The sequence below is a fragment of the Lutjanus erythropterus genome, chromosome 18, assembly GCF_056507025.1.
Source record: "Lutjanus erythropterus isolate fLutEry1 chromosome 18, fLutEry1.hap2, whole genome shotgun sequence".
Taxonomy (NCBI): domain Eukaryota; kingdom Metazoa; phylum Chordata; class Actinopteri; order Lutjaniformes; family Lutjanidae; genus Lutjanus; species Lutjanus erythropterus.
Window position 1 is genome coordinate 22,375,535 of NC_139334.1, and position 229,465 is coordinate 22,604,999.

The window sequence follows — 229,465 nt, forward strand, 5'->3', positions numbered from 1 at the left end:
TTGTGACTGAAAATTTAATCTTTGAGGATTTAAATACATGTAATGAAATATATGAAATGTTTTGGTTTTCTTTAACTTTTTTGTTCTGTGTCAGAAATCACCCTTGTCCCAGACAAGAATTCACAACATCAACCAATAAAAAAAATGTATTAAAAGCCTTCAAAAATATAAATCTAACTATACCTACTGGTAACATAGGTATAAAAATGTGTTATTATAATCATCTTTATTAAAATAACTTTTTCTCATGAAAATTTTGGCCCCTTTAAAGTTGTGTCCCAGATTTCCATCCATCCCTGAACTTACCTACATAGCCTAAGGTGTGGGCATGTCTCACTTCCTGGTTTAATAAAGGTGGGAATATTGCTTAATTCATTAAATTATCTTGTTATCTTATGTTATCAACCATAACATTACAACACCGTAGTCCTTCTAAATCAAAGTCAAATAAGAAATATGGTTTCAAAATGTGTATTTTGATTAGCATCAGGAAGATTCTTAGCAACTTAAAAAAAACAAAATAGCTACTCACTATTTTTAATTTGATCTTTTAAAATATATTTTCCAGAATAATCGAAGCATGAAAATCAAAACCCCCTCAAAATACTGTTTTGTCCCAGTTCTGAGGAACAAGTGACACATTGCTCTGTACTAGACAGATATCAGTTTGTTAACTAGAACTATAAAAACACGTCCGTGTGAATGTGCTGAGCATAATTTGACACCTGCCAGGAGACGACATATCATCTGGCAAATAAACAGCTAGTTTCGCCTGTGAATGGAGGGCGTTTCCTCTGGAAGACTTTCACTCACAAAACAAAACAAAACAAACGAGAATTCTAATGAACCAGATTAATTGAAGGGTGTAATTTTAAAGTTGCATTAAGTATGTTGAGCCATAATCAACCCTTCCAAATTAGGGCAGAGAGCCTGGCTGTTCTCAGGACGGTGGTCCGTTGCAGGGTTTAATAGCCAAGATTTGGATCGTTTAAAATGTTTTTGACCAGAAAAAACTAATGGTTTAAGAGAGAAGTAAAAGAGGCCATTTTTGTTAACTGGGAACGACTAACTTGATGTAGTGATGCATTTAGCTAACATTAGTGCACTTAAAATTTGACTATATGTTGCTTTTACAGGTCCCAGCAACACAAACCCAGCACGTAGCGTATCTAAGTACAGGAAACAAGAGAGAAGAAAGTTTACCAAACTTGCTCAACTGTCATTGGAGCACAGAGGGAAAAGTTGCAAGACTTAGGAAGGGTCAATGTACGACACCGTCTGTCCTTACACTCTAAATTGAGGTGAGAAAAACTTCTTAAAAAAAATCAATAACTGAAATAATCAACATGATACATGAAAGCAAAAGTAAAACTTGAGATCATGGTTGGCTCCAACTTTTGGCTAAACAAGAGTTGTGACTTTGTAAACAGGTTAAACATTTCTGTTGTGCAACCAGCCGAGACAGAAGAGTAATTGTCTGGCTTGCATTTATCCTTCAAAGAGATTTTTCAGATGCGCAAGTTGTCATAAATGCAAAATCTCAAATATAGAAATTCAGTTTATGCATGGAATTTCCACAGGATAAAAAAAAAAAAATTCCAAAGATAATTTTATTTGTTAGCCATTTAAATTATGAGTTACATTTTGTCAAATGAACAGACAGAAATTAGAAATACTTTGCACGGTAAAAAGAGGATATTGTACATAAATCGAGTGGAAGCAAGAGCAGCTAAACTGAGGCCAAAGGGTACACAGATAGTTTACAGAAAAGACTGCTGCATGATGGTTAGGATAAAGAAACTGTTACAACCATCCATACAACCATGCCGTACATTTAAAAAATTAATGTCTCAAGAATGTTAAATGATTCATAATCCATAAATAATGCACTGACAAATACAGCAAGGGTAAACAATACACAGACAATATTGTCAAAATCAATAAAAACTGAAAAGCAAAAACGGTTTGAGTCTTTGTAGAGACAAAGAGCATAAACCTTCCAAACAATATCACTTCAGTTAACATTCGTGAATTCCCTGGTCCCATTAAAAAAAAAAAACAAAAAAAAAATATATATATATTTCATGATCAGATCCCTTATAATGCAGCTATTGTCTTCTTCCATTTAATAAATGCCAGTGATTCCTCATGTCAGGTGTGTGACGTAGAAACTTAAAGGAATTACGACTCCTTTCTTAAGAAACACGAGGATCTCTGCCAATGAAATCAATGCTGCTGGATCCTGAAAGAGTGGTTCGTTAACTTCACATTTAGAGGAGGTTGATGTTCAAACAAGACACTGTGGCATTATAATAAAATCTAAAACAAATCAAGAAACATAGAGTCCATACATTCACACATACAAATTACAAAAATGCCTTATAGGTCACATAAGAATCCGTATAAAAGCTTAATTTCTCCTTGGCAAACACAGGCTGTGTTACAAAAAAAAAAAAATGAAATACATTGAGAGAGAATTTTAATTTCATTCTGAGTAAAAAGCTCCATCAAGAAAACCTGGAACTGCCAGGAAACTGGAGACATAACAAGCAGTTTCAATCTACATCTTTGTATGAAGGTATAGACTGCATGCCATATGGAAAATATTTTTACTTTCATTGTTTACATTGTCCCAAATTCTGTATTTTACGCACTTAAAAGACAGTTGTCGCCATAAGAGTGAGACAAAAATGGCTGGGACAAGTGAAAGGCCCATCTTGGACTGCTAGACTGTACTCATGAAGAAGAAGCTAGGAGACCAGTGAAGGATTTGCAGATCGTCCACTGGTCGTCTACGGGGAGGACAAGGGGAGGTGAGGAGGGGTACAAGATGATATTCTTATCCTTGTTATGGTCTCGGACACACAGGTTTTCAAAGTCTGAGACGGCAGTCTGAGACCCTCAGATAAAGCTTGGAAAAGGGGGGATCCTTTTTTCCAAGCGTGGTTTTGGTCAATTCCTGGATGTCTACAAGATCATTATTGTGTTATTTGAGCAACAAAATAGCTTAATAGTGCTTTTTATGTAATTTCAGACTACACCAAATACATTTTGTCCAAGTTTCTGACTTTGGGAAAACTCCAATAACAGTTGAGCAAGGCTGGTATTCGATGCAACCTCATACAACTTTTTTGTCTCCTGTACTTAAATGTGCTACGTGCCAGACTCATCTATGTTGAAAAGAAAGCTAAAGTTTAAAGCAAATTCACATTTTAAGTTAGCCAATGTTAGCAAAACACTAGCTAGCAAGCTAATCTACATCAATCATTAGCTACCTAGGTACATCTGATGGCTAATGCCAGCAAAACTCCAGCTAGTTAGTTAGCTAACTAGCTATCAAATGTAACTACATAGCTCATGATTGATGTAGATTAGCTAGCTAGTTACATCTGATAGGTAAAGGAGGCAAAACCCTCACAAGCTAGCGAATCTACACCACTCATTAGCTAGCTTGTTAGCTTGCATTTGGTAACATTAGCTAACTTGAGAAAAACAGGACAAGAGTCTGCCAGGTACCAAGCTTATGAAGGGTCGATACTGAATCTCCAAACTATCTCTTTGACCCAGTCACGCACTTTTAATCAATTCTATGTGGTCTAATTTTGATAATTAATGTTGACGTCTCTCTAATCTCTCCCCTGAAACTGTTTAGAGCCCCCACCCCCCCGGGAAGTTCCACTCCCCACTTTGAAAACCTCTGGTCCAGTAAATGACGGCTGTTAAAGAGTTTACCTGGGTGCACCTGAGGTGACTGATTCTCTGAATATGAAAATAAAGTGCAACGAGTTGGCAATTCAGTCTGATATCAGGTTAGATAAGAGTGAAAACAAAAAAGTGGAAAATATTCCACTCTGCCAATGACAGGAAGAACTTTGGCGGCCACTAAATTTTCCTAAATGCAGTGAGAGACCAGATTTGAGTGTGGTCACCTGATGCATGTGAGTACATGCATTCATTCACATCATTTCTGTGTATTCAAAGGAATGCAGAAAACAGGTTGACTAATAAGAGTAATTACTGTCTGATGACTATTCCTTACTTAATCTTTCCAAAGAAGGAAAGAGGGAATCCCTCATGTGTGGGTTTCCACTGAATTCATCCTTTCACTTTCCAGTTCTCATACAACTCTTGGGTGATCCTTGTGTGTTTCCACAGAATTTCCCTTGCCGTGTAACTCATATCTCGGTTACATTTGTGCTGATTGCACACATAAAAGCATTAATAGTAAAACTGTCACGTTAATAACATACACCAGTCTTGTGATTCACAACACTGGGGGGGGAACAACAAAAACACACCTGCAGTAAGCTATAAGAGCTGTACACAAACTGATTTTTTTAAAGAAGCTAGCACCATCTGTTGAGCAAAAGAGGAAATGACTCCCTTGAATTAGTGGGCCGATTGTCTCATCCACTCTCTGATGCTGGCCTCCAGCAAAACCATTTTACACTGTAGACGCTGATCATACATATTCAGCCATAAGGATTTTATACTCATCCTTCTGAACGTAGTATGATGAACTCAATAAAAATATAAATGGAACACTTTTATGAGTTTTTCATGAGTTGAAAGAAAAAAAAATGTAAGGCTTCTTCTATGCACACAAATTTTGTTCACAGGGGAGCGCGTCTGTTTTGCCAAGATAATCCATCCACGTCTTTATAGAGATGCTGATTAAACAGCGCGATTATAGCTTGGTCACAATAAAATGCCACTCCAAAATGTGCAATTTTATCTTGAAAAAAGGCATTCATTAGGCACCCAACTGTAGCTATTTGACATAGCAAGGTTCAACATTAATGTATTTGCCCGAAGTCAATTTTTATTTGCCCCTGGATAAACTGGCTTATTTATTAACAGTTATCAGATAAAAACAAAGATGAAAGTTAATTGTCATGCTAAGGTCTAGGCTGCATTGTCTATAAAATGTCAGAAAATTGTGAAAAGTATCCATCCCAGTTTGACTGAAATGACTAACATGGAAAAAAGTATCTGTAACCTTGGAAATAAGGGTTCCAAAAGGTTATTTACTGAAGGGCAGAGAACCATTTGCTTCTGAAGACCGTTTTTGGAGAAAGGGTTCTGCATGGGTTCTTTGAAAGTCTGAGGGAATCCGTAGAGAACCCTTCTCATCCAAAGAACCCTTTTTAGAAGAAAGGGTTCTTCAGGGATTGTTGAAATCAACATCATCGGGGTTCAAGGGCTCTCAAGGGTGTTTTATACCATAATACAAAATGGTGGTGTGGGTTCTAGATAAAAACCCACCACAAGTTTAACGTTACGGTTCCGTTAAGGAGCACTGGAACCTTGGTGATGCCGAGTGAACCAGCCTCCGTCTCCACCAGTTTGAGTGGAACCACTGTAATCAAGGATGTCACCAACAGAGGGCGCTGCACAATGCAGACCGACCTGTAGAATATGTTTTTGGTCCTGGCTTAGAACCAAGAACCAGGTTATTTTTGATGGAAACGCTTAGAACAGTTCAAAAGTCTGTGCTTGAACCGTAACAGAGGTGGTTCCATTTTGGTGGAAACAACCTGTGTGTTCTAGATAGAACCCTTGGAATATAAAAAGGGTGTCAGTAGAAGTTCCTGGTTGGGTTCTTGTTGACACCCTTAGAAGGTGGAAAGATTCTTGATAGAATCTCCAGAGAGGGTTCTGTGTGGAACCACTACACCATAGAAGTGTTCTCTGTAAAAACCTCTGGATGGAACCTTTCACAGATGCTTCTAGGTACAACCTTTTATGTTGGGTTCTAGGTAGAACTTTCTGGGAGGGTTACAAGTTCATCTATGGCAACAAGCTGAAGAACACTTGATGGTTCTACTTAGAACCTGTGGCCTTCTGTTGTAGCCAGTCCAAGGCACAACTGTCTCATAATCCTGCTGTTTTATCTTGGCAAAAGAGAAGTTCTCAATACAGATTTTACAAATCTGTTAAAATTTGAGAGGAAAAAACCTTTTGTGTGCACAGCAGAAGTCTTTTGTTTTAACTTTAACTCTTTAAAAATGGGACTACAAATAAATGTCATGTTTATATTTGTGTATAATGAGTTGAATTAACTTTTGTACCCAGTTCAGCTCAACACTTTGATTTCAGCAGTAAAGTTTGGACTTCATGTCTCTTTCGACAGGGATTATGACGTCTCTGAGGGTTTTTCCAGACATGTGATTGGCACATGCATCATAGTAATCATGTTAACGAGGTTTGAGCACAGTTAGTAAATCATGCACTGCTGTTGAATCAGTAAAATTGTCTCTGTTCTGCACAGTAAAGAGCGTGCAAATGTTTTGGATTTGTTTTACATAAAACATCATCAAGATGCATCTGATATAACTAGCTTTTAAAGCAGCTCGACAACTCTTCTGTGAGCTCATAAACAGCATACGTAGCACTAATGCACTTTACATCACAAACTCAGTAAATCACATGCATCAGCATCTCTGTGTGTTTCGTGACACTTTGAACCAGGAGCCAAATGTTTGTTAGCGTCATTGTCAAAACCTTTACTACCGCCGCCTCGCCCTGGTCCCTTAGAAATCCTCATTGTCCTGTGAGCTTTTCCAACTGTCCGGAGCCGAGTTTGATTCCCAAAACCCAAAGTTCGTGTGCCTCCTTTTCATCTCCACAGCGTGAATACGGTCATAAATATTGTCCTCAATCTATTTTTGTTCTTCATACATCCCAAAACTTAGTGCTTACCCCAATAAGCTGTAACTACTGTTTAGTGTTTTTCAGTAGGAACAGATCTCAGAGATTTGTCAATGCCCAGCAGTCATATAGATCCAGAGGAGACTCGTGAAGCTGCCGCTCATCTCTGGATTAAAGGCAATCTCTTCAAAATCCAATATTACACATTTGATGACAGCCACAATCCAGATACTTCGCTCGAGACGTTCAAGAAACAGTTAAACAGCAGTGGCAGGTCCTTTATGTCCAGATTTCAGTGGGGACCATGGCCTCCTTCGTTCCAACAGAGGGCATGAGGTTCTGTTCGGACAGGAAGTCCAGAGGAAACTGGACCAGGAAGCCTCGGATTTTGCGCAGCTCCTCCTGAGCGCGGGCCAGGTCAGTCTGGGCCAAGCCTGGTTTGGACTGGTACTGCTCCAGCTCGGCCATGTTCCTCACCAGGGACGAAGGGAGGCAACGGAACACCTGCAGCAAAACATACAGTAAATTCTTTCCTATGAGGGGTCAAAAACTAATCTTGGTGAAGGACTGTGGACCAAACGTAAATGTTGATATTACATAACATTACATTACATAAAATAAATGATATTCTGTGAAAAAAATGTAAAATTTCTAACTAATCAAAACACTACTCATTCATTCATTCACATTCATTTGCAGAGATGATTGTCAAAAAATTTGCAAGCCAATTTTTCTGGCAGAAAGCAGAATAAAAGCACAAGCTGGTTAAATGCCATGGCAGGCCAATACAAAGGGAACCTGCGGGCCCTGAATTGGGCAATCTCGCCGACTGCAGCCAACCTGTGACAACTCCCCCCTTTCTCCTCCTCAAATACACTCTGTTGCAAGATCTAACTCATGTCTGTCAGCTCCTGTCTCTAGAGAGCAGAGAGAAAGGCATTTTAAAAATTGTCTTAGTACATTTGAAGCTTTTAACCAAATATCTGTGATTTGAGGTTTATTTCCTCTCCCTTGTCGCTGTTTGTACTTTCAGGTATCTGCTTGATTTTACAGTTTCATATTAATTTTCAGCTGTATGGGTGGTTAATTTACTGCTGATAAAAACCTAATATTTGCTGATTTTGCTCCTTCATAATAAAAGTATTTCAACATAAAAATAAATAATGGAAGACTTTTATTGTGAAGACTTTAAATGACATGTTTATCCATTGTTTTGCAGCTGCTTGACTCATGCTAAGCAAATCATCACCTTCAGGTGAGTAACCCTGATGAAATGAAGATGCAGATCACGGCTGTGTGGGTCTGACGCAACATAATTAATTTTATTATTTTGAGAAATTATGTATATCTTGTATCGCTTAAAAAAGGTCTAATGGTGCTCATTAGCAATGATGCTGCAAGTCAGTCCCAGTCAAGGGTATTTTTGAATGTTTTTTTGCATTAATATAAATGCCCCGGAAAACACAAGTTATATAATGACTTAATTATTTGAATTTTTTCCCCCTGGACCATCATGTCCACCCGTACTGTACCTTTTCATAAATGGTGGCGTTGCGGCCAGCTGTGGTCATCCACACCTCCTTATAGAAGCGATCGCTGATGGGATCAGACAGGTCGATACTGGCGTCAGTGTGGCCTCCAAGGATAGTCCTGTTCAGACAGGGAGAGAGAGAAGAGATATAAGGACTACCGTTCAGTAAAATGACACTTAAATGAAACTTTATTTGACTTTTTTTTTTTGTCTCATTCACACATACTTGAAGCATTCAAGTCGGAGCTGAAGAGCGTAGGGTCCAGCTTCGTACTCCCGTCCATCCATCACTGATGGGACCTTTTCCGAGTCCTCGATAATCACAGCCACCTCGCTGTCACGTTTACCCAGCAAGCTCCTGTCGTTGATGTTAGCAGAACCTGAAACAAAGACATAAACAAAGGATGGAAACTGATGAATCTCTGCATTCAGGCTCTCTAAGCTCTTTAAACACATTAAACAGGTTGGCATGGGAGACGATGGCACAAAAAATAAAAGTCTGTAAAATTACAAATGTAGAGAGAAAAGTTATGGTGATTCCTAATAACAAAATACAGCATTTAAGAACCATTTTCAGCCTTTTGTTTCATTCCTCACTTGTTGATTGTTGTTAAGTGAGAACATGTGCTGCACTTTGTTAGCCAGCAGAGGGTGCAGCAGAGCTATGTTGCAGCAGTCACCTCACATTTCAACAGTATTTGGATGCACATTTGTTAACTGCACACATGGTGACAGATAGAGAAATAAAGCCAGATTTTTAGATTCATCACATTTTGATGGTGTCAAGTCAGAGAGTCTTTTCGCCTCCAATAGTAGTTTGTGCAAACAGCCTGAGAAAAAAAAAAAAAGAGACAGAAGGTGATGGAAGCAGATGAGAGACGGACCGATGATGACTGTGTTGTCGTCGGCGATGAGCATCTTGCTGTGGACGTAGATGAGCTCTGTGACCAGACGTCCCTCCAGCTCAGCGTGAGTCCGAAGACCGGCGAAGGAGATGTAGTTCATCCACTGGTCGTCCACTGAGGAGAGGAGAGGAGAGGAGAGGAGAGGAGAGGAGAGGAGAGGAGAAACTTGAGGTTACGTATGGAAACCCATTTCTGCCAATAAAAAAAAACCCCAATAGAGTCATAATTGATAAAATGTCAGAATTTATATCTCATAATTTATACATTTATGTCATAATTATGACTTTCTATCTCATCTTTCAGATTTATGTTATAATTTTGACTTTTTATCTCATAATTCTGACTTCTTATCCAATAACTTTCACTGTTTTATTTATCAGTTTACTTTTAATCTCATAATTTCAACTTTTTATCTCATATTTATGACTTTAACTCACAATTTCTACTTTTTAAACCATAGTTTAGACTCTTTAGCTCATTATTTAAACTTTTTTCTCATAATATTTTATTAATTTATTTAATAATTAGATGTTTAAACTAATAATTATGACTTTTTATATCACATTTCTAGATTTTTATGTCATGATTTCAACTTTTTATCTCATAATTTTGACGTTTAATGTCATAATTGTGCTTTTTAAACTCATTATTTTGACTTTTTTCCTCACAATTATGACTTTCTATCTCCATAGTTAACAATCTGGGTTCCAAAAAAATTACAATAGATTTGCATGTTAACTAAAATCTCAATTTATACAAAAGTCTGTATACAAAACTGTTTAAAAAGATACATTTCTTTGTCCTCAATTAAAAATTGTATGCTGCTTGGTAGCTGGGTTTTTAAAAGAAAAAATGTTATGCTTATACTAGACTAAATATTAAGGTAAGAATAGAAACAGTTTAACTGATGTTTATTTTGGATGTTTAGCTTTGGAATAAATCCACTGTTTCTTCTGGTGTGTGTGTGTGTGTGTGTGTGTGTGTGTGTGTGTGTGTGTGTGTGTGTGTGTGTGTGTGTGTGTGTGTGTGTTTGTGTGTTTGTGCGTGTAGGCTGGGGAGGCTCAGTAGGGAAAAGGGATGGGAACTGTTGTATCATCTCATAATTATGACTTTGTAACTCATAATTTCAACTTTTTAACTTAGAACTTCTTTTAATCTCACAATTACAGTTTACCACGGGGATATTTATACTGGTAACTCTAATCTAAAAATAGGCATTAAAATATTTAATAATGTTCTAGTTAATTCTTGTACTTACTTTCTTTTTTCAGCTGGGAGATGATGGAGTATTCTCCTCTGATCATAGTTCTGAGGAAGCAGGAGATTAAAACTCATCAAAAACTACATGAATATTGCATCAGAACATCTTAGACTTGAATCTTATTGAGAGAAATGAAATACAATTGAATCCTAATGACACTTTCACATGTGCTTTCTCATTTCCCTTCACTATTCCTCTTTCAGTATTATGGTGTCATGTGTTTCACCTGTAGTTGAAGTGCATGACAGCCTGGAGGGCGTTCCCTCCTCCTGTGGTGATGTCTCCTTCAAAGCCCGGAAGCAGAGGGGTTACTACGTACACGCGGTACTTCTTACCCTCCCTGTGAGCAAACACACATCAGTTACATAAAGACAGACAGACAGACAGACACAGACAGACCGCAAGTGCCAAGCTGTGAAAAGCAGAAGCAAGAGAAGAGCAAAGAAATGCAGCAGAGCTTCCTACAATCAAAAACAAATGTTTACTTGTGTGCTCTGATGATCCTTTCAATGATGGCGTCTCCGATCTTGTTGTAGACCGTCCTGTTGTCAGCGCAGCTGATGAAGAACTGGTTCTGATAGGAGACGAGAGGAAGGAAGGAAGGAAAGAAGGACATAAACCAGAAGAGAGATGATTAAAATGATTATGGCGTTCAGTTTCAACTTAATGTTTCAAAGTGGAGAAACATTTAAGTCTATGATGAGATAGTATGTTGGTAAAGTTACTGACGCCAGTGATTCTCAGTGGAGTTGTTTAATTACAGACGTTATAAACTGACCTCTGAAGAATTCAGCTGAGCTCTAAAAACAATTTCATATCATAGAATTTGTCTTTTATTTTCATATCCTCACTGCTGGTTTACCTCGATGTAGATGTAGTGTTTGCTCTTCACGATGACCTGGATGTAGGCATTATGGATGGACTCCTCGTGGTACTTGATGCCTGCCGACCAGTCTGCTGCCGACCGCAACACCTTGTACACACAGACAAAGGAGTATTGAAGCGGTATACTAAAAAAAAGGGCTGCTTTTTCCACTTATAGCATGATATGGTAGTCGTAAATAAGAGCTAAACATAGATGAAAAGCCAATGTGTGTGTGTTATGGGATTATCAGTATAGTGGGAATGTGCCTTTAAGGCTGATTAAAAACAGAACAGTTAGGAAAAAGAGACTGCCTGACAGCAACTAGCAGACTTTTTATCTTCTATTATTTGGACATATTGCTGCACTACTTTGGCCATTTTTTTCCAAAGAAAGAGGAAATTAGAGCTTCTGTGCTGAGACATCATGAGTAAGCTAACTAGGCTGACTAACCTTTTAGATAGCTAGTAAACAATGTAATATTTTCTAATAATAATAATAATAATAATAATAATAATAACAATAATATTTGTTAACTTTAACGTTAGTTAACTTTTAGCTAGCTTGTAAACAATGTATTATTTTCTTTTGCCAAGTAGCTAGCCAATAATTCACATTTTGTTAACTTTTTAGCTAATGTTAGCTGGCAAGCAATGTTAAGTTTTGTTTACTTTTTAACTAGCTAGTTAACGCAATGTTTTGTTAATGACAGAGCCAAAAGCTAATAAATCTGCATTCATTCATTAATTTTCATTTGTGATTTACCTCTATCTAATTTTGGTTTACATCAATTAACTTAGATTTACTAGACACAGATTACTTTTAAACAGTTTGACAGACCTCTGCTTAATTTTAAATCTGGATTTATTCATTTTAAACCTTGTTTTGCTAAACTCCAATTACTAGTCTTAGATTAAATTCATCTTTGTTGGTGTAATCCTGTCTTAATGTACCATAAAGACTACTGGTGTAATAGCCAGTGATCATTATAAGGCAATGCCAAACACCAGTTGAAATGTGGGGGGTTTTTTTCTTTTTTTTTTTTCCACTTTACTTCTGTTTAATACTATTTGTAACAATAAATAACTAGTGGTCAATAATTCCTGTGTAGACATTAACTTCCCTGCAAATAAAAAAGGCTGTGTAATTTCAAAAAGCCAAAGAAAATACAGCAAAAAATGACATTTTCAAAATTGGTGTGTGTTATTAGTGATAGTAGACAGAAATGGAGAAGCTGTACATCATGTTCACAGACCGTCAAAGATTTATTAAACGACACAAAGAACAAACCAAAAGAACACTTAGTCTCAAAAGAAAACGAGACTGAGTCGTGACGGGATCCTCACGCACTTCTTATTTTAGTCAAGCATTTCAGTCAAAGGTCCGTTCCTTTCGGCTAAAAACCCTTCAGTGTCAACCGCAAGTGCAAACCTGTGCAGTTATGTAACTTTTCGGTCCTTAGAGATTTTTTTTTTCCTCTTTTATCTTTTTCCAGCAGTGCTTGCAGACCGGGATGTGGAAAATAGCGCAGGCAAAGTAAGAGTTTACTGTTCTTGTGTGTTCTCTGTAATTTTCAACCAGTGGTTCTTTTAAGGGTTGTTTAACAGATGGTTCTAATTTTGTGTAATTATTAAGAAAGAGAAAACAACATTTCCCACAATATATGTTATTTTATGAGTGCAGTTCAGTAAAAATTGATTCTTTTCTTACCTGCACTTTGGCATTGACACAGTCGGGGACTTGGTACTTGAGCTCGTTGGCAGTGGAGTGGGACTTGGGCAGCAGGAATGGATAAGATAGAGAGCGATACTTTGGCTTCATGATCTGTGGGGAGACAGAGGGTAAATATAGAGTCAGAGGAGGAATGGAAAGGAGTGAAAACAGGAGAACGAGAGGGAAAAGCAAAAGCCATGGAAAACATGAGTGTGTTTTTTTCCAGTGTTCCATCCAGACATTTCACCAGGTTAGTGTTTATTGTCCTGTTTTTTTTAAAGTGGAAAAAAAATCATGATTTTTCCACTTTTTAAAATAAATATACACTTATTCAGGTAACAGGTGACAGCATCATGATTGGGTATGAAAGGCGTATCCTTGGAAGGCTCATTCATTCAGAAGCAACGTCTTCCTCAGCGACGTCCCTGCATATTTCAGCCAAGACACAATCTGCAGGTGTTACAGCGCGGCTTCGTAATAAAAGAGTTCAGGTACCAGACTGAGCTGCCTGCAGTCCAGACCCGTCTCCCACTGAGATGTGTGGTGCGTTATGAAGCACAAAATACGACAGCAGAGACCCTGGACTGTTATTATGAAACCCAGACTGTCGAGCACCTGAAGTCGTATATCAAGCAAGAATGGGAAAGAATTTCACTTTTAACACTGCAACTCTTACTGTGTGTTGTTAAAAGAAAAGGTGATGTATCACAGTGGTAAACATACTCCTTTCCCAACTTTTTGGAACGTGTTGCAGGCATCAAATTCAGGATGAGTGTATATTTACAAAAAACAAAGATAATCAGTTTGAACATTAAATGTCTTTGTATTCAGTTGGATTTACTCTAAAAGGATTTGCAAATCATAGCGTTCTGCTTTTATTTCTATTTTAACTTTTTGGACTTTGGGTTGTAATATGCTTTCAGTCTAAAAAGGTAGTTCAGTTCTGCTAACAAATAAACTCTGATCCTCCTGGTTAAACGAGTTTAGCTTTAAGTTTTTAATCCTGCTCTACATCCCTGTGTGTGTTTGTTAATGTACACAGCGTGTGTGTTTGTACTGCACCTTCGTGAAGTTCCAGCGCTGAATGAAGTGTCGGGCCACATCCCGGGCAGCTCTGCCATGGACCACAGAGGCGATGTCGTGCCAAGGCATTCTGGGAGTTGTGTACCTGTCAATGAAGTCTGTTGCAGAGGAGACAGAGAGACAGAAGGAGAAAAGCAAAGGGACAGAGGGAAGGAGAAAAGACGGGGGAAAGGAGCAGAGCAGAAAACAAATAAACATTTATTGGCACTTGGTTCCACTCTGTATTAGTTTTCCAGATGACTGTTTGTTTCCATCACATTGGTGCAACAGGAAAAATCATGACACTAAAATTAATATTAAGTATATTAAGTAGGGCGTTGTATACTAAAAAAAAATATGTATATATATATGTGTGTGTGCGTGAACCAGACCATCAAAAGGTTTCTCCAGCTGGATCCAGTCCTTGTAGACAAAGTTGCAGTAGTCTTTTCCATGCCAGAACCGTGTGTTGCCCTGTAACTCTCCAACACCTGTCTTTAGGCTTCGCACTGAACCACTCCCTACACACACAGACACACACACACACAGACACACACATACAGAGTGAAAATATTTTGGTAAACTGACATCATTTACAGCACACTTTTATAGAACGCACACGTTATTTACAAAGACGTTTACGTGCACAAGATTTTCCAGTTTTTGCCCTTATTACAGAAAAAGACAATATCTCACTAAGGTGTTCACATGGCTAAAAAAATAATAATATTTCTGTTTAAACACAGCTGTGCATGCATCTCTACCCCAGCCTTGCAAACAGTTGGTTAGCTGGTTTGTTTACAATGAACAGAGTAGAAGCATAAAGTATAAACACAAACTGACTGCCTCAGAGAAACATCCAGAATAAGGCCCAATTATGAAAATCTCAAAGTAGCATTTGTAATTTTGTGATATTTGGAATAATGGTGGAAAATTGGTGTGCATGTAAGCATGGTCAATGCGCCTTTCATTCACACAATTAATATTCCGACATTCTCGCGTATCCTTCCTTTTTCTTCTCATACAAACACACCTGCGCTGTCCACGCTGCTGACGCTGTCCGCGTGCTGCAGCGTGTGCTTGTGCAGGTGTCTGTACAGACTGAAGCGAGCCCTCCTGTTGCGTCCGATCCCCTTCAGCTTGGGCAGGTCCACCGGCTCAGCGGGCGGCGTCCCTCGTCCATTGCTGTTGGAGACGCCGTCGACAGAGGACACAACCTTACTGGACGGCGTGTTGGTGGTACCAGCTTGGGACTGCGAAAAAAACAACAGGGGATGTACGCTCAGTTGCTGGTTCATTAGCTCCATCTTATAAAAAAATCTCAGCTTCATGAAGGTGGATTCATAGGAACTGATAAACAATATATCAAACTGTGTCAGACTGTGCAACAGTGTTTGTCCTCTTTGGAGTGTGCTCAACAAATTCATTGCAATCTGTGAAATATCTTGTAAGCTGGATATTGCTTGGAGAACAGGTAAGAACCCTGTTTAATCTGTGTTTGGTGCAAAAGAAAAGGTGACAAAGACCCAAAACTCTGTGATTCATCATCTGGGAACTACGAGTATTCACAGGCTGTTTCAAGGGAACTCGGTTACTATTTTTGAGAGATTCATCCTTTGTATAATAATCTGTGAATGCAGTGAAGTCAGACTGTCTGAGGGGTCGGGGCGAAAAGAATAAAAAGAGCATCAGCGCACCGAAGGTTGTGATGCATTTATAGTAAAACGGTTCCGATCCCTGGTTTAGATTAAATTTGTTCTATCATGTGGCTTGAAGTACAATAACTACAACACCTCTGCAATGAAAACACACGGGGAACTATTGAGTATAAAACCATTTAGAGGAGCGTAACAGCAGATTAATTTTCCAGCATGCAGGGCAGCCTATCTTTTGTTCACTAGAAGAGGGTACTTTATCACATTTTGTCCACTGGTAGGGCGCCCCGGAGGACTCTTCATCATGTTGTCTGGGACCTTTGGCCACCCTAATGTTTTATCTACCACAGGGGCATCCAAGAAGGCACTTCTGCAGCGTCCAGGTAAGAATTCTGCCTCAACAGCCACTAGAGGAAAGCTCATGCCCTCACCTATCATAAAAATGAATTCTGGAGGGACGTGAATGTCTGCTGCTGACATCATGTCACAGACCAAAGATCAGTCAGGTGATCAGCAAAACCATCTTCAGTGTGGGACGCCGACACTACTTTCTAAAGCTGAATGGCAGCATGTGAAGACATTGTTGAGACATCTTGCTAAGGAACAAAGAAATAGTTGGACAGACGGACAAAGGAATCACTGACTGACTGAATAACACACAAAACTTCACATGCTTAGGTCTTGAACAGGGAAAAATCTGACTCACTACTAAGTAAATAAATTTATTGACTGTAAGGTCAATAGTGTAGATGTGTAGGTGTGTGTGTGTGTGTGCTTGTACTGTCTATTTGACAGTAAGTCTATTTGATAGATGTGAAAGTGTTTGCTCTTTATATTGGGTACTCTTGCACAAACCCAAACACCACAGTGTGAGCTTGAATGAAACAGTTTGCTCCACTTCTTTTCCTCGTAGGTGAACCATTCGTCAGCCACACTTATTGCCAATAACTCCAAGCTGTGGACACTTTAATTAGTTGTGTTTGTGTGTGCGCGCATGTTTGTGTGTCTGACCTGCTCCAGGGCAACAGAGCGTGTGACGCTGCCGACATCCGTCAGCCGGTGCTCCCTGTCGTCCCAGCGGCCATACGCCAGGTCGATCCCGCCCACGAAGGCCACCGATTGGTCAATGACGACAATCTTCTCGTGGTGCGCCCACAGATAGACGGAGGAGGAGACGTGGTCTGGATGACGCATCACCTGAACCACAAATAGGAAATACAACAAATATGGATTCACATATACAGAACACAGGCCGAATAAGTTGTGGGGGGAAAAATATTTGCTTGCACAGATACGGCATCTGCTTTCACTACCCACGATCCTTCAGTTACCTTGATGTTGGGGTGCAGGTGCATGAGGGTCCTCTTGCTGTAGCCCGAGTTGATGCCTAAAGCGAGCTCCACCTCCTTATACAACATAATAAAGATCTTCACTCCCTGTTGCTGTAGAGACAGAAAGGAGAAACAATATTAAGAACATTCAACACATTTGACTGTTCATATATTTCTTTAGTTTCAATACAGTTTGAAAGGAGAAACCCCAAGAAACCTATATATATTTAATTTAAAATACAACAAATGTAAAAATGATTTTAATCAAAAGATTGATCCATAAAGGAGGGGGTCAGACAGCGATGTGTGATGAGAAAAACTGGTCAAAGTAGTAAATACTTTCTGTATTTCCCACCTAAAAGAAACTATTAAACAACTCAAATGGTGAACATTTCCAGAGAGCTGTGAGCAGTTCTTAAACTAAATCACATGGAAATAGTGGCAAAACTCTCAAAATCAAACTCGCAAACTCTTCTTTCTGTTCGATTGAAATTGAAAAAGAAATGCAAGATTGTGTGAGTTGCATTAAGTGAGAGAAAGGAAACATTTCTGTCTGTTATTATTTAGAGGATTTTTTTTATGAGTGTAAATTGTGCAGTACTCAATACTTTCCATTATCACAAATGCCTACTTACTGCTTTGCGTTTGAGGGTACAGTCTAGCCTCCACCTGTTGCCCTCAACAACAGGTCTCTTTAAGAAAATCTCTGGACTCAGCCTGGCGGAAAAGAGAGACAGAAACAGACACCAAACGGCACAGATGAGAAAATGACGGCTTTCTTTAAGGCATTCAGGTGTCAAGAGAATCAGAAATCAATGGAAAGCATCATCATTACTTAAAAAATATATATGGAGAAGATAAATGTTTACATTCACCCTTTAGAGCTTTTTATACGGTCCACATATGACAGACATTACATAATGATGTAGTCTCATGAGACACGCACACTGGCATCCTGAGATTACATATCTGCAATGCCATTGGCTCACATTACGCAAGCTGACACCTCACTGGTTAAGAGCATAAGCCCAGTGATTACTGGTTTGGAAGTCTGGGATTTCAGCCACGTCAAACAGTCACACACTTGGCTCTGAGGGACCATAAACCATAAACTATTATATTTGAAATTACATTGTCAAGAATATCATTACTGTGTCTAGAGGCAAATACAGTTTATTTCCCATTAGAAAACTCCACACTAAACACTATTAAACATCTGAAAGGGAGAATTGTGATAAAGTGAACTTGAGGATAAATACAAGACAAAGTCAAAGCTGAGCCTTTAATTGATATTTAGGTTTTATTTGCACTGTTGCAACACCATTTACAGTTTACTGTACCCTCAGAGTATAATAAAGTGTAAAAAAAAGTTTTTACATGAGACTGGTTACGTTTTTCTTTGTTTTGAACACATTTCCGACCCTAAACTTAATTATATACCTGGATTAAATGCCTGAAAATGACACACATGACAACCCCAACTCCAACAAAAGTTGGGATGTTGTGTAAAACGTAAATAAAACAAAAACACAGTGATTTGCAAATTATTTTCTCATCTCAGATGGACTGATGCAAAGTGGAAAAGTGGTCTGAAGACACATTCCAGATACGTCTCTGCTTATTTCAGCAAGATGATGTCAAGACACGTTCTGCACGTGTGACAACAGCGTGGCTTCATAATAAAAGAGTTCTGGTACTAGACTGGCCTGCCTGCAGTCCAGACCTGTCTCCCGCTGAAAATTTGTGGTGCATTATGAAGCGCAAAATACGACAACAGTGACCCTGGACTGTTGAGCACTTGAAGCCATATATCAAGCGAGAATGGGAAAGAATTTCATTTTCAAAATGTCAACAATTGTTGAAAAATGTTCTCATTTCCCAAATGCTTACTGTGTGTTGTTAAAAGAAAAGGTGATGCATCACAGCGGTAAAAATGACCCTGACTCAACTTTTTTGGAGCACGTTGCAGGCATCAAATTCAGAATGAGTGTATGTTTACAAAAAACAATTAAGTTAATCAGTTTGAATAGTAAATATCTTATCTTTGTACTGTATTTAACTGAATATAGGTTGAAAGGTATTTGCAAATCATTGCCTTCTGGTTTTATTTACATTTTACACAACATCCCAACTTTTGTGGAATTGGGGTTGAAGAAACACAAGCAGACACGCAAGCACACATACAACGTGCTGGGTGACCCAGCTATACTTTCAGGTCATCTGACGGGTCACACAATCAGTTACGATGCGAGGAACACGATCCCTGATTAGTAAAAAAGAAAGGCAGTGAATTAAGGAGAAACGCGGAGAGACAAAGAGGGTGTAGCAGAAGCGTAGACAGGCACTATATGAAGACTTTCTGACAGTGTGATTCTATTCTGGGTGTGAAGCTGTAATTAGAGCCAGCACTATTGTGTTGCCTGTCAGAGAGCCAGGACTTGTCGGTAATACATAATGTAATGTGCAACAGCGTGCACTAGACTAACTGGGTATCACAGTGTCAAGTTGTCAGCTCAGTTTTTGGCAGGAGCCTGTGTGTACAGCTATTAACGATTCTATATTATGTTCAGCTGGTGAATGATGCTATTTTCACAGCATTATCTAAGGACTATAATTAAATATTGCTGCATAATTATTCTATGTTTGTGTTAAAACAGGCTATTATGGGTGCAAAGTGCATGGATTAATGCATGATGGTGGATTCTGACACAGTGAAGAACTGATATGTGCATTCACACGTGGCTCTGCAATATGACATATCTTGTAGCCATGATGACGACCTTACCCTGCTCTTTTCAAATTCGTTTTTTGGGACTTTTCTTTTTTTGCTTCAATTCAAAAATCATCAGCAGATAAATTGGAAACAAGAGGTTAACTGCAAATGATGTGATTACATGGTATGTGCCTGTGACCACTAGGACACTGGGACACAGCGGCAGCTTCACCATAATCTTTCCCAAAATAATGGACCAAAAAACATTCCTACATCTTATCCAGCCATTGTATTGTTTGCACTTAAACTTGCTACTAAGTAGTATGTTGGTACAGATCCCTGCTGGAGCCTGCATCCCGAAGCTAGATTAGTGGGTTCGCCATCTATCTTTATGCTTAAATGTATCCTGTGAATTTTTCTTTTTACCCTAGTTGAGCTGTGAAGAAGTGTTTTTTGCTTTTGTTTTTATGAGTGGGTTCCTGTTTTGTCTTGTGCATGTGATCAAACACTTATTTTGTTGCTGTTGCTATGTTGTTTTCTGTCTGTAAAGTTTAACCATCACCTGATTGGTTATAAAACATCCCCCTGCAGTTAAATACTGCAGTTAACAATTAGCCAGCTGGCTAACACTGGGACACTTTCACTAATGTGGCAGTGTCCTTCTAACTTAACATTTCAATTAAAATCCATGAACATGAACATTTTAGGGTGGTAAAACATCCAGAGCAAAGCAAAATAATGAGGAAAATATGGAAATACCTGCAGAGGGCAGGGTCTCTGCAGATATAGACACCACCACACACGTCCAGTGGGTCCAGTGAGGGATTATCTTTACATGAGTCTATACATTGTTTTTGAAGTAATTTTATTTCATCTCCTTTATTTGATTGATCGATTTGGATGCAACATTTCGGCAGTTTCTGGCCCTTATTAAACAATTAAACAATTTCTTTTCTACAGCCTCTTTTTGGATGGACTGTCTGTACTTTTCTTCTCTGCTTTGGCAGAAGAAACTTCCTTTATTTGCTTTATGAAATAAAATAAATGCATGAATGATCCATTTACTGTAAGACCCACATTCATTCTTGACTACTGAACATGTTGAAAATGCCAACTGTATTTAAGGACATCACACACTTTTACACACACAAAAAAAAACCCGCACTGAAACTCACCACCAGTCTGTGATAAAGATTTCTTCTTTAGCCTCCTCCAAAGCATCAGCCACGTCCTCCATGTAAGTCTTTCCATTCACATACCTGCAAAAACAAAACAGTTGCTCACTGTCATGTTCTTGTGTTGACACATACTCACATGCACAAAGGTAAATAAGCAGTGTCTCACGTTGTACTGTACAGTAAATGAATTACTACTTCTGCCTTCTTAGAGTCGTCTGTAAGGACACAGCTCGCCTCAAAACTGCCACAAAGCCACAATTAGGTCAACAGCAGCATTAAAAAAAATAGAGTGACTCTATTCACTTCCCCAACTTTCTTGACCTTACAAGCACCAGGCTGCACACCCATAGTTGTGTCACGACATGACATAATACTCTCTTTTTCCATTAGCTCACAGGACTGGAGCACGATTTTCCTGCAGGCGCTGTGCTGACTACAAAGACAACCTAATGACATTATCACACAGATGATTCAGCATCACAGAATCTGCCAGTTGAGGGGGAGAGAATGCAAAAAAGGCCTGAAAGATGGCAGAGAGAGAACTGACTGCTCAGTCATCTCATATATTTCCATAGTTACCAGTAAAAGGCTAACAGAGGAAGGAAGAGAAAAAAAATAAGCTGAAAAGGTGTGTATTTTTAGTTTTATTCATTTTATTCTCCACTGTAGCTTTCTTGTAGTGAACATGAACATTTGTTTTTCTTTTATAGAGCCCCAATATAAAACGGCAGCACAGACAATGACAAAAAAATAACCCTTCCTAAGTCCCGCTCAGTTGAGTGAGCTTAATAACCAGCAGAACCTTGGTCAGGTTTCTTCTTTGTTTCCTATATTTAGTTATGCTATATGACATGCTATGTCTACGTTGGAAAGAAAACTGAATTTTGATTGGCTCAAAGATGCTGGAAAAAGTGACATTTGTTACATCTTAAGTTAGCTAATACTAGCTAAATGCAAGCCAACTAACTAGCTAATGATTGCTGTAGACAGCTAGTTAGCTAGCGTTTTGCTGTAACTAACTAACTAACAAGTGATCTAGATTAGCTAGCTAGTTAGCTAGTGTTTTGCTAACACTAGCTAATTTTAGATGTGACTGTACGTCTCTTTAACAGGTCCCCCAGCAACAACTTTCAACAATTTTCTAAATTTTCTTTTCAACGTAGACGAGCCTAGCACATACATTAACTGCAGGACAGAGGAGAGGAGAACAAAAAGGATAGGTTAAATTAGCAAAACACTAGCTAACTAGCTAATTTTACATCAGTCGGTAGCCAGTTAACCTGCACCAAGCATTAGCTAGCTAGTTGGCTTGCATTTTCTAACATTAAGACATGACATGTCACTTTTACACATCTCCCGACAACAACTCTGAGTCATCTTCAAAATCTGGTTTCATTTCAGCACAGACGAGTCTGGCACATCGCACATCTAAGTACAGGAAACAGGAAAGGAGGACGTTGACCGAGGTTTCATGAGTACCAAGCTTGCGCAACTGTTATTGAAGCAGAGAGCAGAAAGGGACAAGACTTAGAAGGGTCAACTGTAAATGTAGACACAAGTGTGGTTTGAAAATAATGCAAAACCTACATTTTTATTGCCCTGTGTCTACTATTATGGCTTTATTTGCATTGGATCTATCGTCTGAAACATCAGTTCTGCTCTCTCCCAGTGCAGTTACCATTTGGCAGGGATGTTTTCCTGCTCCTGTGCAAATGATCCGAAGCGGTGATCTCGGAGGAAAGCCTTCCCATGACTCCTCACGAAGCTCTCGATGCTCTGACCCCACCAGCGTGCATGTCTGTAGCTGCTGCACTTGAACACCAGGGTCCTGTCAGGAGACAGATACAATGAAATAAACACACACACACCCAGATACACGTAATCACTCTATTGGCCAAGACCTGACCCACATTAGTGCCAAAAAATTAGGCAATTCTGTGATCATTAGTTTCATTTTGCCCTGATAAAAGCAGGCAAACAAAGCCTGGTAATCATTGCTAAAACAAAATAAGCCCTGGATTAAGAGTGTTGGAATGAAAAGGAGCTAAAGAAAACAATCCACCTTGTAAAACACCCTGTAATTAGCAATGAAGCTGTGATTTTTGAGACTACTGGTGATCTTTTATTAATTTTATTGGATCAACAATCGAGTTTTTCAGTGCAAGTTGGACAGCAAAACTGCTTTTAGCCTTCTAAAATGATCTATCAATGGTAAACATGATTTTTAGCATACAACCCCAATTCCAAAAAAGTAGGGACATTGTGTAAAACAAATAAAAACAGAATACAACCTGATATATTCAGCTGAATAGTACAAAGACATTTTGTAAATGCACACTCATTCTGGGTTTGATGCCTGCAACGTGTTATAGAAAAGTTTGGACGGTGGCAAAGGATTTGCAAAACACTGAACTCTGTTTTTATTGAAATTTTACACTGTGTCCCAAAGTCTTTGTAAATCGGGAGTTGTAGTAGAATCAGCAAACTTGAATGAAATACAATACATTTTAGTGGAAGTTTTTCTCCATGCCTACTCTCCTTTTAGCGCTCTCAGCCTACACATAAAACTCACAAATGGATGCAACAGGTGGGCTGCAGGAAGTCTCTTCGAATTCAATTTCTTTTTACGCAGGAAATCGTTGTTTGAGGAACTGAATGAGACAAGTTGTCCCGCTCATCACAAAAGAAGCCTTTTGAAGACACTTCTAAGATTATACACTTATTTCATCAAACAGTATTAGAGACTCGAAAGGAGGATTTCTTTTTAACAGGTGTTGAAGTTACCTGTGCTTCAGAATACATCATGAGGATTTTGTCAAAACAGATCTGACCTGCTACAAAATTCACACACTCACACACACACACACACACACACACACAGAAATATAACCTCGAGAGGCTGTCAATCCGGACTCCGTGTTTGGTCTCTGTGTCTTTGGAGTCCATCTTGATGCTGAACTCTTTGTCCAACAGCAGGACGAAGGAGATGGCCCCTGAATCCGGCTTCATGTACAGCAGGCATGAGTCCTTCACCACCAGCCAGCTGTAAAACAAACAAACACACACATACACACACACACACACAGAGTTCTCATCATCAGGATTTATGATGTGTGTATCTGTATAAAGATCTGTGTGGATCATTTCTTGTATTTCTTGTTTTAAAGAAAAGGATGTAGGAAGAAAGTCAACATGGGGATGTAGGTGGATGGGCCGAGCGTTTCAAACGTGTGGGATTTTTTTTTGTGTGTGTGTGTGTTGTCTTTAGAAAATAATAATAAAAACTGCTCACATAATCATTTGGCTGGGACAAAAGAGAAAGGGAAACAAACAGACAAACAGATGAAGAGAGAGGCGAGCGTGTGCCAATGCAGCTGGTTTGAAGATGCTACGAAGCTTTTGATAGCCAAAACGACCACATATTAAGATGTTACCATTGTTATGTTTTTTTAAATATGCAATGAGTGGTCACTGTGTTTAATCACCCACATTCAGCTTCCTGCCAGAAATTTGTACGTAGCATCCATCACACCTACATTTTAGACAAGTTTGGCAGTAAAAAGAACAAAAGACGTGAATCCTACTTCTTATCCATCTTTTTTTTTTTTTTTTTAACATAAAGCAATCAGGAGTTCCTCTCATAAACTGCAGCAGTAAACACAGGAGGACAGAGGACTGATACTGAGCTGAACAATATGATGTCACTGTGACGCTGACCTTTGACCTGTTGGATGGCATCACTATTTATTCTTTTAGGTATTTGTGTGTAATATTGTCAGAATTTACCAAATGAATTCCAAAAACATGTTTTGTGATGTCACAGTGACCTTTGACCACCAAAATCAAATCAATTCGTCCTTAAGTCCAAAAAGACGTTTGCACCAAGTTAAAAGAAATTTCCTACAGGTGTTCTTCAGATGTCTTGTTCACGAGAATGGGACGGTCAAGAGATCAAAGTGACCGTGAATTTTGAGCTTTGATCACCAAATTCTCATCAGTTCAGCCTCGAGTCCGAGTGCACATTCCTGCCAAATTTGGAGATAATCCCTCAAGGCATTCTTGAGACATCAGGTTCACAAGAAAGGACGGACGGACATATGCACCTTCACGCAAATTGATGGATGACATAATGGCTCCAGCCAAGGCTGCCTTTTTGTTTAACTACCCTCAAGTTACAGGAAAACTCATTTAAACCGCTTGCCTAAATTTCCATTCGACTCAAAAATAATTGTTTGAGCTTGACTTAGACGGCTACTTTCAAATTAATCTGCTGAAAATTTCAATTTTGTCTAAATCTCCTAAAAAAAAAGAAAAAAAAAGTGTAAACTATATTTAGGGAACTGTCACTGCTTGACCTCGCCATCAGAGAGCAATTTCTGATGGGAAACCGCTGTTAATTAAGCTAAATTTCACTTTCTCCAAACTAACCAGATTCCTTTGGCAAAAAAAGTTATTTTAGTTAACAGAATACAGGAGTTAAAATGACAGTTTTTGCCAATGGAGTCTGGCTGAGAAAGAGTGATATTTGTCTCATATAATGGCAGTTTCCCATCAGGCTTTCCAACAGCAAGGTGAAATGGAGAAATATAGCACACACTTGAACGAAATGATTTATTTATCTATTTATTTATTTTAAAGTGAACAGACTCCACATGGGGACTTCTGCTGCCTCTCCAAATTTGGAGTGTGGGGAGCTCCATCTGTTTTGGGTAATACACTGAATGTCGATAAGTGCCTTATATAACCCCACTTCAAATTTTCCTATCTACCCCTTTATTACATGTCTCGTGGGGATCTTTAATTACTAGAAGAAGAAAACTGTCAAAAATGGCAATATAAATATTGTGAACATGGCGGAAGGGAGACTAAAAGAGACACAAGCTGAAAAAAGACTAAAAGACTGGGACAAAGGTGAAGAGAGGCAGAGAAAGAAGGCAACACACAAGGCGAGAAGTAATCACACACCGTTTGGACCAGCGGTAGCAGGCCTGGCTGTGGCCACAGCAGTTCATGCCAGGGATACGATGTCCGCCTGAGCGCTTATAGATCATCCCTTCCCTGGAAGAGACAGAAAATATATATATATATATGTATATCTACTTGGTACTAAGAGAACAAAAAAGGAGATTTGTATGTTTGTAAATAAGCAGACTTCACATGGGAACTGTTTAGTGCTTCATTGACTGACCACAAAACTAACAGGACTGTTTTTACAGATGGGAAGAAGAAAAACAGACTGAAAGAAGAGAAAATCCTTACAGTCCTTTGGGCCCCAAGTCATGAATGAATGACATCTGGCTGACGTCAATGAACTCCATCTGAGGATAGACAGGAAGAGAAAACACAGTAACTCGTGTATAGATGGAAAAACTTGATACATATTGTACTGGACACACATGACTGTGAGCCGGCAGCTAATACATCCACACATACCATCTACTTGGAAGCAATGTGACTCATCTGAAATTATCTCAACATGTGTTGTCACCTCAGATGTTCACTTTGAATGCGTCACTATGATGCATGTCAGTACATAACAGTCAGCCACAATGCTATGGCTAAATATAGTATTGGTCTGTTTCAAAGCTCATTCTGCCATTATGGTAAAGTGAGTAAGGGTAAAGGTAGTACAAGTTTAGTATACTTCAACTGGGTTGCACCAGCAAATATTATTTTAATCTAGGATTAGTCCTAATCAGAGTTTAGCAAAACAATGTTTATAATATGGGTAAATTAAGATTTAAGATTTAGCAGAGCTATGTTCCACAATTAAAATCTAATCTAATTGTTAAATCAAAATTAAATAGAGTTTAATTATGATTAACTTTCACCTGCTCTGTATTCCTCAACAAAACATTAGTTTTGGTTAACAAAATGTTACATTATCTGGATAAACAGTTAACAATACGTTACACTGTTTGCTAGCTAGCTAAAAAGCTATCAAACTGTGTTTTCCAGCTAGATGTAAAGTTAACAAAACTTAACCTTGTTTGCTAGCTAACTAAAAAGTGTTTAAAAGTTACCTGGTTTGTTTGCTAGCTAAAAAGTTAACAAAATGTTTCATTGTTTTTTAGTTAGCTAAAAGGTTAGTAAAATTTTGCATTGTTTGCTAGCTAACTAGCTAAAAAATTTACAAAGCATTGCATTGTTTGCTAACTAGTTAAAAGCTAGTTAGTTAGCCTGATTAGCCTGCTAATGATGACTTGCCAAAGAAAGTCTAAACTCCAATTTCTCCTCCTTCAAAAAAAAACCTGTTGACCAAATCAATGGAGCAAAATGTTGCACCAACTGGAGTTTTGGTTCAACAGAATTAGTCTAAATTTACTCTGGTTTTAGAGTAAAAAATTTTGTTAAAGTAGAGTACCATGGTACTGTCAAAAAGCACCAGGGTACTTGTATCATGGTTGGGGTACTGTGGTACTACCAACATAATTTAAATTTAGACCATGATTTAATCAGGATTAAAAAGTCATCTTTGTCTCCCAACCCGCCCTAAAAAGTAAATATGTTATTGGCCCAAATATAAGATAACTCTATAAATGTATCGTCAAAGTATATGAGCACAGTTTTTTAAATGCATTTTCCAAAAAAGAGACACTTATGTTTCTCATGAGAGCTGCTTAAATGAGCAGCTATAATGTGCTTAAATTCCTTGAGTGTGTCAACATACAGCAGACACAGTGCTATGGGTAAACACATTAAAGATCTGTGTCAACACTCAATGTTCCACCATAAGGGTAGAGTGCAGTCGAACGCTGAAAAACACTGCTAATTATATTTACTTTTGAAGTGCATCTAAGGTATGGACACATTTGGCTCATATCTAGAGAAATGTCTGGAAAACACAAAATTAGCATTATAAATAGCAGTAGATAATAGATGACTTTGGTGTTTTAAAAGGTTAGTTCAGATATTCCAACTGATTGACACAGGAATTGATCAGCAACTCAGCCATTTCTGCAAAGTAGAATTACTGTTTTTGCCAAAGGAGTAAGGTTGAGCAAGTGAGAATGAAATTTAGTTTATAGAATGGTGGTTTACCATCTGAAAAGTCTATCTAAAGGCTAGGCAAAGCAGTGGAAATATACTACATATCAAATTATCTCATATAACCTCACTTCACATAATGCTAACTATCCCTGTGCCACAGCTTGCAGTGCTTAGTATGATTACTCACAGTATGGTGATATTTGCGGTACATGGCCATCCTCAGCAGCTTGTTCAAATAGTCTTCTAATTGTCTCTGTAAAAACACACACACTACGTTTTGGCCACTGTGAGTATTTTAATGACAAAATCCGTGCAAATAAACACTAACATGCAAACACAAACACGCACAAACTGTCAGAGGGGCTTTGAGAGGATACATGTGCTGGCAAGGAGGTAAATGCCATGGCAACAAACGAGTGCCGGGAGAGCTCCTTGCCATAAAGTTAAGAAATGACAAGAGTGAATCTTCCAATTAGAAAAACAAGCAGAAAGGCTGCGACGTACCCTCCTGCTGGAGACCTGCTCGTCTCGCACCAGCTCGTCTCCACCTCCCCTCGGCAGGGAGGGCATCTCCCTCACCTCACTCTTCCTCACTGTCCTTCTCCTCACCGTGTGGCTGAGATGGAGAAGGAGGAAATTAACAGTTATGTTAAAAAAACATATTTTGTGAGGTCACAGTGACCTAAACCTCTTGACCTTGACCACAAGTTCATCCTCGAGTCCAAATGGACGTTGTACCAAGGTTTGAAGAAATTCGCTCAGGGCGTGTTTTAGGTATTGCATTTATAAGAACCGAATGGTCTTGAGGTCACATTGACCTTGAAATTTGACCACCAAAATCTAATCAGTTCATCTTTGAGTCCAAGTGGACATTTGCGCCAAGTTTGCAGAAATACCCTGGAGGCATTTTTGAGGTACCACATTCACGAGAATGGGACAGTCACGAGGTGACAGTGACCTTGAACACTGGCCTTTGACATTTGACCTCCAAAATCTAACCAGTTCTGTTTGAGTCCAAGTGGGCATTTGTGCCGAATTTGAAGAGTCTCTCCAGGTGTTCCTGAGAATTAACCCCCTCACGAGAATGAGACAGACACAAGGTCATAGTGATCTTGACCTTTGACATTTGTCCTCCAAAATCTAAGTTCATCTTTGAGTCCAAGTGGACATTCGTGCCAGATTTGAAGAAATTCCTTCAAGGTGTTCCTGAGATATAATCCATTAGAATGTCATGGACTAGAGATCACTGTGACCTTGAACTTTGAACACTAACACCAAACTCTAATAAATTCAAAGTCCAAATTGATTTGATATTTGATTTGAAATTCCCTCAAAGCATTCCTGAGATATCACCTCCACAAGAATGAGACAGGCAGACAAGCGGACTTGTGCTGCTTTCAAATGTAACTCGTGAACTTGTAATTACGACACCAAAGTTGTGCACACAACACCACGATCTCTGAGCTGTAAGAAAACTTACAGTTCAAGATACTGTGAATACATGAGGAGGGCGTTCATGTAGATTCAAATCAACATGGTTTCTGGCATGTCTGTTGTCGGCAGAGGTATAAAAAAGCCCAGTTACAGCCACTTCTCTGAAAATAAAACACATAATTTCCTGTGTGCTTTCCTGCCAGCGGGTGTTTAAACAGGCAAATTTAAAAGCCTGAATAAATTGACAGGTTGCAGGTTGACTCACTAATGTGTTACATCAACCAGACATGCAGAGCGGCGAAATGGACTGTTTTTAGAGGCAAAAGAACTCAGACAGGCAGAGAGAGAAAAGAGGGAGTAGGGCAAAAGTAAATCTTATTAAAATCCTTTGTTTCAAATGTGCACATCACCAGAGAGAAAAAAAACAGAGACAGGAAGAGTGAGGAAAATCCACTGTACTTAGGGGGAAAATATGCAATGTTGACAAGTAACAGATTAATATTCTGGGAGGTATAGTTTGACATTTTGGGACCACTTTTTTTTTTTTTTAAATCCATCCATCACCACCTCTAAATTTTACAAATTAATTCTAGTACATGTTGTGTCATGTTTGTTTAATCCATACACAAAGAGAAATGTAAAAACGACAAGTGGCGGTTCTTGGGAGAATGAAGTGCTGGAACCACGTCTGTGCACAGTGACTTCCTGGAGTTATCCTGGTTGCCTGGCTGTGCTTTCACACAAGTCTGGCAGAATGGAAACAGAAAAACGCACTTATTCCAAGATGGTCACTCCTGTTGCTCGTCTTGCAGTCATCATTCAAATAGGATGAATTAGCTACTTTTGTTTTTGTTTTTTATGTTTTTGGAGCAGTTTGTTAACAAATGTAACCAGATACAAACAAACTGCGCTCATAATTACACTCCATTACCATTTGGCATTTGCCTCTCAGCAGCTCACCAAGAAATAATTAGAAAACAAAGCTTACAGTTTTGTTTGTGTGTGGGTTTGATAAAAGAGATTTAACTTGTTAATTTAATTGAAATTTTTTTGCAGACTTTGCACAGAACCAAATTCGGCGTTTACCCTCTGTAATATATGAGTTTTAGCAGTAACTATTGGATCAGAATAGCTCACCCCACCTTTAAAACATGTCGAATGACATCAAGTTTTGGGATTTGGTACCACTGCTTGTGATTCATCCTGAATTTTTCAGGATGTCTACTCACGCTGAGTGTAAAGCATTACTCTATGCAGACAGCAATATTGTAAAGAAGCTTCATTTTTTTCTAACTTTACTTCTCGTCTTTTATGCCTTTATTGAAAGGACAGCTGAAGATAATGACAGGAAATGGGGGACAGAGTGAGGGGACAACATGCAGTAAAGGGCTCCAGGCTGGAATCAAACACCTATGGCCACTGCTGAGGACTCCAGCTTCTGTACATGGTGCACTTGGCCCACCGACTGAGCTACCGGGGCACCCTGTAACTTCATGGTGATGCACAATATTTGACTTCTTGAAAATAACTTTACAAGTGGGGACAAAAGTCTCTTCTCTGTAAGGTAACTCATTAAAATATGGGGTTAAATCTCCAGGAAAAGAATGCAAGTCAATGCAATGTGAGAAAAAAGCAAGTGTGCATGAGCGCTTGTGTACATGTGCACATCGGTGTGGGAGTGTCGGCACCGACCTGCGTGACGGCAGCGGTATCCTCATGAAGGTCTTGTACGTCCTCAGCTCTCTGTGAAGCTCCATGAAGTGCTTCTCCTTCCTCTTAACCACCCAGGTAAACTCACCGTGCTTCAGCTCGATCTTAAACACTGCTGGCAAAGACTACACAGGCACACACACGTACACACACAACACATTGGGGGGAAGGCAGCAGTGAGTGTTTGAGTGAGAGATAGTGAGCTTGATAAGGCAATAATCGGGGTTAGAGTCATTTTAGTTGCTTTAGAAATGGTTGTTTTAGACGGAGGTATTAGCATCTTTATATTAAAAAAAAACAACCTAAGGTGAAGAGTGTAACGACAGTAATCATGTCTGAATATTTTCCAAAATATTGCCCTAACACTGTGTGTGTTCAGTACCTTGTTGACACTCCTGTGGTGCGACAGGTTGAAGCGGTCCTGTGCGCTGGTGAATCTCTCCACCTCCAGGATGCGGGCGGTTATGGGCACAGTGGGGAGGTAGACCTTAGCGTTGGCCTCCTTAAAGCCCACCGTGGCGTACACCGCTGAAAACGGGATACGAGTGTCCCCTGGGAGAGGGAGAGAGGCGGGCGGTTACAGTGTGGTGTTTCTGCTTGTGCATGTAGGAGTTGTTCAGGCTGCTCGGGAGCGAGTAGGCTGTTGCATCACTGAAAAAAGTCGGCCTTTGTTCAAGATTTTTATGTTCTCCTAGTTTTCAGTGTTAGGTCAGATGTTTCTGTTTGGGAAAGTTTGTGAGATCTAAATTATGTAAAGGAATAATCCACCCTCATACTTCTGCACTGTTAGATACCAGACTGAAGGCTCACCAGCTGAAATACTTCTTTATGTTTGTTTGTTTTTTTTAAGCTGGTCTTCTACCCCTCGATTTTTCCAACATTAACCAGAGATTGGGTTGCGCCAACAGGGATACATTTTTAAACCTGAATAAATTATGTCTTACATTTAAATTATGTTGCACCAAACTTTAAAACTGAAGGAAGATTAAATTTAAACCTCTCTTTAAACTTCTTTTTAGTTTTTACTCTTAATTGAGATTGAATTAAATTCCGTTGCACCAAAACTTTAAACTCAAATTTAAAATGTGAAATGTGATTAACTTTAAACTTACACTTGAGGAGGTTTAACTTGGCCAACTAACTTTTTAGCTAGGTAGCAAATAGTGTAACGTTTTGATAACTTCCTCGATAGCTAGCAAACAATTTTGTTAACTTTTTTAGTTTGCAAACAAGGTAATGGTATGTTAGCTTTTAAAACTAGCTGGCAAAAAATTTAACTGTTTGTTAACATTTTTGGTAACTAGCAAACACAGCAACATTTTGTTAACATTTTAGCTAGCTAACAAACAATGTAACAATTTGTTAACTTCTTAGTTAGCAACTTCTTAAAGTGGTCACACCTACAGCATGTGTGTTTGTGTTACTCTGGGTCATTTGTTTTGTTTTCATGCTGTTCTTGGGAGAAATGATGGCGAAATCACACCTATGCAGTTTCCATCGTAGTCGATCTCCTCTCCCTCTCCTATGTCCAGCTCTCTGGTATCCAGGCTCTCCACAAGGTCGGCCATCTTGATACCGTCGTGTGCGTCCGGGTCCACCGTGGCGTCAGCTGATTCAGAGTTCACCAGGTTGAGGCGACTGGTCGTGGGTGGGGCCTTACCCAGCATCGCTCAGCAGTTAGCCCTCAGAGCAGGCCGAGCCTACAGGAGACAAGTGGAGAAAGGATGCTGAGTAAATGGAAGCATTGTGGGTGCAAGTCTTTGTCCACGTTTAAGCAATATGACTGTAGAGACTCCCACAGAGACAGACTGTCATTTGACTTTTAACCTTCCGGTGATCAAATACAGATCATGACTGGTTACACAAGACGCTGATGTTTTATTCTATTATAAGAAGCACTTAAGGACCACAAGTACACAGTGTCTTCAGCAAACACACTCAAAAGGACAGACACACATCCTGCAGACAGTAGACAGTAGGTTTAATGGACACTAAACACAGCAGCACTGTCAAACTTCATAAACATCATTCTTCTCAAATACATTCCCTCATTTGGAGTTTTGCACCAAACCATGTTACTGAAACAACTACTGTTACTGAAAAACCACCAATCATGTTTTTAATGTTTTTTTTCCACTATTACTTTATAATTAGCAAAAGATTTGGAATAGTGTCACTTTCTTTGTCTCTTTTGTCCCCCAACAGGGCCACCCCACTAAAACCTTCCTGCCTGGAGTCAGTTTAGTAGTTCTCACTGACAGTGGTGCTGCAAACATATGATGATCTTATCGAATACGATGCATCGCTATAAATTAAACTACCCAACAGTTTATGAAGATATTCAAATGAGCTCAGCTTTGAAAATCTACAGCAGCAAAATGCAACATACAGATCAATGCAGCAGTGATATTAATCCAAAAACATCGGATATAATAGTAAAACAGTGACAGGGATTAATGTTTTTTTTTTGTTTGTTTTTTTACTTTTTACTTTTACTGGCAGTTATTAAATAACGACAGAGATCAGAATTAATTTCCTTATTTAATGTTGTAGTTTTTCTAAGGTGTTGTCTTTGAATGTCTCATTTTGTCCGTCCAAAGGAAATCATGATATTTGAGAGGTTGACAACAGCATTTTTGCTACTTTGCATGAAAAATGACTTTAACGATTCATTTATTGTCAAAATACTTTCCTTCTTCTTTTGTTACCACCTCACCCAGTCGGAGTTGCCAGATTTACTTCCCCGACGTGGCATTTTATTTGCCCCAGGCAAGCAGGCCGTCCTGATTGTTAAGCCCTGTAATTATTTCCAAAGCTATTAACAGGAAAACAGTCCTGATGAAATGCTGTGTCATGCATGTTTTGCTCTCTCAAATACCACACCGGGCCTGGGTGCAGAACTTCAAATATTGTTGTTGTTGTTGTTTTTAAGCTGTTTCTCTTCATGAGACAGAAGTGGACGTCCACTTCAGTGATTCAGTGAATGACTTTGTGCTGAAGTCATGCACACACACACTCGCTCCGACCGCACCCCGCCCTTCCCCTGCAGCAGCACCCTAACGCGTTGATAAATTTCTGAAAAAAAAACATGTCACTCACCACTTCTGTTACTTCAGAGACATCCCTACAGTGACAGATAACCTAATGACATCATGCAATCAGCTGATAGTCTCCTCCCTATCTAAATCATATCTGTTATCATGAGTTTAATGACTGTACTGTACTCGCACACTGCAGATCAACATTGTTCTATTTCCCCATAGAAGATACTCAGTTCCTTTTCGCAGCTCAATATGATGAACTTAAACACAAACAGCCACAATGTTCTGATTTTAGTCCGTTACACACTGGTCTAGTCCAACAATACCAATACAAAACAACCTTTTTATCTTAATATAAACAGCCAATAAGTGGTCAGTGGTCACTCTCACATTAAAACAAGAACAAAACACGTAGTTCAAGTAGTGCGGGATCATGGGAGTTGTCATTTCGACATCGTTTTCCCTTTTGACAGGCTTTGTGCAACTGACATAAACGCTAAAAAAAAAAAAAAGAATAAATGTCACCTCTTATTTGTCTCATCATGGCTTCTTTGGTCAGTGTTTGTGCAATAAAATTTGAAATACCAGCCCGTGCCTATAAGACTCCATTTTTAATTTCATCTGATAACTTTTTTTTTTTTAATTTAATGTTTGTGTTTTATAATGTGTTTGTTATTTATTTCTTATACCATGTTACAATCTGAATTTGTTTTTTGTCAAAAGGGAAGAAGAGAAAGAGAAGAAATATGTCATCTACATCATGTTACAGTATCAAAGGTAGAATTATTCCAAATAAAGGAGATGTTTAACTGTAAACTACAGTATAACTACATCTTTTTTAAGACATTGAAGTTGACGTAAGAGAGCTTGTCATTATTAGCAGTGGCCCACATGTCTCGCACCTTATGAGGAGCGAGAAGTTCAACAGTCAGTGCAATACAGAGAGTGCAAAACGAAACACAAGATTTCCTGAACAATAACAAGCTCTCACCCAGCTCAGGTCATGAGACAAGTAAAGGGAAGAGAGAGAGAAAGAATGAAAGTAAGAAGAATAAAGAAGCGAAAGAACAAAAGACAAAGGTCAGAAAAAGGATAAATGAGTTAAGAGGGATTTTTATCTTCTTCTGTGTTTGGAGAGAGTAAGTCAATAGATTACAAAAAAAAAGGTTTTAGTTCCTTGAATTGTTTTTGTCTAGTCCATGAGAATCTAAGTTTCTCAAGTTTAATTTTCAATTGAACCTCCTTAATCCTTGATCGTGCGCAGAGGAAGAAGAGCGCTTCCATTGCAGTAGAATCAAACATCTGGCCAGTAAAGTTGTAAAAGCTCAACACGAGACAACAGGGAGGCCTGTATCAGGTGGAGCCGGCCCAATGATTAGTGTCAAATACGTTTGAGGAAATTCACTTGGGACACGACCAGAGCATGTGAATGTGATTAGCAGGGGATTATGGAGGAGGATCAGAGGGCGGTTCCACTCTTCATCAAGCCAGAAGTCATCTTCCACTCGCGGTCTCGCACATTTTGATCAGTGAAGCCTCTGCTCTCCTCAAACCTTCAGTCTCATTTCCTTCTTTGACCGAGGTCTGAAAAAGTCTTGATTGTGACACCACCACTGAATATTACTTCATGTGTTTGTCTTTGACTTGACCGACTGCACCCATTGGAGGATTAGTCACTGATGAAAAAATGTGGTGATGTAATCTGCTGTGTAAGACACCATGTTGGGCATCTCACACACACACACACACACACACACACACACACACACACACACACACACACACACACACACACACGCATACAGTCAGCCATACATCCCAAAATGAATTTTAAAAATGAAAAGCAACCACATCTCTGCAATCATGTTAATAATTGATTAAAACAGATTGTGCAGCAGCGGGGAGTCGAGGTTAGGAACTTTCTGCTTCTGAAGTTGTGCATGCGAGAAAAAGGTTTGAGAGCCAAAAAACACAGTTTGAACACAGTGTACTGCACCGTCAAAATACAGCATTTCTATACCTTACACGCAAATATTTGTACACCAGTATACAAGATGTTTACTTTGAGCAAAGGACTGTTGAGAGATTGCTCAGCTCTCTGTTTAAGTTTCACCATTGCTCACAAATACAAACTACTCACAACACGGGTTCGATTTTGTGTAATAAACACTTCTGAGACGCCAAAAACCTGTTTAACCTGTTAAAAACGATGTTATCATGTGTTTGCAGCACTGCATTCATTTTTTGCACCCAGAGCAGTCATCTGAAAAATCCTGCATTACTAAGACGGGATAGAGGCAGGGTGTGGAGGATAACTGTGCCCCAGCTACGGTGGCCACAACAGAAAAAAATAAATAAAAAAAACACTCACAAAGAAAGAGCCATACACACAAAACACCACCAAGAACAGTTCTTAGTCATCCGAGACTAGTCCATACACATGTGGTCCACTGGGACACCTCCCGTCCCTCTGAGTGTATAAAGAAGAATAAGGCTCAGGCGGAGAGAAGTAACAAAGAGAAGGAGAAAAAGAGAGCAGTTGACTCAGCAGATTTCATTGAAGAAGTTTTTTTTTATTATTCAATGCCCTCACCAACTGTGGTGGATCATCTTTCTGTACCCTGTCCTGTTGAAACACACATTTCCCTTATTGTTTTGAAAAAAAGGTGCCCGCTATATTTTGAAATTAGTAGTAAAACACAAATAAATGATAGTTTCTTATACTTTTTTTTGAAAATTGGCTTGACTGGGATGTGATTAATTGCTCCAGAGGATAATAATAACATTTTTTTGTTTAAGATTATTTATTCTGGCGAGGAAATGTGTAGATCCAAACTCAAACTGATCCAAAATGTAGATTTTAATGTGAAAATATGAGCACAACTTAATTAAAATTGTTAATATCTGACAGCTTTCTGATATAAAAAGACCTTTTTTTTTTAATAAAATAACCTTTTTTTGGACAAGAAACATGAGGGTTTGCCGTCTCAGATAATGTGTTTACGCAGCAGTGACAGAGCAATCAAAAGTACTGTGATGTGTGCAGCAGTGATATACTGATGTACAAAAAGTTACCAGTGGAAACGTTTCTTCTTAGTTTAAGTTAAACTGGGAGCAGCAGAACCACAGGATGACGTTTTGGTGATTCATCAGATTTCCAGTATGTTTTTCTCTGAGGCAAGTCGGGGCAGAACAACACACAAACACAGACACACACACTGAGAAAAAGAAAGTCAATTGTTTTCTTACAGTCAGTGAAGGCAAGATAAATCACTCTCTCTGAGACCTACAGAGGTGTACTTTAAGGGACTCTCCGTTGACTACTGTAATTAATTAATAAGGTGCCTGTAACAGTTAAATTACATGCCTGAACCTGTAAAACACACACACCTTGCTCAATGGAGAAACAGGTAGCTCTTCACTCCCTGTGAAATGCTAAATTCTTCTGTTCGGAGCTAAAAATGTCTGCGACAAATGGATAACACATGAGCACGTACACCAGGAGATAACAGCCTGACAGTAAACATTCCCGTTCCTCTGAACAAGATCCAACACGCTCACGCAGCCACAAGAGTCACCAGCAGCCACCAGCTGACTGCAGTTGCTGTCCCTGTGAAATCAATCAGTCATTTTCTCTTTCTGGTTTATTCCTGAGTAAGAATACTAACAATAAAACTTCATATTTGCATACTTCCTATTTCTATTTTCTCACAATTCCTCCATTCTTACACATATATCTCTATTTTCAAATGGGAACGGCTGTAACGTGACCCAATTTCTGTTTTTCGACCATCTTCGCCACACAATATAGTTTCAATATAGTTAAGCATGAATACTGTTAATTTGCCAACATCCTGTAAGAAAAAAAACAGTTCTTTAAGATTAAAAACAGATCCTTAAGACTATTTATAAAACCAGTTTTGACATTCCTAAGCAGAGCATGTTTGTCCATTGCTGAGTCAGCCTTGACTCTAAATAACTCCCTTTGCTTGGTCACTTTTTTTTCTTCAGAGGGACAACAGTGTGGCAAAGAATATTCAACACAACTAAAGAACGGAGTAACATCTAAATTATTCCATCTATTAAGACACATACTCAGATAGACAATTTAATCCAGACTGACAAAATTTCTGTGCAACCTGATCCAGACTGCTCGGGACCGACACACTATCACATCACTGACAGTTTAAGGCTAGTCGCCACATTTAGCAAGCTTCCTGTCAGAGGCAGGAGGCCCCGCAGGTTGAAAAAAAATGTGAAATGGCATCCAGCCATGCAAAGAAAAGAGTGATGGCAGGAGCAGACTGAGAAATACTTGTTCACTGTGGCTGAAGCACGAGACCAGTCTGCATAATTTTCAATGAAACATCTGGCCTGTGGGAAGAGTAGTAAAATGCCACAACACCAAACAAGCCCATTTTGAACCAAGCTGTCCTCAGAGTACAATAAATGTTATAACTGTCAGGTTAATTGGACAACAAGACAGTGTGCTTGAAAAAGTCAAGCGCAGCAAACTCACCAACGGACACTACAGCTGGTTAACACACTGATCATGATGGTCCAACAAACAACTGAATGCTATAATGGAAGTTATATACAGTCATTTTATCAATATCTAATTGCTAGAAATACAAGCTTGTATTGTACTTAATCTTCAAGGGAAAAAAGTGTGTAGCATTTAGAATTCAGCTGATTAAAAATGCATTAACTAATTATGTACGATTTGTGTACCATTTCTCCAAAGTTCACAGGTTTTCTCATGATTTGGTTTGGTCAGCCTTGTTAATCTGAAAATTGAAATTGAAATTTTAAAAGTTTTTTTTTGTTTTTTTTTTGTTTTTTTTGCCATTTGTTGAATAAGAACAGGCAGAAAAGGACAGTTATTTCAAGCAAAACCCTTATTTGTTTATTATTCTGTTTGTCTAACTTGTTTGTGCTTCATAAATTTAAATACCTAATGTACTGCTAGAACTGAATACATGTATATATGGAAATGTACTGTGCAAATAAAACTTAAAGTGAAAAAAAAATGGTTTGCATCTTATCAATTATTAAAGAATATTTGATTGATTGTTAATTTGTTCAACAAAAGTGCACAAAATTTGCACCCCTAATACCTATAAATAAAACTGATGAAGAAAAAGCAACAAAAATTAAAAGTGTCCTAGACAGTTAATCTGTCGTTTAAATCGCTTAAACTTAATGCGAATTCGTTCCAGGTTAGTGTTTCCTCAAACGGGCTGTTCAGAGGTGGTGGGGGGCACTAGAAGGTTATTTTTGAAAAGGGGGCGTTGGAGGGCGTAAGGACCAAAGATTCATGAGACGAGTTGGAACCTGCAAATACTTGCAATGTGCCTGTTGGCAGAATTCTAAACATCTGCCGGTTTATACCGAGGCAACTAGACAAGACGGTGTATGATCTCTCTGTACTTCCGCTCCAACTGCCAGCTGTTTTGGCTTGCGCTTGTGCAGGGACCCACCAGGTCCTCCACATTCAGCCCAAGTACAACAATTGCATGGACTCGGCTGCCAACCTCACAGCCAGGGACGATGGAAGAAAACTATCCTCATGGCTAATTCTGGAAATGTTCTTAATATGCACAGTCCCTGAGAAATAGATGATGAATAATGTGGTTAATGGACAGGAGGTGCTGGCCCCCCCCCAAAAAAAAGTTGAGAACCTTTGGTCTCGGTGGACACACAGGAAGCATCAGTGTCATTGGCTGAACTTTTGTGTTGGAGTGTGTGCAATCTTAGATCCCAGAAGACATATTTACGACAGTGCGGTTATCACCCTGCTCCAAGAATACCCAGGACCCCCAGCAGGCTTGAGGTCAGAGGTCAACTGCAGTGTGACCTGGAATTCTGCATTCTGTATGCGAGGACTCAGATGTCAAACATGTACACACACATACATGTCCAAAAGCCCTCGTCATGTCTACAGCATGCAACCTGATGGGTAAACAGCGGGATGATGAGAATGCAATGGAACAAGGAGTCTGCAGGCGTTATCTCTCCACTCCAGTCCAATGAAACGCTGCCTATTTCCTGCTTCCTGTCCTGTTGTCATGGCGATAGTTTTAACAGCCAGCGAGCTGCTTGTATATAAATATCAACAGAAGCAGCTAAGAGCATCCGCCTCTCCTTTCATGCGCTAGCATCCCTCTTAAATGTCAATTAGTTTGGACTCGACGCGTTGTGAAATCATAGATGAAGAAATGAAAGAATGCTGAGTGGGAGAAGAACCGTGGGGGTTCGGTGGAGTGTGGCAGAGAGAGAGAGAGCGAGGAAAAAATGAGACATCATAAAAGGAAAGTGGGCACTCGTCAATCTTTTCAACATGTGACACATGGGAAATTTAGTCTCTCTCACCCTGCCCCAGAGAGCCATCAGAAACATATTGCTGCACTTTTTATGCAGGGACCAACCGTCATAAATTCTAATGAAAGCAAATCCATTACTGGGGGATGTAAGATTTAACTCTAATTTAGTGTTGTGGATTAGAAGTATGTCTACCTGGGGAACTTTGGTAACTTTTGTGCCACTTTAAGGTACCCTTTATAAATGTTTATTTGATGTCTACAAAAAAAATGATAATAAAAAGTTTACTTATACTTTACAGATCAGTTATTAGCCAATAATGGGAGCTAATTTTGGGTTGCCAGGTTGTGAGAAATCTCTCTGATTGATGTTTATTCTCTTCCAGCAGAACACTTGCTTTGTCTTCAGCTCTGATAAACTGCTCCGGCGGACCGTCTGACAGGCTCACGTCAGCCATGTTTAAAGCTTTGCAAATACTGTTAGATGGGAACACTGATACCACTTTTATATTTGTAGGCTAAAAATGATGGTATACCCAGAATGCAGTTAGCTTAGTTTAGCATAAAGGCTAAAAAAAAAAAAAAGGCCTTGAAAATACTGAAAATGGGCTTAATTTCTTTGTTGCCAGGACATAGATGAGAAGATCAGTACCACTTTTATGTCTGTGCGCTTATCATGAAGCTAGGCTCAGGAGGCAGTTAGCTTAGCATAGCGTAAATGCTAAAAGAAAGCTTTGGATGTACTGGAAAAATGTTTATTTCCCTTGTTGTAGAGAGTTACATGAGAAGATCAACACCACTTTTATGTCTGTCTGCTAAACATGAAGCTAGACTCAGGAGGCCATTAGCTTAGCTTAGCATAAAGACTGGAAACAGAGGGAAACTAATAGCTTTGATCTGTCCAACAGTAATAAAAATCTGCCAACCAGCACCTCTACAACCCACTGATTCATATAGTTTGCTTAATCATTACAAAGACTGAAGGGTAAGTGTGTCATTCGCTCTTTTACAGAGGGTTATGTACCAGACTGTTTCTTGGTCGTGAGCAGTTTCCTGGCAACCAGCTGAGACTTCAGGAAGTCACTACTCCCAGCCAAGAAACAGTCCAATTTATAATCCTCTGCAAAATGGCAAACTGTCATTTTTACACTTTTGGTTTTTGTACAGAGACAGAGCCAGGCTAGCTTTTCCCTTTTCTTTCTTGTCATCATGCTAAGCTACGTTAACAGCTGCTGACGGCTGTAGCTTCGTATTTAACAGACAGACCTCTGACCCTTATTAGCGATGACTTCTAAACAGTTTTGACTGCAAAGTTTATTAGAAAGATTTTGACTATTAAAGGTATTGGAAGTGAATCTGGAGAACGATAGTTGAGGCTCATTTCCAGGTTGTCAGATACTGATGTTTTTGGGAATGAGACTCAACAATCAACTCTCTTACTGACCTGTGATTGGCCAAAGGGAGAGGAGGAGAAGCAGAAGTCTGGTTTTCTCTCAGACAACTCGAATTACTTCATGCTGAAAAGTTATTATGAAACTTTTGCCCAGTGACACCAAAAATCAACTCCCAGCTTTTATGACTCACCGACCATATCTATAAAACATCAGTTAATGTTTTTATTAATGAAGTAATTAGTTACCACTTCTGAATGGGGGCTTGTTAGAACGTGGGACCAACAGTTTAATAATTACAGAAGGTTCCACCAGGTTAATCCACAATCAATACTGTATTCATTCAACTCTCACGCCCATTTGTACCCGTTCATGCCGCAATTTTGTTGTGTATGCACACACATGAGCAGCAATATTGTTTTCACAGTCTCACCTGCCATTTTTTATTGTAACATAAACCTTTTTTCCTCTGAGGCTTTAAGATAAAACAAGATAACACAGTATCTAGTTTATGTTCTTGTAGCAGAGTCTTCCAGTACCCGTGCAGGGACACATGGGAAAGAAGACAAGGTCATCTTGGCCTAATCTTCTGGCAGACCAAAAAAAAAAATCTACATCCCTTATCACTCGTTCGGCTGTTGTTTTTGTTGTCCAAACTGAAGCTGAGTCAGGAAGTCGTGTGTCTTACAGCCAAAAATCTGATTCACTGCCAAACTTTTGTGATCCATGTGGGAAGCCGCTGCCATTGTTCCGCGTGCGAAACGATCATACATCCTGCTGTCTCTTCCTTTCTGCAGCTAAATCGATTGAAATATTTCCTTTACCTCTAGATTAACAGGTGATTTGGGGGATTTAGATGATGGCTTTTTCAGTGGAACCTCAGCTTTTTTTTTCCCGGGTTTGCACTGTAAAAAAAATGATCTCTTGCACAAAAGAAGGCAGTCATGCTGTGGCTACTGCTGGAGTTGAGTTACACTCACTGCACGACACTTAAACCAGCTCCTAAATCCCCTGAACATGGAAACAGTTGGACTATCCTCACCCAGAGCTGGGTGGAGAATGTTTATATTTGCAATACGCAAAAGAAAATGATTTTCCTCTCCTGTTTTAGGGCATCCTGGTGGTAGAGAGGTCTAAGGTGGACAAAACATATAGATTATTTTCTCATTTAAGGGGAATTCAGATGCCACACCTACATTCCACTCTTATTCTTATCACGTATTTCTCTCAGTTACGGTTATGAGCAAGATTTTTTGGGACAATAATAGTATAATTTGCTTTTACACTTATGAAACTGGTTGCTTGTGTTTTTGACTAAATTATAAATTGTCAGTATGTGGTTTGTTTTTCTCATTCAGTTCCAAACAATAAAGTGAATTCCCACAGACATTCATCACCGCTGTATTGATTGATCATGTCTGAATCGTGATCGTGACTGAAATGTTTTTAACAAATAAAGAGGTGATAAGAATGCGCAGGAATTGACTTGTTTTTTTCTTTGGAGATGGCTTTTTGGGGAATTGGAGTCCCTGCACAACAAATGAGACAGAAAGTGGTGTGTGTGTGTGTGTGTGTGTGTGTGTGTGTGTGTGTGTGTGTGTGTGTGTGTGTGTGTGTGTGTGTTGCCGTCTAATGAGCCAACAGACTGAATGTTTTGCAGGCTGGGCAATTACTGCTTTTTTAATTTCAGTAAATTAATTTTGTTTCATTCTGCAAACTCCTGTTGTTCAAATGAACAATTCTGAGCAAAATTATTATTTTTAAAAAGAGTTTAACGTAATTACAGAGCAGTGCAACAGAATTTATTGTTTTGAACATCAGTTTGATTATTTTATGTGTGAATTTGCATAAATACATGCCATACTTCCTTATAAATACTGGAATATATCTGTATATACTGTTTAAATAATTTGGACTATATCAAACAGCCCTAAATACATGTTGTACTTTTTAAAAAAAGGGGCTTCCTGGAAAATGTGGGAAATAACTGACTTAACTGGAATTAGACATGACGTGTTGGGAAATGGCGAGGACAACACAGATAAGTTACAGCATTTCACTGCAAACTCACTGAATATCCCTGTATTTTTGTCAGCATGCCACAGCAGAATGCTCCTTTTTTGATTTTGACAAAAATTATCACCACTTATTTTAAGTTACACTACTATTTGTTCCAACTTAAAAGGATTAAGCAAACTGAATTTAAAGACAAGTTGAAGTAATTTTGTATTGATTTCATGCAAATTAACATTTCTAGTTAAGTAAACTTGATATTAATTCAGCTGTACTTAATAAAATATGATCAATAAGCTTAAGATAACAAACTGAATTCAATAGATGACTCTCCTTCATCATTGTTCACAGTATTTTCATTATTGTGATTTGTCCTTAAGTGCATTAGAGACACTCAGCGAGTTCCCATCATGCGTTCCTCAAACTATTAAAAAGAAGGGTCTCTGGAGAGTTTGCACTCTCCAGCGCTGCATGCTGGGAAATCTGTTAATATGCTCATCATATTTCTTTAGAAACTTAATTTAATGAGTTGATTTAAAAGACTTCAAGTTAGAACTCTTAGATGTTTGGATGTGTTAGGGTAATGAACACCAGAAACTTTAAGTTCAGTTAACCTGAATAAATAAAACTTCTACATTTATAGATGTAACCCTCTTTTCTTGATTGTTGGTGTTCCCCAGTTCTTCAGGGCTGTGGATAATAAGCCGGCTACAACACTTGTTTCTTTCTCTTCGTTTAATTCTCACCAACACAGCAAGACAGAACAAAACGCATCCCGGCTTAGAGATACAGCAACGTCTCTTCACCGTTAAGCACGAGGCGCTCCCTTGTGTATCACTCATACCTGTGATACACAAGAAGCCCTACAAAAACAAGGGCAGGTAGGAAGCAATTAGCTCATAACCAAGGGAATACAACTTAAACAGTGCAAATAAACATACAAATTAAAGTACTATAAGGAAATAACAATTTACAAGGAGCTAAATAACTCAAAAATATAATGTGTACAGTAATTACAGTTACATTGTTGCTTCCACTTAATCCTGTATGATGTTTTTACAGTGGTGTCATCACCTCTGAACGAGACGTCTTTATCAGTGGGTACAATCAGCAGGATTTGTCCGAGCCGTTCGTAAACGCACCAGTAAGATACCAGGAATGTCAAATACAGATGTTTTGGTTTGATGAAGCATCCTGAGCACAGCAAAATAATGAGGAAAAATAAGACAAGACGCCACCTCGCACTTCCAGCTGGACATAAGTGATGATGATGACGAGTCTATATGTTGTTTTTTTTTTCAAAAAAAGTTGCATATTATACCTTTAACTCTTATATCTGTATCTATCAAATTTGTCATGGCTGTTACCTTTACCCTAACTGTGTATTTACAATTATCTGAACTCTGCATATTTTCAATGGCAGCTGATGCTCCTACTTTTGTCCCTCTACACCAGGTTTGCTCGCAATACGTGTTTGAAAAATGTCAGATTATCGAAAAGAACACTGGAGGCGGACTGAACATTATGTCAGTATCAGCAGAGGTGCTGTCACTGATTACCGAGTGTTAGGAAAAATAAATAACTTGTAAGATGCATCATCTATTCCTGGATGTGTGATAACAGGCTTGACATTTACAAAGTGCTGCGAAACACGATGAATGATTTAAGCCACTCTAAAGGCACAATACATGCATGTAAACATCATCTTTGCGTAACAGACTACCACTCACGCACACACTGTCACACATACATACAATAAAGATAAAATAAACCTAGCTTGGCATTTACAGATCGTGCGGTGCCAAGCTCCTCATGGCGCAGATGGTACAAAGAGAGAAAGAGAAGATGGAGGGAGGAACGGATAGAGAAGCAACAAGAGAGGTCTGTGACACCTCTTTTTCTCTGCCCACACTAAAGCTGCCTATTATCTAATCCTTCACACCATGGATAGGGGGGACAGGGATGGTCAGAGAGGCAGAGAAAGCAAGACATACAGTAGAGGCCAGAGAGGGAGACGGAGCAATCGTCATCATCGCCAGAGTGGCGTTCTGCTGGCGGTAACACAAGGCATCATTGTACTGAAGGAGTGATGGAACTGCTCTCTCTTTCTCTGTTGCAGCCAAGCCTGACTCAGCCCGACCGAGGCATCCAAGTTAGAGCCTGGAAACTACCAAACTATAACTTCACTGACCACTGAAGTCACTCCGGCTCGCCATGGTTACAGTAACGGGATGGAAAGTACAGAGAACATAACTGCTCTTGCAGCCAAATCACCGTCTCCGGAGGTAACCAGCCATGAAAATACAACACCAATTCCAAAAAAGGTGGTAAAACTTTAATAAAAACAGAATGCAATGCTTTGCAAAAAAAACCTTTCAACCTATATTAAACTGAATGCAGCACAATGTTCAAACTGAATATGTTCTAACTTTATTATTTTTTGTAAATATAAACCTGCAACATGTTACAAAATAGGTGGGTGAGGAACATGTTTACCTCTGTGATACATCACCTTTTCTTTTAACAGCACTCAGTAAGCGTTTTGGGAACTGAGGACACGAATTGCTGAGGTTTTGAAAGTGTTGTTCTTTCTCATTCTGGCTTGATATACGACTTCAGGTGTTCAACAGTCTGGGGTTCATAATGCACCATGCATTTTCAAAAGGAGACAGATCTGGACTGCAGACAGACCAGACCAGTACCTGAACTCACTAAGAAGTCACGCTGTTGTAACACTTCACAGATGTGCACGTTGTGATGCCACGGGTACTGAGACGCACCCACACCGTCACAGATAACTGCCTTTTGAGGTTGGCGCTGGGAGGAATCTGGATGATCCTTTTCTTCTTTAGCCTGGAGGACACGATGTCCATGATTTCTGAAAACAAAACCTGAAACGTGGACTCTTCTGGCCACAGCACACTTTTCTAATTTCCGTCCGTCCATCTCAGATAAGCTCTGGCCCCAGAGACGTCTGCAGCATTTCTGGATGTTGTTGAAGTCTGGCCTTTCAAGGATGCCCCTTTAATACTCAAACGTGGTACTGTCACCTGTTTACCTGCTGAATGTTCCTGACAGGTGTTTTTTTTTAACCATTTCACAGCTGTCTTTTGTTGCTTCTGTCCCAACTTTTTAGGAACAAGTTGCAGGCATCAAATTCGGAATGTGTATATTTACAAAAAACAACAAAGTTGTAGTTTTGGTTTCATTTGACCAGGTGCTGAGATACCTGTCCCTTGGATTTCTGCTGCCACCCAAATATAATGGAGCAGAATGGAATTTCGTCTGTGATGCCAACAGCGTTTTAAAAAATTCAACAGGTGAACGTCTCTCCAGCGGCGATGTACAAGATAATCAACATACCAGGCTGCGGGGAGGCTTCACTGGAACCACATTTTCACTTTAGAAATAATCCGTATGAAAAGTGTTGACAGTGTGTTCTGTTTACCAGATTGTTTCATGGAATTCACAGACACCACAAACAAAATTCCATTTACCTCTACTGATTTGGGGTGCAGGCAGAAAAATCTTTAACAACTACACTGTAAAATAGACCAATCTTTTCTCATTAACTTAACATAAATATTTGTTCAAGTTAATTAAATTTAAACTTTCTGGTGCAGAACAGTTCATAACTTACAAACATAAGTTGTTGTCTTTTGACTTGAAATGCTGAGTTGAATGAATGTGCTGTAGTTCAATGAACTCATTAAATTAAGTTTATAAAGAAACATGATCAGCATATTAGCAGATTTCCCAGCATGCATTGTTAAAACTGTCCTGAAACACATCCTTTTTATAGCATAAAAAACATATATGATTAAAAAAAAACTTGCTGCATGTGTCTACAGTCTATAGTTGTCTCCATAATAATGAAAACATTGTGAACCATGCTGAAGGTTAGTATTGACTTCAGTTCCTTTGCCCTTGCAAATGAAATGTAATAAATTTTCCGGGAGCAGTTTCACACATCGTTTTTGTGCCAATTCTGGAACAAAGTAGCTCCAGCAGGAGCAGCTGCAGCTGTAAGTTCTGTAAGCGAGAAACGAAGAACTGATTTTTTTTAAACTGAGAAATTTTAAAAGAAAATCAAATTTGTTTGTCATGTTTGTCAGTGTGACTTCAGCTTAATATCTGAACATGTTTTCTCAAGTACAACTGAAGTCATATCAAGTTCATTTGAAGAGAAAAGATCATTTATTTTAAATCATTACAAAAATACAAGCAAAAGACCACCAAGAAACCACTAATAACTAGAAGTAAAATATGATTTTTGGGAATCAGATGAACCAAACCCTTTAAAGTTTGCAAGAAAATACTTTCACCTGCTTGTCATGGACCTTTATATCTGAGAATTCACACAGAATTAACACAGGACAAGAATCAGGCTTGGATACAGGCCAAACATAGCTGCTCCGATTCAAAAATAGCAACCGTTTAGATACACCAGCAAACCAAAGGTGCTAATGATGGTCTGAGCGCCAAATGGCACAGTGACATTTCTTGCTGTGTAAATAAATCACTTCTATTTTTGCATCTCAGGACCTCTTTCATCGCTGACAATCTGTGTTCCTGAGAAGGCATAGATAAAGTCTGTTATTGTTGAAGTTTTGATGAACCACAAACCCTTGTGTTGTTATGTTAATGTTAACGATGAGGAGTCTTCTGAAGAGGACTGATAATAAAAGCTGCAGAAACAACGTCTGCTGTTGTACAATCGTAAAAATAATGTTTAAATTCTCTACAAATGATCGAGTCTGAGGCTGCGGATGGAAACTTTTGGCTTGGATACGACATATGGTGGGAGCATATAAAACTGTAGTCAACATCTGGAGCAAATTTACAGCCGTAATCTGCCTGCTTCGCTGAAAATATCTGAAATCCTTCCAACCTTTCCTGAGAAAAAAGAACACTGCAATGAAGTTACATAACTGTAGGTTTTTTAACTAAAGAACAGGAGGTTGTGGTCTCAAACTTCCCTCACTGTCCGGATTAATGATTGATGTATATCAATGCAGCACATGGAGCGGGTCGATACAGTCAAACACACACGCACACACTTAAAGGGACAGTTCAACCCAAAATCAGTATTTTTTCACTGGTCTGTTAATGTTCACACATAGACCGTATTTCAGTGGGGTTTGCCACAGTGACAGTTTTCATCCTCTACAGCAGTATGGGACGTGACAGCAGAATTTATCTGGATCCCCACATAAATGAAAAACTATGGAGGAAATTCTGAATTTACTGATGAGAGGGAAAAACAAGAGCCTGTTAATTCTGTCTAAATCCACTTATTCTGCCTCAATTATGAAGCAGGCTAAAATTTCCTGTGTTGTCTTCCTGAGAGGAGGAAATAAAAACAGTGAAACTGCCTAAATTAATTTATTTCTCATTTAGAAAGTCTTAAAATGCGTATATGTTTTCATTAAAGCGTCAAGATCATGTTGGCTGATGCAAATATTGCAGTAAAAAGGCTTATTGTAACTTGAGTTGCAGCAGCTTGTCATTTCAACAAATTGGATCTCCAGGAAGAAAGTTTGGGAACTGATGCTCTACAATGTGCAAATAAAAGCATATCATCACTTTGGAGCCTAATTAAGAAACTCAATTTCTCAGCTAAAAGCCAGAAAACAATATTTGCTACAAATCGGTCTCAGACTCAGATACACAGGGGGTCTGTCCTGTGCTCAAACCACTCAGCCATCCATCTTTCATTTCAATGCTGCATCTTTGTCACTCTTTATACTATGTTCTCGTGCGTCTATCATCTGAATGGTTAAAAACAGGCTACAGCAAGAACAGCAGTTTCTTTATTTTACATGGAGAACTTCTTGCTGAAGCTTCTTGTTGGCAGCATACGGCCTATATAGTTTGAAAGAAGTGTGTGGTGGTACCAGTATTTCCTTATTTTTATCATTATTTTGCTGTTCTTCTGACGCTTCACCAACCCAAGACATCAGTGTTTGATGCTTTTACCAGCAGCTCAAACAAATCCTACTGATTCTACCTTTAAATGCATTGAAATTACGACCAGATTTCACCTATCTAAGATGTTCAGATCGAATACCAACCAGTTTGCCACTAAAAATCAATGTTGAAATGTTGAGTTAGTGCACCCTGAGAAGGCAGGCATCTCCACGACTGATATCTCTAAAACCAGGCAACTCAAAACAAAACAATCCAGATGAAAACAGAATTACAGGTCAGAGGAAACACGTGTATTTTTCAATCCTCGGCCAGGAACACAAGTAATAAAGTCTACTGTACTCGTGCGCTGTCACCACACCAGAGAAGTATTGAGGTCATGCTTCAGCCTGTGCAAAAAGAAGACTACTGAATGCCAGAGGTCAGTATCATGTGTATCACTTACAAAGACAACAGACGGCGAGCGGAGAGGGGTGGGGAAGAGAGGAGCTGGCAAAATATTTCCAGCCTTCTCATGACATTCCAGCTGAAGCACCAAACTTTCACGGCGGGGTGTGATGAAGAGGGCAGCAGGTCAGCACACACACACACACACACACACACACACACACACACACACCTGAGCAGCCTCGCACACCACTTGCTGCAGGATTCCATTAATAAAAAGCAAAACCTCTCAGCCAATGGACCCAGAAACTCACCACGGCAATGATCTTCAGACACACACCTCATCTTTCCACACCTTGCCACTTTAAATACACATCTGCTCTGTAAGAAAACAAGAGCAGCCCTCTCTTTGCTTCTACCTAAAGGAGCAGTAAGTATAATAGCAGACCCCAAACATGCTTTACATTCTTCTTCATGACCTCATCGACAACCCAAAACCAAGGAGGAGTGTCACAGAGACACATATCTCCCCCGGCCCGTGGACACAAATAGAACAGAGCAGACAAACAGAGAGGGGACAGAGAGGGGAGACATTACCAACCTGCTCTTTTTGTGGACGTGCAGCCCACATGTTGGTGAGTGATCAATCCACTTGGCTTCACTGGCTGGACGACACACACTCTCCACAAAGAAGAAGAAGAAGAAGAAGAAGAAGCAGTGGACAGGCAGCAGCACACAGCTTAGTCCTGCGCTCCTTCTGTTCTCTCTAACTCAGTAAGTGTGGCTGAGTAAAAACTAACAGAGAACTCTCTCCCAACTCCTCAGGAAGGGAGGGGTCTGTGAAACTCCGGACCAATCGCAGACAGCTGGGTCCTCCCACGGGCTCCTCTCATTGGACAAAAACAAGTTGTGGAGAAAATACTGACACTGGTCCTGCCTATTATCTCATCATTTCACACCCTCAGTCTCCCTGTTTTTCTCTTGTCCTCACCAAACTGTATATGAATGTTTGTTTCTCTGTGTTTGTCTTTGCATTTATGCCTGACTGCCTGTGGCTTTGAATATATGTCTATTGAGGTTAGAGAGAATTTTTACTTTTTTTTAAACATAATTCAGATTGTTTTTATTTGTTATCTTTATAGGCAGGACTCTGCCTATATTTGATCCTTTTTCTTAATTCAGGTGTGATATATACATATATTTTGCTCCATATTATGTTTTTCTTTTCATATTTTTTAAAATATATTTCTTAAAAATTACACTGAAATTTTACCGTATCAGCGCCCTGATTTTGGATGATAATGTTTATCATTAAACTGTAAAATATACTGCCTGTGTTACATATCTTTGTCACAAGTGTGAGCCTCTTTTGAGGGTTTCGAAAAATGTGTGTGTTGAAAAATGTGTGTTTAGGTGCAGCTTTTACTCCCTAATTTTGATATCGAAATATCCCTGAAAAACAAAACATCATGTCTGCAGCACTACAGCACCAAAATGATAAAGTTCCCATTATGCGATTTCAGTATTTCGATTAACTGTGCAGCCCTAACTGTGTTTAAACCCCTGACCACTAGATATATTCATTGTATACTATGACAGTTCCCCTAAATTTAATTAATTTCATATACATATGCATACATATGTACATATTGTCAATACTGGAAATTTTTCACTCCCTAATGTTGTTATCATGAGCCCCAAAAATCTTGGGGCTCAAATCTTCTTGTGTCTTTATTGATTTGCCAGAAACAAAAGTGTTATGCCAGTAAGGTTTAAAAACCCATATGAAAAAGAAAAAGAACAATAGCGGCTAGAATTTACAATATGCAGCATTTCCCTACAAAAACAACATAAGGATTCATATAAACGTAGTCCCTGCCATCTGCCTGTAGTTCATCATTATTTGTCCTCAGGATGCTTTGCCAACCCAAAATGTTTGTCTGTGACGTCCTGGGAATGACACTCAGCAACCAACTATCTTTGTGGTGCATTTACAGATAAACTAAAGTCTACTGATGACACCTTTAAACCTGCGTACACACGTCCTGCGTGTGTGTTCCAACTGAAATAGCTCTCTGACGAAATGTGTCCTCGTATCACACCTGTAGCACAAACCCACGCTTACACATCCACAGGTTCAAGTACGAAATCAAAAGAGATCTCTTCCTCCATCTTGTGGATGAACGGATGAAGTGCGCCCCTCATGGACAGAACATACACTCACATACAATATTGCCAGTTGCAAGGGTGTGTATCCTTATGACAGGACTTTACCCTGCACTCTACTACCACACCCTGAAGACACAGGTCAGACAAAATAACACCCAAAACAACTCAATACATGTTTACCAGACAACACTGCAGAACAACATACACATGAACCATAGAGAAACAGGAGCTAAAAGATAGAGAAGTTAATTATTGCATACACAGAAAACACAGCAGTAAAATCATAAAAAGATCAAACTGCAGGAAAAAGGAGACTTCTGCTTCATGTGTGTAACACACAGTTCACAGCCATAAAAAAGACAAAAACAGAAAAATCTCTGCTGACACTAAAATACAACCACATTTCACTGCAGATAGACAATGCCGCTGTTATTAGCACCTGTTGTCCCAGAAACAGACCAATTTTGACGTTTTTGTCTGTAAATAACAGTCATTTTAGCGTGTAGTGCCGCTATTATCGTCATTACCGCAGCTGTGCTGAGCACAAACCCACTGAAAAGCAGTTAGATTACATAATACACACGTTACAAGTTCGTAGGTTAAGGTTTTTCATTAAATTCAAACATTCCTATCACCTAAACACATACTCACACGCACAAGTACACACATACAATGAACACACACACGTCATATGACCACAGACAGATACACAGGCCTACCAGATGTGATGAAAAGGTCTCAAAAAGGCTGTGAAAGACACTGACGGGCGTCCTGCTCGGATTCTGTCCACCATTAGGATCTCTTTCGCTCTATCTCTCACGCTCACATCATGATTCAGTGGCCATAAACATAATGGTATCTGCTGGTAAACACAGCGCAAAGGGCACAGAGATAACAATATTTGAAACATGAGGATCACATCAGTGCTGTAAAAAAAAAAACCAGAGGCATATTGCAGCTCTAATTGTGCTGAGATTCACACTTTGATTGATATTTGCTTCACCCGTGAGGCCTCCAGCGAGCTGCCATCAAACCAGTAAGAAGATAAACTCAACATTATAATTCTGTTTAAGCTGACTTTATGGACGCAGCAGGATTTCAGCCCATGATAATAACGCCCTTCAAAGCCAAAACACAGTCCACCCACTATCATTATGCCATAGAAGTGCGCTGGGTAGACTGGGGGTGGTTGCAACAGGGGACAGCTGCAACAAGTCTTATTCCTTCAATCAGAATTTAGTGTCTAAGCACAGCAGAGTGTTTGACGTAGTTTTCCTTGTGACTTATTGCAAACCCTACAGACGTTGCATCCGGTGTGCCCTAAATTCGGAAAAAATATGAACAGTACTCAATGGCGAGAGACAAATTATCTTTTGATTCTCTTTGAACTGTGCTAAAAATTACACACATGATGTTTAACAATTTAAAACATAATTTTCCGCGTCAAGAAAATCTCAGTTTGTCGTAGGTTTGTTGTAGTTTAGTGTGAAACTGCTTCTCTCGTCTCACACAGTGTCGCCCATCAACACCTGTCTCGCTGCCCCTTGTAACGTTTATCTTACTTGAAGTGTTTTATCGGCGACTCCTGATGCTTTCATCAGTCGGAAAGAGAAAGACTGAGTAAGACCTGCGTTAGTCTTCCTAGGGAAAAATCTTACTTTCTCACTTTCATGACTTGTGGATGTGTAGTTTTTCTAATAACATATCTTCACAGTCTGATACTTGGAACAGTTTTATGACAAACTGCAACTGTCTTGACTTGAAAAATTATCTTTTAAATTGACAAACATCATAAGTGTGATTCGTGACACGATTCAAACTGGATCAAAAAATAATTTCGCTCTTGCCAAAGGCTACAATTCATATTTCTTCTGAAGACAGGTCACATGGTGGTCCACCAGAAGGAGCGTCTAAGTAAACTAAACTAGTTAAGTTGTACAAAAGTGGAGGACACTAACAAGCAAAGCCGTCTGGAACACAGTCACAATAACAAAGCCTCTGAAAAGCAGTATGTGGAAGTACTTTTGGTTTTACACCACAGAAAGTAACTAACAAAGCTGTTAAATGACTTTGTACAAGGCAACTATCTTACTCTACAACAACAACTAATCTGCAGAGTCACCTGCCTGCTTGACACCCAAGTAAAGTTGGAGGGTGTAAATGTAAAGTTAACAAAAAAAGGAAAATAATGTTGTCAACCACATTCAAATTCATTTGAACAAATTGTGTGTCATTTCAAAATCATTCAAACTTGATTTTTGGAAAAAGTGACAGCTCTATGACGCACATGCTCAGTTAGTTTCATACCTCTCCTTGTTTTAGAGGCATAAAACTATTTTTTTTTTCATGAGCTGCTTTTATGTCAAACTGTCCTGACCTTTTTATGTATTAATCAAAACTGACTCAGTTTCAAACTTTGTTTTGTTGACTTCTAAGCGACATGGGTCACTGTATCCAGCTGGCACACGATGTTCTGTCATGGCTGATAGGTCGGGGACAGTTCCAACACATTGTTCCCATACAAAGCAGCCATATCAAATCAGACCACACAACGGTATTTTTCAAGATACACAAGTTGTTTTGGTTTTTGGTTGGGCACATACGCAAAAGTTTAGTCCACTCAGATACAAATGCACATTTGCTAAAAGTTTGTTGCATTTCAAATCGTTCCATTTTTCCTGCCTCACATTGAAATATGAAGACTGAACAGCATTTGACTCACCTGCACATTGATTCAAGGTAGAGCTATGTTCTATGAATGAACAAAGACAACTCAATAATTGTTCATTAGTAAAATGTATGTATTTTTAACATGTTGCAACTGTCCCCAGGGTTGAGGTCAGCTGCAACATGGCTTGTTGTATGTGATCATCCTTAAATAGTATGCAGACAGATGTGAGTTCAATATATAAAGATTTAGGTGGTGCAGTCCAAATAGAGAAATCCAAAAAGTCCTGCAACGGCCCAAGTCTCCACTAATTTTGGGAGTAAAAAATTAAAAAGCATGTAAAAACCAAACTAAAGTGACTGCAAACATGATTAAATGTGGTCAAGCTACCTTTAAATCACATATATAAATGTATTCACTTGAAGATTAACAGCAACATAAAAAATATTTGCACCATGTCGACACAGAATACCCATAACACACACAAACATACATCATGAAAGCATTTCACTGTCAGTGCATACACGAAATCAAACGTGGATTCTGAATATTTTAAATAATATCCAATAATATATATATATGAATTATGAACAATAGAAAATATAATACAGGCTGAATACAAAACACAAAACAACCTCAACAGGCTTAACCTGAGACTTGAATATGAGAGGGAGCAAGTTTGAGCTATGAGGCTTTTGTAAAAATAAATGAATAAGCATATTTTTTTTATTTATCATGATAATTTAATTTGATTAACCTAAAAACTCTTTATGGACCACTGAGGATCCCCAGACCCCTATTTGAGAAACACTGGTCTAAGCTAATCTAAATATTGTCTTTTTGGGGGCTCATATAAAGTCACTGATGGAATTGCCTGAAAAGGAGCAAAGAGCAAAAATGTTAAGTTTCACAGGTAATTGTTATTTTACAGAGTTCAGCTAAAAGTCTTCAAACTCCAAAACCTTCACATTTTCTGTACACTGCCGTTGGCAGATCAGCCAATCATCTTTCCAGTTATTAGTGAGTAATATATTACTGTTTTAATCTGGCTGAAACATGACTATCCTCCACGGAGCGTACATCTGCATACAATATGTGTCTAAACATGCAATAAATGTTCGGAAACACTCTTTGAAGCAGGAGTGGTGTACACTTGTAACTGCCACATCATGGTCCCTGTTCTCAGTCTGCAGAGGGCAAATTACGGCCTCATATTAAATCTGGCCTTCGAACTGACAATTATGTAATTTGATTCTTTGTGGAATTATATAAGTCTATCACAAGTTATGTCCCACGAGGCAAAATTGTACTTTCTAAATCTTAACCCGAATGGCTCTTTATGACAGCCTGTGTGGACAGTTATATAAGGAGCAATAGCCAGATAGGATCTTAGAATTTTATGTTGATGACTAAATTGATCCTTGTGGGAAAAATATCTTTTTTACTCACCCTCCTGATGAAAGCCGCAGAGTCACACTTCTGGAGCAGGTGGTTATTTAGAGCCTTGCTCAAGGACAAAAGTGCTGCCTTGGAAGAGTTTCTGCAAGGTCACTCTTCTTTCCCTACACCCTGCTCTCTGTCCTGTAGATTATCTGAGACTGGTGGGCATGAACCCAGAGTCATCACTGCCCTATCAGCACCTGTAGGTGGCGCTGCATCACTGGACTCGCTGTGGACCCCCACACCACCCTCCCTTGAGCAGCACCACTGCTCACTTCACCTGTATATGATGTTTTGCGCACCGGGAGTCAGGATCCACACATGCACCATAACTAGAGGAGCAGAGCTGAAGGAGCCGGACTGCTTTTCTCTCTCACTCTCAACTACTTTTAATTCCGCCTCAGTCCTTTAAAATCACATTTGCATGATTATGTTGACAATGCGTCGTTGCTTCGTGGTGTTTGTGACTTTTATAAAACTGTCACCGTTTCGTCACACGGTGTTGGTTTTCACTGTGGTTGTTGTTTATCCGTTTGTGTTCGGCTGAGTTTGCCTTCCCAGGACAGGACAGGACAGATGTTCACTGCTGCTGCTGCTGCTGCTGCTGCAGCCGCATCATTACGACCCTGCCTCTGACTCACCATCACATGCAGCCCGGTGCGACTCGTCTACAGCTTTGGCAGGTTTGTTTTTGTCTGGAGCGCCGGTGCTGATGGGAACTCTTTTGGCGCATAAAGGATTCTCATGTTTGTTTTTCCTTTAAACACTCAGCCGCTGACAAACATAAAGGATGCGGGAGATAACTTGTCTTTAAGTTAGATTTTCTCCCAAAAAAAACAACAACAGATGTTTGTGTCGTTTTTTTGATCGGAATACACCTCCGCATGAATTCCGGCTATATCAAACATTCAGTATGTAATTTGTTTTGTAACTAACACGCCTACTCTTCTTTTGAACAAGTGCTCTCAGTCCCTTAACACTGCTGGACCACTTTAAAGTCCGTGTTGCAGATGAAGTGGATAATTTGACTCGATCTATGATAGCTTCTGGAGAGGACTATTTGCTCCCTGGAGGATATCAGACGCTCTTTGCGCGCTCAGAATAGTGACTTCTTTCAAGGATCTTGGTTTTACGCACGGCTGCCAGCCCTCGCCATCAACTCCACAACTCAAACTCTGATGATGGGAGGAAAGGGCAGCGCCAGGGGGCTTGATGAGTCCCAGACCCGGGGTGCCTTCAACAGTCAGGGCCAAGCACGGCCCCGTGAATAACCGTGCGGCGACAGTATGCCCTCTTGGCCCAATTTCTCGGAGTGCCTCTCCCATAACTGCAGCTGGGAGGAGACCTACAACGCCACCAGAAACGCTGACCTGCCTCCTCTGAACTACTACTCCATCCCTCTGCTCACCGCCATCACCATTGCCTGCACGCTGCTGTTTCTGGTCGGGGTGGCCGGGAATGTCATGACCATCCTGGTGGTCAGTAAGTACCGGGACATGCGCACTACCACCAACCTGTACCTGTGCAGCATGGCCGTGTCTGACCTGCTCATCTTCCTCTGCATGCCTCTGGACCTGTACCGCATGTGGAGGTACAGGCCCTGGAGGTTCGGGGACGCGCTCTGTAAGCTCTTTCAGTTCGTGTCAGAGTCGTGCACCTACTCCACCATCCTGAGCATCACCGCGCTGTCAGTGGAGCGCTACCTGGCCATCTGCTTCCCGCTGCGCGCCAAAGCTCTAGTGACCAAAAGGCGGGTGCGCGCCCTTATTCTTCTGCTGTGGACAGTGTCTCTGCTGAGCGCAGGACCCGTGTTTGTCATGGTGGGAGTGGAGCGGGACAGCATGTGGCCCATAAATCTCAGTTCTGGGATGAATGAGACTGGCTTCCTCCTGGAGGCCGGGGACACCCGGGAGTGTAAGATGACGCACTACGCGGTGGAGTCGGGCCTGATGGGGGCCATGGTGTGGTTGAGCTCTGTCTTCTTCTTCATGCCGGTGTTCTGCCTCACAGTTCTCTACAGCCTCATAGGCCGCCGGCTGTGGCAGAGACACAGAGAGACAAACATCAACTCTCGCGTGGCTCACCGCGAGAAAAGCAACAGACAGACCATCAAGATGCTGGGTGAGTTTGGAAAGCACGCAAATTACGCACAGCCATTACTGACTCCACGTTTGACAACATGCTAGAGCCCGACCGATACTGGAGTTTTGGTGCCAGCAACGATATTAGGGAGTAAAAAAGAATCTGATATCGACTGATCCCTCAAATGTGATTATCTTGTTATGAAGGCAGGATATTTACAGTTTCATATTAAACCTTATTGTCTAAAATGACAACAGGGCACTGAAAAAGTAAAGTTTCACTGTTTTTCACTGTTCACTATTTCACTATTTTTAATCATTCTAAATAAATATAGATAAAACACAAACACACTTAAACGAACACACACACACAAATAGGACAACATGTAAATTAAACTTGAATTTAAAAAAGGGATTGCATTTACATAAAATGCTGGCTTCAAACCTAAAAAATGCTCTGTATATGTATATGTATATATGTATGTATGTGTGTGTGTGTGTATATATATATATATACATATATATGTATGTACACATCTGACAACATATATGCCAATACTGATATAGACCAATATGACTGCAATAGGCCAATATTGGCCAACCAATATATCACAAGGGTGGACATCGATCAATGGGTAGGGGAGACCGGGGATGGTAGTAACACTTTTGTTTGTTTTAGCATCAGTAACTCAGTGGTTGTTCGTGCTAGATCTCAAAAACTTTGATACATGGTACCCGTATTTATACACTACTAATATAACTCAGCTAGGGGTCTGAATTTTGAATGGGGGCACGCCAGAAAAGGTTTGGGAACTAGATATCGATATCGATACAAATACTAGGAGCAAAATAAATTCCAATGTCAGTATATTGGCTGATATACAGAATATATCAATTAGCAAGCACAGGATAATAATAAGCTTTATTGTCGACATCAAGGCAAACAGAAAATGTTGCAATGATTATAAATAACTATACATTAAAAAAACACAAAGAACAGAAAAGGTAGATATATTCAACTCAGATTAATAAAAAATTAAAATTTACATAAAATGCTGCCTTTGAAACAAAAGATCTGCATTATGCTCTGTAAAAAAGTTTTCAAAAGTTTTCATACCAGCAAATATTAGACAGCATATACACTGATACTGATATACATCACTACAGCTGTGATAGGCCAAATCAACTGACTCATAGATCCATCAGGTGCTATAGATGACATCACCTCAGCTCTTTTCTTATTGGTTAAAGGGACAGGGTTACAACTTACCCGGTGTTACAATACTCCCCGGTTTCCCTTCAACTAACGTCTGGTTCTGTTTAAAGGAGAAATCTCCATCATTAATAATAATTAATCATCTTGTTGAAGGTGTGGAGCTTTATTACTGTTAAATTGAACAAAATATTAATGGAGTTTGGCAGGCATGGAGACAGGAAGCCACTTAACTCAAATTACAGTGTGTGTTATTTCAGAGCAGTGGGTTTTTGTTTACAGGATAATGTGCTTAACTTTGCAATGAAAGACAATTTAAAGTTATGAACAGCTGATCAACTTACAGTGGAGGGCTTGTTTTTGCTTGTTATTGTCAGTCTATGAGGTTGCACACATCCTGCGGGGTTCCTGCAGCCTGCCTGTCTCTGTTGCATCTGGAGAGGAGGGGGCGAGGAGAAACAACTTGCCTCAACTATAGACTGTATATTAAACAGGAGTGAAACCCATTTAATTTTACAGTCCGTGGGTCCAAGTCACTATTTGGACTGCAGTGCTCATTTTCTCAGGTGCTCTGCATCCACTCATTTCTGTACTCCTGTCCTCTATTTTTACTCCTCCTCCTCACCCTTCTCACCTCTTAATCCTCCTCCACCTCTTCCTCCTCCAGTGGTGGTAGTTCTGGCCTTTGTCCTGTGCTGGCTGCCCTTCCACGTGGGTCGCTACCTGCAGTTCCGCTCTCTGGACGCTCCGTCCCCGCTGCTGTCTCTGTTGTCCGAGTACTGCAGTCTGGTGTCTGTGGTCCTCTTCTACCTGAGCGCCGCCATCAACCCCATCCTCTACAACACCATGTCCTGGAAGTACCGGGGCGCGGCGGCGCGTCTCTTCGGCCTGACCGACAGCCACCCGCCACGAGGCCGCACAGCCAGCACCATGAAGGGAGACGGCTCCAACGGCTGGACGGAATCCACAGTCAGCTTCTAGACTGTCAAAATGTCTGGACGTAAGCTGCTAACACTGACCTAAAAGCCATTATTTCTGTCAGGCGAAAGGGAAAAACTTTTCTTAAGCCTTATTTGACAAGACTACAAGAACCAGAAAGAAAAGCCTCCATTCACTTTGTTGAAATGCATCAGTAGAACTTCGATTTTTCTCAGTTTCACTTTCTTGTTGGATAATTTCAGCAAGTGCTCTCCACTGTTCAGTCAGCAGCATCTGAAAGGCACGACTGGTGGAGTGTAAAATATACACCGGCCTGAAGTACTTGTATTGATCCAAATGTGAACAAAACATAGAGCTCGTACACACGCACACACTCACATATAAATATCTTAGACATCTACAATTTGCCTTATATTGTATTCATATTCTGGATGACAAAGAAAGCACTGTAGAACTTGTGGCACGTCTCTGTACTCCTTCAGAGAGGGGCAGAGGTGCAGTGTGTTTGTGTGTGTGTGTGTGTGTGTGTGTGTGTGTGTGTGTGTGTGTGTGTGTGTGTGTGTGAGAGAGAGAGAGAGAGAGAGAGAGAGTGAGTGAGGGAGTGTTTGCATGCGTGCATTGTGTGTCTGCCTGTGATTTATGTCATTTGTTTGAGAGAGTGTGAAGATGTAAAAGTGTTACTGTAATTTCTCACATGCTGAATGCCCTGTATCTTGGAAATTCAAGTCCATGCTGTGTTGATGCTGCCAAGAAGGACCAACTGGGGTTGGGATTCGGTCCCTGAAATCTAAATCCTGCTCCTTTTGGAACCGAGCTTTCTCCTTTCCTGTGTCCTGTACTTAGATGCTATGTGCTCAGCTCTCTATGTTGAAAAGAAAACCAGAAGATGGTTCAAAGATGTTGCTGGGGATCTGTTAAAGCAAAATAGTCACATATGAAGCTAGCTAACTAGCTAGCTAATCTATCAATTGTTTGCTAACTAGTGACTTTCTCATAGACATATAATAGAACCGAGACACAGTTGCACAAAAAGTAAGCCTCCATTACAAAAGAGCCATCTGTAAAACTTTTGACGGGACACCTTGAACTGCAAATAAGCTCAATCATGACTCTTTCTCTTCTGAAGTGATGTCATCACAATGTAAAGTCTTCAGGCCGTGCAGCAACACTACTACACATATTTACTGGCCCGTATATCCAGGAAGTAAAGCCGGAAGGCAGGAAACTTTTTTGGAGTTTGCACCAGGTGAGCAGCTCTCACTGGACTGAATGGGGGCCATCTTTGCATACTGTGTCTAGTTCATTTAATAAATCTATGTTTTTTTGCTCTGCAGCAAATTGCTAGCTGACTAGCATCAGTGTTTAGGGTTTTGGCAATATAAGCTAACTTAAGATGTGACAACATGTTGCCTTAACAAGTATCCCAGCAACATCTTTTAACCATCTTCAAATTCAGTTTGGTTTGCTTTTCAACATAGACGAGTCCAGCAAACGGCATGTACAGGAAACCAGAAAGGCGGAAGCAGACCGAGGTTCCGCTGGGTACAAAGCTTACTCAACCATCATTGGAGCACAGAGCAAAAAGGGGCGAATTTAAAGACTGCAAATGTTTCCAAGATATGTATCGTTATGTCTTTAACTTTTGTAATTATACTTCTTTCTTGTTAAATGATCATTATTCAAGCTGTCGGCTCTTGCTACTTTAAGGAACTCATCTGAAAAAAAAAGTACATGAGGAGGTTCTGAGAACATTTCACTAAGCACAGTGCATTAAAACAGTATCAGTTTGATGCATTAGACAAAGACAGCTGATTGGTGTAACTGTAAAAAACAACATGTCAGTGGCCGTAAACACCTCAGCTTTCTGAGTCTCGTGAACCGTGCACCATTGAAACATCGTTGATTTTTTTAGCCATCTCAGGTCTACTGATGTCAGCTGCCTTCATACAATACAGCACCGGACCTTCTCGGACTATTACACGACGTGTTTGTCTGTGGTTTCAATCATACGAAACGCTTTCACCATTCGCACCTTCATAAAAGTTCATGAACAGCGAGCGAGAGAATTGTTGGACCAATTGATGGAAAAATTACTTCAGTTGGGAACACGTATGAATTCAGTTTGTTGTAATCAGGTGTACTAATCTAATCTAATAATTTTTCAAGTTGGTGGAACAGTTCTCTTCGATGAGCTGCCCTGTGGATTCACACTCATCTCTAACATTAATTGTTCCCCACTCCCTAAACAGTTCAGTGAGAACATGCAGAGTGACTTCTTCTATGGTTAAATCAAACACGCACAAAAAAGTTATACTATGTATATGTTTCACTTATCCTATTTCTTGATTTGTTAGAAGTTTGATTTCAAATGAAGGACAGGGTGAGGTGCCCAGTGGAAACTACTTTCATGGGTACCTCTGCAGTGCATGATGGTACGTGAACTGAAATATTCTAATGTGCCAAAGGTGCCAAAATGTACCAACATTATTCTACAAGGGAGTTTTTAAACTGGCCTTTACTTTATATATGTGTAAGATAATGCAACTAACGGAAAAACAAAAGCGATTTAATTTTGTAACATGTATCATGCACTCTTTTGGACAAAGAAGATCAGTGAACTGTCTACAAGTGATGATGTTCTGCTTTGCTTTAACTTGTAAATAGATGCTTTGTAATGCTTTACACTCAGCGCTGTTCACTCAGATGGTTTCAGTAGTCCAAATCACCGCAGCAGCCTCCACTTCTCTGCACTGGATTTCAAGACATGGCCTCCTGTTGCCTCTGAAGAATGTATCTCTGTTAATGAATGTTTCTGACTGTACATACTGATGTCATTGCATATTTATTAATCTACGGGATGTACACTAATTAAAAGAGTAAAAATGTATTCATTTTTTTGAAGATGTCTGTGAATATCTCCAGCTGGGTAATGTATCTGTTGATGATAAAGTCTTGTTGAAGTAAAAAAAAAAAAAAAAAAGGAAAAATTCAGTTCTTCTTTGCTTCTCTTTTATAACCAATATTTGTATTTTGCATGCAAGCTGGAACACACCAGACAGTTTGGTAGCTTTTTGTCTCCAACAGGTATGAGACGCTCACAGAGGTGGGAAGTAACTAAGTACAACTACTTTGTTACGAGGGATGCACTGATACCGATACCAGCATCGGGTATCAGTCCGATACTGTCCTCACGTACTCGTACTCATAAAGCTACTCCGATACCACGTCACGAAGAGTAGCTGCTCGATACAGTAAACATTTGAAGAACCGCCATGATGCAGAGTTCAAGGTGTTTGCTGATGCTTACCCTATTTTTTGGATGCGTCGTCATCATCATCAGAGACTCATTGTCCTCAACATCATCCATTAATGACCGCAGAGACTTTAGAAACTGTCCGTAAAATTCCATGATGTAAGTCCATGTAAAACTGAAATAAACGCACAGACATACATTACATAATGTTTGTCTCAGCAGGGTGTAACACCAGTTACTAGATCGCAATCTTACCACAGCTGTGTGATCCCTGTCATCTCAGCTGGCATTGCATGTTTGTGGCCACAAGCCACAGCACCGCCCAGTCACCTAAGACAGCTTCAAAGACAGCAGGATCTGCTATGAGACGCTACACAGGGTTCATAGCACCCTCAGTCACCTCTGAGGTAACCAGAGGTACCTGATCAAACCAATTAGAGTGTCTGCAAAACCCTCTGAGAACAAAATGTTCAGCTGAGGACAGCTGAAAAATAGAAAAGTATGTGCGAGTGTGACAACGGATTATAAAATCCGAAGTGAATTAATTAAATAGAAGCTGGGTTGGCATCTCATAGAAGATGGTTAGTGGGTGGATGATAGGTGAGGAGCAGAAGAGGTTTAAAATAACCTAGACATTAGGTCCCTATTCAAAAAAAAAATTGCGCAATTAAAATAGACAAAAAACAAAAGGTGAAAGAGGAGAGGTTTTTTCAGTGACTCAGACATCATGATAGTTTATTTAGATGTGGGCTGTGCAAGTAGAGCGAGAATAAATTAACTTTAGACAAAGAGGAGGAGGGTGGAATTGAAGAAGAGTTCGCATCTGTCCCCATGTTTATCACTGTCTGCCTGTACATGCAGTAATTTCTTTATCTGGTGTATTAGTCATGACTATCAGTTGCTAACTCACCGAAAGGTGTGCAAACAAAGGGAGGCATGAACGTACATGCTCGTGCACCCTCGCAGAAGCTTAAATTTATTTGGAGGACGGATTTAGCAAACTTCTGGACATGTTCCACAGGAGTCTTGGTCCTTGGTCCGTGCAGACTTGGCACAAACACACACTTATTGGAGAGTCTGCAGTGGTGGTGCAGAATCCCAGAGGGGCTCAACTGGGTTCAGATCAGGACCCTGTGTAGACACAGTTACATTTCTGAAGCCGCCGTCTCACAATGGCACAAAACCCTGCATCCATTTAAAGGTCCAGTGCGTAAGATATAGGAGGATCCAGTGGCAGAGTATTGCTTGGGTCCAGATCAGAGAATCTGTCCCCTCCATTGAGTGGGCGGATTGTCTGGCCTGGCATCGTCAGATAGAACAGTGGTTTCTAGAGTAAAAGATAAACAACTAATGAGCGCCACAGGGGGACTAATGATTAGCCAATCAGAGCCACATGGCAACATTAAAGTCATAAAGTGTTGTCAGGGTTGTTAAGCTCTGCACTGGTACCAAGGAGGAGTAATAACAATAATGACCGCTATAGATGCTGCTATCAAGGCTGTTTAAAGTTGTCTAAAGAACAGAAGTGTGTATAGATCAGTTCAGGCTGCAGTACAATAATTACTGAGTTGTCTTCACTGCCCACAGGAAAGAAATGAAAAGCCCCTGTTTTTGTAACGGGTTTATGCAGCAGCTACGAGGGTTGGGCCACAGCAGTCACAGACCAAGAACAGACCAAGTATTCCAGATGCCTGTCTCCCCAACAACGCTTTCCAGCTCCTCCTGGGGATCCCAAGGAATTCCCAGGCCAGATGAGACATGTAATTCCTCCATCAAGTTCTGTATCCACGCCAGTGTCTCCTCGCAGTGGGAAGTACCTGGAAAACCTCTAAAGGAAGTCGTCTAGGGGGCATCTTGATCAGATGCCCGAACCACCTTAGCTGGCTCCACTTGACGCCAAGGAACAGCAACTCTACTCCTTCAAAGTTCCTTCAAACTCTACTCAGAGTTCGAAAGAGAGTTCAAACTCATTTTGACTGCTTGCATCTGCGACCTCATTCTTTTGGTCACTACCCAAATTGTAACGTACATTGCATGCGACATCCAAAACTTTCCCTTCCACCCCAGCTCTCTTTTTACCACAACAGTCTGGTGCAGCTGACATTGCACTAATCAACTTGTCAATCTCACATGAACCAATAAAGAGACTTAGATATACTTAACGCCTTTGCTTGGGGCAGCAACTCACTCCCCACCTAGAGGGAGAAATCCATCATTTTCTGGCAAAGAATCATGGCCTCAGACATGGAGGTACTGTCTCTCATCTCTGGCTGCTACACACACTCACTGCTGCAAACTGCCTTGGTGTGCGCTGAAGGTGACAGTCTGAGGAACCCAACAAAACCACGTCATCTGTAAAAAGCAATGATGCAATCCTCATCGTCGTTGTGCTCTGAGATCCCATCCATGGAAAACACAAATAGGACTGGAGAACAGGGGCAACCTTGACCATTCATGGCAATCCATCCATGAGATATTTGATGCCATTAGAATAAAAGTGGTGAGAGGGATATTTATTGATACCGTGGTGTTCTGATGATTCTTCACAGTTTCTGCAGGGAAAAATGTAGATTCCCTCACGAGTAAACCAGCAGCCTGGACTGTTGACACTTGAGGTGCATCCATGGGCACTTTTTTTTTGCTGTATCACAAAGAACCACATCAAGAAGGTTTTTTTTTCAAGTTTGATAATTTTATTGCCTCATCTTTTTGTCCTTTGCCAAAAGAAGAGGAACACAGCCTGGTTTTGTTTTGCTGTGACCCATCTGTTGAAAGGTTTGACAGGGTTTACGCTCTTCAGTCTCCTGCATGTCTTCAAGTTATTAACTCGTAGACCTGTGCCTCAACTGTAGATTGCACAGCCAGAAAAGTATAATACATCACCTCTGGATTTTGCAGCAAAGGCAGCAGCTGATTGGATTTTTTTTGTTTCTTGGTGAACTTTAGATAACGTTGTTGGTGAAAATCACACGAAGTCGGCTGCTTAAAAACTGCCAATTGTGCTTCTTGTCCGGTGATTCACGCGCTACTAAACCCACTTTAATGCTTTCCGAGTGCTTTATCCTTCAGCTTTATTCATGCTGCATTTCACTGTCTGGAAGAGCAAGTTATCGCGTGGCAACTGCTTACAATGCACTTCCCTAAAACAGGAGTATGTTATACTGATATAATTAAAAACAGATAAGGTGAGAGTAAGAGTATCGCTTTGCTCTCACCTACTTAATCGTTCAGTTTCCACACCACTTAAAACAAACCTATGTACAAGCACCACTAAAGGTCAAAAGACTAATATTCCCCTGTTGTCCTTGTGTCGCTGCACGGCGAGGGGAATGAAGCGTGCAGAGGAGCAGTCTCTGTCTGGTTGCCCTCAGGGACAGCAGGGGGTAATAGTGTGTGTGATATACTCTCAGCTATCTGGCTAAACATTATCAAGGCCAGTGGTGAGTAAATCTTGCACTGACACACCTTCACACAGACATACTGATAGTCCAGCCTAAACTGACACACACACACAGGTGAATTTCCATCCCTTCTGAGGACATACAGTACACTGACTAACATTCACCCTGCACTTACCTGCTACTTTCCATAACCCTTACCTTAAACTTAAACTCCCCCCTAACCTTACTCTAACCTTAAACCAAGTCTTCACCCTGAAATTTAATGAGTTACACTGTGGGGACTTATTTTGGTCCCCATAAGGCAGGCGAGTCCCCACAATGTGAGCGTGTTAACAGATTCATGTCCCCACAACATCAGTAATACACGTCTAATCACTCTACATCCCTGAAACACCGTGTGACAAAAGACAGAAATGTCTACAATTACATAAACTGTGATATTTAAAATATCACCACCTTGTAGAATAACAACAGTTTTTAAACATAATTTATCATAATTTCAACGCTAATAGTGGAAATATTGAGCATTGCTCAGCTGTTTACAACACTACTCTAAGGTGTACCTGATGCGAGCAGAAGATAAAAATCAATACTGCCACACAAAAGCACAGTAAATAACAGCACTGACATTTGCAAAAGGCTGTACCACTTGTTTGCACACCAAATATCTGTCCATTCAGTGACAGCATGACTTATATCTGTTTTACAAGGTGCACATCTGTTTACTTTCTGTCAACCTTTGTCTACACTGTGATTTTTCTTTTTTAAATTAGTTATGTCACTTTTAACTGTTTGGCTTTTTCTTTTTCTTAGATTACCTTTAGCATTGTTAGGTAGCTAGCTAGCATCGTCATCTTCATTCAAACTCGACAGAAACAGAATCAAACTCACCCAAAAGATTATAGTTTACCTTTCCACTGCTTCAACAATCATAAATCCCTGGTTTAATCAAAATAAACCCTTAATTCACTGATGTAGATGAGAAAATATTCTGGCTGTGCACGCCATTTCCCTCCGCTGCTTCTCTGGCGTCTGACCTCCCTCTCGCTCCTCTCCTGATATTTTCACATCTAGCTCTACAAATTAAAGGTTTATTTCCTAGCTAACATTGCTAAACTGTGAAAAGTGGCCAAGGTAACATTACTAAAGCGTAGACAGGAAGTAAACAGCTCGTGTAGCTCGTAAAACAGTACATTGTGCAAGTAGAGACATATGATCCCTGCAAAACTGTATGTAAAAGTGCAGATGAATAATGACACACACAATAAAACATACAGGTGAATCAAAGTCAGAAAAAAAATCAAAACATTTATTGGGCATAAATATATTATATATACGCTACCGATACAGTTACGTCTTACATACATAGGGTAGTATTTGCAAAAATCTATACATTAAAATTGATATGGCAGTTTCTTTTATATAATGCATATGAAATTGTCTAACATTTACAATACAAGAAGAAATGCATGAATTTCTTTTCTTTTTTTCAATTCGTAGACCATGACAACATTGGAATGTTTGTTTTTAAATCGTGAGGTAAAAATATGTTTCTTTTTTTGTCTCGCTTAAAAAATAGTTAAATACCTGTGAGTCTCTGTATGTTTGTCAAATCGCCAAATTCTCAGTCAAAATCTCTACTTACTGTAAAACGTACAAAACATAACAAAAAAAAAAAAATTAAAAGAAGAAAATAAACTGATCAGAAGGCACAGACGTGGGGTTGCTGGGCAAACAAATTGTCTCTCGTTCTCGACATAAACCCGCCAAAATGTGCAGGACCTGCAGGGTGGGAGGGCGGTTGGGTAGGTGGGAGGGGCGGGGTGTCCGTAAAATCACCAGCATTTTGAAATTAACAAAACAAAAACAACAAAGCACATAAAGGGAGTACCCTGCCCACAAACGCACAGCCTTTGAGTTAACCGCGTTAACCTCGGACTATACAACACTAACACGACTGGCCTGAGCTCGGCCAAACCTCTGCTCTCCCGCTGGGGCATTAAGGCTTGAAAAAAGGGAGGGGGGATGGGGGATAAGGGGGGCTGTGGGTGGGCAACATAACATCTGTGGGTTTAAGGACAGGACACCTCACACATCACCTGTCAACTACAATGCAACAGGCTAGGTAGACACCATGAGCACATCTGAGAGAGGAACCGTACTCCCTGTGAACTTCCTTTGTCGCCGTAGTTTGCATTCTGCAGGGAGCAGGCCGCCGCTTTGAGAACACAGAACCGCGCTCCAGTAATGCCAATGTCACAGTGACGCCAACGACAGAATAATGCCAATGAATGTAACAGACGGCGTTGGCAGTAGTGTTTGGAACAGAGCAAAGGACCTTGTGTCTCCCCTCGCTCGTATTAACCTCATCAAGACTAATGCTCGGCATAAAAAAAGTGCTTCAACTCTGTTAGTCATAATGTATTACCATCTCATTCTATAGCTCTATAGATATCTCTGTATATCATCTCTTAGGAAAATACTGGATACAAAATACTCACTACTGCTATACCAGCACTAGCCTGAACAAGGAATCGTCAATATTATTATTGTCATCATCTGCCTGAAATCATCGTATGATTGTTTTTGCCTTTTATTTTATTTTTTTAACCTTTCTGTGTGAATTCAGGTTGTGTTACTCTCCTCCGAAAGGGGCTACACATCTCAAAATGGCACATTTTGCTTTACAAAACAAAATAATAAAAGATAATATGAAAAGAAGCATAATCACAGATCAAGTTAATGTTTTTTTTTCCTTTTGAGAGAATAATAATAACAATAATAATAATCGTAATGCTGTGTCGTTACAGAAGAACATCACAGAACCCTTTAGACGACTGCGAACGCGACATCTAGTGGACACAAGAAGCCTGCGCTTTGGCAATAAAACAGTAAAAAGATATCAGAAGCTTCATTATAACACTAATCAGAAAATAAAAAATAAGCCAAAGGCAGCGACGTTTATCCCAAATACAGATGACTTGACCCTAAAAGGCCCGGCTTTGCTACATGTCTCTCTAAGCATTACAAGAAACTGCTCGGCTGTGCACGGCCGAAACAGGAGATGAAAAAAAACCCAAAACAAAACAGAAAAACAACAAAGGCATTTGGTTACATGTTTGAAACGGCAATGATAACTGCAATGCATGGACTGATGAGCTACAGGTTCCCAACAGCTGTAAGAGAAATACTTAAAGGGTTACTCAGATAAGGAATGCTGGCCTTAATCATACAATCTAACGTACATCCATTAAAAAAAATTAAAAAGAAAAAAAAAACATGCTACAAGGAAAAAAATTAGTATATAACTACACTTGTCTCTTAATCTTTAAACAATAAATAAATGAAGATTGCACTGTAATTGGCATGTAAAGTACTGTATGCAAATATATAGTATAAATAAAACCTAGAAAAGAACTCTACCTTAACTTTCCCCTCAACTTTGGCAAAGGTATTTTGAGCTAGTAAACCACTTTGCTTACTGACATACAGGAGCAAGGCACAGCATAGACAAGAAGACAAGATACAGCATCAAAAAAAAATGAAAGAAAAAAGGTAAAAGAGGTGGGGAGGAAGACAGAGAGAAACAGAGGAAGAGAAGGCTATTGTGATGACGATGATGACAGCGATGGGGATGACAGGATTAGATCTCCCCTCTGTAAGGCCTTATCCCTGAGGTACGTTACAGGCTGCCAATCAGAGCTGAGCGGCGGGGCTAAACTACCGCCCCGCCCCTCTTCTATACCCCCCCCCCTCGGTGTCCCACCCAATCCTTCTCCCCACCCCCCAACACCCAAAAAGTAGACATGTCACACATTAATCAAGCAGGTTAGGGTGACTTCTTTGGATTATCAGGGTATGTATTGGGCTGTACCTTGGCTTTGTTTTTCGGGTCGGGATTTAAAGGGGGGTTTGAAGTCAGGCGGGATGTCGGGGGGCGGGGGAGGGGTTGTGTGTTACATGTGTCAGAATGCCCTGTTCTGTTGAGTTGTGTTCTGTCGAAGGCTTGTTTGGTTAGTGAACATTAGTTCAAGTCCCCAGAGAACATGTCCGTCTGAGGAGAGACCACAGACTTGCTACTGCTCTGATTACATGTCAATACAGCACCTTTTAATAGAGATAGAGAAAGAAAAGAAGGAGGGAGGGAGAGTAGTGCATGGGCAGGAGGGATGGGATGGATCGAAAGCAAAGAGAGGAGCGGCCAGAGCGAAAGGCAATTACAGATAATTATGGGCAGGAGAGGAGAAAAGAGGAGAAGGGTCTTCAAAATGTATCGATTCACAGAAACTACAGCTTCAGCACTGCTCTGGCTGGCAGCTAGCTAAACATCAGGGAGGGAGGATTGGGGGGGTAAAGCTCAAGCTAACTCCTAATGGCTTTCCTGGTTAACACACACAGCTCTGAGAAGGGCGGCTAGCTGGCAGGCTGTTAGCACCTCTGGGTCTGTGACGCTACGGGCTACTAAAGCTACAGATAAATAGGCTGGAGCAATGGTACTTGAGATGGTAGGATAATGGAAGGACTGACCGAGTGGAATTCAAAAAAAAAAAAAGCTCAGCCCAGCCCTTTCCTGGTAAGTCGCAGCCAATCACGATCCCAGCCCGGCTTCCTAAAAACCAGTTTATGCCCGACATTCGGATACCTACAAGGGTTCATACTCTGATCAAAGAGCAGTGTGCAAGGGCTCCTTCAACCGTTTGTGAGCACCTAGAGTCGACTCCTCCCCTTTCACACTGTAGTTCAGACCTTACATTGCCATCACTTTATATTACATCACTTCTATAGCATCATAGATATTTGTTATAATATATATTTATATATATATATATCGTGTGTATATATATTAGATTACTGGTTTTCCATTCTTTCTTAGATATAATAAAATCACAGGATAGCAGCATCTTACACCACACATGAATTGCATCACTTTGGTAGCTGAATGAGTGAGTGATTGAATGTTAAAAGCTGAGCAGATATGTGATTGGAGGAAATGTGTGTTTCTCACTGTCATTGCATGAGTGTAAATTGTAGGTGTGTGCATGTGTGTGTATGTAACGTGTGTGTGTGTGTGTGTGTGTGTGTGTGTGTGAGCAGGTGCAGATTGCATGACTTGACCGACAGCCTGTAGAGTAGTAACAAACTGAATAATAATAAGGTATGAACGGCTAAAGCTTTGAAGGCCTACATTGGAATATGGCTGAAATGAATAAAGACTGCAGCAAAAAAAAAAAAAATTACACATTGAAAACAACAAAAAAAAAAAAAAGTAAGGCAATGACCGTCAAGAAATATACACGTTCTCTAATCGAATATGTTTTTTTTTAAAAAAAAAGATACAAAATAAAAACATGCAAGTCAGTCTGAGGAGCAACTGCTTTGCTCACAGCTATTTTTAAGGCTTGATTATCAGTTTTCTTTCCCAACCGAGGTACAGCTAAGACAAGGCTTCCCTCGACAGAAATCCTTAACAAATGAGACAGACAGTGATACAAAGACAACAGAGACATAGAGAGAAATGAGACCAAACTGAGTGAAGGCAGAAGACAACAGGAACGAGGTGAAGAAAGCCAGAATTGATACTTTGACTAAAAAAAAAAGAAAAAAAAAAAAAGAAAAAACATACATAGCCTTTAGAAGTATATCTCAAGTGTTTGTTTTGATTTCATTCGGTTCTTTCATAGACTCTGTGATTTTTGCTTTCTCTTTCTATCCTATAGTTTAAATTTCCCTCACTTCATGAAGAAGTACTGTAGCAAGCAGGCGATTAGGATGGAGAAGCCCGCGAACACGCACACGATGAGCGCGGCGAAGCGCTCGTCGCTGGAGATCAGGCCCGACCCTTTGCCCGTCTCCACGGCGCACAGCTCCCCCGACGATGCCGTCTCCTGGCGACGCAGCGTGAACAAGGAGGAGGGGCTCAGTGGTCCGCACAGTTCCTGGCACGTGTCCTGGCAACGGCGACAGGCGCCCACGCGGAAACGATAGTCTGTGTTGCCCTGGAGACCAGTGATCTGGAATGAGCCCTCCTCTCCCTTAAAAACCTGTAAGGGGACATAAAGATGGACAAAACAAACATTAACAGCTTGGCACAGTCTGTTTAGTCTATCAGAATAAACAGTTTAAAAACTGTCAGATAAATCCCAGTGTGTGCAGACAGAAGGTTTCACTTCTAGCTCCTTTAATGCATCCAAAGGAGGACCCCAGGGATCAGTCCTAGGACCACTACCATTCAATGAAAACTTCCACTATTTTTTGACTATGCTACTTAGATATGCTATGTGCTGGGCTTGTCTATGTTGAAAAGAAAACCAAATTTTGATGATGGTTAAAAGATGTTGCTGTTCCTGCGAAAACTCAACAGTGCAGGACTGTCAGAACAAACCGTTTGTCCGTTTGTCAAGTGGATCTCGGTGCACGCAGGCGTAAGGTTTCACCTCTAGCTCCTTGAGTGTATGCAAAGGCACAACCCAGGGATCAGTCCTGGAGCCTCTGCTACTTCATTATACATAAACTGTCTTGCTCAGAATGTTTCGAACACGTATTTCCACTTTTGCGCTGTTGATACTGTGATAAACTGCTCTCCGTCTACAGCAAACAAAGCTTTCCATGCTGTACAGTGCACACAGTGTGATTTGGTTTTGAATGCTGACAAAACTAAACTCGTAACGTTTTCAGATACAAAGTCAAAGCCCCCAAATCTTTCATCTATCACCACCTTACAGGAGGTCTGTGTCTGAATACAGTAAGTATCTTGGAATTAAAACTGATGATTCTTCCATATTTAAGCCTCGGGCTCAGTAACTGGTAAAAAGCTGAGACAGAAATTGAGTTTTTACTTCAGAAACAAGACCTGTTTTTCCTTCAAGGCCAAAAAGAGACTTGTTGCTGTCTGTTTTATGTCTGTGTAGGACTATAAGGTGTTATAAATAGGTGAAATAAATTAAATATATTCACCGGAACTCAAAGCCGGTTGATTTTACTGAAGCTGTGCTTGTGAATGAATTAATGTTTTGTTGGAATAGAGACCTGCATACTTGCTTCAGTCACACTGGCACATGATTGCTTGTTTGTGTGAGCATGGTGAAGCTCCCAGCAGGTGACCAATTACATCTGGGAACCGGTTCAAGTCAAATTATGAAAATACACATCTGGCAGTGCATCGTGGCCATAACACAGCAAGAAGACCAGGACCCCCCATCACAGAGCATGTTTTGCAACACCTTGCTCACCGCGTCCCTCTTCCAATGAAATTTAAGCAGATAATTCTGGCTCCATTTAGTACGTCTGGTTGTGTATTTATCTTTATTTCTTTGTTGGTCCTTACTGGACTTGTTTCAACTGAGTTTTACACAAGACTTGGAGGGAGAAAGGTTTTTTTGTATTGTAAGTTCTGTGAGAGGGTTTACATTGTTTGTATGGACCTTGATGTTGTGCAACAAAAAGAGAATAAAAAAAAACTGTTTCCTTGCTTATCGAATTATTTTACCGGAACTAAATTATTATCCATACTTTTACCCTCGTAGCAAAGAGGCAAATGTTTCTCTGTGTGTGGAGGAACAAACAGAAGGAAACCAAGATCACCCCTGAACCAGAACACATATAGGCGCGTTTCCCCCAAAAGTACTTGAAACTTTAAGTGCCAGGAACTACTTTTCAAAGAACTAAAAGGTTTCTTCAGCCCACTGTTGTCTGCAGTTCCACTGCAGTCTAAAGAAAACATGACAGCTGTTTTACACGTCATTTTCGAGCATGACTTTAATGATGATGTCATATAAAAATGGTGATAAAATAAAATGCAAGCACTTGACGAATCAGAAATGTTCTGCACTGCAGACCACACCCCTAAAGTTCTTGTACTTATGGAAGGTACTACCTCCTGATCAGGGACTTTTTTGGGGTAAAATAATGTCCTTCACACACAATTTAGACCCTGATCCCTGCAGTGGAAACACAGTAAGTTCCTCAAAAAGTTCCCGCAGTGGAAACGCAGCTTATGATATTTGCTCAAGCACATTTATCTAAAACGCTCTGCACCTTTCATTCTGCTACCCCACAACATTATCTCATCTTCCAGGTTACCCCACTTTTCCACTGTCATTGCACAAATTATGTTAGAGGAGACATGCCTTCTAACTTCAGTATAGGCAAATAAACTTCACCTGATAATTACTTCCCTTTGAAAAACTGATGAAAGGTCCCAGATAGAAATTTTAGTTGAAAGTAAACTGTCAGGAGCAGCCAGTGTATCCTCTTAAAATGTCCTTAGGTAAGACAACAAACCACATTTTCATTTCATTTCTACTATGTAACTCCTGAGACTGTCTCATAAAACAACAATCACATTACACTGCAATAACAGCTCAAGGACGCGGCATCAATTTTAATCTCTTGACAGGTCACAGACTTTTTGTCTTGTAACTGAAGAAGCACTAAACGCAACTATTACTGTTGTGGTTTACACGTGTGCAGGTTGTTCTTGTTCATGTCATGTTGTGTGTCTGTTTCCTTTCTTCTATCTGTGTGAATGCTGTGCTTGAGCTTTTCCTCTTGTGTGTCTCTGTCCTCCTTCCAGGTCTCTGCTGGGTTACGATCTGTCTATAATTTTGGCATCCTGATTGTCCGTACTGTAAGTTTATTATGTTGGTCTGTTCTGTACACGCAGCATCAATTTCCCTGATTTTTCCAGGAGACTCACGTTTTATCCATTTCTCTCTCCACATTTCCTCCCAGGTTCACAGTTCTCCTGTATTTCTACTGATTACAAATTTTCACCTCTTTTTTCTTTCTTTTCATTATCACAACTTGTTTGTGATGCTGTACAATATGTATAAGCCCTGCACAACTCTTCCATCTGGACAACAATAAAGCTACACCAAACCAGACTTTCTCAGAAGAATTCATGGAAGTTTCAAAGGAAAGGGGCATGCATTTTTTTAAAATCTGCACACCAATTTTCTTTTAGAGGAAGGGCAAAACCTATATGAATGAAAGAAAACTTATTAATAGTATTTTATGCCAGAGATTTACGCAAGTTTACACTAGAAGGACAAATTATTCTATATTGTCACCTGTGAATCAAAAGACGGACAATTTCTGTTGCAGTATATTTATTATTTTATTTTCAGTCTTTAAAAGACACCAAAATGGAGGGAAACAATCTTTGAAACTCAAATTTTTTTGGTTTCAAAAGCCTCCTTATTTTTGAGGTTTCAAGCATAGTAAGTATGTCCATCTGTCCACCCTCCTCTGTTGCTCTTTCTTAAGGTTTCTTCCCTTTTTTCCCTTCCTCACCCTCAAGGGTTTATTTTGAGGAGAGTTTCTCCTTATCTGAATCGACTGTTTGAGGATAGAGGATGTTGTATGCTGTACAGATTGTGAAGCTTTTGCAACATTGGACAGTAAAATTAGATAAGTTTACTTATGAACTGTTTTTTGTTGCACGCGAGAGCAGCAAACACATCACCTTTCATCCTATCTTAAGGCAGCAGCTGGACCATCAGTCATGCATGTTTTTCACAAAGTTGTATTAATTTTTAGCCTTCAGAATTTCCTGCCTCTCTTGTTCATGAATGACGTCAGCAAATTAAACAGTTGTAGTCCAAATTCTGAGATTAGGAAGCACGCAGAGAGGGTAGAACGCAAACATCTGACAAGCAGCATGGCAGATTTGTATTGACAGCTAATGTGTGTTCACTTAATGCAATGAGCAAATATACATCACAAATCCCCCACATGCACACAGCTGCGGTTTTGTCCGCTGGTGAGTACCGGCAGCGCTTCTCTCCAGTGATTCAGTAATTCAATAACTGAGAGTTATATGGTCCTGAAGACAAATGTCTTTTTGTCTGCAGTCTATCGTCCGCTCATCGTTCCCACTTCCAGCCAGCCAATCCCGCATTTACAAGTGCAGCCAAAATCTTTTTCTCCAACTTGTTTCTGTGTTGTGATTCTCATTAAAATCCTTCAATACCGTTCAATAAATTCTGCTGGCGCTGCAGATTACCTTCAGTTTCACAGTGCTGTATCTCTCAGTGTGGGGGAGACAGCGAGTGTGTGAGAGAGGCAGTGTTTGTGTGTTTCATTCTTATATGTGCAAATTTGTGTTTGGCTGTGTGGGCGGAGGGTTGAGCGCTCTGTAATACCCTCCCCATCAACGCAAACTCAATTTTTCTTCTCCTCAGGGAGATTAAAAATTATCCTCCCAGTCCACAAAAACATGAATGAACCAAATAAATGAAGAGCAGCTCTGCACTCCAGAGACGCCGCAGCTCTCAAGGCTATCCTCATATGACCTGTGTGTGAGTGTGTGTGTGAGTGTGAGTGTGAGTGTGTGTGTGTGTGTGTGTGAGAGACGAACCTGTTTGTATTCCGACTCGCGTCCCACCAGCACCTGCAGCACATAGCTCACAGGATCTCCCCTCATTGGTGGGATTGTCTCCCATGTGATCTCACACATGTTCCCCTCCAGCTGGTGCACTCTGGGAGCTGAAAAAAAAAACACGATTTTAATCACATGACACAGATTTATACACAGATTGAAATAATTGTGCCATGCACAAATAATGTGCCCAGGAAAAACAGGCTTACAAGACATCATTATTTATAAAAACAGACCAGAAACCTCAGAAGCAACATAAACTACAAGTAACAGTAAATAAATAAACCACCCTGACGTTTTCTCCAAGCTTGAGAAACAAAGGTATCCAACTTACAAGCATAAAAATTAAACAACCTTTTCACTCGTCATCGTCACTGCACCAGAACTTTTCTGCATTTTGAACAGCCTTTTTGTTTAACACAGGTATTCTTAACTCATCTGCCAAACAAAATCTCTTAAGTTTGCTGTAACAAAAGATTCAGAGCCAAAATTGAGCTGGATTTGAATATATGTTTGCAATTTTGGTTTTAACAAAATATAATTTGACCACAGAAAAGTTATACAATATAAAGTAAATATTTTGACTTTCTAGATTTGGATCTATAGAACTAGATGTGTATTCTTCAGTGACTGGTGACTTGAGTCTTTTGACCTGAAAAAAATTGACACCTTCCTCAAAGCCCAAATATTAAAAAGTATGCTATTTACAAAGTGTGCCACAGAAAGTTGCTTTCCCTTCATGTGTCGGATCAACTAAGGTTGAGTCGACACTTAATTCTCCAGATCCACGCTGGTTGAACCAATCCAGCAGCATCCAATCAACCACGAAGAACAAACGTTTTGTTACTGAGCTCCAGTTGGAAAAAAATATACCAAAGATAATTTTGTTTGCGCACATCAATAAGACTTTATGACTTGTTTAGGACATGAAACTCAAAGTTTAGGACTCGGGACTTGAGTTTTGTCTTGACTTGAGTGCAAAGAGTTACAAAACAATGACTCAACTCACAGTTGCTTCACAGTTATTTACCAGTATTTTTAATTGCAAATAGAAACATCCTTCTCCCCATCCCCATCTGCAAGAATCTAATGTTTCATATCAGCAGTAACAGCTGCAGTCACGTAAATGACTGTTTAGACTAACTGATAATTGTTTTGCAAAGCAACAATATCCTTGGGGGATGTAATATTATACCGGAAATAACAACAGACGCAATTCTGACTGGATTAATTGCTGAGCTAAATATGGCATTCATTTTACTGAACTTTAACAAGGGACAGATTCATTGACTCGTCTCAGCTCCTCCTGCTCTTTATTGTTGTGAATGAAAGCTGATTTGCAGGGAACCTTTTGGACGGCGCACATGCTCTGCTAACAGTTTTACAGAAGCTGTTCGGGTCCTTCAGGCTGTTATTTTCCTGTTTATTGATATGTCAATGCTGTGCTGGACATCCACAGCTTCACAGTCGAAACCCATAACACTTTCCAGTTATATCACCTGAGAGGAAACTCTTTACTGTGATTGTTGTAGCTATAATAAGCCACTGGAGGCAATAATCAAGCAAAGCTACAGTAAACATGTCATATCTAACAGCCAAACAGAAACGAATCTATTGTATTTCCTTTCACCTCTTTCAGGTCATCCTAAACTGCTAGAGCCAGCTGCAAACAGCTCTTCAAAACTTCAAACTAACATAACAAGACTGAAATTTATGCATCACTAAATTAAAAATAACTGCAGGATGCCAACTTGTTCTTATGTAGAGATGAGCTTTTACAGAACATTTACATCGATAAACTGCCAGAGGTAACTGTTGTGTAACTAACTGTACCAACTGACAGTAGTTCAGTATTCAGTAGCTGGTAAAATAAAATTTGAACATTCAATAGCCATTTGGTTGGTGGGTAAAATGTTAATATTGCATCCTGATCCAGTAAGAACAAAGAAAGACTTTTATGCAGAAACTTAGAGATGGATTTTACAAACAGCTGGTGCAACAAAATTCACTTTTCACTGACAAAAGCACACTTTGCCAGGGTCGGTTTACCTTTGAGGGCTGGGGGTACAGACTTGGTGGTGCAGAAGGTGTGTGTGTCAGAGAAAGGACCCTCCCCAGCGTCACTGATGGCCTGTATTCTGAAGCTGTAGCTGCTGGATTCGGTCAACCGCTGGACCTTGTAGGTGTGACTGGGGCCGCGGTAGATCGTCACAAACCTGGACAGAGAGCGTGATGGAAAGGAGGAGGAGAGGAGAGGGACAATGAATCACACACATCTAGAGAGAAATCTGTAAACGAGAATGAGTCAAAGATAAAGGAGAAGGTGAAGAGTGAGGCGAAGGTCAGAGAAAGGAGTGATGGAGCTTTGAAAAGATCAGAGGAAGGGAGAGATGCTGTTAAAAAAAAACCTGGATAACAAGAGCAGTGAGGGAAGAGGCGTCAATAGTTGATGTGTCCTAATCACTAAACCAGTGATGGAGACTGAAAATGCATCAATCCAATTCAGGACTGGATTGATGCGTTTTTCTTTGAATGACTCATCACAGCAAGTATTACCAGTTAACTATGTTTATTATCAGTCTTATGAGTGTGTAACATTGCTTCCCAAACCATATAGAAATAAATCAGTTTTTATCCTAACAAACTGGCTGGGCTGCACCAACAAGGGCTCCTTTTTAAGTAATGTTAAGTATTAAGTAATGGTTAATTTTAAATACTGTTGTACCAAATGTCTAAACTATCTTAAAGACTCTGAACATCAGTTTAGTTTTTTTTTACTGTGTTGTTGTCCATTTTTTTAATCTTATTATTTTACCATAGAGCTCAATTAATTCAATTTTTCTCCAAGAAGAAATTAGAGTTAGACTAACTAGCTTTTTAGCTGGTTAGCAAACAATGCTACGTTTAGCATTGCTTAGCTAGCAAATAATGTCATTTTTGGGTACCTTTTTAGATAGATAGAAAACAATTTAATGTTTTGTTAACTTTTTGTGTAGCTAGCAAATAATGTAACATTTTGTTAACTTTTTAGTTAGCAAGAAAACAATGTAATATTTTGTTAACTTTTTTAGCTATCTAGAAAATAATGTAACATTTTGTTATTTTTAGGTAGCTAGCAAATAGTTCCAAGCTTTGTTAACTTGAGCTAGCCAGAAAACTTTTGTCTGTCAACTTTTTAGCTAGTTAGAAAACAGTATCACGTTTTGTTCACTATTTAACTAGCTAGCAAAAATGTGAAATTTCTTAAGGAATACAGATCAGCCAAAAGTATATTGCTTACATATTGCTTGCATATTGATTAAAATCAATAATAATCAATCAAACTTGGATTTACTAAACACAGTTTAGTTTTTAATTGTGCAACAGAGCTCTACTTAAAATTAAATAATAAATAATAAAATCCAGATTTACTCATTTTAAACCTACTTTTGCTAAACACTGATTAGAACTAACCTTAGATCAAATGAATCTCTGTTGATCCAACCCAGTTTAAGATGTTTATTCACCTCTTATTGGTGTAACTCTTGAAAAAAAATGCTACATTAGCATGGTGTTAGCATGTGGTGCCTTCTTTAAGTGGAATTGTTTTGGGAAACAAGTAGTTATGACCTTGAAACGAAACCAGAATGTTGACGAGAAGAGAGGACAGCGCATCTTAACAAAGATAGTGATGATTTATAAACACACAGGACAAATTCTGACGGGCCATAGTCACAAATCTGATGAAAACGAGCACCGAAAAAAGTTTTTGGCTGGCAAGATGGACAGATTGATGGACTAAAGTGAAGATGATGAATGAGTGAATGAGTGAGTCAGGGAGAAATGGGGATTTGAGCTGAAAAGGGGGTTATTTATCTCCGCTATCAGCATTTCAGCACAATAAGGTAAAAGTCTGAGCGAGGAAAGGAAGTTATGGGAAAGAGAAAGACAAAGGCGATAAGGGGCAAGTGAGAGGCAGTGATGGAAGAAGAAAGCCAGAGGAGGGTATGAAGGAGAGGAGGAAAAGAGAGGTGACTGGTAATTATAAGAGCGGGGACAATGATGGAGAATTTGCTGTAAGAGGAAAGAGAAGAGAGGAAGAAGAGATGAGGGAGGTCATGGTTTAGTAGAAGGCTATAACTCCAGATGAGCTCTTTATGTAGCTGCACTACAGAGAAGTGATGTGTTTCTCTGGCTGATATATGGTGTTGTTAATCCTTTGCCGCACTGCCTGGCCCTACAGTTAAAACACACACACACACACACACACACACACACACACACACACACACACACACACACACACACACACACACACACACACACACACACACACACACACACACACACACACACACAGTGCTGGTAGAATTAGTTCAGTGGCTGCAATGTAAATGCCATGAGTATCCGAGTCTCGCCTTGTTTGCTCTCTTTTGGCTCTCGGCTAACAACCAGATGCCCAAGATATTAGTAGTTTGTTGTCCATTTTAGCAGTCTATGATTTGACCATATCAATCCATTAATTCAGCCAAGGTTTTCCTCAAAGGAGGAGAAATTCTCAAAGGAGAAATTTGACTTTCTCTACCGGGCCATCATGAGTAGGCTAGCTAGGCTAACTAACTTTTTTGATAGCTAGCAAACAGAGTAACATTCTGATGAACGTTTAGCTAGCTGGCAACGATGAAATGTTGTTAACTTTTTAGCTAGCTAGAAAACAATATAATGTTTTGTTAACATTTTTGCAAGCTAGCTAGTTCTGTTAACTTTTTAACTGGCTAGAAAACAGTATGATGTTTTATTAACTTTATAGCTAGCTAGCAAACAATGTAATGTTTTGATAAACCTTTTAGCATATATATGTATATGTGGTAAATATATGATATTATACGTTTCCATCATTAGGATGACAGAGAAAAGAGAACTTAGATGTAGACAAGCGAGGATATGTTAGTGTCCTTGTTGTTGCTACACAATTTTTGCACCTAATCTTAGAAATGTCAATATTGGAATTTCTTTTGTTGACGTGAAATAGAATTTTAGTTATTTAATTTGCTTGTCAAGTCCGTCTGTTGTGCTGTAAGCTGCAGGCATCTTAAAAATTCTGCTTTCATTGCACCAGTCCTTCATTTTTCAACACAGGACTCTGCCTGAACAGTGATGAACATCATTCATCACACACAGAAAAGCAAACATCTTTGTTCTTGGAACCTTGAAAGTTTTGTCGTAAGATCAAGATGGCCTGACTGTTATATAACATGTTTTTAGTGAATATTAAAAGGAGAAATTAACAGAAAGTTAATCGGATAGTTCTGATTTTTTGAAGTGGTGTTTGAGGTAATACTTATCCATAGTCAGAGTATGAGCTACAGAAGATGGTGGTCAGCATGCTCCCAGTGTGGAGAAGCAGACAGGAGCACCAGCCTGGAAGCTAAGCAATTTAATGCTGTGGACAGAGTCAGCCACTTAAAAAAAAATAAACTGTTTAAGTGTACATCATATTACAGCATTTTCAGACAGGAAACAGAAGTTCTATTAGTTGTTATATAGCTGTCTCACAGCAACCAGACTCCATTCACAAAAACAGCAATTTTAACTCGCGGAACACTGAAGATGTTGGTCGACCGCTGCCATGGCTGGTTAGTTTGTCTGTGTTACTGCGTGACTTCAGTGTTTTGAAGAATTAGTTAAGATTCAGAAAAGTCGCACAATAACAGTGGTAGACCAGTAACTAAGACCAGTAACTACTGTGTTCTGCCAGATAAAATTATTGCTTTTGTCAAAGGAGTCTTGTGGTGGCGAGATAGTGACGTAACAGGTGATATAACCTCAGTTTCCCATTGGAAAGGGCTGACTGGCAGCAAGGTAAAGCAATGAAAATATACTTAATATGGTGTACACTTCTTCTGCTTCTGGTGTGTCGACCGCCATCTACTGTAGCTATTACACTGACTATAGAAAAAGTACCTCACACAACTCCGCTTTAAAAAACCGGAGCTACCAATTTAACATATAGACATAACATACTACGACCAAAATAAAATGTGTGCTAATGTTAGGCTAACATTAGCTAATTTTTAGCTAACTGTGATCATACATTACATAGTACACGTGGGTGTTAAGAAGAATACTATTTGCGGTTCCATTCCATTTAGTGTTGCATAACTGGCGACACCTGTGTTTAAACTACTATTTCATGTCAAAATGCCTGCTGTGGAAAAGGTCTCCTGCTTGCTGACTGGCTGTGTTGAAAAATAAATGCTTGTGCATAAAGAAAAAATGTCAGAATAAAAGGATGAAGGATAGAGAAATGAGGAATGACAGATGGGCAGATATTATGGATGGAGAGATAAAGAAACCATGTTGGATAGATGAAAAGAAGGAGGAACTGAATTTAAGAAAGGTGGACAGAAAGTGGGATGGAAGACAGATGAAAAGGTGGACAAACATAGTGATGGACATATGAATGGACGATTGTTATGAATGAAAGTGGCTGCAGCAGAGCTTTGCCCCTGGCGTCTGTTCCTCCACCTGCATTCATCTCAAAAATCCATTGTGTCGGAAGGTTGAAACCTTCTTCGCACGGCACTTTTCGTGTTGCCATGGTGCCCTTACACTCCCAATACCCCACTGCCAGAAGGTATTCTGGGTAATAGGGATGAGGAGAAAGTGAAATGAGAAAAATCAAACAAACTCATCCGACTTAAAGGGCAACAGCAGAGTGAGGGAAAACAAGTGAAAATAAGCGAGGGGAGGACAGAGAACGAGCAACAGGTCTGCGTACATGGAGATAAGAACGGAAGAAATAAGCTGTGGGTGAAAGAGAAGGGAGGGAGGGAAAGGAAGGGGATTCAATATTGAGAACTCGAGAAAACAGCTTTCTTTATCATCACAAAGACGTGGCGGGGTGGCTGGGAGAAAAACAAAGAGGGTAAAAGATGGAGTGGGAGGGAGTAAAGTTATGAAAGGTCCTCCAGGGGTGAAGTCACCTTTCTAACAATGGAATAAAATGAATAAATATGAACTAAATCGGCCAGAGACAAAAAAAAGAGATGGTCAGAGACAGGACCGGGGACAGCCAAAGTCAAAAACATGAGTATACACTGATTTAATTTATTGCCACAGCTTGAAATTATATTTGCAGAAACTGCAGCCGGTCATTCAATATGTTTGTTTACAAGGCAAAATATTTGAGATTCAATACTTTCTTTTTTCTTTTTTTTTTCAAAATGTCCTTTCAGTCTCTGTTGACACATTATGGTTAGCAATGACGCAACACTCTTAGAAATAAGGGTTCCAAAAGGGTTCTTCCTGATCAACTACTCAGAACCCTTTTTTTGAGGGTTTGCCAAGACTAAAGCTTCTTTTTTGGAAAAAGTTCTTCAAGGATCGTTGAGGAACTCCTTTGTGCCATAATATAAAGGTAATATAAAGGATTTCTGGGTAGAACCCTCTGGCTTGGTCTGAGATAAAACCCTTGGAATACAAAAGGGTTCTTGGGAAAACCTCCTGTGCGGATTCTGGATGGAACCCTTGGAATATAAAAGGGTTCTCAGTAGAACCTCCTGGTTTGATCCTAAATAAAACCCTTCGAATATAAAAAGTTCTTGGTTGAACCCCCAAGGTGGGTTCTAGATAAAACCTTTGGGTTATAAAAAGGTTCTCAGTAAAATCCCCTACCTTGGTCCTAGATAAAAACCCCTGGACGGGTTCTTGTTAGCACCCTCAGAAGGTGGAAAGGTTCTGGATAGAAACCCCAGGGGCGTTCTGGGTAAAAGCTTTCACGATTCTAAGTAGAAAGGTTCCTAATGGAACCTTTATAAACCCCAAACCAAAAAGGTGGTTCTCCTATGGGGACAAGCTTGGGAACCCTTTCTTCTAGAGTGTGGTCGCCATGGCGATTTCATCAATGATAAATCCCTGTTAATTCACTCTAATAGAGTGTGATGAGAGAGCAAATAAGGGAAGAGGAGTCGTCCTGTGAAAACACACACACGAGGATTTGTGTTATTAAATTTTCACAAATGGCGATGCACCGCTAATACTGCCACTAATACACCTGAGCGTTGTGTCATAACCACCGATAGCTGCGAGTAATGACTCCTCAGCACGAGGCAATTAGGTTGAAACGGTCAGGAATCAAACATGGCCATTATGGAGCTATTCTAGTCAATTACAGTGTGTGAAGGAAATGATGGAGAGAGTGAAATAATAGGTTTTTTTATGTGTATTACTTACACCAACCAAATTATCTGCATTTCTATATAAATGAATCCTGTAACAAAGTGCTAAAAATATGGTAACAAACTTGTATCTGTATTAGAAAAAAAAAAAAAAGAACAGCATATGTTACATAACCATGAACAAAAGATTTTACACATACAACTCTACATTTCTACTATCCTCAACCTTAGACTCTTCAGTGAATCCTTCACTGTGGCCTGATCTTAATGTATGTTAGAATATAAAATCTAATCAATTTATTCTAAAAAGTATTTCCTTAATATAATTACCTAACTATCTCCAGCCCCATGAAAATGAAATAGTATAGACTGGGACTGCAGAATTTCAACATTTTATTACATTTTTAAGAACTTTTACATCTTTTTGATATCCTGGTGTAGATAAAAAAAGAAGAAAAATCAAACATCTCCCGGATAGGAAAAGATTTTATTGGCCTGGTATTGGCTTATGACAGTTATATCGATCTATATTGGTATTGGCGTATGTGTTGTCCAATATGTGCAGATTTATTTTATTTATTTTATTTTATTAAGGTAGCATTTTCTGTATATTTGATCCTTTTTCTTAATTCAAGTTTAATATAAATATATATTTGTTTCTATTTGTGGTTTTTTTTGTACTTATAGTTATTTGTAATCATTAAAAAACACCAGTGAAAGTTTACTGTTTCAGTGACCTGACATCATTTTGGATGTTGTTGTTGAATCTGTTATCTTCTGATATCAACTGATATATTGATATTGGAATTTTTTTTACTCCCTGATGTCATGATTGGCACCAGATTCTTCCATCTAGTTTTGGTCGGGCTCTGCTATGGAGGAACTGGATTGTGAGACCCTTCTCAAAAATATTTAATTTTGTGAGCCGCGCACCTAAAATGTGCAAAATGATGATGATGATGATGTGCAAAAACATCATCCCTGGTGAGAGGACAACAAGCCTCAGTTCAGAGCCTCTTGAATCAGCCACTCCTAAATTAAAAAAAAAAAAAAAAAACAGGTCTGACTAATGCTAAATTTGTGACCAATTTCAGGTTATTTTTGGACCAAACAAAAGCTACTATGGGACACAAACAAACCCTCTCTCCTCTACAGTCAATGGCAAAAACCACTCAAATGGTTTTTAGCACTACAAAAAACATTTAAAAGTGCAGAAAAATTAAATAACAACGAGCTAAAAACAGTAGCACACAGGTAAATAGTTTATAAAAAGGATGGATAACATGTTATCATTATTTGACCACATGTATGTGTAGAATTGGATTTATCAAACATAACATTTGCTATAAAATGCATATAATTAGGAAATCCATTAAGCAAATGTTTTTCCTCTAATGCACAACAAATTACATGCTAACGTAGCTCTTGCACACATACGCAGATTAAAACAAATGCTGGGGTGATTCTCTAAATACCATCTGATCCAAATACATTGCCTGCAGACATATGTGCGTATACAGAAGTGCATCCAAGCATCACAGACTCACAAACACACACACACACACAGGCTAGCATGCTGCCAATTGGAGAAGGGTAAATAAAACTCTCTAAACTGTGAAAGCTGTTTTAATTTGGCTAGCCGGGAGTGTGTCTGTGCCTCTGTGTGTCTCTCTGAGAGGTTAACAGATCACAGCCTGCCAGATAGGACCCCATCTGTTGCCTGCTGCACTCTGCACCATCCAGGAGAGCCAACTTGACGGCAGCCAAGCCTTAATTCAAACACTGATAGTCGGCCAACCAGAATGGTCGAGGGCAGGATGGAGCGGCACAATCTGACAGGTGGGCAGATAAAAGTGTCTCTCTACTGCTTTTAGGTTTAGTCCACTTTTTTTATTCTCTATGATCTTCTATGATTGAAGAGGTTGTTTCGCCCTGCCACCTCCTCCCCAGACTTAAGGGAAGCTCAGGCAGGAGTGCAAGACGAGCGCAACATAGTAAAGCCCTACCTTGTAAGTTGATCAGCTGTTTATAACTGCCCACGTCTCTGAAAACACACGCTCTAGAGTTTGAGTTAAGTGACTTCCTGCCAGACTCCATTAACTTTTTGCCCAATTTGAAATGTTCTAAACATCCACTCCTTCTAAAAGATTGTTAATGATTTCTTACGACTCATAAAAAGACACTTACTCATTCGGCATTAATTTGAACTCTAATTAACATGAAACACGCAAACTGGCCAGGAATAGAAATTTCAAAGGAGGGAACCATGGCGGTTTCCTTAATCTCTGATAACACATCCTGGTCATTTTATGATAAAGTAGAGTAAATATATAACGGGTTTCTCCTTTAAAGACTCTTTCTCTAACATTACTAAAAAAAAAGTCCTCCTTTAACCGTCTTTAACTCCCTGTGAGCTGTGATGTTCTGCCACTTCTCTTCCTCCTCCTCCTCCTCCTCCTCAGTCTGCTAATTCTCTGACTCCGTTTCCCTCTTTGTCACTCCTGTCTGACCCGTCAGTTAAATGGAGGGTTGATTGTCGGGAGCTGTATCCCAGCTGGCTCCAGAGGCCTTCAACGTGACTACTCACTGGTACATCTGGTTACTGAACGTACAGAAAAAAACTCAGTGTGTGTGTCTGTGGTTTGTGTGTAGTATTGACCTTCTGGGTCCTAATTTGTATTGACTAGCTGGGGGTTATGGAGTCTGAGAAATGTGGTGCGCAGGATGGCTGAGAGGTGCAGAGAGCACATCCTGAGGGAAACATAACACTTTTAATGGTCGGTCATCATAGCGGAGGCTCCAGATATGAAAGACTCACTCCTGTTGTCTTGTCTCTGCAGACGTGTGTGTCGATGAGCGCCTTTGAAAAACATTTACAAAGCAGTCACTGGCTCTTTCTCTTACATGCACAGCTCATTAAAACATATCAGGGTTAGCTGTTGCTACTTCTGTAAAGAGTAAACAACATAAGCTGGGGCTGGAAGTTAATTCAATAAGGAATTAAGTGGCGTTGTTTCACGAGAATATGAATACACTGAGTTAGCATTTTGCCAAATGCTGTTGTGCATAATTAATTATGAAAACTGCATAAAAAAAATCACTGAGGGAGTTATTTAAGTTTTTCGTTTTGGACACGAGGAGTTTTATCTAATGCATTATCTAAGTCCCAACTTTTTCAGCTCGTGACCCAAAAAAGAAATCTGTCGTGTCCTCGGGACAGAAACTTACAAAAACACATCATGAATTGCCAAAAACGTTACATTTATGAAGTGAAAACAACAAACCTTTAATATAAAGTGTATATGAAATGTATTCAAATTTATTCTCTACAATAATCAAATATGCTGAGTGTAATGATAAGTTTCTCACCACCTCAAAACAAACTTGCAAAGTTCACTGAAACGCTAGAGGGATTTTAATTTGAAACAGATACAGAAAGTGCTGAGTTTGTATTAACAGTATAATGCATCAACTTAAACAGGGCAAATATGTGGAGTGGATCAAAACGAGACTTCATACTAAAATATTGTTGTGATGGCTGGACTGTGTAGTGTGTTAACTGATGTTTGTCTGATGTTATTTTCAGCCCAATATTGGTCGAGTACAACTGTGTTGGTCTTTGGCTCATGGCTTTGTTAAATACTCGATTCTGATTGGTCAATCACGGCATTCTAAGATCTGTTGTTTCCAAATAGCAGGCTGTGCAATACGTGGGATAATGTACAGTGAGCTGGTCATTACGGTAAAATAAACCCCTTCAGGGTGATTCATGACCCCTGTGCTTTTTTGATTTTAATATGCAGCCTTTTCAGGTCGACTGTTATCATAATCTCAGTGTATAATACAAGGTAATGCAGAGGGTGTATGATGTGCATGACAGCAGATATGATGAGGTGAACAAAAATCAGGGTTCTTGTCTTTTTGAAATGTATAAATGTTGATTTGTGTGCTGTTATTTTGACCTATGTGTGTAAATAGGTGTGTTTTGGATGTTTGACACACACATCTGGATTACAGAGTAAGCTGGACCCCTTCTCAGTCTGTAACATGAGGTAAACAATTATGTATGAGCCGTGTGTGTGTGTGTGTGTGTGTGTGTGTGTGTGTGTGTGCGCGCTCCACCTGTGGTTCTTATCCTCCATCTGTAGTGTGTAGACCATGTCGTCGGTGAGCAGGGCGCGAGTGTGCGTGTTGCTGGCGTTTTCGCCCCACTTCAGCTTCAGGCTCTGAGGGCCAGCCGCTGAGCATTCCAGAGGGGGCGGGGCCGGAGGGAGGGGGCGTGTCCTCGCCAGCAGGGGTGGACTCAGGGGACTGGAGCCGATGGCATTCACCGCCTGGATCTGTACGCTGCAAGAGACAAGAGAGACAGTTCGTTTGTTACAGAAAGTTACACTGAAAATATGATAAAATGTACGGACGTCTTTAGAATTGGTGTAACTGCAACATATGTGCCAACATTTGAATTATAGCGAGACCGTGTGCAGGGGTTAAGTTCACAAGCCGAGAGAGCATGTCCATAAATGGAGGGTATATATTATATATTATGTAACCTTTTGCGTTTGCAAACATATTTGTCTAATGGTGGAGTAATTTTCAGTGAAGAGGCTGATCTGGTGTATTAGCTCTGACCCTCTGTGATCCCTTCACCCATTTCCATTCATTCTCCCATTACAATTCAATGTTCACTCCAGGATGAGACCTGAATATGTCAGACTTGTTGACCCACTTTTTTTCCCTGCAAACAAAGTGCAGCAAAATTCAAGAATAAAGAGATAACTGCTGCAGTGTTTTAGCAGTTTCTTTCATTTCCCTTCAGCTTCATTAAGATTTAAGAGTAGATTCCAACCTAAAATCAAAAGTACATATTTTTTTTCTTTTCTCTATAGTGCTACTTATCTGTTTAGATAATTTTGATAGTTTGAGAGCTGTCTGTCTTGTCTTGACCATAGATGGCACTCAGCTTGTGGTGCCTGTAGGGAACAGTTTCATGAATGAACTACTTTCGTTGCACCGAACTACACCCACCAACCGCATCAGGGTGAAGGAAGCTGACTCGAGGAGAACAGGATTAATATTAACATCCTGTGCTGTCACAGACACGGGCTTCTCACCCATCAGTAGATGCACGCTCTGTCAAAGCAGACATAATCAGGAGCTGTGGCGGAAACAAAAGTCATCCCTTTCATTTTGCATGCTGGTCGTGTGTTAAGGCTGCAGTTGATGCTGAAAAAAAACCGGCAACTGTTCTAACAAGTGAACATCCCCGGTGCTGGATCAGTAAAGTTTATCTCATCATATGTTATCAGACTCTCATCACAGTTAGCCTGACATCTCACTGGAAATGGGTGCAATCAAGGTGGAGTTCATGATGATATTCTGCAGTTGTGTCTTTGCTCGGTTAATTTCATGTAACCAGCTTCGATGTCTGGGTCTGGCTGCACTTTCCGCTGCAACGTCCTTGCTTTGTGCATATTTATATTGTTTGAGAGAGAGCGCGCAGCTGTGGACAAATAAGGTACAGCCTGAAGGAGGCGAGGGAGCTCTGGTAACGAAACGAAACATTATTTTCTTTTTTTTTTTTTTGTGATCAACTTTTTTATTGACATTTCATGTCTGTACATGGGGTAATACAAAATGAAAACAAAAGACCTGTGGCGAAACATTATTTTCTGATTGTTTCACAGCGGTTATATTCCCAGCACAAATAGTCACCCCCCGCAAGCTAAGAGGTAAATATGCATTTTTGATTTTTGGGGTGAACTGTCCCATTAAAAAGCATGCATTTTGTACTGTTCACCCACATCATAAAAAAAACACTAACACACTCACAGGAGGACACACAGATCTACTATTAATTAAAAAGAACTTGCAGAAATGGATTTTTGTTTTTCAGTCTCTCTGCTGACACTCCCTCTCTCGCGTCCACACTGTTTTTCTGTCGATGTCTGATCGGATGATTAGCATCCGTATCAGAAGCTCTCCGTTAGAGAGCATCCACCGTCTGACATTTAATTGCGGATTCTCCATAACTCTAACCTTTCATTATAATTCATGCGGCTGAGTGAAGACAGAAGAGAAAGGTCAACGTTCATCCATCCGCCGGGTAATTAAGCATATAGATAAAAGATGATGAGCGACAGAGAAGGAGGGAGAGAATGAAGGATAAGGAAGCTTAGCTTTTGATGGTGATGGATTACATCTAGTTATGTAGGGATTTACATATCAAAGTTCAGAACAGATACAGTATTTTTGTTTCCCAGCATGTTGTTTCACCATGAAATGAAGAAAAATAAGGGGAAAGATACATTTTCAGAGGCCGCTGCACCTTTTAGTGACGGTAGATAATCCAGTTAATGTAAAGTCTCCTTTAATTACCTGCTGTGTTCATGACATTTTGTCTTTTTTTTTGTCAGTTTTAAAGTGTTCTCTCTTAGCACTGCACCTTTAGTGAATCTGTATTCAGTGAGGTGTGAGCGTGGCAATTATCCTCTTAATGTTTCTCTATAGACTTAAAATACCTTTCAGCGTTACTAATGGACTGTAACAGTGTTAAACGAAGATGTAAAAGGATGGCTTCGAGACAATGCATTTAAAAAAGAAAAGAATCTCGGATGCCTTTTTTTGCATACTGAACATGTTTTGCGCATGTTTGTAATTACAAAATACATTAAAAAGTGTAAGGCATTATTTAAGCAGTTTAAGTGTACCATTAAGACTTTTTTAACACACAAAATGTGACAAAGAAAGTTCACCCCAGCATGGACAGAGGAGAGGAACAACCACTCAATCCAAACATTATCATGATTTATTCAAGCGTCTATGCCTCTAAAACCTTTATGTCTCCTGAAATAGTAAAAATTAATATATGATGGCAAAGTTGAGTAACTGTGCTCAAGAATAAATTAAAATCGTCAAATTAAGATGCACAATTTCAATGACCAGTTATGTTTGAATCATGACACATCATCAGATAGAGACAAACGTGTTTTGCCACGGCAAGATAGCTAAAGTTCCCTTGGATGCAGTGACACATTTTTTAAATAAAAAAGTGATGTGGAATACATTACCTTTTTTTTGTCAGGTTTTTTTCCCTCATTTATTTGGAAAGGCCGTCCCCGGAAATGTTTTAACAAACACAAGTAGGCCTTAAGTTACAAAAGACTGCGTAGGCGTCACATTTTCATTGACATCTACTTCAGGAAAAAAAATCAATGCTAGTTTAATTTTACGTGACATTTAGAAACGTTCTTAGGAGTTGCTGGTCTACCACTGCTTCGATTGGTGAGTTTGTTTGCATTGTCGTGTAGCTTTGCTCTTTTTTTGATGTCTTATTTTGGATCCGAGTAAACGTCTATATCAGCATCAGTTCCTTGTTGTTGTGTTGGCTCAGACTCAGGCGGATCAAGTGAGACCAGAGAGCTTTCATTGCACCCTTTTGGTGGAAAAAGTGACTTGGACTTTTTATGATTGGTTTGCAGAATTAATTGTATGATTTTCTTAATAAATGTCCAAGCATAAACACACCCGAGTAAAACCCAACATCAGGAAAATGTACAAAAACGAAATGACAATAGGCTTTTTTGAAGTTGGATTAAAACTAGTTTCTAATACTTTTTAGATGCTTACTATAAAGTACACAAGACCCTAAATTGCATAGTTAGAAGGCTATTGTGGATTTGGGTTTCCAGTGGCTTTAACAATAACCTCAGAATGAAGACATTCTAAACCTGCAATACTGTGGTCCTTCACAAGCCATCTCTGAAAATAAAATCAGGATAATATTATTTAAAGTACCCCACTGTTGTAAATAACAACCAGAATTACCGTAATTGTCACACAAAAACTCTCACAGGTCGCCTCTTTCTCTCTCTCTCTCACACACACACACACACACACACACACACACACACACACACACACACACACACACACACACACACACACACACACACACACACACACACACACACACACACACACATTCCCGCATACACATAAACATACACAGTGTTCTGCCTCAGTGGCAGCCATTATGCAAGAGAGCAGAGTGACACGGGGACAAAAACAACCTCAGACTGAAAACAATGGTGTGATGATCACCCTGCCTCTTCACACGTCCCCCTACCTCGGTCACCCTCTGCTTTTTTTTTCTCCCTCAATTCAGAGAACTCACTACACAATCACTTGCATGCACGCACGCACACACACATGCACACACACTCTCGTAATCACAGCATTGCTTACAGAGGGATAACAAAAACAGTAGCTGGTGATTCAGATTACTGAGTAGTTGTTTACTGCTGCTCCAGTGTAACAGGGTCTGACATCACTGCTGATGCAACCATCATATAGGCTACTACAAACTACTACTTCAAGACAGGATAAGAGGAGAAATGGTGCACTAATGCATCATTTTATCATTATTCATTTATTTCTCATACTTTATCATTAGCTCATTACTGTAGTCTGTTGTTCTTTTTGTATTTTGTGCAATTGGATTACTTTATATTTAACCTAAAACAAAACTGGTGACTTTGTAACAAAAAATAAATCACACCATGAGCGTAAACACTCTCCTCTACGCCTGCGATCGTCCTGTTTTTTAAAGTCTCGGCTTCAAATCTGAGAATCTGGCCATGTAATTTGAAAGACTTGGGCATATTGGATTCATGAGTCAGTCTCGACACGCTTCACTTGATTCAGACTGAGGACAATCTCCCAGAATTCATTGCTAAAACTGGTGAAAAAAAATCAGAGAGTGAAGTCTTTAGGGCAGGCCTTTATATTGGGGCAGCGTCATTGTGTTCATGTTTGGAAGGTAAATAAGAAGAAAACATTATGCAAGATTTGATTGGCTGGGTAGATGTCAAATCAATGCAAAACTAGTGGGCGTCACCATATAACCAAAAAATTAATCAAATATAAATTTCTCCTTTTGGGTTTCTGATATTTTTCCTCAAACAAGAACACAAGACAAGTGATTTACAGACCAGATATGTGCGCCGCTGCAGACAAAACAGCTGTTTATTTTTGGTTTCAGAGCAGTTTGGCATCTTTCAAATCATTGTTTTGGTTCTACAGCCCAAACCTCACCGTTATTGTTCACTTTCAGAGTCATTTTTTGTTGCAGCAGGCAGCTTTTTTCACCAAAAAGCTCTAGAAACTGATGGTGCACAACCTGCCCAGCACCGAACTTTACATCCATCAGGCTGCCAGACACATGACTCGGAATGAATATCAATTTTGCTCTGTATCTACTGGATGTGTAAATAGGGGTGTGTGTGCAAACATGTTGGTGGCCCCAATCTGTTAATGCAGGTTTATTATTCCAGGAATGTTTCAGATGTTCTGACAGCTGGTGTTAATCTGCCCACCAGTTAATCTCTGTGGTTGTCTTTGTTTTTTATTTCCTGCTCATGCACCAAACTCATGATTTAGTGATCATCATCCACATAAATCACCGTCCTGTACCTGTATTCGCTGTCCGGCTGCAGGTCTGTGACCAGGTGACTCGTCCCCGACTCCACAGTGATGGTTTGCTCGTCCAGGGTGATGACGTAGGCGCTGATTTCCGCCCCGTTGCTGTTGGGCTCGTCCCACTTCAGGTGGAGGCAGGTCGACGGGGAGTGACCCGACTCCGAGGAGGTCGGGAGGTCCAGGAGGGTGAGGGAGGAGACCTGGTCGGGATTCGTCGCCGGGGTGCGGAAGCTCACCTGCTCGCTGTACGGGCCGGCGCCTGCCTGATTCACCGCCTGAGTCAGACACAGAAAACACAGAGGGGCAGATGAGGGCAGGGAAGGAGGGATTTGAGGACATAGAGTTGACGATGAGTGGGAAAGACAAAGCCGATGACAGCTAGAGAAAGGTTAACAGTGAAGAGGGAAGTAGAAAGGTGAAATGAGTTTGGCAGGAGGAAGAAAAACAGACAAAAAGCAGGAGAAAGTAAAGTAAAGGAGAGAAAAGGACCTGATGAATGGAAGAAGACAAGAAAACCACCAGAGGGAGGTGAATTGAAATTGGTTGTGAAAGAGCATTAGTCTATTAGTCTGCTCTGTGACACATTTATATTCACCTCAAGTATCCTCTATTTAAAAAAAAAACACTTCACTGTCTCACAGAAAACTCAGCAAGGAGGAAAAAGGGGCAAAAAATGACAAATTTTTAAGAATATATTTGCTAGATTTTAAAAGCTTGAACAAAAATAACAAAATTAACAAAGTGTTCTCTGCATTTCTTTTAATCCACAAGCAAAAACCTACACCTTGAAGCTCTTAAATGTAACAAGCAAGACAAAACAAGCTGGTTGAGGGGAGTTATTGTAATTGGGCAAAAATATATATCACTTCCAGGAACATAAGAGGCGCTTATTTTCTAGTTTAAAAATGTACTTTCCAAGAACAGCCGGGCATCATTAATGGGAGTGACCATGGAGGAGCAGAAGCCGTAATTTGCAGTCTGCAGAAAACTTACAACTTTATCTTGGCAGTAAACTATCTACATACTTCGAGGAAAGGAAAATTATGTTTCTGTAGTATTTCTGATTTAGCCTCAGCTGTCAAAAGATGTTTTTGCGAGGCTTGAAGAACATAAAGAAATGTAAGGAATCTTGAGTGTCTGGATATTTAAAATGTTCTCATAAAACATGTTCATGTCGAGCTAATCCAGATTTGCTTCAGTAGGTGAAGCCGCCCTGCTTTCTACAGGTAAACAACGCTCACAGGGAGTTCATCTGTCCTGCTATTACATGTATGAACACACTGAAGATGCACACACACACACACAAAGACAAATCACGTATAAACGCACACACAAAATCATTGATTAGGACATTGGGATGACCTTGTCCTGTCCTCTAAACTATAAATGAGCCCATAAACTAAGTGAACCATAAAACATGCTGTTATTGGAGTCATAGCTCCAGAGGGTACGACAGGGAGAAGGCAAGAGAGTGTGTGTGTGTGTGTGTGTGTGTGTGTGTGTGTGTGTGTGTGTGTGTGTGTGTGTGTGTGTGTGTGTGTGTGTGTGTGTGTGTGTGTGTGTGTGTGTGTGTTACACAGAGAAAAAGAAAGAGTGGACTTATTTATGCACCGGATTAAGAGTCAGAACACAAATAGAATCAATTATCATTAACCTTTCAATGGTCTCTGTCCGCTTGTGTGTTTTTCTTGTTTTTGAAGCTCTCTTGGCTGACATTTCTTTGTAAGTACATTTGTCCAAGTCTTTTTTCCCCGACTGAGTCCCGGGAACTGTGCTCATGTGTATGTTTTTGCACGTCTGTGTTCATATACTATATAGTCTGTGTTCTTTATTATTTCTTGTAAAGCCAACATCACCGTGTGCCTGTGCATGAACACAGGATCTGTAAGTTCATTGACATTCATAGCTGCATCTATTGATCGTTTCTTCGTATTTATCATTTTGTGAAATTCGTCTCAGGGTTGCACAGTTTCCAGTAAACTAGTCAGAATAGTCGCTTTAAAAGTACAGCATGCTCCTTTTGCAAGAGCCCGAACGCTGAGGGAGTGGCGATCTGTGCCTCCGTCTGCACTAAGGCCACGGTTTTCGTAGATTTGCTCATGCGCGGTCAGCTCTCACACTGTGTTGAATGATCAACTTTGAGGCACCTGCTGCGAGTTGCCGTGAGCGAGCTGACCGATTAGTTTCTTATATGTCATGTAGCAATGGCTTTGGCAACACCTCAAGTAGGCTTAATTGTTGATTTATAGCCTAAATAATGACTATTTTATGTCTATCCACACATGCTGCATTAACTGAATTTAGACATATGCCACATTGATACGTGACTGCCTACCCAGGCCAGGATTTTGCTGCACGTTACTGGTTTGAGAGTATGTCTGCGTGTTGTTACCTGTAGCCTGCAGCAGTAATCTGTGGCAGGCGTCAGGTCTGACAGTTCACACTGTGTGGCTGATCCGCAGTAGATGAGCTCCATGGGTTCGTCTTCCCTCGCCCACTCCAAACGATACTCAGAGATGTCTGTCCCCGAGCCCTCGGGACTCTGCAACGCACGGAAACACACACTCGGCTCAGGGAAACACAACTGAACGTGGGAATTTTAAAACGCTGACATAAATCTGGAAATAAAGCAGGCCAAAGGGAAAACACAACACTTGAGACCTTCTTTCTCCTGAGTCTACTTGTCCACAACAGTCCAGGCAGACAAATTTAAAGCAGCAGGTTTTTTAGGTCAGTAGAAACAGAAAAAGGGAGGCTGGGCGTCTTTGGACAGGTTGAAGAAATGTGGCCCCTTTCTTTCTGTCTGCCTGTCTGGTTCCTTTGATAAACACGGGAGCGTATCTGTGTTTTTCTCACCTCCCAGTTGAGCGTTACGCAGGTGTTACTGGTCAGAGTGATGAGTGGTGCCCCGCACTGGCCGGGAGGACCCGCGGCAGTCGTCACCTCTGTCGGCTCAGAGTACGCTCCAAACTACAAAAAAAAAAAAGAGAGAGAAAAATAGAGAGGAGACGTGTTTATGCCTGTGAGGATGTGTTTTTTTGGGCGCCCTCTGCATGTGTGCGCCGTTTGTCCTACTTTTAAGTGTGTGTGCTGTGTTTGTACCTGCATTTGATCAGCCAGTCTGAGTGCTTCACCCCTGAGTGTGTGGATGATCATACCAATCAGACGTTAGCTTCAGACTGTGGAACACACATGTCTGGGACACGCTGACCTAATAGATACTCACACTCGTCTATGCGTGTGTGTGGCTTCAATAAAAAACATTTTAAGTTGCATCAAGAGTTTTATTTTAATATCTGGATCACATGAAGAGGTTCCACGGTTCATGTTCTCAGTAGATTTCATGGCCACAAGAGCCATTAAACACCGAATTTCATGCTGGTCAAGTGGAAAATTAGAATTACTTTTATCCAGTTTGAAGGCTGACGTGCTGACATGCATGGTTCTGACTTCAAAATGTTTCATCAGGGAAGTGATTTTTTGTGGTCTTGCCTGGTGAATTACTAGTTGATGGGTTTTCCGCTTCTTTCTTTCTTATTATTCATCATATTCCTGCCGTGCGTGCGTGCAAATTTCTCACCCCAGCCTCATTGGCAGCCCGCAGTCTGAAGCTGTACGTGGCACCAGGTAGCAGACTACCCACGGTGCACTGCAGCTCTGACCCATGGTAGACCTCCGCTGGCTTGGTGTCCCCCTCGCTCATCTCCAGACTGAACACACACTCCTCACACACTCCCTCAGACACAGGGGGGTCTAAGGGGACAAAGGGAGAGAGACAGACCAATTTCAACCAAGTGTGATGAATTCAAAGACTTCTGACTGTTAACACAGAACAGTAAATACAATTTCTACCAACAGCTTTGTATAGAAATACTTCTCTCTGCTCTCTGTAAACAAGGGATCAAATTAGCCAGAGGTTTAACAAGTGGTCTGTTGCAACATTTTGGAATTGTGGAGAAAATTCCAGGTGAAATCCCACCAAAACTTGCAAGAATACTGAAATAAAAGGCAGCATGTGATGGATTTACATTGAACAGAACGGCAAAATGTGACCTAAGCTAAGCGAGTGAGAGCTTTTTAGAGAGTTTTGCTTTTTAACTTTGAGTGATCTCTGACTTTTTTAGGTTTAATATATCTAACACTGCAGCATGTATGTTGTAAAGCCCTCTGCTGGAGTTGCACCAGTCGCCTTTAAAGGCAGAATAAACAGTGCGCTTAAATAAAAATAACTTTGAGAGGCCAAAATCTCCCGAACAATCCATCCGAAATGTCACACTGAGTGAGTGATGGCACACAGGCACACAGGTCAAACTTTGAATTTCATCCTCACAGCTGTCGAGACGTTCAACCTGCATGTGCAGTTTAGATTAGGTTCATCTGAATGTCGATTAACATAAATTATGTTCTTCTGCCACAATAATTATTAACACCACCACAGCGTTCAGGTTGGGAACCCATATTTCTCCTTGCTGCATGTAGTGTTGCCTGAAATATGACCAGCGTGTTTTGACTGTAGCTAAAGTTACACCTTAAAAACAAGTCTACCTCACAGGATTCCCACGACAGTGTGCTTCTGTTCCTGGATAGAAAATGTCTCCTTTTTGGGAAAAATATTAATCCCTATACGCAATCTTATGTTTAGTTTTCGATGCGTGTGTTTACAGATCAGTTCACCAGGTGCATTTCTCGGTCGCTTCCAAGGGATTCTTTCTTCCCCCAGCAGCTTCACTTCGGCCGCGTCGAGGTTTAAGTCATAAATGAAGGAGACAGTGGGGAAAACCCTCCGATACATTATGTCTGACCTTCAGCTCGAGCCAGTAATTGCAGCAGCGGTGCTTCAATGTGAACTGATTAGGTCTGTGGCCAGCTGCATTAAACTGGTTAAAACAAGAACTTCCCTGGCGTTTCAGGCTGGGAGACTTTTGCCTGCCAACAGATAACTCAACTAATCTGCAATAATGGGGCGGCATTAGGAGAGTCAAGTCAGATATGAGGCTAGGTTAGGCATTTAATGGGCTAAATTAGGGCTCAATTAGGCTGAAAAATGGTTGACTAAGGTTACATTAGAGCTGGCCGGGGACACATATTAAGCAGCCAGAGGGTGATTTAGCTGCACTACACAGAAAAATTCAAACACATTCTGCTAAATAAAACTAAACACAGTGTACGTGTATATCTGCACTCACCCCATTCTAACTGCACCTCCTTGTGTTTGGCTTTACCCACAATCCTCGGTGGCTGGCAGGGCCCTGGTGGGACGCTTAATGTGCGGACCGGAACACTAACAGTGCACTTCGGGGGCAGAGATAAACACAGGAAATCAAAACATAAACAGAGGGAACTGCAATTACAGATCAGTTTGATTAATAACTGGCAGAGATGTTAATTATGCTTTGTTGATTATGAGTGCAGATTGTAGATTTCCCCATTTTTTTTTTCTATGAACCCATTTCCAAAACAAACAAAAACAGAATGCAAAGAGTTGCTAAAACTTTTCAACTTATATTCAATTGAATATTGTACAAAGACAAGATGTTGAAAGATGATGAAACTGATTCAACTCATCGATTTTTCAGTACGAATCTGATGCCTACAGCACGTTCAAAAAACGCTGGGACAGGGGCTTGTTTACCACCGTGATACGTCACCTTTTCTTTTGACTTTTAATTATCTGCAAATCATTGCATTCTGTTTTTATTTATGTTTTACACAACATCCCAGCTTTTTTGGAAAGTTATACAAGAGCAACACTAATGCATTAATGTTGCCTCTCTCCTAACTCAAGAACTGAAAATTTAACGTTGTTTTTGTGCGTCTTACCGGGCTGTGTCCTCCGGTGGTGATGCTACACACACGTAGGCGGTAGAAGGTTCCAGGTGTCAGGCGCTCACACACACACTCTGTTGCCGGACCGCTGTACGCTACCTCCCACTGGCTCGCTGCGCAGACACAATCAATTACACAATCAATTACACATGAAGACAAGCGCATTCGCAGAATCTCCTCCTGTTTCATGTGTACGCCCAAGTCGACCTACTTCTTGTCTAAAAAAAACAGAATCTCATTGGCCTCATTATTACCTGAGCACCTGTTTATGCAACCGTTTTTGTTCTGTTGATGCATTGTGTAGGCAAGTGAACTGTATCATCACGTCTGTAAAGCAGCACTTATGTTATGCAAACATAGGTCCTGTTTACACCACAGCATGGAGAGCAATTGTGCACAAGAGGTGAATGGTATATTCTGATTATGTAATTAATTCATACATCTATTATTTACATACTCAAACTCTACTTTATAGTCAAAGTACACTTTCAAGTGCTGCACCTAAAAAAAACTTTGCTACGTAGAAAACACATAATGAGCAATCAGCTTGGTGAGAGGTGAGAAAGTGAAGTAAGAGTTTGGACAATAGACATATCAGAGAGCAGAGGAAATGTATTTTAATGGCCGGCTTATTATCATGACTAAAGGGATCTGACATGAATGCACAAATTTCTGCCACTAATAAAAAAGTTTTGGTGAGATATTTCTGTATTTTTTTGGTTTCGTCTGTGCTGTGTGTTATGACCCTGTGGTCATAGGCTACATTGATATCAGCAGACAGTATATGTTGTCCAAACAAAACTTTTTTTTTTAAGATCATACAGACTGATTTTATTTATTTGCTTTTTTTTTAAATATACATTTGATCTCTTTTTCGTAATTCAGGTTTAATATATACATATATTTTTCTGTATTTGTGTTACTGTTTCAGTGCCCTGATATAATTCTGGAAAATAAAGTTTATTATCCATTGGGATCTGCTTATCCAAAATCGGGTCGTGGAGGTAACGGTTCCAGCAGGGAACCCCAGACATCCCTTTCCCCGGCTACATTAACCAGCTCTGGGAGCTCAGGATCCCGAGGCGTTCCCGAGGTATAATCCCTCCACCTAGTCCTCGGTTTGCCCCGTGGCGTCCTCCCAGCTGGACGTGAAGTGTTTGATGATCATAATTAAGGGATCATTGCAAATATCGGCCCTGGCATCTGCCCCAAAAATCCAGTATGGGCTTGGTTTTCAAGTGGTAGTTTAAAGTGGGGAAAAAGCTGTGAAAAGTTTATGTCATGTACTTCTTTGCACCAATGAGGAACATTGCAATCAGACTCCTCAATCTCATCTAATCAGTTTTTGGACACTAAACTCTTGGTTGTTTTTCTGAATTTTAACTTCAGTTGTTGTTTATTTAGTCACTGATATTAAATGTTACAGAAAAATACTAAATTTGAAGCCAGGATTTAAAAATAACATAATTAACCAATTACATCAATTTAGCCTAATTAGGTAATTGTAGTTAAAGGTCTTGTTGTTGACAGAAATCCTCTCATTGTCACTGAAAGTAGAAGAAGAAGCATCTTTGGTTATTTGCCATTCATTACTAGTCTGCAATAAACAACTAACTCCTCTTTCTTTGATGTAACAGATTGAAAACAGGCTGCAGAAATGATGCTCCTCTTCTCTAACTGCTAAAGAGACCAAAAGAAGTAAGAGAACATTTGGCTTCCTGGAGTACAGATCTGAGGAAATCTGCACGACGCTGTGCTTTAAATTGGCGCTAACAAAGAGGGAATTATGCCCGCTGTTCTTCTTTAGAGAGTAAGTGAGAGAAATTGATGTATAGAGAAAAAAGGCACAGGAGGGAGAGGACGGACGGAACATTTTGAGCTTTGTGATAAGATGATGGACTTAAACAGGCTCTCATTAGCTGAATATGTGGCGTGGATGGACGGACGGACACACAGACGTACCTTCAGAGCATCCCTCTGAGATCTCTAGCAGGTACGTAAGAGCCTCTGAGCCCCCGTTGTCCTGGGGAGGATCTGTTGGAGGAAAAGACGGACTCAGTTCAGTTCAACATCAAAGTAAACAAGGAATATGTGGAAAACATTTCAAATGTCAAACATGGCTTCAAGAAAAGGTGTCAAAATGACTAAAAACTGCCCATTATCAGCACAAAAGCTTTACAAAAACGATAAAACACAGACTCATAAGTCATCACTTGAGACTTTCCATGACATTTAGCATCCTCATCAAACCTTGAAGACATTATTAATCACAAACTGTCAGGGGCTGCGGTGGCAGATTGTTTGTCTTTCAGCCAAACAAAAATGATAATTCCCACAGAGGGCAGTTACCAAACTGCTGCCAAGTGTCTGAGTGGCAACAGAGCTGCTAGAAATTGCTTTGGTTTCTATTTATTCTGTGTTAATATGAGTTCGAAGAAACTTTGAGAGAGACACCGTGAGGGTAACTATAAAATAATTAACAACTGGGGGTGATTTAGGAGGTTAGTGGTAAATCAGCACTGCTGGAAACAAGCTACTTGGCTGTGCAATACTTATTGTATCAGCACTTTTGCCATACAGTTAAAGGGACAGTTCGCCACAAATCTGGCCTGTAGTGCTATTTATCCATCTAGACTGTTTTGCTGTTTCTCTTGACTATAATGGAACTAGATAACACTCTGCTTGTGGTGCTCAAAGCACAAAAATAAGTTTGAAAAACTCAGCAGCAATGTCTCTTTCCACAAACCATGACCCATGTGTTGTGAGCAGTTTCATGCAGGAACTTCTTTCTTTCTTCTGCGGGAAGAATCTACCGGAACTACTTTCTTTCAGCTGGAGAGAAAGTAGTTCCCCATCATATGTCACTAACATTTTAGCCAACATGTCCCAATATTCTTCACAATTACAATGTCATTGCTCCTGTATTATGATGCTATTATCATTATATTAGTGGTATAAAATGAACTTAAAAATGACATATATCGCAATGCTTTCTGGGACAATATATCATGTGTGGGTGTGCATCTTTACCCCATGTGACGGTGAATCCGTAGGGTGTCGCTGTGGTGACACAGGGTGTAGATGGAGGGCCTGGTTTGTCTGGATTGGTGGTGCACACCAACACTTCACTGGGACTGCTCTTTCCCTCCGTGTTCGATGCTATGAGCTGCAGGGAGGGACGTGGACAGAACGGAGGGTTAAAGAAGCGCGTCAAACGAAAGAACACGGAAAGAGAGAAGGCGGGGGGGGTGACGGAAGGACAGGACATGGAGGAAGGATGGTATGGAAGGAAAGAAGATGGAGCGCAAGACAAAAAAAAAAAAGAGGCACAGCGAGCGGCAGTTTGATGAGAGAGGGGAACATACAGAGAAATTTATCAAGAAGTAAAGGAACTGTCCTGATTAATAGGAGCCATTACTCTCTGCCTTCATTTCTCTTCAGTTTACTCCCTCCATTACCCCATCCTGTGGACAATCAATTTGCTTTGTTCCCACATGTTCACACCGGCTGAACATCACAAAGAACACAGACGTGTCTCTTTGCGTGACAGCATGTGTGTGTTTGTGTCTTAAAACATCTTCTGCCGCCTCATCTGACCGCGTGAGTGAGGACATGCACATGCGTGTACGACGATGCATGTAAGATGTTGTTTGAGATGATTGCACCATAATACACTGCTGATGGTAAGACAAAAACACACCTGGGTGAATGCACTTAGACAGATCTACCGTCGGTACATTTTGGTTCACAATGTCCTCGCATTAAGAATAGCTATAACAGCTCTGAGTGGAGCCGGACCGCGTTCTCTACTTTCTAAATGGCAGCTGATGGCAGCCTTGTTTCACTGCTGGTTAAATTGCAGCCAGATACTCAGGTCATGAAATGCTGTATTCTATCCTAGATTGATGGATGTTGTATCGCCAGTGAAAGACATATGGATGGGTTAGTATCCTTGGAAACATTGTTCACAATTAACAGAAAGAGAACATCTCAAACTGGAAATTAATCAAGTAAATAGAGGAAGAACAAAAGGCAGACGATATATAAAACTCTTTAAAGGACCAGTGTGTAGAATTTAGTGGCACTGTCCCACATCTAGCAGTGAGCTTACAGGTTGAAAATGTCCTCATTCACCCTCCGAGAGTAAAGGAGAGCCTATAACGACTGCAAAACTTGCACAAAACGTGAAAAGGCCTTAACAAGAGCCAGAGTTTGGTTTGTCCACTCTGGGCTCCTGTAGAAACTGAACTCTGAAGTCTTATTTTCAGGTGATTATACACTGGTGAAACATATGTTTATTATAGTTAATTCCTGCCATGTAGTGCCCATAGATCCCTGTAAATCTGTGTGACAAATCCTATTTGTCTAATGCACCAAAGCAGCTAATGCTAATCATGCTAATCACTGTCCATTTCTGTCATAATTACACACATGTACACACCAAAGAAACAAACATGTGCTCTCTTAAGAGTTAGATGAGAAGATTGGCACCATTCTCATAGCTGTACAGTGCATTAAAGTTACAGTCTGCAGACTGTTAGCTTAGCTTAGCTTAACACAAAGACTGGGGAGAGGGAGAAACCGCTAGTTTAGTTCTCTCCAAAGGTTAAAGAAAAAAATCTGCCTACCTCTAGAACCATTTCTTTGGATTTAGATGAGGAGATCGAAGACACTCATGCTGGTACAGTAAATAAGACGCTACAGCCAGCAGATGGTTAGCTTAGCTTAGCACAAAGACTGGAAAGAGGGTAAACTGCTAGCTCTTTCCAAAGGTTTAAAAAATCTGCCTACCACTTGAACTATTTCTCAGCAAGGCCAATAACTTCTTGGTTTCCCACGCTGGTTGAAAACAAGCAAGCTAAGTTAAGCTAAGCTAAGCTAACTGCCTGCTTGTGCTAATATGAATATTTATATATTTTTACATGCTTGTTACACCATCCATTTTTTAAATTCATATTCAGGGGTGGGGTGGTGTAGATTTTGTGTATTTCCCAAAATGTCAAACTATTCCTTTAAAACACTTCTGTGACGTAGAGGTAAGGGCGAAATTAGAAACAAAAGAAGGACAAAATGAGGAACATATGGTGTCATTATCATCATTTTCTACTTCTGATTTTATAGTCCACATACACACACACAGGCGACACTCATGCAGAAAACAAACACACCAGCATTCACATCACGTCGTAACTTACCCTGAATTTATACTGTGTACTTCTCTTCAGGCCTTGTACAGTACAGGTCAAGTTTTCTCCAGTGTACTTTGGATGAAAGTCTGTTCCCTGTGGGTGAAACACTGTCTGTCAGTAATCTGCATGTGCGTATGTGTTTCTTTAAGCATCTTTTGGCGCATTTTTGAGCATATGGATGCAATAATTATGCTAACTTTTAAATTATATATGTGTGTGAGGGAGTGAAACTATGTGTGGGAGAAATTCCTCTCTCATATTTACGTGCTGAATCGCATGTATGTGGTGTATGTTTTTGTACTTATGATTGCATATTACAGGATTTGCTGCTCAATGCGTCTGCTATACATTTCCCCGATCTATTCTGCAATGCATTATGCATGTCATTTTTATTTTTTTATTTTCTTATAATCAGATTTTAGAAGTACGCAGTTTCAGTTTGAGGTTTTGTGCTCTACTCTCTCTTCCTGTGGGATTGAAGTTACTGACAGCACAGGGCTCAATCAAATAACAAAAAAAAAGTTACAAAACTTTGTTTACTATGATGGATTATGCAGCTCCTGCAACATTCAAATCTATGTGGGCTGCAGAACCTCTGCCAGTGACATAAACTTGATAAATATTTGGTCCCGCTTTATTTTGCAGTAAAATAATAAGAAGTAACACGTCATACTTTGTATCAAATTAGACACAAACTAGAAATACCAAAATATGTTACTTATTAGGCTGTATTAGACCCTTATTAGACTTTTTTATGAGGTAATTAGAGACATTAAAACAGAACTTTACTGTAAACTTAGGTATATTATTTCCCACTGTCAGCCCCTTTTAGACTTCATTAGAGGGTAATAAGGGACATATTACAACAGAACTGAATTGTAAACACTCAGCAGGTGATTGGATTAACTATCTGTTATGTCTAACACAGGCTAACTTCATCCAATCGGATCAACTCTCCAAACCAAAGCTGAAGCTGACCGGAAGCAAAGCAAAAACAACAATCCTTCTCTCAATGAAGAAATGCTCTCCAGTTCTGATATATCTGATGCTATCGCTGAGACAAGTTGCTTCCATGGACGCTTTTCGCTGTTGGTGCACCTAAAACCATGCCTGTAGCTGCCAGTAGTTCTACTGAGGATGCCGATTGGCTCACGCCACCTCTGGTGCAGACACAAAAATGGATAACTTGGGGGCTGGCGAGACGGATTCTTGCGTGGTTCACAAGTCCAGCTTCTTCACAAGGTAACTAATACTGTATAATAACATATTAATCATAGTTTTTTGTCTAATTTGTTACAAAGTACAGCTTGTTTCGTCTTATTAGTCTAACATAAAATAAAGTGTGACCAAATGTTTTCACACAATATAGGTGCTTATAATTGTGTGGTACTCACGCTGTTGTCCTCCTGGATCTCAAGTGTGTATTTGAGCTGCTCCTCGCTCGGGCTGCCCTCAGGACGCCCCCACTCCAGGGTCACCCAGGACACCCCTGCCCTGACGAGCCGCGGTGCCAGAGGCAGAGCAGGCAGGGTGCCCATGGTGTAAAACACCACCTCTGTGCTGAAGCCACTGCGGAAAAAAAACACAAACACATTTCCATTTTATTCACATTTTTGCTTTTATTTAAAATGCTGCAGCAAATTATTGGCTTGTTGGATCGTTAATTTTTGAGGGAAAAGGGACAGAAGTGCAAGGGGGGAAGGGGAGCCTCATGAATTACAAATTCAGCAGGGACAGGGAAGAGCGCAAGGCGAGGAAAACGTGACATCGGTGCTCATTTGACAGGAGCGCAGGGGTTGCAGGTGAGGAAGAGGTTGACGGGAGCTCCCAGTCGAGATAGCAATAAGAAGCGGAGTCGTGACGGGATAAAATAGGATATATACATGCCAGAAGCCAGACGGAAAAGACAGACGAGGCTAATTTGAGAGCTGCGGGGAGGAAAGAATTTAAATGTTTTACCAGCAGCAAAGGCCTGTGAGGTCGTCAAACCTTTTTTTAAAAGTAAGAAATATGAAAATCTTGCGTGCGCAGAGCATGTTTGTGTGTGTGTGTGTGTGTGTGTGTGTGTGTCCAAGGCTTCAAAGGGAAATCAAGCTGAAGGATGCATTAAGGCCTCTTTGAGTTCAGCGAGAGAGAGCTAATATCTCCTCCCTCGCTCGTTCTCGCTGCCCTCTATCACCCCCTCCCCTTCTTCTTGTCACCCGAATGACTGCAGGCGAGATGCTCCCCGCCATAATGACAAAGAGGAGATGAGAGGAGAGGGGAAATGGAGTGAAAATGAGAAAGAGGGAGATGACTCATGTCACATGCAGAATAAAAGCCACAGATCGACTGATGCATGTTTGTGTGTCTCTGCCCATCGTTATGGCAACGTATCGATTTATTTAGATTTTATCATGAAAACGTACATGTTGTGGCTGACACTGATGCAATTTGCTTCCATGAGTGTAAGTGTCCTGGTTTGAGACACTGTATCATATTAAAGGGATAGTTTGGATTATTTAGAGTGTACTACAGTAGATGCTGTGGTTAAAATACCTTTTGTTCCCGACCTTCTGTGTTGTTGCCCCATCTCTCCTTCTCCAAACTGGGGGCCTGCCCACCAGTGTCTTCTGTAGCTAATGCACTGACTATCAAGTACCTCATACAACCCCACATCAAAAATGTTTATGTCTTTACTTTGCCGTCAGAGAGCCTTTCCTGATGAAACATGGCCTTATATAGGCCGAATGTTGCTCTCTCCAAACCAACCAAACCCCATAGACGAAATCAGTAATTTTATTTCTCATAACACGGGAGTTGCTGGTCTACCGCTGCCTCGATGTGTTAGCTTGTTTGTGATATTGTGCGACTTCTGCGTAATAAAAGGATAGTTCGGATTCACCAAAGTCACACAAGAACGCAAACAAACTAACAGCTTGAGGCAGCGTTTGACCAGCAACTCCTGTGTTATGAGAGGTAAAATTACTGATTTCGTCTATGGAGTTTGGTTGGTTTGGAGAGAAGCATATTTGTCTTCTATAACAGCTGTTTCCCGTCAGAATAGGCTGCCTGATGACAAAGTAAAGCTGTACAAATGAGTGAATATAGCCTACACTGAAACTGATATAAATTTTTTTTAGGCAGACCTTTTTTTGACTAAAATACCTTTTGTTGCTGACCCTGGCTGTAGCAGTACACTGCTTGGCTTCTGTGCTGGTGTCCGTCTCTGCTTCTCCTAACTGGGGGCATACTGACTGGCATCTACTGTCAATAATACTATAGATAAGTACCTCATACAGTCAGGTCATCATGTGAAATGCCGTAATGCATTTTAATAAATCTGTCCACCCACAGTATATGAACAAGGAGCAGGTCGAGTTCTGTGCTATATAGTGATGTGTGCATGAACATATTTTTCACTTGAGTGTATTCAGTGTGTGTGTATTCAGTAATGGGCGACAGTACCTTGTGCCAATGTCGTTGTGCGCAGCCACTCTGAACGTGTAGCCACAGGCAGGGTACAGTCGTGTCAGCTTACAGTGTCTCTGGTTCCCAAAGTAACAGTCTCTGAAAACACTGTTCTTCTTTCCCTGCAGCAGAGAGGAGAGGAGAGGGATGACAGACAATGAAAATAAAGTTAGATAAGATGAGGACGATTAATTACAATAGGAGATTTAAGAAAAGAATAAGACAGACGAGGAACAAAAAGCATGACAGAGTGAAGACGTCCAAAAAGGAGAAGGAAAGGCATAATTTACAGACTTATTACATCTTGTCTGAGGAGGCGAATGTTAACATCCGTTTTTTGACATCTGTGATGGGTACAAGTGCTTTTTTAAAAAAAAAAAAAAAAAAGAAAGAGACAGACTTACCTCATCCCACTCGAGCAGGTAGTTTGTGATTTTGGATCCGTTGTCGCCTGGGGGCTGTGGACAGGCAAGAGACAGATGGAGAGATTAACCAAGGACAAAAGAATCTGACACAGAAGACAGACAAAATACCTGCCGAGTTTGTATGATTGGCTTCACATCCTGTCTGGGTGACTGATGTCACTCTTTATCAGAGACAGTCAGAGTGGATAAAAATTACTTGTGCGGCAAAGGTCAGAGAGGACGGAGGGATGTGACCTGACAGCACTGAGCAACAACGCAAGAATGTTTCTTTAGGTGCTTTAGGGCCGATAAAGTCCAGCCAGAAGATAAACCAGGTGAAGCAAAACATATGTTTTATTTTCCTTTAAGAAAAGAGGATTTTCTGCCAAGTGTATCACTACAAAAATAAAGTGCAGTAGACACATGAAGATTGGACAAAGCACCCAGATAGTAATATTAATTTATAATAGTACTGACCATTCCTAAGTCCTGCCCCTTTTTGCTCTCTTTGACCATCTTGCTCATACACTCACAAAGGATTGTGGGTCAGAATAGCCAGAAAAGCATGCTGGCTTGCACACTGCAAAATGCGACCGGATGCAGCGGGACATTATGGTATTTTTGGCTCGATGCATCTGGGTTTCCAAAAAGGTGCAACTGAGGGAAGGGTCAGTCACAATTGTGGCATCAAAACTAACAGCAACATCATCATGTTAAGTCATGTTCACTGGTGTGACATGTTTCACTGTATGAGTTGTCTATGAGACACAAACATCCGAGCGTAAAGATGTCCGTGTCCATACCTTCCACTGTAGGGATAGGGTGCTCTTGGTGCGGTGGGAAAGTTTCGGGGATAATGGGATGTCGGGGACGCTGCAGTGTGTGGTGAATGATCCGGCCTCTGAACACGAGCCTCGAACCGAGTTGTACATCGCAGACACCCTGAAGTAAACACACATGACATAGAATGTTTAAAAACATGGCATGGAGGAACATAGTCACCTTACAAAAACACCGAAAAGTTCTCCTTTTGACTAAGATCCCCTTTTAGTGTCTTTTGGTTTAGTTTCTGTAGCTCTTAACATCCAAAAAGAACGAGTCAAAAACGGCAAAGTCCTTACCGTACGTGGTAGTCTGTCGCTGGCCTTAAGTCTTTCAGATGGTACTCCAATTCTTCGCCACTGAAACACAAATAAACACAGCACAAAACTCACACCGGTGTACATGTGTATTTGTAGTGGATGCCGTTTACTTTATCTTGGAGTGCGTTTCCCACCTGTATATAAGGCGATACTTTCCGTCTCGTCCCTTATCTGAGAGAGACACCTCGAAGGAGCAGGACACAGGCATCCCGTTACTATGCCTGTTCACCAGCCCTGCCGGGGGGGCCCAGGAGAGCCGTGCAGCCCGCGCCTGCACATTGGACACCTGAAAGACACAGATAGACATATATACACAATGAAGCCAAGTACGGTTACTCATGCACACAAAGTTTCCACGTATGTAGTACAGTATTTTGTTAGCAGACAGGACAATTCATTTGGTAACACTTTATATTAAGGTGCTGGCAATAAGTGTTACTTAATAGGTAATAAAGATTCTTATTAACAATGTGAATAAGACAATAGTATCATAATGAATAAACATGTATTTTTAGATTATAAGCACTTCTAAGAATTTTGTTAACAATGCTTATTAATGTTAATTAATCCTTTATTATGTGCTTATTAACTGTTAATTGTGCATTTTGGGGTACCAGAGCTACAGCAAAGCCATGAGCAATGCTTATTATGGTTAAGTAATCCTTTATTATGCACCTATTAAAAGTTAACATGGGTTTTATTATTATTATCATTATTTTATTATGCTTTTTGCCTTTATTGGACAGTGATGCTTAACAATAATCATGGTCATACTGCTATTATCAACACTTATATAATCTTATTAAGACACATTTATGTTAATAAGCAGCTTATAAGGCCTTATTACCTATTAACTAACACAAGCACCTCAATATAAAGTGTTACTACACATTTAATTCATTTCTTTGCATGCGTTCCTTTCTATCTTAATCTAAACAGCAGTAATTCTACACTTGTGATAATGTAAGATAAAATTTTTCTATAAAGGTGTGTTGCTGCTATAAATTTAAGTGTGCATCTACACTTTAGTCTGTCTGTGTGCTTCATAATTTGTAACTGAAACCATGACTCCAGATTCAGCTGCTCTTTTTTCAGCTCAGGCACGTCCACACCGGGAACACACCAGAACATTAACATGAACAAACACGACAAAGACGGCTGCATGTTTGTGTGTTTTAACTCTGTTGCCTTGTTTGCGCGCCTGCATGTGCGTGCATGTTTATGGGAGATTTAGCTGTGGCACACGGTGGGTGAGCCAATTTAGCGTGATTTAGCACAGTCTGCTGCTATTCCAGACGCCACATCCACTGAATAGGCGATGAATGAGCCTTGAGGGCACCGCAAACCACAACCATGCCTAGACAGTCTGTGAGGAAGACAGACAGACAGACCAGAAAAGAGCGGAAAGACAGACGTGATTGTGGTTTTATTGTGCGTTTTGATCATTATGATTAGGTTTTATGAGATCACATGACCGTGTCCACAGGCCTGAGAACATCCTTGAGGGCAGTTTATTCACAAGTTAGTAGACTTGTTCGCGCGTTTTTTTTATCCATCACTTTGCTACGTGTGCACTGTGGATACATGCATATAATCCCAAGGTTTGTAAGTAATCAGCAGATGATAAACGCAACAACAAAACAGAGAGAAACATGGAGTGATAGAAAACTGAAAGAAAAGGGAGCAAAGGAGCCCTCTGACCCCGAGAGACAGCCTGTTCGTACAACTGATTTGCCAGACAAAATCGGTTTTGCACTAAATGTGAGGTGGTGAGAATCTACTGTGTGTACATCATCAGTCCTCGTCTTCTATTCACTGTTTGAAAGAAAATTAATAACTGTCTGATTTAACCTTTCACATTTTCTCTGTCAATACAATGGCTGTATTTATGCACAGCCTTGGTCTAATCACAATGTGTTTTCAACATAATAGGGGTAAAGGAATAGTGTAATATTCAACCTTTATTCTCATAATAGAAGAGCTTTTAAACCACTTAAACCCCTTAATGCAACTATGATGTTCAATGAGCGTTAGTCACATTTTGTGACGTGCTCACAATAATCAATCTGCTTAATAACGTCTACCAAAGAAAAGACACTTTTTTCCTACTCTTTTGTCGTTTACAAATGTTTTTTTAGAATACAAACTTGAACAAAAAAATCTCTGCGCTCGTTCTATTATGCTGAAAAGAAAGACTGTTAATACGGGACTGTATTTCTGCAGAAATGGCAGGTGTAAAGGTGAATGCTGGAGGCATTCCAGGACTAAAGCTAAAGCTAAAGCTGCGTTTCCAACCAAAATACCTGGGAACTTTTAGTCCCAGGAACTACTTTTTTAAGGAACAATGTCTGTTGCTGTCTGTGTTTCCAGCAGAGTCTAAAGACCCGTGAAGCGTGTGCTTTCGCTCCACGTTGACGTGTCAAAACACAACGAACAAAAAAATGGTTTGCAGCTGCAGATTGTTTTTTCAAAAAAAGTGTGACAGAAATAAAATGCTGCCAGTACTCAACCAATCAGAAACGTTCAGCGCTGCAACCCCTCAAAGTTCTAACTCAATTTCATAGAGTCACACAGAATGAAAGATGTTAACTGCCCACATTGTTCTTATTATAACAACAAGCCATAAGCTACTAATCTAGGATATCCACAGTGATTTGTTTCTCATGTTTTTGTGGAGAAACCATGAAAATGACACATTGTTTTACACTTTTAAATTCCTAACTGTACAGGTCAGAAATAGGAAATGTAAACATCTGGCCCCTTGTTACTTTACTTTTTTCAAATCTGGCCCTTCTGATTGGATTTTTCCTTCTCATAGCAGAGTGAGCAGAGTGTGTCTCACACTTCACTTGTCATTTCATACACTCCGCCTTAAGCCAAGTGCTGTTAATAAGATTTATACAAAGTGATGCTGCAGTGAAAGGCTGCTGGGATCAGTTTTAGCACAATTTATGGTAGTGTAATTAATCAGTTTATGCACCATAGCAAGGTAATATAAATATTAACTCTATAAGGTCTACTGCATCAATAAGCAACCTGGATAAACATTTTAATCGGTGTAATGCCTTACTATTGCCCATAATCAAAACGTCATGTGCACGTAAATGCAGCCTGTGCTGTTACGAGCTCCCAGGCCTTTGAGGTGAAAAGTGCTGCTGCTACATCTTTCTTCAGGCACAAAGACTAAAATAGGACAGGAAAACTCAAGAGAATTATTCCTTTCCCCCCCGATGGTTTTTTATATTTCAATTTAGCTGAAGAAAATGTGGTTTATTTCTTTGAAAGCAAACAATACAAGAATACAAGCAGAGCAACAAAGTAATACTGTGAACATGAAATGAAGAAGAGCGTGTCACACAGCTGAATCGATCAACTGGCACCTTTGTTGTTGCAGGGAGAACTTTAAATCTCATCATCTGTTCCCATGTAGGTGTGTATATATATATATATATATATATGTGTGTGTATATATACATATATATATATATACACACACTGCTACTGTTTCCCACAGACATGCATTGAAGGGACAGTCCACAACAAAATCAAAAACACGTATTTTTCCTCGTACTTGTGGCGCTATTTATACATCTGGATTGTTTCAGTGTGAGTTGCTGAGTTTTGGAGATATCTGCCATGTCTGCCTTCTCTCCAGTATAATGAGACTAACTGACACTCAACAAACAGCAATGTCTCTTTCTGAATATCAGTTTCATGTAGGAACTACTTTCTTTCTGCAGTAGAACCTACCGGAAAGAAAATAGTTCCAACATGAAACTGCTCACAACAAAGTTTGCAGATTATCTAGAGTAAGTGAGTCACGATTTCTGGAAAGAGACGTCGCTGTTGAGTTTTTCAGCTGCATTTTTTTTTTGTTCCTTTGCGCACCACAATATTTCGATATCAAAAACACTACAACTCATACCAAAAACTTGTGAGATTGCAAAGAATATAGTTTGTGCAATATATATGCAAAAGTATGGTGTCCATAAACTACATCTCCCACAATGCATCCCATTTTTTTATTCCTACACTGGATGTGTCTGGAGGCAATTTTCATTTTAAAGCAAACATTCATTTTGGATTTGAAACCTTGCTTGCAGGCTAAGGAACTGAAACAACCACAAATTGTATAATAGTTGTAAACATGAATTTCTGCTTGCCTTTATGTTTCCTAGATTTCTGCTTTCTGAAGTGGTTATTATCAAGTTATTACTAAAACCAGTAATCGAATGCAGAGGCAATTACATAATATGATAAGAAGTAGAGACATCTATGCAATGGCAAACATAAAGAGACTGAATTTGACATCCCTGATCTAGACGGATAAACGGGCCTATAAGTAAGAGGAAAAAGATGTATTGTTGATTTTGGTGTGAACTGTCCCTTTAACATAAAGGTGAAAAGTGATGGACAATTGCATCTGCAGTTAATGACAAAAAATAACTATCAGTGGCAAAAGAGGATCTCAAAATTGTCTGTTTCTTCTCAGTATCGACTACAATAAACTCGCGGCATCAGTGAAGAGGCAATTTGAGGTTATGAGAGCAAATAAATCGCGACTGTCTGTGCATCAGCTTCAAATCCTCCTGAAGAGCTCAAAACATCCTCTTTTTGCACTCCATTTTCTGCGTCTTTCATCCCTCCATTCTCTCGTCATGAACACACAGATATCAAATGATCCAATTGCACAGCCTGCTGACCAAAACTGCTTTAACTGGGAGTGAGCAATTCCTCTCTACCAAACCATGTCTGCACGGATCCGGCTCATTCGTTCACATTCCCCTCAGGGACAGGAGGGGGGGAAAAAAAGCTGTTGGTGTTTACAGAGGTATTTCAGCTGATAAAAGGCAGCATGAATGAGCAGATGCTGCCCTCATGTGGCCAAGGTGAGCAGAGCTTAAACCTCCACTGCGACCGTAATTAAATCCCTGGAAATGACTTCAAAATGAGACACACACAAGTCACAGTTCATATTGTCAATCTGAGCATCTGACTTTCATGTTAATCACAGAGAAAGGATGAAAATATGGAAAAGACATCAACGCTCATGCCAGCTATGACTGCATCAGAAGAGATGATTGATGAAAGTGGTTGTAAGGAAGCGAACGTCGGGTTTGTGTGTCTGTGTGTGCGCGGCGGGAGGAGGTACGCATACCAACCTGTGGTTTGTCGATTGTAGACAGCATGTCTTGAACACGCTTCCCCTCTGAATCATGATCTGAGGAGACAGACAGAGAAAAAAAAACAAGAGTAATTATCAAAAATCAACGACAAGAGGGTTTTGGTACCACTTCACAATAAGACTACCTTTATAAATGATTTATATAAAAAACAAGGTTATTAATTAGGTTGAAAACACTGTAGAAAGTTAGTGTATGAACCTGGTCATTTGATATGTTAACTGATGCGCCTAAAGAAACTTTCTGACCACCCTGTAATTTGGTTTTTACTTTAAAAAGTTCCTGTTCGGGCTGCATTAAAATTTTAAGTTGTTGAACCAACAACTCGTCAATCACACCGACAGTATTACAAGCAAATCTGATTTCCTTTTACATTTTCTCAGTTTGAAAAGTCAGTTCACACGAGAAAACTTTGTTAGGACTGTGAGCTGCTTCGCTGCTGCATCGGCACAAAGAAAATACGTGACACAGCTCCGAGTGAATTTATTACATTTTAAATGTAAAGGGGTCAGGGAGCAAATTCAGTTCTATCCATAGTTGTTTACAATTGTGACTTATCTGAAAGTATATTAGAGACTCAAGTTTCCATTGTACGTTCTCTTAGGAGAGTTTTACCTCAGAAGCAGTGCATGCTGGGAAGTCTGCTAATACAATGATCATGTTTCTTTATTATTAAATAACTTGAACAAAAAAAATGTGTATTTATGTTGAGCTAATGAGAAAAAATAACTTAATTCCATTAAATTCCTGTGTATTTTTTTTTTACAGTATATTAGGATAGTGACAGTGGTTAAATGTTTGTAACTTATTAACAAATATGCGATGAGATAAGATTATCTTATCATAACATCAGTTTTTTTGATACCATAGGAGAAAATCTTCACATTATCTTGAGTGGAAAATGCTGAAACATTCATTTAAAGAGCTGAAACAAACAATTTACATCCAACCATGAGCTGAAAAATAAAACTAAAGATCTGTATTATAACCTATATAATTTTCATTTTACTAATATGGATTTAATGAAAATTGGTATCAAACTCAGGGAATGATACCCACCTTTAAAACTAATTATAAACCATTTATAAGGGTAGTCTCATAGTAAAGTGGTTCAGGGTGTTTTAAAATGTAATATTTAGCAAAAAAAGAGAGACTGGCACTGCTGGTGTGACACAAGGAGAGAGATCATGGGGGCATTTGTGCCACATGTCCGGTCATAATTGCAATCTGTGCAAATCCTACAACTCTGAATTTGATTCTAACTCCTTTTATATTAAAATGAAAAAAAAGAAAGAAAAAGAAAAGTTACATTCCACAATCCCAAGTTTCAAAACAGATGCACATTAGCAATTTTGGCAGTCCTGCAGAAAACTGAGCCGCTGATTGACAGGAGGAGGGGTTTTCAATTCCCACAAGCCATGTTATTGTGATATCTAGAAATCTATGGCTCATTGTTGTCCGAGGTCAGCCAAAGTTTGCCTCTAGATTGAGAAATTGCGGGGTCAAAAAGCCAGATGAAAAGCGCTGCGACTCTCTAATCATCCCTGATATTGTGTGTGAAAATATTCCAAATAGGAAGTCGGTCATCTGTGGAAAGAAACGCAGAAATAAATAGCCCAAAATAGAGTAAAAACAGACCTAAAGAGAATTGAGAGAGTTGTCTAATCGTATGTGATGCAACACTTGTTTTCTCCGGCAAACGCCTATTTCGTCTCATCGAGTCATGATGAACACTTGGAAAAAACACACTAAATTATCCAGAGTTCCGCAGAAAGGCATTAGTCATGAATTCCTGACCTAGAGCGAATAAAATGGGGATCACCGAAAAAAAAAAAAAAGATATGAGTCATATTCCACTGCGAGTACTCCTCTCCGAACATCGAAACCGCTGCTGATTATCTTTACAGGCATTAGTTCATAGAAATCATTATCCTAATCATGATTATGTATCATTTTAAATCAATTGTCCCTACACCTGTGAATATTTATCCACTGAACGGTCTGACGTCAGCGGTGTTGTTGCAGCTCTGCAGTGCAGCTTATTACACATGACATTATACTGAATACAGTGCCACGTGTGTGTAATGTCTGCGCTGCTATATGACGTTCCTGCTGGAGCTTTTAACTCCACAAGCCTTAGACGCGCTTTTAAGTATTTTTTCCTGTTCGCTTATTTTGTTATTTCTCTTAATTGCTTGATACAGGAGCCACACAGTATACTAGGCCAGATATAGATGCTCTTTCATATGTGTTGTCCCCGGGAAGAGGCTCCACGTGACTTAATGTGCAGCAGAAAAACACAGAACCTTATGGAAAATATCAGTCAGACATCAGGCGTTTAGAGGAGTGACTGCCAACCCTTTCATACTGTATTTTGTGACGGAGTAGCAAAGGACTTTTAACTTACACGGGATATATTGCGATTATTTGACAGATATTACGATTGCTATATGATTCACAATTAGTGGTAGCGATCATTTATATTAATTTATCATCATTTTCATTTTAACTGAAAAAAATTCCAATGATTTGACACTTGTTGGGGTGAGCACCAAACAAACGCGTTTTCTCACATCTAGAGAACAAGATTCAATTAAGTTAAGAAATTAGGAAGTCAATCATCAAGCAAGAAGTCAAACATTTAGGTTTTTTCTGTTTGTCTCATTACTGTAAATTGAATATCTTTGTGTTTTTTGTCTAATAAGCAGTCTAAACATATCACACTGTGCTCTGGGAGATCAGGAGAAGAGGGCAGGGGGGAAAGAACTCGCTTTAACCACAGACGGTACATTAAATAGGATTTCAACCTATTTTATTACCGTCTGCGACTTCAGTTTGCTATTTGGACTGCTGTTCTCTTTTTTGGATGCATGATTGTTACATAATGCTCCTTTAAGGATTTTGTCTCCAAGAATTTTATTTATTTATTTTTTGGTCATGGCGTCATAAAACATGATGACAGGCATGCAAAGCTTCAGTGCAGCCCTACATCTGTCGATAACGAAAATAAGCATTAGCTGCAGTCCTAAAGGTCATAAAGGTCACTGCTTAGGCACAATACTTCTACTCAAGCAGCTGAGAGTTTTATGGGGGACGGGACAGCCTCTTCTTAAGGACACGCACACACACACATACATATGGAGCATACATATACACACATAAACACACAGGTCTGGTCCAGTGATGCGACGTGTCTGAAGGTGATTTATTAGACACTCGGGGCTGTCAGGAGGGCGAGTGCGAGTCACTGAGTGTGTGTACACACATGTGTGTGTAATGGAAGTCTTTCCCCCCCGTGTGATCCCCACAGCTGAGGTTTTTTCCGACCAGAGGAGGCCTGCTTTCTCCATCTGACTCTGACCACTGTAAATCACACAGGATGTGTACGCGTCTGGGTCAGCAACACAACTCCAGTGTGTTTGCATCAAACAGGCACATACACACATTCATGGTTTACCTGTGTGTGCAAGGTAGTTTGTTTTTGGAACATCACTGTCTACTTGGAGCAAGTGATGAATGAGAGATTGTGTGTGTGTGTGTGCGTGCACTGTGAATGTGTGTGCGTGTGCGTGTGAGCGGCTAAGTCCCTCTGACAGGTTCTGCGGAGGAGAGGGCCTTACTGTGCCTGGGGGTACACTTATGAGTCATGGCAACAGTGATGTCATGGAAGCACAACCTCAACTTGACCTCCCAATGTGTGTATGTGAGTGTGTGCGTGTATGTGTGTTAGAATAAAAAAGCAAGTGTGTGTGTCCCAGTATCAGGTTACAGGAGATTGGTGATGGGTGCGAGTAGGAGGGGGGAGTTAAGCTACTGTGTGTGTGCATGTGTGTGTGTGTGTAGAGTTCAACAGGTGAAGTACACATTCTGCATCACTGCTGGACACACTGGCTCATTAGTGCACTTTTTGTTCTTTCATACACACACACATTCATCCCCTTTCATCCACTTGGACTGAGCTGAACTTTTCTCTTTTAAGGAATAAAACACACACACATGCACGCACAGCTCCAGACATGAACGGCTCTGTCAGCTCGCAGGCCGACCGACCCGGCTTGTTCCTCCCATTCATCACAGCTGAGCGAAAAAGGGAGAATACGGCCTGTTTCAACGCTGCCGTCCTGTAGCTACTCGTCCGCTGCAGCGAACGCGGCGAGGACAAGAAAAGAGGTGGAATTCCATTACGGCATCACTTCAGCTGTCCCGTTCTGCAAACAACAGATGTTAATAATCAAACAATATGCACGGCTGATGAACGGCTCCTCTGGAGGGTTCACAGTTTTCTTGGCGACGGGAAGAAATTAATTTTGTTTTTCTTTCAGTCTCTTTTGCTCTCAAAAATGTGATCTTACCAAGGAGAAAATAAATCATATTTGACTGTTTTCTTCTTTTGTCAGAGACGTGCTGGTGCTGAAGTTTTGGCACGGACTTTTGAGGATGTCTTTAACAAGAAATGTTGAGTGGATTAGCTTAGAAAAAACGAAGATTTAAAAATAGAGATTTAAAGGTGTAGTAAGCGATTGTGGAGAAGGATAGTTGATTGTTGAGTCTGTTGTTGTTTTTATCCGATCGATAATTTTTGTTTGTATCATTTTTTCTTTTCATACCACCTATCTGTGTTAGAACTACGCTATAAAATAATAAGTTTTGGTTCTGAATCTTAAATATTCGTCCCTTTTTAAAACAAAAATCTCCCCTGACCAAACATCCCCCCTTCATCCACTGATGAAGATCTTTATATGCATCTGAAAGCTCCAGAAAAAAAAAAGCTGGACCATTAGGTTCTGAAAATCACTGACACCTCTCATATAGGTAAGGATGGATATCGTTAGGATTTTATCGATACTGATGCTGCTCCTCGATATGATAATCTTATTGATACTACTCGCCATAATTTGGTGCAAAAAATGAAGACATGTTCCAGAAGTAACACGAGACCACACATGTTTAAATACTTGTCAGCTGTTTCAATAAATACCAGTAGTAGTCTGGTTTAACCAGGAGCTCAGTGATCTTTTGGTACTGACCAGTCAGGAACCGGTATGGGTTCAATACTGGTTCTTCACATGCATCATATGAACAGTTTCCCTCCACTTGAAAGCAATTTGTCTCCTCGCCAGTGGTGAGTGAATTTTGGTCTGCTGTCAGGCTGAATTTGATGCGATCGGACGGGGCGAGCCCAGCCTTTGTGCCGAGTTAATCTGCTACAGCCTTGTGTTCAATGGACAGATACAAGACTGAGCAAACACACATTCAGAAGACGTCTTTTGAATGTCTTGAGTGCACTCTCTCTATCCAATTACAACAATAAGTATGTTAAAAAAAAGTACACAATACATTTACACTAAGATTTCATCGTGTCAATTTCCCACATCTGTCTCACACATCAACAGATCTTTAAGTCAGATGTCCAGATACTGAACCTGATTTACAGGCACACGGATAAAGTCCTGGACTGACGGACGCAATACAGACATATGATCTGCATATCTGTCTCATGTTTGTTGGGTGGTGTCCCTTTAAAGTATGAGCTTTTATTTTGTATGCATGTTTTTCTGTAGTTTCTGTAGCTCGCTACCACTCAACAGTGGACTCAAAATAAATAGCAAATAAAATGTGAACTTGAATAACCCCAACTTTAGTGGTTAAATTACGTAGCTGCACTTACAGACCAAACAATTCCACACCGAACGAGACGGGCTAAAATTTTAGCGCTGTGAAAAAACAGTTGGCTCACCCACAAAGTCAGCTTATGACACGAGTAAAAGATTTGTTTAATATTTCAGGAGGACCGTAATAAAGTTTGAAAAACACGACTGCTTTACCTCACCGCTGCGTGTTATGACTCGCTGTGGTTGTCGAGTCCAGCTGCTTAAGTGTTTAATATAGAGAACAACCACAAAGAACTGATGCTGACGGCTGAAACAGAAACTGAATCTCTTCCCAGTGTAACACACACACACACACACACACACACACACACAGCTCTGTCCTCACTGTCCCTTGTCTCCTCTCCCTTCTGTTTATGTGCTACCCACGCACCCTCACTTCCTCTCCTTGTCTGACCTCACATCCTGTCTGTGTCTGACCGCCTGTGTTTGATTACTGAGGACAGCCAGACGGAGCGAGGGAGCGCAACGGACAGCAGGAAAAGAAGAGGAATGAGGAATTGAGGAGGGGGGGGCCGCAGCGGCCCGAGCCAAGAGCAGGCGAGAGGGGGATTTAGGGGAAGAAAGAGAGACACTGAAGGACAGACCGCTGAGAGGGAGCGGGAGAGGACAGGCGAGAGGAGTCTGGGTAAGAGATTATGTACGAAAACACAAGGAAATTGAGAGACAAAGAGCGAGCCAGGGATCAACAGAGAGGAGGAGAAAGCGAGGGATGAAAGCAGAGAGGGGAGGAGAGGGCTTAGGAGGATGTGAGGCCGGGATTACACAAACTTTTGTGACATCATCAGAAGGCGCAGAGCAGATGCGCACCTCTGATGTCAACGTAGGAGTAGTTATAGTACTAGTCACTGCCTTTTTTTTTTGGTTGTAGCTGTAATAGAGCTGTGAAATGGGAGGAGGATAATTCCCGCACTGTAAATTTCCATTTCACTGTTGACAGTGTCCTCGATGTTCCCAGAAATCAGACGCAGGCTCAAGTCACTTGACTTGGACTCAAGTCAGACAAAGACTTTGTCTTGGACTTGAGCCTTTTGACTTGCAAATACGTCGTTCCCTGAGCCCAAAGGTGAAAAAGTATTTAAAAAGTGCCACAAATCTATTAATTTCCCGAAATTCCTGAATCAACTAACATGAACACAATGTATTATCAGCTAGGTGACACTTAAAGGAGAAATCTGTAATATATTTATTGTAAAATATCATAAATCAACCGTGATGTGTCATCAGAGATTAAGGAAACATGCTGAACAACTCCACAGCTGTGGTGTCCCCCTTTGAAATTTCTACTCCAGGCCAGAATAACTTTATTGTTTGCCTGTTTCACATTAGAGTTCAAATTAATGCAAAATGTCCACCGAATGAGTTAGTGTCTGTTTATGAGCTGTAAGAAATTATTAATAATCTTTTAGAGTGGGAAAACGTTTATAACTGTTAAATTAAGCAAAACATTAATTGAGTCTGGCAGGCAGTCACTGACCTGAACTGAACTCCTGAAGATTGTATATTAACAAGGGTTTCGTCCCGTTTAATATACAGTCTGTTGCTACATAATGGTCCGTTAATTATCCAGATCATTTTTTTCTTTTAATCAGTCCAACAGTATTTAGTCCAGTTGCAGGAGAGAACCATGAACAACTAAAATGACCATCATCCAACTTTGTTCTACATTTGAAGTTGCATAAAGAACAGTTAAGGCTAATATTTTAACACAGTTTGCAAACTAATGCTCAGCTATCGTTAGCTTAATAGCTACGTACCTTTGAAACAGTGAGGCTGTAAACGCAGTTTGAAATTATGACTTGTCTGGAGCTCAAAACCTAAAGTTTAGGAGTTCAGACTTGATTCGGGACTATACCAGGCCATCAATTTGAATCATTTCAACTTTGTTTCTTAGAAATCATGTGGCTTTTTTTGTCACTTTGAAGTGACAGATGGCTCTAACTACTACTTAGCTTAGCTTAGCATAAAGACTGGAACCAGGGAAAACAGCTAACATGCCTCTATCCAATTGCTGAAAAAAAAAAAATATCTGCATTTAGCCACTTGCTGGAACTATTTAGCCTTTTTAGTGAGGCCATTAACTTCCTGGAGTCTGGCAACTTTAAAATGACAAGACTTCAGCTGTGTCTCTATTTCTAGTATTGATGCTGAGCTGGCTGCCTGCTTGCTCTAATACAGGTTCAAATTAAGCGTTCAGGCATCTAACTCTCAGGGAAAAAGCAAATATTTGTACTTTCAAAAATGTCAAACTACTCAGTTAACTGCTGCGTTTTATCAGGTTTCCACAAACCAGAATTTTTAGCTTTTGTTCACAGTTAGCTGCACGGACACGCAACACTATTTTAAGCTCTGTAATTGGATGTTTCACACCAAAATTCTCCCCGGGAGTCGTGGTTGACATCATTCTTAACATTTTTTTCCCATGCTTCAGTTCGGAATTTTAATCAAAGAATTGGACATTTCTTAAAATAGATGCTCATCTTTTGCTCCGAAGACTCAACCAGGACAGTTTCATGCCTATTCCAGCCAAAGTGCACCAAATTCTAGTCATCTGGAATTGCCTTAACAGAAAATGAGTTTCACTTCCAACAACACCTGAAGTAACTCCTCCACACTGCAACTCTATTCCACGGAACAAGTCACTGGATTATTTGGAAGCACATATTCACATAAATACTTAATGCGACCTTCATTCCGTCTCGATCCGTCTCTCTAACATTTTCCCCTTGCTCCCACAGTCCTCCTCAAATGTTTACAAGTCTTTTTTAATGTCGCACACCTACACACTTCAAAATGAGTGGTGTCACTTACAAATGGAGCTACAGTAAAACTAAGTCACTGACAGTGAGGAGGCTGCATTCCTCCTGCATGACGGCCTGCGGTTCTTAGACACAGTCTGTCTGCGCTGGGACAGAAAAAGACCTTTAAGGCCTGGAGAAAAAAATGTGAAAAATGCGGCGATGGCCATTCACTCAGCCCCCACTCCACACACACATGCCGAGCCACAGGGTGCGCGCGTGCATGTGTGTGTGTGTGTGCGTGTGTGTGTCGCCCTAAAGGAACAAAGTGAGATATGATACCCATCTTTAGAAGCCTCTAATCAGGGAGAACAAAGCAAAGTAGCGGACACTCAGCTGGAAGGAAACTGATGCGGAGATGAGAGGGAGGACAGACAGTAGAGGACAGAGACGAGGGACAGAGTTGAAGAGGAGGAGGAGGAGGAGGGAGGGGAAGAGGAAAGAGGAAAATGGAGGTAGAGAAGGGCACAGACCTCAGATTCCACACTATTATCATCTGCTGCATAGTGAGCATTCCATCTGTTCAACAGCTGGGCTACACACACACACACACACACACACACACACACACACACACACACACACACAGACACACACACACACACACACACACAGACAGACACACACACAGAAACACACACACACACACACACGGCAGAGAAGTCGTCTGGACATGCCTGAAATTGTGGTTGTCATGGTGAAGGTTTGGTTCTCATGGTCAGAGCTCTGGTCGTTTATAAAGGGGATTAGAGAGGCAGAGGCAGACCGGGAGACTGGCACAGAGAAATGGACAAGCAGCGCAAGAAAGAGACGGCAGATAAGGGCGGAGAATCGAAAATTCAAATTCAAACATCAAGCCGCAAATAAGAACCATGGTTGTTATTGTCTTTCTGCAGTAACCTGATTTATTGGACTTCATGCAAATGAGACACCCAGTTTTCTTAATCAGGGCGAGGGGGTCGAAGAATCAGCTCAATTTATGCAGGAGAAACCTGATTTTTATCCTTGTTTAATGGCCTCTAAAAGTGTGCATGTGCATGACAACGACTAGAGAAAGTATTTCTATGGCAGCAACAGGCTTGAGGAGTATTAGATGCAACAAGATTATATGACAAGGATTCAAAACTAGTAACTGTATTTCATCACAGTTACTGAAAAAAAGATGTACTCATTAAAAAAATGGCCTTATTGGGTGAAAATGTCGCCATTTTTCGGTGTGAACTTCAGAAAACGAGAACATCACAGTACAGTGACAGTTCTGCCCTCAGCTGACATCATACAAGGACTCAACGTCTAGTTTAAAGAAACATTTTCAGAAAATATCACCTGCAAACGTCAGCTACACAAACTAACTGATAATATTTGCTACACAGAAACCAGCTAATGTTAGCTACACAGAACAACCGCTAACATTAGCTTTACAGAAAACCAGGTAGCAGTTACAGTCTCACAACATTTTGGGACTGTAGGTGGTGATGCTGGTGTTGGTGAAGTTTATTGCTCTTTAATTTAAGTTTGGCTGTGACATGTGAATAGCATACTTAACAAATATTTAAATAAAATGTATAATAATAAACCGACAATGAGCATAAAACATATTAGGCTAAACAATTTCACCATATTTGGTACTGAGGTAACCAAAAAGTAAGAGAAAGTAATCAAGTTACATTACTTTCTTATTGTGATACTTGGGTTTAGACTTTAGACTACATTTTTGACAGGTAATTAGTTACTGTATCAGAATACATTTTTAAAGTAATCCTCACAATGCACAAGACACATCATTTTCCGTCGCTGTGTCCAAAATAATGAAATCTATAGTCCAACTTAAGCTGAAACTAAAACAAATATGTCTCAGTATAAACTATAATCTCTGCGTCCCTGAACCTTATCCTGATTTCTCTCAATAACCAGGTTTCATGTGTGCATGTAAACGTAGACAGAAGAGAGACAGAGAGACCTTGTCCACTGCAGCCCTCTCACTGAGGAGAGAGATGAGCGTCTCAACTGCCAAGCGACACAAAAAATCTCTCTCCACTTTTCCAAGAACTCCATGAACGTGTGCGCACGTATGCACACGTGTTTATGTAAGTGTGTACGTGCAGCGGACAGCGCAGGCGACCTGGCCAGGCACTGAGGGATTATGGGGGGGATGAGATTCTCAGAACCCTGACCCCATCCGACCCTGCTCAGCCCAAAAAGTCTTGAGAGAGTGACTGCAGACTGGCAGACGGAGTGGAAGACAAATTCACAGCGAGACAGACAGCAGGGGCAGAAACAGAGAGTGACAGTGGAAGAGAAACCGAGGAAGGCTGACAAAGAGGCAAACGGAGATAAAAAAGACACAAGAGGAGGCAGATGGAATGACGAGAATGACAAAACACAAAAGTCGGTGCGCACATAATTGCAAATAAAACGTTAAGCATATCTATTTTGGTGCGGTCTACCTCACATCCAGAACAAGCTGTCCTTTTTGGCAACAAAAACTGAGCTTTCTTTGCTCACTTAATTGCTTAAATTCAAAAACATCTACTTTGAATTATAATGTGGACAAAATTGTCACATAATCTGTTGGCTGAAGAGGCCTGCGCATACAAAACATCAATAATTTGCACATTTTTTTAAGTTGAGATGAAATAAAAAGGTTTGTTCACCAATTTTAAAAGACATGCGTGATCATATTGTCACTCTACTTAACAATATAAACATAAAAATGACCCCAAACAAGTGCCATTCAGACAAATTATGTCACATGCAAGCTTTACAAAAAGTGCTTCCATGCTTGCATTGTTGCCAAGACAGAGCAGCGTCACTGCTGGTAACCAGTGATGAGTTCACACCAAGAACAATAACTACAATGATTCCACGACGATGTGAGCATCCACACTGACGAACAATAACAGTGTGTGAACAGCGATGCCAAGCACGCTTCAGCTGTATTGGCCCCAGCTGTGACCTGTTACTGCCACACGTTGCACAGAGAAACAAAAAGAAAACCAGAAGGATGTGGGTTCACAAAATTCTTCAAAGACCAGAGGAATCCAGCGCCTCTGAAGGCAAGTTTCGATTCAGACTCAGACGAGAGTCGACACCAATTTGACGGCGCCCTGGTGATCGTCAAAGGGGACATCAGTAAGGACCAAAACAAACTTCAGAGAGCCCATCAGCACCATGAACATTTGGCAGTAGGTCTCAGATAAAAGGATGGTTTGGATGGAGGTTTTTTTTAACGTTTGGCTGAATGTTATCCCCACCATATCCTTCACCGCTGTAGTAGTCATTACGGTTGTACTGTGGATCCATTTGAGTTAGAATGTTTTTTTAACGTTATATATTTATGGTTATAGTTGTGGTTATCATTCTAGGTGTGGACGGTCTTTTCAGGGAAAAGTCAAATGTACATATTTTTCCTCTTACCTTTAGTGCTTTCTATCCATCTTTATAGTTTTGGTGTGAGTTGCCGAGTTTTGGAGTTTTCTGACAAAATGAGATTCTCTACTTCTTATTAGAAGTAGAGAAGGCCCACATGAAACTGCTCAGAGACACTGTTTATCCAAATGCATTTTTGGGCGATTTGTAGTCCCTTTATATTAGAGAGAAGGCAGACACATCTCTGAGGCTCATATGTCCAAAACTCTGCAACTCACACCACAACAATCTCGATAAATAAATACATAAATAAATAGCACTTGGGGGGTGAACTGTCCCTTTAGGTCAAAGTATTCAGTCTTGCTTGTTTGTAAAATGTGGAAATCTTTCATGGATCTCTCACTGCTTCAAGCATCTGCCTTCACAACAAACTCCAAAAACTTTTGCTGTGTGAGGAAGGGCACCTCCTAAAACAACACTAAGCCCAGCTCAGTGACACACAAAGTGAAAAATTAATGGGTGGTAGCGACTCCTCTGTATCGCCCTCTTCTTTGTTTACGGCGGCCACATTGACGTCTCAAAATAAGCCCAAAATTGGCCCAATATTGGTCTTAAAACACTACATGCAAGACCTTTAAATCTGCTTGCAATCTGCTAAGTGTAAGAGCAGTAAGTCCCAGATGTCTGGGGTTTGTGCATTTCATCTATTCAATTACTTAATTCGTTTAAGTCAAACTCAGTTTTGTCCTGTCGAGGCACTTTGAAAGGACTTTAAATATTATGTAACCCAGTTCTGGTGCGGTCGGGTGCTGTAGTTTGATAGTGTGGCCAGTTTATCGCTTGTATCACAAGGTTCATTCAGCTGGACGGGGAAATGTCTGGTGTTCTCATTGTGATTGGCGAGAACAACCTCCCCTTCTAATCCCACTAGTCCTGTTACATGATATCAGCGGGAAAGACATTCCTCTGCTGCTAAAGCCATCCCTTGTTCTCCCTCTGTTTTCCGCCTTTTTTTACTCTTTCATTCCCCGATTTCTGTCCATCTTTCTTATTCCCCCGTCTTATCTCTTCTTCTGTCTTCCCTCGACGGTCCCTCTTCCCTCTTACACCCTGCCGCCCTCCACCTTGCCCTACAAACATGGCCGTATTTGGGTTTGTGGGAAGGGGTCGGGGTTTGTGGTGGGTTGGGGTGGGCGGCTGAGATTATCGCCATAGCGATCCACATCAAAACAGTCCGGGGAGGGAGGGGAGGGAGGGGAGGGAGCACGTTCACACATTTCCAGTCATATTACTACAGTTACAGCACGAAGAGCTGGAACAGCAGTTTGATGTTAATATAAAGAGCTGAGTCATGACTCGGTCAAAGGCCACCAGAGCTAATGAGGATGACATCACCGAAACATGACAGGACATTGTGGTTTTATAAGCCTCCTTTTATCATCACTATTGTGCTAAAACTGTCTTCACTGGTGCTGTAACTTAATTATAGGAAACTCTGTCTGGGTTAAAAATAGCAGAAAACAGCACAGTAGTACGGCAACACCCACATCACTGACGCAAGAGACAATGAATCTACTGGTGTTGTCTGCATAAAACGGTTATGGATCTGCCTTCCTAGAGGTTCTAGTTAGCTCTATTGTCAATATTTGCACAGCAGTGATGCTGTCAGGACTGAGACGCGTGTCCCGAGGTCACTTCAGTGCTAATAATAATGACAAAGCTCAACTTCAAGTGTATTATTGCGATTATATAACAGGTTACTGACAAAATAAATGATATATTCTAAATGTATTCATGTTTTTGCTTGTGTTATCTCTGTTTCCCTGGAAACACATAGGGTCAGACTAATAACTTGAAAACAATCAGTCACATCATCAGGACTCCCATGTAATGAAACCTAGTTTACTACTCCAGCAAGTAGACCGACCCTTAGTAACGACCAGCAACGGAGATGATTTCTGGGCCCTGTTGACTCAGCAGCCAACTTGAACTGAACGTTAATGCTCTCTAGAGATCGGGGATTTTCCAAACTGAATAAATACCACAAATATAAACAATAAACTAAAATAACTGCAGAAAAAAAAAAATCCATAGACAGATGAAGCAAGTACGTCCGCAAACTTCACATGTATTTTTATGCACCATTAATAATATTCATTAAAGAAAGCACATTCTTCAAATACAAATTTAACACATCTGTCCTTTGGTTTATAAATGATGACATGCATTCTTGTTCAGTTTAATACACAATAAATGAGTTTTGCTGCTACAAGCTAACTTGAAAGTAGCTTATGGTGACTCATGACCAATTTAAATGGATATTGCTTCTCTCACTTAATGGCTCCTGTTACACTAGATATGTTTTAGCATTTACAATTATACTATAATGTAATACTTTAATTGTAAGGGTGCTGCAAAAAAGATCTTAAGGTTGGCTTAACTAAAATATTGGGTAACTTCTCACAGTCTGTCAGACAGAAAAGCTTCAGTGGTAAAATTGTGTTCAGGTCAATCAAATTTTTATTCTCGTTCATTCGTTTATAACATGTTAATTCAAACAGTCTGATAAAAAAAATCTTTTGGATTAAGAAAAATTATCTTAGATAAATATGATATGAAAGTTTCATCAAGTCTGAAGCAAAGAATGTGCCAAGAACTGACACGGGATCAAGTTCCAGCAGGGTTTTCCTTGTTTCAAAACACAACATCCATCTTGGCACATCATCATTATGTTTGGCAATGAAGAAAAATCTTTAGCAATTTCTCTGGTTTAGAGTCACTATGTCAACACAGAGGATACGTGAAATGTTTTCCCTCATTTTTTATTGCTAAGTGGATTGTGCAACTGAAAATAAACTTTAAGGAGTTCCTGCAAGACTCAAAGTGCACTTGAGGAAAAAGACGGGAAAGTTAGTCACACATAAATTTTAATTTTGGTTACATTTTCCCCCTTTACATAACAGCCACAACAGCAGACCACTGTAATATCTATGACCCTTCATATCCCATTTAACAGAGCCAACATGGTGGACACAGCAGCCGCTGTGCACATCTGGTTTCTCCTCAATCCGCCGCACTTTGGCAGTGACGTAGAAGCAAAGATGGAGGCGCTGAGGGTGCTGGCCCATCTGTTTCTGCTGAAATCCCAGTTTCTCTGAGTGAGAGACAGGATCTGCGGTGGTGATGATGCAGAGCCAAGATGGAGGAACAGAGGGGACGGGGCCCACATCTGTTTCTGCTCAGCAAGCAGCTCAGTTCTGAGGAAAAGGGCCTGTAGAGCTGGCTTTACTGGGGAATGGACACTGTGCTCGCCAAGTCAGCCTGCTGCCTCACTGGCACCCGGGCAATAGCCACACACACACACACACACACAGAGCAAGGGCATCAAGGGCAAAGCGTAGGCGGCTGTGTGTGTGTGTGTGTGTGTGTGTGTGTGTGTGTGTGTGTGTGTGTGTGTGTGTGGTATTCTGGGTTGGACCATACTTGGATGCACCGGGCCAAGCAGCAACTTTGTCGGAATGTTTGTACTCTGCTCTTTAACCCTTAAATGGTTTCTGTATCTGGGGGGGTTACAGTCATTTGACAGGCTGTGGGAGTGGGGGGGGGCATTAAGTGTGTAAACTTTTTTATCACGAGACACACTGAAGGGGAGATGGGTCAAGCACTCAGGTCATGTGACTTCAAGCCATCTTTTAAAAACATGCTCATAATTTGTGTCAAAACTCCAAAACGGCAGCATGCATGAGCAAAGACACTACAATAAACTGTTGTTATTTTTTCATGTTCTGTAAATTTTGGTGGGATTTTGTTTCAGAAAATATTTTTTTAAAGATCATTTCATATGTTACTGTTGAAAGTTAATGAATCATATTTTAACAACTTCAATAGTCAGGGACTGAAAGTCTTTATATGTGGGCCATGTGTCCTCCAGGATAATGTTCTTACACCAAAATTAGCACACATACAGGCTTTTTTTAAACACAGACAAACTCTAAAGACAGGCTTGACCCTCTTCCCATTGTCACTAGACCCGCTAGCCTTTTCCATTTTTACGAATGTGCGCTGGAAAGCCAAGACTTAACTAATGTTCAGCAGAGAGAAAGAGGTTTTTAAAAGTGTCTGTGTGTTCAGCGCTCAGTACTTATGTAGCTTTAACGGAATCTATGTGGTCAAAAGTTTAGTTTCTCTCCCATGTGGCTGGTTGTACTTTCAGGTACAACAGTCAGGTGCTTTTAACGTTTTGTGTTCGCTGTGAGCTGTAAAGGACCTGACATTTCTTAATTTTGCTGCTTCATGATAAAAGCTTTTAGATACAGGGAGCTGTTATTGTGAAGAATTTATTGGAGGTTATTGGAATGTTGATCCACTGTTCAGTTGCTTGACTAAAGACGAGCCCTTTATCACTAAATACAAATCTTCAGGTGGGTGCAAACTCTGCTGTGCAAAGAGTCAATCCATGGATGAAAAATAGGCAAAAGAGGCGATGACAAAACAGCGTGCCCAGCCGGGTGTCATGTTTACATCTCTGCCCATGGGAGCTAGAGATGATAAATGCTCGTGTCTACTGCTGAGTCATTTGACTGAATGCCAATTGTACTCTTTCCCATTGAAGAAAAAGGCCAGATGTTAGCAGCTGTTAGTGTGTTTTTGTGCAGTGTAAAAAGGGCCATAGGGGTATAAAACATGAGACAGTCACTCACAGATATACTCATGTTTTGAGGCCTATAATCAATAAACAATAAATGCGTGAAATATTAATTACTCTTTATTTTACTCTTAAATCTTTTTATTCTATTTTCACTTGATTTTTTATTCATTTATTTTATCACCTGCCCCCTTTTCTCCCTGTACTTTCTGAGCTGCTGTGACATGTGAATTTCCCCCACATGGGATCAATAAAGTTCATCTTATCTTTTCATCTCTTACCAACAGGAATAAGATGATTTGTTGATGACTCACTTATTCAATTATTATTTTTTCCAGCTTTCAAAACGTGTAACTATTGTTCTTTTTCACTTTTTAACTTTTTACGCAAAACATTAAAGAAAATAGCTAATTAACTGTTTAAAAAAAGGTTTAGAAGTTGACCCACTGCCCAACTATTAAAAAAAGAAAAGTAAAATGATTATAAAAGATTTAGAGCCTACAAGGATAAAATGGAAACTAACAGTCACATTTTGAAAAAGATCCTGAACTTTTTAATTTTTTTTATACAAGTTACATTAAGAAATAGCAATTCATTTTCCTAAATATTTATGTGCACTTGCCCATTTGAGAGTTAACTCCGTCTCGCCGTCTTTCCATCTCTCCGTCCCTGTGATGTAGAAGTTCTGCTTCATTTTTTTCTGTTTTTACAAACCTTCCATCCATCTCCCTCCTCTCTCATCTGTCCTTCAAATCCTGCATTCCTCTCCTCTCCTCCCTCTGTTTGCCCCCCCCACCTCCCGCCAATTCTCTGGACCCTCATGCTCTGATTGTTTTACAGGAAGCCCAGTCACGGGGTGTTTGTGCATGTGAGTGTGTGTGGTACATCTAGCTGACTCAGCCTGATCTCCAGCCCAGTACTGAGACCCTGGCAGACCAGAACAGACACCCGACGACATGCTGACATGCTCCTGTCCGTCATGCGTGTGACTGTTGTTTGAGTGCTGCAGTACGTACTCTTAAGCTGGGCTGTTGACCCTGCTTTCCTTTTCCTGCTTTGGCACTCATCTTCTCTGTTATGTGTTCTCTGTCGGCCTGGGGTGTGTGTGTGTGTGCATGCGTGTGTGTGTGTACTCTAAGAAGCTGTGCAGTCTTGCCCACTGCAGTGCAGTCAAACATGGCCTCTTCTGTGTGTATTTTGCATTTGCAGATGTCCAGACTTGCACATGCACTGACTGAGTTTACAGTATGTGTGCAGGTTGAAATGCATTAGAGTGTCTGAACAATGATAGTTCTTGACATACGACATATTTACACTTAGTCATGTTGATTTTTTTTCATTTGCACTTTATTAGACGTCCCTCTCAGAATCTGTGGCCATTGAATTTTGCAGCAACAGCATGTCTTTTGAAAGTCAACATCCAGTGAACAGTAGGGCTGCAACTACTCATCATTCATTATTAATTAATCTGTCACTCCAAACACTAAGATAGTCAGTTTGGAGAAGCACAGAGGAACACCAGCACAGAAGCTAAGCAATGTACTGGAGTGGACAGGATCAGAAGCAAAACATATTTTTGCTACTAAAAAAGGTCAACCTGAAAATATATAAGCCAAATATCGCTCTTTACTTCACAGAACACAGGATTTACTTGTCTTCCACTGTCTTAATCTGGGTATGTGTATCTGGTTGGTCCAAACTAACCTGTTAAAACACCAAAGTCACACAATAACAAAGACAAACTAACAGATCGAAGCACTGGTAGCCCATGTTCTGTGATGTAAAATTACTGGTTTCACCCATAGAGAGTTTGGTTGGTTTGGAGAGAGTGACATTTAGTTTATATAAGGGCACTTTCCCATCAGAAAAGGCTGTCTGACAGCAAAGTAAAGTAGTGAAAATATTCAAAATTTAGCATAAACTTAAACTGGTATTGATGTTTTTGGAGTAGATCTTTTTTAAGTGGCTAAAATAGCTGCTGCTGATCCTGTCTACAGCAGTGCATTGCTTAGCTTCCAAAGAATCTACTGAAGACAATACACTGACTGTGGATAAGTACCTCATACAACCCCATATTAAATAATCTGAACTGTCCCTTTAAATATTTTAGAAGCTGTGACCACAGTATGTTTGGTATTATTGTCTTCAAATGACTTAGATTAATTATCTAATGATGTTGTCAGTTAATTTTCTTTTGAGACACTAATTGATTAATCAACTGTAAGTTAACAACGCTGTGAGCAGCCACAACAAAAGTAACATTACATAACTAAATTATTATGGAAACCTTTCAGACTTTTCCTTTTATCTGGGACATGGGATCGGTTGATTTACGCTCAGATTTTACAGCAGTCCATTGGATTGTGGGAAACACATATTCCCACACCTGACCCAGATGTAATATTCCTCTGATCTGACAGCACGCTGTGAGCGACTAGACCGAAGTTTTATGGGGAGGTTTAAATTTAAAGAAGAGTTTGACAGTTACATTGAGGGCGTGGATGGATTTTATGCATCTCTTCGTGTTTTTCTGTCATCACCTCTGCAGACAGACAGCCCTGTGTGTGTGTGTGTGTGTGTGTGTGTGTGTGTGTGTGTGTGTGTGTGTGTGTGTGTGTGTGTGTGTGTGTGTGTAAATGAGATCCTCTGCTCTTTTTTAATAACTCAGACGTACATCTGACCTGTCAAAAGACATGTCATTAAAGAGGAACAGTACCACAACTAAGTATGTGTCCTCATGACTTTGCCCATATGCTCTTCTTTGTGTGTGTGTGTGTGTGTGTGTGTGTGTGTGTGTGTGTGTGTGTGTGTGTGATAAGGCTGAGCTGTTGGTGTCTAAATCTCAGAGCTCAAAGGTTTCCTTCATCTCCAGCAGGACTCTACAGGTATGTGACCCCCCCCCTCCTCCCCCTCATGTCTCCCCTCTCACCCACCCACCCCCCCTGTGGCTCAGCCTTCACCAACAAGGCCGGTATTGTAGCGAGGGTAAAACGATAGCGCTCAGGGACGGGTTCAGCTATGTGGTTACCCAGACAACCTCTCTTACCACCTTCCCACCTCAATCGTTCCAACCCCCCCCCCCCCCCCCCCTCCACCTCCAGGATCCCTTCACCTCAGTGAGGCTGCATGCATCCATTCATTTTTTTGGGTGACTTTCGGTGAGAAAAAAAAAAAGAAAGAAAGAAAGAAAGAGAGGAACGAAAGGTGTGTTTTATCTGGCCCACTTGAACGCAGAGGGGACGGAGGGTTGGTGAGGACAAAGCCGTCACATAAAGATGGAGGCAGAGAGGTCAGCGAGGACAGAAGTCATTCTTCCTGGAAGAGATATGAGCTGTTGCATGTTGAGATATGCAACAAAGGTCCTACAGTGATGTTTTCTGGCTAGCAGCCATGTAAACTTAGTTCGTCTCCTTGCTGTTGCACTTGGGCTGAAATTAAATGTAAACACACAGTCACCGTGGTCCCCATTTGTCCCTGTGTGAGCGTCCGCTGTGTGAGTTTATGTCTAATTGTGAGTCTGCACTCAGTGTGAAACTGACTGAAGGTGTTATTCAATGCTTAAAAGCAAAAAAACAACCAAATCAATGTCTTTCTTTTCAGGAAAAGAAAACATCCAAACCTGCTGTGTTGTTGATCAGCAGTGTGTGCCAGTCTCTCTTATTGCTCCATGTGCGTGCGTGCGTGCGCGTGTGTGTTTGTGTCCCCCTACCTTGTGTGTGTGTCTCCGGTTCACTGTTTCGTGGACTGCTGCGGAGGCGTCTCTCTGGCTTCTTCCCTCCTGGACTGCTGACTCCGCCCCCCGACCCCACTGACCCGAGCGACGGGGCGTGTGATTTGTTGCTGCATCACGAACAAAATTGCAACAGCATTTAATGTTAAAATGTGATCATGCAACCCAAAACACTGACATAACAATCCATATTTGAGACTAGGAACAGTTTTAAGAGCAATGAATGACTGCTTGAGCTGCAAAAACAAGGTAAACTGGAACATTTAATTAGCTTTCACAAACTAGTTTAAGTTGGGCTAAGCTAGTCAGAGAGTATGGAGCACTGAAGTACAGTAAGTATCAAATGATGCTTGCAAATTTGGCCCACAATGAGGCAATACTAAGTAGAAGAGAAACCTGCCTCTTTGAATAATTAATTTAAGCTTCAAGTTAGTCCTAAATTAGTCCTGAAAAAAAGGGACAAATAGTCAAATCAGCCAAATCTGATTTGACAGCACAATAAAGGATGATATAGTTTTCCACAAGACTGTGGTTTCCCCTTTGTATTTTGCCTCTTCTAGCAGCAACAACTCAAGCGCACATGCAGCTCTAATGAGTACTAATCTTCTTACTTTTGACTGTATTCTCATTACTTAATGGTCTGATCATGGCCAGTCCCTGAAAAATATTGGATTCTTTCGCAAACAACAGTTCATCACTTAACCAGTGAAAAACACAATCGATAATCTCGTCCCAGAGGGCAGCAGAGGGAGGATGGTCACCTGTATCCGTTGTGTGCTGGCCCCAGGCTGCCCTTATAGAGAGTGGAGGGAGGGGAGTTGAGTCGGTTCTGTCGCTCTAGTTGTCTCTGTTCCTTTATCTTTTTGGGCTGTGGCTTACTGTACGTTTCCTCTCTGCCTATGTAGTTAGACATCCCATAAACTGGGATGATTTCTGAAAGAGGAGATGAAAGAAGAGAATTTATGTCAGACTGAAAATCTGTGCAAAGCACATTTTTTAATTGGATTAATAATTGGATTTTTAATTCCACATAAAACCCCTGATTCTTTGGCAGCAGTATAAAGTCCAGTCAGCATGTCAGTACCTGGATCGCCGTACATGGGGGGAAGGTGGTGCTGGTAGTACTGGTGGGGGGGCAGCTCCCCGGGACTGACAGGGGGGTAGAAAGAGTGAGAGTTGGGGATAAAGTGAGGGTGAGCCAGGTACGGGGGCAGGTGGTGTGTCGGGGAGAGGGCCGGAGAGTAGGAGGGAGGGTAGCACTCCGGAGACTGTGGGGTCACCACCACCCGGCGGACGCCTGTGGTATCCTCCAGCACCTGAGGGAGACACGGAGAAGCCAAAAGGGAGGCGAGTGTGAGGCGCAATAAAAAAAACATGTTTCTGGATTTAGTGCCCACAAATCATGTGAGGTCAGTAAACCGCACTCAGCCTGTGATGGTTTTATACATCGCTGAGTGGAGGCTTCCCTGGAGAGCGCTCGCTCAAAGTGCTTCAGAAATCAGTTTGTAGGTTTCAATTCAGCTTTTGGAACATGATGACATCGAACATTTAATCTGAGTCAAGAGAATAATGTACTGATTTAGTAGTAGTAGTGACAGTAGAACAATTTAATTACACGGGCCTCAAAGTTGTACATCAACGCTTCTTTGATGATTCTTTCACACATGATATACTGTCCGTAACACTTGATTTGAAGGGGTGTTAATTAGACTGTGATTACACTTTCATAACCATGTCATGACACCTGTCAGGAACATGAATTATGTATATGACTCAATTATGTCATTTTTATTGCAAAGTTGACATTGTTTGGGATGTCGTTGATATGACAACTTGACATTAATCAAGACCACAAAATCTGTCAACTTATTTGTTATGACAACTTATCCAAGTTTTAATATTAAGCTGTCATAACAAAGTCATTATGTCTTGGCTAATGTCAAGTTGTCATAACAAAGTAATTTTATTTTGGTTAATGTCAAGTTGTCATAACAAAGACATTGACAGGTTATGTTGTCCCAGTTTGTGTCTAGTTGTCATAACAAAGGCACTGACAGGTTATGTGGTTTGAGTTAATGTCAAGTTGTCATAACAAAGAGATTGACAGGTTATGTTGTCCCAGTTAATGTCTAGTTGTCATAACAAAGAGATTGACAGGTTATGTTGTCCCAGTTAATGTCTAGTTGTCATATCAAAGGCACTGACAGGTTATGTGGTTTGGGTTAATGTCAAGATGTCACAACAAAGACAACTCAAACAATGTCAACTTTGGAATACAAATGGCATAATTTACCAAATGACACTTAATGACAACAGTCGTAAACATTCATGTAGACTCCTTCATGTTCATGACAGACAGACAGTTTTGCCAATGTAATGAAAGTCTTATCCACATCCGCAGCGGAGACTGACAGTCGAAGTTGTCACTCTGACAGTAAATGTACAGTTTAGGTTACAGAGAATAAAGGCTGCAGCTTCTCAAGGACGAAGTAAAGCCCCAGAGTGTTGTTGCCCAACTGTTGGAATAGCATTCATGGTGATCAGCTCAGCCTCCAATGAGGGGGTACAATCTGCAGCGGAAAACAAAGTACCTGGTACCAAAAGCGAGTAGATTCGAGCTGAGCTGTACCATGCAGTGGAAATGCGGCTTATGGTATAAGCTAAGCTACCTGTCTGTTTTACTGAACATGCACACCAGTGGTATCAACCTTCTCACAAATGGTAGAACTAGTCCTTTAATATTCTATTTTTTATACATACACATATATATATATATATATGTATATTTAAAACTGTCTGTACAAAGGTCCACCAGGACCTGCTCTTACAAAATGACACGGTCAATCATTTTGTGGGAGCAGGTGTCCTCTCTGCTGAATGGTGGATGTTTAATAAAGGAATAAGCCGCATAATTTATTTAACAACCGAGACATTGTGTTAACAGGATGCTTTGGCCCTTTAAGTGATGAAAACAAGCGCTGCCAAGTTGTCATCAGATGGTCTGCAGATTTCAATAACAACAAGTTTCAAACAACTGCCTCAAATTAACATAAGATTCCATACATGTATTCACTTTCACATTCATGGACACACACACACACACACACACACACACACACACACACACACACACACAGACACAGACACACACATTCCAACTATTCAGACACTTTCACAGGCCTGCATTCCAAGCAGAGAGCAAACACACACTCCCTGCAGAGAGGGGAAGTCATCTGCTGGTCCCTGACAACAACAACACACACACACACACACACACACACACACTAAATAACACTACCCCAAAACCCCCACAAACACACTGAGAGGCAACGCACTCGGAGCCAGAATACGACAGACAGAGAGAAAGAAAGAGGAGTGGGTATTAAAGGGGGTCAGGAGGGGAGGAAGAGGGTTACAGAACTAATCCGAGGGAGAAAAACACAGAAGAGGGGGAGAGAGAGGAGGAGGAGGAAGAGGAGGCCCCCTATCTGCCCCTCGTTCCCCTCCTCTGCTGCAGAGGAGAAAAACAGAATGTTGACAGGAAAACAGGGGCAAAGTCCCGAGACCCTGCATGAGTACATGTGGATCTGACCTACATGCCCACGCAACATTTACTGGCAACACACACACACACACACATTCCAAATAATACAAACTGGAATGGACCCGCAAATATGCAGGCACATGTGCAACACACCCACCCACCATCACAATGCAACCATTAGCACAAACCACCGAGGACACACACATACACACATGTGCAAAACCCATCTGTCAATACGCTGAATTTCCACCACCGCCACGGTGCTCTTTCTCCATCCATCCATCTATCCGTCCATCCATCCATCCATCCCTTCTTCTTCCTCCACCCCTCACCCCACAAAACCCTACCCACACAATGCCTGTCTCCGCTATCAGGCGTGTTTATGTAAGAGTGACAGTGTTTCCCGCTCTCACTTGGCCCGGTCCCTGCTAACACACACACCCACACACACACACGCACGCAAACACAAACACACACCCACCGTGAGCCAATGACCTGACTTCCATTGGCACACGGAGCACAATCCCACCACCACGCGCAGACCACAGATGAAACTGTAAAACTATACTTGCGAGGACGGACCACTGACTCATGTCGAATCGCTAACCGTTGACCCCTGAGCACGACTACCATGGAAAACAGGAATTTTACCCAATTCATAATGTCAAAGTTGAACTATTTTTAAAAGCCCTCAGATAAAATCCTAATTTCTCTGTTCTTGTGAGGACATCTTGTACACACACTTGTGAGAGAGTCAGAAAAACAAATGGCCCCTGACACCCAAAATTCAGCACATTCCTGCTCTGTGCTCTGTTGGTCGGGGAGGCTGCCTTGGTTTCTACTCTTTCTACAACTAAAACAAAAAAGCCAGAAAGGGTGCAATACCTGTTGCATGATGTGCACAACACCATCATATCAAAGGGATGCATTGATTTTTAGATGCATCACAATTATCTCTTGAAACATTATGAATTGATGCAGAAAATTTAAAACCCAATTCTCAACAATATGATTGCTTGCAACAATTTTGTAAGACTGGGCTGGACGTTCCTTTTGACTGAACCGACTGGATGGTGCAATGTAACAGATGCATACATGTGCATGATGTTTACTGCTATTAAATAAGCCAAATATCCCTCTCTTCAAAGCCACCAGACTTCATTGGCTAAATCTTTAATTTTACCTCACAGAACACAGGAGACGCTGCCTCGATCTCTGTTTTTTTGTGTTATTGTGTGACGCCGTTTTTATAAGGACTGTTCGGATTCACCAATGTCTCATAATAACAACTAACAGATCGATGCAGCAAAAGACCAGCAACTCCCGTGTTCTGCAAGGTAAAATTGCTGATTTCTTCAGTGGAGTTTGGTCTGTTTGGAGAGAACAATATTTTGTCTTATACAACAGAAATTTCCCATCAGAAAATGCTGTCTGACAACAAAGTAAAGGCGTGAAAATATTCTAAATATAGCACTAAAACTTCTAATGATTTTTATAGCTGGGCCTTTTTTAAGTTGCTAAAATTTCTGTTGTTGCTGAGCCTGTTCACAGCGGTACATTGCTTTGCTTCTGTGCTGGTACTCCTCTCTGCTTCTCCAAAACGGGGGTGTGTCTGCTGGCACTCTCTACACTGACGTTTGATAAGTACCTCATGCAATCCTGCTTCAAATAACCCGAACTACTCCTTGATAATGCTCGCCATTCCTTAATGATGACCACTTCACCCGCGAACGCGAACTGTTTATCAAAGATAAACACTGTATGTGGTCCGTCCTCTATAAAAATGTGACTTTCAAATGTTGTATTCCATGTTTGCTTCAAATCTCTCGTGTTTCACAACCGCAATTGCAATGCCACCATTTTTGTTAGTAAATAAATCATTTTTATTTAATTTTTACAGCTGCATTTCAGAAATTTTCCAATAACAAGCATTAGTATGTTGAAACAAACCAGAGGACAGGCTGCTCAAATGGCCCCAGTGAACTGACACCTAATTAGAGAAATACTGAAAATATTTGCCTTGGAAACATTTTAAATTATGGCAAGTTTTTATACTCATAACTTACTTGTTAGTTAGAAAAATATGAGTCTGAGTCAATATTAGAGCGCATGACTGCATAAAAATCCATTTTCTTCCCCAAAAACAAAACCGCTGGCTAATTAAATGCAGTTGCACTCTGTGTTGGTCTCCCTCTGTTATTTTGACTGAAACTCTCCCACACAAACAGACAATGAACATGTCAGACTGAGGAAAAACCAAACCCAAACTAACCTGTGAGATGTATCCTGGGGGCACGTGGATGGGGGGGATTGACCCATTTGGGGACATCATGGGAACCTCAGCAGGACCTGTGAGGGGGGAGAAGAATTATTTATTTAACCAGGCGGCTCATGCTAAAGCAAATTCTCCTGTTTACATCCCTCAATCAACAGTACACATGCAGGGACACAAACAAACACAACCACACACACACACACACACACACACACACACACACACACACACACACACACACACACACACACACTGAGGGGAAGGCCAGTGTAAAATGCCCCAATTCCACTGAATTAGCCTGTATGTTTACATCAGAGGATCAAGTCAACGGTTAACCCCCTATTCAAGCCCTTTTAAAGAAACCACACCTTTGACATTTAAGGTTCTAGAAAAAAAAAGGTCTGCAAACAGCTTCTGGAAGTGGTTAAAGAAAATGATAGATTTGGCAAACAGGTCTACTAGCAATGAGAAAAGTTTCTACTGCTTATTTTTAGCAGTTTTAGCCAGTTCAGTTTAAAAATCTGCATTTTTTTAATGCATACTCACACTTATTTTGATGTGAACATGGCATTAGATTTGCCTGGTGCATTTGATATAATTTAGCATGCTATTCTACACAGCTGATCGGCTAGAAAGATGTGTTGAAATATCTTGTGTTGCACTAATCTAGTTTTTCCCCTATTCATCCAAGCATCCAAGGTTTCTTGTATCCGCTAATGACAGGGTGTGCACCTGTTCTCTTTTGACTTGTGGGGTGCCTCAGGGGTCTTTTTATTTTCAGTATATATGCTCCCCTTTGGACACCCGATCCATCAATTTTGTTGAGCGTCTTGTGAGGGACTACTTTCTTGGAAATAAAATAGTTCCTACATGAAACTGCTCACAAACTGCTCGAGTAACCCAGTCGTGGTTTATTGAAAGAGGCATTGTTTATGAGTTTTGCATATATATCTATATTAAAACTCAGCAACTTACACCAAAACAATGTCGATGGATAAAAAGCACTTAAGGCCTTAGGACTAGCACTTACCTTAAAAGTTTTCTAAACTTTTTTTTTACAGCATATAAATAAAACTTTACTCATTAAATAAACAAAATCAACCAATTATTTGAAGTGGAGGACTTTGCTCCCTTCATATCTGCATATTGATGTACATATTGACCCCAAAAAGTACACAAACATCAGTGTAAGCTGGTCATGATGGATGGATGTACAACATTAGGGCACATGACTGCCACTCGCTGAAAAAGAAAACCACACCACTGCTCTGAAGGAGAAGCAAGAAAACTTAATAGAATTAACAGATTGAAAATGATGTTGACTTTTCCACTATCCATACACCCACTCCACCCCCCCCCAACCCTCCCCTCAAACGTCTCCATCCCTCTCTCTCTTCCTCCGTCTCTCTGTGATGGAGGTCTGCGGCTGGTAAAGTCATTGAGACCCCGTTGGGACAGCTGGAGGCAGACCTGGCCTCAGAATAAATCACACTGCACAGACACACACACACACACACACACACACACAGCCCCTAACTACCTACAAACATAAGTATGATACTGATAGTTTATGTCCATGTTAACACCTGTCAGATGTCAGTTGAATATTCTGAAATCCGGTCTCTTTAAAGGGTCATTTCACCCAAACATATTTTTTTAAAAGGTCCACCTCAGATAAAATTAATATCAGTTTAAGTCTACATTTAGAATTTCAGCACTTTACTTTGCCGTTTATTTACATCATTTCCATCATTTTCCATCAGGAAACCATTGTTTTATAAGCCAAATATTACTCTCCTCAAACCCACCAAACTCTGCAGATGAAATCAGTCATTTTAATTTACAGGACAGGAGAGTTGTCTGTGCTTTGATTAGTTAGTCTTTTTGTGTTATTGCGTGACTTCAGTAAACCTGAACTATACTTTTAAAATACCAAAGTCACACAATAACACAAAAAAACGAATCAATCAAGGCACCAATAGACCAGCAGCTCCTGTGTCATGCGCGCTAAAATTACTGATTTTGTGTATAGAGTTTGGTTGGTGTGGACAGCCCTATATCTGGTTTATATAACAGTAGTTTCCCATCAGTAAAGGCCACCTGACAGAAAACTAAAACAGTGAAATATCTATCTTAACTGTCGATAATACATCATACAACCCCACTTCAAATAATTGGAACTCTCCCTTGAGTCCTTTTAACAACTTCTCTCCATCCCTCTCTCTGTCTTCTGCTCTTACTCACTTGATCCTCCCCCTTTCCATATTTTTCACCTCTTCCTCCATCCTTCAATCCCAATTTTCAGGAATTCCTCCTACATGATCATCCTGCTTTCCCTCCCTTTCACCTCTTACTCACATCCTTCCCTCCCGCCTTTGCTTTTAAATATTACTCACTCCGTCCTTTCCCTCCCCGTCTTATTTCGCTCAGTCATTCTCCCCCTTTCTCTAAATCATCCCCTCTTTCCTTCCAATCCCTCCATCTCTCACCCGCTTTCCTGACCTCTCATTGGCCAAACAAACAGGTAACAGTACAGTAAACACACACCTACGCACACACGAACCTGAGCAAAGTCTGCAGTGTGGGCTAGCGCGTGTGTGTGTGCGCAGTGAGTAGGTCACACAGGTATGAAGAGACAGACCTCTTTCAGTCCTGTCTGCTCCCCTACCAGAGAGACTAGGGGTGGATATGAAAGTCCTCATTGATTGTAGAAGGTCATAGCATGGGGAGAATACACACACACACACACTCACACTCACACTCCTCTAAACCGCTTTCCATCACTGCTCATAACACACTTTCCCTCTTGCTCACACACTGTCCCAAATACACACTCGGTCTCAGTCTCAGTTGCCCTCACACACACACACACACTCTTGACAAACAGACGTGTGTTTGGACAGTCTCTGCTGCTTCTGTGCTCTTCACTCAGCAAACAGCAGCATTCCTCTGCTCACACACACACACACACACACACACACACACACACACACACACACACACACACACACACACACACACACACACACACACACACAGTGAGCATTCCCATCCCCGGCCCCCAGGACTGGACCCAACAGGCCCAACTACCCCCCCCCATTCAACCCTCCCCACCTCAAAATACAAGACACTCTTTGTCCTGCTACTCTTCTCACACACACACACACACACACACACACACACACACACACTGCTGTAAGTCATATAGTATCAGACTGTTTGCCATTTGGAAAAGCTCAGGATAATCAAGCAGTTTAACATGTGTACTCCAGGCTGTTATTGTGTCGTGCACGTGCACATGACAGTGAGTGTGGTCCGTCATGATCCACACACTGCGGTTAACGTCACTCTCCGGTCTGGTCGACTTGCCTCCAGCTTTGCCCTTTAAGCACCACAAATAGAGTCACGACTTCCTCTGCCTAATCCTGCTGGAATCCCAGACAACGCAGCTAACAGACCCCATCTCCCCCTTTTTGCTCTCCCGCCTTCTCATCTTCCATCTGTTGTTTCTTCCACTTCCGACTGCCCCGAGAGTTCGGGTCAGGGGTCGGTTATGAGGTCATATCCTGCATGTGGGATGACTGTATAACCTGAGTAACTGAGGGGCATTAGCATGACTGTGGCCCTCTGAGAGGCATCAGTGACAAATGCTTGATGTTCACTGCACTCCTATTCAGAGGTGATAGCTTGGTGTACTTGTCACATAAAGAACTTAGTGAGAACTTAGTGAGAACACCAGAAATTTAAAAACATAAGGCTTGGGAGGGGTGTCAATTAAATATTAGCATTATGTGGTTCCAATGAATCTGCGCCTGCAGAATCCTGCAGAAACCTCTGCAGATTTTAAACAAAGAGAAATGCTACTTGTTCAACTTAAAGTGTTATTAAAGGGATAGTTCTGATGATTGATTTGTGGTGTGTAAGATACTTATTGATAGTGTCTTACTTACAGTAGATGCCAGTCAATACACCCCTCACCACGAAAGCTAAGCAACAAAAGGCATACAATATCAAAAACAAACTAACTGATCCAGGCAGCACTAGACCAGCAACCCCTGTGTGCTACGAGGCTTTTAATTTCCATCATTATTGTAACAATCTGAAGCAAAATCATACTCCATCTGTCTTTGTCTTTGCGCTGATGTGTGTTCATGTCATGACCGTTTGAACCATTCAGTCATTTCCTGAGGTAAAGCTTTCCATTTGCTGAGCTGTCATTCTCACATTTAACTGTGACTGGCACAGCTGTTCCAGAGCTATGAGACCGGTGATGAGCCCGGCTGAGGGAGTGTTTAATAATCACGACACCCGCTGATCTATATTCAGCTTCACCCTGCCTTTCTGCATGTTACAGGAACCAAAATAGAAGGTCTGCGTGGAGATGCACAGTCTGTGCATCCTGAATATACTCCCAGACGGACGCATACACGGAAAAAAATTCAATTGCCGGTGCAAAACACTTACTTGTATCATACTGAGGCTGCAAGGCATGCTTTTGCACCCTTATCAAACCGGGCATGTTAATTATATCATGAGTCGACATTAATTTCCACCATAACACCATGCTCTAAGGGCTAGCAGTGAATACATAATAAGTTATGAATGATTATCTTTAACTCTAGCTCAGTGCAAGAAGAACAAGGGTCCTGCAGGTTTTATCTATCATTTATCAATATATATAATTTATGCTTATTTACAGTGTTAATGGTGTGATAGATTACCAGTGATAAAATGCATAAACATATGTCACGTTAAAGTCATTATAAAGTAGCATCCAAGATGATTTCAATCACAGGTTTTACTCTCAAAACCACATCTATGACTCAGCATTCCCAGTGCCAGGGTCACTGAAGTAGCTGTGAGGTTTGTGGTCAGATGCATTCATCTGAGGGTCAGTGACGACTGCACATAGTTGTCCGAGAGCCTCTTTCTAAAACAACCAGCGCGACCACAAGAATGATGACAAACTTCTGCAACAAATAAAGACGTGGCACAACAATGACACGCACAGAAGGAGGCGCACAAAAGAGAAGAAGACAGACCAGTGACGGGAGAGATGGGGAAACAGTGAGGCTAACATTAGCAGTGTTAGCTCTGCTCTGCTCACAGGTAAATGTCTGCACCTGTGCTGAATGTGGTTATGCATTGCTCCACTCGAGTTTTTTTTTCTGTGCCAGTTTATTCTGACACAACCTACATTCAAACTTATTTGCATTTTCTAAATCAAAACACTGACAAACCACGCTGTTTACGAGCTGTCCCACTTTGGTGATTACATCTGGGCCAACGGGGTGCAACATTCACGCTTGGCGAGATGAGCTACAGCTACGGCTTAGAGGCAACAGTTAACTGGCATGGTACATGAACAACATATAGATAAATAGTTAAACAGACTTGTATTTCTGGTGCGGTATTTAATCGTAATCATCCCTAATGCATCTGGCAGTGTGTTCTTTATACTGTGGAATTTTTTCTAAAACTAGATTAAAAAATAGAAATATATCACATCGGAATATTTTGCAGTATATTGGATAATAACCCCTGTATCATGAGACATGTGGTATTTCCAGAAACTTGCCCACAGCCAGCAGCCCTATCTAACGTACACACTTGTACACACATACACAATATTTGAGTCTCACCTCAAAAAGTTTAACTTTTGTCGCTAAAGATTTACACAAGATGTATACACACGTGTTCATGGTAAACATCCTGTTCTACACCTGACCACATAAACACACACACACACTCAAACAAGCAGTCTCATATCAACTCTTCTAAACTGACTCATTTAAAAAAAAAAAAAAAGATAAACACAGACTTGTGATTTTGCCCTGCTGTCAGTACATACATCTACATACATACACAGAAAGAGGACATGATGCAACATTTCATCAGATGTTTCCCGTGATACAGCTGTCAGAGACAGCTGCGACCAGGCCCCCAAAGCACAATACACACACGCTCAAACACACACAGAGTCAGGATCTCAAAAGCGCACATTACTTAGATTCTTAATAATAACTCACACACACCGCATAAACACACCAGTCCTGACAGAGAGTGCGATTACTGAACACAGACTGTGTGTGTACACGTTTGTGTTCTGTCCATCAAACTGAGGCAGCCTCTGGAAAGAAGTGAAACACTTTCCCTCTTTCCCTTCATCTCAGCTCTGCACATGTGGTCACCACATTGAAAGGAAATGCAGACCCTCTTGGGAAAAGTATGTGTGTATGTGTGCGCGTGTGCGTGAGTGTGTGGTGTTGGTATCAGACCAAAGGAGCCTGTTTGTGAGCTGACCTACATACAAAACAACTAGACTCAGATGGATTTCCCGAAAACACACAGAAAAAAAAAAAAAAAAAACAGCGTAAAGACCGACATTATAAAAAACATGTTCACTTTATCTTTAAAGTGCAACACACACACCGAGGCAAACACAATCTTTGCACACCCCATCGGAGCCCCATGGAGGCAGCTGTCCGATCAAGATGGGTATTTGTATTCCTGTGTGTGTGTGTGTGTGTGTGTGTGTGTGTGTGTGTGTGTGTGTGTGTGTGAGTGTGAGTGTGAGTGTGTCTGGGTCAGTTGTGACGTGGCGTTGCCTGGAAGTTATGTAAGCATCAGCGGGGTAATGTTATCTGTCCTCGGAGCTCCAAGAGCAAGACACTCCCACGACAGCTTCCTCTGCTGCCTGGCCAACACACACACACACACATACACAGATACACACACACACACACACACACACACACACACACACACACACACACACAGATACACACAACCCCACACACAGACTGTAGAGCATGGCCTATTGTCATATCTAAGATATAAATATGAAACAATTCCCAATGGATCTTTTAGTCGACTGATATAGCTACTAGAAGCTCTGGGAGAGAAAAGGAGACAGAGACAGAAACAGAATGTGAAGCATGATGGGAAGTGTAGTGAAAGAGAGGGGGATAAAAAACCGGGAGATAGACCGGGGGAGAGACAGATCCCGCTGTTGCAGGAAATGTGGGAGACAACTTTAAAATAGCACAGCGTACTGTAAATACACATCCCAGACGAAGACGAAGCATGTGATGCTACATGCACGCTGAAACACACATACGCACACAGAAAAACACACACTAGAGGGGCCTTCGGTCCACCTCCGGTGAGTCAAAAGTCCGGCGGACATCTTTGCCGTGGGCAGGGTGAGGCTCAGTGATGGAGGAGGAAGTCAGGACTTCCTGCGCTGCCCTGCCCTCAGTAACGACACCAACACTCTGCAGCCTGACACGGAAAACTAGCACATGCATGCACACATGTAGGGTAGACTGGGGACAGCTGCAACAAGGGATGGCTGCAACAAGTCTTGTTCCCACAATCTGAGTATCATCACTAGCATGTTTCAAACTGCGTATGCTCAGTTAAACCTCATCCCACACCAGGAAGACAGAAGACATATTCAACTGCTGCATTTATTGATTTAAAAAAAAAATTAGTTGGAAGTTTTAAAGAAATTATTTTCATTAGCTGTGTTTTTGTCACAGTATCCTCACCTTTTGCATAAATTAATCAAAACTGGCTTTATGTTTGAGTCATTGTTTTGCTGACTGCTAAGTGACACGGTTAGCAAAGCAGCTAGCTCCCAGCCCAGATTTTAGCTAGCACATGATGTTTTGTCACGTCTCATTGGGTGGGGAGATGGTTATTGCTAAGCAACTATATCAAAACACCACACAACAGTACTTTGCAACTTACAAAAGTCATCGTGGGGTATATGAAGTTGAGTATGAGTATAGGTCACACGTTGGAGTGTAGGGCTGAATGACTAAACTATCTATCTAAAATATCTAATTCCTATCATCATAACTGATACTGCAATTGCAATAATTTAAAATAATTCTCATTTTCATTGACAAACATATTAAAATGATTACGACCAGATTTTTTGTGGGATCTTCGACACCAAACAAAGATCTTTTTTCTTTGTAGGCCAGGACACATCTGCAGCATGAATATTACTAAATATTATTGTAAAACAATGCAGATTCTGAGAAAATTATACATAATGAGACAAAAAGCAAATAAAATTTAATGTATTTTAAACATGTTGCAACCATCCTCAGGGTTGGGGTCAGTTGCAACATCTGACTTCTTCCATTCAAATAAATTTCGTGAACGATATAATCATCTTTAAATGGTGTGGGTAATGAGCAGGCAGATGTAAGTTTAATACATAAAGATTCGGTTGGTGCAGTCTAAATTGTCTCTGTGCAACTGAGAGAATTGCAAACAGTGTTGCAACTGTCCCCAGTCCACACAGACGTGCACAAATGCGCACGCAGCTGACATGCTGGATCTGCATTTAACACACGTGTATAAAGAAACACACACCCACGCTTGTGATCCCGGCTGTGTGTGCTGTGCGACAGGCTGTAATTTGAGCGGGCTGCAGATCTGCTGTGGAATGTAAATCATAAGCTGGAAAAGTTGCTACGTTTGAACACCGAGCCTTACTGTACGTACATAATGCATGTATGTAGGTATGTGTGAGCACATTCCTCAGGACGAGCGAGCCCCTCGACTTTTAGCCTCCGAGCTCAAAGTTGCATAATGGTGTCATGAGAGAACAAAGTAGGAGCGTTCTCAGCTATGCCAGCTGATGAAACTATCGGTGCCATGACGACTTCATCAACATCTGACATCAGTGTATTAACGAGCTGAAGAAGAAACAATCGCTCGGAGGCTTGTAAAAACCAGTGTTGTAGTTTAGCAGCCCACTGGCTCTAGCTTAATATTTTGAATTAAGCGTGCTCTCCTCCTTACAGATTATGAGAGAAAACCTTTTGAAACAACAGCGGAGACGACTTTCCGTCCTTGCTTGGGCCAAATCGTCCCACCAAGCCTCATGTTGTATGGGTGTCTGACGGTAGAGAGGTTTCCTGCCAGGCAGAACTGCCAGACTTGTGCACTAAAGTCTTCAGTTCCATCCCTGGTCGTCTGCCCAGAGGTAGTAGCAGGAGTTGTGATCCTCGTCCCTGGCTAGTGAGAGGATTAAATTCCATTGTGCCCCTCTTTAGCCTCTCTACTATCTCTATCGAAAAAAAAAAAACGACTACAGACGTCATCAGTCCAGCTTAAATTATTTTATTTTTAAGATGGATTCCTTATCTGCTTCAGGGACGTATCAGGTCATATCTGTGAAGCCCCCATTAATGCTGAAAGCTACATGCAGGTTCTGGAGCAACATATGCTGCCATCCACACAACGTCTTTTTCCAGGGACGTCCCTGCTTTTTTCATCAAGACAATCCAAAGACTCATTCTGCACGTGTTACAACACAGTTTGGGTACTAAACTGACCTTCATCTCCTATTGAAAATGTGTGGTGCATTATGAAATGCAAAATAAGATGACAGAGACCCCGGACTGTGGCTCAAGTTGTACATGAAGCAAGAATGACAAAGAATTTAACTTTCAAAATCTCAATAATTAGTTTCATTGGTTTCATTGGTTTCCAAACGCTGACTGGGTGAAAAGGGGATGTGTCACAGCGGCAGACGTGCCCCTGTCCCAACTTTTTTGGAACGTGACATAAAACAATAAAGATTATCAATTTGAACATAAAATATCTCGTCTTTGTACTGCATTCAAATGAATATAGGTCGAAACATTTTTGTAAATCATTGCCTTCTGTTTTTATTTGTTTTTGTTGTCAGGTCTCTCCGAATGTGATCGGAATGTAATTGTTATCGTCTCTTATCAACTGTGATACAATATACAGTTTATAAATGAATTAACTAGAACTATCAATTAACCATTTATTAATGATGGTTATCATAAACTGTTAACCATTCGGTTTATGACACTTAAAGTGCCGCAAAAAAAAAATCGGAAAAACTCAACAGCAATATCTTTTTCCAGAAGTCCTGGCCCGGTTACTCGAGATAATCCACAGACCATGTTGTTTCATGTAGGAACTACTTTCTTTCTACCTTAGAAGTAGTCCCTCACAAAACACAGAACGAAACTGATCAGGTGTCGAAAGGGGAACATATATTTTGAAAATAAATCGGGTCCACGAATTGACCCCTGAGGCTTCCCACAAGTCAAAGGAGCACAGGCGGATACCTACCAGATAGAAAGAAAACCTCTGCTTAGATAAATAAGAGGATAAATTAGTGCTACACCAGATATTGCAACCCATTTTTCTAGCCAAGAGGACTACTTTCTTTCTATAGTTCCTGCATTAAACTACTCATAACAAGTGTGGCATGTAGTCCTGAAAAGTCAGACATCTCAAAGGCGGATATCTCCACAACTATTCAACTCACACCACAACTATCTAGATGGATAAACAGCACTACAGGCTAAAGGGAAAATAGGCTGAACTGTTAATGTCTTAACACTTAATGCAAGTAAAATACTAGAATAATTTTTTCTTTAAACATAACTTTCTTGGTATACCGTCAATAAAAGTGACACTTTGTCAGCTGAAGAGTTATGTCTCCAGTAACATGATTATATATCTGTGCTATCAATCATTTCAAAACAGCAGGTGTATTTTTATTATGTTGGACAGAAACACTTCATAAATCTAAATAGATGACTTGGTTTCCAAATATTTTGAGTATTTGCGTGGTGCTTGATTTATATTCCAAGTCAAAAAATGTTTCCTCTAACATGGTTTCTCCAGGTGTTCCTTACGACATTTTCAGGCATTTTTTTAAACTTTATTTACAACTTTAAGGTTATTCTATGTAACTCTATGTAACTTCTTTATCTAGGTTAGTCCCTATGAGCTAAAATGTGTTTTCCCCTTACAAGAGAAAACTGGCCAAGACAGCAGCAGGGCTTTAAGTGTTTAACACTCAATAGCCCCAGAGCTGTGAAAAACATGTGCAAGTTATTATGAATCAAACACTCATCTTTCTTTTTTTTGTTGAATTTTTCAAAATGATTTAATTCTAAATGGAGAGCTATGTTCCCAAATGAGATACACCCATTTTATTGAAGAAAGTTAACACATTAGTATCATCATTAGCGAGACACATGACACCCGGGTTGTTGAAAAATTCTTCAGCGAAGATCCCAAGTGACCGACTGTCTTTTTTTTTCCTTTTAACGACAACTTCCCCTGAATTTTGACGTCTCATTTAGGAAATAAGAAAAAAACTTATTAACTTATTTCAAAGGGGTTAAATTTCTTCGAATACAATGTTAACATCCACATCTTATCCTGCCCTGATCGCTGTGTAAACGTTCCTGGAGCTTACAAGCCTCGATCTGTTTAGTGTTCAGCATGTAGCCTGGGTGCCAGCCCATACCTCCACCCAGCCCAGATCTTTCTTCCCCCACCCAAAGGAGGGGTGCCGTCGGCCGACCTACTTCTGCTGCTGGGTCTGCTCCAGAGGAGAGCAACGTAATGTCTGGAGGGACACTGAGCCCAGCCGTGCTTTGTTCTTGAGATCTTAACACACACACACACACACACACGGACACAGATGTACGTGGTTCAAACCAAGACAAACAATTTTCAAAACCGCAGACAAATGCCTGGATTAACACCTGCGCATATGTGTATAAAGTCCTGAAGATGTCACGCTGACATGGACACACACACACAGTTGTTCAGGCACACCTGGCTTGTGGAACACACTGACATTTAAATAGTTTACACTGGCAGAAATCACGGTCACCGCAGGACAAACAGCGTGCAACAAAATGGGACACACACATGCATGCACACACTAACTCTTTTCCAGCAGTATCCCATGAGGCTATTCTTGGACTTGCAGATATAATTGTTTTGGGATCGGTTACCATGAAACACACACAATGCATGCACCGACGTACTCCACTTATCACTCTTGCCATCCGTGCACGCATGCATGCACGCACGTGGACGCGCGCAGTCTCTTGACATACATGCGCAAGCACACACGTGCACACGCAAATATACACAATCCAGACACTGATGACTCATAGTATCCATTTGCTAATCAGCTCTACATGTCTAGAAGGAGAAAGAGTGTGAGAGCAAAGAAGTGCAACAGCTGTTGGTGTGTAAACAGACCCAGAGTGTAATAATCATCCCTTCTTTCTCTCACTCCCATCCAATCCTCAAGACGCAACAAATTCACAAACCTTGACCCACTAAAGGAGCAGCAGCGCTTTTAGTCATTTTTACTCATTTTTTCCTCTCTGTGTGCACGACCCTGCTGCGTTTGTAGCCAGCTGTACCCATCCTCCCCTCGCTTTCCTCCTTCTATCTCTCCACATGTTAATGTGGGGCATTCCTCGCATATGAGTCACAGTCTGAACAGCACCGAGTTTGTGTCCGCCACAAAGAGCGAGAGAAAGTGTGTGTAGGGAGAAAGAGAGGAAGGGAGGAGAAGAAGAGGAGAGGAGAAGTCGTGTGAATGTCAGTGGAAAGAAAGGCAAAGGCAAGACTGGAAGTCCTAGATTAGCAGGGACTTTCCCCCGACTCCCCAACTCTGAATTCCACTGTTCGTGTGTGTGTGTGTGTGTGTGTGTGTGTGTGTGTGTGTGTGTGTTTATATGACTGTGCGTGCACGAGTGTGTGTGCCTGTGGGTGATCAGACAAGCAAGGAAGTGCAGATATGGTAGAAGATTGTGTGCAGAAACCAGGAGAAGTATCTGGGTCAAACTAACTTCTCTTTCAGACCAAAATCAAACTTTCTCAACCAGTTCCTCCGATCTCTCCTCGACCTCCGTGTTTGGCCCCTCCCACTGACCGACACACACTTCCCCTTATCCAATCAGACAAGAGCGAAAGAGGAAAAAAAAAAAAAGAGGGGCTTCCCTGTGAAATCCTAACACACATGATGTAAACAAGCACATGTGTACTCTATGCAGCTGTGCAGAGGGCCTTAGGAACCAAGGCACAGTTACTTTATTCTTTTTTAAGGGGATAATTTGGATTATTTGAAGGAGAGTTTTAGTAAGTATTTATTGATAGTCAGTGTATTACCTACAGTAGATGCTGGTTGGCACAGTCTGGAGAGGCAGAGAGGAGTACTAGCATGGAAGCTAAGTAATGCTCTGCTATGCACAGGGTCAGCAGCAAAATTTATTTTAGCCACCTTAAAAAATATGCATATCATCTTAAGTGTACGCTATATTCAGAATCTTTTCAATGCTTTACCTTGCCATGAGAGAGCTTTTTCTGATGGGAAACAGCCGATACATAATCCAAATATCGCTCTTTCCAAACCAACCAAACTCCATAGGGGAAACCGGTAATTTTACCACACAGAACATGTGAGTTGTCGTTCTATTGCTGCCTTGATCTGTTAGTTTGTTTGTGTTCTTGTGCGACTTCGGTGAATCTGAACTAAACTTTTAAAACACCAAAATCGCACAAACAGCACAAACAAATTAATCAAATCAGGCAGCTGTAGACCAGCAACTCCTGTGTTCTGCAAGCTAAAATTGCTGATTTCCCCTACGGAGTTTGGTTGGTTTGGACAGAGCAATATTTGGCTTATAACGGCGGTTTCCTGTCAGAAAAGGATGTCTGAGTGCAAAGCAAAGTGGTGAAAATATTCCAAACGTAGCGTACACTTAAAATGATATTGATTTTTTTAAGGTGGACTGAGTTAAATACATTTTGTTGCTGACCCTGTCTACAGCAGAGCAGCATCTTAGCTTCCATGCTGGTTCCCCTCTCTGCTTCTCCAAACTGGGGTGATGCCAACAAGCTTCTACTGCAGGTAATGCACTAAACTATCATTAAGTATCTCATACAACCCCACATTAAATAATCTGCACTATTCCTTTAAATATTACTCGTGTTTTAAGTATCCAATCACCACTTCCAGCCTCATAAGACCCCTGTGATTAATAAAGATTCGTCCAATCTAACTGAAACTAATCTGAAAAGCAGCATGAGCAACATGTGGAGAGGATTCAACATTTTTAAAGGGCCCATGAGTGTTATGATGAAGTTTAATTTCATCTTGAAAAAAAAAAAGCATGCAATTCACCAAAACTTACAAGGGGAAAAAAAAATACTACAAGACAGAAACTCAGCAGAGAAGGAGAGACAGGGAAGCAAGGGAGGAAGTGAAGGAGGTCGGAAAGAGAGGGGAAAGGAGGAGGAGGAGGAGGGAATGAGGGCGGAGGAAGGGAGAAGTGCTCCAGCTGTACCCTGAGCTTCAAGGGAGCCAAGAATTTCATCCCTGGAAAAGCTCTCTTTTCTTTCTCTCTCTGGAAAATTCTGCGAGCTCTCTCCTCTTCACAGCTGCTGTTCACACACACATCCACTTTCACACAGTCTTACATACGAAGACAGACGGACGCTGTATTCTGCAGCGAGTTTTTTGCCCCGCTACCCGCCCACCCCCGCCGAGAAAACCCCTCCCAACCCCCGTGTTGCCCTAAGTGGGCCAGTCCCAGCAGCAAAATACAGCCTTCCCTGGAGCTGGCAGACCAGACCAAGTCAGCAGCGCAGGGGTGGCTGGGGTCATCGCATAGAGGAAGTGGCCTCGCCCGGAATGCATGGCAGCAGACACGACCAGACATGTAGCGTCTGATTCTCCCACTCTCACTCCATTCCTCCTCTTTTTTTGTTCAGTCTCTCCCCGTTTTTTATTAACCTTCCTTCACTCTATCGTTTTATTTCCACTCCGTTTCTTCCTCCCTCCCTTCCTCCTTCTGCCTCCTCGTGCCCTACTGTGTGAGGGCATTGAGTTTATAAGTGAGCACAGGGCAGGGCATACAACAACAATCAACTCTCTCTCTGCCTCATGCACACACATGCGTGCTAAAGTCAAGCTCTTAAAGGAGAAATCTGTAATATATTTACTGTAATTAATCATGAAATGAGTACTGCCATCAGAGATTAAGAAAACATGCCAAGTTGAAATACTCGCCTCTAGGGCTGCAAATAATGATTATTTCTATTGAAGATTAATCTGTCAGTTATCTTCTTGATTAATTAATTAGATGTTTGGTCCATAAAATGTCAGAAAATGACTTTTCCCAAAGCCCAAGATGACATCCTCAAATCCAACCAGGAACTATTAATATTTAAGAGGCTGAAATCAAAGAATTTTGAAAGAATCAAAATAGTTGGTGATTAATTTAATAATTCAGTTGATTAATTGTTGTAGCTGTACGCGCTTCTCTGACAGCAACAGTTCAGCCATGGTGTCCCTTGAAATTTCACATTAATTAGAGTTCAAATTAATACAGAATGTTTGCCAAACGAGCAAGTGTCCGATTACAAGACGTAAAATAATCATTAATACTCTTTTAGAAGGAGCAGATGTTTATTATGGTTAAATTGAGCAATTTGTTAATGGAGTTTGGTAGGCAGCGTGTACTCCAGAGTGTGCATTTTCAGAGCAGTGGGCTTTTGTTTTCAAGATAACCGGCTTAGCTCTGCATTGACAGACAAATGACAGTTATAAACAGCTGATCAACTTACAGTGAAGGACTCATCGTCACTTGTTATCATCAGTTTACAGTGCTGAGCTTGTTTTGTGCTCCTGCAAAGTTCCTGCAAGGAGTTAGAGTTCAGTGTCTGCCTGTCTCACTGCCTGCCAGACTCCATTAAGAAATTGGTCAATTTAACTGTTAGAAACATCTACTCCTTCTAAAAGATTATAAACAATTTTCTACAGCTCATATACAGACACTCTAATGTGAAACAAGCATGTGAAGAGTTTATCTCTGATGACATATCATGGTTAGAAATATATTGCGGATTTCTCCTTTAACTAGTCCGCGCCAAATGAACCAAACCAATCCTCTCTGTCCTTTTGTTTCTTGCAAAGTACATTTGAGTGGAAAATGCTGGAAAAAGAAAAAGACAGGTATGCCACACGCACACACAAGCGCACACACACGCAGAAACTGTGCCCAGAGGGACCGCATTCCATTACACACCACCTGGAGTGAGAGTCCGTTCCCATGGTGACCAGTTTCCCAAATCCAAATGGGACATAACACAAAATTAAGACACACACACACTCGCACTAAACACACCTCCAGAATTGGTTTTACAGTTGGCCCGAGGGCATAAAAACTTGTAGGAAAATCCTCTGGCTGGCTGTCAGTACATTACATTCAGATGCATGCATGCACCCAAACACACACACACACACACACACACACACACACATAGGATTTCTCTATTATATGATCCACCTCCACCCAACCCATTACCTATTTTTCCAGAAAAGCGTATTCCATAAATACAGACTCAGCAGTCGTCAACTTCTTCAGACGATTTTAAACAGAGAGGAGAGAAAATAAAACCCACAGCGGTGTTCGCTCTTCAAAACACAAGACGGAGACTTCAATGTCTGAGCACGCTATGGCAAAAACCTTTGGTTTGGTTTCCTGTTCTGACAGACAGACAACATGAGGGCACTGGGAGATTTAAATGTGATGGTTGGCGTGTTAGAGGCAGGTACTGGGAATGAGGATTACGACAGTATATTGTCCAGTGAAGAGCATGTATCTCCAAATATGGTTAAATTGGCTATGTATTGCTTTACGGGTTGGTCCCAATATCCCATGCAATTTCTCATGCCAGATTTGGATAAAGTTTTTTTTTATATTCAAAGTTTTTAATTCATTTAGAACAACTCAGGCAACCAGGCAGCTTTACCACAATATAATAGATATAATATTAAATAAATAATATTTTTGGAGAAACTCACAAAAGCTGAAATTCTGAATAAGTTACATTTTATGCAGCTTATTCATAGGTTGGAGTCCGCGTGTCCCAGAGGAAGCTGTGGCTCTTCAGAGGGTTAATGTTTTCACACAGAGCTGATTACATCGCCTCAAGTAAGTGAATTTCTCACATTTGCATCAACCCAAATTTTATAAAAATCGGTTCAGAATTAAGCAAGTTACAGGACTTTTTTTTTTAGTCTGTATCCCTCATTTGTTTGTCTTGTACTTCTCAAATATGGCAGCCACACAGATGCATAGCAGAGATGACAGCAAAACTAACAAAATGGGAATTCATTCATCTTGTGTCGTGCATAACTTTAGTGGATTACAATAAATCAGGTGTGGAATTAATCGGCAGATGCTCCTGTTTAAGATGAAACAAAACTTTTCTATGGTTGTGAGTTTTTGAGCCACTATGGCCTGCAACAGACCAGATAAATTTTGTTTTTAACCTAGCAGTTGTTGATGACTTGCAGCCCCCACCGGCCACTTAAGGGAGTGAAGAGTCAGCAGTCTGTATGAAACAGAGCAGTCAATAAAATAGGTTTTTCAATTTCTGAAAACCTTTTCAAGTTTTTTTTTTTCTGAAAACCTTCTCAAGGTTTCCTTGAGCATACAGCCATAGATGTGCACAAAAACATGCCCACTCCTGAAAGTTCTAGTAGATTCTAAAATTAGGTGTTGACAGTCGCTCCAGCTTTAATCGTCATGCAGACACGACCTATTCCATGATAATAAAATGGAAAAATCCATCGGGTATAAACTGAAAAATGCATCGTCACAAAGCTGAAAACAGGCCACTGTTTCTCAGTTTCTCATGAAAAGCTGTTTTGGACATGACAGCATCGAGATAATCCAATTTGAATATAACATTAGCCATATAAAGGTGAACTTAATCATGCCTGGAAAGGCCACTTAGTCATAAACACTGGCCATTTAAAGCACTGCATAAATATGCAACACACATTAAATCGGTTACGGGATTCATTACGCCTGCGGCTAAAAGTAAGTGCCATAACAATAACAATACACTTATTCATTTGTCTCGTCACACCCTTTCACACACACTCACAAAGATACACAAACAGAATGACACATTCAGAACACAAGGACACACATTGTGCACGCACTTTTGGGGATGAAGGATTTAATACTTCCTTTTAATTTTAAAAAATAAGAGATCATAAAGCTAAACCCAAAAATATGTTCATTTCAGTGCTGTAAATCCTTTCAGCTGACACTTTCACAGTAATGTTCATTCCTGCTTTGTTTGATTATCAGTAGTGCTGCAACAATTATTTAATTAAACCAACCAATAAATTAATTGGCAACTATTTATGAGTCTCTTTTTTTAAAGGGAAAATCTCCAGATTATCTGATTTAAGCTTCTCAACTGTTAATATTTTCTGGTTTCTTTACGCTGCTATGACAGTAAACTGAATATCTTTGTGCTGTGAAAGAGTGATCAATGTTTTTCACAATTTCCTGACTTTTATAGACCAAACAACTAATTGATTAATGAAGAAAATGGTTGACAGATTAATAAATAATGAAAATAATTGTTAGTTGCAGCCCTAAATGTCACTCTGGCCCATTGAAATGGGTTTAAAAAGTTCCCAAAACAGCCACACAGCAGGACCAGTACCGTCTAAAACTGAACCCCAAATTAGACCCTTCTGAGAAAAGTGTATTTGTGTCTTCTCCCCCCAGCTTGTTTAGAGCCATCTGGCTCGGTGTAAACACAGGCCGCGAGACTTTCCGCCATATTTCTCTCAACCAGCTATTTCCATTTACATCAAAGGGCTCCGAGTGCAGTGGTGCACACTCTGGCGAGAGGGCTATAGACAAAGAGAAGCTCGGCGTGCTCGCATGGCGAACATCAGCATCATTCAGGCGACTGAGACGAGCGCCGAGGCAGGGAGAACCTGAGACAAACGAGAAGTAAAAAGGGACTGACGGGAGAGATGGACAGAAATTCTTCAGAGGGAAGAAAGACATCCTTCATCACCTCTTTATTTCCCTCACTCTTTTAGTTCTTCTCTGAAAAGAAACGAGGAAGGAAGATCGCAATGAGGTGGCAATCATCTGAACTGACGTCAGTTACTGATCAGACACTGAATGTGCATGATTTGCATCTGCATTCATCAATTTGTTTTCACTTATAAATCCATTATTTAATAATCCCATATTATGATGATGTCTCGTGTGTGCAAAGATTTCAGTTGCCATTATGCAGAAAAAGACACTAGATCGCACTGAAACTAAAGTCACCTCTGGCTGATAAACTGAGGTTCTACCCAGAACAACTGCTTTTGAAGAACCCTTTACTGAAGAGAGAGTTCGTCAGGGGTTCTTTGTAAGACTACAGGTTCCCTTTTCATCTTAAGAACCCTTTATGGAAGAATGGTTGAAGAACTGTGATACAATCAAGTTCTGTAAAGACTTTTTTTCAGTCCACACATGTCCAACTTTAGCTATTTGGTGAATAAGCAAACAAAACAATCTAAAATAAAAGGGATAATATTCAATCTGAGCTGATGTTTATCTACCCACATCAGTAATTTGACAAAACTGCAGTGTTGTGGTGATGTTCTTTCAATGCAGCCTCCAATTATGACACATTTTCATCGGGGAGTATCCGTCAGATAGAAAAGACTTCTGCATCTCGCGTCTCCTCCGTCTGAGACAACTCTGAGCAGGAGTAAGGTAAGTGGAACGTCCTTAATGACAGAGGCTCTGATCGATCTCAGGAGCGTGGAGATACGAAATAACAGAATTAGGATGCGCCCACAGAGAGAGCAACAATGAGGGAGACACAAAGGAGGGGAGCAAACAAACAACACACACACGCACATCTGCTGCTAAAACACAAAACAGACCTGGACATGATTCACACTCTGCTGTGTCCAGATGACACACATGCAAAGAAACATGTGCACACAGCTGGTGCACAGACCACAACACCGAGGTCAGTCACACTGGCAGTGTCCACCACGAAACAGACTGGGATAACTGGACTGCAGCAGAGCGCAGGACTACATTTCCCATTATGCCACTGCAGTAATGCAGCAGAGAGAATGAGCTTTATTGTGCATGCATGCTGCATTCATGGCATGTGCAGGAATACAGAAGTTCAACCACCGCTAGTGCGATGAATTTAGTTTAATACCCTGCATTTTCTGTTCTAATACGGTCAATTAAGAAGAAAATAAGAAAATAGCCTGTCGGAACTATTTTGTTTTCATTTTAACTAGATAAGACAATTGATCATTATTACTCATTTTGTAACCATTTCATTTTCTTTTTTTTCCAATTGAAAACTGAGGATAAAACTCTCTTTCTCAGGTGAATGCTCTAATTAAATTTTAAGGAAAAGGGAAAACATACAGGCTGATTGTAGCAAAGTCTCACATATCTACAGGTACACTCACACAAAACAGGTGCTGCAACAATAATTTTAACTATTTTGATAATAGATTGTTTGTTTTGAGTCTTTTTTCTTTTTAAGAAAATCCAAATTTCAGCTTCTTAAATGTGAATATTTCCCTGTTTCTTTACTCCTCTGTGACAACAAACTGAATATCTTTGTGTTGTGGACAAAACATCTGAGGATGAAATCTTGGGCTTCAGAAAATACTGATCAACATTTTTCACCACTTTCTGACATTTTATAGACCAAACAACAAATTGGTTGATGGAGAAAATAATCAACAGATTCATTCAATAATGAAATTAATCGTTTGTTGCAGCCCTAAAAAAAAAAAAACAACTTAAGCTCCGGATCTGAGGTCAGTGTGTTTGGGCAGGAATATGCCCTGAACATGCGTCTCTCCCGGTGCAGGAGAAAACTGGAACACTTAGAGGAAACTCCAGGTAAACAAGAGGAAAATGCGCTAACTCTACATAAAAGTAGTTTCAAGGGTTTCAGGTTAAACCGATGCATTCCTGCGGAGTGGAAACAGTTTTCCTACTCGGCTCCTATTCCACAAACATGTCATGAGACAGCGGTAATGTCAAAGAAAAGTGGACATTTTTCCTCTTATCCTAGGTGCTTCATTAGCCTCTTATATTGGAAACGTTCCACTCTAGTGGATACAAACTTTGTTGTGCAAACGAGATGTGTTTATCATAAAGACACACAGTAGCTGGTTACCTGCTGACCTGTTCCACATGCAAAATAAATATTTTTAGTGACAAAATGATCAGTTTCAAGTAAGGCTGGGTATCTTGTTTTGCAAGCGTTCTTCACATTAATGCTTGCTACTGCAGCAACTACAACCCAGTCAATTTGACGGACTTAGCAGTTCAATACCTGATGCCTTGGCCTACAAATCTGGTTTTTCAGATGTAATAAATCTTTTTTTTTTTTGCATAGACACCAACAAATGTTAAATTAGCAAGATTTTAATAGTTTTATTCAGTGAAAATGAAAATTGAGACGCAAAAATGATCCATCAAGAACCATATCGCAATATCTGTCAGAACAGCCCTTGTAAAATGAAACCCATCAACTGTTGACTTGCTCTACAGGAGACCTGTGACTCATGATGTCACATCCTCCCTGGCAGGACACAGCTTCCTGCTCCTCACCCCCTGGCCTCATCATCCATCCCTCATAAAAGTCCCAACAAAGAGCAAACAACACAGTAAACCAACACAGCCTTGTAAAACACACATAGACACACACATGCACACACACACACACACACACGTTAACACACTCGCATTCCATAGCAGGGTGCTCTAACACACCCTCTAGAGTCTTGTCCTTTGATGTGAGTGTGGGAAAGCTCAGGGGAATGGTCTTAGTGGGGGAGGGGGAGAGGGAAAGGGAGAGGAGGGGGGAGGGTGCTTACATGAGAGCAACACGGTGAGATAGTGAGAGATAGACTGGGGGGAGCAGTGGGTGGGTGGGGGTCAGTCGAAGCTGACCCACGGAGCAGCGAGGGGTCAGTCTCTTTAAACAGGGGATGGAAACATGCAGCCTCACACACGGCGCATGCTAATTAACAGACTGATACTGGAAAAGATTTCGGATTCAGATACACTGATTCGCTGCTGCAAAAGCGGCACAAACAAAGTCGCAGACGCAAAATAACAAAGTGACAGACTCAGGAAAAAAGCAGCAAATAAGAGAGAGCAGATGAAGCCGACAGAACTACGGAGCAGACGTGAATTATTTGAATGCGTATTGTGCCGCTCTAACAGGATTTTAATGTGCCCTGAGGTTATGGAATTTGTTGAGCATACTAAAACACTGTCAACTTTCAGTCCAAACAAAAGAGCACAGAGCGAGTAGCGTGCGGCTAATGAGCAACACTTAACTTCAATATAGCAAATGCAGTATTTGCTGCTCCAGGTTTGCTTTAAAGGGACAGTTCTGGTTTTTTGAAGTGGGGTTGTATGAGGTACTTACCGATGCTCAGTGTGTTACCGACAGTAGATGCTGCTTACTGGTGATCGGACGATGTTTGACATCCTCCTGGACTTACAAACTACGTCTTCAAATGCTCTATAGTGCTCCATAGCGGAAATCAGCAATTTTACCTTGTAGAACGTAAGTGTTGCCGCCTTGATCAGTGAGTTTGTTTGTGTTATTGTGTGACTCTGGGATTTTAAAAGTTTAACACAGATTCACCAAAGTCACACAATAACACAAACAAACTCACTCATCAAGGCAGCAGTGGACCAGCAGCTCATGTGTTCTGCAAGGTAAAAGTACTGATTTAGACAATGGAGTTTGGTTGATTTGGAGAGAGCAATATCTGATTTATGTAGTGGTTGTTTCCCATTGAAGTGGTGGTAAAAATATTCTAAATTTCAATTGTTCCAGGTGGCTAAAATACATTTTGCTGCTGACCCCATCCACAGCGGTAAACTTCTTAGCTCCTTATACCACTCCTCCCGCTGCTTCTCCAAACTGGGGATGTGTTGAGCACCATCTAGTACAGGTAATACACTGTCTATCGATAAAGACCTCACACAACCCCACTGCAAATAATCCAAACTATCCCTTTAAAGTAGAGACAAATGAAGAGGAGTGGAAAAGAAGGAAAGAGGTGGGAGGAAAAGTAGTCAAGAGGAGTAAAAGAGGGAGGGAGGGAGACGAGAAGGAGGGCTGAAGGTTCGTATGAAAGAATCTCTTTTGGCTGCTGTGTCGACGTCTCCAGGCTGGTTCTGCCTTGGCAGAGCATCTGTATGTGTGTGTGTGTGTGTGTGTGTGTGTGTGTGTGTGTGTGTGCATGTTTGCATGCATGCACCGCAGTGCAGCAGCTAAACAGAGGTTACTTTATATAAAAGCTGGTTCCTGGTTGTGCCCTGAGGTCTCTGTAATCTCGCTCTCTGTCACACACACTTGCACATAAGCACGCCGAAGCGCAAACACACACACACAAATACACATGCACGCAAAACCCGGAGCTCTGAGGTCTCAGTAATCACACCAAGTCTCTTGTCTAAAGAGCGACTCAGCTCGAAACACACTGCCACACTCCACCTCTCATTAAACTCAGTGACCTCGTCTGCAGAAAGACAGAGTGCAAGAGTGTGTGTGTGTGTGTGTGTGTGTGTGTGTGTGTGTGTGTGGCCCTTCACATTAATAATACGTGCATTCAAACATGACCCCGAGCCCTAAGCCACCCGCCCAATTAACTGTCGTCAACTGTTGTAAAAAGCACCAAAAAAAGCACGCACAGATCCACGCTGTGCCTGCGATGCTAAATTTTGCATGCAAGTGCACAAATGTAGCCGCACAAATAACCAGACAACCGCTAGACCCCAACTACGTCAATACTATGAGTGTCTGGTGTCCTGTTCATGTATTCACTGACTGTATGCAGCAAACCATTCTTTCATGCATCTTTTATTCATCTTTCCACGAGTCAGTGATCCATATCTATACACGTCTTTGTCAGCTGTATCTGCGCAGATCGGAGACAGAGCATCATAGGTTGGACGGATGCAATCTGGCATTATCTGTGCCTCTAAGGTCTGCCTGGGTCGATCCCTCTGATTTCAGGGAAAAATTGAATTACACGGCGGGCAGAGAAAAGGAGGCGGGCTGTAATTAGTTACAACATAGAGTATGGGGTGGCGGTGGTGGGGTTTTTCAGTCAGTGCCTGAGCCAAATCTGCTCTCGCTCAAAGAAAACCTTCACACACAGAGGGCAAAGAAAAGACTGGGAGACGCGGCGAGAGACGGACGAAAACAAAGGCGTCCTTTCACAGTTTCGGAGCAACAGCTTACTCTGCTGACATCATCAAAGTGAGACGCGAGTTTGGGGGAATTCCCGTGTCACTGCCACCTCCTTCCGTCTTTAAGAGCCCCTAAGTGGCTTACATTTCCAGTCTTTTCATGTACTGATATCAGATGCAGCCGGAGAGTGAGACCACGGCGGCCCACTCCGTCACTGACGGCGCTTTCGACGGGCGTTTTTTAATTTGAAGATAACACGCTCAGATGCAAGCATTTCCCCACTCACTTCCTTTTCCTCACCCTCACTGCTGCATTATTGACTGCACTCCTAAAAGACCACAGTTAAGGAGTGATCTGAAGGTTTTTGTGTGTTTTACACCAGAGTTAAGCACAAACTCTTATTTGAAGTTTCGATGTATACTACATTTTGAACATTTTCACTGCTATACCTACTCACCAGACAGCCTTTTCAACAGGAAACTACCATTATGTAAACTGAATATTGCTCTCTCCAAACCAACCAGACTCCATAGGCAAAAACAGTCATTTTACCTTGAAGAACACAGGAGTTGTTCATCTATCTCTACTTCAATGTGTTCGCTTGTTTGTGTTATTGTGTGACTTTGCTAAACTTTTAAAACACCAAAGTCACACAATAACAGAAACAAACTAACAGATCAAGTCAGTGGTAGACCGGCAGCTCCTGTGTTCTGCGAGGTAAAATTACCGATTTCGCCGATGGAGTTTGGTTTGTTTGGAGAGAACAATATTTGGCTATTAATGCAGCAGCTTCCCATCGAAAAGGGCTGTCTGACAGCAAGGTGAAAATATTTTAAATACCCTAAAATAAGTTCTGCTGCTGACCCTGTCCACAACAGTACATTGTTTAGCTTCCTACACCAGTTCTTCTGCTGCTTCTCCACACTGGGGGAGTAATTAACTGACTACTGACTATTATTTCAAATAACTGAAATAATAACTAATAATTGACAATTATTCGATTTATTTACTATTATTTAATAATGACCATTAGCAACTACTATTTTATTCATTTACTACTATTTAATTGTTAAATAATAACTAATAATAGACTGTCAACCAATCAATCCATCAATCAAAAAGGGAACTACATCAAAATCTCATACAACCTTGTTGTAAATGATAAATAAATCGCCTTATGTCCTTGTATTGAAGTACCTCATCCAATCCCACTATCCCTTTAACATTACTACTGATCAAGTATTATTTTGTGAAAATGTTGAAAGGCAAACATTAGTGTAGAGCCTTAAAACTTGCTTGTGATAAGCCACATTACTGCTGTATGGTAACACAGTTCAAAGAATGGATACGATGCGTTCAAGTGCTGGAAGAAAGTTGCAACATCCTATGCTTGAGAGCCACATCCTTAAACTTTGCTGAGTAATGGTGATGGATGACTTTGGAAAAATTATTCACTATTTGGAGGCAAGCCAGACAAATTTTCAATCTCTACAATAACACATGAATGCATCATTGTGCTCATTTTCAGGAATCAATGCTCTCATTTGTATCACCACACAATAAAACTAGCAGAATGTTCCTTCTGTGGGTTCCCTAGGTTGGGCTTTATTTTACAATGGAAGCTGTTCAAGTACATGGTGAATTAAAGGAGAAATCTATGATCTATTTACTGTAATAAAGCATAAAATGACCATGGTATATCATCAGAGATTAAGGAAACATGTTAATTTGAAATACTCGCTTCTCCAACAACAATATTACATTCATGATGTTTTTGAAATTTTTATTCTGGGCCGGAATAAATTATTTTCATGTTAATTAGAGTTCAAATTAATGCCAAACGTTTGCTGAATGAATGAGAGTCTGTTTATGAGTCATAAGAAATCCTTAATAATCTTTTAGAAGGAGTAGATGTTTATAACCGTTAAATTGAGCAAAATGTTAATGCAGTCTGGCAGGCAGTGAGACAGGCAGTCACTGAACTCAAACTCCAGAGTTTGTATTTTCAGAGCAGTGGGATTTTGTGTTCAGGATAACAAACTTAGCTTTACATCGACAGACAACTGACAGTTACATACAGCTGATCAACATACAGTAAACCAATAAACCATCTATGGCTCCAACATGAGATTTGGACTGCAGTGCTCATTTATGGACAACCAATTGCCACATATTGCACCTTTAAGTTCTTGTGAAATCGTTAAATTTTATTTTCAGCCCCACAAACATGGCGTCAGGATGTGCAGCCAGCATTCAATTAAAGCGGTGGGAATAAGTTGACCTGACCACACATTAACATGATGATAAAATAATATACGACGGGACTGACCCTGGATGCATTGCAGTGAGCCGTCCTCTGCCCGGATGGTAAACGTCTCCCCCGGGTTCACCTGCACCAGGATCACCTGTACAAACACACACACACACACACACACACACACACAGAAAAACACAAGCACAGTTAGAAAGCGCAGAACTGATTAACTGAGGAAAATCAGATGGCAAAAACACTTTCACATACACACGATGCCATAAACACACATCCATCCTCAACCATCGCAGAACAGGACAGACTCTGCTGGGCAGCCAATGGGCTTGCAGAGGTGACATAACACACAATAACCATCGGCTCCCGGAGTAGGGCGGACACAGAGAGTTCACACACATCTGAATGAGGTGTTAGATAAGCTAATGGTGAGACAATACTGCTGTCTCACACACCCTGACTCGAGACAAGCCTTTCTCTTTTAACCACACCGACTGGCAGAAAACCACTACACCCAGTATACACAAACACTACACATACACACAGTGATGCATATGTCATAATAAAACACACAGGCAGGTAACACACACACAAATAAAGCTAAAATATGTGACACAGTTTGGATTCTGGTTTCTGCTGAATATGCCGGAAGGGAGTATGCATGCACCTTACCGTCATATTCTCCGCATACAGATTATTGAGGGTGTACACATGGCTGTAGACATGAAACAGGTGACCCTCCATTACACACACACGTATTCACACACACATGCATCCACACACAAGCACAGCCCCGTCTACGCTCTACAGGTGTGCCGTCGTAAAATCCTCATATCCTTCGGTCCTCCTGTAGTGTCTGCATGCTCTCCCATCTCAGCGCTAACCTGCTCCTCTCCCTCAGACACACACACGCTCGCTCGCTCACTCACTCACTCACACACACACACTTCCTGCTCTGTCTGCTGCAGCGGCTGCTGTTGCCATGGGAACGCCAGCATCGTACAGGGCGACCCATGTTTCCCAAGGACTAAGAAAACCCCCGTATCAGACCATGTGGGTGGGTGCGTATATGTACAGTATGTGTTAGATATAAACTTATACAAGCCCAGATTAGTGTGTGAAATAGTCATGTGGCAGATTTGTTGTGTTTTGATGGAATGATCACTGAAGCTGTAACGATCCAATCAGGTAATGGTTTGATATCACAAAATGTTTAGAGTTCGGTTCATGTCATTTTTCAACTTACAACTCGAAAACACGTCACTAAATAAAAAAAAAAAATAATGGATTTGCACTGACAGGAGACCGCCTTAACTTATTATGTCTAATATCAAGTCAAGAATAAAAACAAACTGTGACAGTACAACATAAAAAATGGAAGATCTCAATATTTTGGTGCAAACTGCATAAAAGGCAGAAAGCAGATCTTTGTGTACACCAAACAATAAATACAACAGACGCCTACATGAGAAAATCCTTCTTCTTTTGTATAAAGAGGGAAAACCTGACTTTGCCTTGGCTGATATTCTCCAAACACTTTCTTTGGCTACAAACATTTATTTAAGCATCTTCAGAGAAACAGACTTTTTCTAGTCGAGGATCATTTTTATTTAGTCAACAGTTTGCGGCAGAAGTTGAAAGCTGTTACAGTTGACAGAGAGCCAAACTGAAAGCTGAAACATGCAAGTTCTGTCCCAGAAATAAAAACTTCCAATTCAAAATCAGTAATTTAGTGTTATGCTTTGTTTTGTTTTCATTTTGATTTAATTATTTGCAAAGTTCACAAAGGGATTGTAAATCCAGTGATGCACCAATTGTGAAATTCTGGGCTGATACTGAAAATAGCTGTTTGGCCAGTAGTGATACTAAACCTTTTTTTATGGTTCTTTATTTTGTTTTTGTTGTTATTTATTCCCCCTTTGGCCAGGGAAATAAAGAAATCTTCATTAAAACACAGCACTGTTTCCCTCTTATGTCACACCAGGCACGTGTCCAGCCTGCGTCTTCCTCTCCGAAACAGCTGCTGGGTATGCTAGCCTCAACCGAAAATAACCCATATTTACATTTAGTGAGCGCAAAATCGATGCGAAACAAAAGATAAATATCTGCCACTGCCATCTGTCAATGTCCAATCTTACTTGCGAATAGACTGATTGCAGCAACACTGGCCAATATGTCAGAGCATCCCTACATAAATGTTTAAAAAGCATAACTATCATTCCTTATTTTAACATTTCAGCTTAAGCTGCATTAAACGAACACTTTCCCAGAGGGTCAATCTGCCAAAAGTTAAACATCACCAACCTGGCAGACTGAGGCCAATCGGTTGGCTAAACACAGGAATGGACAGAATATTGAAGAGTATTTGAAAGATAAATAGATTAAAAAATTTAATTAGATGACAGTGTGGGTGTGATATCATGAGTAAAGAAATAACATTTTAAGAAAAAAGCAACTCGCTTAACTCAATTATCTGAAGATGGAGCAAAAATCATGAGAATAACAGCACACCGACTAAACGAAACAGTCAGAAAACCAAGGACGCGTGAGCCACACAACAAAACGAAGTGCAAACACTGTAGCCAACACAAGGTTCTAAATGGAACCTCCTGCTGGCTACACTGTTGCACTTCATCATGTAGCCAGAGCAAGGCTACATGTTTCCCAGACAGAAGAGAATACAGTGCTGCTCACTGGCAACATTGTTGCACTTAAACACAGCATCAAGGACAAACTGGTGAAATACTGACAAATCTTTTTTTTTCAGATTTAGGGTATTTATGGTTATGTTAGTACAGACAGAATCACTGTGATGTCACGCAGGCACTTTCAGGTAGATTACAGGTATTTGATTTGAATTGCGGACAACTTTATTTATGTCTGTTATCAATTTCTAACTGTAACTTTTAAGGTTATATAGCTACATAGTGGTCTGACCTTTCTGCTAGCTTCTGTTATATGCACTGTTGTTTGCTGGCATTTTTGATCAATCAGCTCCTACAAACAGTAAAGTAGTAAGCATACAGCATGAATTTCAGATGAATGAGATGTGGGCACTCTGAAAAGAAAACATTCAACACGTAGCTGCCATTAAATTATATGTATGTGATACAGGGGTTTTCTAGTGGAATTTATTGTAAACAGACATTGTGACTGGTGTTATATGGAAAATAAACCTCAGTTTCATTTTTTCAGAAAGGAAAATGAAAGAAACCCTCAGAGAGAAATTACATTATATTACAGCTACAGCTAGCTTAGATGTGATGGTGGCACTTAAGCTCTTTACACTTTCTCCATAATGCACATCATACCTATCATACAACAATATACTGTTGCGTCCTGACAGTGTACAACATCTGATGTCTTTTGCTTTGCACCAAAGGAACACACAGCAACACAAAGATAAACACACACACATAAACAGGTGTAGGCAGGTAAACACAGATAGACAGGCCGGAAAGCTGATAGACAAGCAAGCAGACAAAAACACAAACTGAAGTATGCAGTCAGACTCAACACAGACACTTGTGTGCCCACACAGACACCGAAAGGGTAAAAGAGATACACACACACGCACGCACACACACACGGTGTAAGACAGACCCAGAAACAAACAAATACACACAAACACGGACACACGCATGCAAAGTCAAAATCTATATAATCATCGGTCTAGGGCCCTGATTCCACACTGGGAACCAAGTTTAAACTGCAGGGTGTTACAATAAAAAGAGCTCCCTAACTGCTGTGTGTTACAGCCAAAACCCTCCCTAACTGTTATGTGTCGCAGCCAAAACCCTCCCACCGTGCTTCCTCTGGGCTATGAGGGAACAGGCATGGGGAAGATACATAAACATCATCATCATCATCATCATCTCTCATCTTCCAAAAGCACACGGTGTAAACTGCTATGCTGCTATGCTGCTCCTGTGACAACAGGATTAGACCCAGGTCAATTAACTGTGATGCTTTTTAATTACGCTTCCTCCCGTCTGTGCAGAGCTCGGGTGGGGCTTTGCGCTTTGAAGGTGATCCAGTTGGCTCTGCGGCTTCTGATAAGATCAGTCAGTCTCAGAGAAGCAGTGGAATCCTTCTCCAAAGTAATTCAAGCTAAGGCCTGGGATCCATCAATGGAGCCAGTTATAGGCTGCCTAACAGAGGTGGTAAAAGTACACACATAACATACTTTTGTAACATTTCAGGGGCTGTACTTTTTCGCTTTTATGTGAGTAAATAATTTGAATCAGTGCTTCAACTTTTCCCAAAGTATAAAAGTAAAAAAGTCGCCCTCTGAAGGACATTTGTACCAGCTGCTAATGTGCAAAACTAACTTCGGCTTTCCTCCACAGTCGAGCCTCCCTCACTGTTTCATCTCGTTACATCTTTTTATGTCTTGTTACATCTTATTTGTCTCGTTGCCTCTTTTTCGTCTTGGTGCATCGAGTTCGTCTTGTTGAACTGTTTTCATCTTGTCACGTCTTATTTGTCTCGTTGCATTGGTTTTGTCCTGTTGCTTTGTTTTCATCTTGTTACTTCTTTTCTGTCATGTGGTATTGTTTTTATCTTGTTACATCTTACATTACGTGTCACATCGTTTTCATCCTGTTGCATTGTTTTCGTCTTGTTAGGTCTTTTTTTGTTGTCTTGTAGCATTGTTTTGGTCTTGTTATGTCTTTTTTGTTGTGTAGCATTGATTTCATCTTGTTACATCTGATTACACTGGACTTTTTTTGTCTTGTTATGTCGTTCTTGTCTTGTTGCGTCATATTCAACTCGTTACTTCTGTCAGGTGTGTTGGGAAGGTTGTGCACAACGATCCAAAATAAAAAATTATCCATGATTCCACTTAAATGCATTAAAACTAAAGTAACAAGCCTGCTTTGAAAATGTGAGGGGTAGAAAGTACAGATGTCTGTGTTAAATTGTACAGTAAAAGTAGGGAGTAGAAGTATTTGTACTTAGTTACTTCCAACATCTGGAGTCAGTTATAGGCTGCTAAAGAGTCTGAATGATGCAAGTGGATGTGCCTGTGTTCTTCCTCGTAAATGACAAATGCTTTACTTTAACAGCCATTCATTACCTGTGACGACACGACAACAAAGAGAAGAGCCTGCATGACTGTTTGATGTGTGTTCTTGCATGTATTTGCATGATGAGTGTGTGTGTGAGTGTGTGTGTGTGTGGCAATACAGGAACGTTGAAAGAAGCACTTGCGAGGATAACTGAACATAAACGACAGATTGAGCGAGTGTTTACCTGCTGCGCTGCGTCGCCGTTAACCATGTGAGGCATGAGAGGGACCTCCCCGTTCAGGAGGGGGGGCGGAGCCAAGTCCAGTGGAATCTGGTCTGTCATCATCATTGTGACGTACATTCATGGAGAAATTCACTGAACTGCCCCTACCTGGGAAAGTACAGAGAGGCAGAAAGAGAATGAGGAACAGGGACGTCAGCAGTGTTCGGTTATTCACACGCATGCAGTGACTAAATGACATTTCCTTTGTCTCATCACATGATGTAAGCAAAAAAAAAAAAAACAGATTAGGTGTTTTTTTCTGATTTTAGTTTAAAGACAACAGATGAGGTGTTTTTTTCTGATTTTATTTTAAAGACAACAGATCAGTGACAAAAAAGGGGAAGAGTGAACTGTTGGTGGTTTTTACTGTCTGCTATTGTTGGTCTCAAAGATGCAGAATCAACAAAGAACACAACATTGCCGAAAGTCCAACCCTCTGTTTGAAATTCTGAGGAACATACATTTTTGCTTTCTTGCCAAGAGGAGAAAATATGTCTACTCTGTAAATATGAAGCTGGAGCCAACAGTCAGTTAGTTTAACTTAGCATAATGGTGGCTCTCTTTAGAGGTAAAAATATCCACCTATCAGTTCCTTTAAAGCTCACTAAATAACACACTGTATCTCATTAAAAAAAATGTTTCCCCTGTTTCCAGTTGTCATGCAAGGCTAAGCTAACCGACTGTAGCTTCCTCTATCTAACTCTCAGCAAGGAAATACGCTTATTGGCTTTCTTGCCAAGAGTTTGACAAGAAGACTGATACTATTCACATATCTGTACTCTAAATATGAAGCTGGACCCAGCAGTGAGTTTGCGTATCTTAGCATAACGGTGAAAAGAGCTAGCCTGGCTCTGTTTGCGGATAACAAAATCTGCCCATTACACATTAAACAACACACTGTGTGTCGTTTGTTTAGTCTGTACGAAAACTGAGAGGTAAAAAAGGTAACTATTTCCCCTTGTTTCCAGTTTTTATGCTAGGCTAAACTAAATGACTGCAGCTTCCTGTATCTAACTCTCAAGCAAATACGGATTTTTCCCAAGATGTCAAGCTATTCCTTCGAAGTACGCTTATTGACTTTCTTGCCAAGAGTTTGACAAAAAGATAAGAAGCTGGAGCCAACAACTAGTTAGTTTAGTTTAGCGTAAAGTCTGGAAGAAGGTGGAAACTCTGTATCTCATTAATCTGCACAAAAACGTAGACATAAAAGGCCAGCCATTCCCCCCTGCTTCCATCTACTGTGCTAAGCTAAGCTAACTGGCTGTAGCCTTATATTGAATGGACAGATATGAGACCAGTACGAATCTTTTTATCTAACTCTCACCAAACAAACAAACTTGTTTTCCACAATGTCAAACTATTCCTTTGTTAAAAAAAAAAAAAAAAAAAAACTAGCAGTGTATTTCCATCAGTGCTAATTGTGCAATTTCCTCATCAACAAAACAATTTCCCACTTCATATGAGCGTAAAAACCTTTTTTGCAACGTTGAGGAGCTTTTATTAAATTAGGCTGTTTCCATTGGGTTTACTCTAATTGTGCAGTTTCCATCCCAGTTTCGATAAGCACTTGGATCAAAACCGAGATACATCTGCAGTAACAGAGGCGCACACGAAACATGACAGATAACCATACGTCCACTGGAATAACACATACTAGAATGGGCTTGAGAGAGAGGATTTATTCGAACAAAAGGTGCACACAAGCAGAACAATGAGCGATGGAAAGATAGCGATAATTGGCCAAGTCAAATAAGGTTAGAAAAGACAGACTTGTGCACAAGAGAAGAGAAAAGAGACACATGAAAAGAGGACACTACATTATTCCAGTGTTCCTAACAGATTAACATTAGAGCTTTCCTAATATGTTTTCTTTTCCTCTCATACAGGCTTTGTGCAGAGAAATTAGCTTTGGTAAAAAAAAGAAAAAAATACAACAAGTCACATCATGTCAATATAAAAGAAAAAAAGATGAAAGAAGCAGAGCAAAACAGAGATGAGAGTGAGAGACTAATTCAAAGCACTTCATCGTCAACAATAGTCCTGTGAAATACAGGAGGGATTATAGTGAATATCCTGTTTGGAGGATTAATAAAAAAGAAAAAGAAATATTGGATGAATAAGGTCTTAGTTTGGTAGGTGAATAGAGATAACTGCACCTGCTGTTAGCTTTGCAAATACAGCAGATTAGTACTGAATATGAACATGCAAACATATCAGAAGAATAGGGACCAATATGGAAAAGAAACAGAAAAAACTTAAAAGACTAAAAGTAAATGTTTGTTGTTTAAGATTTACACAGCCATAAATCCTTCCAGGATGCTGTGATGTTGGCACCACAACTATTAATGTGAATTCAACCAAGCCCTATGAATTCTGTGCAGCCTTGCAATTTTGTCCAATCACAGCAACTTTCATCATCGCAGCTTCCTGAGAGTTCCCCCAATCACTGCAGTCTCTCTCACACACGTCATATATGTACGTCTCAGTGAACCAACTCAGTGTTTTACAATTTGCTGGTCACTGGTACTGAAAAAAACAAAAGGTTTGTCATCGTCATTGTGCACTTTCATATTTTAAAATTTTGCTTCTTGGTGGAACACCTGCTGTGTATTTCTCCTCTTACAAAGAAAGCATTTTTTTTCTGAGAATTTTTGTGATGCTGAGCCCTTTTTGGTAAAGTTACTCACTCAGAGCAGAGTGTGGTTTTGTTCTCCCCGGAACAAGTTGCCTTAGGGTTTTTTTTTTTTTTTTTAAGATGAATCCCCCCCACACACACACCTCCAAACAAAATGCAACACCTAAAAAAAACACTGCAACCTAAATCACAATTTACAGAAAAGCTGTCATGAAATCAGACATGTTAGGCCACAACAACCCTTTTAAAAAAGTCTAAGAAATTCTGGAGGGACTGGACAATTTTTTTTTTTTTACGTGTATCGTTTCATATATGTGACATTTTACATTTATCTTGTGGGGCTAAGTTTAATTTCACATTACACTAATTTACTGAGGGTCTTTTATCTACTTTGACTGTCATATACAGTACATTACTTACAAGTTTCAGTGAGGGATATAATGATATAAACATTTAGTAAAATGTATCTAGATCTTTTCCATATGGGAAGTCTTCTAAGGGCTTCTGGGGTCAATTGTGTCGGCGCTCTGTGGAGACTAACCCAAAGAGCTAAATCTGGAGATGGTTTCTGCGCTTGCATAATAATAGCAGTAAAACCGAAGAGCATAACTATGAAAAAAAAATAAAAACAACAACCCAGGCCATTCATCTTAAGTGGAAAATAACACGGCTTCACTTAATTGGCTATAGGGCAAGAACAAACAAAAAAGAAAACCCTCGGCGATGTGTGTCAGCGGTGCACGTGGTCCTCATCAGGGTTTTAACCGAGCTGCTAACCCGAACTTTAGCAGTCAAAATGTATGTACAGCAGTAAAAGACACAACCCGTACAGTGAAGTGAGCAGTGATACATATGCTGTCTCCTGAAGGAACACACACACACACACACACACACACAGCCAGCTAAAGTGTTATGCAAATGCTAACCCAGCCTGAACACACACAGACATACAGACATACATACGCACACATATACAAACACACACAGATTCCTCGCCAGGGATAGATTACTGAATGACGTAGGTGTTTCTATTCAACGCTGGTGAGTGAAATCACTGCTTAAAGAGCTACTGATGAATGGCTATAAGCTGCTATTAGCACACACACACACACACACACATATACAGTATACATCAGAGGGATAACAGCAAGAAATAGAAGTATTTGAGGGGGTTCTGATTTTAACTCTTCAATTATGATGGTAGAATACACTTTAAAAGAGTTTTTTTTTTATGTTGCCTCTTAATGCTAATCAAAATACACATTTTAAACCATAAATGTTATTCAGCTTTGATTTAGAAGGTCTACAGAGTCGACTTGTTATGGTCGAGACACTGAATTTGTCGAAAAATATAAAGTTTACCAGTCCTTGAGAGGTATTCCCACCTTTTTTTTTAAACCAGGAAGTGAGACCGGGGTGCTTAGGGTATAGCAAAACTTTTTTTAATGCCTGATTAAATCATGTTGACAGAAATCTGGGACACAACTTCGGAGAAAGACGATTCTGACAGCACATTTTTACACCAGTGTTATCAGTAGGTGTTGTTAGTGTTGGATTTTGAAGGCTTTTAAACAGATTTTAAAATTGTTTGAAGTTGTGAATTCTTGACTGGGACACGGGTGTTTTCTGGCACAGAGCAACTTCAGAAACTTAAACTTCTTAAAATCCTTAAAGAATATATTTTCACCAAAAAAGGAAAAAAAAATAGAATGTTGGTTTCAGAGAAGCAAAGATTAATTGACTACTAAATTAACTGTCAACTATTTTTATACTTGATTAATCATTTTGAGTCATTTAAGAAAAAATGTTCGAATTCTCTTATTTCAGCTTCTCAAATGTGAATAGAAATATGGTTTGTGGATAAAACAAGACATCTGTGGATGTTGCTTTGGGAAATAGTCGTCAAATTTTTCACCATTTTCTGACATTTTTAGACCAAACAACTAATTGATTAATCGAGAAAATAAGCGACTCATTAACTGTTCATGAAAATAAGATATATATAAGTTATTAGTTGCAGCACTATTTTGTTGTTGTTGTTGTTTGTTTTTTGTTTGTTTTTTGTTTTTTTTGTAGGACATGATTTGTCCCAATTCTGAAGAATGGGTAAATACACACAAATGTGCGCATGCATGCATGCACGCACGCACGCACGCTCACACACACACACACACACACACACACAGACACCCACAGACAGACACACACGGCGTTCCTCTGAAAACAGCTGTGTGTCATTGTGTGTCTTTTCTTTCAGCTGGTCGTCTTCTAGCACTGACAAGGTCTTTGAAAGGGTTAGTAGATCACACAGCTGTGGCTCATACTGTTGCAACATAAACACACACACACGCTCACACACACATCACCCTCTGTGTGCTTTTTTGCCTTTGACTCTATCTCTTCCTTTAATTCTTGATTTTTTTTTTTTTGCTCTTCCTCTGGTCTCCCTCTTTCTCCATCTGAGCCCCGTTCCCAGCTCAGCCTGGCCATCCTGCCTTCAACACACACACACACACACACACACACGCAGAGTTGCGTCCAGGACACATCACAGACAGATGGTAACACCACTCTCTGCTCTGCCAGGAAAAAGAGAAGAGCGAGACAGAGAAGAAAAGGGGGGAGGAAGAGAGAGGGAATGAGTAAATGAAGGATCGGCTTATATGATAAATAGGGAGCGAATGAAGACGAGGACGGGCCAAGACATCTCTTCCAATAACCCTGTGTTCTTAAAATAACCCCTCATTTTCTAGAGAAATTCATTGTACTTATGCAATCTTTTTTTAAAGTCATAAGTACACATCAGCCTGAATCACAAGCAGAAATGCGTGTTTGAGGGCCTCTGTTCTGCATACAGGAAGTGAGGAATTTCAACTGGAAAATTACAGGTGGGAAGTAAAAAAGGTAGAAGGTAGAAATACTTAGTGCTTCAGCAGAATTTTCAGGTATCTGCATTTTACTTGAGTATTTATGTTTCTGACAACTTATAAACACAATTATCTGGACTTTATATCCCTCACATTTTCAAAACAGACTCGGTACTTAGGTTTTGATGCATTTGTGGGGAATTATTGATCAATTTATTTTTGCATGATTGTGCGCCGCTTTCCAAACATCGAGAACGATTTCATCCTAAATAGATGAGACAAGAACACAAAGACAGTTCCCCGGTGTATCCATCAGCTCATATCACACACAACAGACAGGATGAAATACATAAAACATAAACAGGACAAAAAAAAGTTGTAAGCAGACGAAAACTACGTAAAAAAAACGTGTCAAAATGGCGCAAAAGACGTAACAAGATGAAAGTGGCATAAGACGAAAACAATGCAACAAGATGAAAATGCAAAAAAAAAAATAAAGAAATAAAAGGCAATATAATAAAACATTTGTTGGCGTGTCTGAAAGGAAAACTGTCTCCTTGTCAAAAAAGAAGAAAAATTACAAATTGTTTGTGGTATCAAGCAGATAGTTTTCCATAGTTTGCACGCGTTGAAACATTTCATTCAAAAAAAATTCAACATCCTCCAGAATCCGTGTCCTGGTTCTGTGGATAATCCACAGTGGAACTGATGAAACAGTCCCCATGAAGGAAAAATCTCAGAAGACACTAGCATGAAGCTAAAACCAGGGGATGACTAGCTTAGCTTAACATAAAGACTGTTATCCAAGCTCGTTCACCATTTAACACATCTGGGTTATGTACAAAAGTGTAAAAACATTACTTTTAGGGGGGTAAAGTCTTGAACAAAATCCATCTGTATCTTTCAAGAACAGGCCAGCCGTTTAACCCTGATTTCAGTCTTCATGCTAAGATAACCGTCTCCCGGCTGTGGCTTAATTCATATTTAAAGGTGAAGTACACCACACAGGGAGACAAGCCATCCTACTTTAGGAGCAGAGGGCAGCCGCTGTGCAACACCCAGGAACCCAGACCGAGCCAGTGCCTCGGCCAGGGGCGCCGACTGGAGAACTGATTTAGCATACATGTTTCTGACGGCGGGGGAAACTGGAGGAGAACATGCAAACTCCACACAGAGAGACGCCGCCTTCAAACTCATCTTGCTGTGAGGCAGATTGCTGCACCGTTGTCCCACTGGACAGACATGAGTGGTATCCAGCTTAGAATAAGCATAATTCCCAAAATGTCAAACTATTCCTTTGAAGCAACGATAGACCAGTCTAGTAGATAAAAACAAATGTGTTGTGTTCAGCCTACTGATGTCTTGTTATATAATTCCTTGGCTTTGGCATCCTCTAAATTTAAGCACTTAACCTTTCACTGCAATTTGGAGCAACTGATGTGTGAAATTGCACAGTGCAGGAGCAACTTTAAGAAGACAAAAAAAAATGATTATCCATTCGTCTTCAGCCATCTGATTCTGTGAGAACTTGCCTCATAAGGCTTAGTCATGGTGGAAGTTAAAGGAGAAATCTGTAATATATTTACGGTAATAAATCATGGAATGACCGTGATGTGTCATCACAGATCAAGAAAACAGGCCAAGTTGATGTACTCGATATTCTGACATCAACGCTGCAGCTGCGGTGCCCCCTTACAAATTTCTATTCCAGGCTGGAACGACCGTTGTTGTTTGCCTGTTTCACATTAATTTAGTGCTTAGATTAATGCCAAATGTTCACGAAATGAGTAAGTGTCTGTTAATGAGTCATAAGAAATCATTAGTAATCTTGTAGAAGAAGCAGATGTTTATAACGGTTAAATTGAGCAATAGTTTAATGGACTCTGGTAGGCAGAAAGGAGGCAGTCACTGAATTTCAACTCCAGAGTGTTTATTTTCAGAGCAGTGGGCTTTTTGTTTTCACAATAACAGATTTAACTTTATTTTGACAGACAATTGACAGCTGATAAGCTTACAGTGGAGGTCTTGTTGTCGCTTGTTATTGCGAAATTCCGATGTTGCGTGCTTCTGCAGTTCTGCAGAACTCCTGCAGCCTGCAGATTTCAACCTATTTAATATACAGCTCCAGATTGCTCTCTGGACTGCAGCACTCCCTTTTGCACATGCAGTCGCTACATACTGGTCCTTTAAATGTAGGGAAAATGTAGATGCACTTTCTATTTTGCAGCTGTTCTGTTCTGTGTCCCGTTGCACAAGTTTCCTACAGGATCTAATGCACATAAATTTAATGTATCAATGAATGAATAATGACCTCTGTTTTCCAGTGGAATCATTACCAGATGGATGCTGCTGTTGATAGCTTCAGACATCACCACGCACACACACACACACACACACACACACACACACACACACACACACACACACACACACACACACACACACACACACACACACACACACACACACACACACAGTGGTTTCCGTTCCCCTGTGGAATGTGGGAGGAATAAGGTGTCGATTCCCAGCAGGGATAAAATGTTAAATTGAAAAATTCCATGTTGAATCCAGAAAACAATCACCCACTTGTCTGGGTGTATGAATGTTTGTGTGTGTGTGTGTGTGTGCATGCATGTACACGTGTCTGTGTCATTAGACAGAAAGCCCTGTGTAAGCATGGAAACTGCCTCTCTAACATAAAAGATGCATAGAGTAAAACACACACACCGAGATGTAACACGCACACACAGAAGCCCTAGATATTCAGGGGCAGTTCTGACCTCATAACACGACAGTCATTACTCATACAGCCATTCATCATTCACAAACACACACACACACACACACGCCCAATGACTCCAGTTTGTCCATCCTGATGAAGCATACTGGATATTCACAACCACCTAACAGACTGTCTGACTTACTTCCAGTCGACTGCTTCACACCTCTCTCTGCCTGCCCTGCCATCATTCACACAGCCAAAGAAATACAAACACAGACGCACACACACACATTTGTGCACCGTCCAAACAGCCAAAAACTCTTGAGACTGGTATTTCTTGCTCTCATTCAATTTGGTCTTGGAAGCTAGTCTTGAATTTTTCATATTTAGCAAAAAATAAATAAATAAAACCACATTGACTAAACAACACTCATTAAATTTAAATGATCTTTCTGACTCTTACAAACTTGTACTTCTTGTTTTCTACATGAATGAATGAATTATTCACACACAAAAAAAAACTCTCTGGCAGGACAGTGTGAAAGTGATCACATGTCCACTTCCTCTTTACCTCAAACCGCAGCAGAGATTTTGATGACATAAAGAAGATAAAACACAGAGACAGCATGCGCAACATACATGTAGTTCTTTGACTTTGCTGCACGAGTAAACGGAAGCTTTTTAATTCTTGCAGCTTGTGGAGATCAAAGTCAGTCGAGTCATTGTATTCGTCATGCAGTGCATTGCTCAATCGGTGCATCAGCATGTCTGACTTGGTTTGGATTTTTCCTCTGCCGTTGATGACAGCAGGAGGAAGATTCATCAGCGTAATTAAAAAAGGTTCTGTTTGGGAGTTTGGGATAGTTCAGATTATTTAATGTAAGGTTGTATGAGGTACTTATCCATAGTCAGTGTGTTTCCTGCAGTAGATTCAGGTCGGCACGGCCCCAGTTTGGAGAAGCAGAGAGGAGCATCAGCACAGAAGCTATGCAATGAACTGACAGGGTCAACAGCAAAAAGGTATTTTAGCCACTTACAAAAGTGATACGATATATTTAGAATATAAAATATGTCACCATTTTATCTTGCCGTCAGACAGCTTTTTCGAAATGGAAACTGCCTTTATAAAAGCCAAATGTTGCTCTCTTTAAACCAACCAAACTCCATAGACAAAATCAGTAATTTTACCACACAGAACACGGGAGATGCTGGTCTATCGCTGCCTCGATTGATTAGTTTGTTTGTGTTATTGTGTGACTTTGGTGTTTTTAAAAGGTCATTTTGGATTCACGGAGGTCGCACAATAACACAAACAAACTAACAGAATGAGGCAGTGGTAGACCAGCAACTGCAGTGCTCTGTGACGTAAAATGACCCCTGTTTAGCTTTACTATGCCTTTAAAGGCTTAAAAGTAACTTAAGTTCAAACATGTAAAATAACATTTCATTTTCTAAAGTTTTGTCTAATGTTTATTTAAAATCTAAGTTCTTTGCTCTGTCATACATATTAATATTTTTGATGAGTAATTTTGACCAGAAAAGTTCCATTTTCCATGAGCATGGCGACCTTGAAGCTTTCCCCTGCAGTTTGCCTTTAGGGCTGTTCATCATAACATTATTCCAACCCCTCTTGACCTTCTGCACATTTAGATATCACCAAAGACTCACAACAGGCTATTGTTTGTTGTCTTTCTGCCAATCTTCGACACAGTTCAGCTCCAATCATCAGGCCGATAAACCTGTCGATAACTTTGGCATTTGCTCACAGGCATTACAAACTTTTATTTATAATTTGCGAATGCGGAAGCACCGGTCTTTTTAAAGGAGGATGACACATGGCTCACACATGACTGACGTGACAAGTCCTTCTGAGAAGTGAATGTGTCACAGAAGAAGATAACCATTGATTTCAGATGCAATCCCGCCGTCCACCAGAAGCACTATTATCAAGGGACAGGTAGTGGAGATGATGGAAATCTATAACAGTCTAGGAACTCGGAGAGAAGGCGAGTTGAACTTTGAGAACCAGACAGACAGACATAATCTGCAAGAAGAGTCAGCAGCAGCTACTTCTCATCTGGGGAATGTGTTTGTCTGAGGTCCAAACAGGCAAGATAGTGCTTTTATATCAGTGCAAAACACTATAGGATATCTGAGGCTGTTCTTTTGTCTGGTAACGGTAAATTCTCTATTTGACTGCGAATTCAGGGTAATTGCTCAACTGTTGTGTCTTTGTCTGGTGTTGTTTTAGCATTTGGATTAACGCAAGATTAATATGCTGTCGCAGAACTATGCATGATGATATCAAACCGACATACACAAACACACCGACATGCAGAACAGCGACAGAACATATTATGTCAGAGAATTACATCTCAGTTAAAGCAAACATGGTTTCATGAGAAGCTTAACCGAGGCCTTTTGGTCAGCAGTGGAAAGCTCACCAAAAAGAACCACAGTTTCCTGTCCTGGAAAACAGTTCAGTGCAGAAACCGTAACCAGCAAAACGCTGTCCTAATATCCAGCAACAGAGAGAGAAAGACAGACTCTGAGCTCTTTTATCCGGCTTTTCCAGGAACTTGGGAACTCTTTCAGGAACTTCAAGCTGCTTCTGATTTTGTTTCCTACCGCAAAAAAAAAAAACTGCTCTGCAACCAAGGTACTAGTTTTCATTGGGCTGCAAAATACTCGGGCGGAGTTTGGACTACTGAACTTTAGTGACTGCTTTGCAAGAACTTTACACAGCCGCCATGTTTAAACTCCAGCAACCATGTGATTAAAAACAAAGAAGCAAGAAAGAAAGTACAAAGAAATTGCTGCTGTTGCAATTCCTCATACTACTGGCAGTCTTATTGTGAGCTGAACCTAAGCTTCACGTGCTCCCCCGTCAGTATTCACACAGTATTCAATATTCACAGCTCCTGAGGCACAGCAGGAAATCAAATACAAATACACAAGACCAGTTCCTGTCAACGCCCCAAAATGTTTTTCCGGTGGCAAAGAGGCTAAACAGAGAGAATAAAAGTATAGAGCAGAAAGAGAGAGAGAGGCAGCAGATTCTAGAGGAGAAAAAGATGGAGACCTGGAAATGAGTGGTGCAGGAAAACAAAAAGGCAGAAGAGAACAGCGATGGGAATCAAGAACTGGTTCCAAATTGTCCGATCTATCGGAATCATGTGCCTCCAAGTTAACTAATTCCTTTCACTGATTCTAGTATTTTAATTCTGACAGTCGTGGATTGCAAAAAAAATGGCAAAAAGATTGCAGAGCACCTTTTTTGTCCTCTGTCTCTTCACTGTGTTCAGAATCAGAGATGTTGTGTTGGCAGTGAAAACCTGTGAAAGCCTATTTTTTTTTTCCAACACAGAAAATTGATCAACACTTGATTTTTTTTACTGGTCTTACATAAAACACTTCAAACCTAAAAAGCTAGGGGTGGAACAAATAAATCAATTCTCTTCAGTACTGTGAACGCTTTGTCTGTTAGCTCAATGCTAAAACATAATGAGAATTCTCATTAACGTGCTAATGGAAATTAGCACCGCAATAGCATGAACTCAACAAACTGATCCCTTATACCTCACATTCTTAATATTAAACTACATGCTTGCTCAGATATTTAGGCATAGATTTACTCTGACCTGCTGAGACAAGCTCGCTGTAGCAGCGACACTCCACCCTGACCAGCTAAAGAAACCTCAAAGGGTCAAAACTCACATTTGTGCTGTGTGCAGCTTGCAGGCGCTCTAATCATTTTGGCCTAAAATCTGATAATCTTATTCATGCTTTTAAAAGTAGTAGTTCACTTCACAAAGTATTTAATTTACTAATTTTACAGTAGTATAGCAAGCAGTACAGCTCAAAGAAAACTCAGACAGACTGACTGACGTGTGATGTGTATTATTTCTGGAAATATGAGTCATCATATACCGTCTCTAGAAGTGACAGATTTAACTTTTTTCCCTGATGCAGTGTCAAACAAGCAAACGAATCACAAGAAATCATAACACTGACTCACAATACATTTTGAATCTGCACCCAAGTATCATGAATAGTATTAAATCAGGAAATAAGTGTATCATCTCTATAAAAAGGTAAGGCGGGTTTCACCAGTGTTGTTGGGGGTTTCACCAACCTTTTCATGTGAGTTCAGCTGAATGCATCCCGGCAACTTCCTAATTTCAACATTACAATCACGAATATGAATTGTCTTTAGGTTCATTTGAACTAACAAAAAAGAGAAATAAGAGAGAGCAAGAGGGAGAATAGAAACTGAAACTGAACTTTATTTCCTGGTTATGTAATGTTATTCTGTGGTTTAACAGTCATGAGTGACAAACAGAGATTAACTCAAAGGCTGTGGCATCATATGAATATGTCAAACAGACCGAATGCACGCTCAGTAAGCGCTCAGCATATGTGAGTTTCTTGTATAGACAGACTATATTAGCTACTGGCATGAGCTTCCAAATCGCATTAGTGTACGATTAGCTGAATGAGAGAAAATTAGGATCAATCAATCATTTCCCAAGCAAAAATGTCAAACATCTGCTGGTTCCAGCTTCTTAAATCTAAGGATTTGCTGTCAACCATGACAGTAAATGAAGAGTTTTTGGGTTTGGGACTGTTGGTTTGACAAAAGAAGTAATTTGAAGACGTCACATTGGGCCCTGGGAAGCTGTGATGAGCATTTTTTTTTTATGTTTTATAACAATTTATCATGAAAATAATCAGCAGATTGATAGCAAATGAAAATGAACTTAAGCTGCAGTCATATTAGTGTATCTGATGTAACGTGCATGTAAATGTAGCGACACAGAGGAAGAGAGGTAACAGAGAGACGTAAGTGTAGGTATCTTTTTCCTCATCCTGGGTGTGTTAAGCAGTGAGGAATGCTCTCAGGTGTCAGCGCTCCGAACTGAATGACTATCTATTCACTGCAGCGCACACACACACACACACACACGCACAGAAATACACACGCACACAAAAACAGCATACGCCAAACACGACTGGGATTGATCCAAGTCCTCTTAAACCCATCTTATCAACTGACAACTTTAATCTGCACTGGCATTTAATACACACAGACACATTGATACTTGTGTGCGTGTGTGCATGCATGTGTGTGTGAGTGTGTGTGTTTGGAGAAGAGGGGGGGTAGCTTCTAAATATGGTGGGAAACTGCCACCAACACCACTCCCATTCAACCCCAGCTCCTTTTACAAAAGGTATTCAGTGTAGGAGAGACCTGCTCTCTCGTTCTCACTCACACTCTTTTTACACACACACACACACACACACACACACACACACACACGCAGATTGAGTGAGTACCTTTTTGCCAGAGGAGAGAGGTGGAGTGGAGAAGGGGGAGATACAGAGAAGGAGGGAGAGGGGGAGGGAAAGAAGGGTGGAGAGGAAGGCAAAGAGGAATGCTGTGCTTACTCTGAGGGGACACACACACACACACACATATGGGAAAGACAGAGAGGGGATTTATAAAAGATGGAACCTCTTCGGGTTCCCACGTTGGCTGGCAGCTTTCTGCACATATGCACTCAGTGTGTGTGTGTGTGTGTGTGTGCATTGAGAGGCTGAAAGAGAGGCACAGAGGCAAAGTGTCTGAAACAAAAATTTCTCTCCAATTTGCCTTCATGCATTTGGCTTGCATATGTATGTGTGCATACATTTGTGGAGCGCCTTTATGTGTGCACGACACTGTCTGTGTGTGTGTGTGTGTGTGTGTGTGTGTGTCTATGGTCAAAGTCCTCTTGCCCTGTAATTGCGGTAATGATATGTCATCCACGAAGAAGAACTCGGAACGGGTGAAGTGGAATGCAACGGACACATACGAGCGCATACACACACACACACGTTCCACTTGCAAACCATGTATGAACAAGCTCTAAACTCCCGGAACTGAGGCCTTTAGAGCACCTTTTCTCCCCCTGAACAGACGAGATCTAGCACCCCGAGAAACCACATCTGATGGCGAATGAAAGCCACAACCCAGCAGCTGCAGCCCATGGTTTTCGATTCACTTCTAATTGGTCTCGTCTAAAACTTAAAATCAGAGCATTTTACCTCAAAGGCACAAGTTGCTCAACCATGTTGCCTTTTCCCTGCAAGATCAATCCATCCTATCATAACACCTAGATAAAAAACTGGTGTTGTATGAGGTACTTATCCATAATCAGTGTACTTCATACAGTAGATGGCAGTCAACACGCCCCCAGTTTAGAGACGCTAAGAGAAGTACTAAGCTAAGCAATGTACTGCTGTGGACAAGGTCAGCAGAAAAACTTACACTTACAAAAAAAATTAAAAATCAATGTTACTTTAAACTTTGCCATCAGACAGCCCATTTCAGTGGGAAATCACAGTTAAATATCAGTCTCTCCAAATCAACCAAACTCCATAGGCAAAATCAGTCATTTAACCATGCAAGACATGTGAGTTGGTGGTCTACTGCTGCCTCATTCTGTTAGTTTGTTAGCGTTATTGTGTGATTTCAATGAATCCAGACCAACCTTTGAAAGCACCTAATACACACAATAACACAAAGAAACTAACCGATAAAAGCAGCAGCAATACCAACAGGCCCCCCATCTTCTGTGAGGTAAAATTGCTGATTTTGTCAGTGGAGTTTGGTTGGTTCGGAGAGAACAATATGCTGTCTGACAGCCAACTTGGGGTGTGCCAACCACCATCTGTTGGAGGTATTACACTCACTATCAATTAGAACCTCATACAATCCCACTTCTAAAATCTGAACCATCCCTTAAACAACTCAATCTCTCAAGTAAATGTAAAAGAAAGTACTGAGAAATAGTGTTCTCTTGAAGGTAACATCGCTTAGCTGTAACTAGAACTCTTATCAAGGGAAACCTACAGTGAACTAGGACTAGCAGGGAGACTTCCACAAGATGAACTTGTGATTGTGTGCAGGACAATCTGTTTCATCACCAGGCAAACCTGCCAAACAGCATCTATCTGCATAGGATGAACATATCAAAGCCAACATGATACAGAACATAGCATGAAAATGAGAATTTCCAAAGATAAAAAAAAACTGGGCTCCAAACTAACAAAGACCTTTTTTTTCCTCCAAACTCTGGCTGCTGTTATCACAACAATGTTGCAGTTTTGGGAGTTTCGTCATTGCCACGTCCCACATTCCCTGCATGAACGAGCTTTTCGCTTTTACAGAATGCAAATGAATCTCCCAAGGTTATGCTGCGGTCGTTTGCCCACATCTTGCACATAAATCAAGGCAGATGAGGAGCTTTTAGCAATCCGGAGTTGGTGCTAGGAAATGCACAAACACCCCTAATCTTGATGTCTGATGAAATCTTGAACTGTCACGCTGCATTTAATTAATCCCAGATTAAACAGCATTTAAAAAAAAACACATCGTTGTGTATTCATTCTTTTCCTGGATTACTTCTTTTGTAGGAGTCTTTATTTTCTGTCTCCTTTTTTTCCTGTTTCCTCTAAATGCCAGGCATTCTGCAGATCATTGTGTGCAGCCGGAGCGCCGACAAGTCAGGACTCAGCCTTGTAAACGACAGGCTCAGCACTTCTCTCCCCCGTCCATCCCTCACCCTCCAAACACACACAGAAAATGAGCACCCTGGGCAAAGCCTTTCTCCCCTGTCATCCTCCCATCTATCCATCTACCCACCCATCCGATCCTCTCATCAAGCCTGGTTTCCAGGAACACAGGCCAGAAACAGATGACCCAGTGACTTCGAGTCAGCCTCTCTGCCTCACCCTGCCTCTCCCCTCTCTCTCCCTCTGAGCCTTTTTAGGATTTAAGTAATGCTTATGTTAAAGGGATAGTTCGTAATATTTAATATGGGGTTGTATAAAGCAGATGGCAGCCGGCACACCCCCAGTTTGGAGAAGCAGAGATGGGCACCAGCATGGACGTTAAGTAATGAACTGTTGCAGAAAGGGTCAGCAGCAAAACATATTTTAGTGACATATAAAACGCTCCACCTAAAAAACTATATTTAGAACATTTTCACCACTTCACTTTGCCGTCAGACAGCCTTTTCTGACGGGAAACTGTCATTATATAAGCCAAATATCACTGTCTCCAAACCAACAACACTCCATAGGAAAATCCAGTAATTTTAGCTTGCAGAACACAGGAGTTGCTGGTCTACCACTATCTCAATCTGTTTGTGTGTTTGTGTTATTGTGTGACTTCAGCGTTTTAGGTTATTTCAGAATCACCAAAGTCACACAGTAACCCAAACTTACAGACTGGGGCAGCAACAAAAGGTGTTACAGACACACACAAAAAGATACACCTAAAAAAGGTAACATCAGTTTAAGTGTGTGCTACTTTTAGAATATTTTCATAATTATACTTGGCCTCTTTTAATGGAAACCTTACGTTACAGAAGCCAAATATCATTCACTTTCAACCAACCAAACTCCATGGGCAAAATCAGCAGTTTTACTTCACAGATCACAGGACTTTCTGGTCTACTGGTGCCTTGATCTGTGAGTTTGTTTGTGTTATTGTGTGTCTTCAGTGAATCCGAACTAATCCTTTTAAAACACTGGAGTCACACAATAACACAAACCAACTAATAAATCAAGGCAACAGCAGACTAACAACTCCCCTGTTTTGATGTAAAATGACTGATTTTGCCTTTGGAGTTTGGTTTGCATATATCTGGGGAAGTGGATTCCCGTCAGAAAAGGCTGTCTGACAGCATTTAAAAAAAAACACATCGTTGTGTATTCATTCTTTTCCTGGATTACTTCTTTTGTAGGAGTCTTTATTTTCTGTCTCCTTTTTTTCCTGTTTCCTCTAAATGCCAGGCATTCTGCAGATCATTGTGTGCAGCCGGAGCGCCGACAAGTCAGGACTCAGCCTTGTAAACGACAGGCTCAGCACTTCTCTCCCCCGTCCATCCCTCACCCTCCAAACACACACAGAAAATGAGCACCCTGGGCAAAGCCTTTCTCCCCTGTCATCCTCCCATCTATCCATCTACCCACCCATCCGATCCTCTCATCAAGCCTGGTTTCCAGGAACACAGGCCAGAAACAGATGACCCAGTGACTTCGAGTCAGCCTCTCTGCCTCACCCTGCCTCTCCCCTCTCTCTCCCTCTGAGCCTTTTTAGGATTTAAGTAATGCTTATGTTAAAGGGATAGTTCGTAATATTTAATATGGGGTTGTATAAAGCAGATGGCAGCCGGCACACCCCCAGTTTGGAGAAGCAGAGATGGGCACCAGCATGGACGTTAAGTAATGAACTGTTGCAGAAAGGGTCAGCAGCAAAACATATTTTAGTGACATATAAAACGCTCCACCTAAAAAACTATATTTAGAACATTTTCACCACTTCACTTTGCCGTCAGACAGCCTTTTCTGACGGGAAACTGTCATTATATAAGCCAAATATCACTGTCTCCAAACCAACAACACTCCATAGGAAAATCCAGTAATTTTAGCTTGCAGAACACAGGAGTTGCTGGTCTACCACTATCTCAATCTGTTTGTGTGTTTGTGTTATTGTGTGACTTCAGCGTTTTAGGTTATTTCAGAATCACCAAAGTCACACAGTAACCCAAACTTACAGACTGGGGCAGCAACAAAAGGTGTTACAGACACACACAAAAAGATACACCTAAAAAAGGTAACATCAGTTTAAGTGTGTGCTACTTTTAGAATATTTTCATAATTATACTTGGCCTCTTTTAATGGAAACCTTACGTTACAGAAGCCAAATATCATTCACTTTCAACCAACCAAACTCCATGGGCAAAATCAGCAGTTTTACTTCACAGATCACAGGACTTTCTGGTCTACTGGTGCCTTGATCTGTGAGTTTGTTTGTGTTATTGTGTGTCTTCAGTGAATCCGAACTAATCCTTTTAAAACACTGGAGTCACACAATAACACAAACCAACTAATAAATCAAGGCAACAGCAGACTAACAACTCCCCTGTTTTGATGTAAAATGACTGATTTTGCCTTTGGAGTTTGGTTTGCATATATCTGGGGAAGTGGATTCCCGTCAGAAAAGGCTGTCTGACAGCAACGTAAAGTGGGGACAATTTTACATAAACATGGCGTAGACTTAATACTTGACACTGACATTGAATTTTTGAGGTGGACCTTTTTTAAGTAGCTAAAATACCTTTTGATGCTGACTTTGTCCACAGCATTTCCATACTGGTGCTCCTGACCGGCATCTACTGTAATACACTACCAATAAGTACCTCATACCATGACACATTAAATAATTTGAACTATCCCTTTAATGTTACCTTTGTCAACAATCACACTGTCCAACTTCAGATAACTTTAAAAGACACTGTCTAAACCCCTCTTTCATTTACTTTAACTGATGATAAAACAGCTAAATGCTCCTAGAAACTAAACTCTTTTCCTCACAAAAGAAGTGTCATCGACATTCAATCTTTTCCAGGGTGCCAAATAAGTAGCTCAGCCAAAAGAGTCCAGGATCTGACTCTACTGCCATGCACTTCCTGGAAAGACTCCGCCTTCGTCACATTCCACCACCCTGTCAAAACACAGCTCCCCTCTCCCACTGGCTGACGGGAAGCCATCGCCTCCCTTTATAGGCTGTTGCCGGGGCAGTGGGCGGGAGGAAGTCAAAGCGGAGCTCAAAGAGGCAGCGGCCCATTCCCAGGGAGAAACTACAGTTACATAACTGTGACATACACACACACACAGAGGATCAAGACAACACCCTCAACACACAGCAGAACACAAAACAGGGTCAGAGAGAAAGAAAGGTGAGGAGAAGACAGTAGAGCGAGAAAGAAAAGGAGAGAAGTTGAGAAAAGGGGGAGGAAGAGACGGAGGGAGGGGCAGGTGAGGCATCAGTTTTCCTTGTGAACAAAATGAAGAGGAAATGGCTATTTTACACTCAGGTCAGGAGCTGTGGGAGAGGAGCTCCAGTGTGTGTGTGAGTGTGAGTCAGAGAGAGAAAGGTTAATTGGTGTATGGTGGAAGATCACCTGCATCAAACCCAAAGCGGAAGAGCAGTGGACCGAACAGGAGAGCTGTGCCAAGAATAAAGTACACCTCACACACACACACACACACGTGATGTTCACAGTCAGAGGTGCAAAGTAACTAAATACAAATACTTTGTTACTGTGCTTAACAGGACAGAAAAAAGACGTAAAAGATGGAACAAGTTGTAAAGGCAAGAAACAGCGTGACAAGATGAAAAATAATACAAAAGACATACGACGAAAAACAACATAAAAGATGTGGCGAGATGAAAACGACATGAGACAAGAAACAACGTAGCAAGATGAAAATGACATAAAAGATGTTACAAGACAAAAAAATGACATAAAAGATGTAACGAGACAAAAAAATTTCATAGAAGATGCAACAAGATGAAAAAAGACGGAACCAGATGAAAAAAATTTGCAAAGACAAAAATGCGAAATACGGCATAATAAAAAGACATAAAAGACTTAACATGATGAAAAGGCATAAGACAACAAATGACAGAAGATGAAAAACAACATAAAAGATGTAAAAGAGGCAACAAGATGAAGAGGGGAGACTCCACCTGGGAGAAACAGCTGATTGAAACTTTTTACTTTCATACTTTGAGTACATTTCAGCGCCTGTACTTTTTCACTTCTACTTGAATAAAGAAGTTGAATCAGTACTTCTTTATGTGTTTTTTTAAGTAGCTGTACTTCTGCTTGAGTAAGGAAAGCGTGTCCTTTGGCCACCTTTGGAGCACAGGCCTGCAGTTCTGTCAAAAACAAAGTAATCTGGTGTTATTAAATCAATATTATCTGTTGCCTGTCAGTGCAAGGCGGAATTGACAGCAATCTGTTAGCTGGGCGAAGGGAAGGGAGGCAGGATGGAAAGAGGAGGAGGAGGAGGGGAAGCGGAGAGGAGGAAAGAGGAGAAGGGAGCGAACAGGGAGGAGGGGGGAGTGAGGGGGGCCGCACGTTGAGTGTGTGTGCAGAGAGAAATGTGTGGAATCCTAATTGTGTTATTGCTCCAGAACAAACATTAGTCCTGCCTGTCATACCACAGACAGCAGGCAGTGAGCGAGAGTGTGTGTGTGTGTGTGTGTGTGTGTGTGTGAGAGAGAGAGAGAGAGTGTGTGTGTCTGTGTGAGATAATTCAATGAGTCCGGCAAATAAAGAGTCAAGCTAAAAGAGTCTGAAACATGCTCTCCACTTTTTCCCCGGCTATTCATGAAGGCAGAGTGTGTTCACAATCAGCCCTGTGTTGCACTGGGAGTACTGCATTAGCCGTTAGCTTCACATAAGTAACTTAACAGCTGCATACATGATATACTATAAATGCTAAATGTCACAGAAAGGAAGCGCAGGGATAAGAGCTAAGCTAGCCCGGCTTAGCTAAAATGATGACTGCCACTGGCAGATTTCATAAGTGTAGCTAGCTAATGCTAATATTTAAAATCCATCATCGGCTAACTTTTTATGTTTCCATCTCGCACAAGCAAGTGTGTGTGTGTGTGAAAGAGACAATTCAATGAGTCTGCCAAATAAAGAGTCAACCTAACAGTTTGACACATGCTCTTTTTTTGCTTTCCCCCCCCCCCCCCCCCCCCCAACTGTGAAGGCAGAGTGCTCAGAATCAGCTCTGTGTTGCACTGGGAGTTCTGCGTTAGCCGTTACCTTCAGATACATTATGTAACAGCTGCATACATGATATAAGATAAATGCAGGGGTAAGAGCTAAGCTAACCCGGCTTAGCTAAAATGATGCATGTGGCTATCAGATTTCATAAGTGTAACTAATTTGAGCTAATGCTAATGCTTAAACTCCTGTCAGTCAGCTGAGAAGCCCATCACTAGTTAACTTTTTAATGTTTTTTTAGTCTGAGTGTGTGTGAGAGAAAAATTCAAAGAGTCTGGCAAATTAAGAGTCGAGCTTAAAGAGTTTTGAGCTCTTTTCTTCCCGGCTATGTTGCACTGGGAGATCTGTGTTAGCTGTTAGCTTCACATAAGGACAGCACAGCTAGCTCCAGCAGATGTGTGCATCTGCCAGTGAGCCCTCCCTCCTGCAGCTGTACGGCTGTGGGCTGGCCATGTGTGTGTATGAGTGTGTTATTTTGTGTGTGTGTGTGTGTGTGTGGTTGGGATGGGGGCCAGCAGGCAGTAAACCCACAGTAGAGGCCCTGACAGTCCAATGCTTGCCACGTAGCCACGTAGCAGCGACGTAACGCCAGAGAAGAGGAGAGAAAAGGAGATGTAATTTCTCTCCATGTCAAAAAGATCCGAGAAGAAGAGAGAAAATAATCAAGTGAAATAAAGCAGCTCATTGTGTCGGACCCTGACTATAAACAGAGGCGACGCAAACACTCAAACGCACGGAGACAAAGTGACTTTGTGATAGCGTTTATCCCAGTCACAGACACTGACGTTTCCACCAATTACATCAGCCAGGATCGCCAGACTCTCGCGCTTTTCCTCCAACTGAGAGCTCCTTTGACTTACAGATGTTCAAGGCCTGCATCCACAAACCGGTGACCACACACGCAACTAAATTGTTTACAGACCGGCACAAACACAAACCCACCCCGCCCTAATCATCATCATTAAAACTGGTGTCTTCATGACTTCCATCAGCCCCATCGATGTCCATAACATCTCGTGTCTGGCACGGCAAACATTCTTCCTGTCAGTATGCCAGACAGCCTTAAGAAAATGCCGCATTTTGTTGGTGTTTGTGTGTGTTTAATACAGAGGAAGTGGCTATTCTCCCACAAGCACATGAACATGACTCACTCTTCTTCATGGCAGCGCTTCCAGATTTTTCTTCTCCTTTTGTCCTTTTTCTCCCCCTCCTCCCCGTCTCTCTTTCTCTCTCCTCTTCTCCCTCTCATCCCGCCCTCCTTCTTTGCCTCACTCCTCCTGCCCCACCACCACTCTTCAGACTTTTCTCCATCAGATCCAGAGAGGCTGAGGGCCTGAGCGCGCCGCAGCCCAGAGAGGAGCGCTGAGCCCGAGGAGAGCTCACAGCAAACCCCTCCCTAACACCTCGGATCTCCAAGGCTCAGTCTGGCCACACACATGGAGGCTAGTTCCACAAGCCAGGAGACTAAAGGGCTGAGTTGGGCTGGCTGGTGGGTAGGTAGTGTATGACAGGCTGTGGAGACGTGCACGCACACACACAAGCCATCTGGGTTCTGGTTTGGCATGGCTAACTTGCTAATAACGTTACATAAGAGCCGAGGTCGTCCAGTGTGAAGTCTACCAACTCACAACATTTAAGGATAGTTGAAGAATCAGGAATCCTTGAAATCTTTAGCCCCAAGGACAACTTTTTGCAGGCACAACACTGCTGAGCTCTACTTATCTTCACCTATTGACCAAATGCTGATGATGCATGCATGCCCTCAGGTGTGCTTGAGTTGATACTTTGCTAAACCCCACCCTCCTCAGTTACTGCTGCCACACCTGTCAAGCTTTCTAGTCTCACACTACCCAGTTTAAAGTGATAACGGTGACAAGATTCAACACAACACAAAAGACACTGAAATATGTTAAGTTACTTAACCGCTGCATATATGATATAACACTGATGCTAACAGACTTAAGCTAAAGCTAACTACATCCTAGCCAACATTGGTCAAATGGTGAAATACACCACGGAAAAAGAAGCACAGTGATAAGAGCTAAGCTATCCCAGTTTAGCTAAAATGACGACTCTCACTACCATCTTTAATAAGTGTAACTAGCTAATGCTAATGCTAAGGTTAGCTGAGAAGTCTGTCTGACACATTTTAAAACAAGAACCCTGTAAAAGGGTCCGAAATATGTAAAGTTACTTAATGGCTGCATAAATGATAACGTTAATGGAATCCTTTCGAGTGAAATACAGCCACACTTTGGGCCATTCAGCTTGACATTTTGCTTACAGTAGCTACAAGCTAGCAGAAGGCTCCCTGCAGCCAGAGCCATGTAGCGTTAGTTTGGCAATAATGTTAACTAGGCACGTTTAGTGAAGCGGCAGTAAGGTTTGCATCAGAAAGCAAATATTTCAGTCGACAACTCAGGTGTGTGGCATCAAAATGAGGCAGCGTAACCTGTGTCGTAACTCAGCCTGGTAGGTACCGGGCATGTAGGAACCAGTGCCCTGGTGTCACAGATTTCAGTACCCAACCCTGATGTAGAGAAATGAAAATGCCTAATCTATGATAGGACAACTGCTGCTCAATGGATGAAAAGGGTCAAGTGAAAAGTGTTTTCTTTAACTAAACTGAGTTCAACTAAAGCGACAGTTAAACTCACAACAGACCTAAAAGCCACAAAGGTGGCAAGACAGATAGAAAGCTGAAAAAAAAAACTTATAAAAATAAAAGTTGTGCAGTTAATGACTTCATTATGTGTCAGTTTCAGAAATACATGTTATTTCAAAGTCATTTTTCCTCTTGTCACCATGGAGATATGAAGACAGAGTGAACTCATCTCAGGTTCAAACATTCTCTCTTTGTCTGTCTTTTCCTCTTTCTCACGTACACACACACATAAAATCGCAAAATGATGCACACTGCAGGCTCTCAGGAGGCCTTCACACACGCGTCACACATTCATTTACATCCCAGACACGACACTCTTATGCTAGCATGACATATACAGCACCAGCCCTGCACATCGCTGCCTCTCAGTCTTTTCTTTTACTGCTATGAAATGCAGTTGGTTCCGTGTAACACAGCCCTTTAGCGTAAAAACATGATGCTTTGCCCGCAGGGCCGGATCCTTTTCAAGTGGCGGCTCAGATAAGGCGGCGCGTGTGTTGGGTATGACTTTCGTGGTTGCATGGTTTTCACAAGAAAGGACGGAGTGGCCAATGAACATTAGTTACACTTTTGTTTTTTTTTTTAACATTTTTATGCACCAGCACTCTGCCTTCCTCCTCTTCTTCTACTCCTCTTCTGTCCCACTTCCAGCTTTAACCTGTCTGCCTGCCCTCCCCCTTCCTCACCCCCCACACCATTGGACCTACTTCCCAAACAACCCTTCAAAAGACAGCCGCCCATTCAGAAGGTTTTGGGGGTAGGGTTGGGGGGAGGAGAGCGGTGCAGGCTTGGGGACGGGGGGAGGGCGAGGGGCGGGGGGTGTGTAGGGGTTCTCATTCCCGCTAAATTGTCCCACATGGCTGAGCGTGCTTAGTTTAAACAAACACAGCCACTTCCTCCTCACTGCGCACATCGGCACACAGACACAGGCGGGCACACACCCACATAAACACACACCACTCGGCCGCACAGGCATGGTTGAACTCCGCTACACAAAAACAAGCATGCAAGCACATACATAAACACACATACACACAATACATTGTATACCCCGACAGGCATCGGACAATACTTCCAGTCTTGCACTCCAGCCAGTAAACTTACAGCTGAGCCTCCCACCACACCAAAACACCACAGGACTGCAGATTACTTATTGTATAGTTCCCTGTGATGGACGATTTCACATGCATACTCAGCATATTTGGTGTATGATTTGGCTTCTGGTTACACTGGGTTAAAAAAAAAAAAAAAAGTGAAACTTTTCTGGGGCTTTAACGGTACAATGCACAATAAACATTACGCTACCAGCTCCCTGCAGTCAACCCCAAAAACCCCAAACTCATACCACAGAGTGAGACACAGGGATCAAACACTGGACACAATATACATACTGTATGTGTAGTTCAGACTGTCTGTACAGAGCCAGTATGGACAGACAGAGAAAGTCTGTTTTTAGGGGAGTTGCTATATTTTGCACCATCCTGACATTAAATCACATATGGTTTGTTTGTGCACGGCTTTGCAAAAGACCTACAGCATCTTTATGGTATTCTGCATAAGCAGAGCGACTGAGGCAAATATAGGGCTGGGTATGGTTTTAAAAGTTACAATGCCAGTACCCTTAAAGTGTTACGAATACCAAATTATTTTTGTAGTGTAGCCATACGACTTCACCACCACAAACTGTAAGGGATGTAAGCTGCCATCACACATTGCATTGAATCAAAGAACGCTTGTAGCGATTGGCTACAAGCAAAACTATACATAATCTGGCAATTAAATGATCAAATGTAGGTAACATTTGACTGGAGAAGTTCCGATACTATTTATTACTGGATTATTTCAATAGATATATCTTAAAAACATATTGAGTACCAATACCCAGCCTGAGGGAAATATGAGCAATACTTCCAAAAATGCTTTCACAGACACGAACAAGATACAAACATGCTGACCTGAACCACATTTTCTTAACCTTTTACTGTTTTTTTTTTTTTTTTTTTTTGTTTTTGTTTTTTTTGTTTTTTACCAAGTAGGGTTGAAAAATCAATCTAAATATTATTGAATGAAGTATTTTGGTGCTAGATGCCCCAGCCTACATGTCATATTCTCTGTCCAACAACCAAATGCAAAACTTACCATTCCCACTAAAATCATGACTCTCATCGCAACATCTGTCGAAATAATCACAATATGATTATTTTTTTTTTGTAAATATAGTTCAGCCCTAAGTGAGAGTAACCACACGGTTCCTGAAAGTATTCAGAGTAGTTTAGAGCTGCAGTGATCAGTCAATTCATTGATTAATCTGTAATAGATTTACAGCTCTCTTTTTCCATGCTCTACCTACCTTAATATTTTTCTAGATTTTATTGTCTATTTATGCTTCTTAACTTGTACTTGCTTTTATCGTCCTTAAAACTTTACCTTCTTACTATGTATGTTTATTATTATGCATCAAATCACTGAGGCAAATCCTCTGTATGCGTAAATCTATCTGGCAATAAACCAAAGTCCACTTTTTTCTTTTAACCTCCGCTGTTAAATCCGCCGTCGAGACCTTCCTAACCTCTACATTATCGTGTATTTCAATACACTGACCGACAATCATCTCTAATCAGCTCAACATCAGCAGCGGCTGGTAAAGAGGAGGGAAGGAGGACGACCGCAGAGTCCAGACAATAAGCCCACATTCAGTGCCAGTGGACCTGCTGCCGTCCAGGCCTGCACACACAGCATGTCTCTGCCACTAATGCCGAGCTCCATCAGGGCTGCATGCCATGAGTCTTAATTAAGACAGCTATGCCAAGTCAAGAAGTGAATTCTACTCCCCCCTTCTTTCTCACACTCACACACACACACACAGATACAGACGGATGCACACACTCACATTCTTGGATGGACGAACACAGAGACGCAGACAAACCACCAAGAGACATTCAGATCATCAGTTTTATGGGCCATGAAAAAGCTTGCTCAGTGGGTGGTGTGTGTGTGTGTGTGTGTGTGTGTGTGTGTGTGTGTGTGTGTGTGTGTGTGTGTGTGTGTGTGTGTGTGTAGGTGGGTGGGTGCTGAGAGAGAAAGACTATTTAGTCACACCTACGTGAGAAACCTGTCTCCTCTTTCACAGACAAGACAACAACGGAGTTTGAGGGATGTGCACACACACTATCTCACACACACAGACTGTATCTGCAAAACAGAGCAAGCAAATCATGAATGAATGGCTCTTTACATGCCTAATTCCATGACTAAATCATGGTTGTGTTTATGAATGTGTGTGTGCATGTGTCTGTGTGTGCATGTGTGTGTGCATGTGTGTGCGCATGCATGCATGTGTCTGTGTGTGTGTGCAGGCAGCAGCAGTGTTTAATCCATTACAAGAAAACTGAAAAATGAGGGAGAGCACTTCTGGGAATAGCAAGCCAATGGAAAGTGTGCATACAATCACTTGCTCCCTAACATCAAACACACACACACACACACACACACACACACACACACACACACACACACACACACACACACACTTATAACACCCCTCCCCACAGCCTAAGGTCACAAGGTCGCATTCCTCCTCCTCAATCAGCCTCAGGATTTCACACACTGTTTCAGGGATGTGGCTGTGTGAGTGCAGCAGTGTGTGTGTTTATGCCCCCGTGTGTGTGTGTGTGTGTGTGTGTGTGTGTGTGTGCGGGTGGATGTGTGTGTGTTTGGGATGTTTCTGTGATTTGTGGGGGGTCCGGCTTGAGGGCAAGGAGGGGTGAAGAGAAGGAAAATAGGGGAGGCCAGGTCCACAGCATGCTGGATAAATCTTTTTAAAAACTTTTTTAAAGGTCCAGCGTGTCAGATTTACAGGGATTATTTTGGCAGAATATGGCAGGAATGGAATATAATATTCATAAGTACATTTTCATTAATGTATAATCAGCTGGAAATAAGAATCGCTGTGTTTTTGTTACCTCAGAATGAGCCTTCCTGAAAAGGGTGCGGGTCCTCTTCCATGGAGGCTGAGATGTTGCACCACTAAGTTTCTAGCTCTAAAAACCACCTTTTACTTTTTTTTTTTGCAGATTTCATCACCACTGTAGGTTCTCCTACATGTGTGGAAAGGGAGGGTGAGGCAAGCAGTATTCAGCTGGTTGCAATCTACAACCTCACTGCTAGAAACCACTAAGTTTTGCACACTGGTCCTTTAAAGTCTCTCAAAAGTTAATAACAAGCTTTCCAAAATGATGATGCCCGTGTAGACAGGATCAGACTTGTGGCATTAAGGACGACGTTCCAATAGCATCAATGCAAAGTTAAAACATCGATCCATATCATCAGCTTGAAGATACACTTTTATTTTGAAATTCCCATGTCATGTCTGTGTCACTGTTTCTGTTCAAGTGCACCTCTTTCCTAAACATTCAAGTGGTCAAGTGCTAACCACTAGGCTAATTTATGCAATGTAAAATGTCATAGGCTTAAGCTAATGATGGTGACAAGCAAAAAAAACACTTGTCTATGAGCCTTGATAGTTATTACTGAACTAAATTTTATACTTTTGTTAAATGTTCTTGGTGTTAAGTCATATTTTATTCGCGTTAAGTGGAGTGGAGTTAATTTAAAGTAAACTTTACAGCACTTAAATGTTTACAATTATTTATCAGTTGTTTTTTTCTTTTAGGGTCAAAACTTGAAAAGAAAGGGGTGGCAGCTTCTTCTGTAAGTGACTGTGTTAAACAGGAATGTGATATTGAATAGAGTTCATTGCAGACAAATATTATATTGTGATGAAACTTATGATTTTCAACCCTGATTCAAGACCCAATCAAATCAAGTCACCTTTTCACAACATTAATGATGTATCAGAGTTTGTCTGAGTAGTTGCGTTGGCCCAGTCCTTATGGAATAGGAGACTGAATTGTTTTCCTCCCCGTTTTGAATTTCAGTGTGGATGACAAACTTTTCAAAAACAACCTGGCGAGGATTAAGTCCTTCAGAGTTATCAGATTTATTAGCCTTGTAGAAATGGGCTGTTAGTGGCACAAGAACAAAAAGGAGAAATGACAGGTATGCAGAGCTGGGACGGGGAGAGGAGGGGAGGGAGGGGTTGAAGTGTGTCTGCATGCCCTGGAGGGGGGGAGTGGAGGAGGAGGAGGAGGAGGAGGAGGAGGAGGAGGAGGAGGAGGAGAGAGGAGAGAGGAGGAGGGTGCTTTAACAAGGGAAAGCAATAAAACATGTGGCTTTGCATTAAAAAACACCTACTTCCTCCCAGAGCAGAACCCTCAACTCTGGTCCTGCAGACCCACCAACATGTGACACACACACACACACACACACACACACACACACACACACACACACACACACACACACACACACACACACTTCACTAAATATTTTAGTTTAAAATTAAATGCAAACTCTCAACTTTAAATAAACTAAAAACAACATTTGCAAACTTATCATCTTTTGTGGAGATCATGTACTTTTCTCCTTTAGAAAAAACTTGAATCTTTGAGTTTTAGAAACTAAAAAAAAAGTATCTCAATAATGAATTGTTGAGTAACTTATTAAAGGGAGAGTGTCTTATGGTTAATAATTGAACATTTTCCATTGCAAGCACTTAATTTTCAAACACCAAAATAATGACAAATCGGGCTCACAGCTCACTGTAAAATAGGGGTGGAAGTCAAAAGATTAATCAGGATTAGATATTATGTCGATCCTTTGCGCAGAAATACAATATTTGCACATATCATAAAGTCTGCCACAATACAACTTCGATTTTATTCAGTTCAGATGATATTATACGTCCATTTAGAACAATCAGTTACATTTTTATCAACACACAAACAGCAACTGAATTATAATTCGACAATTTTATGACTAAACTTGCATCTAAAAGCAGTTGCCTTGAAATTCTAAGTTTTCTACAGAATCAGTTAAATTACTTGTCGCCTATTAAATTAACAGTACAGTAAACTGAACTGCCAAGCATCTTGTGGGTTGTCATGTTGGGCTTTGGGAAACGCTGCTCAACATTTTTCACAATTTTCTGACACTTTAATCGAAACTAATCGACAGATCAATCAAAAATGAAAACAACTGTTTGTTGCATTCAAATAATGGCTAATCAGGTTCGCAGTTCACTGCAAACAATTTAACTCCAGATTTTTGGGGATTTTTTCTAATGAAGAAAAGTAAATTATCTCAACAAAAGATCATAGGTTGGTAATTTCAAAACTTTAAGGGACCTCCATGTTTTCTAGAAGAAAGAAAGTTGATTCTATTGTAGAAAGTAAATAGTTCCTACATGAAACTGCTCATAGCAAGGTCTGTGGATTATCTTGAGTAACCAGGTCATGATTTTTGGAAAGAAACTTTGCTGCTGACTTTTTCAAATGTAGTTTTTCAGCGCTTTGAGCACCACAAGCTGAGTGACATCTAGTTCCATCATATCCGAGAGAGGGCAGACATCTTTACAGCCGATGTCCCCAAAACTCTGAAAGACCAGAGGACAAATATGGGGAGAACTGTCCCTTTACCAGATTGACTTCAAACTCAAAAATGTAGACAACTGCCTTGAAATTATGTGTTTCCATGACTTTATTTACAGTGCAATGTGCCCCTTCCAATTCCAGTTAAAGCCACAAAATAATCAGAACTATAACCAGTTACAGATTCAGGTCCAACACACACACACACACACACTCGAACCTGACTAGAGACCCTCGAGATACACACTCCCGACGCTCACAGCCAGGCATAAAAACAGCCATTAACGACTGGCGGAACTTTCCATGGGCCTGCCAACTAGCAACACCAACACGCCTGGCATGCTAATGCAGGCACGTAAAGTTAACTCTGTGTGTGTCTATGTTTCATGCATGTGTGTTAAGTCGGTGCTCAGTTTGTGTGTGTGTGTACAGGTGCACATTTGATCCCTTCGGCCAGCTGACCACGCGCACACACACACCAGAGGCAGCTCTTCAACAAGCCATTTGTACGGATGAGACCCCTGAGGAAGGGCGCGAGGGCACGAGCGGGGTGGCAGCCGAGCGCCGCAGGTTTTCTGCAGGCATGTATCCGCAGAACTCGACGAGAAACTCGCCAATTTCTGGATTCCGAACATTTCATCTCTTTGTCGTAATCCTTTTATTTCATCATCTGCTCTCTCTTTCCCCCCCAACGCTCTGAGTTTCCCTCTCGCCGCCACCTCCGCTGCAGCCACTCAGCTGCTGCCTGTCAAGACCTTTCAAATGACAAGTGATGAGCAACGACTCACATCAACAACTGGAGAAGTGAAAGTTTTTTGGTGAAGTCACACATTGCATCATGTGGAAACAATGCTGTGTATTCAAATGTATCAAAGCTCACATTTGCATAAGAAGTCGACCACTTCCCCTCACAGAGTCAGACAATACTGTAAACTAAACTATACAAACTCCTGGATGATTTTAGGCGCCATTTAACTCTGACTTTGTTTAAATCTAAACCTAAAACTTACTTGGTCAGTACTAGCTATAACTGCCATATCTCCCCCTCTTTTCATACTGTATTTTAAAGTGTTATTTGTCAATGATAGATCCTTTATCTGTCTTTTTTGTTGCACATCAGTAAGGCTACACCTAACAATTATTTTCATTATAGGGCTATAAGTAAATATTGATACACCTGGGTATGGTCATATGATGTTTTGTGATACTGTGACAATCGATACCTGTATTATTTTTAATTAACAGTCTACATGCACAGCTTTGTGGCAACGTTGTAGTCTATTTTTAGCCATTTGACTTCTTCTTCTTCCGCTCTAATGTAACAATGTAAACTGAGGCAGGAAGAAGTAAATACTTAATCTTTCCTTTCACAAAAAGTAGTGCTCTGATGTTGGATGTTACGGGGATTATGATCATTACAAATACAGATCCCACTGTTCTGATTGCAGCAATAAAAGTAAACTTTTTAAACTCAGGTTTTATGTATAAGACTGTGTGCTCCAGCTTCCAGTATCATAATATATAGAAGTGTAACCCCATTGTGATACATATTGTATCGCATATCCTGAATTTCCCTCTGGGGATTAATAAAGGTTTATCTTATCTTATAAACAGAAAAATTACCAATACATTTTCTGCCAATTAACTAACTGATAATTCGACTAATAGTTACAGCTCTAAATTACCGTTACCTTTTTTTATATCGTCATAAATGTGTTACTTTCAATTATTATTCATTGTTTTCATACAGACGGATCTTTTATATGAAACGATGCCATATAGGATCAGTGGTGGAAGGTAACCAAGTACATTTCATTACATTTCAGAGGGGAAAACCTGCACACAACAATTATTTGAAAGCTTTATCTACTCTACAAATCAAGATTTTTGCATATGACAGTGTTGAAGTAGAGCACAAACTTTAAGACAATTAGATTCAATTGGCGACTAGAAAATAAGCTTCATGTTAATCAACTACAACAGTAAAATCCTGCTTTTATGTTAATGCATGAGTCACAATAATTATATTTACATACTTTTACTCAAATAACATTGTGCATTGTCAAAATACTTGTAACAATATGTTTACAGTGTGGTATTAGTACTTTTAACTCAGAAAAGAATCTGAATACTTCTTCCACCGCTGTATAAGATCTGGCTTTTGCACAATATATCATGCACACGTTCATTACAAAATGCTCTGCAAATGCCAGCCTATTTAAAAACAGATATATCATAAGAAAATCTCCAAAGTAGTACTGAAATATCAGAACAAGACATTTGAAGACAGCTGGGGCTTCATGAGGTTGTAAAGGAGGTTTTTCACAATTTTCTGAGTTTGCAGATTTAACAATTACTTGATCAATCACGAAAAATAATCAACAGATTAATCAACGATGCAAATAAGCATTAGCTGCAGCCCTGCTTCAAATCATTATTATGAGCTATCAAATAAATGAACGACTTGTTATAAAGCTGTTAACTTTACACTGAATTATGTTGTCAGGGCCGTTAATATTTTGTTTGCAAAAAGTTAAGAATGGCTGAGAACTTCAGTGACCTTCACTGAGGAGAGGAGAGGAGAGGAGAGGAGAGGAGAGGAGAGGAGAGGAGAGGAGAGGAGAGGAGAGGAGAGGAGAGGAGAGGAGAGGAGCAAGGAGGAGAGGAGAGGAGAGGAGAGGAGAGGAGAGGAGAGGAGAGGAGAGGAGCAAGGAGGAGAGGAGACTGGGAAAAGGAGAAGGGAGGAGGGGGAGAGAAGAGAAGTTGAAAGGCTTCTTTTATCTTCTTCTAAATCAACTGTCAACAATGCAGGAAATTATCATGGGAGACAAAAAAAGGGGGAGACGGGGCTCTGGAGAACAGGAGAGGAAGGGAAGGAGGGAGGGAGGCGGAAAGAAAGAGAGGAGGAGGGTAAACATTACATCTCTGTGCCAAGCAAACATGAGATGCTGGGATACTTCAACAAAAAAGAAGCCGTTCATATGGGAGAGAAAGAGCCACCGAGAAACAGAGGGGGAGAGCAGGGAGACAGTCAGAGGAGAGATCTGGGAAATGGAAAGTGAAAGCATCAAGCGGCAGATAACCAGCTGCTGTCATGAGATAGGAAATAAAGTTGTTTTCTTTCTGCAACTTCACACCTACATTCGGCTCTTATTTGGCATCTGTTTGCTTCTGTTTGGTTTCACGCCGCGCCTGAAGGTTCAGTTTCACCTGAATTTAACCTCACGGGTCGACAAATTTGAATTAAAGTCTAACAGTTACTGCTCATGCGGGACGCGTTGCTCACTTAAACACACAAAAATGATAAAACACACCAAGATCTTCATCCAAATCTGCATCCACACACTCTACACTAAAAAAAAAATCATAAAAGGATTTAGTGGAATCTAGGGCTAGTATGTATATGCTTGTATAACGTCGGTTTCCTGTCAGAAAATACTGTTTGATAGCAAAGTAAAGCGGTGAAAATATTCTAAATATAACATATACTTGATTTATTTTTCTCCAAGCAGGGTACATGCTGACCTCCATATACTACAGTTAATACACCGACTACAGATAAGTACCTTATACAACCTTATACAACGCCACTTAAGATAATCCAATTATATATATTTTATAAATAAAGCAATTAATTGAGAAAAAAACAGCAGATTTATTAGTAAAGAAAATAACAATCACCTGCCCCCCATAATGAATTATTAATATAGTGCATGAACATTTCTATCAGTTTGATAAAAAACGCTTGTTGTTCATATAAATGAAAGACTGGGTCACATAAGATTAGGTTGATGTTGCCCGTCTCTATCTGCACTCCATCACATGTGACAGCAGAGACGGTTTTCAAGGCAAACGCACGCCGCTCTGCTCCACCGCTGGGAGAACCCGTGTGCTTTACTGTGCATCATCGGCACAGAGAGGTTAGAGGGACACGAGGAAGAGAAACTGCAGAAACTCTCCAGGTGCCGAAGCCTTGACCTCGTCGGACGGCAACGCCTTCGCACATCCAAAAAGGAGGAAGCAGGAAAGAAGTTCAGCAAAACCACACCTCTGCTGCAGTAACGGTAAAGACAGAAATCTTTCTGGGAAACACACCTGCTGCATTTGGAGGAACAGATGGTGCAGCTGATAGCAGACTTTATCACTGCAGACATTGTTCAGTGCTGTACATAGAAAAGGCAACTAATATTCCAAGTATAGGTGGCTGATCAGGGCCAACTGGACCATTTCTTATGGTCATTATCAGTATATATATATAAAGGGTAATTATGGATGATTATTATTTGCAGGCAGAGAAAATTGCAGATGATAAATGGATGCTTATTTTCTAAAGCTGCCACGGCTTATGCAGCTGTTTCATTAGCTAAATCACCTCTGTCCTGGACTGACTCGGCCTGAAACCAACAATTATTTTTATCATCAATTCTTCTGACGTACATTTTCTGGATTAATCAATTACTTTTGGTCTAAAAAATGCCTGAAAATAGCACAAAGTGTAGCTCACAGTGACGTCCAAAAAGACATATTCAGTTTAGTATCCCAAATACAGACTAAACAAACTAAGAAAAGCAGTAAATATTTACATTTGAGGAACTGTAACTAGTTAAAGGGATAGTACACAATATACAGCATACAGTATGTGGTGAGTGCATGGTCTATGTGTACTTTATATTTATTTATAGGAGTATTTTCACTGCTTTATTTTGCTGTCAGACAGCCTTTTCTGATAGAAAACCACCATAATATAGGCCAACTATCACTCTGTCCAAACCAAACTCCATAGGCGAAATCAGTCATTTTAGTCCACGGGACACAGGAGTTGTCAGCCTGCCGCTGCCTTGATTTTTCATTTTGTTTGATTTATTGTGTGACTTTGGTGTTTTAAAAGGACAGTTCAGATTCACCAAAGTCACACATTAACACAAACAAACTAACACATCAAGGCAGCGGTAGACCAGTAACTTCAATCCTCCTGCAAGCTAGAATTACAGATTTTGCCTATGGAGTTTGGTTGGTTTGGAGAGAGCAATATTTGGCTTATATACTGGTAGTTTCCTGTCAGAAAAGGCTGTCTGGCGGCAGCGAAGTGGTGAAAATGTTCTAAATATGGTGTGCAATTAAACTGATACCATTTTTTTTTTTTTAGGTGCAACCTTTTGACCTCGTCCTCAGTAGGACATTGCTTCGCCTCCATGCTGGTGCCTGTCTCTGCTTCTCCTAACTGGCGGTGTGCCAACCACCATCTACTGCAGCTAATACTGACTACTGACAAGTACTTTAAAGATGAATCAATTAGCAAAATAGCTGCTCATTTAATTAACCGCTGACATAAAGTGGGTGTGCATCTTGATCCCGTTCCCAAAGTGAATTTTGTCTGATCAAAATTGACCAATCATTGGCATAAAACTTTTTTTAATCACACAAAAATCTGTGAAAGCCTTCAAATGTGTGCATTATACGTAGGTTTAGTATTAGCAGCTATAACCCGCAGTAAGACATGACAAAGATACAGTTATTAGCGCTTTAACTTCTGGAAAGCCAACCTAAAAAGAAACAAATAGCGATAGCTCTCCTCTTGTTCTTCGCCTCTCTTTCACATGCTCACACACACTTTCCACAGCTGCATTGTCTTGTCTGTGTAACCCTATAGCTGCTCCAGCCTCTGTTCCTGATACACAAGCACTGCTCAGTAACACTACCCCTCGGATAACATGTTCTAGGTTACCAGTCAGTCACACACATGCACACATGCACATGCACACAAAGACTAGCATCATCCTGCCCCGTCCCTGACCCCGTTTCGACCAGACGTACCTGAAGGTTTTACTGGGCCAACGGCGAACCACAAGCCCCACGCGGGCAGAAAACGGAGAACCCAGATTAGATGGAGACGGACGCTCTTGGCATCACGAGTCCTCGTGAAACATGGGAACAACTTCCTCACAGCTCTTAGAATAACCCGTCTCAGGCTATTAGAGGGTAAACATCTTCCACTTTCCACTAAAACACAACCAGTCCATCAAACCTGGGTCACTGTATGTCATGACCAGTGTTTATTTTTGCCTGCTGAAGGAGGAAAAGTGTTACCTGTCAAGAAAACATGTCTCTAAATTGACTTTATAATGACATATTCTGAGAGCGAGATGCACCATCACATGGAGGGACACGGCTGAGTGGTTTGTACCTGAGTGGCAGAGCTGTAATGGTTACAGAAGACAGGTCATTAACTTATATAAAGCGTTATTCAAGCCTTTGCCTATTCATGTGAAAGACAGAGAAGAGGCCAAAGCAACAATGGCTTCCCTCCTTCAACCTGACTCCAGTCTAAACACCGTCCTTTCTGTTCAGTTATATAATTGCAGTGCATTTGATTTAAAAAAAAAAAAAAAAAAAAAAAAAAACACGCAGAAGAAGTGGCAAGACTTAAACTGGGGGAGGAAATTCACTTGCTTGCAATTGCATCAGTTTGAGTGAAAAACCCTGCTTACATTATGCAGCACCGCATTCCTGGCTCTCCACACAGCAAACTGCACACAAAACCATAAATCTCAAAAGAAAAAAAAAAAAAAAAAAAAGACATAATTAAAAATGCTGAAATCACAATTTCCTTTCCAAATTCTTATCAAATACAAGAATAACACACGAGAGGGGTTTCATAACTTTTCAAATGCCAGCCTGTGAGCTTTGTTTACATTCTTATTGTGTATAAATGTTGTAGCCAAAGAGGCTTAACTTTCAGAGAAGAGTGTCCACTGATATAAACCTCGTTCTGCTTGTGTGAACACAGATATGAGTGCAGCACTTAACCCATTAAAATATGGGAATACACCTTTAACTTCAGGCTGCACAGGTACTCTGACCTATAGGTGTTTAATAAAATACTGATACACTTGAACATCACATTATGTTTTGTGATACTGTACGAATTCTCATAAACACTAGAGCTACAACGATAAGTTGATTTATTGATTAGCCTTCTTGTCAACTATTAGATTATATGGGCAACTATTTTGATAATCAAAAAAATGTGTGAATTCTGTAATTTCACCTTTTCAATGTGAGTATTTTTTTCTGTTTTCTGTGGTTCTCTATGACAGTAAACTTAACAATGTTGGAATGTGACCAAAACAGGATATCTGAGGGCATGACTGTGGGTTTTGGGAAGAAATTATCAACATTTTTTTTATCATTTTCTGGACCAAACGACTAATCGATTAATCGACAAAATTTTTGACAGATTAATGGATAATGAAAATAATCAGCAGTTGCGGTTCTAATAAACACTGAATCATTCACTTAATCAATCAATCGATCAATTAGCTGTTTTTTCTTTTGTGCAATGATGTAAATTCAACCTATGAGTCTGTTTCTTTTTTATATTGTATATATTGGCTCTATTTTTCTATATTTCCTTTTGTATATACTGCTTGTTTACTTATTCATTACTTAGTTTTTTTATTGATGCTGCTTTTCATTTTGCTGTTTGCTTTGCTGCTGTAACACTGCCAATTTCCCAGTTGTACGACCAATAAAAGATTATCTTATCTTTATCAAAGTTATTAGTTGCTAACGCCAAAACAAAAAGTGATACTATCATCCCGGGTCTCCCCTACCCTAAACTTTTGATGCTGAGACTGATGACTGAAACCTAAACCAGCAACGTAAAGAAACATCCTGGGACGGCAGAGCAGAGACTTAAGCAACTGTTGAAATCTGAATTTGGTCTAGATTTAGAAATGTGGCCTTTTGTAAGAAGTTAAGAACAATTTGGGGACTGTTCACACCTCGACTTACTGTCAATAGCCCGAAGTGTTTATGCTAACACTCTTAACTGAAAGCTAAACAACACAGAGAAACATCCTGGGGTGACAAAGCAGAGACTTAAGTAACTTTTGAGATCTGAGTGAGGTCCAGATTTAGAAATGAGGCATTTTGTAAGATTTTAACAACAATTTGGGGACTGTTCACACCTTGTCTTAAAAGCTGAGAAACAGAGAAACATCCTGGGGTGGCAGGGAAGAGAGTTAAGCAACCGTTGAAATCTGAGTGAGGTCCAGATTTTTAAATATGGTGTTGTGATTTGGGTTTTTAAGAATAATTTAGGGACCGTTCACACCTTGACACGCTGTCTAAAGCCCAAAGATTTGATGCTAACACTCTTGGCTGAAAGGTAAGAAACAAAAGAAACATCCTGGAGCGGTAGAGCAGAGAGTTAAGTAACCGTAAAAATCTAAGTCCAGATTTATACAGTCTGACGTTTTGGTTTTAGACTTTAAGAACAATTTCGGGACTGTTCACACCTGGGCTTTTACTGTCTGCAGCCCAAACTCTTGATGCTAAGAGTCTTTGATGCCTCTGACTTGTGGAAGCAAAATAAATTGCCCATTCATGCACCACAGACAGAATTCCTTTGCTCCCACCTAAAGCCTAAACACACCTTTTCAGCAGAGGGGAGCCAATCAGTTCACCTCCCCCCATCACCCCCTTTAAAAGAAAGAAGAAAAAAAAAAGTGGGATATCAGTTTTTCACAGAAAAAAAAAAAATTACATGGCCACATCAGCCTTTCACCAGAGGAATGTCATCTGACGTCATGTATTTGGGATCGGATTTCTTCTTCTCTTTCTCTCTCTACCCTGAAGTTAGGTTATTTTTTCCCCTAGCCTATATTCTCCAACGTGCCCGGTGGATCCAGAGCCCACAGCAGGGGAGAGGGGGGGGGGCAAGGAGGCGATTATACCCCCCTCTTTCCTAATCATGACAGCACAACAATTAAACGCTCAGAAAACCAAACTCTGCATCTCAAGTCATCTTTTGCATCTTAAAATTTGGTGCCACATCTCTTGCCTCCGCTCCGCGCATGAATTAAAGGGCTTTGGATACAGTGATGTGGGTTTTTCTAAGTGGGTATACGTGGAGGCAGGCGGATAATCGATCGTTTCACGCAGGAGACCAATGTTTGATTTCCACGTCTGCATCCAGAGAGGCTGACTGAGAGAGAGATTTGTCTTCCCTGCACAAACAGACAGACAGACAGACACGTAGTCGTTTCTGAGAGAGACAGAGAGGGGGAGAGGGAGAGACTGGCTGGAAGGAATGCTAGGATATGCTGGAGTTGAGATTTTTTTTTTCTTTCTCCAAAGCCTTTTTTCCTGCATTCTGCAAACCGCACACACACAAAACTCCATGGAAAGTCTCTGTAACGCACTTCTCAACTGTTATCCACTGCTAAATAACCCCCTGTAGGGTCAATTCAATGATTTCGCAACCCCCTCTGTCAAATCTGACTGCCTCAGCATCTTCCATCCAACTTATTTTCCAGCTATAAAAGTGCTCATTTCCTGATTTTGACCAGCAACAACACAAGCGACTATTTCCAAAATGCAACTCGTAGCGCAGCAGCTATGTTTGTTGCAGAAATAAGCCACATAGAGGAGGTTTCTCCTGTTGCGCACTCACTCCATCTGAAGTCCTCGGAGACAAAAACACATTCTTTCGTGAAAGCTGAGGAATCGGGACCACAAAGAGCAGGCTCCAGACGCACAGCCGCGACACATTCACTCGACTAAAGTGAAGATCTAACTCGGTAATCCCCAGCTGCGCCGCCTTTTCCCCTTCTTGTTACAAAATAAACGGGAAAATTTGCCCCGAAAAGTTTCGATTCTCCCCCCTGTCCACCTCCTCCTCTCCTCCTCCACAGCAGCAGCAGCAGCAGCAGCGGCAGTGGAGCAGTTTTCCTTTTTCCTTTGCGCTGGCCAAGTGGCCCAGACTGCCGGCGTCAGCGCTCAGCTCTCCAAACTCACACACACTCACACAGACACGCACTTCTAAAACTTTTTCCAACATCGACTCCATCGGCCACAGTTCCTCGTTCTTTTGAGGGCCGGTTCGTACCGTGAAATAAGTGTAAAAGGACTCACCTCGCTGCAATAAAATAATCTTCAAACAGACGGGGCTGCGCGTTTTTTTATTCCCAGGGTCGGCTCTGTCCTGACTGTCTGCTGGCGCGGCGCGACGCGTACTGTGGACTCCGCCATGTCAATCAAACCGCTACGCACATGTGGGTCAGAGCCCGCCTACTTTTACCGTAATGCACGCTGCGCACTGAAAAAGCCAAAACAGACGGCAGAGCTGCTCCCTCACCTTTGTGACAGAAGCAATCAGCTTGTTTACAGTCAGTTCAGAGACAGAGCAGGTATTTTACAAGCAGGCTTACGGAATAATAGATTACGTGTTACATAATTAGGATGTTTTAAAAATGTAACTATATTCCAGTACAGCTACAGAAAAAATATGTAATCAGATTACAGATACATTTAGTAAAATGAGAATCATTAGCAAGATTCAGTTTTAAATATAACACACTGTAATGCATAGTGTGCACACATTACAACACCACTCTGGTCTTACTGAAACCAGCTGTCCACAGCAAGAACTATAATTACATCCTAGAACTATAAAAATATTACTTTAAAAATCATTCTAACTCAAGTAGATGGCTGGACTGCAGCTTCAGTTAGGTAATTTTTAAAATAATATTTTTATAGTCATAGTTTTATTTAGAGTTCTCAGAAGACAAGTTCTGCCATTATTTTGTCTTTAAATCAGAAAATTGGAACAACATCACAGTACAGCGAAAATTCTGCCTTCAGCTGTGAAAAGGCTGTCATCATAAGGCTCAGCATCTAAAAAAAATTAAATTAACATTTACAGCTAAGACAAACTGCTAAGGTTAGCTGCACAGGCCAGCTGCTAACATTGGCTACAAAGAACAACTTCACAGTTAGTTACACAGACCAAATACTGTTGTTAGCTACACAGACTAATGACTAACATTAGCTACACATACAAACTACTAATGTTAGCTACATTGTGTAACTGCTAACATTAGCTACAAAGACCAACCTCTAATGTAATCCACAGCTTCACACTGCATAATGAATACTTGAATACTGGGACATTTTGCTGATTATACTTCTGCACTTTTAAGTAACACTTTGAATTCAGGCAGTTTTTAGAGTAAAAGTACTTAGTACTTCTTCCACCACTGGATCCACTTTATGATTCATTAGTATATTGCTGAGAGTTGTTTTAACAAATATTTATAATAGAACAAATTTCCTGTTACCATTTTATTGTCTCTGGTAGAGAAAACAGTCACAAGGCTGCAAAGAAACATCCATTTTAACATCACAAACACCGTTTTCAGCATTTTCTCTTTAATTTTTCACAATTTTTTCTACTGAAAATACCATATCTTCTTGTATTAACCTACATATCAGTTGTTGTGTTCTAGAGAATTTCTGTCCTGAGGGGTTATGTCACCCCAAAAAGGTTGTTGAACTCTTCTGCAAATACAAGCGAGCTGAATCCAGTCTGGGCTAGTTTATGTATTTTTTTTATGACACAGATTATCTTCATACCAAAGCACTCTCCCGTGTCACCCACCCCCCACACCCCCGGCATTTACACTTTATCCACTTGAACAACAACAACAAAAAAAAAAAAAACAGAACAAAAATGATCAATAAACATCAATGCTGCAGAAAAATAACTTTATTGTCATATGCAGTAGTTTCCTACAGACGTGACATACAGAATAGTATCTCCGTAGCAGATTTTGAGTTTGTCATGTGGGTCAAAGAAGCTCTGTCCCGGTGCCTCCAAAACAACTTAGACAACAGGACAAAGTCCCTCTGGTGGCTGCAGTGACACCCGGCATCCCTCAGCTGACAGGTCCAAGGGTTACAGGAGATAGAAACATCATGAGCTGATTTATACAAAACAGAATCAGTGAACAGTCAGTAAAAACTGTGTTGAAGGTCTTCTTGATTTTAAGGGGTATAAGAAAACTTTTTAAAATATATATTAGGCCTATATCTCAGTATTTCATTCATTTCTATGAATGAAACTACATGCAATTATATTCACAGAGCCTTCGACCTCTGCTCAACAGCCGCATGATACATTAGAAAATGATGCAGGTTTTCTGGACCATAAAAAGCTTTTGCAACAAAATTTTATTCTGAGTTACAAAAGTTGAACTTGGATAGTCTTGTACCATTAGGAACCTCTTGGTTTATCCAGCTTTAGGTGGCAATAGAGAAAGAAAAGTGGGAATAAATTCTGCCACTGCCCTACAAAATAACCATATTTAATATATATTGTGGAAAGTATGGTGATAGGACAACAAGTACTTTGGAGTCCACTTCTACTGGATTCTACACAAAGTGCACAAAGAAACAGTTCAGTTTCTCTTTTTGTTGGTTAGGAAAAGCTCTAATGACAAAGTGGGTTGAAGATGATTCTCCTTCTGTTCAGTTTGTTCAGATGAGTGGGAGAACTCATCTTTTTGTAAGAAAATGGCAGAAATGGATGAATTTTCTTGGAATTAAGTGCAGGTTGGCTGAGCTGAGGGACTGTTTTTTCATACAACTCCATTGTTTAAGTCCTCTCTATTTCACTAACTTGTCATGGCATTTTGCACATTATCTATCTTTCTATCTATCTATAAGCGTCATAAAAGAAACATAAAAGAAGTCTATTAAGCATGCACGACAGTTAAAAAATTAATACAGAGTGAGTTTTGCGTCAAAAATTGCATATATATATATCAGGAAAGCTCATCTCTGATGCAACATTCACATGATATAATCAGTTTTACACAAACTTCCTGCAGTTATCGCTGTAACTACCATCATTAATTGTACAGTTTGTCAGTTGTCCTGTGCTATTATTGTTGTACATTGAATATAAAATGAAATATCCATAAAATATGCCACTTATAGGGTCCCAAGTTTACTTTATGACAGAAAAAGGGGTCAAATAAGGAAAAAGGGTTGTGAGCCGGTGCTTTACAGCACGTTTGCATGTAAACACAGAGTAGTTTTATCTGTGGAGGAGATTATTTGGGCATGTTGGAGCTTGAAATCGAGACATTAATGCCAACAAGTACATGTCAGAATCAGAACATTAAACCTGCCAAGTGTCTTAATGCCAAACGCATGATTTGAATACTTTCATTACAAGCCTACACATCCACTGACAATGTGATGAAAGAACCAGCTGCTTTTACTGAATGGTTTCTAGTGTATTTTAATACCAAAACAGAACAGATGCTGCTGTATAATTTAGAAATATTCCACATAAAGTATATTTTTCCCCTCATTAGACTCACTGACAGCCGGTCCTGGAGCTGAATTTCTCAAATTTGTGCCGCAGACTGAAAAATGTGAAGAATCCTCCAGACGTGACAAAGCACTGGTCGATTTAGTAGTTGTTCCTTTTAGAACATTTTTTAAAATTTAACAGTTACAAAACACACTACCAAATAACACACGCGAACAAAACAAAATCAAGCTGTAAGATTAACAGCAGGGCGTCTCTCAGTTATGTATGTGTTTGTCTACAACAGTGATCAGCCTCTTTTCTGTCTTTCTTTCTTTCTTCTTGTATTTTCAAGTAAGCAGACTCAGCCAAATACACTCATTGCCCCTGAGTTCTAGATTTCTCTCTGCTGGCACGCACGCACACACACACACACACACACACACACACACACACACACACACACACATACACACACACACATTCCAGCAACTGCACTAAGAAAACAGCCACTGGTGTAATTCTAAGCCAGCAGAAAGAAAATGGCCCTGGATCAGGACAGTGTGCCTGTAAGGAATTAAATTCAGTTCAATTCGATAAACACTAATCATCCTCCGGGGGCAATCGAGGTGGCAGGCAGAAAAACCGTGCTCTCACACCAAAAACACAAGTCAGGTTAAACACACAGTGGGCTGAGGCAGACTGTGGAGCCCCCTAACTGCAGAAAGAGTGAATGATACCACAAAAACAACCTGGGTTACCTCCAAATAATTGTTTCATAGATTATTCTTTTGTAATACCCTCTTTGTTCATGATATTGCTTCTTCTTCACAATATGATGCACAATATGGATGAAATATTCCCCTAGTTTTATGTGACAGGGATGTATATTACATTTTGTTATATTTATTATTTATTTATTTACACTTTTTTCTCATACTATGTTGTTATTGCACATCAGTATACCAGAGCGGTTTCCTTGTGTGTGTAAAATTACTTGGCAATAAAACTGATTCTCATATCATGATCAAATTTTCTGGAAATTGATTTGAATATGAAAATAAGAAATTTATGAAAATGTTCTTTTAATTTGTTTTCTTAACTTCAGCATATGGGAGTAAAATGCATCTGCCGTACTCTCTTCAGTGTGTATGTAATTAGTTACATATGTCATTTAGTTTCAGGAGTGAGTCTTTTTTTCACCTGTTGCCAACATAAAGTGTCCATCAGCATCAGGTCCAACAAGTAGCGATAAGATAAGATTTAATAAGAAATTGAATTTTTGTTGAGAAACTTTTTAACCACATGTTAATTTCCCTTTCTAGTGAATTAGCCAAAGAAAAACTGACATTATCAAAAAATAATTCTTCATATTAATAATCCAAATGAAGGCATTAAGAAAAAAAAGAAGCATAGAGCAGTCCTGCTCATTGAATTTGCAATATTGTCGGCTTTGAATCGACTGAAGATATTAAAGGGACAGTTACTGTAGTTAAGGTTGCAACATCTGCACCAGGTGACAAATTTTTACATCATCAGCGAAGGAACAGGTTTCATTTCAACACCGGGGGAAACACATATTAAGCAGAGCGTCAAACACTTAATTTCCTGCATTCTGATGAATTATTATGCACCAACACCAACAAGTCATATAATAATATAATAATGATAATATAGTGCTCACAGTCAAGTGATTATTGAGGGAAGGACGGCAAATGTAGTGCTCTAAATATCGAGGGAGATGTATCTCCCCTGCATCCCCCTGAAATCTGTCTGTGATCATCAGGTTAAAGCATGATGTGCTTTAACTAACGACTTATCATACTTACTTTCCACTCATAGTAAGATGTTGTTACAAATCAATCAAAATAAAAATCTCATAACAGTGTTCTAGTATCAGTTATTTAAACGCGCAATAAGTATGTTTTCTCACTAAAGCAATAATAAAAGATATAATTTGGTGATATTGCGAAGTAGCATAGAATCATGGGGGTTGTTGTCTTCATTGCTGATCAACCAACACATATGACTCAAGCAGAAATCATGTTCATGGGTGAGGCAGTATTAATGATTTATTCACGTTATGTTTAGTCATGTTCATTGACTTCCTTCCTTCCTCTCTGACATATCTGACATGTCCTGTGTTTAACATAGAAACTAGCAGCTAGTAGGAAAGATTGTTTTGGTGTGAGTTTCTGTTTTGAGTTTTGGAGATATCGATTGTAAAGATAGAAGCCTTCTGTCGAATATAATGGAACTAAATGACGCTCGGCTTGTGCTGCTCAAAGCCCCAAAAAATGCAACAGCAAAAGTCAACAGCAATGTCTCTTTCCAGCAATCATGACCTGGTTACTAAAGATAATCCACAGACCTGGTTGTGAGCAGCTTCTTGTAGGAACTATTTCCTTTCTACGGACCTACACCCGCCGGTCGTATTGCCATGTTAGCTAGCTCTGCGGTCAAAAAAGCACCGGACTTTCATCCATGATGCACGCTTCATTCTGCACAGTGATACAGTATGCATATATTTTTGATTTGGCGGTGAACTGTCCCTTCTTTGTTGGTGTAAAAACTAATATAATAATATTTTCTTTTGATGAAATACACTAATGATCTATGGTAAAATCTGTATATATCGGTATCCCTTATTGTTATCCTCTATTAAATCTGTATTAATCACAAAGGAGAAGATGTAGATAAAGAGAAGCAGATGAGTTAGGGAAGGGCTTAGAAACTTTTAAACAAGTTAGAAGTGAATTGTTGTGCAACAGAGGCTGTAACTCAATATCAGTAAGATGTTCCCATGATTTTTGCACAGTTGTTGCAGTGTACATTTGGGACTCGTGCACCGTCAGTATGTAAATTTAAAAACCAACAAATACTGATTCAAACAAACCTGTTGACAAAAATGGGGCAACCTTGTGTGACGTATTTTGGATCTTTACAGACAGCCAGTCACATTCGATTAGATCTGTGGAGCAGAGTGGATGAGGAAAGACTGGAGGGAGCACAACTTGGAACAGCCGTGCAGCTATTTCCCCTGTATGTCAGGGCCAGGCCTCCACAACCACCAGATGTTTACCACCAACCCAGCTGCTTTCTCTCCCTCTCTCCCCTTCTCTTCTCTCCGTCTCTGCCTCTCAGATTTTTTTTTTTCTCTCTGAGGCTCTTTAAAGCAAGCCCTCCCTGTAATCATGCACACTCAGTTCACCAGAGGTCTTTGAAGTGAGTGGAATGTGTCCAGCCATATGATAGCATGTACTGTATATTCTTATAGCACAGAGAAAGCAGAGCGGAGAAAGCGGGAAAAGAGACTGCTGGAGTGCAGACAGCTCTTCGGTGTGGTTTTCTAGATGTTAATTATGCCCTCTCTCTGCTCTTGCATGCGTGTGTGTGTGTGTTTATGTATGTATTTATATGTGTATGTTGTGTCTACATGAGCGTGTGTGCATATGTTTGCTGAAACGCTCGTCTGAGACACCAGGTGACAGATGATAACGGGCGTCTGGCAGCAGAGGAGACGAGGATGGAACATGATGGTGCGTGCATGGCTTTGTGTGTGTGTGTGTGTGTGTGTGTGTGTGTGTGCGTGTGAGATACTTCCTCCCATAGATGTGAGGATGGAATTTGGCTCATCACGAGTTCAAAGGAGTCAACCCAAAGCCCTCTGCACACCAACAAGAGCAGACATGCCTCTCTTTTTCTGTGCCTTTGTCTCTTTGTCAGACTCTCTCTACCCCTTTCCACCCCCTCATTCTGCTTTTTCTTGGAGTTCTGTGAGGCAGCTGGCTGGACCATCAAACACACTTCACCTATTTCTGTGTTGCATGTGTGTTTGTATGCACATGCCCTGAAATGTGTGTCTCACCGAAGTTCAAGAAGTCGGGGCGTTGTGTAAAGCAAATAAAAACAGAATGCAATGATTTGCAAATCCTTTTTGACCTATTTATTTATAATTGAATACAGTACAAAGACGAGATATTTAATGTTCAAAGTGATATATGTTATTGTTTTGTTGTAAAAATACACTCATTCTGAATTTGATGCCTGCAACATGTTCTAAAAAAGTTGTGGCTGGGGAACCATTTGGGAACCGAGGACACTGATTGTTGAAGTTTTGCAGGGAAAATTCTGTCCCATTCTTGTTCCTATTCAACAGTTTGGGGTCTCTGTTGTTGCATTTTGTGCTTCATAAGCACCGCAATTCAGTGGCAGACAGGTTTGAACTGCAGGGAGGTCAGTGTAGTACCTGATCTCTTTTACTACAAAGTCACACCTGCAGAATGTGTCTTGACATTATCTTGTTGTCTGGATGGCAGCATATGTTGCTCCAAAACCTGCATGCACCTTTCAGCATTAATGGCGTCTTCACAGATGTGACAGTTATCCATGATGCCATGGGCACTAACACACCCCCATACCATCACAGATGTTGGCTTTTGAAGTTAGTGCTGGTAACAATCTGGGTGATTCTTCTTCTCTTTAGCCCGCGGGACACAACATCCATGATTTCTGAAAACAATCTGAAACACGGACTCATCAGACCACAGCGCAATTTTCCATTTTGCGTCAGTCCACCTCAGATGAGCTCAGGCCCAGAGAAGTCTGCAGCGTTTCTGGATGTTGTTGATATATGACTTTTCCTTTGTCTTAACATGTATTTGTAGATGCATTGACAATTCAGTGCTACCTCAGAGACTGAAGGTTGGTTTTCGGCCTTCTCTTCCATGAAGGTCGCCATGTTAAACCTCCATGCTTCTCCAGTAGCCCATAATGAACAAACCAAACACTGACACCAGATGGCACTACATGCAGAAAAATTTCCTACGTGTTGCTTTAATTAAGAATAAGATTACAGAAATACAACAATTCACCACTATTTTTTCTCATATATTCCATATAAATTATCTATGTGGGACATTTTGGTTCACACAAAGATGTGACTTGTAACTCTGCATCACTCACTGGTGCAACATAATGAGTCATTATGTGTATTCCCAGTTCACTCAAGTTTTTAAAATTGGTTTACACCACCTCAAAAATCCTGTGTTGCTCAAGAAGTGGTACATTGCCCATTTTTACTGCCAAAGCTGCCACATACCACCGAACAGCAAATGCAAGACTGAAAAGGCAAAAGGCAGAGCAAAGACTTTCCCTTCAGTTTTATTTATAACATTACATTTTGTACTTACAGTGTGCCATGTTAGCACATACAGTGAGCACACAAAGGAAAATGCATTGGTTCCTGACTCATTTGTCCGTTAAAGAGGAATATAATGTAAACAATATAAAGTGGTGTATAATGTAACTAGAAAAGCATTCAAGGAGTGAAGACCTCTGCCAAGACCTATAATCCAGGCCTCTATGATATGCAAATCTGTAAGGGCAACCACGATATATGTGTGGATATATTTCCAAAACTATTAGAATTAACAACATGCTTGTTCCCACAGATTAGGGCGACATTGAACTAATGTTGTAATATTGAGGGACAGTCAAGAGAAACTGTGTGAATGTTAAGACCCCTATAAAACCAAATAAATTTTTTTTTTTGTTGTTGTTGTTGCTTTTCTGGATGTTTGCTGCATACTTTGTTGATATACATGAGTGTGTTTGTGTTGCTACTGTATGTATATTCACTTGATAGAGATGCGCTGAAGGTAATGATGAAAAAGAAATGGTCAAACTGCAGAAATTTGCTTGCTTGGCAACAATGTGTAACTAACCAGGTAGAGGTAACCTGTTTACTTTATCTAGAGGTATTGTGCTTTTTTTCCATCAAACAATCGATCGGTTGAAGAGTGGGTAGAATTTCGGTCGACAAAGATTTCTTTCTGCTGGTGACTACAGATCCAGTCTCGACCAAAGTGGTGGATTAATCAACAGGCTGACTGTCATTGCGATCCCTGACTCCACACTACCAGCAAGGCTAAATCTACACATGATGGCTTTAAATGTTTGGTATTCATATTTAATTTCACTTGATACAAGCTTATCTAGTATATCTGGTATGTCTGGAACAAGCAGGATGTCTGATTCACAGTCCTTCAGTGCCCAGGCACACCTCTCTGTCTCTCTTTGATAAGATGAATTACTTCCAGTTGCCTCCCTGCCATTTTCACGACTTTTCCAGCCAGCTTTATGCAAAGCTCATGTTTCTGGTATCACTGGTATGTCTGCAACAAGCACGACACTCCGTCTGTTTCAAGACCCTTCAAGTGCCCGGACACATCACTCTGTCTCCGTCTGTCTCTCTTTAATGAGATGAATTGGTTCCAGTTGCTTCCTCGCTCTTTTCAGGGGTTTTCCAGTCAACTTTATCTAAAGCACCATGTTCAAGGGAATTCTGTGTTTGTTCCAGCTCTGCCAATCATGTCATGTGTTCCTACTTACAGATCACCTTCCAGTCATGACATCACACACGGACTGGGTCACACCACCATAGGGTAGTGGGTGTTGGCAATCATGGCAGTGGAATGCCCATGACTCAAGGAGGTGGGACTGCGATCTGGTTGGGTAATTGCTTTGTCCGTGACATTTGTGGAAAACAACCAGAGTGCCATTTCAAACAATGACCAGTCAACTCTGACCTTCGATGGGAGGCAAATTGCTCATGTAGAAATCACAACATGGTGGCATGCCAGCTATTACCCCATTCCCTGGACAATCGTTGTATTCATAACAATAAACCCCCAGCAGAAACTCCTGCCTACAATAATGCTTGCTTTGCCACGAATTACATCCCTGAGAAAAGATGTAAGAATCCTTTTAAGTCCTACACAAACAAATTAAATTTATGTACGAGCGAGTTCAGTCCTATTTGTACAGCAGTCATCTCAGGGCAGTTTTCATATAGAGCAGATCTAGACTGTACTCTTTATAAACCCAATAGTTCCCACTAAGAGTGCACACTGAGGCAACTGTGGTGAGGAAAATTTCCTTTTAAAGGACCAGTATGTAGGAGTCAATTGTATCTAGTGGTATGGTTGTAGACTGTAACCAACTGAATATTTCTCGACTGACCCTCCCCTTCCAAGCGAGTACAAGGGCCGATGGTGGCTGCAAACATCATGGAAAACATGAAAGGCCCTATCTAGAGCCAGTGTTTGGTTTGTCTGTACATGGCAGCGTAACATGACAGAGTCCGTGGATGAGGACCTTTGCAGATAGAGACAAATCTGGTGAAGTACCAGAAGTAAACAAGCCACTATTGTTTCGGTCTAGCGTACACACGTTTGACTGCAAGCTGTCATAAGAAGTGTTCAGTTTTATACATTTGCATGTACTTTTTATGTAATATCACTTTTGAAGAGCCTGTGCAGTCCAGAACCTGTTCAGCTGCTCCAACAGAGGTGGCAAATTTCAGCTTGGGGAACAAAATGGAATGCAAAATACACATATGGAAAACATGCATTTGCATTTTTTGTGAGTTTCATGACCATTATAGTTTATCCTCCGCACTTGCAAGGGGTGAAGTTGTGAGGTGAGTTGGTTGTAATCTGCAGACTCGCCACTAGATGCAACTAAATCTTACACACTGGTCCTACAGATACAGACATGCATGGTGCCTTGAGTGTGAAGCATTAAGACTTGGATATTGATATCTCCAGATTGGATTGATTGCAGTGACATTTGTACAGGCATTCATAACTCCCCCAGGATGAACTGTAATAACTTTAATGATCCCTTGACTTTTTCTTTAGTGACATAATCAGGTCAAAAATTTCGGTTTACGGCTAAATACCTGTAGAAACTAACAACATGTGGTAATTGGCTGTTAGGTGCTACAGTATTCTGTGTTCTCTCTGCTCTCTGTGACCAGGTACTGCACCTCCCCTCCTCGCAGCTGCTGCAGAGGGTGACTGGCAGAACAGGGCCAGTGGGCCATTTGGCAGACGCCAGTCTACGTGTCCGCAGTCTAGTCCTGTGGTAGCAGGCATGTCGAGTGTTAGCGTTCGGACCAGGTTTGCCCCATGTGTCGTGTGTTCTGCTAGCCTCTCTAGCTAGCAGGAACGCTAGCTGTCTATAGCGTCCCATGTGTTTTGTTAGCCTCCCTGGCAAAAACACTAGTGTGTTAATGTGGAATCATCATTGTCTGATAGTATTCTGAGTTATCATTCATTTGTCATTGTTAAATGTTCACCAAACTTAATTTAATATGAACTGTATTTATTAATAAAAAAGAACCTTTGTTTCCCTTCTTCCTTTTTCTCCAGGTTACCTCTAATTATTGTTACGCCCCTCATCCCCGAGCCCAAACTCTGAGGTCGTAACATTGGCGAATGTTAGCCCGCTAACGCTGTAACACTGTTATTGTAAGCATGCCGGTAACACGGCTGTAACTTCTCCTTGTGTACGTGCATTTTACCTGATGAGTCAAACACAGAAGTTGCTCCATTTTATTGGAGTAGGTTCTGATGCCAGACACATCTGAGGATCAAAAGACTCTTGTATTGGCCTGCTCTGCTCTACAAAGATGACAAAGAGAGGAAGGATGAGGACAATGGTACCGAAGAGGTCACTGGTCCCAGATGGTACCACTTGGCTTCTGCTGGGTATGGACACACACACACAGTGAGGTTACAACTAGCAAGTAGCGTGTGAGTGCGGTATCCAGTGGCAACTGCTCCCCGCAAACTGGATGGGGAGGGTGAAGGCCATTAGAGATGAAAGAAAGGTAACCAGCAAGTGTTGTGTAAGTGATGGGAAACATGGCTGCGTTCCTTTCAACGAGCTGTTCAAAAGACTGGCTCATCGTTCTTTTTTTAGGGGGTGGCGATTAGTGTTATCTGCAAAATAATCGCCGGGATGATCCTGCGGTAAGATTTTAATCTGATTCAAATTTAGACATCCCACCAGTAGAATTTAATTTAACAGGTGCAGAGTTGGTTTAACAGCACTAAATTATTCGTATTGCTAGATCATACTACAGTCAGCTCCTGACTGACACCACTCCCCCCTCCGCTTTTAACCTGATAGTATGATCTCCATCTGTCATCACAGTGGCACGCAAATGCACTTCAACACAATGTTCAGTCAGTGCATTCTTTTGCAAGCAGTGTGGCTTGTATTAACTAAAAAAAAAAAAAGAAGGAAAAAAGGACAGCAATTAAAGGAGCATTCAATCAAAAAGTTGTTTCTGTTTCTCCAAATCTTCAGTCTGATTTACTCCAAACTCCTGCTCTGCTCTGCTCAGTGCTCACAGTCACCTCTCCAAACTAGGGTTGCAAATTTTGTGCATTTTCCTTAACTGATACTTGAAAATGCTTAACAATTAATAATTTCTAAGACATGAAATACACTTAAATTTTTCTCATTTAATTTTTTTCTGTTTGGTTTTGTCTTTATTTATTTATTTATTTTTGCATTTCTTGACAGTTGATTAAATATCCATGAATACAATTTTAATTGGTTAAATTCTTGAATGTAATTAATCGATTAATCGATTAATTGTTAGCATCCATACTCCGAACCTGTGCCGCTGCTGTTTTTGGTTTTTTGGCCATATGCCACTGTTTTTACCAGCCTGTTTGCAATCAAATCACCTTATTGGCTGCAAAAATGAAGATGAAAGGTTTGGACAGTAATTCAAATTGTAGTGATTTTAAAAGTAACTAAGTAGATTACATAGTGTAAGGCATACTTAAGTACAAGTACAGACTGGAAAATCTGCTCCTAAAAGTACCCCTCAAAAAACAAAACTTAATTACAGTAACTTCAGTATTTGTAATTAGTTACTGCCACCACTGGATGTTCACTAGACAGCAACAAAGTATTTCTTGTGCCAAAAAATGAACAGAAAAAGTCACAATATGCCTGTATATATACAATAATTAAGATTTTATTTAGGAAAATGTCCTCCCCTCTTCCTCTTTTTGTTTTATGGCAGTTGATATCCATCTTCATGATACATTATCGTAATGTCCCCCCTCTGTCACATACCGGATATAATGATGAAGTGTGTAAAGGCCGATAACAGAACAGCTGGAATGAAAATAACAGAAGTAATTAAGAAAGTAATAGAAGAGCTAGAACCTTCCTGTGATGCAGCCTTTAAAACCAGGAAAAAAACAACACTTATGCCACATCACGATTTAATTATATCCAAAATCCAAGATGATATCTAGTCTAATATCATACTGCTGATATGTTTTACAGCCCGAGTACAACATGACATGAACTATGATACCAATGAGACTCTTTAAAATCCAGTGACTCTCAGTCGTTGGGATCACTGGGCTGCAGTTCTCTTGGGAATCTCCTGAGTGTTTTCTGCCCAAAGAACAATCAACAACGTGCCACACTCACCAGACACTTTCTGTTTTGGTCCATGCTTGTCATGACAACAGTGACGCCAGCAGGCAGTCACCGTGATTCAGTACAGAGCTGCTCGCGTCATGTGTGCCAGCCACTGTCCAAACCAAGTGGGTCTGAGAACCCTTAATGAACTGAACTGGCATCACATCATTTCCTACACTTGAGGAGAAAACAAACTCCATCAACGTCAGTTAGCTTCAAGTGTCCCAAATGAGAGGTTAGTCGAAGAACAGCAGATAAAAATGGCCTTTTTTGAGCTTCGAGTACTGCCTCATGCTGATTAAAAGACACGCTATGAAGCATATGTTCAATCCATGTACAGAAAAAGTGGAAAGGTCAAAATATCTGCCTTCAGGTGGAAATGTCAGAAACTCAGCAGTTTAAAAGAGTGTAACATGCACTCTAGTGAGAGCACCAGTCGAGACATACGCACAGTACACAGTGTACTGTATGTACACAAGGAGGGAGTGATGAAGACCGTGGGCGTGTGAAAGAGATGTTTGTGTGTCTGAGGGGACAGGAGCAGGGTGTTTGCGCGTAACCGCAGAGAATCTTCGGGGGGAATTATGAAATCCTTGAAACATCTTTATTTAAACTTTCAAACTTCAGACAAAAGCAACAAATAACTGTGGACGGGGCAAAGAAAAAGAAAGAACTGGACTGAAAAAAAGAACGTGAATACAATAACCACCAGGAAGCTTTCAGTGATGTCTGCAGAGATGAGACAGAGGTAACTAAGTATAATTATGCTTTTAAAATCTTACACTTTCAAAAGAGGCTTGTTACTTTAATTTTAAGGCAAGATGAAGAAAATGTGAAAAAAGTAACAAGACGAAAGCAACATGAAAAGACATGACAAGATGAAAATGACATTAAAAATATGTCAACATGAAAACAACTTGAAAAGACGTAACGAGGTTAAAACAACGTAAAAGACAAAAGGCAAAAACAAGACAAAAATAATGTAAAAGAAAAAACTTAACAAGACTAAAAAAGAAAGACGTAACATGAAAACAACATAAACCATGTAAAGAGGTGAAGACAACATGGCGAGACAAAAACTAAAAAGAAAGACTGAACAAGAAGAAAAGGATGTACAAGGTATAACAACATGAATATGACATAACAAGACATAACAAGATGAAAATGATGTGAAGAGGAAATACAATGAAATAAAACTCTTCTCTCTACCTCTCAAAGTAGAGATGCAATTTCAAAGTAAAAGTCTTGCATTGCTTCCCTAAAAAATAATCTTCAAGGGGAATTGAAATATTCTTGAAACATCTTTATTTAAACTTTTAAACTTCAGACAAAAGCAACAAATAACAGGGAAGGGGGCAAAGGAAAGTCAAGGCAAGAAAGAAAGAAAGAAAGAAAGAAAGAAAGAAAGAAATGGACGGAAAAAAACATGCCAATACAATAATCATCAGGATTTGAACACGTCAGCCTACTCAAGTCTTCCTCCCACAGAGGAAGTACATCAAAGTAAAAGTCTTCTCTCTACCTCTCAGAGTAGAGATGTCATTTCAAAATAAAAGTCTTGCATGGCTTCTCTCCTTGCCCGATGCTGCGCGTGTGAGCACCAGGACACTTTAGCCAGAAAGTCTTCAACCGGAGACGCCCTGTTGCCCTCAGCAGTTTTTCTTAAATACTGTCTGGACGAGCAGGTCTCCTTGAGAGTGTGTGAGTGTGTGTGACCACAGCAGTGAAACATCAGTCTCAGAGGTTTTTTTTGTTTTGTTTTTTTGTGATTGTCAGATCAGTCCTCTTCCTCTTCTGCTGATGAAATCCACCGTGCATCTAACACACCGACATGCACATGTCTAACATAATTTACCCCCCTATCCCGAGCCACACAGTGGCACAGCAAATACAAACCATCATAATACATCAAAAAGTCAGAGCTGTTATATCTATAATGGCTTATTATTACTGCTATTATTATAATAATATAGTTTAATACACAATCAGGCACATTTACAATGGCTATAGAGCAGAAGACTCAAGGTCCTTAAGGCCTTACAGCATCCATTAGCTCTCTTTATCCCTTTCAATAGCAACTATAGTGTGTATACGTGTGTGTGT

General features: G+C 40.6%; 3 protein-coding genes across 4 annotated transcripts; 1 reads left to right on the forward strand and 2 right to left on the reverse strand.

Moving 5' to 3' along the window:
* Positions 1–5,410: 5,410 nt before the first annotated feature.
* On the reverse strand, positions 5,411–53,162 carry pld1a (phospholipase D1a). Of its 2 annotated transcripts, none has more exons than XM_084742232.1 (26): positions 52,965–53,162; positions 32,480–32,696; positions 31,379–31,548; positions 30,979–31,121; positions 28,357–28,468; positions 28,040–28,105; positions 26,122–26,180; positions 25,828–25,920; positions 23,753–23,905; positions 22,541–22,690; positions 20,860–20,943; positions 17,607–17,688; positions 16,972–17,082; positions 16,652–16,837; positions 15,019–15,238; positions 14,378–14,506; positions 13,986–14,104; positions 12,921–13,034; positions 11,211–11,321; positions 10,834–10,922; positions 10,575–10,688; positions 10,346–10,395; positions 9,067–9,201; positions 8,409–8,562; positions 8,184–8,301; positions 5,411–7,155 (listed from the first exon to the last, which is right to left on the reverse strand). In XM_084742232.1, the coding sequence occupies exons 2-26, from the start codon at positions 32,661–32,663 to the stop codon at positions 6,931–6,933; spliced, it is 3,171 nt and encodes a 1,056-aa protein (XP_084598358.1). In that variant the 5' UTR covers positions 32,664–32,696; positions 52,965–53,162; the 3' UTR covers positions 5,411–6,930. The 2 variants fall into 2 exon arrangements, with proteins under 2 accessions (XP_084598358.1, XP_084598357.1); XM_084742231.1 differs by lacking the exon at positions 52,965–53,162 and adding an exon at positions 50,678–50,926.
* Positions 53,163–56,719: 3,557 nt separating this feature from the next.
* ghsra (growth hormone secretagogue receptor a) lies at positions 56,720–61,062 on the forward strand. The gene is made up of 2 exons (XM_084742178.1): positions 56,720–58,474; positions 60,315–61,062. The coding sequence occupies exons 1-2, from the start codon at positions 57,640–57,642 to the stop codon at positions 60,626–60,628; spliced, it is 1,149 nt and encodes a 382-aa protein (XP_084598304.1). The 5' UTR covers positions 56,720–57,639; the 3' UTR covers positions 60,629–61,062.
* A 7,466-nt stretch (positions 61,063–68,528) lies between these two features.
* Positions 68,529–214,004, reverse strand: fndc3ba (fibronectin type III domain containing 3Ba). The gene is made up of 27 exons (XM_084742012.1): positions 213,877–214,004; positions 173,905–174,051; positions 168,712–168,787; positions 142,476–142,552; positions 137,744–137,975; positions 137,421–137,592; positions 136,639–136,769; positions 116,428–116,486; positions 111,400–111,551; positions 111,245–111,304; positions 110,927–111,065; positions 110,124–110,177; positions 109,717–109,841; positions 107,664–107,838; positions 106,276–106,362; positions 104,111–104,246; positions 103,043–103,114; positions 101,075–101,193; positions 100,441–100,546; positions 98,835–99,007; positions 98,111–98,224; positions 97,647–97,796; positions 95,249–95,529; positions 89,900–90,124; positions 79,668–79,834; positions 77,598–77,725; positions 68,529–73,281 (listed from the first exon to the last, which is right to left on the reverse strand). Exons 2-27 carry the CDS (start codon positions 174,019–174,021, stop codon positions 72,970–72,972), a joined length of 3,639 nt encoding a protein of 1,212 aa, XP_084598138.1. The 5' UTR covers positions 174,022–174,051; positions 213,877–214,004; the 3' UTR covers positions 68,529–72,969.
* Between the last annotated feature and the right edge of the window lie 15,461 nt (positions 214,005–229,465).

What these genes read in the sequence shown, in the direction of transcription:
- pld1a (XM_084742232.1), bottom strand. Translation starts at nt 32,663, where the DNA reads ATGCTGGGTAAGGCCCCACCCACGACCAGTCGCCTCAACCTGGTGAAC. An exon ending in CTACGATGGAAACTGCATAG is followed by an intron (nt 31,549 to 32,479) that starts GTGTGATTTCGC and finishes TCCCTCTCCCAG; the next exon opens with GGGACACTCGTATCCCGTTT. An exon ending in GCTCTGTTGCCCTGGAGCAG is followed by an intron (nt 15,239 to 16,651) that starts GTCAGACACACA and finishes TTTTTTTCGCAG; the next exon opens with TCCCAAGCTGGTACCACCAA.
- ghsra (XM_084742178.1), top strand. Translation starts at nt 57,640, where the DNA reads ATGCCCTCTTGGCCCAATTTCTCGGAGTGCCTCTCCCATAACTGCAGC. An exon ending in ACAGACCATCAAGATGCTGG is followed by an intron (nt 58,475 to 60,314) that starts GTGAGTTTGGAA and finishes TTCCTCCTCCAG; the next exon opens with TGGTGGTAGTTCTGGCCTTT.
- fndc3ba (XM_084742012.1), bottom strand. Translation starts at nt 174,021, where the DNA reads ATGTACGTCACAATGATGATGACAGACCAGATTCCACTGGACTTGGCT. An exon ending in CTCACTGCAATGCATCCAGG is followed by an intron (nt 142,553 to 168,711) that starts GTCAGTCCCGTC and finishes CCCCCCTCACAG; the next exon opens with GTCCTGCTGAGGTTCCCATG. An exon ending in ACCGGAGACACACACACAAG is followed by an intron (nt 116,487 to 136,638) that starts GTAGGGGGACAC and finishes CTGTCTCCTCAG; the next exon opens with ATCATGATTCAGAGGGGAAG.